Source organism: Lissotriton vulgaris, chromosome 5 (assembly GCF_964263255.1).
Source record: "Lissotriton vulgaris chromosome 5, aLisVul1.2, whole genome shotgun sequence".
In the NCBI taxonomy this organism is placed as follows: domain Eukaryota; kingdom Metazoa; phylum Chordata; class Amphibia; order Caudata; family Salamandridae; genus Lissotriton; species Lissotriton vulgaris.
Window position 1 is genome coordinate 853,456,013 of NC_141693.1, and position 288,358 is coordinate 853,744,370.

Here is a 288,358-nt window from a genome sequence, read left to right on the forward strand (position 1 = left end):
AGGATTTAGTAGGTGCATGACTGACTGTATGAGTGAGTGATTAAATGTGTCTCACTGAGTGCATGGGTTAGTGACTAAACTGTCTTAATTTGTGCATCATTATGTCTGTTGTTCTGTAAACTGCTGCATGTGTTGATCAGTAGCTATATGAGTAACTATATGGGTTATTGATTGGTTGCCCAAGTATTTGTATGGGAGACTGAGTGTGTGTGGGTGGCTGGGAGGTGTATGACTCTGTGCATAGATGTGTGAGCAGTTGATTCACTAGATGTATGGGTTCAAAAGTGCATGTGGAAACAGCTGTATGGGCTGTCGACTGTGTGCATGAGTGTATTGGTGAGTGAATGGATATCTCAGTGCTACATGTCAAAGTAAGTACATATGTAAAACACAGTACATGTGAGAGTTGACATATGTAAAAATCTGTGCATAAGAGCCAGTGAATGTGTGAGTGGCTGTATGGATCATTGTGAACTTGTATCAGGGATTGTATAAGAGAGTAAATATGTGTTAGTAAATGTTTGAATAAGTAAGGTGTCTATAACTGTATAGTTGAGGAAATGGAGGTGTGATTGATTCTTTGCATGACTGACTAGGTGTGTGAGTAACTCCATGGATGAGTGACAGTCTGTGAGTGTCTGTTTACACTGAGTGTATCTAAGGTTATATTAGAGTCTGAAGAGGTTCATCGTATTATCACATGAATGATGTCATCAATGATGTGATCAGTAATGTCAAATGAGATGTCATCAGTGATGTCATCAGTGATGTCATTTGAGATGTCATCAGTGATGTCATCAGTGATGTCATTTGAGATGTCATCAGTGATGTCATCAGTGATGTAATTTGAGATGTCATCAGTGATGTCATCAGTGATGTCACTGACCATGTCATGAATGATGTAATATGTGACATGATCAGCAGTGGATTGCGGGTGCGCGATATATAGTTAGTGCAACTAACTATATATGCGAATTTCAATGGTTTTGTGCGAGTAACATAAGGTTTTGTAAATGCTAATCCCTAACTATATATGGTCTATAACCTATGTTTTTTTCAGGGAATTTTCAAGGTTTTGTAAATGCTAATCCCTAACTATATATGGTCTATAACCTATTTTTTTCAGTGAATATATATATATATATAGAGGCGGGTATTGCGGCAGGGCGACTGGGGGCGAAAATTGAATTGGCAGAAGCGCAGGCACCCTCCTTGGTCTCAGCCGAGCGTAAGGAAAGAAGTACCTAGCTCATAGGCGAGACGTGGAACACGCGAATTGCAGGAGACTGCCACAATGTTTACCGATGCCGAACGCCTCACAGCGGCACAGGGCATGTTCAAACGGCGAGATAAGCCGCCGGCAGCAGCAACAGGCGCGTCTGCAGAGCCATCCAGTGACAAGCTGACATCGGTGATGGCCAAACTTGAGAGGCTATATGAGCGTGAAATACGCAAGTGGTGGGAGGCAACCAGTCTCACCAACTATGTGGAGGAGAAGAGGGTACCTAGAGGCCTAAGGGTACACACAGTTCCTTCTTATGAGCACCCAGACCCGCAGTTACTTACTGATTGGTTCGAACATACTGCCACGTACTGTGAGGGGACCCTGAAAATACTGATCAAATATGCATGGAGCGACCGTGAGAAGGTTCTAGCCGAGATCTCATTAATTAATGATGAACTTGAGAAAGAGACCGATGCGAACATCATACTGTTAATCACCGAGAAAAAGGAACAAATGAAGGCTCGCTTGGTAAAGTATGAAACGAAGATAAGGAATCGGAAGCAAGAGAAGTACGAGCGGGACGCCAATGACTACCTGTCAGGTCGAGTACTTACCTATGCCAAGACATTTGACGCACCACGCAAGGCTCTATTGAAAAGCTCCAGTACAACTACTGGAGCGTCTACAGGATTGGACATCGCCACCTCTGAGTCAGAGGTCACTGAAAACGAGTCCGGGGACGCACAAGCTGAGCCAATCCAACGGGGCCGGATGCGTGGAACGCAACAAGGCAGAAGTAATAGAACCCCTTTTCAAGAGGAGTACGAGGTACTCAAGAGCACGTGGCTCCGGGGAGGAAAGAACAAACCCCCGGACACGGAGAAGCCGGAAACAGAGGCACCAGGAGGACTAGGAGGTCAGGGGGCGGAAAAAGGAGGAAGAGGGGGAACAAGAAGCTCCCGTTGGGTCAACCGCAACCGAACCAAGAAGTAATGACTCCTGATATCGATGGCCCACAAGAACAGGCCAACTTAACGGTTGTAAACCTGACGTCCAAAAAACTGACCAGCCAAGAAACCGAAGTCCTCAGTCTGGGATTAACCTTCTGCCCTAACAGGGAACTGGAATATACCCAAACGAGGATCGATCTATTTCGTTTCACTCGAAAATTGAAACTCCACAAGTATTTCAAGCTACGCCCCCACACCCAAGATCCTAAAATTCAGGGGACCAGAATAACAGCTACTGATGCCCTGAGCAGCAAAGATCTAGCAGCAGTCGAGGCCCTGGAAGATCTCGAAAGAGAGGAGACACAAGATGTTCAGCACTTGGACATTGCACAAAGGGCTGAGCTGCAAGGGATTGATCAGGAAAGGGAAGAGAGCAAATTTAAACCCCCCTCTATCTTTGTCCCTCAATCCCAGTGGGACGCCGTGGATGCGTTCAGCGAAGCTATGATTAACAACCTCATAAAGTATCGCAAGTCCAACCACACCAGTCACAACTACAACATCTCTGAACAGCAACTAGAGGCGCTAAAAAATTTAAAAGAAGACAAAAACATCGTGGTGAAACCTTCTGATAAAGGTGGGAACATTGTTTTAATGAGCAGGGACTACTACAAGACTGAGGCATTGAGACAGCTCTCAGATGAAAACTTTTACATAAAGTGTACTATGACTACGTACCAACAGAGCCTGAAAGACTATGACACTCTCCTCAAAAAATGGTACGACCTACAGATGCTGGGCAAGGATGAACATCTATTCCTACGAAACAACTGCCCAATGATTCCCACCTTTTACCATCTCCCAAAACTTCACAAGAGCCAAGACAATCCTCCTGGCCGCCCCATTATCTCCTCTATTGGGAGTTTAACGGAGAACATGTCACGCTTTGTAGATAACATCCTTTTCCCTTTGGTGCTGAACTTGAAATCATATGTCCGGGACACTAAGGATTTCCTCATGAAAATAGGAGACCTACAGTGGAATCCGAGCTACCTGCTGGTAGTGCTGGACATTACCAGCCTGTACACTATAATTCAACACCAACAGGGTTTACAAGCGATAAGGCATGCTTTAGAACAGCGCCAGGCGCGATTTGCAAGACACAACCTGATGATACTGGACTTTGTTGAATTCTGCCTAACCAATAACATTTTCCTGTTTGAAGAACAACTGTACTTACAGAAGTCAGGGACGGCGATGGGTACTTGCTTCGCTCCCAGCTACGCGAATCTCTTCGTGGGCTGGTGGGAGGAGCAAGTACCCAGGAGCTGCAGGGTTGGGCAGGAGGTGGGGAACGCGGTGTGTTGGCATCGATACATCGATGATCTTTTCATCGTTTGGAATGGTAATATCGAGACAGCCACTGAATACATCAAACTGCTCAATAATAACAACCTCAACTTGCGCTTCTCGGGTTGCATTAGTCCGGTGGCAGCGGAGTATTTGGACCTGAGAGTGTTTGTTGAAGATGGGCAGTTACACACCTGCTTATTCAGAAAAGAGACTGCTGGCAATTCAACACTCTTTGCCAGCAGCAGCCACCCACCACAACTAATCAACAGCATTCCCTACGGAGAGCTCTTGAGACTCCGTAGGAACTGTTCCAGGGATTCAGATTTCGAGGCGGCTGCCTCTGAATGCATATCCCGTTTCATGATAAGGGGATATGGTGAAGACCTATTGCAGGATACACTGAGAAGGGTTAAAAAGACATCTAGAAGGAGTCTGCTCACCGCCAGACCGGCTGGTTCAGGCCGTGATGCGAACAAAGACACCAATGTCAATAAATTCAGAATGATCACCCCCTACTCCACTGGGGCCAATGACCTAAAAAGAATGCTTAAAAAGAACTGGCATATCTTACAAACAGACACTGTACTGAAGGACGACCTTCCCCCCAACCCGCTGGTGACATTCAGCAGAGCGAGGTCTGTAGGCAACATGCTCGTTACTAGCCATCTGGAGAAACCCCCTCCAAGGGTAAACACCTTGAAAGACCAAAAATGGTTCTTCCCTTGTGGAAGATGTAAAGCCTGTGCAAACAGCAAAAGGGTTCTCTCATACATCATACCAGACACAGGCAAGAGCATGCCCATAAGGAAGTTCATTACCTGCAGCACCCAATACGCTGTTTATTGCCTACACTGCCCGTGTGGCTTGCGCTACATAGGCAGCACGATCAAAGAACTGAAACTGAGGGTCATGGAGCACCTGAGAGCCATCGACAAAGCTGACCCCAGTTATCCAGTGGCCCGCCACTTCGCGGAGGTACATGGACGGGACCGCAAATTACTTCAGTATTACGGTCTAGACACCATACCCATAAATGCGAGGGGCGGAGATCGTTTGAGACGACTCCGCAGACTGGAATCTAGGTTCATCATAGACCTTTCCACGAAGCATCCCAGGGGTCTAAATGCGGGGGAGGAGATGGCGTTCCATCTGGGAAAATAGAACCTAGTACAGAGTGTATATAGGCCATAGGTAGGATACACCCCCTTTCCCTTTCCCTGTCAGAATATAACGTCTTGGGAAGATTGGAGTAGATATTCTGGGTGATCTAAGAATATACACAGGGTCCTCACTGTGGCTGGAATGAGAAGTTGTACATGACGTATGCGGACACATGCACCTGTTTGTTTGTCTGTTAGTTTATAGTGTTAGATATAATTACCCTGTGATAATGTACGATTTATCTCATAGATCTCTGCACTGCCTGTAGGCACAGGTTGTTCTTGTGTCTGGATTTTTTCCATGCATAGATTTCAACATTGTTGTTTCTCAAGGCATGCATGAATGCACTTATACAACAATGCATACAATTATTATTTGAGATTTGGATTTGTACAGCAAAATGATTTTGTGATCTCTTTTTTCGGTAACATATGATGGCATTTTCGTGCACTATATTTGTGGATTGTTATTTGTTGCACTTGATAGAGGACCCTAGCCGATCCACGGCTTAATTTTCTACTCTGTTTATGCCTTGAACAGTATGATTTTTGTATACCCACTTTCTGTATGGACCTGCCCATCTGTGGGCTACACTGCAAAACCTATGTAACATCTTCAGGTTGCGCACATTAACATTCAAAGATGGCGCCTACAGCAACCATAGTGGGGTTGTCCTCTGTCATTTTCTATTATTGGAATTAGCAATTGAAAATGTCTTATTTAAATCCACCTAGCAATGCAAAACGCTGTTACCACACTGACGAAGGCAGCACGCCGAAACGCGTTTGTGGAGGGTGCCTGCAAGGAATAATAAACCTGCACTTTTCAAAGAGTAACCCCCGAGTGCTGTCTTCTTTCTCGTATCAGAGGAGGAATTGGAGCGTGATATATATATATATATATATATATATATATATATATATATATATATATATATATATATATATATATATATATATATATATATATATATATATATATATATATATAACATTTCTATGGCAAAATGAAACCCCTCATTTTGTTCCTTTGCAAATTAAATGTTTTAAGTGTTAACACTTTATTCCAATCAAGATGACTTCAGGTGTGCCATACTTTTGTCATAAGTAAGACTGCTAGCGCTCTAGTTGTTCTTTAGAACACTCTGGGACATTCTGTCACTGGGCTATAGTTGGGCTACATCTGGCTGATATTTGGGCTACATTTGGTTTTTTTTGTCTCTGGTGGCCATCTTTGGGCTACATTGGGCTACATTTGGGCTCTAACATATATATAGCCCAATGTAGCCCAATATATATTTTTCAAAGTTAATTTTCGTAAAAACCACTGGAGCATATATCTTGAGACATAGCAAAGGCACATCGGGCTACCAGTCCCTACAATTTTGCCAAGTTTTGTGGAAATCCATTCAGCCGTTCGAGCTAAAAGTGAGTCCAACTGCCCTATGGAAAACTCAATGTTAAAAACACGTTTTGGGACCCCCCTTTTTTCTCGGCCCCCGCTTGGCGAAACCCCCCCAAACTATCAGGGGATGCTCAGAAACAAAATGTGCCATTTTCCTGAAAATTTCAGCCAATTCTGTTTGTATATGTGGCTCAAAAGTGGCCAATTCCGTCCATCAACGCCAAAGTTATTCAACATAGAATTTTCAGAAATCCCTATTCAAAAAAATCCTAACTATATATACCTACTGGCGACCGCCAGTAGGTAATATATATATATATATATATATATTCACTGAAAAAACCATAGGTTATAGACCATATATAGTTAGGGATTAGCATTTACAAAACCTTATTTTACTCGCATAAAACCATTGAAATTCCATATATAGTTAGTTGCGCTAACTATATATCGCGCACCCGCAATCCACTGCTGATGATGTCACATATTACATCATTCATGACATGGTCAGTGACATCACTGATGACATCACTGAAGACAACATCCAGTGACTGTATGTTTCTGTAAAGTTAAAATATGTCTTACATATTGAAGAATGAGTGGATGTATAAGTGTCTGGATGAAGGATTTAGTAGGTGCATGACTGACTGTATGAGTGAGTGATTAAATGTGTCTCACTGAGTGCATGGGTTAGTGACTAAACTGTCTTAATTTGTGCATCATTATGTCTGTTGTTCTGTAAACTGCTGCTTGTGTTGAACAGTAGCTATATAAGTAACTATTTGGGTTATTGATTGGTTGCCCACGTATTTGTATGGGAGACTGAGTGTGTGTGTGTGGGTGACTGGGAGGTGTGTGACTCTGTGCATAGATGTGTGAGCAGTTGATTCACTAGATGTATGGGTTCAAAAGTGCATGTGGAAACAGCTGTATGGGCGGTTGACTGTGTGCATGAGTGTATTGGTGAGTGAATGGATATCTCAGTGCTACGTGTCAAAGTAAGTTCATATGTAAAACACAGTACATGTGAGAGTTGACATATATAAATAACTGTGCATAAGAGCCAGTGAATGTGTGAGTGGCTGTTTGGATCATTGTAAACTTGTATCAGGAATTGTATAAGAGAGTAAATATGTGTTAGTATATGTTTGAATATGTAAGGTGGGTATAACTGTATAGTTGAGGAAATGGAGGTGTGATTGATTCTTTGCATGACTGACTAGGTGTGTGAGTAACTCCATGGATGAGTGACAGTCTGTGAGTGTCTGTTTACACTGATTGTATCTAAGGTTATATTAGAGTCGGAAGAGGTTCATTGTATTATCATATGAATGATGTCATCAGTGATGTGATAAGTAATGTCATTTGAGATGTCATCAGTGATGTAATTTGAGATGTCATCAGTGATGTCATCAGTGACGTCACTTGAGATGTCATCAGTGATGTCATCAGTGATGTCACTGACCATGTCATGAATGATGTAATATGTGACATCATCAGCAGTGGATTGCGGGTGCGCGATATATAGTTAGCGCAACTAACTATATATGGAATTTCAATGGTTTTATGCGAGTAAAATAAGGTTTTGTAAATGCTAATCCCTAACTATATATGGTCTATAACCTATGGTTTTTTCAGTGAATTTTCAAGGTTTTGTAAATGCAAATTCCTAACTATACATGTTCTATAACCTATGGTTTTTTCTGTGAATTTCATTGGTTTTTTAAAAGCTAACATCTGTAGCTGTAAAATGTATTCTTCTTTAAATCCCAAAATATATTTTAGATGTTTATTGATAATTTTTTTTTAAAATATTTTTTTTCTTCGCTTCCGGTAAGCGAACCGGGAAGCTTTCCGTTAGCTCATCTTGATGCCGCGACCTAGTCCGCGAACCGGTAAACGTTTCGTTAGCGCAACTGTGACGCGTCGCGGAAGCGCGACGTATCACGTTGTCGCGTAATGCGTCTTATGACACGCCGCGTTAGCGCTCCAGGAAGTGCTCTGGACCGCAAACCGGAAACGATCCGGGACGCGGCGCGCACCGCGTAATGTAAGCGGAACAGGTCATGTGACTTGTTTATCAAACTTTTCATTGGTTCATTTCACTTTTCGTTTCCAAATGATGTATGACTAGGTCATGTGACCTAAAAATAACACTTTTCATTGGTTCAGAACTTTTGCTTTTCCCAAATCATGAAAACCCCTCCTTCTTTCCTCACTCTGACTTTCATCTTGGTGAGAGAAAGACCATTTTCCAGTCATTCAGCAATGGCATCTATCCTTGCTTCTGCTGGTGGACCCCCACCACCACCTCAACCTCCTCATGAGAAGAGAGGACCACCAAGTCAATTCATCTCCAACAGAGAGGAGGAAGAGGAGGACCTAGAAGAAGAGGACACAGATGAACCTGAATTTATACAGGAGTTGCCCCGTGTTTCCCGAAGGAAAACAAGTTTTATATGGCAGTTTTTTTCCATCCCTCAAGGGCAGAAGAAGGTCAATGCGAAATATGCCACCTGCCTCATCTGCAAATACCGATTATCTAGAGGCACTGATAAAAAGTATAGTATGGGCAACTATACTATGCATCGCCATATGGCCAGGTGGCATCCATTAAACTACAGCCGGGCAGAGTTAAGGGACCTGCAAGATAAACCCCCGACAACTCCTGTGGCCAGATCAACGTCAACTATTTCTTTGACAGGAAGAGAGGCACAGGAAACTGTGCCAAATATACAGCAAAACTTCAAACACATGAAGTTTACCTGCTTATATTGTGGTGCTATGCTCTCATGTGGAAACATGAGCGTGAAATTAATCAACATTGCGTTTGAAAACCACAAGTGCCCGAACCCACCCAAACAGTTTTGTTTTTTTTTGCTCCTGTTGAGCCCTTTTCAATGCCTGTTTTTTGTTGTTTCCCCTCCATAAAAAACACAAAAAAAACATAAAACTGTTCTAAAAATACAAAAAAAACAAAAAATGTTCAGAAAAAAAAAAATAATAAATAAAACAACAAAAACATAAAAAAAAAGTTATTTTCAGAACTACCTCCCCTTTCAAATAAAATTGCTAGAATGTTTAGCACTCTGGCAAGCTCTATTTCTTTTGGTTCGCTTTCCGGTTCGCTGCCCGGTTCGCGAACTTGAAGCGAACCAAAAAAATATTTTTAAAAAAAAAAGAAGAGTTAGTATAAGGGAAGTAAACAGAGAGTAATGTTAAAAGAAAGACAGCTATAGGGAGTAAACCAGAGATACTGTTTAATAGATCTATTTATTAATTCAGGATGACGATAAGGTGTGATCTCTCCTGAGGTTTGTTTAAGGTGAGACCTACTCAGGGTTACAGATCAATTTTACACTTGTTGAAGAATACAGAGCAGATAATGCATGTGAAGGCCTACCAATGAAGTAAGTCATGTCCTCTTATTACATCATTCATGACATGGTCAGTGACATCATCAGCAGTGCATTGCGGGTAAAAAGAGTAGAAAACATTTACCTTATAATTCTTGTTACCTTTTTAAAATATTTGTTCATACTTTCAATCAGTAAAAGAGAGAACAAACATTTCCAAAAATATTAAAACATGTATTTAAAAATTGGAAAAGAAAAGGGAAAAGGTTCAAGAAGAAACAGTTTTTCAACAACTTTGAGATTTACAGAAGCCTCTGCTTCTCTACGTCCCCTACACAATCCTAAAGATATATATTTTAAACAAACAGTATCTTCATGCTGATGAACTGAGGCCTATTTTGGAACATGGTGCTTCTTTTGCACTGCTGATGTCTCACAATAGTGATGCAATAGCAGCGCAAAAAAGATGTAAAGCCATCATAAAATTGTGTCTAACATTTTAAATGATTGTTTTAGGATGCAAATAAGATGTGTGCTTTCAAGAGCTTTCTTTGATGTGAGGCCTATTCCTTTAAAAAAAAAAAAACAGTACCCTGAAGTACAGCACTGTAAGCATTAAAATTGACACTTACAGAAGACTCAGTTTCTCCATATCTACCTCACATTTCTAAATGTATATCATAAGTACAAAAAGCAGAACATTAATTATACATGTTAAATGGTTTATTTTTGCTGTTCTCAGAATGTATCAAATTTCACTTAAATCAGTGACTTGAAGGTATTCATCATGTAACAGCGGGGAAAAAAAACACAATCAAAATGATTGTGTTTAAAAAACCCATACAACCTAAGAAATCTGAATTCAAAAGTCCTTAAAATTAACTTACTTTCAATGACGTCGTAGGATGTCCTATGAACAGCGTCCACTCTGTTGTGCTATAAATATTTTTAGCCCGCCACTTTCTGAAAGAAAACCTCCATCGTTTTGAAAAATATGTTACATACAAGAAAAGACTTTTCACATTCTACCACATGTTTCCACTAGGCCAAATCATGTTGCAGCGATTCACAAGTCTTGTAATTCTCCCAATCAAATCCCGTCATTTTCTATTTTCGCAACTTTCAAAAAGAAAACATTTAAGATTATTTTCACAATCCTGGACTACTAATATCTTACCCTTCTTTGTCACTCATGTTGTCCTTTTCCTATGACACTGATACTGCTTACTATGAAGCAGACTTACTTGCATCAGGTTTATATAGTTGGATTTTTAAATTGACATTATAATTAAAAGTTTTGGACCAATAATCTAGACAGCATTGCAGACTTACATTCCCTCTACTTGATGAACCTTTTGCAATTCTTCACAGGAAATCCCGAGATTCTTTCTTTAAAATTTTGGTTTTAAAAACACCAGGTAAGAATTTTTAAGGTCAAACGGCAATTTTTTTTTGAAAGTTACAACGGAATCATTGCAGAATGACCAGCCGTTTCGAGACTTTAAATAAGCTGTATAATGTCCTGATGTTGTTGAAGGACCATCGTGATAGATAATTGCTACAGTTACAAAAGTCCTTCCTGATATTGACAGCTGAGAAGCCACAATTTTTTTTATTAAAGTTGACAATTTTGATCCATCAGGCCTACATCGTTGGATCATTAAAATGACATACTGGCCATATCTACATATAAATAATGTTGACATCATTTCAGATTTACATTGGCTACACTCCATGCTGTGATCCGCTGAATTTACTAGCTTATTAAAGGAGACTGATTTACTGTCTGGCAAAGTTAAATATATAAATATTTCTGAGTCTACACTAGTAGTACTTGATACCATACAGTTCTCGCAGTCATGCTGCCATTGATAAGAAAGCCCAAACAGCTGATCTACATCTACACCCTCATCTTGCAATACATCAAGCATATACATTAAAAACTCCTGACAATCTTGCTGATTATTTTCAGAGAAGTCTGTTTGACCTGAACATTCATACAGATAACGAACTTCAGACACACTTTCTACTTTTGTTCGATCAGTGCTACATTTCTCGAAAACAGAATTCAACAAACAGCATAAAATTTGTTCTGAATTCAACAGAATCTGTTCTTTTAAACTCTCTAGTGAAAAGAGAGCATTAACCACTACATTTGCATAGCAGTTGACATCAGAACTGTTTTCAAATTGAAAACCGACAACATCTTCAACAGAATCCACTTTCTTTCTGCTAACAATTTTCGGTTCATTGACTTTTGGTCTTTTTGCTACAACCTCCCTATTGTTACTGATATTTCTACGTTTCCGGCCTACCACACGTTTCTCAAACAAAGGATATTGAGGCAAATGTGGCGCATACTCTCTTCTTAACCTATTGTATTCCTTAACACAATCTAGATCCGCACAAATGTTTGTGACATCACAGTCAATCAAGTACAATCCTGATAAAGTTCTAACTCGTGACAATGCCACATATGCCATACCCTCCTTGAACACAGAACTGCCAATATTCACCAATGCACTGTCTACACTTAAACCTTGCGATTTATGGATTGTCACCGCATATGCCAAGCAAACAGGAAACTGTTTACGGCGAACATATAAGTCTTTAACAAGCAAAAACCTAGCAGAACAACGACCAATTAGCTGTACTTCCTCAATGCCATCAAATTTAATTTTAAAAAATTCTATTCCATCTCTATTTCTGTATTTCTCAAAATCAACAACATTACCCATTGATCCATTTACCAGACCTCTTTCAACATGTAAATTCCTTCTCAAAATGATTCGGCAATTTAAACACACATTCAAAGTCTTTTCAAAACCCGCTGTTTTAGATATAGTCTTCTCTAATGAATCCAATTTTGATTTCAAATTCTCTGACAAAATAATTGTTGATCCCATATGCTCTATTTTGTCAATAGCTTCAAATTTCACAATCTCTTGCTTTTCTAAATTCAACATTTTGTTGTTGAAGATGGCACATTCTGCAAGAGTTGGCATCAAACATATTCCGGATTTCTTCTCAGTAATTTTCTGACAAATATTCTCAGGCAGAATCTCTTGTTCGGGATATAAATTTGAAAGTAATCGTGCATTTAAAGCTTCTTTTCCATGCTCGGTCACTTTTCCAATTCTAATATCTTGTAGAATATTCTTGTAATCTTCATCCTTCGCCTGACGCATATTTTCATGCAGTTCAGCATAATTGAAGTTTAACCATATATTGACGTTGCCAATGCTCCCTAGGCACTTCCTGGTATCTTCATGCGTGAGTATTTTGAACACAGGTTGACCTTTTACTGGTGTCAGCTGCAGAAGATCTCCGAAAACAATGATGTGTTTGCCACCAAATAACACATCATATTCAGTTTTAAGTACTTCTTGCATTCTCAAATGCACAAAGGCAAGCATGACATTGGAAACCATGCTTACTTCGTCAATGATAAGTAGTGAAACTTCACAGCAAGCATCCCCAGATAACTTGTGGTATTGTAATTTGTTGTCATGCTCCACTGGCAGCATCAGTAGACGAGGCAAAGTAATACCTTTAATGTTATGTGCTGCCAGTCCAGTAGGAGCGGTGACAACACAAGACAGCGATGACTCAGTCCTTTCCTGCAAATAACAAGAAATTGCTTTAATGAGGAAACTTTTTCCAGTTCCCGCTTCTCCACTCACGTACAGTCGGACAGGCTTCAACGATGTACATGAGCACTCTTTCTTCTCATGACTTAATCCGTGCTCAATTTGCTTGGTAACTTCATCATGTATTTTCCTCTGCTCAACGTTGAGTTGTTTTTCCAAGTCTTCTAAGTTAACTGAATCCTCCTGAGCATGTGCCATGGCTCTTTCCACTTCATTCATAGCAGTGGCAGCTTCATTTTCGATAATAGGTCCTCCAAGTGGATCTTGACTCAATGAAACAGAACTCTGACTGTCCTGAGAACTGTCTCTGGCAATCTCGGCTGCAATCGTTGCTTCCTGCTCAATTTCCAAAGTTAGCATTTCTTGATATTTGGGAAAAGCAGGACATTCTATGGTCTCCTTAGCAGCAGTGAAAGAGTTTTCGTAACAGAGGAAATCTCCAAGCAGTTCCTCTTCTGCACGCCAAGGCTTGAAAAGTTGCAAAAGTGCTAAATAGAAAAACTCCTTTTTTTCTGGAGATTCGCCACTCAATTTTCGATGGTTTACTAATTGGCATTTTCTTTGCTTGACCAGGCATCCCTCACTTCCAATTACAGCATACACTCCTTTCTCAATATCTTCTTTGATGTTCCTCTTGAATATATAATTTTGTAGAACATCATATAGACAAACATTCTCAAGGTGACTGCTTCGATTTGGATAATATGTATCCAACATGTTGGTCTTCAAAATGTCAGTACTGTTTGGTTCCTTTTCTGCCAAATACTCAATTTCACGGACAGGTTTTAGAACTCGATTTCGCGTTGCAGCAAGACCAAGACTCGCCCAAACGATACTCCTGGATTTGGCATAGAGACTTGCTGAAGACAATCGATCAGAACATTCGTAAGCTCCGATTTCTCGATGCGACAACATCTTCAGACTGAAACTGTACAACTTCTTGCTGAGGCTCTTTTCATGGGAAATGTCCTCCCACATATCCTTCATTTCTGTCTTTTCTTTTTTGGTGATGTAAGATGTCACATACCGAGCCACAGCCATACAGTTGTCAGCCACAAACTGTATATCCATGTTAGCATTCCACATGGACAAAATCACTGGGTTGTAGTCGTTGATGTACTTGGACTCTTTGTTCCTTTTCAAATTGTATGTATTTTTGGGTGATTTCCTCGTCACATTATGTCGCAATGAAGACATCAAACTGTTCACTCTTCCTTTAGAAATCACCGGTCGTGGAAAGTTGAAACGACATTTGGTGTAGAACTTGTCCTTGTTTCTGAATTTACGACGACAGTACTTTCCACAACGATGGCTTTGGAAACGTAGAACTTGTTCTCTTAGGCTTTTCTTCTCCGTTGCGTTTGGAACAGCACACGTAGAATACTGTTCTATGAAATTCATCACTAAGTCATCCGGATCTGTTCCAAATTTAGGTGCATCCTTGATCCACAACAACATATGTATATGAGGAGCACCTCTTGCTTGGTACTCCTTTCTCCAGAAGAAATCCAACACCTCTCCAAGAGGTGGATTCTTCTTATTTGTGATGAAAGACATCATAGCTTCAAATCTATGATTGAAGTACCTGCATACATTCACTGGATCCAAAGAACACAGTTCTCCAGGTGTCTTGAATTCAATGTTTTCAATATTTCCATTTGCCTCTCGTAGAAATTCAAGTAAGTCTTCCCAGCCATACTCGGCACAGCTCAGAGTGAGGAACCATGTCGGAGTTCCTAAGTTCCTCAGCATACATTTTAAATCACCATGACGACGGTACCAGTACTCATTAGTACCACGCTGACACGCCATGAGATTAATTAAGTGAGAATCCAAAATACTGTCTTGGACATTGACTTTATGCATAAAATCACTTGCCGAGATGTTTCACATCTGTATACCACTTTTTAAGATGTGGTTCACTGCATATGACAGTCCAGACAGATCGCTTTCAAACAGGAGATGAAACAAATAGGGAATGCATTGACGAAACCTAGGATCTTCTGCATACAATCGTAAAGTCCGGTATTCAGATGCAGGAATTTGATGAGGTCGCTCATCATATCTTCCTCCTCGACCTGTGGGAAATAGCTGTGGGAAACACTGAGCTTCCAAACTTTCCTCCCAAACACTAATGGGACTCCCTTTGGCTTGTTTCATTTGAAACAACTCAATAGCATTCCCCATGACTTCCTTGGAATGCAAAGGATGAACACTATAATGTTCATATATTTCTTCACTTTTAGAGGCCTCTACTTTCTCAATTTGGCAGCACACAAATCGCTATCCTCTTCATCACTTACTTCCTCTTCTGCAACATATACATTCTTATAGTACTTATTATTTTTCTTCAAATACAATGTTGCCTTTTTGACTTTCCTAACATCCACTAAATCTTGCCATATTTTCTTATTCTTTGTCGGAACCCCATTAACCAAGATAACCAGAGGTTCCTCTTCCACTTTTTCTACTCCAATTGTGTTAATGTTTTGTTCAAATCTAGAGGCAAATAAACAACTCTTCCCTTTAATCCTCTCTGTAAATCTGCTGGAGGCAACTTCCCTGTCTTTGGCTCCATTCTTACAATAGCCTGAAAGGGATGGATACTTTGAATCAAAATAGATTCATAAGTATTTAAATCCTTCAATTCAGAAGGAATCTCAACCAATTCCAGATTATTCTGAACTGCCCTAGCAGGCATCTGGTTTTGGTTTAATTTATTACAACAATAAGTACACACACGTTGATCCGATCCCAAATCAAAATAATTTTCTACCATCAAGTATGTGGCAAAATCCTTCCATTCACTATTATTTTCCCTTTCACTTTTTGCATATAAATCCACTAACTTAGTCTGATTCTTATAATAAGTGCGTCGACAACATACACAAGTGAAATTAGGCCTCTCACTTGATTTCATCTGAAACGTGGCAATTTCCTTCTGAAAATTATCTGTACTGGAAACCTGTACATTATCTTCAACATTACCCTCTACTTCTGGGTCAATTTGAACATTCTCATCTTTACTACCAAAGTAACAAAACTCAATTTCTTCACAAATATTCTTCACATCTATTTCAGAACCATGCAAAAGAGCAGCACATAATTGTTTAAGCATAATTGCTGGACTCTTAGCATAATACAACATTCTCACTAATTTTCTCACTTTATTATGATGCACTGCTAGCATCCTGAAATGATGAAAAACACTCTGGCATACTCTCCTGGAAAGACAAGCCAGTGAATGACCACGCAAACCTGTCATTTGTCTCACTCTGCAAGGATCTAAATCTTGCAACAACTTCATTTTCTGCTTCAAACTTTTCTTATTAAATGTCCGTATAAAATCACAAAGCAAATTGATGGAAACCTGTCGCACACTGCAAATAGAACTACACTTCCAAATGTACACAGGACCCTTAGGACGTCTTCCTAAAACCTCATCACTTAGCGCCTCTTCTGTCTCTGTTGTCACAAGTTTTTCTTTTTCAACTGGACAACCATCCTTCACTTCATAAGCTCGACCACTGGTGTCAACTGCAAACACCAAATCATTATCCTGAAAATAACTCTCCTCATTAAAAAATGCCTCACAACTTGAACTATGCATCCATTCTCCGGAAAACACTTCATAAAAGTTACTACGATTTACTACTCTCTTCCATCTACTTTTTGTTTTGAAATCAGAAATTACCTTGCTTAGTTTCCTAATTCTATTAATTACCAAAATAAACAACTTTCGCTTAATTTCAAAAGCATGATCAATAATTTTCTCTACATTTTTCTTCTTCTTATAAAATGCCACTTTCTGTTGGCCTTTCTTAATATTTTTTAATAAATTAACTATTATCCTGTTACGGAACATTCGTTTTCGAATGTCCCTAAACTGTTGTTTCCTTCTACTATCATGCACAGAGTTATCGCTTCCTCTACCAGTAACATTTTTGATGGGTCTTTCCTTTCCATTTAAATTGCTTTTCTTTTTCTGAACTGAAACATTTTTGGGATAAATTCTTTTTTTACTAAAAATATTTCTTAAGAATGATTTTGTGCTCTTACCCGGAGCTTTCTTGGTGTTTTGAAAAGTATTTGGGGAAGAGGACTGCTGCAATAAAAGATCATCCTGCTGTCTTTGACGTTTTCTAGCCTTTCTAATTCGATTTTTTGTTGGCATTTTTCAAATTAAGAAAAGATCTGCAGTTGAATCTGTGGAAAAATATAATAAAAAATGTTATTAACCACTATTACCAAACAGTAAATGAATAACAGTCATCAAAAACTTAATGCCCTACTTATTATTTAACATAGCAAATCTTTTGCACCAGCACTGCATCACAAAAATGACACACAGTTGTACAAAACAGGCATACAACAATCATAAATCTCTCCCTAATATTTTAAATGATTAATTCAGGATGACGATAAGGTGTGGCCTATCTAAAGGTTTGTTTAGGCCCAGATCTTTGGACTGGGGTGAATGTGTTTCATTGATCCACATTCGGTCCATCACCTGTTTTGTTTGTTTGAGGTGAGGCCAACACATGGTTCCAGATAAGATTTTCACTGAAGAAAACAAAGGAGATAATACATGTGAAGGCCTACCAATGAAGTAAGTCATTATTTGAAATCAATTACATTTCTGGATATGTCCTGCTAGAGCTTCATAGGTTGTTTTGGGTCATATTTATAAGGCATTTGAGTGTCTATGATGTTATTTTACCCTTTTTAAATGGAAAGCGTACCTCATGGGGCAAGTTTCTTGTAAATACGCTCCCACTTGCACTTGGCAAATTTAGATTTTGATTATGGGAGTTACATAGCCATGTTAATAATGTCCAAACAATGGTGCTAGGGCATTCCAAAAAACGCTTTCATGTGTCTCAAGGACATTTTCAGTCATTTCCTCTTGAATGCAGGTATACAATTGATTTATATGCTGTGTTTAAAAACGATTTTTTGAAATCAATTACATTTCTGGATATGTCCTGCTAGAGCTTCATAGGTTGTTTTGGGTCATATTTATAAGGCATATGAATGTCTATGATGTTATTTTTCCTTTTTAAATGGAAAGCGTTCCTCATGGGGCAAGTGTCTTGTAAATACGCTCCCACCTGTGCTTGGGAAAAATAACATCATAGACACTCATATGCCTTATAAATATGACCGAAAACAACCTATGAAGCTCTAGCAGTACATATCCAGAAATGTAATTGATTTCAAAAAATCGTTTTTAAACACAGCATATAAATCAATTGTACACCTGCATTCAAGAGGAAATGACTGAAAATGTCCTTGAGACACATGAAAGCGTTTTCTGGAATGCCCTAGCACCATTTTTTGGACATTATTAACATGGCTATGTAACTCCCATAATCAAAATCTAAATTTGCCAAGCACAGGTGGGAGCGTATTTACAAGACAATTGCCCCATGAGGAATGTTTTCCATTTAAAAAGGAAAAAATAACATCAAAGACACTCAAATGCCTTATAAATATGACCCAAAACAACCTATGAAGCTCTAGCAGTACATATCCAGAAATGTAATTGATTTCAAAAATCGTTTTTAAAAACAACATATCTGTTTCAGCTTACATAAGAGACCATGGAATGGGCGCCATGTACAACAATAACTTGTGTTACTGCATGCCAGAATGCTACACCGAATATGCAATTACAATTTCTCAAAGAAACAAAATCTATTTGTATATCACTAGAGACAAAGCCACATTTTAAAAACACAGCTTTCTTCATCATTTTCTCCTTAAATCATACTATTCTCTATCTAAATTAAATAAATCTTTTCTCACCTTAGCAAATACTTTTTGAGTTTTGAAAACAGTCTCAGAAATACACCAAATTGTCTTCAGCAGAAGAAAAAGGATGCACTCCAGAGGCTGCAGCTATTGAAAGCACAGAAATACAGATATTCATTTCACATATCTCTCATATTAGCCAATCATAACTCTTCCCTCACTTTTTTCAAATCAAAACCCTTCCCCCCTCTGCCCTCTCTGCCTTTTTTCCATAGCAACCACCTCCTGGAAGACCTCTCATGTTTGCAAGTTCACACAACAATGTTTCAATTGAACTCTGAACTCTCAGTGCACCTGCGTATCCAGTGCAATCTTTCATTAAATGTTTCTTCCTTGACCATTCAAATTACATCTTTCAAAGAACACATCCATGCACCCTAACTTTCTGTTTTCAGAAATGGAAATGCACCAATCACTGCTAATGAATCATTAGCATTGGAAATCCACAGTTTTTTTTCTTTACAAACTCCTACTGTTTCAACTGCCCTTTCATTACCACACTTCATCTGACTGCAGCAAGACCTTCTCCCACCATGTTTAATGTCTGGATTGTTGGACATAGTTACATCCACTGGGCTCAAAGGTATGCTGAGAACAGAAATTTACCTAACCTCAATTTACAAGATGTGGAAATTAAGTGGTTGGGCCAAAGAGGATTAAAATGTCACCAATTGATACCATTGGTGAAAACCTTTATGCATTTGCCAAAACCCGACCTGTTAATTGTGCACTGTGGAGGTAATGATTTAGGCACTTTGACTGGGGTAGGTCTGGAAATGCTTTTAAAGGACACCTTTGAGCAATTAATGGCACCTTTTCCTCAAACTGCCTTGGTATATTCCAATATATGCCAAAGACAGAAATGGAGGTGGTCCAACCAATTTTGTCCACAAATTGAGAAAGCGAGGAAGCATGTAAACAAATCTGTTTCAGCTTTCATGAGAGACCATGGAATGGGCTCCTTGTACAACAATAACTTGCGTTACTACATGCAAGATATCTACAGAGGAGATGGAGTTCACTTCTCAGATGAGGGCAACAGAATTTTCATTCTGAATTTAAGACTGTGCATTGGTACCTACTTATAAGTACCTAAATGTACCATAAACCCAAAAGCTCTTCTCAGAGCTACCCTTCATCTGATCACTCACAAATATTATTTTTTTCTAACTTTTTTCACTAATTTTCCACAAAATACGCTCCCCGGGCCGCTACCCGGTTCGCTAACCGAAAGCTAACCTCGCAGAATTTTTTTTAAAAATGTTTTTTTTCCTCACATATAAGCCTCCTCAGCCACCCTCAGAAAACCTAGGGGGTCAAGATAAGTCTACCATGACCCCTTCTACCCATTCTAAACATTATTTGCCCTCCATCTTGTATCTTAATGCGACCGAAACACAAAATGGTGGACTCCCGTGACGCTTAAGGTTCGCGGACCGGACCATTTCCCGGGAAGCGGTCCTAAAAAAAGGTGGGAAAGTAATTTACAGAAAAACGACTAGAGACACTCTCACCAAACATAGATTAGCTCATACTACATAACAATCCCTTTCATTTTCACAAATTTGATTGAAATTTCATTTAGCCATTTAGCCTGTAGACCTCTCTAAGTACCGTGAGGTAAATTACTTCACAAAACACATCTGAAGTGTTGGAATTGACAACCAATGAAAATGTTACTTTCAATTTCAACTTTTATTACCTGACATTTGATTGGTTATATACCTGAATATATATAAAGGAAGAGAAGGAAACACAGCCATTTTGACTGCTACTTCTTGTTGTACATCACATTTGAATAGCTACCAAACACTTCAACTTGTTTGTGAAGGTAAGTTGTTATTTTTAAAACTGAAGTATATTGTGCACTATAACTTAATATGGTAGACTTTTTCTGATAGATATACACTATCCCTCTGTAGTAGTTATGGATTTAGATAGACTTCTCTGTTATAGTTATGAATGGAATTAGGCTTGTCTTGGTTAAATCACATACACTTTTTTATAGTCCTATTTCCACTCTGATACTATACACTGCCAAAAGAAAAATTCACTGATAAAAACTGCCTATCTAAAATTAATCCCAACAGTGCCCTATCTCTACTAATATATATTTTTTTAATCAAAATTTCAGGCAAAATGGAAGGCGAGCAGCAAGTTCAATTTACAATTGTACTGGAGGAGAGCAGCCAAGACAAAATTGACGATTTTATGGATCAAAGTAGAGACCAGGAACTACTACAATGTGTTGAAGCAGTGGATAACCTGCTTCAAAATGAGGACATGTTACACCCTATATTCAATTTTGAAATTTCTGACACTGAAATGTTAGAAAGTTTAACGAATTATGAAACACAATCAAAATAAAAAAAATACTTTAAAAATAAAGAAAACAAAAAAAACCACAAAAACAACAAACAATTAACATACAGTATTAGAAAAGTCTATCATTCTTTTTTCCTTATAGTACGCTGCCCAGAACGCTTTCCGGTTCGCGAACCTGGCGCTCACCACGCAAAAAAAAAGAATTTTTTTTTTTTTACCCTCCTGGGCCCTTTTAAAACCTCCACATAAAACGTAGGGGGTCAAGGAGGATCTACTATGCCCCCTTATGGTAATTTCCCCCTTTGTTTTGGCCTCCTCTTGTCTCTCGATCCTACCGAGAGACAAGATGGCGGCCGCTCCGGACTGTTTAGAATGTTGACAGACACCGGAGAGCCAATCAGCTTCGCTTCGCTTCGCATAGTTCCGATCGAAAAGTTCGCGAACCGGAGCGCAGCCCGGAGCGCTGTTACAGATATATATCTTGTTTTAAACGTTAATTTCTCAAAATCCACTGAAGCACATATATTGAGACCTAGCAAAGGTACATCGGGCTAACAGTCCCTACAATTTTGCCAAGTTTCGTGCAAATCCATTCAGCCGTTCGGGCTAAAAGTGAGGCCAACCGCCCTATGGAAATTAACATGGGAAAAACGCGTTTTAGGACCCCCCTTTTATCTCAGCCCCCCCTTGCCGAAACCCCCCCAAATTTCCAGGAGCTGCTCAGAAACAAAATGTGCCATTTTCCTGAAAATTGCAGCCAATTCCGTCCACAAACGCCAAAGTTATTAGACATAGAATTTTCAGAAATCCCATAGGGAAAAAATCCTAACTATATATACCTACTGGCGACCGCCAGTAGGTAATATATATATATATATATATATATATATATATATATATATATATATATATATATATATATATATATACACACACACACACACGGACGCAAGAACACACACACACACAAGGCTCCATTTACTTCTGGCTTCCCCCTGCCCTGCCTGAAAGAAACTGGATAAATTACGATAATTTCAGGACTTCACACACAAAATCGGGAAAAGCCAGATATACTTTGATCATTTCAACCTTTAGTCCTACTTCTATGTCTGGCCTGTACCAGTTTTAGCTTCTCAAAATCTGGTCACCCTATCTTAAATATTTGCTCTGGTGCCATAAACCTCCTAATCTAACAATGCAGTCTGGTCGTGATTATTAAGGAAAACCAGAAACGTAGTGTTTTTTACACAAGCAGAAGCATCAATTAAGGAGCGTCATTTGGAACTGCACAACCTGCTTCCAGAGACATGCTGACAACGTGCACGCGCCTATCAAACAGTTTTAGGCTTTTGAGCATGCGCACGCATGCGCTAGAATACTAGATCATGCAGCTCGTGGTGCTGAGAATGTTAGGCAGCCGCTGTCTGTGCACCCTGCAGCACGGAATTCACAGCACTGGGCATGTGCGCTCTACTGCCCCACACTCGGAACTGTGCCGATTTGCTGAAATCCCCATGGTTGAAACAACCCATCTGTAGATAATTGGACTGTGTGTTTTGTAAAATTAAAGAAGCAGTGCATTAATGAGGAAGTACCCTGGGGAAAGTAGGACGCTGTCTGGTTAACAGTGTCAAAATGTATTCAAATGCAAATGTCCACTTAGTTTTAAATAGTGCTTAATTCTGGTGTAGTCTGTTTCAAGACGATTTTAGGGCTGCCTGGGAAACTGAGGTATAGATATCTAATTAGATTTGATGAGGGGGACCACACAATGTGGTCAACTAGACTACAATTAGGTTAGAAATCAGTTGTTCTGATTTCATTTAACACAACCTAAATGCAATAACAACTAGTACAATGTTGATGAATGATTTACTACCGGGTGACATATTTACATAAAAGTAAGATTCTTACATGAAATAACTCCAGCTGTTACTGGAGAAGACATCAACAATATTTTGCTCTAATAAACAGCCTATACTTTCATATACCAACTCTACTGATGAAGAATGAATATTGGAATCATCAATGAAAGAAGCCTGTGAGGTGAACCAAAAACAACAGAATAGAAAGGCCTTTAATCAGGGCACGAGTTGGACTCTATAGAGCACCGCCACAGAAATTTGACTTCCTGTGAGCAAAGGTCCACACTCGGGGGCATATTATCAAGGCAGGCAAAATTAAATTATCGCCGCTTTTGCGGCCGTTTTCGGACGCAAAGAGGCGATAATTTCATCGCCCTATTAGCAAGCTGTCGCTAACTTCAGTTAGCGACAGCTTTTAGGTGATAGCGAGCGGTTTGGGGCCCGCTTTGCAAGTCAGCGATATTTATTGCTAATGACATGCAAAGTGGGCTTACCCAACCAGTTAGCGACAGGGAGCAGTCGCTAACGTTGCTATCGCCTATTAGCAAGGCAGGTGTAGCGATAAAAAAAATTACGCTAAGCCCGAATATCACTAAAAACGAACGCCTGCTCTGACCAGTTCTTAGCCATTATATCTAATGGGAGATGGATATTCTGGCTAAGACCCTTTTGGCGATGATGCGTGAATATCGCTGGTTTTCCAGCGATATTCATGCATTTCGCCGCTATCGCCGGTTATTTTATCGCATCGGAGATAAACGTTGCTAATAGCACGTTATCTCTGCGATAAAATCCGGAGATGCTTGGCGATAAAAAAATGTCGCTAAGCTTCTTTAGCGATAAATATTGCTAGTTGTTGATAATATGCCCCTCAGTCCCTTGCCTCCTGTTTGTGAGAATGCACACACTGGAAGTGTCTGCTTGAGTGCGTCAGGAGTGACACACTGTACTGGGTGATACCACATCTTCCCCAACTAAACAGCAACCTAGAATTAGGTCAGCACTATAACACTCCTGTCAGTGAGAGTTCACGTCTACTTCTGTTTAGAATGCAGAAATACAAAGAATTGTGCTTGATTCTGCACTCATCTTTCCAGTCTGTGACCATGGACCCTCTGATGTTTCTTCGCATAGGTTACCTAAGTCGACATAGTCCTAAATTCAGGTTCCGTTCCAGTGTTTAATAATGTTGAAATTCCAAAGATGGCAATACAATGTTCCAATTATATTCAGTCACTTCTTTAGTTGATAGAAATATTCACACAAGAGCCAGCTGACACATTTTGTTTCTCTTACAGGAACTTCTTCATGGCCTCATGAATAAGCATAGAAACAATTTTATAGAAATATGTTTTTTAATTAATGTAAAGCTTCATAACTTTATACATTTATATATATATATGAATATATTGATTCAATGAAAGAACTAAAGATTAAAACTTAGTTATAGTTAGGAAATTTTTATTTATTCTTTTCACACAAACAAAACTACACAAAATTTATGAATTCTAAAGTTATATTTATATCTTAGAATTATAATGTATGCGCCATGTTCAAATTACTATAATGTGTGGACCTCCAAACACAATATTGTTAACACACTAGCAACGCTACATTAACAATAACTCGCCACTTTGCCATTTATTTATTCACAAGACTTATAAACCCCAAGGGATTTGCCGGGCGCAGGACAGAGGCAGCCAACGGTGACCACAGTGGGCAGCTAGAAAAGCCAAGTCTTCAGATCCTTATGAAAGGAAAGTAAGGAGTTACAGTTCCAAAGAGAGGACGGGAGAGAATTCCCCTTCTTAGAACAAAGGAATGTCCCTTCATGCAGGTAAGTGGAAATCTAGGTGTATCTAACAGAGAGAGGCTGGAAAATCTCAACAGACGTGTGGGTGCATAGGGGGTCACCAGCCCTTGAATGTATAAAGGAGATAGACCACGTCTGGCAGTGAACATATAGCCCAGAGCCTTGAATTCAATATGTTTTGCAGTCTTGACCCAGTGCACTTTGTGAAGCTGGGGAGAAACTGAGGCGTGCCTTTGTAGCCTGAAGAGTAACTTGGCTTCCGCATTCTGACTGATCTGTAGATGGCAAATCAAGGTCAGGTACAGCACATTGCCATAATCCGTTCTAGATATGAGCAGAACCTGAATAACCGTTTTCTGGGTTGCTAAGGGAATTAGCCAAAGGATCTTTTCCAGCCACTTGAGAACAGAAAAACAGGTAGCAGTAACCTTGGACACCTGTTTCTTCAGGGAAAGCTTAATATCAATAATAAAGCCAAGATTCTTGACCTTAGTCGCGGTGGTGCGTAACGGTCCAAGTGATTCCGGCCAGTGGCTGGGTCTCTATAGGTCAGGGCTATTTGCCAAAACCAAGATCTTATTTTATCACTTTTAAGCTGCAGGGCATTTTTATTCATCCATAGTGAGATGTTCATCAGGCCCAACTGCAGCAATGAGGAATCTTGATGTTGGGCGGCTGATAACGAAAAGATGATCTGAGTGTCATCAGCATATGAAAAAGCGGTAAGACCATACTTCTCAATTACATCTTCTAATCGATGAACATAAATGTTAAAGAGCAAAGGGGCTCAAAATCGATCCCTGAGGGACACCAGAGGCCAGAGCAAATGTCTTAGATCTTACATTGACTGAAGAGACTTGGAAGGTGCGATCCTTTAAAAAGGAGATCACCCACTTCAAGGCCAAGTCTGCCTATCAGAATAGAATAAGACACTGTGTCAAACACAGAGCTTAGGTCAAGCAGAATGAGAGCAGCCATGCTAGCAGATTCAAGATGTTGTCTAAGACATTCAGTAATCCCAAGAAGAGCAGATACGGTGCTATGCGCAGCCCTGAAACCGGACTGCGAAGGAATGAGAAGCTGATGAGTCTCAACGAATGTGGAGAGTTAAGTGTTAACATGCTTTTCCAAAATTTTGACAAAGACAGGAAAGGTAATAGGATGGAAGCTTGACCAGCAGGAAGGGACCAGATCAGTTTTTTAGGGTGGGGAAAACAAGAGCGTGCTTCCAATTCTGAGGAATGTTACCTTTACTCAGAGTGGTATTAAGAAGTTTTTGAATAACAGTTAGAACGGAGTCATCTAAAAGTCTGAGTTTCGTAGGGTGAAGGGGTCCAGCGTGGAGCCAGACTTAATAGATTGCAGCACATGTTTTAATGTAACATCATCCAAAAAGGACCATGCCCTATTTTTTAAGGGTTTCTCAGGCTTAATAACCAGGAGAGTAACTTCCTGGTAACTTCTCCGCGGGGCAACGAAATGCGTGAGGCTCTCTGTCTTTGCAGAATCTGCTGTTAATTGGCAGTATATTTTATGAACTTTGCCTTGAAAAAAACTGGATAACTCTTCACACTGATTTTGGGAAAAAGAGAGTGGAGGCTGACTGTTACTAGCAGCAGAGTGATCATTTTTTTATAGATGTTTTTATTGAATTTTTTCATCCCGTTTTTGTTGAGGCATTATGTACATTATAATCATTATATACATCCAAAAAGAAACAAATAAAGAAACCATATCATGGTTATGATAAAATCATGAATATTACTCTATCTAAAGTAGAAGACAATCTATTGAAGCCCAGCTTGGGCTGGGAATCCCAGACAAATTCATAATAATCCATACAAACAATTCATTTCAGTTTATTATGATCGGGAAATAAGAAAAGAAAACATATTACGGTTATAATACAGTCATGATCATTACTCCATTTACAGTAGAGGACAATCTATCTAGCCCGAACTATTCACTTCATTTTATCATGAGCACTTCTCTAGATTATATATATATATTTTTTTCCAGATTGTTTTTCAGATTTTTAATTTTTTTTGTACTGGAGGCAAGATGGTGGTCTCGTCGATGACCGATTGAGCTCGATACTGACACTCTCCCAGAGATTCCCCCACGCCTTTGTGATGCAATGGTAGTCGGATGGTGATTTTGGACAATCGTATTTTGCGAAAAATGTTGTGGCAATACCGGCGGTTATATTTTATGAAAACTGTGACTACCGGATTTCACGGTCTGCGGCATTTTGGTCTGCTGTGCTGGTGGAGCTGGCGGTATACTTATATAGACCTCTCACATCATTTGCCAGTGACTGCAATGGCTCCCAAAACTATAGCCAACGTCGCTAAGACTCGGGGTCAAAGGCAGTCACAACCTCCTCCCCCGGAGTAAGCACGATGAAATCTAGCCTCGGCCGAGGCGGAGAAGCTGAGATAGGCCGAGGTACTAGTGGCTCTTCCCCTGGCCCTACGTCAAAAGGAGGCAATGCCACCCACAAGCCCCAAACGGTTCCAGGGCTGTTCAAGAAGCAGACAGGGAAGAGTAAGAAACCAGTGGAGGATGAGGAAACCGCTCTGTGGAAAATAGAAAAATTGGTGTACATAAGCGACGTTCATTTCCCTTTTCCACTCCTCTCCCTGTAGGCACCACGTATACCCTGAAATATTGACCGCATCATTCTGCCAATGAAAGCCCGTGCCCATATGTACATGACAGCCTTTCTAGGCACCATGGCCTTTTGCCCATTGGAATCCCCGGCTTCCCTCCTGCGCGTATCTTAAACCCTCTCCCACATGCATAGACCATGAAACCCAGCACTCTGCGCGACCTTCCTCTCTCACATGCATAGACCATGAAACCCAGCACTCTGCGCGACCCTGCTATGAAAGGCAACCCTCCTGCTTGACCCATGCCCCCCCCCCATTTTCCTCTTGAAGAAGCATCCTTCGCCTCAGCTGACATAACCCCCCAGCTGTATCTGACTGCCCCCGTTCTCTCATGTACGGGTCATAAGACCTCTCTCTCTCTCTGTGCGACTCTGTCCCTGCGCGCACCCTGACCCCCTCCTTCTCCCTCACATGGACAAGTCATAAACCTTCCTCCTCTGCAAGACCCTGTCCTTGGGAGTCACGGCCGCGCCTGACCAACATCTCCTTTCCTTTCATGAATAACCCCTCTGTTAGTAAACCCTCCCTCCGCGATGGACTGTCCGCACATGTCCGAGGCCATCGCCTAAGCCGGGAGATACTGTTTACTGCCCTTTATTGTATGAAGTCATTCCTCTTCAAAGGACCCACTATTGATCCTGGCTTCCCCGCCCCCTGGGCTACGATCAGGCGCACACATCCCAATAATCAGCGGAACATTCAGCTGCGTCATTGCCCCCTCTCTTATCTACAGTTCAAGGGTCTCTATTGATAACATATGTGGGGTAGGATTGACACGAGGATTATAGGGATGTCTTTTCTTTGTGTCACAACGTCCTGATTGTAATGCCAAGTGTTTTGTAAGGTATAAAAGACGGAGTCTCAGCTCACTTGTTAGAGCACCTCCCGATGGCACCTTGTTTCGTGTCTGAAATGACAGGCTCTCCTCATGAGAAATAAACTCTGTTCTTTGATTCCGGCTTCCAGCGCCCGTCTCTTTATTTTGGTAACTATTCAGAATGGGAACTAATAGGCGACTTGCGCCACCAGCCTGGGCATCGATAGTAATGCGGGCTCATGTTCCACAGCTCCTTCTGTGGAATTTTAGTTTACGAACTGAACATCATCTGCGCCAGCTTGTCACCCATGTACAACGTACACGACAACCATTTTAGGTATCATGGTCTCCCTGTCCACGATCGATCGCCAGCGCGCCCCTCTGACCCAACAGGCATCCTCCGCGCACCCTGGCTCCCCCTCCCTCCCTCTCATGAGCATAACCCTTCTGCATGACCCTGTCCTTGGGAGTCACGCCTGCGCCTGACCAGCATCTCCTCTCCTCCCATGAATGCCCCTCTGTTGATAAACCTTCCCTCCGCGCTCGATTGTCCACGCGGCATGAATACCACTCCTTTGATGACTCCTTCCCCCGTGTCCAGCTGTCCACACAAGTCCGAGGCCATCGCCTAAGCCGGGAGATATCATTTACTGCCCCTTATTGTATGAAGTCACTCTTCTTCAAAGGACCCTCTATTGATCAAGACCTCCCCACCCCCGGGATATGATCAGGCGCACACATCCTAAGAATCGGCAGAACACTCAGCTGCGCAATGACCCCCTCCTCTTATCAGCAGGTTGAGGATCTCTATTGTAGAGGCATGTGGGGTGGGATTGACACGAGGATTACGGGGATGTCTTTTTCCTTGTTGTTCACAATGATCTGATTGTAATAAAGGAAGGTCACATGCCATAAAACAGTGTATAAAAGGCCAGGCCTCCGAGAGGCTGTTAGAGCACCTCGAGACGATACCTTGTTGTCCGATCTGATGTGTTCTGCTCCGTCGGAATAAAACTTCTGTTTCCTGCCTTCTGGTCTCCGGCGCCTGCCTCATTGCTTGGTAATTTGAATGGTACAAGGGCGGTTAGCGCCGGGCACATCTTGAAAAAGGTATTAGCCCTACCTTTTCCACACTTCTGCAGAGTATGGTGAGAAGGCAACCACTGTTACTGGCAACAATGTCATGTGTAACAGTGTTGCTAAAACTGTATTTACTTTGATGCCGATGCTTGCGAACAGTAAAGATTGCGAGGGTGTGGCAATCTCAGATGCGATTATTGATGGGGTGCTCAAGGCAGTCCGGAGGATGCTGGCGATGATATGCGGAGCGCCGAAAATGTGGTAGTGGGGGCAGGAGCTATGCAAAGTGTCCCTTTACAGAGAGAGGCGACAGTAGCCGGAATCATTAACAGTAGCACTGCAGCACCCATAGAAGAGGTGCCAAAAGAATATGCGATGCCTATATCAGCAGTAACGTCTGTTTCTCATCCCCTAAAGGACTGCCAGGCCCCATAGAACATAAATCAATATATTGACTGTAGCTGTCTGGGGAGGGGGGATAAGAGTGAGGCTCCGCAGAACTCTCTTCAGCCAGATATAGAAGGCGTAAAGGATGTCGATTAAGGGGACTCAGGGGGAAAGTTTTATTCCATGTCGGAGTCTTCTAACTCTTCGGAGAACAAGAGCCTTGGGGGAGGCTGGGCAGATGATAAAAGTGATACCAGTAGTCTTCAGCTGGATGAAGATAAGCAGTGCCAGGATGCTTCTTTAAATAAGGGGACCATGTTTGAGCAAAGTAATTGTTTTGCACATATGAATGGATTGAGGATAGTAGGACAAATCTTTATTTGGCTAATAGAGGGATGTCCCTATTGTGGCTAACTGTTATATCTATGATGAAGATTTTGGTTTTTTTGTAGGGGGTTCTGGGTGAGCGCTCATTATTCACCTCCCATCACAGAGGATCTTCATCCTTATGCCTCATTTGGGAGGGAGAAGAGAGGGGGAGTGGAGGGGAAGACACAGGTGGGTAAGGGATGGGGAGGGTGGAGGGGGGTGGGGTGAGGCACTGGTGTTGTTGGAAGTTTGCTATGTATTATGGTTATGGTACTTGTTTCTATTTATGAGACAATTATTGTGTTTTAATTCTTATGAAACTTAGTCTCGTGGCTGGGCTGAGCAGACGGGGTTTGACAAAGCTTGTGATAAAAAAATTACTAGCAGATTACGTATTTGTACATGGAATATATGTGGCTTGAATGATAGAAAAAAGAGAGGGGTGATGGCCCAAATTTTGCAGGTCATGCGTATTGATATGCTCTGCTCTCATTTCCCGTGGGATAACCGCAAGTGGCTGAGTGATTTGGGTATGGAAATACTTGCTTGTACTAGACAGAGCACAACTACTAGGGGGGTTGCAATTTTGAGTAAACATGGTCTGTGAGTATGCAAACGGGTAAAAGAGGATGCTTTTGGAAGGGCAGGCCATTGCTGAAGTTCTTTTTAATGGTTCCCCATTGATGATATGCTCCATCTAATTTAGACGACCCGGAAGTGATGCACTATTTGAGTGTAGAACTAGGGCAATGGCCATCCCCTTTGATTTTTTGTGGGGACTTTAATCTTCATTTGGAGAGCTGTTTTGATATTACTAGCAACCTTCCATACAGGGGTAAGAAAATTAAAATATTTAAAGCTACTCAAGGTCTAGTCAAAGAATTTGGGTTGGTTGATGTATGGCACATGCATAAGAATGATGACCCAGGAGCTACCTTTTATTCAGCTCCACATAAAAAAACATGTGCAATTGGACTTTTTTTTATTTCTGCCAAAAGAGCATCAAGGTCTAAGATAGAGATTATACCCAGGATCATTTCAGACCACAACCCGGTTATTATAGAATTAGATGTTAGTCTCAGGGCCGAGCAAAAGGCATGGACATTTGAACGCAAATTATTGTTAGATCTTGAATATTGTTCGTATATGGGACCCTGGATGAAGGAATTTTTCAAAATTATTCGGGGTACTGTCTCCGATCTCATTTTATGGGATGATTTTAAGGCCGGGATCGGGGGAAACGCTTAGTTATTCTATAGCTAAACAACTTAAAATCTTGGTGGAAATTAAGGGCTAGATCGCTCAGCTAAGGCTATTAGAAATAGAGCTCAAGGGACAAATAATTGGGCAACGAAATGCTGAGGTAACCTTTAAAGCTATTGCAATTTTAAAAATGAAAATTCACCAACATTTTGCTATGAAAGTAGCGGCTCAGTTTGCTCTATATAGGACCCAAATATACAAAGCTGGGGAAAATGCTGGTAGGATTTTAACGAAGAGACTTCAGCAAAGGGAAATAGATGATTGAATCTTTAGGATTCAGGATCATCCTGGTCAGATTCAGGATCCCCCAGGCGAAGTTCTGAATGTGTTTCGTAAGTATTATTGTAATTTATACTCAGAAGAAGTAAAAATAGGTGCAGACGAGAAGATGTGTGAATTTAGACTGGGAATCAAAACAAATAAGGTTACATGCGAACAAAACGAGAACCTGGCTGCCTGTATAACCTGGGAGGAAGTGGAGGGAGCAATTCTGTCTTTAGCAATAGGAAAAGCGGTAGGTCCGGACAGTATTCCTCTTGAATTTTGTAGGACATTTCGGCAGGTGCTTTGCCCAGAACTTATGGTACTGTTTCTGGTTGCTCAACGTGGATTAGCTCCTGATTCTTAGCATAAAACTACCATAATTGTCTTAAAAAAAGGATAAACCTGAGCTGTTTCCGTCATCATACAAGCCTATATCGTTGATCAATTCAGACAGCAAACTTTTTCAAAAATTATGGCTTGCTGCTTAGGAATGGCCATTACCCCTTTAGTATCTAATTTTCAACACAGGTTTTTCCCAGGTAGGGATACTGCGGATCATGTAAGATGCGTAATAGCTCTGTTAGATTAGGCTCAGGCAACAGAATCTTCACTGGGGGTGATCCTGGTGGATGCCAAGAAGGCGTTCGACAGGGTCTCCTGGCAGTATATATGGGATGTCTTGCGATGGAATGGGTCCTGCTGTGAATTTATTCAAGCAGTTAAGACCTTATATTTATCCCTGGAAGCAACCATACGTATTTCTGGGCAGGAGTCAGAATCATTCAACATTAGTAGGGGTACAAGACAAAGGTGCCTGTGTTCCTCTTTATTATTTGCTTTATATATTGATTTTTTTTAGTAAACTAAACCAGAACACTTATATTAAACCAGTAATCTTTCATAATGTTGAGTATAGAGCGTTGGCGTACGCTGACGATATTGTTGCACTTACCAATGATATTTTGTCTGCACTTCCTACAGTCAAGGCGCTGGCAGCACAGTTTGGTACTTTTTCTAGCTATAAGTTAAATGTAGCCAAAACTCAGATGCTTTACTCTGGTACTGAATCGCTGGTGAACCTGCCAATTGTCTCTGAGGAAACATACTTGGGAATAAATATCACATCAGAAGTGGATAAGATACCTGACTTGAACATTACCCCCGTGATGGATAAGGTAAATGTTACATTGGAAAGATTAGATCACCGTCATCTTTCTCTCCACGGGAGGTGTAATGTTCTAAAAATGTTAGTCCTCCCAGAAATTCCTTTATATGTTCAGAACAATTCCCTTGAGTTCCCTTCTATATGTTTCATCAAATTAGAGAGGATCTGTTCTAGATTTCTCTGGGGATATCGAAGACCGAGAAGGGCATATAAGAACATGGTTTTACCAAAACAACGCAGGGTTTTGGTATCCCATACTTCTTGATGTATTATTGGGCCGCTATGCTGCAATATATGGGTCCTCTTGTAATTGGGGCTAAGGCTGAGATTCACATTTTTCATAGACCGTCCATTTCTGAATTTGGGTTGGAAGATGGGACCAATTCTTGTTTAGTCAGGGTAATAGAGCCCAGTTACCAAGTTTAAGATACTTAAAGCTGCGTATGCAGTACGGAAACAGATTAAACGTAAGTGGCACATTTTAAGTCTTAAATCCTATACCTCCTTTTCTGCCTCTGGGTTGCTCCCTATAATCTTGTGGGATCGAGTAACATTTATATGGGGCTTAAAGAAAGCATGGTGCCTTGGGGATATGTTTGATGAAGGCCAACCTCTGTCCTTCTTAGATTTAGAGGAGAAGTTTGGTCTAGATAAGCAAGATTTTTTTAAATACCTGCAAATCCATTGTTTTTTGGGGCGGACGGGTCAGGAATGGATCAACAGTACGTTAAAATCACCTTAAACAAAAAATGAGGGGGAAGAAAAACAATAGGACAGTTATATCAACAATTGTTGGAAATACTCCCGGATGACTTGGGTACATGGAATACAAAATGGGTGAAGAAATTGGGAGCTGAGGGTATTAATATAGAAAAATACCATGATTTGGTGAACCAGGCTTTAATGACTGACAGATTACGAAGTCAGCACTATATGGCCATCTTCGATCTAGGCTATACCGAGTTAAATTGCAAAATGGGGGGGCAACGAAGGGGGATTAATGTAATAGGTGTGGAGTGCGAGCTTCGGACTCAAGACATATGTTTTTTAACTGCTCAAGATTGGGGCTGCTTTTTAATGAGATATAGAATTTCTTAGCTACAGTTCTTGGAGCTCCAATCATAATTACTTGGGAATTAGTAATTATGGGTGTAGGGTCTGATAGGGAGGCTAATTTAATATCGAGATCTACAACTGCTTTGCTATTTATTGCTATGGCTTCGGTACGTGCCTGTATCACTAATGAGTGGATCAGTTCTGACCCACCAACTTTTATCAACTGGCAGTCAAGATTATTACCCACGTATAATTTAGAACTGTCAATCTATAAGACCAAAGGGGGAAGGAAAAGCGATAAGGGATGCAAAATCTGGACTCCAATTACGGATTGGAGTCAATGAATTTAGGATAGGGATTGAAGGATTGTTTGAGTATTGTTTGAATTGGTTGGCTTTTTAAGAATATCCTGCTGTTTAAAATAAAAATAAAATAAATTAAAAATGAAATAGCAGAAGAGTGATCTTTCATCACTTTAAAGAGAGTCTTCTGACAGTGCAATCTTCTCAGTAAAGTAGTTGCCATGCACCGATTTACAGAGGACACAATACTTTTACAGCACTGCCACATACTCAGACTTATCCTCTACAGACTATAGTTCCCTCTAATGTCTTTCTAGGATTTTACATTGTTTCTTTTCTTGTCTGAGGGTGTCAGTAAACCAAGGAGCAGGAGGGTAAGGCTACACTTCAGTTTAGAAATGGGTGGCAAGATGGTTTTAATGGCCTCAGTAAGCCATTGGTGCACAGAAATTTGGCCAGAGTTAGGTTGGGAGGCAAGGGTGGGCTGTGTATTAAGAAGCAGCTCATTTAACTCGGAAATGTTGAGTTTCGACAAGTTCCAGGCTCTGGGTTTCAGAACAGGCTGAGAGAAGGGGACGGAGGGGACCCTAATTCTGAAAGGCACCGCAAAGTGATACGACCAACAGAATTGAAGAGATGGAGCGATAGTCAGAGCTTTTAAGTTAGAAAAAAATGGGATCCAAAAGGTGCCCCGCATTATGAGTGGGTGCAGAGTTGAGGAGTGCTAAATTGATAATGCCTAGGTTGTCGAATAAAAGTTGAGGCTATATTGTTGTTAGCATCCTCAAGATGGAGATTAATATCGCCAAGCAAAGAAATTGGCTGTCCGCAGAATATGGGTGTAGGAAGGTGGAATCTGACTATATGGTTACCCCTACTTTTTTCCTGGTATTTTGCTGGTTTTCGACATAGTTGGCCTGGGACCCTGCTATTCAGGGACCCAGTCTATCTGCTTTCTCTATAAAATGGACTCCATGTACTTTAGGTACATACCAGATTGGTTACTGTGTCACCCTTGTGAGCCCCTGTATCGTGTTCCATAGGTACCCAGGGCATAGGTGCACCATAGGCCTACCAGGGGCTGCAGCATGTATTGTGCCACCCCTGGTTTGCCTTCCAAACTGACACTACAGGTCTGTTCACACAGCCTGGGTAAGGTGGTGTAATCACCCCGTACTTAGATATAGTATACCTATATCTAAATATACATATAGACACATATACACCTATAAGCCACTCCTAAGGCAGACCTCGACAATCCTGGAGGTAGAGTGCTTGGTTTTATGTGAGAGGGCGCCTTAGCGTGAGCTGAGCCCCATTGCAGCTTTCAGAACCATCTCCTTATAGCTGTTCTATGATATAGCCATACCATATACTCTTAAGTGCATTATAATCCTCGTGGTTAATGCTAATTTTGGTTTTGCTTTATCAAAACATGTTGTGTAAGGCGTCAAACACTTTGGAATACTACCCCCCCCCCCACCATTCCTGGTGGCGGGGTAGCATTCCACCCTTCTTGAGGGAGAAGACATGTAGTTACTGGTTTAACCGGTTAAAGTTAAACAGAGCCTCAGCATCACAAAATGGATGCTGCTGCCACAGACACGAGTCTGACCTTCTGCTGCTGGATGAAACTCCTGCAGGGGAGGCCTGGACAATAGGTTTCCTGCCCATGGAGGTGCTGGCACCTCCCCAGACAGGCTTTTGTGTATTAGGGCAGGGAGGGCTGCATTCAGCAAATGCTTTTCCAGAAACTGCCTGGGGCACACAAGGTGCTCTGCTCCATGCATAGCCCGGTTCAAACCAGTTGCTGGGGCACTCATCCCTAGCTCTGGTGCAAAACTGGACAAAGGGAAACGGGTGTAGCCACCCCCTTCTCACGTCCACCCATAGGAGGGACCATAAAGATAGTCCAACCCCTAAACTTAGTATAAGTATAGGAACCCAGTCCCTAGGACTTAAGATAACCCTGGATGAATCTTTGCAAGACATATCCTGGACCTTCGACATTCCATTTTGACTGTAAGATGGAAGAAATCTCCCTTGTGGTCAAGGAGTGACCACCCTGTTCAAACAGGTACCAACAGCAACTTTGCCAGTCTGCATTTTTGAGGCTCCTGCGAGATCCCAATGAATCTGTGACACAGGATAGAGACTTTCAGACATCTCTGACTCTGACCCACGCCCACAGCAAAGCTGAGATGGGTGGCGGACACGAGAGACATGGGACCGGAACTCCTGGACATCCTGCATTTTGCAACCTGCACTCCTTTTTGAGGTATCTTAAAGTTGTGCATTGGGCTGCTGGAAGCCCCAGACCCGACCACCATTTGCACTGAAGCTCAGGCCTCCACACTCCACGAGTGTCCTGTGGGTCCCGATCCTGCATTTCAGCTTGATGCATTTTCCAGGTTACTTGCTCATTGGCTAGTGAGCCCCCTGAAGAAGCCATTTTGATTCTGACTCACTTTCCTGGCTGCTCCAAGCTTGCTCCAACTTCCCTACAAAGGAGAAGTTCCTCAGACCTTGTTGGTCTGCACCGAAGCCATTCTTGACATCCTGCATGGGTTGCGTTTGCCAAATCTTGTTGAGTCCAATCTGGATACCGACACCGCAGTTAACTAGATCCTTGATGGGACAGCTCTAATCCAGCTCCTGGTTGTCGTTGACGCCACCTGGTCCTTGTGGCTGAAGAGACAAACTTCACTTCTTCACCTGAAATCACCCGACATCGCCTGGTTCCTTCCTGGTTCCTTCCAGGTCACTGACTAGTGACCTAGACTCTGTCCCTTCTGCTTTCAGGTTCTTCAGATCTTCCATCCACACTTGGATCCACCCGCACACTTTTCCTCTGGTCGCCTGCAGCACTTCTTTGCAGCTCTCCATTGAAAACGACGACAAAACCTGACACGAAAAGACACCTATCCACCCAGCTTCCCTGGGTGAGGTAACACGAGTACTCCGGTGCTCCCGTGGGTCTTGACTCTTGAAGTGTCCTAGTCTAAAAGGGTTCCATCCTAGTCCATCCGGAAGTGTCTTAAATTGTATATTTGAAACTTTTACGTTTCCCATAGAAAGTCAATGTTAACCAGCATCTGTGTTTAGACACTAAACTTGTCTCCTGTGGGCCTCCTACTTCCTAACCTTTGGTTGATTAGAGTAGCCCCAGCAAATCCACCGGACCCAGGTCTGCTTTCTAATTCTCTTTTGGTTCTTATACCACTATTTTAGTATATGGTTTGTAAGGCCCCTAGGGCATAACGTATACTGTGCAACTTATCGTATATTAACTCAGTGACTTGTATTGTATTTTTACCTCTGACTTCATAAGGAGTGCAGAGGGGTTGTGTTTAGAATATATACATATATATTTGATATATACCTTGTGTGGTGTCCTTTCATTTGGTACTCAAGCGATTATAATTGGTAAAACAACTTGCTTAATACACTCTCTGAAGACTTAGCCTGATGACTGCTGGTCCATGCTACCACTAGGATAGCTATCTATAAGGTTGACTTTTCAACCACCATCAATAAGGGTCGATTAGACTGATGCAAGGTGCCCACTAGAACTAGTGGTTATCATATGCCAGGCTAACTTCTCACAATGGGGAGCTGGTAGATCAGGAAGAGCGGAGAACCATTCACTATGGTACCCAGGAGGATGATAGATTAGTTCCCCAGAGAAAATACGTTTCGGGGTAAAGGAAAGAGTAAATAGCAGAGCTTCGCAATTAGGGATCTGGAAATCGTCTATTTCATATTTAAAATCCTTTAAAAAAAATTATGGCAATTCCTCCCCCAATTCTATGAGGTCTATTTAACCCCAACAGGGAGACATTGGCGGCAAGTGCTGTAATGATATCAGGTAGGGAACCTTCATGCAGCCAGGTTTCTGTAAGAAATACTGCGTCTGGACTAACGTCACAAAGAAAATTGAATGAGTACAGGAGAAAATAGCAGTTCAGGCTAAAACAGAGAAATTGTTGGCACGGGAAGAGTTCAGCCCCGTGGAAGGAAAAACCTCACGCTCAGCATCCCCAACCTGCAACTCAATCAAAGGGATAGCAATCCTAGGATAGGTGGTTGGGGAGCAAACAAATTGACAGAATTTACATGTAGAAGGGAGGTTGTCGGGGCTAAAAGCTTGCCAGTGAGTTTTAGGTGTAGGCCTTAAACAATGCGAAGAGATGAAAGTATACAATCTAATCTCTGGCTGCAAAGGACCAGGGTTTCTGGTCCTGGGCCCCGGCTGGATATGGACAGGCGCAGACTGGCTTGCCTTAGGCATGCCAGCAGAGAGCCAGCTGCGCGCCCAATGCGAGCATCCGCTCGGCCATCATTTTAAGAGGTGCTACTTGGAGTGACTAGACTGCTCCTATGCTGGAAATGAGCATGACCCCAGAAGTGGGTGCCATTTAATGCTCCTTAGCTCTCCACACAAGCAGCACTACAGCAGCGGCAGACCAGGACAAGTGCTTAACTCAAGATCACAGGTAAGCACAAAAATAAGCAAATATATGTAGATCACATAAAAACTAAGAATAAAAGTACGAGTAATAATAGGCCAAATACGAGCTGAGCAAACCTACCTGCTTCTTTACGCTGCGTGTCTGCTCGGCCATCATTTTTAAGAGGTTTTACTTGGAGCGACTCGACCGCTCTTACACCAGACATGAGCTTGACCCTGGAAGTGGGTGTCATTTTACGCTCCTTATCCCTCCACACAAACAGCACTGCAGCTGCGGCAGACCAGGGCAAGAGCCGAACTCAAGATCACAGGTAAGCACAAAAATAAGCAAATATAAGTAGATCACATAAAAACTAAGAATAAAAGTATGAGCAATAAAAGGCCAAGTACGAGCTGAGCAAATGGGCAGCACGCCTGCTACTAACCAAGCACAGTACTCTCACAAATAATCTAATTTGAGATGTCGTAAGTATTGTTATGACTAACCCTGGGCGTAATTCGCGTAGTTGCGCGATGCGTAGCTACGCGATGTGCACTTCGCACTACGCGAGATACACGTAGCGCTACACAAACTGTGTAATGCGCTGTTTGCGATGATTGCACAGTGCCGGATCCTTGTCCGCACTGTGCAATCATAGAAAACGGCATCTCGCACAGTGCGAGCTGTTGTGTTTTGCCACTTAAGTAGATTTTTACTCGAGCATCAGCTTTCCCAAAGCGGACTGGTAGTTTCTCATCGCGAGCGGTCGCGAGCATACGCGACCACTCGCAATGAGAAACCTGACCTCCCCGCGTTGAGAATCTCACCTGGAGGTTTATTTTCTATGCTCGCAATCGACAACTTGATGTTGCTGATCGCGAATGAGGAAAAAGTCTCGCCGGGATGTCATATTGCTCGCTCGCGGTCGCCAACTTGACGTTGAGGACCGCAAGCAAGCAAAAAATGCCAACTACACCATGCTACGCGATTTTGCACTGTGCTACGTGCAATTTGCGTAGAGTGAAGTAGCACAAACTATTAAGTGGCCAGCTGGGCTGTGGCATACAGCAGAGTGGCATAAAGTAGAGTGGCATGGAATGGAACAGTATACAGTGTAGTGGCATAGAGTTGAGTGGCATACAGTGGAATAGAGTAGAGTGGAGTGGAGTGGCATAAAGTGGAATAGCATACCATGTCGTGATGTACAATGGAGTGGCATTGAGTGTAATAGCATGGTATGGAGTGGGGGAGAATGGAGTGGCTTGGAGTGGTGTAGAGTGGAACAGTGCAGAGTGGAGTGGCATAGAGTGGAGTGTCCTACAGCTGAGTAGCAGAGAGTGAAGTGCCGTACAGTGGTGTGCCATAGAGTGGAGTGGCGTAGAGTGGAATAGCATTGAGTAGCGTAGAGTGGCCTAGAGTGGAGCGACGTACAGTGTAGTGGCCCATAGTGGAAAAGCGTAGACTGGAGAAGTGTACAGTGGAGTTGCATAGAGTGGAGTGGGGTAGAGAGGAGTGGTGGAAAGGAATAGCATACAGTGTTGTGGCTTACAGTGGAGGGGCATAGAGTGGATAGGCATTGAGTCAAAAAGTGCAGCATGGAGTGGCGTATAATGGAGTGGCGTAATGTGGAATGGCATTGAGTGCCATATGGAAAAGAAGCAGTTGACGGACAGAATGCTGGATAATGCAAACATTCACCCCCAGTTACAAGGATCGTGGTTAAGTTCATAATTCTTTTGCTTACCACACCACCCCAGTTTGGACCCAGCCATATGCAAATCAGTCTTCACCCTATTCCTTGGGGGAACAGTCCAGCCCAAACTGCCAAGCCAGGTCCTCCCTGGACCGGAAACAAGGATCCTGGGACCAGTTTTGGGGAATCACCATTCATCAGCCATGCTAGCTTGAATCCAGTGGTATAGTGAGCACGGGACCCAAGTCTGGGCATACCCTTCCCACTTAGGGCGACATATGCAAAAGAAACATTCAATGGACGGAATGCTGGACAATGCAAACATTCACCCCCAGTCACAAGGAACTGTGTTACATCCATTATTCATTTGCTCACCACACCACCCCAGTTTGGACCCATGCTTATACAAATCAGTTTGATACTGTTTCTTGTGGGAGTTGAGTGGGATAAAAACGAGTGGCACAGAGTGGATTGACATACAGTGGAATAGAGTACATCTCTTTAAACTAGCCTCTACTACACCACATATCACTCAGCTCTATGCCACTCCTCTCTACACCACTCCACTCTATGGTAATCAACTCTAAGCCACTATACCCTACACTACTCTGGTATATGCCACTCCATTCTATGCTACTCCCTCTATGCCACTCCACTGTACACCACTCCACTCTAAGACACTCCAATTTATGCCACTCCACTCTACGCCACAACAATCTACGCTATTCCACTATACACTACTCCACCACTCTATGTCACTCCACTTTACAATACTCCAGTATATGCCACTCCACTCTATGCCACTCCACTGTACTGCACTCCACGGTATGACACTGTCCTCCACTGTACTATGACTATAGCATCATATTTAATTAAATATATAACTATAGTTATACCTTAAATTTAAAATTTAGACACCACCCTCAAATAACTATGACTCATACCTCTAAACACAATGTTGTCAAATTGCTAGCCCATCCCCCTAGCCGATTCTGTCCCCAGTGACCCCATTCCATGGTGACTGCTATATGTCTGGTAGGGGAGGTGGGCACATGCCACCCTCGAAGTCTAGAATCACCCCAGCCCCCCTTCCTGAGCCTTCAAAGGCCCAGGGGCGGGCTCAATTGTTGCGTCCTGTGGAGGGTACCCCGGGACACTGTTTCCTGACTTGTATGCTGCCTCCTAGAGAAAGATGCAAAAATGTAGCCACCGTGTGGGAGCACACATTTTTTCCCTGCTCGCACTCTTGCAGGTAGGGAAAATGTGAATGCTCTTACCTGGTGGGAGCAGAGCAAAGAAACTGCTCTAACCAGGTTGCATGAAATCTGGCTCTCACTGCGCCCAGGATGGTTGCATGCAGGGGTGCTGCTTGGGCCCTGGGGCTCCTCTTGTAGCACCCAATTTTGTATGTTGCAGGTTTCCCAGCTCGGACTCATCCACATTAGGCTCAGGGGCATGGGTTCTCAAGTAGCTATAACCCGCGCCCTTGCCATGCACTGTTTATAACCTCACATATTACCATACTCATGACATGTTCTTTGAAACCATTGATAACATGACTGCAACATCTGAACTAACATCACTGATGACAAGAGTGTGCATGAGGGCGACGCAAGTTTTACTTACTTTAGGACACAAGTGATAGTTATTTGAGATAACAATAACTGTAGAATTTAATTGATTTTGTTAGTTGAAAATGGAATGTTCTACCTGCTATCTCCACCAAGCTATAACATCAATTTGTGTTTTCCAGTGGATGTATATAGTTTTATACACACACATACACACATATATATGTATATATATTACCTACTGGCAGTCACCAGTAGGTAGTTATAGTTACGAACTAGTTTCCATAGGAAAAGCGTTTTTTGATATGCCAATATCTTTGGTGCCGTTTGGCGAATCTTTGTGAAATTTTCAAAACTAATGGGGTGCTCTGGTCAGCTCTTGTCTTGAAAAGTTTGGGGTGATTTGTCAAGCGGGGGCGAGAAAAAAAGGGGTCCCAAAACGCATTTTCCCCATGCTAATTTTCATAGGAAATTTGGAACAGGCTACACCCGAACTGCTAAACAGAATTACACCAAATTTGGCAAAAGGTAGCTCTTGGTGCAGAAAGCGGCCTTTTTGAAAAAAATGGTGTAAATCCGTTCAGTAGTTCCTGAGAAATTAAAAAAATTAAAATATCAATATCTGAGCACTGAGGAGGAGTATCGACTCCTCCTGAGCATGAGCTTCATTCTGATTGGCTGCCAACACTCCAAACCAGAATGTGTTGACAGCCATCTTGTGACTCTGAAAAACCGAGTCACAAGAAAACAGAAAAACAAAGTTAAAAAAGCAAGAAAAGGGGACAAGGTAGAAACACCCTGACCCCCTAGGCCTGCTCAGGGGGTCCCAAAGGCACCCACAAAAAAAGCACTTTTAATTTTTTTATTTTCAGCCTGAGTCACACTGGGAGAGCGAATCCGAAAGACAAAAAAAAGTGAAGCCTCCCGCACCTCATTTTCCTAAAGCCGCTGGGTGGACCATGTCCCGGGGGCAATATTTATAATGTATGCGGGGGCCACACAGCCCCCGCAGTCACAGGGACCACCACCTCCAAGGGGCAATCCTTATTCAAATGCTGGTGGCTCACTGCAATGGCGAATCCCCGGGGACCGCCCCTTCCCCAGGCTTTAGCATTAAAAAAAGCATGGGGGCCTTATGCCCGCCACACAGCACTGGGGACCGCCACCTCCCTGGAGCTTCAATTATTAAGTTCAGGGGCATCGTGGCCCCAGGCAGCCCTGGGGACCACCACCTCCCCGGGGCTTTTTAATAAAAATCAAAGGCATGGGGGGCTCCTGCCCCCATGCAGTCCTGGAGACTGCCACCTCTCCGGAGCGATGCTTATTCAAATGCAGGTGGCTCGTGGCCCCGGTGTTGCCCCAGGGACTGCCACCTCCCTGGGCTTTATCATAAAAAAGTGTGGTGGGACTCTTGCCCCCCACACAGCCCTGGGGCCACCACCTCCCCAGGGCCTTAATTATTAGGTGGGGGGCACGGTGGCCCCCCGCAGACCTGAGGACGACCACCTCCCCAGGGCTTTTTTTAAATTAAAGGCATGGGTGGCTCCTGCCCCCCCACTTTGCCCCGGGGACCATCTCCTGTCCAGGGCATTCAGTAAATTAAATACGGGGGTCCACAACGGACCCCTGGGCTGAGGGACCACCACCTCCCCAGGGCTGTAAAAATGATGGGATGGGAGCTGCACGGACCCCCTCCTGGAGCCCATCATGGCCCTGGGGACCGCCACCCCCAGGGCCAGCTCCTGCAATGTCCCGGGGTGCCCATCCCCAGGACATTTCCATTTGCTACAGCACTCACCATGCCATAGCTAACTCCAGCTTTGCTTCTTGGAAACATACTCTTGCTTCCAAGAAGCAAAGCAGAATTGTTTTTGGGCAAGGGGAGCTGCATGTTAGCAGCTCCCCTTGCCCAAAAGCAATGCCGGCTCCCACAGGAGGCAGGGAGCTGGCAGGGACCTTAGGGGCATTAGGGCTTCACCCACAGTCCCCACAAAAGTGACCAGGCCCCTGGGGATGGGACCCCCGGGCCAAAAATGGCCCAGGGGAGGGGGGGCCACATGACCCCCTCCCATAATAAAAAAAAATATATATATATTTTATTAAAGATCAAGGCACAACCCCAAAAATGGCCTCAGGAGTGGGACCAAGTAACCCCCCTCCTTAAGAATAATAAATAATTAAGAATACATATGAGGCTCCCCCCTGGGGATGGGGTCCCGGGGCTGAAATTCGCCATGAGAGGTGTCCACACGGCCCCACTCCTGTTTTTTTTTTAAAAACCAAAATGTGCTCAGGCCCTGGGGTATGGGTTCCCCTGGGCCCAAAAATAATAATGGGAAGGGAGAATACACAGCCCCCCTCCCAAAAACCAAATATAAAAAAAGCCGGCATATCGCCGGAGGTCCTGCACCCTCCCTGCACCACTCTGCAAATGAGCCCCTGGTGGGTTCTAAGTAAGTATATTAAGCCCCCTTCATTCCTGAGGGTCCTTGGGGGCCAACTAACACACCAGGTACCTCCAGTAAGCCCCACAGAGTGGGATTGCAAAGAGGTGGCCATGGCCGCACCCCCTTACCCCTATTTACACCACTCTGCAAACACGCCCCTTGGCACACTGCTGGTGGGGCAATGAGGTCCTCTTGGGTCCTGAGGACCTTAGGAAACAAGTGGACTTCATCCCCCGAGGAGCAGTGCGCATGGAGGCACGTTTGCAGAATGGTGTAAAAAGGGGGCATGACCTCAGACCACTCTCAGCAATCCTGTCCTTGGGGGCCAACTACCTCTCCTATTACCTCCACAAAGTTCCACACAGTGGGATTGCTAAGAGGTCTTCATAGCCCACGCCCCCCTTTCTCCACCACTCTGCAAAGATGCCTCCTGGCACAGTACTGTTTTGGGGATGAAGTCCACTTTACTTCTGAGGGACTTTGGGGGCCAGGAAGCCCTCCTGGTACCTCCTGTAAGTCCTATGCAGCGGAATTCCTGAGCGCTGGTCGGAGGCCCATCCCCCTAACTGCACCACTCGGTAAGCGCAACTACTAGTCAAAAAAGAATTTGTAATGTAATAGGTCTCGCATTTGCAAGAGTTAAAGCTAGTGGCGTTGTAAATACTAAAGATTTTTACTAATGTTTTTTGATGTAGAGTGGATGTACGTTGTCTGTAGTGGAACTAGGTGTTACGTTGTGCAGTGAAATTATGTGACTAGAATGTATGTGATATTTATTGTATAGGAATTATGTGGAGTGGGATTATGTGTTTTGGATACTAATTATGTGGTATTGTAATCTGTGTTCTGGAATGGTAACCTCAGGTTTAATTGTCCTAGTTTCTATAGAAGTTAAACTATAAACTCAATGAGACACAAAAAACAGAAGGAACCAGTGAGGAGCACTTCTGGACCTGGGCGGAGGTATGAGCAGGGCCATTGGAATTATGTGACTGTTCGGCTGCACCTATTTTCACATAATTAAACATTTTCCACATTTGTCAACTATTCCATCATCTTCTGCCTAATCTGCAGCTTTGAAAAAAAAGCTGTGTTTCTAGCTCAAACGGCTCAAATGTTCCCAAAAATGCAGCATCACATGTTACAGCATGGTGGAAGGCCCTTTGCAAAGCTGGAATGGTCATGTGTTACTTATTGCAAAATGTGGGTGTTAAACTGGTACTAATGGTGCATAAACCTCTCTTCTTTCTGAGCCTCTTGCATCTTTCTGCACTTCTCTTGCTTTTTCTACACCTTTCTTCCTCTTTCTGCACTTCACTGTCTTCTTTTTGCACTTCACATGCCTCTTTCTGCACCTCTGTTGCTTTTTTCTGCAAATCTCTTGCCTCGTTTTGCACCTCTCTTGCCTCTTTCTGCACCTCTCTTGACTCTTTCTGAACCTCACTTGCCTCTTTCTGTACTTCTCTTGCTTCTTTCTGCACCTCACTTGCCTCTTTCTGTACCTCACTCTCTATGTACTGTACCTCTTGTTAGACTCCACGAGACCCAAGCACTGCAGGAACGTAGCATGCACCAGTCCCCTTCCCCGGCCCACAGGACACCCACAGGATACACTCTATGGGTGCACCGGTAGACCTGAAAAGAGGGTGGTTAGTTGAAAAGACACCAAGTCTTACACCCTTGTTGGTACCGGGACCCGGCCTCCTTGGTCTTTGCACTTCTGCACCTAGGTATAAGCAGGACAGAACAATACCATTTATGTACACTGGAAACCCCTATTCCCAGCCCCCTGTGACCACGCTTTCACAAACACACAACCCTGCTCACCTGTGATATATGCAGGCTCTGCTTTGCAAAGAGATGGAGTACAACAACTGCAACAAATAGGTGCTCCTGTAGCTGCTCGGGGATACTGGGCAGCAGGGGAAGGGGCCGTTTAACGAATGGTCGTCGTACCAAATAAAGAATAATAAGGGGAAAAAGGTGGGCTTTAATCAGCAGCCTTTACCGAAAAAACCCCGTGAAAACTAAAGATCACCAGGGGAGGCTATAAACAAGGAGCCTTCCGTTGCGCTACTATCTCAGCGCGTTTCCCAAACAATCAGCAGCGGAGTGACCCGAAACGTCACTTCCGCTCCCAAAGAGGCGAATCGCCTACAAAACAGAGACGCGCTCGCGCTTGCAGCGTCTCTCAGCGCTTCAGCGTACTAGACACGCTGTAGAGAACGGGAGCCCCCGAACCCTCAAAAATACACACAAAAGGTGCTGACACAATACAAAACAAGGGGAGACAACAAGGGGAATTATACCTGGATACCTCTAACACGCTAGAGACAGACAACACACAACGCGAAAAACGGGTCAAAATCAAGGCAGGAACTGGAAACAAAGGGAAGCCTCTACACGAGCCCGTGAGAGGGGAAGGGTGAACTTCAAAGGATTAGGGGAGCAGAGAGGAGACTCTGCTCAGCACGTTACTGCATCCAAAAACCAGGAAGGGAATCTAAACACTGGCAATATCGAGCACTGAGCCAGAGGTAGGACTAGTTTTTATACCCCTCCCCCGTCCTGTGATGTAAAAAGCATGGTCACAAAGAGGGGACTAGCCCGAATCCTAACAGTACCCCCCCCCAACAATCCTCCCCACCGGTCTAGGCTTGGAGGGATGTGATCTATGGAATTGCCGAACCAACCGTGGAGCATGAACCCCCCCTGCCGGTTCCCACGTCCTATCTTCCTTCGAATACCCCTTCCAATCTACCAAGTAGAAAAGACGGCCCCGGACCCGCTTGGAATCAAGTATAGCCTGGACCTCAAATTCCTCTTGGCCCTCCACCATGACCGAAGGAGGGGGTGGCAACACCTGGTCTGTCGGTACGTAGGGCTTGAGCAAAGAGGTGTGAAATACTGGGTGTACACTGTACTCCTGTGGTAACTTGAGTTTCATCGCTACAGGATTGATCACCTGAATGATGGAATATGGGCCCACGAACCTAGGCTGCAACTTACGAGGTCCCAACAACCTCAAGTTACGGGATGACAGCCATACCTGATCCCCTACATTGTACGCTGGGGCAGGGATTCGATGTTTGTCTGCCTGCTTCTTCATGGCCTCCTTTGCATCTAACAGGCTCTTTCTCGCCAAAACCCAGATGTCTCCCAGATGCCTACATACGTCATCGATGGCTGGCACGCGTCCCGTGGGCTGTATAGCCATCGCCCTCGGATGGTATCCCAAGGAACAATAAAAGGGCGTCATACCCAAGGCGGAATGCACACTGTTGTTGTAAGCGAACTCCGCGATGGGCAGAGCCGTTATCCAATCACAAGACAAGGAAGCAATCAGACACCGCAAGTACTGCTCCATCGTCTGATTAGTGCGCTCAGTCTGACCATCCGACTGAGGATGATACGCCGAGGACAGACTGATCTTGGTCTTCAATACCCCACACAACTCAGTCCAAAAGTGCGAAACGAACTGTGCCCCTCTATCAGATATAATCACTTCCGGCAACCCGTGTAAACGCACAATTGATGACATGAACTCCACCGCCATCTCTTTTGTGGTAGGAAGTTTAGGAAATGGTACGAAGTGGGCCATCTTGGTGAACAAATCCACCACCACCAACACGGCGGTGAAGCCGGCGGCGGTAGGTAGATCCGTCACAAAATCCATGCTCAATGAATGCCACGGACCTGGTGGAACCGGCAAAGGCTGTAACAGTCCTAAGGGTTTACAATGCGAAGGTTTACTAGTCGCACATACCGGACATGCACCGACATACCCCTGTACATCCCTTAACATGGACTCCCACCAAAACCACCTCATACATAGATCCTTGGTCTTCCTCACTCCTGGATGTGCTGCCAGAGCAGAGGAATGACACCACTCCAACACCTCTTCCCTCAACCCAGGGGGAATAAACAACCTGTCCTCCTTATACAATAGTCCGTCTTGTAACACCACCTGGGGTAGGACTAACCAAGGGGCCAGATCCAAGTGACTTAATCGGTCTTTAACCAGCGCAGGAAAATCCTCCCCTGTCACTGCCCCGATTATTCTCTCACTGGCGATCATCGCCCTACTCGAACATGAAGCACCCTCATCTTTTGCCTCCACGTGTATTCGGGAAAGCGCATCAGATTTCACCTGTTGAGCTGCAGGTCTATATGTTATAATGAAGTCATATTCATTAAAGAATAGAACCCATCTCATCTGACGTGGTGTTAATGCCCTGGCTGAACGAAAGAATTCAAGATTCTTATGGTCAGTGTAGATGGTAATCACATGACGAGCACCCCACAAATAGTGCCTCCATTCCTCGAACGCCAGTTTCACCGCCAGAAGTTCTCTCTCTGCCACCGTATAGTTGCGTTCGGCTGGCAGTAATGTTTTGGAAAAGAACGCAATCGGATGCATATGACCTGTGGCCTCATCTCTTTGTGACAATACACCTCCTACCGCACACAAGGAAGCATCTGTTTCTACGTAATACGGCAGGGCAGGATCTGGATGCACCAACACCGGGGCAGACACAAATTGTTTAAGCAACATACGAAAGGCGTCTTCAGTCTCACTGGTCCACCTAAAAGGGACACCCTTTCTCAGGAGGCGAGTCATTGGGGCCACTATATCAGAGAAATGCAGGATAAATCGCCTATAAAAGTTAGCGAATCCAAGAAGCACCTGTATCTGTTTCACATTCGTAGGCACTGGCCAAGTCTCAATAGCCTGAATCTTTTTGGGATCCATACGAATGCCTGCTGCAGAGATGACAAACCCCAGGAACTCCACCTCAGAAGCTCCAAACTGACACTTCTCCAACTTTGCGTACAACTTATGTTCCTGTAACGTCTGCAACACTTGCAACACATGCTCAGTGTGATCAAGCCCTTTCTCCGAATAAATGAGGATGTCATCCAGATACACTATAACGGTTTGGTCCAGGTATCTACCAAGAACTTCATTTATGAAGAATTGAAACGCCGCAGGCGCATTGCACAACCCGAAGGGCATTACGGTGTATTCAAATAATCCATACTTGGTTTTAAAAGCCGTCTTCCACTCATCCCCTGGCCGAACCCTTATAAGATGGTATGCGCCCCGCAAGTCCAGCTTCGTGAAGATGGTAGCCTTGCGGAGCTGGTCCAGTAACACGGAGATGAGCGGAAGAGGGTATCGATTCTTGACTGTGGCGGAGTTCAATGTGCGATAATCCACACACGCCCTCAAAGACCCTTCCTTCTTAGGTATGAAAAAGATTGCCGATGACACAGGCGAGGAAGAAGGACGTATGTAACCCATTGAAAACATCTCATCTATATATGTCTTCAGATGAACCTCCTCAGGCTCAGAGAGAGCATAAACCCTGCTGCATGGTAAAGGGGCCCCTGGTATGAGGTCGATCTTACAATCATACGACCTGTGTGGAGGGAGATCTTGGGCACATCCTTTATCAAACACATCTTTGTAGGCGGAATACTGTGGAGGAATCCTACTCGTTTCCGTCACCGCACAGGACAAGGGATCAATCTGCTCTGCCGCCACGACATAACAATTCTTCAAACAGTGAACCGAATCCAAGGTGACCAGTCTCTGCGCCCAGTCAATCCTGGGGTTATGTGTTTGTAACCACGGGACTCCCAGTACCACGCCAAAGGAAGGTGCGTCAATTAAATCAAAGACCACGGATTCTACATGCCCATTATCACACAACAACCCTAGAGGTTCCGTCTGTCGGGTGATACACCCCGACGTCAACTCAGTCCCATCGATGGCTCTCACAGGCTCTGGTTGTTCCTTTAAGTGACACGGAACCATCAGCTTGTCTGCCATCGAAATATCCATGAAGTTCCCAGTGGCCCCGGAATCAAGCAATACTGACACCGGGACTCGGTTCTGTGTTGATAACAACAGGTGAGCTGTAATCACGAAATGTCTGGGAGCCTGATCTATCGCCCCTACCACTTCATACTGTGCCTTTCTTTCTCTATCAGCTTTTTTCTCCACTTGTATGCATGCCACCTTTTTTCCAAACCCCACACCAGAAGGCTTCACTGGACAGTCACGTGCAAAGTGTCCCCCCTGCCCGCAGTACAGACACAAATTCTTCTCTCTCCTTCTTTTCTTTTCCTCTGGAGTCAACGGACCCCGTACTCCACCAATCTCCATGGGTTCAGGAACGGTCTTACTCTCTCCTGCCGGCTTTACCTCCGGTTTCATATAACCACCCCGTGAATACTGCAACCTACTACGTTCTCCTCGCCTTTCCGTCACCCTGTGATTCAATTTCACCACCAAATCGATGAAAGCCGCACAATCCTCAGGCGGATCTACTACTTGTGACACAATATCCTTCAACTCCTCGCATAAACCCTGATAGAATAATGATGTTCTCTTCTCGGTAGGCCAATGCGTCTCAGACACCAATCGATTGAAGTTAGCTATATAAGACAACAGGTCTTGCCTGCCCTGCCGTAATTTCAACAATTCTGCGTCACTAGCCTGCATGAATGCGTGTTTGGCGAATAGGCTACGCATCAAGTCTTTGAACGCCAAATAATTATACAGCACACGGTCATTGTTTTCCACTAGAGGAATAGCCCATTGGGCCGCGTTACCAGCCAGGTACGACAATATGAATGCAACTTTCGCGGAATCATCAGGAAAGGCGTTTGTTCTACACATAAAGTGGAGCTGGCACTGGTTCATGAAAGTACCAAATTTCTCACTCTCTCCTGAGAACCTCTCTGGGGGGGCTAAGGGTACTGCTACAGGAGTTGATACTGTCACCGCTATGGGTGAACTACTGCTTGCCGTACTAGCTCCTGCTCCTCCTACTGAGTACTGAAAAGTGGCTGGCTGGATCACGGGAGTAGGTCCCCTTTGCTGTGACTGTTCTCTAGCCCTTACTGCCACTAACTCCTGTTTCAACCCCACATTCTCCTGTTGTAACTCTTGCATTTGAGCCTGTAGGGTATGAACCGCCCCCATAATATCCTGCATTGAGGGCCCTCCTGTATTACCACCATCCTCATCCATGCTCGTCCGGGCAGTGCTATGTTAACGTGGGCTCGATATTCTGTTAGACTCCACGAGACCCAAGCACTGCAGGAACGTAGCATGCACCAGTCCCCTTCCCCGGCCCACAGGACACCCACAGGATACACTCTATGGGTGCACCGGTAGACCTGAAAAGAGGGTGGTTAGTTGAAAAGACACCAAGTCTTACACCCTTGTTGGTACCGGGACCCGGCCTCCTTGGTCTTTGCACTTCTGCACCTAGGTATAAGCAGGACAGAACAATACCATTTATGTACACTGGAAACCCCTATTCCCAGCCCCCTGTGACCACGCTTTCACAAACACACAACCCTGCTCACCTGTGATATATGCAGGCTCTGCTTTGCAAAGAGATGGAGTACAACAACTGCAACAAATAGGTGCTCCTGTAGCTGCTCGGGGATACTGGGCAGCAGGGGAAGGGGCCGTTTAACGAATGGTCGTCGTACCAAATAAAGAATAATAAGGGGAAAAAGGTGGGCTTTAATCAGCAGCCTTTACCGAAAAAACCCCGTGAAAACTAAAGATCACCAGGGGAGGCTATAAACAAGGAGCCTTCCGTTGCGCTACTATCTCAGCGCGTTTCCCAAACAATCAGCAGCGGAGTGACCCGAAACGTCACTTCCGCTCCCAAAGAGGCGAATCGCCTACAAAACAGAGACGCGCTCGCGCTTGCAGCGTCTCTCAGCGCTTCAGCGTACTAGACACGCTGTAGAGAACGGGAGCCCCCGAACCCTCAAAAATACACACAAAAGGTGCTGACACAATACAAAACAAGGGGAGACAACAAGGGGAATTATACCTGGATACCTCTAACACGCTAGAGACAGACAACACACAACGCGAAAAACGGGTCAAAATCAAGGCAGGAACTGGAAACAAAGGGAAGCCTCTACACGAGCCCGTGAGAGGGGAAGGGTGAACTTCAAAGGATTAGGGGAGCAGAGAGGAGACTCTGCTCAGCACGTTACTGCATCCAACAACCAGGAAGGGAATCTAAACACTGGCAATATCGAGCACTGAGCCAGAGGTAGGACTAGTTTTTATACCCCTCCCCCGTCCTGTGATGTAAAAAGCATGGTCACAAAGAGGGGACTAGCCCGAATCCTAACACCTCTCTTGCCTCTTTCTGCACTTCTCTTGCCTCTTTCTGCACTACTCAAGCCGCTTTCTGTCCCTCTCTTGACTCTTTCTTCACCTCAAATGCCTCTTTCTACACTTCTCTTGCCTCTTTCTACACTTATCTGGCCTCTTTCTATACCTCTCTTGCCTCTTACCGCACCTCACTTGCCACTTTCTGCACATCACTTGCCTATTTCAGTACCCCTCTTTCCTCTTTCTACACCTCTGTTGGTTCATTCTACACTGCTCTTGCTTCTTTCTACACCTCTGTTGCAAATGTATACATCCCTGTTGCCTCTTTGACCACCCCTCTTCCATCTTTCTACACTTCTCTTGCCTCTTTCTACACTTCTCTTGCCTCTTTCTATACCTCTCTTGCCTCTTACCGCACCTCACTTGCCACTTTCTGCACTTGTCTTGCCTCTTTTGTACCCCTCTAGCCTCTTTATGGACCTCTGTTGGTTATTTCTGCACTACTCTTGCTTCTTTCTGCACCTCTTTTGCAAATTTCTGTATCCCTCTTGCCTTTTTCTGTACCCCTGTTCCCTCTTTCTACACTTTTCCTGACTGTTTCTCTGCCTCTCTTGCCTTTTTGCACCTTTGTTGCTTCTTTCTGCACTTCTCTTGCCTCTTTCTATACCCCTCTTGCCCCTCTCTCAGCACCTCTGTTGCTTCTTTCTGCACTTCTGTTGCTTTTTTGTGCACCCCTCTTGCCTCTTTCTGCACCTCTTTTGCTTCTTTCTGCAGATCTCTTGCCTCTTTCTTTACTTCTGTCGTGTCATAGGTACCTCACTTGCCTCTTTCTGTACCTCACTTGCCTCCTTCTGCACTTCTCGAGCCTCTTTCTCTAGCTCTCTTGCCTCTTTCTGCACCTCTTTGGCTTCTTTCTGCAAATCTTTTGCCTCTTTCAGTACCCCTCCTGCCTCGTTCTGCACCACTGTTGGTTCATACTGCACTGCTCTTGGTTCTTTCTGCACCTCCTATGCAAATGTATGCATCCCTCTTGACTCTTTCTGTACCCATCTAGCCTCTTTCTGCACACATGTTACTTCTTTCTGCACTCCTGTTGTTTCTTTTTTGCACCTCTGTTGCTTCTTTCCGCACTTCTCTTGCCTTTTTCTTCACCCCTCTTGCCTCTTCCAGCACCTCTGTTGCTTCTTTCTGCACCCACTGATGCCTCTTTCTGTACCCCTGCTGCCCCTTTGTGCACCCCTCCTTCCTCTTTCTGCACCACTCTTGCCTTTTTATGCTGTTCTCTTGCCTCTTTCTGCACCTCTGAAGCTTCTTTCTGTACTTCTTTTGCCTCTTTCCGTACCACTCTTTCCTTTTTCTGCACCTCTAATGGCTCCGTCTGCACTGCTCTTGCTTCTTTCTGCACCTCTGTTGCAAATGTATGCATCCCTCTGGCCTCTTTCAGCACCCCTCTTTTGTTTTTCTGCACCTCTCGTGCCTCTGTCTGCACACCTGTTCCCTCTTTCTGCACCTCTTTTGCCTGTTTCTGCAACGGTCTTGGCTCTTTCTGCAGTTATTTTGCATCCTTCTGCACCTCTGTTGCTTCTTTCTGCACTTGTCTTGCCTCTTTCTGTACCCCTCTAGCCCCTTTCTATACCCCTGTTGCTTCTTTTTGCACATCTCTTTCTTCTTCTCTCTTGCTTCTTTATGAACCCATCTTGCTCTTTGTGCACACCTTCTTCCTCTTTCTGCACCCCCATGCCTCTTTCTGTACCTCTCTTTCTTCTTTCTGCACTTCTCTTGCTTCTTTCTGCGCCTCTCTTGCTTCTTTCTACACCGCTGTTGCGTCTTTCAGCAAATCTCTTGCCTCTTTCTGCACTTCTCTTACTTGTTTCTGCACCTCTCTTGCATCTTTATGCACCCCTCTTGCCTCTTTTTATACCCCTCCTCCCTCTTTCTTCACCTCTCTTGCCTCTTTCTGTACCTCAGTTGCTCCTTTCTGTACTGCTGTTGATCCTTTGGGCACTTCTTTTGCCTCTTTCTGCACTTCTCCTTCTTCCTTCTGCACCCCTGTTGTTTCTTTCTGCACCTCTCTTGCTTCTTTCTGTACTTATCTTGCTTCTTTCTGCACCTCTCTTGCTGGTTTCTACACCTCTGTTGCTTCTTTCAGCAATTCTCTTACCTCTTTCTGCACTCCTCTTGCTTGTGTCTGCACCTATATTCCGTCTTTGTGTACACCTCTTGCTTCTTTTTGCACACTCCTCCCTTTTTCTGTACTTCTTTTGCCTTTTTGAGTACCACTCTATCCTTTTTCTGCCCCTCTGTTGGATCCTTCTGCACTGCTCTTGCTTCTTTCTGCACCTCTGTTGTAAATGTATGCATCCCTTTGGCCTATTTCAGCCCCCCTCTTTTGAATTTCTGCACCTCTCGTGCCTCTGTCTGCACACCTGATTCCTCTGTCTGCACCTCTTTTGCCTGTTTCTGCAACTGTCTTACCTCTTTCTGCAGTTCTTTTGCATCCTTCTGCACCTTTGTTGCTTCTTTCTGCACTTGTCTTGCCTCTTTCTGTACCCCTCTAGCCTCTTTCTATACCCCTGTTGCTTCTTTTTACACTTCTCTTTCTTCGTACTGTACCTCTCTTGCTTCTTTATGAACCCATCTTGCTCTTTGAGCACACCTCTTCCCTCTTTCTGCACCTCCCATGCCTCTTTCTCTACCTCTCATTCTTCTTTCTGCACTTCTCTTGCTTCTTTCTGCACCTCTCTTGCTTCTTTCTACACCGCTGTTGGGTCTTTCAGCAAATCTCTTACATCTTTCTGCACTTCTCTTGCTTGTTTCTGCACTTCTGTTGCTCCTTTCAGCACTTCTTTTGCCTCTTTCTGCACTTCTCTTGCATCCTTTCTGCACCTCTGTTGCTTCTTTCTGCACTTGTATTGCCTCTCTCTGCACCCCTCTAGCCTCTTTCTGTACCCCTGTTGCTTCTTTTTGCACTTCTCTTGCTTCGTTCTGTACCTCTCTTGCTTCTTTATAAACTAATATTGCTATTTATGCACCCCTCCTCCCTCTTTATGCACCTACCTTGCCTCTTTCTATATCTCTGTTGCTTCTTTCTGCACTTCTCTTGCTTCTTTCTCCACTTGTTTTGCTCTTTTTGCACTTCTCTTGCTTTTTTCTGTACCCCTTTTACCTCTTTATGCACTTGTCTTCCCACTTTCTTTACCTCTTTCTTCTTTCTGCACTTCTCTTGCTTCTTTCTGCACCCCCCTTGCTGATTTTTACACCTCTGCTGCTTCTTTCAGCAATTCTCTTTCCTCTTCCTGCACTTCTCTTGCTTGTGTCTGCACCTGTATTGCGTCTTTCTGCATACCTCTTGCCTCTTTTTGCACTCCTCCTCCCTCTTTCTGCACCTCTCTCGCCTCTTTCTATACCTCTTTTGCTTCGTTCTGCACTTCTGTTGTTTCTTTCTGCACTTCTTTTGCCTCTTTCTGCATCTCTCTTGCTACTTTTTGCACCGAGTTGTCTCTTTCTGCACTCATTTTCCCACTTTCTGTATCTCTCTTGCTTCTTTCTACAACTCTGATGTCTCTATCAGCAAATCGCTTGCTTTTTTGCACTTCTCTTGCTTGTTTCTGTACCTCTCTTGCATCTTTCTGCACCCCTCTTGCTCATTTCTGCACCCCTCATTTTCTTTTTCTGCATCCCTCTTGCCTCTTTCTCTAGTTCTCTTGCCATTTTCTGATTTTCTGTACCTCTCTTGCCTCTTTCTGTACCTCACTTGCCTCTTTCTGCACTTTTCTTGCATCTTTCTCCACCCCTGTTGCTTCTTTCACCAATTCTCTTTCTGCACTTCTCTTGCTTGTTTCTACTTCTCTCTTGCGTCTTTCTGTATCCCTCTTGCCTCATTCTGCATCCCTCTTTTCTATTTCTGCACCTCTCTTGCCTATTTCTGCACCCCTGTTCCCTCTTTCTGCACATTTCCTGCCTGTTTATGCATCTCATTTAACTTTTTATGTACCTCTGTTGCTTCCTTCTGCACTTCTCCTGATCTTTATGCACACTGTTGCACCTCTTTCAGCACCTCTGTTGCTTATTTCTGCACTTCACTTCCTTATAACTGCATCCCTCCTGCCTCTTTCTGTACCTCTCTTGCCTTTTTGTGCACCCTTCTTACCCTTTTCTGCACCCCTCTTGCCTCTTTTTGCAGATCTGTTGGTTCTTACTGAACTGCTCTAGCTTCTTTCTGCACCTCACCTGCAAATGTTTGCACTTCTCTTGCTTCTTTCTATACTCCTGTTGCTTCTTTCAGCAAATCTCTTACCTCTTTCTGCACTTCTCTTCTTTCTTTCTGCACCCCTCCTGCCTCTTTCTGTACCTCTCTTGGCTCTTTGTGCACTTCGTCTACCTCTTTCTGCACTATTCTTGCCTCTTTTTGTACCTTTGTTCCTTCTTACTGCACTTCTCTTGCTTCTTTCTGTAATTCTCTTGCTTCTGTCGCTACCTCTCTTGCTTCTTTCTGCACTGCTCTTGCCTCCTTTTGCACCTCTCCTCCCTCTTACTGCACCTCTTTTGCCTTTTTCAGTACCTCTGTTGCTTCTTTCTGTACTTCTGTTGCTTCTTTCTGCACTTCTTTTGCCTCTTTATGCACCTCTTCTGCTTCTTTCTGCACCCCTATTGTTTCTTTTTGCACCGTCTTCCCTCTTTCTGTACCTGTCTTGCTTCTTTCTGCACTTCTCTTGCCTCTTTCTGCACCTCTCTTGCTTGTTTCCGCACCTCTCTTGCGTCTTACTGCACCCCTCTTGCCACTTTCTGCAGCCCTCTTTTTATTTTCTGCACCCTCTTGCCTCTTTGTGCAGTTCTCTTGCAATTTTCTGCACCTTTCTTGCCTCTTTCTGCAGCTCACTTGTCTCTTGATGCACTTCTCTTACTTCTTTCTGCACTTGTCTTGCCTCTTTCTGCACTTCTCTTGCTTATTCCGGCACCTTTCTTGTGTCTTTATGCACTCCTCTTGCATCTTTTTACACAACTCCTCCTGCACCTCTTTTGCCTCTTTCTGTGCCTCTATTTCTTCTTTCTGCACTTCTGTGGCTCCTTTCGGCACTTCTTTTGCCTCTTTCTGCACTTCCCTTGTACCCTTCTGCACCTCTTTTGCTTCTTTCTGTACTTGTATTGCCTCTTTCTGCACCCCTCTAGCCTCTTTCAGTACCTCTGTTGCTTCTTCTTGCACTTCTCTTGCTTCATTCTGTACCTCTCTAGCTTCTTTATAAACCCATTTTGCTCTTTGTGCACCCCTCCTCCCTCTTTCTTCACCTCCCTGGCCTCTTTCTGTACCTCTGTTGCTTCTTTCTACACTTCTCTTGCTTCTTTCTAGACTTATTTCGACACTGCTGGTGCTTCCTTCAGTAATTTTATTGCCTATTTCTGCACTTCTCTTGCTCATTTCTGCACCTCTCTTGCATCTTTATGCACTCCTCTTGCCTCTTTCTGTACCTCTGTTGCTTCTTTCTGCACTTCTGTTGCTCCTTTCGGCACTTCTTTTGCCTCTTTCTGCACTGCTCTTGCATCCTTCTGCCCCTCTGTTGCTTCTTTTTGCACATGTCTTGCCTCTTTCTGCCCCCCTCTAGCCTCTTTCTGTATCCCTGTTGCTTCTTTTTGCACTTCTCTTGCTTCATTCTGTACCTCTCTTGATTCTTTATAAACCCATCTTGATCTTTGTGCACCCCTCCTCCCTCTGTCTGCACTTCACTTGCCTCTTTCCATACCTCTGTTGCTTCTTTCTGTACTTCTCTTGCTTCTTTCTCTACTTCATTTGCTCTTTCTGCACCTCTCTTACTTTTTTCTGCAACCCTGTTATCTCTTTCTGCACTTGTCTTCCCTCTTTCTTTACCTCTCTTTCTTTTTTCTGCACTTCTCTTGCTTCTTTCTACACCTCTCTTACTTCTTTCTACACAGCTGTTGCTTCTTTTAGCAGTTCTCTTGCTTCTTTCTGCACTTCTGTTGCTTTTTTCTGACCTCTCTTGCATCGTTATGCACTCCTCTTGCCTCTTGCTGTACCTCTGTTGCTTCTATCTGCACTTCTGTTGCTCCTTTCGGCACTTCTTTGGCCTCTTTCAGCACTTTTCTTGCATGCTTCTGCACCTCTGATGCTTCTTTCTGCATTTTTCTTGCCTCTTTCTGCACCACTCCTAGTTCTTTCTATACCCCTGTTGCTTTTTTTTGCCCTTCTCTTGCTTCATTCTGGACCTCTCTTGATTCTTTATAAACCCATCTTGCTGTTTGTGCACCCCCCCCTCCCTCTTTCTGCACCTACCTTCCCTCTTTCTGTACCTCTGTTGCTTCTTTCTGCACTTCTCTTGCTTTTTTCTTCACTCATTTTGCTCTTTCTGCACCTCTCTTGCTTCTTTTTGCACCCCTGTTATCTCTTTCTGCACTTGTCTTCCCTCTTTCTTTAACTCTATTTCTTCTTTCTGCACTTCTCTTTCTTCTCTCTACACCTCTCTTGCTTCTTTCTACATCGCTGGTGCTTTTTTCAGCAATTCTCTTGCCTCTTTCTGTACTTCCTTTGCTTATTTCTGCACCTCTCTTGCGTCTTTATGCACTACTCTTGCCTCTTTCTGTACCTCTGTTGCTTCTTTCGACACTTCTGTTGCTCCTTTTGGCACTTCTTTTGCCTCTTTCTGCACTTCTCTTGCATCCTTCTGCACCTCTGTTGCTTCCTTCTGCACTTGCCTTACCTCTTTCTGCACCCCTCTAGCCTCTTTCTGTACCCCTGTTGCTTCTTTTTGCACTTCCCTTGCTTTGCGTTGTACCTCTCTTGCTTCTTTATAAACCCATCTTGCTCTTTGTGCACCCCTCCTCCCTCTTTCTGCACCTCCCTTGCCTCTTTCTGTACCTCTTTTGCTTCTTACTGCACTTCTCTTGCTTCTTTCTCCACTTCTTTTGCTCTTTCTTTACCTCTCTTTCTTCTTTCTGCACTTCTCTTGCTTCTTTCTGCACCTCTCTTGATTCTTTCTACACTGCTGTTGCTTCTTTCAGCAATTCCAGTGCCTCTTTCTGCACTTCTCTTGCTTATTTCTCCACCTCTCTTGCGTGTTTATGCACTCCTCTTTCTTATTTTTATGCCTGTCTTCCCTCTTTCTGCAACTCTCTTGTCTCTTTCTGTACCTCTGTTGCTTCTTTCTGCACTTCTGTTGCTCCTTTCGGCACTTCTTTTGCCTCTTTCTGCACTTCTCTTGCTTCTTTCTGCTCCCTGTTGTTTCTTTCTGCACCTGTCTTTCTTCTTTCTGCACTTCTCTTGCTTCTTTCTGTACCTCTCCTGCTGGTTTCTACACCTCTGTTGCTTCTTTCAGCATTTCTCTTTCCTCTTTCTGCACTTCTCTTGCTTGTGCCTGCACCTGTATTGCGTCTTTCTGCACACCTCCTGCCTCTTTTTGCACTCCTCCTCCCTCTTTCAGCACCTCTCTTGCCTCTCTCTATACCTCTTTTGCTTCTCTCTGCACTACTGTGGCTTTTTTCTGCACTTCTTTTGCCTCTTTCTGCATCTCTATTGCTTCTTTCTGTACCCGAGTTGTCTCTTTCTGCACTCATCTTCCCTATTTCTGCATCTCTCTTGCTTCTTTCTACAACTCTGATGTCTCTTTCAGCAATTCGCTTGCTGCTTCTTTCTGCACTTCTCTTGCTTCTTTCTCTACTTCTTTTGCTCTTTCTTTACGTCTCTTTCATCTTTTTGCACCTCTCTTGCTTCTTTCTACAGTGCTGTTGCTTCTTTCAGCAATTCTTCTTGCCTCTTTCTGCACTTCTGTTGCTTTTTTCTGACCTCTCTTGTGTCTTTATGCACTCCTCTTGCTTCTTTTTACACCCTCCTCCCTATTTCTGCAACTCTCTTGTCTCTTTCTGTACCTCTGTTGCTTCTTTCTACACTTCTGTTGCTCCTTTTGGCACTTTTTTGCCTCTTTCTGCACCTCTCTTGCTTCTTTCTGCTCCCCTGTTGCTTGAACTATTTATTGCGTGAATTACACCCAACTCACACCCACATCTAAAGACCAACACGTGATAGAGGTACTAATCATGCAGCTCCAACACCCAACAAGGCCACAACACCCAGTGCCACCACCACCAGAACCTCCTCCCCGGAAAACTCCCCCGCTACTACCACTGAGGCAGCGCAAAACAGGACAACGGATCTTCCCAAAATACTATATCCCTTCAACCGCACAATAGCTGAATGTTTGGACATGTGGCAACCAACTATGTGTGAAGGAGGCAAGTCGCCCATCAACAATAATTCACACTAAGTGTACCAGTGATGTGCTGCACAGACCTCACTATGCAAAGCACAAACCTCTCCATGTGGAGCTATAATATTGATACGTATAGTGGGTAAGATCTTGGTCATGTAGCTGTGTTGTCCCCCCCTTGCAGCGGAATCAGAGGGGGCTGGTCCAACGTACGCAACTCCAGCATAAGAGTATAAATAAATAGGCCACGCCCTGGGCGTGGTTCACTTGTGCGAAGACAAATGAGTCTGCCAGAGCAGCGGCCCTCACCCTAGCACGTGGCTACCGCCATGACCGCAGGCCTCCTCCACACAAGCTCCCTACGAACACAGCGCCACAACACCGCAGACGTATGTCTGTACCGACCACTGTGTTTGATCTACACTGTGGACAGCAGGGTTCACAACTTGAATTCAGCCTTGATTTATTAATTGCACAGAGAACTGTACTCTATGTCCTCTGATTTTGTCAAGAAGAAGTGACAAAAAACATTCCTCAATGTCTATGCTAACTACTGCCTTCGATCTGCATTGCAGACAGCAGGGTTCACAACTTGAGTTCAGCTTTGGATCTACACTGCGGACAGCATTGAATTCAGCCTTGATTTATTAATTGCAGAGAGAATTGTACTCTATGTCCTCGGATTTTGTGAAGAAGAAGTGACAAAAAGCATTCCTCAATGTCTATGATAACTACTGCCTTCGATCTGCAGTGCGGACAGCAGATGTTCCCAACTTGAATTAAGCTTTGGAACTACACTGTGGATAGTATTGAATTCAGCCTTGGTTTATTAAATGCAGAGAGAATTGTACTCTATGTCCTCATATTTTTTCAAGAAGAAGTGACAAAAAGCATTCCTTGATGTCTATGCTAACTACTGCCTTCGATCTACACTGCGGAAAGTAGAGCTCACAATTCAGATGCAGTGGCATTTGCATATGGCGCAGTCCAATTTGCAACACACATTTCAACCACTGCGGCCCACCGAGACCACCACTTATCGTAGGATGCTGTTACTAACTCACGGCACCATAGTCATCTCCATGTGGCCTTATCAAGTCAAGACATTGCTCCCACTCCAGACCTCTGAGACCACGTATCATTGCAATGTGCGCACATGCACAGTACTCCAGGTGCAGTTCAAGTCAACTCCACGTAGCTGTACGCCCATCCTGACCGCTGCCTCCGGCCTACACTGGGGTTAAACGGTTCACATTTCTAGATTAGTAGCGAAGTAAATTGTGTAAGAGACTGTAATGGGTTGAGAAGACCAAATGCTCCCAATCTGTGCAGCTCAAGTCAGCGTCACCTGCCTGTGGACCTTTGCTTACCGCTGACTCTGGCCTGCACTGTGAAAGACCGGCGACACGTGGTGTCAACTAACCCTGTTCAACGCAAGCCAATCCCACATGTGTACCTGGTTCCTGAGTCCTGAATGGCAGCAACCCCAACTTCGTGGCAGCGACCAGAGCACCAGACTCCCTTTAATAAGTGAAGGATATTTGCATATGGATGGCCAGCGACATGTGCTGCCACGTGTTAGCAGCTCCCCATGTGGAAAAGCACTATTGGCTCCCAAACGCGTAGAAGTTGTGTAACAAAAGCTCTGGAGTCGCGCACCCTACAGATTATGATTCATGCATCGAATGTGTGCACACCAGGGGGCCGCAGTGAGCGCTGCGCTGGGTGCGCGACTTCTAATTTTACCGTAACAAAAATAGCCCCTATGAGTAATTTCTAATATCCCCGGGGACCCTATCTCCCGAGATTATAAAAAACACTGGGGACCGTGGGGGGAGCCCCAATGTCCCCACAGTCCCGCTAGCTCCCCACGTCCTTCGGGAGCCGGCATTGCTTTTCCACATGGGGAGCTGCTGACATGGATGTGGAAAAGCAATCTAGTTTGGATTTTGAAGAGAGAACAAATTTCCCTGCTCTCTCTTTCAAAAATCCAAACCAAGTTTGCTATGGGAGGGCGGGAGCCGCGAGACTCCGGCCCTCTCATAGCAAATAACAGTGTCCCGGGGTAGGCACTCCGGTACAGTGCAGGAGCCAGCCCGGGGGGGGGGTGGCAGTACCCAGGGGCCTTGAGGGCTGCAGGCGGGGGCCACGCTGCCCCCTCCCACAATCGAGGGGGCTGAGGTCCCCCATTTCTAATTGTTCAGGGGGGGCTTGGAGCCCCCCAAACATTTATTTTATAGCCCCGGGGGGTGGCTCTCACTCTTGCATAGCAAACAACAATGTTGAAAAAATCTTCAAAGGATTGTGTAGTCCATTTTTGCCGTTTTTGTTGTAGTTTGCTGCCGTTAAAGCGACGACAATTTTAACGCCATCTTTGTAAATATGCCCCTAAGTTTTGTAATGTCAACAATCCCGTCTCCTATTTAAATAGGCACAAACTATTTATTGAAGTGCATTGTGAAACGTGAAGCAACACTGTCCAATTGTGATCGATAAAGAATTGAAAGTTGTGTACTTCTTTTGCTCGTAATGCGCATAGGGTCAGATTTACAAGTTCATTGCGTTTCTATTGCATAACTTATAAGATGGGAAAAGTGACACGAAAGTGGCGCAAGGGGCTTGTAAATCTGCTACACATTGTTCTGTTTTACTTTGCTTTCATTTCTGTCATGCAGAGGATCCTGGGTAAATATAACAGTTTCTGTACACCCAGTACCTTTCAACCCTACCCCTAAACTGCTTGCTGCCTGTTACCATAGTAACAGTTCATGGAACATTTGCGTGAACACATATGTTAGAAGTTCACCACAGAATGTTGCTAATCGATACAGTTACTTTGCTGGAGTTGTAAAAGTTTTCCATAGGAACCGTTAGTCGTAGCTATAGACTCTGGTAAAGAGCTGGTAAAGAGTTAGCCTCAGTATTATACTTCTAGTAATAATTATCATTTCTATTTTTAAATGTTTTCTAACTATATGATTATCACACTAAATAATAGTGAAATGTTGTCAGAAAAAGAAGACGTATATACTTTTTTAATTAACTTTTATTAAAACAACAATAAATAACTAGAAACGTAACTTTAAGATAACAATATAATAAATAACTAAAAACATACCTTTAACATAACAATATAATAAACTAAATGTGATATGGACTTCAATAGAAGCAGGGTAGGCAATCTGCAAAACAAAAAGGAAAATAAGTGTTTACAATTAGATCGATGTGACTGAAGGAGGTCAAAGATTACAAGTTAAGGTAATACTTGGCAATATTTCTTAATTTGTAGGTCTGCAGTGTGCCTGATAGATTCCACCTCTCTTATAGGCCCGCATTTAAGAGGTGTCGATACGGAAGTACCTATTGCGTCAGATTTACAGTATGGACGAACAGGTCTTTAAAATGATCCAGAGATGAGATAGAATTAGGTGACAGATCAAGTCATTATGCAGGACAATATTCTTTGGGGTTTATTTACAAGCCCCTTTCACCACTTTTGGGTTACTTTTATGTTAAAAGTTATGTAAAAGTGGCGCAAGGGGCTTGTAAATAAGCCCCTTTATTTCTAATGCATTTAATCTGAGGCATTGTGTATCTAGGCCGCTCTGCTTACCTTCTGTAGACACTGTGGCCAACAATGTTCACAACTTGAACTCAGCTTTGGTTCTACACTGCAGACTCTCTTACATTCAGCCTCGGCAGAGTTGACAGCAGCGTCCATAACTTTAAAAGAGAAAGAGAAACGATGTGAGAGAGTGAGAGAGAGAAAGAGAGAAAGAACAACATTATAACTGTGCGAGAGAGAAAGTTATAGATGGAGCAGTTAATACTGGATCTTCGTAGCTCACCTTTTTGCCGCCTTTGTGTGTCCAAGCAGGTGCCGGTTCATAGTGCACCCTCTAGCTTAGTGATCTCAAAGATAGTATATAGAGTTAGTAATAGCATATTACATACAACTGCACATTTCTTTGTACACTCAGGATACTGTATTTCATCAATTTCTACTGTAAGAAGGTATCTGTGCGCTGTTTTTCTTCCAAAGTACTATATCCCATGCACTCCAACTGCATAGCGGTGAGTTCTCAATATTGCGTACCCAGACTGTTGCACCCCATTGACTCCCAGAGTCCAGAGGTGAGTGCTTTTTCTTGCGCACTCAGGGGCAGATTTACAAGCTTCTTGCACCACTTTTCCCATGTTAAAAGTGACACAAAAGTGGCGCAATGGGCTTGTAAATCTGTCTTTCAGACTGTTGTAATGTATCTATTCTCACTGCTCGGTGGTAATTGTACATTCCTATGTAGTGAAGCTGCTGCACACTACCCACTCTCTCTGCCCGCAGGTGACTTGTTGTTGCTTTGGAAACAAGCTTCTTTGCTTACCTTGTGCCATTGGAGTGATTCAAAGAGGGTGCACCTCGTGTCAAAGCAGCCTTCTCAGACATTGTTAGGATGGCCACGCATCATCACAGAATGCACGAAGGTTGAGCTTTGGAGGTGTTTGGGGGGACGCCAATTTGTGAAACACAACCTGTAAGAAAAAAAGGAAGTTAACATTGTGTGCCGAGAGGAAGTGAGAGAGTGACTGAAAAGAATATATACGCAGCTCACCTTTCTGACACTAGGACGGGCCATCACAGTGTTTCCGATGGGAGCAACTCTAAAATGGTGTAGAGGACGTACGCCCCGTCTTTTATTGGTAGGGTCACGTGTGTAGTGACACCTGTGCTGGATGGTTGTGGTGTGGGTGTATACCAGCCATGAGGGAGTGTGTGTGTGCCGTTCTGACAACTAGACCTGGAAGTAAGAAATCACTACAATGGAAATCTGGTCAATGTTGCGTTTTTGTTTTTTCCTGGAAGCGTAAGCGGAGTGGGCTGGACTGACGTATGCCAGTGCTGCGCGAGGCTGTGAACCATGATTCCGGAGCTATGGGCATGGTTCTTTCATGAGCTATATGAGAAATCAACTGATTCTGGTGTCTGTCTTGCAATGCTGACGTCACCCGGGTCTTAAACGCAAATGTGTCATCATATCAGTAAAGTACCACAGCATGGTCAATATGGTAGGTACGGGGTATCACTGACCCTATATTCATCTATAGTTGCACACATAAAACATGGTAGACATGACATATTTCTGCGAATATGAATGTTTGTTGTACATTCAGTGGATTGTTGTGTAGTTCTGTAGTTCGAGGGCAAGTGGTCTGGAGGTTCCGAACCCATTCAATAAAGGTCGTCGGAAATAGACGATTTTGGTGTCAGCGGACCGCAAATCACGAGTGCGGTGTGTATGAGTGTTTTCGTCTTAAATCGATCAATGAGAACACTATGTATTCAGGGATTTCGTTTGAACCCTCGGGTTCCATTTTGTGTACGGCAGCCATTTTGTGTGGTTGCCCTCACATAGGCCGATGACTACGGCCGAGCGAGTCCTTGGGACACGTACACCTTAGTTGACTCCTGAATTACCTGGCCGAACTGACTCCCTTGCCCGAGGCTGACCTCGCTGAGCCAGTTCCTTGTTAAGCAGCTGGTCAGATAAAGATCAAAGAGTAGGACATTGCTGAGTTTATGGTACACTGCACCCACCCTTCTATCTTGCTTCTCATATTTTTCTGTTCCTTCCTTTACGACATAATCACTGATTTGGGTTGAGGTTTTATGATGGGTCTGTCCGGTCTGATCCAACAGGATATTGGAATGTGCTTGGTCATTTCTGGTGGGCTGGACAACGGAAAGTGTGATTGTCGTCATGCGCTATTTTTGAAATGTCACACTGTGATTGGTTAGTTTGTATGTAATTGATGCTACTTTGGAATGTGTTTTTTGGCATAAAAGACCATGCTTCGCTCATTGAATTTGTGCAGTCTCTAGCGAACCACCCGTGTTGTGCTTCGTAGACCTCTGTTTCTGGTTGCAGCCAATAAACTTTGGTCTTTGACGTCATCGAGAAGTGTCCCGTGTCTCTGTTTGCCGAGGCAGGGGAATCCGAAGACATCGAGCGTTTTCCCTGGCGCTGCTGGGTTCTAAAACCTGCTTCTTCAGTTGTAGCTGTAGTAATACAGGGCTATGAAAGATTTAGGATGCAGTTTTTTGGCACATGAAGGGCAGCTAATATATATACAAATGTGGTCATTCAGGTACTCTGTCGAACTTGGTGCTGCAAATCAGTGTTTGAGCCTCTGAGTCACGTCCACATCCTGTTATTGAAGAGAAATGATGTAAGCTACGCTTGCCTGCAAATGTACTGTAAATACGGTGCTCATGTAATTTGCTGATACAGTTTTGGGTCGACTACGCGCTATATAAATATGCACAGAATCCCTTTGTTCTCCGCAAACACTATTTTCCATTGAAATCTTTTTTTAAATTGTTGCCCAAATTCTTGTTAATATAAGAAGGCATGATGTACTTTCAGATAAAGTCGAATAGTAGTGCTTCTACAAACACTCCGTCACAACTTCATCTTTCTCTTTTGTTTTTTGTACATTTCTTTTCAATTACTTTTTAAGAAAACATTGTGACTGTTAAAAAGCATTTTTTTATTATTTGATCATTGAGATTAATATTTTTTTCATAATTACTGCTTGCCACGATAAACCTCCTGTTCTTCATGAGTGAATATACGTCACAATATATATACAATACACAATATATATACTGATAGACCCATTTTCACTGTAGAAGAAAAAGAGATTTACTTGAAATTTTTTTTAATTGTACATATTTCAAACCTTCTTTTTTTGTGAGTCTTTGTAGTATTTTCAATTTGCGACGATAATACATGAGCTGTTGTTACGACATTTCGTTTCTAAAGTACAATTATACTTTTACACACTACATTTAGAAATCCTAATAATATACTTGCATTAGAAAAATATATAAAGCATAAACTATTAATTTACCTCTCTTTAAAATTCTTTCCTCCTTCCGTCGACATACATCCAACTCCTCTGGAAGGGACATAATGTTTTATATAATACAATATATACATTAATTTTATGTTCCCTCTGAGGAAATGGACGATAAACTGAAGATGAATCCGACGATCGTAAACTTTATCTTGTTCGTAGTTTGGTCATCCGTAATTAAATCACAAAAAACAAAAGTAATCATCCTACGGGTGTGGTATATATACGTTTTGGTTATTGAAGTCACTATGAAACCAATTTAGTGCTCCTCCCATTTTTTTTCACGTTTTTCAGTTGACATGTGCTTACATTTCCTCTGTTTAACTTGCGCACATGTTTTTGTAAAAGTGAAACTTGTTAAACAGTTTTAGTTTAGTTTTATATCTTCATACGTATTCGCTCTTTCTTTTTCTTTTAATTCTTTCTCTCTTCTAATATACAAGTATTAAAATAAATCCCCAACTTAAAATGCGCCACAGGGCGTTTTTGCACAGTGATGAAGGGAGGGGATGGTGTGGGAAAGTGGCTCTATATATACTGGACCGAAGTAAAATCAGCCGAACGACTAATTCCGATTTACTCACCAGTTATCAGGAGAGACCTCAGTGCTGCATCTTTGAGCCCAGTACTGATCCTGAAAAGTAATTCTAACCGTAATTACTAGTAACTTGAATTTCCTTCCATAGGCTAACATTGACTGGTTTCACTTGGAAATTCTTCTAAGTTTGGAGTTTTGGAACTTGCAAATATTCCTCTAAAATCAGCCGAACCATGAATTCTGATTTACTCACCTGTTATCAGGAAAGACATCAGTGCTGTATCTTTAAGCCCAGTACTGAACCAGATAAGTAATTTTAACCGTACTTACCAGTAACTTGGATTTCCTTACATAGGCTAACATTGACTGGTTTCACTTGGAATTTTTTGTAATTGTGGAGTTTTCGAACTTTAAAATATTCACCTAACATCATGTGAACAACAAATTCCGATTTACTAACCTGTTATCAAGAGAGAACCCAGTGCTGCATCTTTTAGCCCAGCACTGACCATGAAAAGTAATTCTAAGCATACTTACCAGTAACTTGTATTTCTTTCTATAGGAATCCGTTGTCTGGTTTTCACAAGAACAGTTTCTAAGTGTGGATTTTGTCAAACTACAAATATTCCCTAAAAATCACCTGTATAACTTAAACTCACTCTTTAACTGTTTACAGGAGATGCACCAGTGCTAGATCCAGGATTCACCACTGAGTAAGAAAAAGTGATGATAACACTACTTACTTGCTAAGCGGGGCGTGGCTTGGACGCCGATCGGGATGGCGGCGTGAGCTTGCAGCTCCGCGCCTGATCCAGCTATTTCTCCTGAAAACCACACCATTGGCGCTCCCTGAGGGGCGGTTTCCCCATACGAAGTATTGAAGAAGCATTGGAGAGCAGCTGGGGGCCAGCAGGAGACCGAACATAGAGCTGAGACCCGATTCCAGAGGCCTGAGGTGCCTAGCAGAGAGTGGAGAAAATGGCGGCGCAAGGGAGCGGCAGAGACTGCTCGCGGAGCGAGGCGGATCAGAACTGAACCGGATAGCAAACATCTGCCAACGGGGCGTGAAGAGTCGGGTACCAACTGAACGGGACCTCAGAGAGGAACTAGAGGTGTGTGGGGCTCCCATCGGCCTGGTACACGGCAGACGCAGCACCCCCCCCCCCGCTCCCTGACATGGTGACCGTGTGAGGAGCGGCCCGCCCTCGGCCTACGACCCCGGTCTCCGGTGGCTGCCAGGACCATCGTGGGAGCTTGCTGCTGAGTGGAACCGTTGAGACGTTCGAGCAAGGTCGGTGAGCAGAGGGCGAAGCTCCCGTGACGGAGGGCGCGAGTCCTGTTGAAGTACCCAAGGCAGCCATATGATGACGCACGAGGCAGCCAAGATGGCCGCTGCTGGTGGAGCTCCCACCGTGGAACACGGTCGAGAAGACACGACCGCGCTAGCCCGGGATGGTGGGGCTCATGCTCCCCCGGAAGTAACGGAGCAGGAGCGGAGGCTGAACCAGCGACTGGACAACATATTGGAAGCAATAACGGCGACTAAGGAGTCTTTGCACCAGGACATAGCACAGGTCGCCACAGGGCTGGGTCTCTTGAGGGCGGACCATGCTAAGCTCTCGGACAGAGTAAAAGAAAATGAACATACTTCAGGAGCTGAAACCGGCGGTAGTGACCGCGGAACACAAGTTGACTGATATCCTCAGCCGCCTGGCCACACTGGAGAGTCGAGCAGAGGATGCCGAAAGTCGTAATCGGAGGAACAACGTGAGGGTATTAGGCCTTCCGGAGAAAATTGAAGGGGATGATGCGGTGGCCTATCTGGAGAACTGGTTCAAAACGGTAGTGGCGCCAGAGGGCCTCTCTCCTTTCTTTTCCCTGGAGCGGGCACACAGGGTACCAGCACGCCCACCTATGCAAGGCCGGCCGCCCAGGCCGATGATGGTGAAACTCCTACATTACAAGGATCGGGACCTGTTGATACAGAGGGCGCGCTCAGTGGGCCCCTTTCAGGTGGACAGTAGCCGGGTCACGGTCTTCCCGGATTACACACAGGAGGTCCAAAAGAACAGAGCGTCCTTCCTGACTGTGAAAAAAGAGCTGAGGGAGGAAGGGATTCAATACTCCTTGCTTTTTCCGGCCAAATTACGAGTGATCCTAGATGGGAACACTCAATTCTTTCAGACCCCGGATGAAGCATGGTCGTGGCTTGAGTTATATCGTGCCAGAACGGACCGCAATGGCAAAAGTCAGCGGGAGAGACATAAACCGATCCAGATCAGAAAATCGCAGCGTATCCGCAAACAAAACAAACTCAAGAGAGCGATGCGGGATGTTCAGATGGCGGCGGACAGGAAAGGGGCGTTAGCTGCAACAGCGAGTACTACGAGGTCGCAACAAGAGAAGGCAGAGGTGGGGTCGGATTCTGACGAAGATGGAGGTAAATCTGGAGAAGAAGTATCGGAGGCTGAGAGCTCGAGGGGTCCAGCGGTCACCCCGCAGACATCAGATGGACTCTTTAATGAGTGACAATTGAGAGGGCTGAACAATTCCGTTGCTTCTACTGGGGCATGCTCTCCTGGTGTTTGGCGGGTTGGCAGGTATGGTGCTGCAAATGCAGTGTGGGATCAAGGGCGCGGGGTGGGGGCTCTGCCTGCCCTGGGTCGGCGCTAACTCACCCTCTTGCGGCCCTTAAGGCCTTCTGTGGTGGCGACCACAGATTAGTCTAATGTGTGCTGTGTTACAGGTTTGGAACAGGGCTGAAGCTGGGTTATTAGGTCCTGTCCTGGGAAGTGGGGTTTGGGGTGTTTTTTCAGTAGTTTTGAGGGGGGATGCAACTGCAATGATGTGGGCAATAACTGGTTGCCATTGAAACAGTACGGAGATGACTACTATGGGGACGTTACCTAATTTGAAATGCCTAACACGGAATGTCCGGGGACTTCGAACAATGGTGAGACGCCACAAGGTACATGCTTATCTGGTGAGGCGTGGCATCCAGATTGCAATGTTACGAGAAACTCATCTAACTAAGCAAGAATGCACTGCACTGCAGAAGAGATGGCGTGGTCAAGTGTTTGGCACCACGTATTCGGCGTTTGCTAGAGGGGTGCTGATATGGATAAGGGCGGGGATACCGTTCCGGGCTATGAACCAGCTGGTGGACCCTGAGGGCAGATATGTGGTGGTGGAGGGGAGGTTATATGGTAGAGATGTGGTTTTATGTAGTGTATACACCCCTAATGTCGATCAGGCCCATTTTTTCGATGGTCTGACGAGTTCACTGGCCTATTTCCTGGCGGGCCCCATCATCCTAGGAGGTGACTTCAATTCAATCACTAATGTGACACTTGATAGGTCGCACCCACCGTTGGCCGACTCCCCAGTGCGTAGGTTGGCCACACATAGGAAGGAATGGCAATAGAGGTGGGGATTGATAGATGTGTGGAGGGAGCAGCACCCTGACACTAGGGACTATTCCTTTTTTTCAGCCCTACATGCGTTACACGTCAGAATAGACTCTGTCCTGTGTAGTGGCCCCCTGGCTGCCGTGGTAACTCACACGGAATACTTGACTAGGACTATCTCGGATCACAATCCCTTGTTAGTATTAGTGCAGTGGCAGCGGGCGAGATCAGCGGTTCCAACATGGCGGCTGCGGCCTGACACATTGGAGGATCTGGTGTTTAGTGACACGGTCCAACAGGGCATTGAACGCTATTTTGAGGAGAATGAGGGTTCAGCTACTGCGAGATCGGTAGAATGGGATGCGATGAAGGTGGTGGTGAGAGGCGTATGCATGGGCAGATTCTCGAATGCAAGGACATCAGTTTTGACTGCTCTAGCGAAAGCAGAGGATGCGTTGAGGGAATTGGAACAGCGTAGGCCTGAGCGACCGGAATTACAAGAGCGGTTACTTGAGGCTAAGGAAGTAGTGGCGACTGAAACGGAACGGCTACGGTGCTATGATTATAAGTAATACACCATTAAAGCACATGCAGAGAGAGATAAAGTAGGTACGCTCCTTGCTAGGCTTGCCAACCCAGACACTAGAGGTTGCCCAGTCATGAGCATAAGAACGGAGTCAGGGGAAATAGTCTACTCGCAGGCGGCGGTGCTGGCGCGCTGCCAGTCTTACTACACGAAGTTGTAAGCATGCCAGCTGGGGGTGGAGGTCTCTGAAATAAGTGAATACTTGGACTCTGTCCCACTGCCAGTGCTGGATGACGAGGAAGCAAAAGAACTGGGAGGGCCTATAACGCTATCGGAGATTAGAGTGGCCATTAAACAGATGGCAAGAAATAAAACGCCTGGGGTAGATGGCCTGCCGATTGAATTCTACCTGAAATATATTGATATTTTAGTGCCCAGACTATTGGTGGTGTACACTGAAGCCAGAATGTTGGGGTACTTGCCCAAATCGATGAGGGAGGCGCTAGTGGTGCCACTACTGAAACCCGGCAGAGAGGCATCCGATGTGACGTCTTATCGGCCTTTGTCTATGCTAACCGTGAACTATAAGATCTTGAGCCGTATTCTAGCCACCAGACTGCTACCACATATGACCAGACTAGTGCATGGGGACCAAGCAGGGTTTATTCCTACTAGGAACACGTCAATGAACATACGTCAACTGATCCGGATATTAGACAGTGCTGGGACACAGATCAGGAACCTGCAGTTTTATCGGTTGATATTGAGAAAGCTTTTGATAGCCTTGAGTGGACAAACCTGGATGAAGTGTTGGTGAAGTTTGGTATAGGAGAGGGGTTTGGGAGATGGACAAGAGTGCTGCATTCATTGGCCACAGCGAGGGTACGCCTAGGATCGGTTATATCCTCAGATTATCCAGTGCATAGAGGGACGAGGCAGGGGTGCTCGTTGTCCCCTCTGCTGTTCGCACTGGCGATGGAACCACTGGCGGCGCAGGCAAGGTCGGGGGCCATGTACCAGGAGATCAAGCAGGTTGAGGAGTCGCATTACATATCACTGTATGCGGACGATCTGTTATTGTACCTAGCGGATGCAGAGCGGGCCCTGGAGGGAGCAGTGGGCATGTTATCCAGATTTGGCCAGTTATCAGGCCTTAAGATGAACTGGACTAAGACTTGTATTTTTCCGCTGCGGGCAGGCGCGCCGTGTCCCCCTCGCGCGCTGGGGGTGGTCTGGGAGCCATCTTGCTTCACTTATCTAGGTGTCCGCATCTACCATGAGGCCGCAAGTCTGTTGGAGGGTAATATAGGGTGTTGCATGCGCGCATTGAGAGGTTGCATATCTTTTTGGGCCTCCCTCCCTCTCTCTGTGTTGGGTCGAGTGGCACTATTGAAAATGGTGGCGCTCCCAAGGTTGCTCTATTACTTCCGCACCCTGCCGATATGGATCCCTCAGCGGGTCTTTAAAGAACTGAGGATGATGGTAACTGACTTCCTCTGGGGTCACGGATGACGCAGGGTAGCATTGAACACTTTGATTAGACCCAAGGTTGAGGGGGGATGGCAGTCCCCGACTTTGAATTATATTATTTAGCAGCACAACTTCAAATACTCACGCAACACATCGCCAGAGAGTTCAGAGGACCAGAGCACGAACGAGGGACTGGTATTCACCGCCATGTCTTGTCCTACATAGTTATGCAACAGAAACTAGATATGAGGGACCTTACAATGGAGGAAAAAACTATCAGGCTGTGTTGGCAAAGAAGTCTGAAGAGAGCAAAGAGAGCCCGGCCTTATGCACCAGAGATACCATTGGGAATGCTGACCGCTCTGCCGCATGGGGGCGACTGGTCCCCGCTATCAGAATGGAAGGAGTTAGGCTTACAGATGGTGGGGGGCTTATACATAGATGGAACGTTGGTCCCCTTTCAGACATTGCAGGAACAGTTTGGCCTGCCAGACGGGAATTTTCTTCTGCATGCAGCAGTGGTTGCGGCGATGCAAAAGCACTGGAAGGGAGGGCTAATTGAACTGGAAACGACCATGGCCTGCCAGTATGTGGTGATGGCCGCGGGTACTTTTAAAGCGGTGACCTGCCTCCATAATAGGATGTTAAATGAGGGACTGGAACCACTACTGGCGCTAAAGGCGAAATGGGAGGACAGTATAGGTAAGCCCATCCCGGACACAGTGTGGGGCCATATTTTGAAACGGACATGAAAGGGGACCAGGAATGCACGTTTCCAACAGGTACATTTTTTTGTCCTACACAGGGCCTACCTGACCCCGGAAAGGATTAAACGGTACTTTCAGGTACACAACGCAATGTGCCCGAGGTGCCTGGCGCCTGAGGTTGACCTGGATCACCTGCTGTGGGGCTGTCCGAACTTGGGGACGTATTGGCCGGAAGTGGGGGAAATCCTGAACGTGGTTACTGACAGGGAGGTAGACTTTGACATGGCGGCGTGCTTATTGCTTTGGTTCCCTCACACAAAGAACACAAAAACCACAAGCAAATTCATTGATCTAGGGCTCATGCTGGCTCAAAGAGAGATTACCTGGCATTGGAAGTCCAAGGAGGGTCCGTCCGTGAGGAGATGGATGAATGAGCTGCTGAAATGGTCCGGGTGTGAAAGTGTGCTCAGAATGAGACAGGCTGCCAGGACTGACAATGATAAAAGCTTGGAGATGGCGAGAGCATGGGAGATGATAGTTCAAGCGTTGCGTGACTACATGGTAGAAGATGAAGAGTAGATACATTGAACACTCAGGGCTCCATGAGGCTTGAAAGAACAAAGGCAATACCCGATTTGTAGCGTGCTCCATTATCAATATAGAATAACTATGCCCACATCAGCAGCAGTTGGGGGGGGAGGGAGGAAGGGATGGTTTGGGAAGGGTTGTTAGGCACTGAGGCAATGTTATGGAAGATACCCGTAGTTGAAACCTAGGGCTGGGTACACGGCAGTGGGTCCCTGAGAGGGGTTAAGCAGGTTGCCGGGGGCAACAATAGAAATACCCTGGACCGACACCATAGACGTCCACTGACAGGAATGAGCAGGACCAGGTGTTACAACTCCGACGTCACCCACATAGGACGCCGGAGCATGCTGGCTGGTGTAGAGGGGGGGGGTGGGAGTTTAGGGGGGTAAAATGCAGATACTAAATGATGTTATTAACCAGACACCCCTATGGGGTGACCACTGTGACACCTTTGCTGTGCATACGACTCGATGCGCCGGCAGGCCTCCGGGTTGTGGGCTAATTGGCTGTGTGGACGAATTCACTATTATTTTATCTATGCTTTGTGATATCATAAGTGTACTGGTTGACCTATTTTGTGAACTGGTTTCTAATTCTGCAATAAAAACAAATAAAAAAAAAACACTACTTACTTGCTAAGTGAATTTCATCCCATAGGATAACATTGGTGATTCTATGTGAAAAAGTTTCAACTTTTGTCAACTTGTCAACTTTTAAAATGCAATAATATTCGTTAAAAATCACTACTGTAACCAAAACGATTTTACTCAGCTGTTTACAGGAGATGTCCCTGGACTGAATCTAGGATGCAGTCCTGTGGTTAGAAAAGTCTATAAAGTAACTAATTGCATTTAACTAGAAAGTCCTTTGAGATCAATGTTGAATTGCATTCAAAATTGTACTGTACTTAAAAGTCTATTTCTTATTTGCAAAGTATTTAAACTAAAGTAATTCATTCTGAGAAAGTATATTTTGTAATGTAATGTATAATGTAATTATAATGTAATTTAAAAAATAAAATATCTAAAAATGAATAGTTTAGAAAAGTGTAGTAAATCAGTATGAAAAAATAAATATAACAATTGATATATTTAAAAATTGTCGTTTAAAAACCTTTGAAATTCACTGAAAAAACCATAGGTTTCAGATATGTTATAGTTAGGAATTATCATTTAAAAAACTTTAGAAATTCACTGAAAAAACATAGGTTTTCAAGCAGGTTATAGGTAGGAATTATCATTTGGAAAATCATTAGAAATTCACTGAAAAAAACCATAGGTTTTAGGGGTGTTATAGTTAGCTGAACATTTCATTCATAAAAAACCATTGAAATTCCTCCGTTATAGTTAGTTCTGCTAACTATAACTCGCGCGCCCACAATGTACTGCTGATGATGTCACATATTAGATAATTCGTGACATGGTCAGTGACATCACTGATGACATCACTGATGACATCATCCACCTGACAATTTGATACACCTCGTCATACACTAGTATAACCTTTCATCCCTCTCTGTAAAATAGAGTACCATATTTGAAACCATTGGCACACCAATACCAGTTACTTCATACCTACTCACTGATTCCTAAGTCTACACACACAACTACCCATTCAACAACAGAATAATGTATACATGAAGTCACTAATTAATAGAACACTATCAAATGCACTTATACACATATATAGACATTGACACATCAGCAGTCATCCTAATCGGTTATGCAGTGATGATACTCCCTCATGAAAACATGCACAACTAAAACATATATTCTCTCACTAACTCACAAACAAATACACTGTCACCCAAACACCTGTTTCCACATGCACTCTTAAACCTATACACCTAGTTAATCAACCATTCACACATCTATGCATAGTTACACACACCCCATCCAACCACACACACACTCAGTGTCCCATACAAATGCCCACCCAACTAATCAATTACTAATATGCACACTCATGTAGTTAGTGACCAACTGATGCAGCATGTTATACAACAACAGACAGCGATGCACACATTCACATAGTTTAGTTACTATTCCATGTATGAAGTGAGACACTTTTAATTACTCACTTAAACAGACAGTCAGACATCTACTAAATGTTCCATCCAGACAGTTATATATCCACTCAATCTTCAATACAGATTGGTATATATATAATACATATTTAAATTTCAAACTAAACCACATTCACTGGATGATGTCATTAGTGAAGCCATTTGAGATGTCATCAGTGATGTCATCAGTGATGTCACTGACTATGTCATGAATGATGTAATATATATACGCAAAGAGCTGCATGTGAAGGGGCTGTATTTACAAGGAAAGGAAAAGTCACACAGGGTAACTTTTGCTCTCCTTATAAATATGGAGGAGCCACCTGCACCAACAGTACGTCACGAAAAGGGATGTACTGTTGGAGCAGAGAGCTTGTAAATCTGCCCGAGATTTGTTTTAATTTCTCCTCCTTTTTTCTCTTCCAATATATGCTACAATTCACAGCACATATTGAAGGAGAAAAAGGCCTTCACTGATTGTTTTTGTGCAGGAAGGTGTGTCTTTTGCCCCTCCGGAAAAGTAAAACATTTCCATACGATGAATGTGTATCTTTCGGGAGAGGGAGGTTCTGGTAGAAATTGTTCAGCAACAAAATCATCAGAATCAGATGATTCTTGCAGTGGTGTAGCCATATTTATCTCCAAAAAAGAAATTCAGGTTTCCAATTAAGAAAAAGTGACGTTCTTCTCAGGACAGGTCTTTTCCTAAGGAAGGTCTAAGAAGAGTAATTGAATTGGGTGGGGTTCTTCAATAGTTAGAACAGTAAGTGTTATAAATCAATCCAATCTCTTTTTTTTGGTCACATGAGATCCGCGTTGGGTGCATACATGCAGCACGCACCTAGAGCAAATTTGCGAAATTGCATTTAAAAGTAGGATAAGTTTATTAAAACTAAAAGAATGTTATTTTTTGCCTTAATTTTTATATTAAATACATACATATATATATCTATTTGTATATCGAAAAATTTTGTGGAAGTCGTGCGCCACCACGTTGAAGATGACACCGTGCGGAAACGCGCGCGCGTTGCGTTGCGTGATACGTATATGTTGCTTATGCGCTTGAAGTTGCGTACGGTTCACATGGCGATTGCGCATGAAAATATGCACCCATCGCACAGCCTACGCGGATTGTACAGAGCAATTCTAAAATGGCAGCTATGTTCAGCGCAGTAGTTGAGAAAGGTGCATTGTGGGTGCGCGACTCCTCAAAAAATTGAAGAAAAAAGAAAATATTATAATATTTACAAAAATATTTTAAAAAATATATATATATATATATCATCGCGTATTTTTGTGCCACAAGCCTATGAAGAAGGAACCATTTTCCGAAACGCGTCGGCATGGCAGTCCAGGTGTAATGGAGGGAAGGATGTCAATTGTTGCCTGCGTGCATCTCCGACCCTTGGGCACTTGGAGCGATGATTTAATACGGCAGCCTACGCCGTGGGGATTGCACCGTCGCCTTAACAGCGGACACGGAGCTGGGTACATGCCCAGCATAACTGTGAGGCTACAACACCGAGGATTGATACTCTCCTTACCTTGGAGCCCATTTGAGGGCAAGTAAAGACTGAGATCGCCGCACTGGGGAAACAAAATCTCCCAGAAGGCCACACGCCTAGGACTCTGTAATACAGCCTATCAGAAGGCGAGAGACTGATCACCTTAGCCAATGTAAAGGTGTTTCTAATAAATCGAAGCGTGATACTAAGCAGCGTATTTTTGTGCCACAAGCCCATGAAGAAGGAACCATTTTCCGAAACGCGTCGGCATGGCAGTCCAGGTGTAATGGAGGGAAGGATGTTAATTGTTGCCTGCGTGCATCCCCGACCCTTGGGCACTTGGAGCGATGATTTAATACGGCAGCCTACGCCGTGGGGATTGCACCGTCGCCTTAACAGCGGACACGGAGCTGGGTACATGCCCAGCACAACTGTGAGGCTACAACACCGAGGATTGATACTCTCCTTACCATGGAGCCCATTTGAGGGCAAGTAAAGACTGAGATCGCTGCACTGGAGAAACAACATCTCCCAGAAGGCCACACGCCTAGGACTCTGTAATACAGCCTATCAGAAGGCGAGAGACTGATCACGTTAGCCAATGTAAAGGTGTTTCTAATAAATAGAAGCGTGATACTAAGCAGCGTATTTTTGTGCCACAAGCCCATGAAGAAGGAACCATTTTCCGAAACGCGTCGGCATGGCAGTCCAGGTGTAATGGAGGGAAGGATGTTAATTGTTGCCTGCGTGCATCCCCGACCCTTGGGCACTTGGAGCGATGATTTAATACGGCAGCCTACGCCGTGGGGATTGCACCGTCGCCTTAACAGCGGATACGGAGCTGGGTACATGCCCAGCACAACTGTGAGGCTACAACACCGAGGATTGATACTCTCCTTACCTTGGAGCCGATTTGAGGGCAAGTAAAGACTGAGATTGCTGCACTGGAGAAACAACATCTCCCAGAAGGCCACAGGCCTAGGACTCTGTAATACAGCCTATCAGAAGGCGAGAGACTGATCACGTTAGCCAATGTAAAGGTGTTTCTAATAAATAGAAGCGTGATACTAAGCAGCGTATATTTGTGCCACAAGCCCATGAAGAAGGAACCATTTTCCGAAACGCGTCGGCATGGCAGTCCAGGTGTAATGGAGGGAAGGATGTTAATTGTTGCCTGCGTGCATCCCCGACCCTTGGGCACTTGGAGCGATGATATATATATATATATTAAAAATGTGTAAAGTCATCTAAAAAATAAGATATCTAAGAAGAAATAGATTTTAAAAAGTAGAAAATCAATGAATACATTTAAAAATTGTGATTGAAAAAACCTTTGAAATTCACTGAAAAAACCATAGGTTTCAGGCAGGTCACAGTTAGGAACTATCATTTAAAAAACCTTTGAAATTCATTGAAAAAACCATAGGTTTCAGGCAGGTTATAGTTAGGAATTATCATTTAAAAAACCTTAGAAATTCACTGAAAAAAACATAGGTTTCAGGGGTGTTATAGTCAGCTGAAAATTTCTCTCATACAAAACCATTGAAATTCCTCTGTTATAGGTAGTTGTACTAACTGTAACTCTCGCGCCTGCAATCCACTGGTGATGATGTCACATATCACATCATTCATGACATGGTCATGGTCATGATACTGGAATAACACTCGAATGTGTGCATTCTTATATTTTTTTCTAATCGTTGGATTGGAAGTGTGGATAATAAATTATCGGCGGGGCTCTGCGTATATATATATATATATATATATATATATATATATATATATATATATATATATCTATATATCTATATATCTATATATATATATATATATATATATATATATATATATATATATAGATATATATATATATATAAAAACACCGACCCCTCCGTGAAGAAAGCCAGAGGACACAAGGGGAGCTTTCGGGAACACTTTATTGACTGCTTGTGAATGGCATGATGCATTTCGGCGTTGTGCCTTCTTCGGATGCCGCAAGCTGAACGGGAACACTCCTCCTCTCACTCTTGATATTCGCAGGTCCTACAAATTAACGGAGGTCAGCTGGCTCCACCCACTGCAAAGTTTCAGCTGCAGTTCAAAGTAGTTGGACTGCAGTTCCCATCATGCAGTGCATTGGTAAGTACCATTTGTGGAGTCATCTAATGCTGTAAATCCTGGCAAGCAGTGCGAGTATTGTGCACAAGGAGAACCCCCGTAAATGAAAGTCAAAGCGCTTCCTCGGGTCCCCAGCGTTCCTGCCCCATTTTCAAAGTCAGACCGAGCCATGAAACTAGGATGCCGTGATCCTGTTTCCCTCATGAAGTCACGGGCAGTTCCTGACAGTGGCCACTTGCCTGATCCGACTATGAGGCGGTCCTGCAAAATCCGAACCTCGGGTAATTAACAGCAAGTCACCAACATTTGCAGGACGCTTGAACAGAACGGGTCCTCTTCACGTGCTGCTGGCGGGCACGTCAGATATGAAAACACCGACCCCTCCGTGAAGAAAGCCAGAGGACACAAGGGGAGCTTTCGGGAACACTTTATTGACTGCTTGTGAATGGCATGATGCATTTCGGCGTTGTGCCTTCTTCGGATGCCGCAAGCTGAACGGGAACACTCCTCCTCTCACTCTTGATATTCGCAGGTCCTACCAATTAACGGAGGTCAGCTGGCTCCACCCACTGCAAAGTTTCAGCTGCAGTTCAAAGTAGTTGGACTGCAGTTCCCATCATGCAGTGCATTGGTAAGTACCATTTGTGGAGTCATCTAAGGCTGTAAATCCTGGCAAGCAGTGCGAGTGTTGTGCACAAGGAGAACCCCCGTAAATGAAAGTCAAAGCGCTTCCTCGGGTCCCCAGCGTTCCTGCCCCATTTTCAAAGTCAGACCGAGCCATGAAACTAGGATGCCGTGATCCTGTTTCCCTCGTGAAGTCACGGGCTGTTCCTGACAGTGGCCACTTGCCCGATCCGACTATGAGGCGGTCCTGCAAAATCCGAACCTCGGGTAATAAACAGCAAGTCATCAACATTTGCAGGACGCTTGAACAGAACGGGTCCTCTTCACGTGCTGCTGGCGGGCACGTCAGATATGAAAACACCGACCCCTCCGTGAAGAAAGCCAGAGGACACAAGGGGAGCTTTCGGGAACACTTTATTGACTGCTTGTGAATGGCATGATGCATTTCGGCGTTGTGCCTTCTTCGGATGCCGCAAGCTGAACGGGAACACTCCTCCTCTCACTCTTGATATTCGCAGGTCCTACCAATTAACGGAGGTCAGCTGGCTCCACCCACTGCAAAGTTTCAGCTGCAGTTCAAAGTAGTTGGACTGCAGCTCCCATCATGCAGTGCATTGGTAAGTACCATTTGTGGAGTCATCTAAGGCTGTAAATCCTGGCAAGCAGTGCGAGTGTTGTGCACAAGGAGAACCCCCGTAAATGAAAGTCAAAGCGCTTCCTCGGGTCCCCAGCGTTCCTGCCCCATTTTCAAAGTCAGACCGAGCCATGAAACTAGGATGCCGTGATCCTGTTTCCCTCGTGAAGTCACGGGCTGTTCCTGACAGTGGCCACTTGCCTGATCCGACTATGAGGCGGTCCTGCAAAATCCGAACCTCGGGTAATTAACAGCAAGTCACCAACATTTGCAGGACGCTTTAACAGAACGGGTCCTCTTCACGTGCTGCTGGTGGGCACGTCAGATATATATATATATATATATATATATATATATATATATATATATATATATATATATATATATATATATATTACCTACTGGCGATAGCCAGTAGGTATATATAGTTAGGATTTTTTTCCTATGGGATTTTTGAAAATTCTATGTCGAATAACTTTGGCTTATGAGGACAGAATTGGCTGAAATTTTCAGGAAAATGGAACATTTTGTTTCTGAGCAGCCCCTGAAAATTTGGGGGGGTTTCGTCAAGGGGGGGCCGAGAAAAAAGGGGGGTCCCAAAACGTGTTTTTCCCATGCAATTTTCCATAGGGCGGTTGGCCTCACTTTTAGCCTGAACGGCTGAATGGATTTACACCAAACTTGGCAAAATTGTAGGGACTGGCAGCCCGATGTGCCTTTGCTATGTCTCAAGATATAGGCTCCAGTGGTTTTTACGAAAATTAACTTTGAAAAATATATATTGGGCTACATTGGGCTATATATATGTTGGAGCCCAAATGTAGCCCAATGTAGCCCAATGTAGCCCAATGTAGCCCAAAGATGGCCACCAGAGACAAAAAAAAACAAATGTAGCCCAAATATCAGCCAGATGTAGCCCAACTATAGCCCAATGACAGATTGTCCCAGAGTGTTCTAAAGAACAACTAGAGTGCTAACAGTCCTACTTATTACAAAGGTATGGCACACCTGAAGCCATCTTGATTGGAATAAAGTGGTAACTCTTAAAACATTTAATTTAAAAAGGAACAAAATGAGGGGGTTCATTTTGCCATAGAAAGTATGATTAGCGAATATATGACGAAATCCCGCATACCATCAGTCCGCAAAAAAAATCCCGCATGTACTATTAGGCCGCAAATTAAAATAACGAAAACTTTTAGAACGAATATGCCTTTAGCATACACTAAACAACTAAACTACCCTAAACCCTAAAACACTACCCCCAGCATGATCCTACACTACACAAACAGTACAACACTACCCTAAACCCTAAAACACTACCCCCAGCATGAGCCTACACTACACAAACACTACAACACTACCCTAAACCCTAAAACACTACCCCCAGCATGACCCTACACTACACAAACACTACAACACTACCCTAAACCCTAAAACACTACCCCCAGCATGACCCTACACTACGCAAACACTACAACACTACCCTAAACCCTAAAACACTACCCCCAGCATGACCCTACACTATGCAAACACTACAACACTACCCAAAACCCTAAAACACTACACCCCAGCATGACCCTACACTACGCAAACACTACAACACTACCCTAAACCCTAAAACACTACCCCCAGCATGACCCTACACTACGCAAACACTACAACACAACCCTAAACCCTAAAACACTACCCCCAGCATGACCCTACACTACGCAAACACTACAACACAACCCTAAACCCTAAAACACTACCCCCAGCATGACCCTACACTACGCAAACACTACAACACTAACCTAAATCCTAAAACACTACCCCCAGCATGACCCTACACTACGCACACACTACAACACTACCCAAAACACTAAAACACTACACCCCAGCATGACCCTACACTACGCTAAGCATGAGCGAATTTTGCGGATCTCGCGTTCGCGAATTTTGCGGATTTGCGGATTCGCAATCCGCAAAATCCGCGAATTCCCGCGAATTTGCGGATTTTTTTTTTTTGTGTGTTCGCCCGTGTTTCTGCCAGTTCGCGAGGGTTTTTACAATTTCGCAATTTGCGAACTTACCTGTCGGGTCGCAAGTTTTGCGAACTTGTTGTTTCTACGTGTCCAGCCTGTTTGGGACACTCTTCTTCATCACTGCCACTCTCTGTCACCACTGCCACTCTCTGACTACTCATGCCACCCTCTGGCCCACCCATGCCACCCTCTGTTTCATCACCACACCCTCTGGTTGTCCAGTGTACATTATTTTCGGCAAAGCAAAGCACACCTTCCCTGCCTCAAGTGACCTGAATTAATTTGGGGCTGATTAATGTGTCACAGAATATTTTTTTAGCTGGCACCTGCTTCCTTAGTGCGCCCTGATTAGTGATCTTTTGCACTTGCTAAGTGCTTTCATTGTTGCAAAATTAGTTACAACACCTGCCCTGCCCCAACTGACAATAATGAATTAGGGGCTGATTAATGGATTTTAACTTCCAGCCTGGCTCCTGCTTGTCTCCCTTAGCTGTAATTCAGGACCTTTGTGGCATATGTGTAACTATTCTGAGGTTCAGAGCAGGGTCACATAATAGTTTCAACTGGCAACTGAACTCTGGAGGGGCCCCTCAGGAAGCACTACAGGAAAAGGCTACTAATGAGGAGCCTGAACTTTTGAACCTGGTAAGTAGTTACTTTCAGTTTTGCTAAGAGCGTATTTCTGCAATTTTGCACTTATTCGCGGGGCGCGAACTCACGCGAACAGTGCGAGCAGTGCGAGCAAAATCCGCTGCTCGCGGATTTGCGGATTTTGCGGGAGATTCGCGAATCTCGCGGATTGCGAATTTCCCGAAAATCCGCAAAATCCGCGAGCGGAACGGATTTTCCGCCCATGCTTACACTACGCAAACACTACAACACTACCCTAAACCCTAAAACACTACCCCCAGCATGACCCTACACTACGCAAACACTACAACACTACCCAAAACCCTAAAACACTACACCCCAGCATGACCCTACACTACGCAAACACTACAACACTACCCTAAACCCTAAAACACTACCCCCAGCATGACCCTACACTACGCAAACACTACAACACTACCCTAAACCCTAAAACACTACCCCCAGCATGACCCTACACTACGCAAACACTACAACACTACCCTAAACCCTAAAACACTACCCCCAGCATGACCCTACACTACGCAAACACTACAACACTACCCTAAACCCTAAAACACTACCCTCAGCATGACCCTACACTACGCAAACACTACAACACTACCCAAAACCCTAAAACACTACCCCCAGCATGACCCTACACTACGCAAACACTACAACACTACCCAAAACCCTAAAACACTACACCGCAGCATGACCCTACACTACGCAAACACTACAACACTACCCTAAACCCTAAAACACTACCCCCAGCATGACCCTACACTACGCAAACACTACAACACTACCCAAAACCCTAAAACACTACACCCCAGCATGACCCTACACTACGCAAACACTACAACACTACCCTAAACCCTAAAACACTACCCCCAGCATGACCCTACACTACGCAAACACTGTAAAATCTAACGAAACTGATGTACATAGACAGCACTCATTTCCCTTCCTTTCCCACTCCTCTCCCTGTGGGCTCCATAGATACTGTAAATTATTGATCGTATCACCCTGTCAGTAAGAACCCGTACCCTTATGCATATGTACAGCCATTCCAGGCACCATGGCCTCCCTACCCACTGGAATCCCCCAGCTTCCCTCCTGCGCGTATCTTGCACTCTCTCTCTCATGTATTGACCACGAAACCCTTTCCCTTTGCACGATCCTGATGTGAAAAGGTAACCCTCCTGCTCGACCCAGGCCTTCCTCATTTCCCTCTCGAAGAAGCATCCTTCGCCTCAGCTGACATAGCCCCCCCCCCCAGTTGTATCTGACTGCCCCTGTTCACTCATGTACAGGTCATAAGATCTCTCTCTCTCTCTCTCTCCCTGCGCGACTCTGGCCCTGCATGCACCCTGACCCCCCCCCCTCCTTCTCCTCATATGAGCAAGTCATAAACCCTCTTCTTCCGCAAAGCCCTGTCCTTGAGAGTCTCGGCCGCGCCTGACCAGCACCCCCTTCCCTTCCATGAATGCCCCTCTATTGACGAGCCCTCCCTCCGCGCTCGATTGTCCACGTAGGCATGAATACCACTCCTTTGATGACCCCTTCCCCCGAGTTCGGCTGACCACACATGTCCGAGGCCATCGCCTAAGCCAGGAGATACCATTTACTGCCCTTATTGTATGCCTAGCCACCCCACCCCCTGGGCCATGATCAGGCGCACACATCCTACGACACACTCAGCTGCACGATCGCCCTCCCCTCTTATCAGCAGGTCAAGGGTCCCCATTGTGAACGTATGTGGAGTAGGATCATCACGAGGATTATAGGAATGTTTTCCTTTTGCGACATACTGACCTGATTGTATCTTCAAATGTTCTGCAATGTATAAAAGCAAGAGTCTCAAGCTCACTTGTTAGAGCACCTCCCGAAAGACACTGTGTTTCGTGTCCGAAATGACTGGCTCTCCTCATGAGAAATAAACTCTGTTCTTGATTCCTGCTCCCAGCGCCCGTCTCTTTATTTGGTAAATTATTCGGAATGGAAACTAAGAGGCGGTTTGCGCCAGCAGCCTGGGCATTGATAGAATTATGGGCTCACTTTCAACAATTGGCGTCCCAACGCGGGGTCCATCAGTGACATAGGGTTCGGTAAGAGAGATCCAGACGAAGAAGTGAACGTCTAAAATGATCGGAGTATACCTGCCTTGAGAGGGCCCTAGCCCGGCTGCCGATCGACAGAACTTCACCAATTCTGAACGGACCTCTCTTGAGTGACCTATTGTCCTGACTGGAATCCCACAGGAATGCTACATGGAGTAAGAGAACGATCGGGCGCTGGAGGAGGGAGTCGAAGAACTGTCCGTATGGTCCGGTCCGGGTAAGATTAAGTAGGGTGTTTTTACGCCTGATTGGTAGGGTGGCTCTGTCCACCTGATTGATTGATTGTTTGTATTGAAAACCGGTATTTGTATACTGGCATTGTTGGTATTGGTTCAGTTAGCCTTGAGGGCTACTTGACATATTGGTTCTCTTTTGAGAACGAGACATTCTCTGTTTGCAAACAGCGGCGAATAGGAACGTCGTCCCTCTTTGCAGATAGAGAAGGGTAGGTAATGCAGACTTTTGTCCCCGTTGTAATCCGTCATGCCTACTTTTCTCCCCACTGATTGTTTGAAGTCGATTAATAATCGATTGTTGCTTGAAGTCGATTAATAATCGATTGTTGCTCTTTGAGATCTTCCCTGTCTACAAACTGAGACGAGTAGAAATATTCTGTCTTCCTTTTTGGATAGCGAAGGGCAGGTAATGCAGACATTTGTCCCCGTTGTAATCCGTCATGCCTGTTTTTCTCCCCACTGATTGGTTGGTTGCCTGGACATTGTTGTTCCAGGAATTGTTTCGTTTGAGGTATTTTTTATTTGCAAACAACGTGAAATAGAAACACTCTGTCTAGTCTTTGCAAGTAGAAAAGGGTAGGTTATGCCCCTTTGTGAATTCGTCAGTCCTACCCACTCCCCACTGGTTGGTTATTGTGGGGTAGCTCGCATGGTCCGCCCAGGAGACTACTCTTATGGAGGACATATGCTCTCTACTCATGGGCCATTTAATAGAAATAGACCGACTGGTCCGTCCAGGAGGCTACCCTAGTAAGTGGAAGTACATCGCTCGGTCTGTCCAGGATGATACCCTAATGAAGGAATATATGTCCCCCTTTTGATCGATAATCTCGTTCCACCCCGGACCATTTATTGGAGGGGACTCGTCTGGTCCGTCCAGATGTACCCCCCTAGTGAAAAGGACACATAAAAATATGAAGTGATCACCGTTCCCTACTAACAGAAAGCTTTAGCTCGAAACACGCTAAGGAAGAGAAAGAAAAATAAAAAGAAATCAGGCTAAGTCAGTAACCCCCTGATGAGCTTTTGACTTCACCAAAAATAAGAAACATTAGAAATAATTCGTAATAAGAAATGTAAAATGGCGAAAAGATTCGATAGCAGAACATAGCCACGAGGTAGCTAGGCTTCACTGCCTGTTCCTGTTCCCAACATGTCTGCCTCATTGCCCGCCCCGCCCAAATAACGGTCACATGAAATAGAAACAACTCAATAGGTACCTACCCCCGTTCCGGAAGCTCCCGAAGTGCAACAGGTCCGCGGTTACGCCCATCCGGAAGGCGAGGCCTGGAGGCACGAGGGACTCGCCTGGCCACGGTCAGGAGGAGATGACGTTGGGCAGGCGATCCAAAGGATGACAAGGACCTCTCCATCTTCTCCCTTCTGCCGCCCTGCAGGCCGCGGGGAGAGAGGGGGCTGTCTTGCCTCGGCCACCGACCACCCCTCTCTCTCACCCGATCCGGCTTTTGCCGAAGGCCGACGCCAAGGCGAGAACGGCGGCGAATCAAGTAGTCCCGCCACATTTCAAATTCGCCGCATGCCATCGCCTGCTGGTCCAGAGCCGAAGCCAAGGCAAGAACGGCGGCAAATCAAGTAGTCCCGCCAGATGCCAAATTCGCCGCCTGCCGCCGCCTGCATAGGTGCAGGCAGCCCCGCCACATTCCACGCTCCCTGGAGAGTTGAAGGTAGTCCCGCCACATGTCGCCAAGGGAAGGGGGGGGGCTGTCTTGCCTCAGCCGCCGACCACCCCCCCCCCCCATCATCAATGGCTGGCACGGCCAATGTCGAAAACGATGGAGCCGGAGAACGGCGCGGGGTCGCTGGAAGGGGGAGGTGGCGCGAACGACCCTCCCCCACCTCCCTCCAGGTGGAGGCTTCCAGCGACACCCCAACACTCTTTGCTTAAAGAGGGTCAACATCAAAAAGAGGTCTTCTGCCCAGGACGGGCACCCGCTCCATATTGCCTCTCCTCGACCTTGAAGATTCTATAAGAGCCGGGGGGCCCCCGACCCTCTGCATGGGTGCCCCTGCCCCCTTCGCTGGGAACCACGACATCGGTGCTACTCCTGCCGGCACCAGACTCGGATCGGAAATGGCTAAGATGCCGCCACGGCACAGGCTTGTTCAGTTCCGGAGGAACACCAGAATGACCCGGTAGGAAAATTGTTGCCGCCCTTCCCACTCTTTGACTCATGGTCCATATTTGTTAGATTGTTAACCACATTGCACGAGACTTTCTGAACTGCCAATGGAAAGTTCTGGGCCAACCTTGCGAGACTAGAGACGCTCTGACTATGCTAGAACTTGCCTGACCCCACCCAAAATGGCGCCGACCCAAAATGAGACGTTTTTAATGAACTTTGTTGCACCCTGATTGCGCAAGCTTTCTACCCCGAGATATATATAACGTTTGGATAATGAAAGTAGATATGAAGGATATTGAGTATGTGCTTGGACAATGAATCGACTTAAGGGTGGGTACCGATTATGAGTTGAAGAATGAATTGGTGTAATTTAAGGTAATGAATGAACATTGGATAATGTATTTATGAATTTATTAAAGATGAATTACTGACATGCATCATGCTTGCTCTGTAGGGGAGTTTAATACGATTTTATTGCACTGCCGCACTTTATGCAATGAACTGCCACCAGCTTCGTTCTTCCCATGTACAGTTCCAATCTGCTCCGTGGCTAGTCCACCGGGTTGTAGGCCTGTATTTATGTGTCAACACTTTTTATTAAAGGTATTTTGAGAACAAAAGCATAGTTGTAGCGGTTGCAGTAATGAGTTTTGAATGTATTACTACTATGAGCAACGAGAAAGTATGATGAAGGTAAGGGGTTAAAAAGGACCCGATATTCAACAGCCACACTATGTGTCACAGGCAGCCGGAAAAGTGCTTTAGAAGCCCTAAAACGACACCACAGGAATGCCACCTGACCGCCACCCTTGTACCCGATGGAAAGGGGTTACGACCAAGTAGCTCATGTCGCACAGATCGTCAATGATTATCTGTCTGACCTTTCTGGTCCATCTGGGCTTAAACGCCGTAATGGTAGGGAAATGCACTACGTGGAAATAGGTCGAGTATGTGGTAGGTAAAGCATTTCCGGATTACTGCACATTGATGAGGTTTTGAATGTTGCCCCCCCCACCCCTTCTTTCTCCTCCCTTCTGCAGGTCACGTCGGAACACTGGCTGATGTATGGATGGACGACGACCGAACCGCCGATGAGAGGGGGAAAAGGGGAATGTGAGCATGGTCCTTAGGACAAATAAAAGTTTTTAAAAGACGTAGGCTTAAACATGACTGTTCCTCCTTAGAGCATAGCAACGGGAGGATGGACTGACATAGAGACTGGACAAGTACTGAATGACAAAAATAAAATTGACTAGAAACGACGCGTTAAATGAAATGACTGGACGTTTTGACTAGGTAGGGAAAGGACAAAGAAAAATTGTACGGGTAAGGGTTGCCACGGCACCACCCGCCTAGGAAGTTAGAAAATGTTGCCGATGTTCAAAATGCACTGCCCCCTTTCTCACACTCTTGCAGATATAGCCAAGCTGTCCGACTGTTTTCCCGATCAATACTTGCCGTTGCCTCAGCCTGGAGAACTTTCCACCAAAGGAAGGAACTGAAAAATGGTTTAAGATCCAACCATGGGTAACTAGCGCAACCAGGTTAATTTCTGATCGACCAACCGAGGTGTGAGTATTGGTAATTGGGAACGCTCGCAGGCATGACACGCGAGAAGGAAAAGGGGGGAAGGGCAGAAAGAGCTAAGCACGTAGATAAATAGGATAGTAACGATATGTAGAAAATATAAAAAGAGATCTTGTAGACTAACACTTGTTTCCTGTCTTGTCGTGAATGTCTCGTACATGCGTAATATATGTGCTGTCTTCCCTGTCTGAGTTTGTGTGCATGTAACGTACGAATTTATGTCTCCCCTCTGTCTGTATCCATAGGTCACCTGACCTTTGCCGTTCTGTGTTGTGAGCGCACTAAATGACCTATTTTCGTACACGTCTCTCTCTCTCTCCCTATCTCTCTCTCTCTCTCCGCTCCTTTTTATCTCTTTTTCTATCTCTCTCTGTCTCTCCTTACATGTCATACGTGTACCAAATGGCTCGTTTAGATTGCGGACGACTCTCGCTCTCTATGAGAGTCTCCCTATTTGTTTCTCCCTCTTTTGGTAAAATTGTGCCCCACCGGCACCAGTCTGATTTGATACATATTTGAACGCAAAGGTGTTCAGCGAAATTGACCGAAACTAAAATGAATATCTCTCGCCATGTTACTGCCTCTCCTTTCTGTAAAATGAATGAACTTGAATTGGCCGAGATAGAAAGGACAGGTAAGACGACTAAAGTCCCCCAAATCTGGCCATTTATAGGGGAACTGTATGTCAATGGCATCCTATGTCTGTTCTTCAGAAACGAGCGCCAACGTCTAGACTGACACCCAATACCCAGATTGTCCCACCCCCCTTTGCACCCAAGCGCAAGCGCCCGAAGCATCCCTGCCCCATTTTTGATAGAACAACTTCTGCTGTCCCGGGTATAAACATAATGCCCATGAGTAGCTGTTGACCCTTGAGGAAATGTTGTTTTGCCCGACTCTCGATGATAGCACCCCCGCCCTGTCTGAAAATATGATTGTTCCTGAAAGGAAATGCTCTGTAATATTGAATATGATGTGACGCACAGTTGATGGAAATGTCATTTATCCTCATGTGAGTTATAAATAGGACAATGAAATAAACCTGCCATAAACTCAGTAGGAATGCTGATACATGCACTACTTGGTAATAGACCTCTGACTGTGACCGATGAGCATAAGAACTCAAATGCGGAGGATTGAGGGAGGAATTCATATGCGTAGATGTCTTCTTCTGCCATTTCTCTAAAACGTTGTCTTGTACCCATTCAAAGATTCACGATCACCGGAGGAGATGGGTCAGATGTGACGTTCAGCCTGACTGCAGACCTTGGGACACGTATGACATCGACCAGAAGTGGAGCTGCAGAGCGACAAGGCACGGGACGAGACCGCAATTTCAACGTGGAAAATGAACAATGACGGGCCGCCTCGAAGCCCTCCGACTGCTAACCCACGTGTGCCTGGAGTCTCCGTCTGCCTTCTTTGGGCCCGATTGATGGGCCTGCCTGCTTGTTATCCTTTGCTCCCTTGGTCCCTTTTTGTGTGTCCCAGGAACTCTGACCCAACTCCGATCACTCTTTCTCCTATTTGACTATTTGAACCACATCCACCCACCTTCCCACGTGACTTTCTGCCAAAGGAAAAAGCTGCAATTATATGGGAAGAGGGTGTTGCCACAGAACTATAGGTGCCGAGCATAAGGCGCCACCAACGGACTGTTTAGGGAACAGGACTGTGGTCTAACAGCAGAGGACTGACCGCACCCTGCAACACGTAAGGATCGAACCGAGCTGGACCTATAGCTCCACCGCCGGTGCTCAACAGTGCCAACGAAAGTACCCGGATTAGAGCCTACCAGTGATGGCTCCCTGATAAAAAGACACTGTGACGAAGAGATCTTGTGTATTGAACTGAATTCCGCTCTCAACTATCTGGTCAAGCCTGTTCATTGGTCACATTTTTTTTTTAAGTCAGAAAGATTTATGCTATGTAGTGCGTTTAATTGCCCGGAACACAACGAAAAAGTAATTTCCTATGTACTGCGTTTTTCCCATCACCTTGACTGTCTATGATTGTACGTCACATGTTAGTATCGACAAACTGCTAATTCGTCACCGATGCTTGTCTACTTATAATGCCATCAGCTGCAAAAATGATTGCTGCTATGTAAAAAGGGGCGACTGTAAAATCTAACGAAACTGATGTACATAGACAGCACTCATTTCCCTTCCTTTCCCACTCCTCTCCCTGTGGGCTCCATAGATACTGTAAATTATTGATCGTATCACCCTGTCAGTAAGAACCCGTACCCTTATGCATATGTACAGCCATTCCAGGCACCATGGCCTCCCTACCCACTGGAATCCCCCAGCTTCCCTCCTGCGCGTATCTTGCACTCTCTCTCTCATGTATAGACCACGAAACCCTTTCCCTTTGCACGATCCTGATGTGAAAAGGTAACCCTCCTGCTCGACCCAGGCCTTCCTCATTTCCCTCTCGAAGAAGCATCCTTCGCCTCAGCTGACATAGCCCCCCCCCCAGTTGTATCTGACTGCCCCTGTTCACTCATGTACAGGTCATAAGATCTCTCTCTCTCTCTCTCTCCCTGCGCGACTCTGGCCCTGCATGCACCCTGACCCCCCCCCCCTCCTTCTCCTCATATGAGCAAGTCATAAACCCTCTTCTTCCGCAAAGCCCTGTCCTTGAGAGTCTCGGCCGCGCCTGACCAGCACCCCCTTCCCTTCCATGAATGCCCCTCTATTGACGAGCCCTCCCTCCGCGCTCGATTGTCCACGTAGGCATGAATACCACTCCTTTGATGACCCCTTCCCCCGAGTTCGGCTGACCACACATGTCCGAGGCCATCGCCTAAGCCAGGAGATACCATTTACTGCCCTTATTGTATGCCTAGCCACCCCACCCCCTGGGCCATGATCAGGCGCACACATCCTACGACACACTCAGCTGCACGATCGCCCTCCCCTCTTATCAGCAGGTCAAGGGTCCCCATTGTGAACGTATGTGGAGTAGGATCATCACGAGGATTATAGGAATGTTTTCCTTTTGCGACATACTGACCTGATTGTATCTTCAAATGTTCTGCAATGTATAAAAGCAAGAGTCTCAAGCTCACTTGTTAGAGCACCTCCCGAAAGACACTGTGTTTCGTGTCCGAAATGACTGGCTCTCCTCATGAGAAATAAACTCTGTTCTTGATTCCTGCTCCCAGCGCCCGTCTCTTTATTTGGTAAATTATTCGGAATGGAAACTAAGAGGCGGTTTGCGCCAGCAGCCTGGGCATTGATAGAATTATGGGCTCACTTTCAACAACACTACAACACTACCCTAAACCCTAAAACACTACCCCCAGCATGACCCTACACTACACAAACACTACAACACTACCCTAAACCCTAAAACACTACCCCCAGCATGACCCTACACTACACAAACACTACAACACTACCCAAAACCCTAAAACACTACCCCCAGCATGACCCTACACTACACAAACACTACAACACTACCCAAAACCCTAAAACACTACCCCCCAGCATGACCCTACACTACGCAAACACTACAACACTACCCAAAACCCTAAAACACTACACCCCAGCATGACCCTACACTACGCAAACACTACAACACTACCCAAAACCCTAAAACACTACCCCCAGCATGACCCTACACTACGCAAACACTACAACACTACCCAAAACCCTAAAACACTACCCCCAGCATGACCCTACACTACGCAAACACTACAACACTACCCAAAACCCTAAAATACTGCACCCCAGCATGACCCTACACTACGCAAACACTACAACACTACCCAAAACCCTAAAACACTACCCCCAGCATGACCCTACACTACGCAAACACTACAACACTATCCAAAACCCTAAAACACTACGCCCAGCATGACCCTACACTACGCAAACACTACAACACTACCCTAAACCCTAAAACACTAGCCCCAGCATGACCCTACACTACGCAAACACTACAACACTACCCTAAACCCTAAAACACTACCCCCAGCATGACCCTACACTACGCAAACACTACAACACTACCCTGAACCCTAAAACACTACCCCCAGCATGAACCTACACTACGCAAACACTACAACACAACCCTAAACCCTAAAACACTACCCCCAGCATGACCCTACACTAAACAACCACCACAACTCTACACTACACTAACACAACACTACACTACACAACACTACACTACACTACACAATCACTAACCCACGAAAAAATTAACACAAACCCACTTACCTCTCTCGTCATCGTGGTTTTCACAACGCAAATTCATTTACCATACATGCCTTTAAAACGTAATTCTTTGTAAAGGCATGCGCGATAAATGCACATGCGTTTTGAAAAAATGCGGGATAATGGTATGCGAGCTCAATGACCTTGCGGGATAATGGTATGCGGACTGAAAGTCTGCGGGATAAAAAATGCGGGAAAATGGCTGCAAACCATGATTAGCAGCAGACTTCCCTGGTGAGCACTAGCTTTACTACAGTGATCTAATGAGCAACTAGAGTGCTAACATTCAGAATTTATGGCAAATGTGTGACACATCTGAATGCCTTCTTGATAGAACCAAAGTAAACAAGCATTGAAAATGCAATAGATCTCGCCCTCGTTTAAGTTAAAGCCATTCTGTTTGTAATGAGGTGGCTTTTTAGCTTTGCTTTTATTAGTGTTTTTAAAACTTTCATGTAAATAACATGCATATGTATGCATATATGTATATGTATGCATGCATTTATATTTATATAGATATGCAGATTACATATGTTTATATATGTATATTACCTACTGGCGATAGCCAGTGGGTATATATAGTTAGGATTTTTTCTCTATGGGATTTCTGAAAATTCTATGTCTAATAACTTTAGCGTTTGTGGAAGGAATTGGCTGAAATTTCAGGAAAATGGCACATTTTTTTTCTGAGCAGCCCCTGAAAATTTGGTGGGGTTTCGTCAAGGGGGGGCCGAGAAAAAAGGGGGGTCCCAAAACGTGTTTTTCCCATGCAATTTTCCATAGGGAGGTTGGCCTCACTTTTAGCCTGAACGGCTGAATGGATTTACACCAAACTTGGCAAAATTGTAGGGACTGGCAGCCCGATGTGCCTTTGCTATCTCTCAAGATATAGGCTCCAGTGGTTTTTACGAAAATTAACTTTGAAAAATATATATTGGGCTACATTGGGCTATATATATGTTGGAGCCCAAATGTAGCCCAATGTAGCCCAATGTAGCCCAATGTAGCCCAAAGATGGCCACCAGAGACAAAAAAAAACAAATGTAGCCCAAATATCAGCCAGATGTAGCCCAACTATAGCCCAATGACAGATTGTCCCAGAGTGTTCTAAAGAACAACTAGAGTGCTAACAGTCCTACTTATTACAAAGGTATGGCACACCTGAAGCCATCTTGATTGGAATAAAGTGGTAACTCTTAAAACATTTAATTTAAAAAGGAACAAAATGAGGGGGTTCATTTTGCCATAGAAAGTATGATTAGCGAATATATGACGAAATCCCGCATACCATCAGTCCGCAAAAAAAATCCCGCATGTACTATTAGGCCGCAAATTAAAATAACGAAAACTTTTAGAACGAATATGCCTTTAGCATACACTAAACAACTAAACTACCCTAAACCCTAAAACACTACCCCCAGCATGATCCTACACTACACAAACAGTACAACACTACCCTAAACCCTAAAACACTACCCCCAGCATGAGCCTACACTACACAAACACTACAACACTACCCTAAACCCTAAAACACTACCCCCAGCATGACCCTACACTACACAAACACTACAACACTACCCTAAACCCTAAAACACTACCCCCAGCATGACCCTACACTACGCAAACACTACAACACTACCCTAAACCCTAAAACACTACCCCCAGCATGACCCTACACTATGCAAACACTACAACACTACCCAAAACCCTAAAACACTACACCCCAGCATGACCCTACACTACGCAAACACTACAACACTACCCTAAACCCTAAAACACTACCCCCAGCATGACCCTACACTACGCAAACACTACAACACAACCCTAAACCCTAAAACACTACCCCCAGCATGACCCTACACTACGCAAACACTACAACACAACCCTAAACCCTAAAACACTACCCCCAGCATGACCCTACACTACGCAAACACTACAACACTAACCTAAATCCTAAAACACTACCCCCAGTATGACCCTACACTACGCACACACTACAACACTACCCAAAACACTAAAACACTACACCCCAGCATGACCCTACACTACGCAAACACTACAACACTACCCTAAACCCTAAAACACTACCCCCAGCATGACCCTACACTACGCAAACACTACAACACTACCCAAAACCCTAAAACACTACACCCCAGCATGACCCTACACTACGCAAACACTACAACACTACCCTAAACCCTAAAACACTACCCCCAGCATGACCCTACACTACGCAAACACTACAACACTACCCTAAACCCTAAAACACTACCCCCAGCATGACCCTACACTACGCAAACACTACAACACTACCCTAAACCCTAAAACACTACCCCCAGCATGACCCTACACTACGCAAACACTACAACACTACCCTAAACCCTAAAACACTACCCTCAGCATGACCCTACACTACGCAAACACTACAACACTACCCAAAACCCTAAAACACTACCCCCAGCATGACCCTACACTACGCAAACACTACAACACTACCCAAAACCCTAAAACACTACACCGCAGCATGACCCTACACTACGCAAACACTACAACACTACCCTAAACCCTAAAACACTACCCCCAGCATGACCCTACACTACGCAAACACTACAACACTACCCAAAACCCTAAAACACTACACCCCAGCATGACCCTACACTACGCAAACACTACAACACTACCCTAAACCCTAAAACACTACCCCCAGCATGACCCTACACTACGCAAACACTACAACACTACCCTAAACCCTAAAACACTACCCCCAGCATGACCCTACACTACACAAACACTACAACACTACCCTAAACCCTAAAACACTACCCCCAGCATGACCCTACACTACACAAACACTACAACACTACCCAAAACCCTAAAACACTACCCCCAGCATGACCCTACACTACACAAACACTACAACACTACCCAAAACCCTAAAACACTACCCCCCAGCATGACCCTACACTACGCAAACACTACAACACTTCCCAAAACCCTAAAACACTACACCCCAGCATGACCCTACACTACGCAAACACTACAACACTACCCAAAACCCTAAAACACTACCCCCAGCATGACCCTACACTACGCAAACACTACAACACTACCCAAAACCCTAAAACACTACCCCCAGCATGACCCTACACTACGCAAACACTACAACACTACCCAAAACCCTAAAACACTACCCCCAGCATGACCCTACACTACGCAAACACTACAACACTATCCAAAACCCTAAAACACTACGCCCAGCATGACCCTACACTACGCAAACACTACAACACTACCCTAAACCCTAAAACACTAGCCCCAGCATGACCCTACACTACGCAAACACTACAACACTACCCTAAACCCTAAAACACTACCCCCAGCATGACCCTACACTACGCAAACACTACAACACTACCCTGAACCCTAAAACACTACCCCCAACATGAACCTACACTACGCAAACACTACAACACAACCCTAAACCCTAAAACACTACCCCCAGCATGACCCTACACTAAACAACCACCACAACTCTACACTACACTAACACAACACTACACTACACAACACTACACTACACTACACAATCACTAACCCACGAAAAAATTAACACAAACCCACTTACCTCTCTCGTCATCGTGGTTTTCACAACGCAAATTCATTTACCATACATGCCTTTAAAACGTAATTCTTTGTAAAGGCATGCGCGATAAATGCACATGCGTTTTGAAAAAATGCGGGATAATGGTATGCGAGCTCAATGACCTTGCGGGATAATGGTATGCGGACTGAAAGTCTGCGGGATAAAAAATGCGGGAAAATGGCTGCAAACCATGATTAGCAGCAGACTTCCCTGGTGAGCACTAGCTTTACTACAGTGATCTAATGAGCAACTAGAGTGCTAATATTCAGAATTTATGGCAAAGGTGTGACACATCTGAATGCCTTCTTGATAGAACCAAAGTAAACAAGCATTGAAAATGCAATAGATCTCGCCCTCGTTTAAGTTAAAGCCATTCTGTTTGTAATGAGGTGGCTTTTTAGCTTTGCTTTTATTAGTGTTTTTAAAACTTTCATGTAAATAACATGCATATGTATGCATATATGTATATGTATGCATGCATTTATATTTATATAGATATGCAGATTACATATGTTTATATATGTATATTACCTACTGGCGATAGCCAGTGGGTATATATAGTTAGGATTTTTTCTCTATGGGATTTCTGAAAATTCTATGTCTAATAACTTTAGCGTTTGTGGACGGAATTGGCTGAAATTTTCAGGAAAATGGCACATTTTTTTTCTGAGCAGCCCCTGAAAATTTGGTGGGGTTTCGTCAAGGGGGGGCCGAGAACAAAGGGGGGTCTCAAAACGCGTTTTTCCCATTCATTTTTCCATAGGGCGGTTGGACTCACTTTTAGCTCGAACGGCTGAATAGATTTACATGAAACTTGGCAAAATTGTAGATATGGTTTGCCCGACGTGCCTTTGCTATGTCTCAATATATGTGCTCCAGTGGATTTTGAGAAATTAACGTTTAAAAAAATATATATATCTGTGACAGCGCTCCGGTTCGCGTACCTGACGCGTAACGGAACTTCGCGAAGCGAATCTGATTGGCTCTCCGGTGTCTGTCAACATTCTAAACAAACCGGAGCGGCCGCCATCTTGTCTCTCGGTACGATCGAGAGACAAGATGTGGTGAAAAACGAAGGGGGAAATGAAGGAAAGGGGGCAAGGTACCAACTCCTGACCCCCTAGGATTGATGAGGGGGATATTAAAGTGCCCCGCGGGGCAAAAAATGTTGCGATTTTATGCCGTAGAGGCGCGTCCCGGTACGCGAACCGGGCAGCTCACCGGGCAGCTAACCGGGCAGCTAACCGGCAGCGTAGCTGTCAACATTGTAAACAGTCCGGAGCGGCCGCCATCTTGTCTCTCGGTAGGTTCGAGAGACAAGATGTGGTGAAAAAAGAAGGGGGAAATGAAGGAAAGGGGGCAAGGTAAACCCCTCCTGACCCCCTAGGATTGATGAGGGGGATATTAAAGTCCCCCGCGATTTTTCGCGGTAGAGGCGCTTCCCGGTACGCGAACCGGGCAGCTAACCGGCAGCGTAACGGGAGTCCGCCATCTTGTGTTTTTGGAGCGTCCGGTTCGCGTACCGTGTAGCGTCCCGGTAAGCGTAACAAGGGGAAAACCAAGAGAAACAGTAAAAAAAAAATTAAGGGAATAGATTTCCAGCAAACTTGGCAAAATTGTAGGGACTGTTTGTTTGATGTGCCTTTGCAAGGCCTCAAGATATGTGCACGTGTGGATTTTGTCTAATTAAGGTTAAAAAAAATATATATATCTGTAAGCGTGCTCCGGCACGCTTACGTTACGGGTTTTGTTTGCGCTGCAGAACCGATACGTCACGGTTATGCGACGCGTCATGAGGCGTCTCACGTGGCTACGTGATACGTCACGTAATAAAGAATATATTTTACAGCTATAGATATTAGCTTTTAAAAAACCAATGAAATTCACTGAAAAAACCATAGGTTATAGACCATATATAGTTAGGAATTTGCATTTACAAAACCTTGAAAATTCACTGAAAAAACCATAGGTTAGAGACCATATATAGTTAGCTGGACATTTTATTGACATAAAACCAATGAAATTCCATATATAGTTAGTTGCACTAACTATATATCGCGCACCCGCAATCCACTGCTGATGATGTCACATATTACATCATTCATGACATGGTCAGTGACATCACTGATGACATCACTGATGACATCTCAAATGACATCACTGATGACATCACTGATGACATCTCAAATGACATCAGTGATGACATCATGACACACCAATACCAGTTACTACATACGCACTCACTGATTCCTACGTCTACACACACATTCACTCATTCACCCATACAATCACTCATACATACAGTCACTCATTATTACAACACTATCATATGCACTCATACACCTATGCAGACACTCACACACTGCCACTCATCCATGGAGTTACTCACACACCTAGTCAGTCCTGTAAAGAATCAATCACACTTCCATTTCCTCATCTATTCAGTTAAACACAGAACACCATACTTCAGTGACATCACTGATGACATCACTGATGACATCTCAAATGACATCACTGATGACATCTCAAATGACATCACTGATGACATCATGACACACCAATACCAGTTACTACATACGCACTCACTGATTCCTACGTCTACACACACATTCACTCATTCACCCATACAATCACTCATACATACAGTCACTCATTATTACAACACTATCATATGCACTCATACACCTAGTCAGTCCTGTGAAGAATCAATCACACTTCGATTTCGTCATCTATACAGTTAAACACAGAACACCATACTTTTCACACATATACTAACACATACTTACTCTCTTATACAATCACTGATACAAGTACACATTGATATGCAGAGTCACACACCTCCCAGCCAGCCACACACACACTCAGTCTTCCATACATCCACTCATTCTTCAATATGTAAAACATATTTAAACTTTACAAAAACACACAGACACTAGATGATGTCATCAGTGATGTCATTTGAGATGTCATCAGTGATGTCATCAGTGATGTCATTTGAGATGTCATCAGTGATGTCATCAGTGATGTCACTGACCATGTCATGAATGATGTAATATGTGACATCATCAGCAGTGGATTGCGGGTGCGCAATATATAGTTAGTGCAACTAACTATATATGGAATTTCATTGGTTTTATGTCAATAAAATGTCCAGCTAACTATATATGGTCTCTAACCTATGGTTTTTTCAGTGAATATATATATACATATATATTACCTACTGGCGGTCGCCAGTAGGTAGTTATAGTTAGGATAATTTTCAATGTTAAATCTCAACATTCTATTTTGAATAACTTTGGCGCCGGTTGACGAATCTGCCTGAAATTTTCAGGAAAATGGTCTCATGGCGGTCCGGTCCTTCCCTGAAAGTTTGGGGGGGATTCGTCAAGCGGGGGCCGAGATAAAAGGGGGGTCCCAAAACGCGTTTTCCCCATGTTAATTTCCATAGGGCGGTCGATTTCACTTTTAGCCCGAACGGCTGAATGGATTTCCACCAAACTTGGCAAAATTGTAGGGACTGGTAGCCCGATGTGCCTTTGCTATGTCTCAAGATATGTGCTCCAGTGGATTTTGAGTAATTTAGGTTCAAAAAAATATATATATCTATAGGCGCTCTCCCGTGCGCGCACCCGAGTGCGCTCCAGGCGCGGCACGCGACTTGCGCGCAGGAAGCTGATTGGCTCTCAGTTGTCTGTAAACATTCTAAACAGTCCGGAGCGGCCGCCATCTTGTGTCTCGGTAAAATCGAGATACAAGGGGTTTGAAAAAAAAAGGGGCAAATGACCATAAGGGGGAAGAGTAGACCCCCTCTGACCCCCTAGGTTTGATGTAGGGACTAAAATAGGGTCCTGCAGGGCATTAAAATTTTTTTTTCGTTTTGCGCGGGGGAAGCGCATGGTACGCGCACCGGCGAAGCACGGGGAAAATCCAGGATTATATTTATGAAGGCCTTGCGCTGTTAGTTTTGCGCTTCCTGTGCGTCAATTTTTGTGACGCACCAGCGGTGTAAAAAAATGCGCATTGTTATGCAATATTTAAAAAGTGACGCATCTATCTAGATGCGTCACTTTTTAAATATAGTGCAACGAGGTACATTTTATTACACTGCTGGTGTTATGCGTCACTTTTCTGTGCGCACTCCTTATGACATTCCAGATGTGTCATATTTAATGTATGACGAATCATGTTGCAGATACAATATGGCGCAGAGTTTTAAAAAGTGACCCATGTACCTAGATGCGTCACTTTTTAAAAATAGCGTCAGGTATAATGCATGCAGAGGGGGTGTTCTCCCGCAAAAAGCTTTGTAATAGCGACGCAGTGAAATCTTTCAGATTTCACTGCGTCAGTTTTAGGATGCTGTTGCGTCAAAATCTTGTGCCTGCTTTACAGCAGGTGTTAGACTGAGGCAAGACCTTTCATATGCTGCTTTCCCCATTTGAAAGGACACATTACTGGAGTTGCGTCACTTTTGTGACGCACTCCAGCAATGCGTTACTTGGAATGTCATAAGGAGTGCGCACAGAAAAGTGACGCATTGCACCAGTAGTGTAAAAAAATGTGCCGCGTTGCGTTATATTTAAAAAGTGAGGTATCTAGGTAGATGGGTCACTTTTTAAAATCAAGCGCCACATTATATCTGCGTGAGGTATAATGCATGCAGAGGGGGTGTTCTCCCACTAAAAGCTTTGTAATAGCGACGCAGTGAAATGTTTGAGATTTCACTGCGTCACTTTTAGGATGCTGTTGCATCCTTTAAATATAGTGCAATGAGGCACATTTTATTACACTGCTGGTGTGATGCGTCACTTTTCTGTCCACAGTCCTTATGACATTCCAGATGTGTCATATTTAATGTATGACGAATCATGTTGCAAGGAGCTACAGATACGTCAGTATTTCTGACATATGTGTAAACATAAAAGTGATGCGAGGCCGGCGCAAAATTTTGACGCAATAGCATCCTAAAAGTGACGCAGGGAAATCTCATAGATTTCAGTACGTTGTTATTACCAAGCTTTTTGCGCGGGATTGCCCCTCTGCATACAATATACCTGATGCAGATACAATATGGCGCAGAGTTTTAAAAAGTGACCCATGTACCTAGATGCGTCACTTTTTAAAAAATAGTGTCAGGTATAATGCATGCAGAGGGGGTGTTCCTTGCAAAAAGCTTGGTAATAATGACGCAGTGCGTCACTTTTAGGATGCAGTTGCGCCAAAATCTTGCGCCTGCTTCACAGCAAACCTTTCACATGGTGCTTTTTCCATGTGAAAGGACACATTACTGGAGTTGCGTCACTTTTGTGACGCACTCCTGCAATGCGTTACTTTTGTGTTTACAGATATGTCAGAAATACTCCAGTTTATTCACTGTGTCATAACTTTCTTTTCTAACACTCACCTTCTTTCATTCCTCCTACTTCACTTCCTTTCACCTCTCATACCTTTCTGTTCTTTCTTACTCATTCTCCTTTCAATTATCAATGCACTATATTTCACTTACTCTTCATTTTTTAAGATTATAGCTCTTTGATGAGAATTGGAGGTAGTTCTGAAAAGAACTTTTGGTTTTCTTCTTTTAACTGAAGAGGAACAAAAACAGGGAATAGAAACTGCTCAACAGGAGCAAAAAGAAAAGAAAAAAATTAGGGGTGGGAAGGGCAGTGATGGTTCTCCAATGCCCGAACCATGAGCAGGACACTTTGCTCCCCATAGGTGAGGAGTTGATTGCAGTATCTGCATTTGACGACCCCATGGTTGAATGCAGGTTGAATGTTTGCTACCTGCCCCTGAGATTGTTCTCTTCCAGAAGAAGTTGCTCCTCCTGTTGATGTAGAGGCCCCATCTCTGGGAACCTCCTGTGCCAGAGCCCTGACACTTTCCCGGGCAAAATTCTGGGGGTGCCTCCTCTCCACATGTCGGATCATCGTAAAGTTCCCAAAAGAGTATTTTTTTTGGGGGTTACCCCGTGACAGGACCTGTTTGCAGATCCTGCACTCTACTTTTGGTGCATTCACCTTCTTCTGGCCTTCTGGAAACTTAAAAAATTTCCAAATGAAATGTTCCTTCACCTTTGGGGTAGGAGGCTCTTCATCAATGAAGTCATCTTCACTGCTGGATGGTCTGGCAGCCATGATGAATCCAGGAATATGGAGCAGCAAAAAAGGCAGGTCTTTCAGTCACAAAAGTGAAAGAAGAAGTGAAGGAAATGGGTGGGGATTTCATTCATTGTAAAAAAAAACTGTTAGCAACCAATGAAAAGTGTTATTTGAGGGTCACATGACCCGACGCGTTTACGCTGCGCGCTCCGGAGCACTTCCGGGTGCGTTTACGCAGCGCGATCGTAGGCGCTTCCGGGGCGCAAACGTGGCGCGATCGTAGGCGCTTTTCCGTGCGTTTATGCGCCGCGCACGTATGCGCTTCCGAGGGCACTTACGTTGCGCGCCGAAGTGACGTCATCAATCTTTTATAGAAATGCATAATCATTTTCCATATTAAAAAAAACTAATTTTATTTGTATGGTACGAAATGTTTTGCATTATTATTAACTTTTCATTCATATTTTTTTTTCACGAACGACAGTTGCGCTCTGGGTGCGCTTTCAGATGAGCTCTCGGAGAAGCTTACAGGAGAGCTTAGCTGAAAGCTTCCCGGAGCGCGCACCCAGAGCGCAAAAGAAAAAAATTATAAGAAAAAATGAATACTTAAAAAAAAACAGCAAATTGTAAAAAAAAAAAAGGTTAGAAACTCGATATACAAAGGAATTAGCATTTAAAAAACCTATGAAATTCACTGAAAAAACCATAGGTTTCACACCAGTTATAGTTAGGAATTAGCATTTAAAAAACCTATGAAATTCACTGAAAAAACCATAGGTTTCACACCAGTTATAGTTAGGAATTAGCATTTAAAAAACCTATTAAATTCACTGAAAAAACCATAGGTTTCACACCAGTTATAGTTAGCTGGAAATTTTACTGATATAAAACCATTGAAATTCCCACGTTATAGTTAGTCGGACTCACTATAACTTGCGCGTGCAATGCACTGCTGATGACATCACATATTACATCACTCATGACATGGTCAGTGACATCACTCATGACATCACTGATGACACCATCCTTGTGACACAGTGACAGACCTCCTTTCAGTGTAATGTAACCCATGAAACACATATTCAAAAATAGAAACTAATATTTTCAAAAAAGTGGATATACCCATACCAGTTACAACAACCAATTCAGTAATATCACCATCTAATACACATCCACTCATGTGTATGTATATGGGTTATTAGATATTTTTATTAGTATCAGTATGAGTGTCTATATGGTTTGGTGGGGGTATTACTTAGCACATAGATGCATGAGTGACTGACTCTTTGTTTGTATGTGTTTTGAAGACAACATATGTACAGGACTGTATGGGTGGATGAGTGTCTATATGTGTTTGTTAGTGAGTGAATGACTGTCTCACTAGTGTCTTTATCAGTAACTACATATGTTTTAATCTAGTATATATGAATATTGATGTATATAAGTGAGTATATGTGAGAGTAAGAGATTGTAAGAGTTCCTGTTTAAATAAGTATGTGTTTCTATAAGTGATTGTTTAAGAGAATAAATATGTGTAATTTTAAATAGAAGTAAGGTGGAAGTGTGTGTATAACTCTATATTCAAATAAATGGATGTCCAATAGTTTATTTGCACGTGTGAATATGTGTGTGAGTAACTTTTGGATGAATGTCGGTGTGTAACAGGATGTATAGGTGTATCACTTCATATGATGAGTGAGTATATGTATGAGTGACTATATAGAACTGTTGGTGAATGAGTGGATGTGTATATAGATAGTGGAATTACTGAATTGCTTGTTGTAACTGATATAGGTATCTCCATTTTATTAAAAATTTCAGTTTCTATTTTTGAATATGTGTCTCAAGGGTTACATTATAGTGAAAGGAGGTCTGTCACTATGTCACAAGGATGGTGTCATGAGTGATGTCACTGACCATGTCATGAGTGATGTAATATGTGATGTCATCAGCAGTGCATTGCACGCGCAAGTTATAGTGAGTCCGACTAACTATAACGTGGGAATTTCAATGGTTTTATATCAGTAAAATTTCCAGCTAACTATAACTGGTGTGAAACCTATGGTTTTTTCAGTGATATATATATATATATATATATATATATATATATATATATATATATATATATATATATATATATATATATATATATATATATATATATATATATATATTACCTACTGGCGGTTGCCAGTAGGTAGTTATAGTTAGGACCTATTTTCCATAGGAAATCCGCAACATTCTATTAGGAATAACTTTGGCGCCGGTTGACGAATCTTCGCAAAATCTTCAAAATTAGTGAGGTGCTCCGGTCCACTCCTATTCTGAAAGTCTTGGGGTGATTCGTGAAGAGGGGGCCGAGAAAAAAGGGGGGTTCCACAACGTGTTTTCCTCATGCAATTTTCCATAGGAACCATTCAATGCGGCTACTGCCAGAACTGGTGAACGGAATTACACCAAATTTGGCAAAGAGGTAGTCCTTGGTTCAGACTCATGCCTTTTGCTTAAATGGTGTAAATCCGTTCAGTAGTTCCTGAGAAAATCACAATTAAATGTACATATATATCTATGGCCGCGGTGGATCAGAGCATCCTGAGCTCTCCCTTACGATGACGAGCTACATTCTTATTGGTTGTCAACTGTCAGTCAAAACTCCAAACCAGGAAGTGCTGGCAGCCATTTTGTGCCTCAGTGGAAGTGAGGGTCTAGAAATCAGTAGAACAAATGTTCAAACGTATATGTATTAAGGGGACAGGTTAGAAATATCTTGACACTTTAGACCTGCTTAGGGGGTCCCTCAAGGAACCCCAGGGCCCCCCCAATTTTTTCTTTTTTTTTAAACTGAGAAATGTGCGCAGGGTGCATGGATCCAATGTAAAAATAAATAAAAACGAAACACAGGCTCCTGTGCTTGTTTAAAAATTAGCTACGGGGGGGGGACCAAATCCTGGGGTCTAAAATATTACATTTGATGGGGGTCCAAAGGAGTCCCCTAGCTCGGGGAAAGCCATCCTTCTGTGCTACAAAAAACGGGTGGGGGGGCTCAAAGGTACCCAGTAAAATACTTGGGTAGGGGGGGCTTTAAGGCCCGCTCCAGCCGCGGGGATCGCTATTCTACGGGGCTTTCAAAAAAATGGGTGAGCGGGGCTCAAAGGTCCCTCTAAGCCCCGGGGATCACTACCCCCGGGGCTTTTTATATTGTGGGAGGGGGCCACGTGGCCCCCATTCTGGAGCAGTCTGGGACCCTGGGGAACATCACTCCCCAGGGCCGGCTCCTGCTGTGTCTCGGGGTGCCTACCCCGGGACACTGCTGTTTGCTATGGCAGGGTGGGAGTCGAGGTTCCTGGTCTGTCATAGCAAACTTGAGGGCATATTAACAATGGCCATTTCGCTGCATTTTTTTAAAAAAAGCCAAAAATGCGGTGAAAATGATATCGCTCTGTTTACTAGGCAACTCTAAGATGCATTAACACATGTTAGCAGTCGGTTTGCTAACGGCTCGCCTTGTATCTCTAATGATTTGGAACTGAAGGCGTTCCCAGAGGCAAGGTAGGTTTTCCTATGACAATAGAACATGGAAGGGGGGAGTACGACAATAGCGTTGTATTTACAAGGTGGCCCTGGACTTGAGGAGCGATAGCAAAACTCTTGCTAATTACGGTTTATGCAGGATCCTAACATGAGCTCTGAAGTAGACTTTAGCATGTTTAATATGAGAGGTGGATTGATATGTTAAGTTCACAGTCTTATATTAACAAGCTTTTCACTCGCAAACATGAATTATCGCTGTATTTCTTGCGATATTGGGGGCATATTATAAGGACAGCCTTAAAATTGTCATCGCTTTAGCGTCAGGAAAGTGCTGCTACAGCGGCGATAATGGGCTTCATAATAGGCTCTTGAGAACTCCTGAGAATTCCAATAGAAGTCCATGTTTACACCAGAACATTTTAACCATGTCCTTGTAAATATGCCCCTTATAGACTCCAAATTTTACTGTAAAAAAAATTATCACCTACTACTAATTTTTATTCTTCCCATCCCATGGGCGTATATACAATGTTGGGCACCGTGGGTGGAGCCCCAATGTCTCTATGGTCCCAGCCAGCTCCCCGCATCCTTCTGAAGCCGCCATTACTTTTCCACACGGGGAGGTGTTAATATGCAGCTCCCCTTGGGGAAAAACAATCTGCTTTGCTTCTTGGAAGAGGGAGCAGGTTTCCCTGTTCTCTCTTTCAAAATCTAAACCAAGTTTGCTATGGCAGGGCGGGAGCTTAGGCTCACACCCTGCCATAGCAAACAGCAGTGTAGAAAGAATCTCTTGGTAAGATAGTAAATGATTATCAAGCCCATTATAGCAGTTTTAGCGGCAATTTTCTGACGCTAAAGTGGCGATAATTCGAAGAATTGTGTACTTCTTTTGCTCCTAATGTACACACTGTTCTGTCGTCTCTGTTTGCTTTCCCCTCTGTCATGTAGAGTACTTTGGGTAAATATGATGGTTTCTGTAAGGCAAGCACCTTTGAACCCTACCCCCAAAGTGGTTACTGCCTGTTACCATAGTAACAGTTTATTGAACACTCAACTGAGCACACAGGTCACAAGTTCAACACATAATGTTGCTAATCCAAACAGCAAATGTGCTTGACTTTTCGAAATTTTCCATAGGAACAGTTAATCGCAGCTACAGCCTCTTATTGAAAAGGTAGAAGAGCTGGTAACGAGTCAGCCCGGGTATTACGCTTCCAGTTATAAACACCATTCTTTTCTTAGTAAAACTTTGAGCATCATTAGTTATTCTTTTACAAATTAAGGGGTATCATTTTAACGGCTTCCTTGTAAATATGCCCCTAAGTACTGTGTTAATGTCACATGTGAATTGGGCGTGGAAGGGTACAGAGATGTTTTGTAGTCTAGGAGACAGCCACCTCCCCGAGAATTATTTACTAATTGTTCGAGGAGTTCGAGGCAACTTCAGTGTGGGGATTGTCATACTCAGGATCTTTATTTTAATATGCAGGGTGTGCCGCTGCAGTCTCTGAAGCCTCAGTGGTGCTAGGCAGTGCCTTATTTGTTTTGTAATCATACGGGCAGTACTTATGGTGTTATAAAGTGATACACTCATAAAACTCTTGTAGTTGTATAATTACTCACGATTTATGTGCCTAACAGTTACTTACATTATTTTTTATATGTGCACTGTAATGTTAAATAGTATTGACTTTAAAATCTTCTATAAACAGATGATTATCACACTAAATATTAGTCAAATGTCAGAAAAAGAAGATCTATACACTCAGTTATTTTTTTTTATTATCCTTTAATAAAATAGAAATAAATAAATAGAAAAGTAACTTTAACAGAACAGTATAATAAACACAACTTGGGATGGAATCCAGTGGTAGCAGCATAGGTAACCTGCAAGACAAAAATGAAACATAAATATGTGTGCTATGTGGAAGAGGTAAAAAAGCTAGTTTGAATTAAAAGGATCATAGTGAAAATGAAATGGAGGGTAGTGGGTGGAAGTGAGAAGGGGACAGAGAGTTAAAAGTAGAGAGGCAGGAGGAGATAGAGTGTCGGCCTATTGCACTTAGGGCCCGATGTAGGTAAACGCGATTTTCCGATTTTAAAATACCGAGGCGGGCCGAATCGGTATTCTGAAATCGGAAAACGAGATGTAGGAAAAAAAAAACGAATGAATACCGATTCGGTCGGCATCGGTAATGAGATTCGGTACGTTCCGATTCTGCTCGGTCCGAATCGGAAAGTACCGAATCGGCCAACAACGACTCGGAAATCACCGAATCGGCTACCACCGAATCGGATATTCCCGAATCGGCGAATACCGATTCGGTAATAGCCGATTCGGTAAAATCCGATTCGTCAATCATAGATTCGTAGCCATGAAAACAGACCCATGGCGAAAAAGCCCATAGGAATGCATTGAATGAACCGATTCGGCTTTTACCGATTCGGAAAATACCGATTCGGATTTTACCGATTCGGATAATACCGATTCGGTAAAAGCCGAATCGGCAATAGGCGATTCAGCCAATGAGGTGGCTCCCCCTTCCCCACCCAAACAGGGAGTGGCAACCCTGGCAGGTGCAGCTATTTAAGAAGTTTCTGGAAAGCCTGCCTGAGCCCAACACACACAGTTAGCAGCAGTTGGAGAAGGAGGTTGCAAACTGAACAGGAGAAAATGGCAGATCAGTCTGGAAGCCAGAAGTCCTCCCAGAAGAGGAAGCCCAAGTTCACCACCACCGAACTTCAGGTGCTGGTTGAGGAGGTGGTGAGGGTGCACCGCCAGCTGTTTGGCAAGCTGTCCCTCAACGTGCCAGACAGCACCAAGAGGAGAATCTGGGCCGACATCGCCCAGAAGGTGAATGCTGCGGGTGTCACCCCCAGGTCCATCGAGGAACTGAAAAAAAGGTTTTACGACATCCGCAGCCTCACGAAGAGGAAGCTGGCTGACATTCAAAGGCAGGCTGGACACACTGGAGGAGGCCAGAACCCGGCGCCACCCCTCACCGATCTGGAGGAAATTGTCTCCAGCACCATCGAGAGGGAGAGTATCGTAGGAATCGGGACCCTGGACAGCTCTGCGAGAGCCACAGCTACAGGTAAGAAGCATGCGCATCATGAGACACCCTACCAGACACCTCCCCATTAGACACAATGCATAGACAAACACCAGCACTGTACTGTCACCAACATACAAGAGACAAGCATCATGGTACATGTAGTCAGCAGAAGTTAGCCAAATATGTCAGTGCAGAATCACAAGACAGGTAACAGGGTGACACGGTGTAAGGAGATGCAAGGACATGTGGAATGCCATAATTGTACTGACTGTAATACATCGGCACTCAGTTTACAAATGCTTCTTTGTACCTAGGGGCCCCATCAGGCGGAACTACTGTGACAGCAGAGGGAGCTGCAATGTCCAACACTGCAGTCGCAGGGCCGAGCACCAGCCAGGCTGGCCAGGAGGAGGAGGAGGATGAGGAAGGAGACACCCCAGGGCTAGGAATGGAGGGAGTCCTGGTCATTGACTTCCAAGCAGTGCACTCCCCAGTACTGGGCAGCACACCCCCCTTGCAATTCTCACCAGACAACTCCCCTACAAGGCAGACCATTCCGCCTACACCAGCTCCTGCCACAATCGTGGCCTTGCCACCTGTCCAACCAGTCCTGGGAGCAGGGGCTCAGGGACCGGCCAGCACCACACCCCCACCAGTGGCACCCCAGCCCACTCAGCAGGCCGGAAGCAGCAGTGCCCGACGCCGTGCCACCACCACCACTGCTGCACCAGCACGGGAGGGCAGTGTGTTCCTGGGCCTGGAGGGACAGATGGTTAAAATCCAGCGCCAACAGGCCAGATCCACCATGGCCTGCCAACGCCAGCTCCTGCAGCACAACATGCAGATGGGGGAGTTGGTGAAGGGTTTCCAGGCTGTTGTGGACAGCAACAAGGAGGTGGCAGCAGGGTTAGGCAGGCTGACCACTGCCATCACCCACTCATCTGCCAGACAGGAGGAGCATGAGGTTGCGCGCAGGAGGGATGCCCGGGTGCTCAACCGGGCCATGGCCCGCCTTGCAGCGGCGACCGCACAACTGTGCCATCGCAGCTCCAATCAAGAATCTGTGCTCAGTCAGCATACGGCTGAGCTGACTAGGGGGATGGCCAGGATCACCACGGCCATGGAGGCCATGATAATATCAAACACCGCCTCCAATCCTGCCCTGGACCTGGGTGATGCTGGAGACAGCAGCAGCCGCAGCAGCCCGGCCAGCGCTGCATCAGAGCCACGGAGGAGCACCAGGCGATCCGCTGATGCTGCTGGGCATTCGGAGGGGGCCGAGGGACACCCCAGTGGGTCTGGCAAGCGGGCCAAAAAATAGCCTGGCAAGGGGGGATGAGCAAACCAGAACCCTGGACTTTATTTGAGTTTACAATCTCCATTTTTTGATGCACATCAGTGCTGTAACTGTGGTGCATCACTATTAAAATTTATTTTTTTCCAAGCAACATTTAGCTGTCTTTGCATCTGTACTCAGTCAGAAATAGTTCTCAGTGATCTCCTCACGTCTGTATCTGCCATCACTTGGCGTACACACCCCAGCTGGCTGTGTCAGTGGCACAGCTTCGTCGTCGTCATAGTCCTCGTAGTCAGACAACTCCACCTCAGTGCCCTTCTTGACCGCAAGGTTGTGTAACATTGCACATACAGCTATGATCTTGCAGCAGGTGATGGGGGTATACTGCCTTGCACCTCCACTCTTGTGCAGGCATCTGAATCTACTTTTCCAGATGCCAAAGGTCCGTTCAACAACATTCCTTGTGCGTATGTGGGCCCGGTTATACCTCCTTTGGCTGGGTGTGGAGGGGTTGAGGTAGGGGGTGAGTATGAATGAGCGGAGGGCATATGCACTGTCGCCTGGAAGAGAAAGGGGTCACATTAGACACATGCATACATGTATTCCACCTACCTACTATGTGTTATGGGGGTCTGATGATGTGTCTCACCTAGGAGGTATCCTTCTCCAAATTCACCTGCCATCAGCCGTGCATATATGCCGCTCTGTTGGAATATATAGGAGTCATGGGTACTCCCTGGAAATTTTGCTACCAGGTCTGTGATGGTGCACTTGGCATTGCAGATCACCTGCACGTTGATGGTGTGTGTAGATTTCCGATTGCGGTATATGTATTCGGTGTCCGCTGGTGGGCAAATCGGAATGTGTGTGCCATCTATGCAACCGATGATTTGGGGAAATTGTGCCATCTGGTAGAAGTCAGCTTTAGTTTGTAGCAGTTCTGCGTGGGTTGCAGGGAAAGAGATGTATTGGTCCATCCTGTCTATCATGGCGTCAAGGAATATGTGGAAGAACCTTGACAGGCTGCTCTGGCTCACCCCTCCTGCTGCTGCTACTCCACTTTGATAGCTGCCAGACGCTACCAGGTGTAGGCTGCATAGCACCTGGACGTGCGCAGGGATGGCGTGTGCCCTTGGGGTGTGGTGGTCCAAGTATGGCTTAAGGTCCCTGATGAGCTCAAGTATGGTGTCAGAGTCCAGCCTGTATCTCTGTAGGATCTCAGCCTCAGTGAGCATGAACAGGGTTATCCTCTGTCTGTAGACCTGTTCATTTCTTAGCCATTCCCTCTGTCCTTCCTGCTGTAGCCGTAGCCGCCTCGCAATGACATAGAAAGCTGCCATCCTGCAAGTTGCAATGCATTTTGGGACTGTTTATATGGGTTGGAGTTGGTTACCACCTGATTGCAATCCATGGTAAATACCGAGTGAATTCTACCGATTTTGAGCCGATTTCGGTGTTTCTGTGCCTCCCTACATCTCCCCAACTGTCGGAATCGGGGAATTTCCCGATCGGAGATTCATACGAATCGGCATGTTTTCCGATTCGGCTCATGTCCGAATCGGTATTTGTACCGATTCGGTACATGGACCGAATCGGTGATTTTCCGATTCGGTGTCACTAACGATTCGGGAATGGGACCGAATCTGTGATTTTCCGATTCGGTGTCACTTACGATTCGGTAATGGGACCGAATCGGTGATTTTCCGATTCGGTGTCACTAACGAATCGGGAATTGGACCGAATCGGTGATTTTCCGAATCGGTGTCACTAACGATTCGGTACATGGACCGAATCGGTATTTGCATCCGAATCGGTGTTTTTCCGATTCGTTCCATATCCGATTTTCGGTATGTACGTATCGGATTCTTTCCCATTCGGTACTCATTCCGATTCGGTTTACTGTCCGATTATTTCTGTTTTTGGTTCCCTACATCTGGATGGCTGTTTACCGATCGGTAAGGGCCAAAAATCAGTATTTTCGGCCGTTACCGATCGGTAACGCACTACCTACATCGGGGCCTTAGTCTTTAGTGTTAACTGTTCGTCACTCGTTTGTCTAGGACGCAGGAATCTGCGATATAGAGTGTGGTTTAAGAAGTCTTTAAAATTAAATACATGAAGCCAGATATTTTGGGCCATATTATGAAGGAAGGGGATAACATTGTCGCAGATTTAGCAGCAGCAAAACGCTGCTAAAGCGGCAAGAAGGGGTTTATAATATGGTGTTGTGAATTTTCTTAGAAGCTCAGGTTTTGGTGTGAACCTGGAATTCTATGGGAATTTACAATGGCATATTATCAACACTTTATCGTCGCTTTAGCTTCAGTTTCCCGTTGCTAAAGTGGTTAGAATGTTATCGCCGTTGCTTGATAATATAGTCGTACATTACTACTTACTGTAAAATCGCTTGAATGCACATGGGCACCCAGAGTGTTACATTTCAGTCTCTACCCCGCAATGTGCTCAATTGTAGGTCTTGCACACTAAGGCTTCACAGCTCACCTGCCACCACTGGTGTCCCAAGACGTGTTAGTTTAAGCTCATAGTGTGGGGTACATTTGTATAGAAGAGCAGGTCTCCACAATGGAACTGTGTCTTGATACTGCAATGGTAGGTGTTAGACTGCTCAGGGCATCATTGCAGGAGAGAGTTCACTTCCAGCCAATCAATTAATTTGTGTAAAGAGACAAGTAATTTAATAGTGGAAACATTTGGAGGTAAATTAATGTTTATTTAAAGCTTGATAGAAAATAGGAGTTGAGTGCATCCTTCATTTTTGAAGTACGATCAATCGTTAGTGATAATCGTGGTTCAAAGAAGAGTTGGAATGCACGAGAAAACACAAGGTTAAATAATAATATATCATGCTAATGTTTATATACATAGGTATAGAACGTATGGTAGAAGCTTAATGTTCACGTGTAATACAGTGACGGGAGCCTGTGTGCATGTACACTCAGTAAGGAAGTAACTAAAGTGTCCTAAAAGCCAACCTTGCGTGTCTGTAGAGCAGCGCTTGTTGCTGGCTAAGGTCTATAGTACGTTCCAGTAGGTCCTTAAAATTAGATCGATGTGATTGAATGAGGTGAGAGATTACATCATTACGGAAGGCAAGGTTGCTTTTTCTCACATGCACACTCAGGGTAGTACACCCCACCCCTCCCGCAGAATCACCAGCAACAGAAGTCTGTAGGGCATCGCTGCCCATAGGCTTAGGCCTACCTTATGGTACAGATTGTATTTAAAATGAGACAGAGATGTGACTGAATGAGGCCAAAGATCACAAATTAACATAACACTTGGCAGTATTGCTTATTCGCACGTGTGCAGTCTGCCTGATGCATCCCACCCCTCTCGCAGGCTCGAGCTGAAGAGGTGTCTGTAGGTAAGTGCCCGCTGGTTGAGATCTACAGTATGGTCCAGCATGACCTTACAATGATTCAGAGATGAGACTGAATGAGGTGAGAGATCAGATCATTATGCAGGACAATATCGTTTGATTGCACGACAATTTATTGGAGGCCTTGTGCACCTAGGCCGCTCTGCTTACCTGTTGCAAACACTGTATTTAGCTGAGCTCACAAATTCGGCTTTGGATCTATACTGCAGATAGCATTGAATTTATTCTTGATTTATCAATCTGCACTGCGGACAGCAGGGTTCATAACTTAAAAAGAGAAAGAGAAACAGTGTGAGAGAGAAGAAGAGAGAGAGAGGAAGTGTGAAGAGAGGAAGAGAGAAAAAGATAGAATGAGAGAGAGAGAGGAAGAGAGAAAGAAAGCCATTGAAAATGTGGGAGAGAGAAAGGAATAGATGAAGCAGGAGAGGTAGTATTGATACTGGAGAAAATATTCGCAGCTCACATTTTTGCCACCGGTGTGTGTCCAACCACGTGCCGGGTTATAGTGCACCCTCAAGTTTAGTGATCTGAAAGATAGTATACAATTAGTAAGTACAGTGTACATACAACTGCACACATATATTTCTGCGTTACGCCTTCGCACACCAAGGCTACTGTATTACATCAACTCCCACTGCAAGGAGGTGTATGTGCGCTCTTTTCCTCCCAGGGTGCTATACCCCCTGCACTCCCACTGCATAGCGGTCAGTTCTCATTACTGCACACCCAGACTGCTGCACCCCATCCACTCCCAGTGTCCGGAGGTGAGTGCCCATTCCTGCGCACCCAGACTGTTACTACCTATCCACTCCCACTGCCTGGAGGTGATTGTACATTTCTTATTTACTCAAGTTACTGTATTCTATCCACTCTCCCTAGCCCAGACGTGACTTCTCAATGCTTCGGAAAGAAGCTTCTCTGCTCACCATGTGCCACAGGTGTGTTTCAAAGAGGGTCCACCACATGTCGAAGCAACATTCTCAGGCGTTGTAAGGATGGCCACGCATCATCGCAGGTTGTACAGGCATTGACCTCTGGTGGTGTTGGGGGGGGACACAAATTTGTGAAACACAATCTGTTAGATAAAAAGGAAGATAAGATTGTGCGTCATTTGTTCATCAAAGGAGAGAGGAAGAGAGACAATGAGAGAGTGACTCTGAAAAGAATATTTGCAGCTCACCTTTCTGTCACCGGTGTGTCTTCCACCACGTGCCAGGACATAGTGCACCCTGAAGCTCCACATCTAAAAGATAGTAGAAGAAAGATGTTATGATTGGTATTTGCCACTATCTTAATGTGGAGTAGAATAACATCGCCCTCTTACTTACCTTCCCTCCCCCATGAAAAATACAACCATTTGCACGGTTCCAACTTGTTTAATGGAGTTCGATTTATCAACAACTAGTAGAGTAGGAATGTTTTCCATCTGAATATAGAAAACAAGTGGTGCGCAGCCATACACGTAGTTTCAATTATCACACTGTCTCGGGGCACGATAATTGAAACCCCATGTGCTATTGGAGTCTATTACGTGCAGCAAGTGCGTAATAGACACCAATAAGCCATGGGCAGGGCAATGCTCCCGCCTCTGGCGAATTGCGTGCAGTCTTTTAGAATAAGTCGCACGCAAAGTCCAATGGGTTAGCACAGAAGGGAACTGACACGCAGGAGCGTGTGAGATTCGTAGGTTAGGTTCATATCCCTGTTTTTTCGCATAGAAAATGTATGGCGCTGCGTGAGCAGTGCTGTGCACTACAACGAAGGCACGAGCTATACTGCACACAGCAAAGGAGGCGTGAGTCCTAAATGAATTGAGAAAGGAAAGTTTTCAAAATAAGATGGTAAATTTAAGGGTACATAGTATAAAAAATAAATACTCATCTACTTCGCTACACATGTGGGAGTGACAGACATTTGACCGACTATAAAAACTTTCCTGCTATTGGAAAAAAAATAGAAATGCAATAAGACAGGGTATATAGGACTGGGTATGCCTAAATCACTGCATTGCCTTTTTGTATCCAGTCTACTGTATCCCATCTACTACCTCCGGTGCACACCCAGGACTCACTGCTCACCTTTTCGCGGACAGGGCACCTTCTACATCATGCAGTCCCTTTCTGCCACCAAGAAGTCTCACATTTGGTGCTGAGTCTTGATATCACTGTGGCTAAGGATATACTCGTGCACCAATCATCATCGCAGGTTGCTCACCCGCTCAGTCCTTGCAGTACCACTAACTCAGTGACCAAAGAGGCCAGGCACGTAGTAGTGGGCCCCTGTGCTCAGTGGTTCGGGCCTACATGAGGCGTCCGAACCACCAGGACTGGCCATCACAGCGCTTGCGATGGGAGAAACTCTAAAATGTCGTAGAGCATGTGCGCCTGATCTTTTTTATTGGTAGGGTCACATGTCTTGTGACCCCTGTGCTGGATGGGTGTGGTGTGGGCGTATACCAGCCATTAGGGAGTGTGTGTCGTTCTGAGAACAAGACCTGTAACTAGCAGATCACTACAATGAAAATCTGGGCCATGTAGCGTTGTTGCGATTTCCTGAAAGCATAAGCGGAGTGGGCTGACCTGAAGTATGCCAGTGCTGCGCGAGGCTGTGAACAATGACTCCCTCACCAACGACCCCGCCACCGCCAGAGCCAACCTACACGAAGGGATAACAGACGTAGCCGAGTGGATGATGAACAGCCGCCTGAAACTGAACTCAGACAAGACGGAAGTCCTCATCCTGGACTCCTCACCCTCCACCTGGGACGACTCCTGGCGGCCCCCCGCCCTGGGCAGCGCACCCAAACCAACAGACAACACACGTAACCTGGGCTTCATCCTGGACTCCTCCCTCTCCATGACCGGACAAGTCAACGCTGTCTCCTCGTCGTGCTTCAACACCCTGCGCATGCTACGTAAGATCTTCCGGTGGATCCCCACCTAGACCAGGAAGACGGTCACCCAGGCCCTCGTCACCAGCCGACTGGACTACGGCAACTCCCTCTATGCCGGAACCACTGCCAAACTCCAGGAGAGACTCCAGCGGATCCAGAACGCCTCAGCAAGACTCATCCTCGACATCCCCCGACACAGCCACATTTCCGGACACCTGAGAGACCTGCACTGGCTCCCGGTCAACAAGAGAATCACCTTCCGTCTCCTCACCCACGCACACAAAGCCCTACACAACCAAGGCCCAAGATACCTCAACAGCTGCCTCAACTTCTACACTCCCACACGCCAGCTTCGATCGACCAGCCATGCCCTCGCCGCTGTCCCCCGCATCCGAAGAGCCACAACAGGAGGAAGGTCCTTCTCCTACCTGGCCGCCAAGACTTGGAACTCCCTCCCGTTCCACCTCCGCCTGACCCAAGACCATCTCGCCTTCAGGAAGCAGCTCAAGACCTGGCTGTTCGAGCAGTAGCGGACCCCCCCTCCCCAAGCGCCTTGAGACCCTCCGGGTGAGTAGTGCGCTATATAAATGCATTGATTGATTCATTGATTGATTAAGCTATCGGCGTGGCTCTGTTGTGAAATATTTGAGAAATCAAGTGATTAGGGTGTTCATGTTGTATTTATGCTGTCACCCAGATCTTAAACTCAAATGTGCCACTATGTCTGTGAAGTCCCACAACATGGAAGGTACGGGGTATCACTGACCCTATATTCATCCATAGTTTCATAGATAGCAGATGGTAGACATGACGCATTTCTGCGAATATGAATGTTTGTTGTACATTCATTGGAGTGTTGTAGCTGTAGCAATACAGGTCTATGAAAGCTTTAGGTTGCAGTTTTTGGCACATGAAGGGCAGCTAATATATATACTTATGTGGTTATTTGCGTATATTATCCAGCTTGGTGCTGGAAATCAGTGTTTGAGCCTCGGAGTCGCATCCATATCCTTGTAGAAGTGGACCCTTAAGATATAAATGTTTTATTCAGGAACATGCGTGGACAAATACAACCCACAACCGGTCGCTCCAACGCTCTTGTCGTAACTGCCTGAATGAGCAGTTGCACGCAGCCACGACGAGAAGGGTAGAACGGCAGAATGAAAGGGGCTCATTGAACAATAACTTAGCCCGAGGAGAGCGCTTGTGATAATCAAGCAAGCACAAGTGAATAACAAGTTGCTCTTAAAGGGGCAAGAGCAACTTGTTATTTTACCAATCCTGTCATTCTAGACAAATCACGTAATCTCTGCGTGCCTGAAAATGTACTGTAAAATACAGTGCTCATGTAAACAGTTTTGGGTCGACTTCGCGCTTTATGAATATGCTACAAAAAAACTGCAGCAATTGCAGACACTTATAAATGTACTATACACTTTGGTTGCAGTACTCTAATGATACAGTTTCTACGTCCGTATTTGTAGAATGAGCAAGAAAAAGTTTCATAACTGAAGTTTTTCCTGCTGCCAGAGGTAAGATGGTTGCGTACGCAGTTTACAGCACAATATAATGTGGTATGGCCCGGGGGCAGCATATTATAGACATAATGAATACACAGACACAGATAGATAGTTGAAGTGGGTACGGACATGTGCGCTCAACTCCATTTTATTACCAGGGTCACATGTCCAGTGCTGTTTGTGGTGGTTGAATGTGGGGTGAGTGTAAGCCAGCCCTCTGAAAATTGTTGCTGCTGGCAACAAGTATAATAGTAATCATCATATCATACACAGATATTCCATCATAAACAGTTTATGACTTGTGCTGCACACAGGTAGGAGCACTACATGTGAAATAATACACAACAGATTCTATTGTAAAGAGTTCATGACTTATGGTGCGCTGAGGTAGGGGCGGCTTATGTGGAGCTTGCGATGATGCGTGGTCCGGGCAGGCTGCACTGGTAGCAATGTTTTTAACATACTGAAAATTGCCTTAATAAGGCACCGTGGTGATTATTTATGGTGCACTGAGTTAGTGGTACGTCTCACGCTCAGTGTACATGCAACATGCGGCGATGCGTGGTCCAAGCGGGCTGCACTGGAAGCAATGTTTGTTGCCTACTGGACTGCATCATCTGCAATCTCGATTCAAATAAAACATGAAACATGTATGGAATACATTGTTGAAATATGTAGGTTTCAGGTGTATTATTGTTTAAATTGTGAGCTTTGCTGTCCGCAGTGTAGACTGCTATTCAGTGTTACTTTGGACTTGCAGGATGAAATTGTTTATTGTAGTAAACCTATAACTGATATAAAAGAAGTCCTTGAAAGAAGGATACTAAAGGGATATTGTGTAGGTTTGAGGAACCTTATACTTAGTTTGGTACTACACTGCAAATAATGAATGAAGAGTCAATTTAATTGTGAGCTCTGATGACCGCAGTGTAGACAGGAGGCAGCGGTTAGCAAGGGCCCAGGACCAGGTGGCGTTGAGGAGAGCTGCACACTATTGATAATTTAGCGTGTGTGCAGCCAGCGATGATAACACTGAGTTAGTGGCACTTGAAGGAAGGTTCTGTGGAGCCTGCGATGATGCGCGGTCCAGGCAGGCCGCTCTGGTAGCAATGTTTTTTGCCTTGTGAATTCTGCCTTAATAAGGCCACGTGGTGATGGTTTATGGTGCACTGAGTTAGTAGTACCTTCGGCGCTTAAAGTGTACGTACCCTGCGATGATGCGTGGTGTGGGGGGCCGTACTCAGACCAATGTCTTTTGTCTATTAAATTCTGTATCAATTCAATTTTCGAGTGGTAGTATGTCTCATTGCTAACATAAAACTGCTCACTCTTCTTTGCGATGATTTATGGTGCACTGAGTTAGTGGTACCTCTGGCGCTCAGCGTGTGCGCACCCTGCGATGATGCGTGGTCTGGGCGGGCCGCACTGGGAACAATGTCTTCTGTCTAAAGAATTGTGCCTTAATAAGGTCACGTGGCGATGACTTGTGGTGCAGTGAGTTAGTGGTACCTAAAGAACTCAGCGTGTGCGCACCCTGCAATGATGCGTAGTTTGGGCGGGTCGCACTGGTACAATGTGGCTTGGTTACTGTACTGCATAGACATCGAGGAATGCTTTTTGTCACATCCTTAAACAAAATCTGAGGACATAGAGTACAATTGTCCCTGCATTACATAAAGCAAGGCTGAATTCCATGCTGTCCGTAGTGTAGATCCCAATCTGAATTCAGTCAAGTTGTGAACCCTGCTGTACGCAGTGTAGATCGAAAGCTGTAGTCAGAACAGACATCGAAGAATATCTTTTGTCACATCCTTCAACAACATCTGAGGACATAGAGTACAATTTTCCCTGCATTAAATAAAGCAAGGCTGAATTCAATGCTGTCCGTAGTGTAGATCCCAATTTGAATTCAAGTTGTGAACCCTCCTTTCCGCAGTGTAGATCAAAAGCAGTAGTCAGCACAGACATCGAAGAATACCTTTTGTCACATCCTTCAACAAAATCTGAGGACATAGAGTAAAACTGTCTCTGCATTAAAGAAAGCAAGGCTGAATTCCATGCTGTCCGTAGTGTAGATCCAAAGCTGAATTCAAGTTGTGAACCTTGCTGTCCGCAGTATAGATCGAAGGCAGTAGTCAGCACAGACATCGAAGAATACTTTTTGGTCACATCCTGTAACAAAAACTGAGGACATAGAGTACAATTGTCTCTGGATTAAATAAATCAAGGCTAAATTCAATGTTGTCTGTAGGGTAGAGCCAAATCTCAATTCAAGTTGTGAACCCTGCTGTCCGCAGTATAGATCGAAGGCAGTAGTCGATATAGACATAAGTCTGCGGTGCTGTGGTGCTGAGTTCGAAATGGGCCTGTAATGAGGAGGCACATGCTCATGGCGGCAGCCATGTGGCAGGGTGAGGACCTTCGCTGTGGCAGAGTCTTTTGTCTTCACACAAATGAACCACGCCCAAGGTGTGGCCTATGTATTTATACTCTGACGCTGGAGTTGCATACAATGGACCAGTCCACTCTGCTTCTGCTTCAAGGGGGGGGGGGGGACACAGCTACATTACCGAGATATTCCCTAGTGTTTGAGATAATATGGTTGCGTCCACTGTGCAGTACAGTGCACGTATCAATACTATAGCTACACACAGAAACGTTTTTTGTTTGTATAGTGAGTTGTTTATAGCATATCACCGGTACTTTTGGGATTGTGTCAATTATTGTTGATGTTCGAGTTCCCTCCTGTGTGCTGTTGAGGGGATATATTATTTTGGGAAGGTCCAATGTCCTGTTTTGCGCTGCCTCTGAGGTAGTAGGGGCAGAGGGGTCAGGAGGGGTTGTTGTAGTGGTGGTGGCGCTGGGTGTTTTGATTTTGTTGGGTGTTAGAGGTGCATAATTAGTACCTCTATCACATATTCATCTTTAAATATGGGAGTGAGTTGGATGCAATTCACGCAGTACATAATCGACCTCCTTGGTTGTTGAAAATATGGCGAAGTGGTGTTTTTGTGTTTTTTTTCTACGGGAACACCTAGTTTGTATATCATTAACGTTAGTTGTGGTTCTGTTTGTGGCGATTTTGTTGGCGGAAGGAATCAACTGAAGAATGGTGATATTTGCAGTTTTTACTAGGTTGAGAATGGGATGATAATTAAAAAAGATAGAAAAAAACAGATATGCCTAATGAACATTATAATAAGAAATTAGTATTTAAAAAACCTTCGAAATTCACTGAAAAAACCAAAGGTTTCAGGTATGTTATAGTTAGGCATTAGCATTTAAAAAAACTTAGAAATTCCTAGCTATACCTACCTATTGGCTGCCAGTAGGTAATATATATCTATATCTATCTATGTATCTATCTATCCATCTATCTATCTATCTATATATCTATCTATCTATCTATCTATCTATCTATCTATCTATCTATCTATCTCTCTATCTATCTCTCTATCTATATATATATTCACTGAAAAAACCATAGGTTTCAGGTGTGTTATAGTTAGGTGGACTTTCACTCATACCAAACCATTGAAATTCCTCTGTTATAGTTAGTTGTACTAACTGTAACTCGCGCGTCTGCAAACCACTGCTGATGATGTCACATATTACATCATTCATGACATGGTCAGTGACATCACTGATAACATCAATGATGACATCTCAAATGAGACTTGGGGCTTGTGGGGGACCACCATCTCCCCGGGGCATTGATTTAATTAAATATGGGGGTCCCTAGCATCCCTGGGGCTTTAAATCTGTTGGAGGTGGACCCTCAATGGCCCTGAGGAACCTCCACCCTCCAGGGCCGGCCCCATCAATGTTCTATAGTGCCCACCCCCGGGACATTGCAGTTTGTCATTGCAAACACTGCTTTGCTTTGTGGAAGTGAGAGCAGGATACCTGCTCTCTCTTCCATGAAGCAAAGCATATTGCTTTTTGAGAAGGGGAGCTGCATGTCAACAGCGCCCCTTGTCCAAAAGCAATGCGAGCGGGGAGCCGGCTGGGATGCGGGTGCATTGGGGGCATATATATGCAGAGATTGACCGACAAGCACTAATTTTGGATATAGAACAGATCAATGAGCAACTGGCAAAATTAGAACCAAATGATTTTGTATCTAAAACACGAAAAGAGATACAAGAAAGATTGATCAAGCGGGAAGATAAGATCATAAGTCATAAGGCATACAAATTCTCCAGGGACAAGGGGGATTATGAGCAAGGACGAATATTCACTTTTGCCCGCAAATATGAAAATGCCAAAAAAGCTAAATTTCATGTGCAACCCAAACAAAATTGACAACAGCTCGAGCACAACAGGCAGATACGGATGAAGATGAAACCCCCATGTGTCCAATAGCAATTTATTAACAAGTGATTTATCGTCTGACAATGAAAGTACAAGTAGCGCAAGAGGGTCGGGGCAGAAGCGCATTTTGGGCCTAGGAGAAGAGGTTGTTTTTTTTATTATTCGACAGATGCTAAATACTGAGACCACAACAACAAAAGAAAGCAGTAGAGGCAGAAAAAATGCGAGAAGAAGGGAAAGGCGCAAGAAATGCAAAACCAAAAAAAGCATAGTAGCGCAAAAAATAATAACTGACGACAATATAATTATAAACCTTTCCTTAATAACTCTGTCGGAGGCCAAGAAGCAGCTGCTATCTTTAGGGTTGTCTTTCTGCCCTATCAATGATTTTAACTATGCCCGAATTGACGTCTTCTGCTTTATTCGTAAGTTGAAATTGAAAAGGTTCTTCGCTATCAAAGAGGGACTAAAAGAAGCACAAGCAACAAAAACACCAGTGAGATAGAACCAGGCACAGAAATGCTTGCATCAGATGTATCTACTCTGCTTACGACCGAATTACAATCAACTCAGGACAGACTATCCGCTGCCAACATTAGACAAACGGGAGCAGGAATGAACCCCTTCAAAGCGAAGTCTAACTTCATTCCAAATATGCCAAAATATGCTATTGATATCTATTGTGAGGAGGTGATAGAGGAAATGAAAAAACTGCATCATCAAGTCAAACATAGAAAACGTTATGAAAGTAAAGAGGAGATACAGTATTCCAAGTTGGTGAAAAAGTTAAGCAGTAATCATGAAATCTTTGTTACAAAATCAGACAAGGGCGGAAGTATAGTAATATGGCCACTAAAAGGATTATGTGTTGGAAGCTCATAGGCACCTTGATGAACATCAAAAAATATAATTTGGCAAAGGACATTTAAAAAAAAAAATTTAGAATGGAAACGAGAGGGAATTATTTCCCTAGAGGAGTACACATTTCTATATGTGGAACATCTGGTGTTGCTTAGACTTTATTTTATCCCCAAAGTTCATAAAAACATTTCCCCCATCCCAGGAAGACCAATTATATCAGCAATCGGTAGTATGGGGGAAAAGGCTACGCAATACATAGATTATTTCCTTCAGGAATTTGTGAAACAGCTTCCCACATACGTGAAGATTACTAGGGATTTTCTGAAGAAAATGCAAGATATAGAATGGGCAGAAAATATGATGTTTATCACATTAGACATTGAATCCTTGTATACAAGTATAGAGCACAATACAGGATTACATGCAACTTAGAACTTTTTAAATACAAGGCCAATACAATGTTATATTCATAACAAAATGCTTTTAAAATTGATCGCTTGGTGTCTAAACAACAACTTTTTTACCTTTGGTAATGATGTTCATCTACAAAAACGGGGTGTGGCGATTGGCGCCTGCTTCTCCCCCAGCTATGCATGCTTGCATGTAGGCTGGTGGGAGGAGAAGGTCCTCAAATCCATACTTCAAGGTAAATATGCCAGCCATGTTTTATACTGGTTAAGGTATAGTGATGATGTTTTTATTGTATGGAAGTGGGATGAGAGACAGGCTGATGATTTTATTAAGTGTATTAATGATAACACTGCCAACTTAAAGTTTACCTCAGACATAAGTAGGTAATCTATTGACTATTTAGAAGTGCAAGAATATGTAAAAGAAAGGAGGTTGGCAACCACCTTACATCGAAAAGCCACAGCTGGAAATGTCACAGTACATGCCATCAGTGCACATCCTCAGCACATTATCAAAAATATTCCCTACGGTGAATTGCTACATATTAACCTCATGGGCGCTATTGTAATTACGGCCGTATGCTGAGATTTTAAAAAACCCATGTTACATGACGAGCTGGGCTCATCATCAGCGTGCGAGGAGGCTACACCATGACGAGCCCAGCTCGTCATGAGTGTGGAAGGGGTTAAAAGAATCTGCAGTACACAGGAAGACCTGAAAATGTGTTCAAAGGAAGCATTAAGCAGCTTTAGGCAGAGAGGGTACAACAATAAAGTGTTAATTGAAGCAGAAAGGAAAATGAGGAAAAGAACAAGAGAATCTCTGTTTTCTAACTATGATGAGTAAGACGATGGTGATAATGCTAACAATGCCCCCAGAATTTTCACCACCTACAATAAACAAGAAAGGAAGATTCGATCCATTATTAAACACAATTGGCCAAAATCCGCAAATTCGCGGGAATTCGCGGATTTTGCGGATTGCGAATCCGCAAATCCGCAAAATTCGCGGATTGCCAATCCGCAAAATCCGCTCATGCTTAATGTGATGACAGATGGGGTACTGGCTTCGAGGCTCCCTACACAAGCTGTAATTACATACAGAAAAGGCCCCAAAATGCGCACTCAGATTGTGAAGTGCAGCCCAGAATTGTCTATGGCCACGCTGCAGGTGCATGTCCAAATTCTGCAGCACCTAAGAGCCATTGTGAAAAATGACACTACTTATCTGGTGGCTCGCCATTACAAACAGATGCATGACAGCAATTTAAACAGTTTTTTTTTTTTTTTTAAATTTTTAAAACCTTTATTTGCAAAAAAGTGCACACAGCTATTCAGCCTGACATCCCGGAGGCAAGGCAGCAGAACGAAACAGGAGAGTAATAGTGCAAGAATCAATGTAACAGTACAGTGAAGGTTGATTTTATTTTTTGTAGTTTCGTAGAGGAACATAAAGAAAGAAAAAAGAAAAAGAGCGCCAGAAAGGGCGCAAAGAGAGTGGCAATGGAGCACAATAAACCAGCGAAGCGTTGCTAGAGGGGCAGGGGAGGAGCATAGGGAGCACAAGCATGGAAACAGGAGAAAAGGCCAGGAGAAAGGAGGGGAGAGAGGAAAAAAACACAGGACAATATTTATAACTTGGTACAGTTGGTGTCACAGGCTACGGCGACAGATGTTCCTCCAGTGAGACAGGTTCTGGGGGTACGCAAATGTCTCCTCTGTACGCATTCCAGGCCCCCACAACTTCAGCCACTTTTTGGGCTTACCCCTGGCAACATAGATCGTCTTCTCCCTGAACATACACCAATCCATGTTGGCTTTCCACTGGACCACCATGGGAGCTGCTGAAGCTCCCCACTTCTGAGCGATATCACGTTTAGCCACCATGTTGCCAAGGGTCACCCACTGCGTCTGAGCCACATTGTGGTCTGTCGGTCCCCATATGTTGAGGAGGCACCTCCTAGCTTCCGCATTCACCACTACCCCAGTCACCTCACCCATAATCAGGTGCACACGTCTCCAGTAGGAGGCTATGGCGGGGCATTCCCAGAGGATGTGCATAAAAGTGGCAAGGGCACCACAGCCGCGGCGACAAAGTCCATCGACCGAATAGCCCATATGCACAAGTCGGGGGCCAGTTACGTACACCATATGCAGGATCTTAAGCTGCACCAACCTGAGCCGGGAAGAGATGGCAACCTCCTTGGGCGAGGACACCGCACTCTGCCAGCCCTCGTCATCGATTTCTAGCCCATCACGCACCCACTGATCTCGTACACCCAGAAGGAGGTCAGTGCGAACATTAATAAGCTTCTTATAGGACAGTGAAATGGCGCTGTCCGGCAAGTGGCCGTCCAGCCCCCTGTCTTCCAACGGGGAGCTTTCCGGGATCGCCCCCTCCTCCGGTTTAGCAGAGAGCAATGCGTGTCGCAACTGGGCGTACCGGAAAAATTCCGAGGTACCCAGCTGATATTCATCCTGCAGCTGGGAAAAGGTCTTAATCTCACCCCTCGACAACATATCATCCACCCTGGAGATACCTATAAGGTCCCACTTATCGAAACCTTTGGTGTGCCACAATTTGCCCAGGATGTCTGAATCGTATAGTGGGGTAAATCTAGTCAGCCTGCCTTGCCGCCCATCTAGAGACCTCGAGTAAAGCGCCCTATAGTAATTACTGCCACCCAAGAGCCACTTATCCATGGCATATCCAAGGTTATTCTCCGTACCGTAGAGACCATGAGTGATGGCCGCTAACTGGGAGGCCCAGTAGTATCTACGCACGTCAGGGAGCGCTATTCCCCCATCGTACCACGGAAGCGTAAGCTTCGTGATAGCGATGCGGGGCCGGCCATCCCAAAGCAAGGCACGTTGAAGGCCCTCGATCTCCCGGAAGTATCGAGCAGGAACCGGATCTTGAGTGTTCTGCAGGGCGTACAAGAACCTGGGCAAGGACATCATCTTAAATAATGCCGCGCACCCAAGCAGGGATAGCCGAAGTTTGCGCCAACCCTCCACATCTCGCCGGAGGCGGAGAAGAGGGGGAAGCAGATTGTGTTCATAGCGCGCCTTCGCATTGCAAGAAATATAGATCCCCAAGTACTTAAAGCCCTGGCTGGCCACCTGGATGCCGAAGCCTCTGGGGAGGTGCGGTGTGTCCCCTTTCAGTACATACAGGGAAGACTTGGCCCAGTTAACAACAAGGCCAGAGTATCGGCCAAAAAGCCTCAGTACGTCACAAGCCACAATAAGTGACGTGCAGGGGGAAGTGAGGTAGACCAGAATATCATCCGCGTAGAGAGAGACTCTGTCCTCGAAACCAGGGGCCCAGCTGATACCATGTAGATCCGGGTGAGTCCGCAACAAGGCCGCGAGTGGCTCAAGTGCGAGCGCAAACAAAAGAGGTACAAGGGGCAACCCTGCCTGGTGCCCCTGTGAAGAGCAAAAGTCACCGTAACACGGCCATTGACGGTAACGTTAGCCAACGGATCAGCGTACAAGAGCTTGACCCATCCCACAAACACTGGGCCAAAACCGAGCTTCGCCAACACTGCCCACAGGTAACTCCACTCGAGAGAGTCAAAAGCCATCGTGGTGTCCAAGGACACGAGGACAGCCGGCTCTTCAAGGGTATGGGCCCTGGCCAGGGCGCCGTGGAGTCTACACAGGTTAAGGGCAGTGTTGCGGTGTGGAATAAAGCCCGACTGGTCCGGATGCACTAAGTCGCCGATAACGCCAACCAGACGATTGGCGAGTATCTTGGCGAGAATCTTAGGCTCAGCATTCAGAAGGGAGATGGGGCGGTATGACCGGCACAAATCCCTCGGCTTCCCTTCCTTATGGATGACCACGACAGTGGCCAACCTCTGGTCACGGGGAAGCAGGCCATTCTCCCGTGCCTCCAGGAACATGTTGCGCAGGTGTGGGGATACCACATCCGGCCTGATCTTATACAACTCAACTGGGATACCATTGGGACCAGGTGCTTTGCCCGATCGCAGTGAGCGGATCGCAAGCGCGACCTCATCTACAGAGACGTCACTGTCCAGGTCCTCGCGTTCTTCGTCCGACAGGCACGGGAGATCGACAGCTGAAAGAAATACTGTCGAATCGGTCTCAGACCGGTCGGAGACAGAGGTGTAGACGCCCCGAAAGTAGTCAGCGAAGGACTCAGCAATGGCACTTGGGTCGGTGACAACAACTCCGTCCTCCCCCAATATCTCAGGTACAACACGGCTAGCCCTCTCTCTCCTGTCCAGCCATGCCAGCAACTTCCCGGCCTTGTCGCCGATGTCGTAAATCCGACCCTGCTGTTCTTTAGCTAGGACGAGGGCAGCGTTAGTAGCAAGATCTCGGTACTCCGTCTGTTTGAGTGAGAGATCATGTAGGAGAGCGGGATCGGGCTCAGTCTCCAACTGGGAGTCCATCTCCATGATCTCCGCCTCAATGCGTAACAAGTCAGCATCTCTAACTCTGCGGGCTTCCGCTATAAGAGCAAAAGCCTTGCTTCTCAAAACTGTCTTAAACGCCTCCCATAAAGTTGCGGCCGATGTAACCGACCCCTCATTTTCAGTGAAATAGAGATCGATGACCTTGGCTAGGAGACTACGAGTTTTGGGATTGCGGAAGTACCACAGGTTAATAACCACTGGCCGTTCCGACACGATAATATCGAAGTCAAAAGAGACCCACAGCGGGGAATGATCAGAAACACCCCGCGCCAGAAAACGAGCCTCAGAAACAGCAGGCGCGTGAGCCGCCAATGTAAAGACGTAGTCAATTCTAGAAAGACTGCTGTGGGCGCCAGAGTGGAAGGAATAGTGACATTGTGCGGGATGCAAAAGCCGCCAACTATCCACCAACCCCGTCTCAATGAAAGTTGGCAGCCACAATTGGGAGCTACGGAGGTCTCTAGGTGGATGGCGGTCCAAGGAACCGGAGCAAACCGAATTGAAATCACCCCCCACAATCAACAACCCAGCGGGCAAATTCAAAATGGTGCCACCAAGGTCCTGGAAAGTGCTAGACTGTAGGCCCGGGGGAACATAAACTGAAAGTAATGTCAGGGCACGCCCTTCCCATCGTCCCGCCACAGCAGCGTACCGCCCCCTCTCATCAATCACAGTGGTGTCAATCTCAAGCGGAAGGGACGTACGAACAAGGACACCCGCCCCCCGAGATCCCGAAGAGAACCCCGAATGGGGCACCATTTTATACCCTTTACGATTAAGCACTTTGCATGTATTGTCAACCAGGTGTGTCTCCTGCATGAGAACAACATCCGGCATATGACGTTTAATCAATTGAAGCACAACCCCTCTCGTGATACGGTCACCCAACCCGTTAACATTCCAACCTAGAACTCGCAGTTTCCTACCCCCCGTCGTCATGACCCAGGCTCCGCCCAACCCCAGAAAGCCTCAACAACAAGTTAAACAGACCAGTACATACAACCCATTGCCTGAAAGATAGAAAGAACGAATAAAGAAAGAACAAACAAACTCCCCCACCACCACCCCCACCCGGCACCCCTGCAGCAGACTAAAAAGCCCCCCCAACCAGCAGTGTGCCTGTCGCCCCATAAACTAATCTACAAAAAGACCCTAGAGGAGTGAGGAATCTCCGCAACCCCCTCCCGCCACCCTCCATGTAAAAACAGAAGAGACAACAATAACGGGAAAGCATTGGTATTAACAGTCACAGATCTCAGGAACACCAACCGCCATAATCGGCACAGCAGAACCTAGTCCTAGAGATCATGGCCACCAGTTGCGCCTCCAGAGTGCTTGTCGTGCTCCTCTCGACGTTGCGGCAAAGTGTCCAGCCAATTGCTCGCATTCTCTGGCACATCGAAGAACAGGGCTTGGCCCGCGTACTCAATCCGTAATTTGGCAGGGAATAGCATAGAGTACTTAAAACCCATGTCTCTAAGGCGCCGTTTCACCCCTGCAAAGCTCTGACGTTGTCTCTGAATGGCCCTAGTGAAGTCCGGGTAGAAGTGCACCTCGGAGTTCTGAAATTTAAGTGGCCCATGTCTCCTGGAGGCTTGAAGGATTACATCCCGGTCTCGAAAATTGAGGAGTCGGGCGATGATGGGTCTAGGTGCAACACCCGACTTCGGAGGGCCGCCGGGTATCCTATGAGCCCGTTCCACAGAAAAGAAGTTACTCAGTCCAGGCGGTGCGAGATGTGTCTGTATCAAGTCCTCCACAAAAAGGTCCACAGCCGCCTCTTCCGCTCCCTCCGGTACACCAATGATGCGAACGTTCTGTCACCTTGCACGCCCTTCGAAGTCCTCCAGCCGTTTGGAGAATTGGTCATTAACTGATCGTAGGGTCCGGACCTCCGCTTGCAGGTCCGAGACATCGGTAGTCTCGCTGGAGGTCTTAATGTCAAGGGATTTCACCCGATCATTGGTCTTCCCCAGGTCGGCCCTGATCAAGGTGAGATCCAGGGCCAGGGTGTCCACCTTATGAGTTAGGACCTCATGCTGCTTTTGCATTTCCGACCTAATGCCCGCGATGGCCCCCATAATATCACTCAAAGTGGGCTCCGAGCCATCAGGCGAGCCCGCGCGTTGCGAGTCTTTAGAAGGGGCCACCACAGAAGGCGAGGTCCGTTGCTGGGCATAACGGTCGATCTTGTTCAACTGTGTCTGAGTTGTCCTCCGAACGCCTCTGTTCGTCGTCTTGTCGGGGTCACCTCTGCCGGCCATGATGGACCCAAGGAGAACAAAGGGCTACACAGCCCGGAAGAGATAAGCAGATGTGCAGAACAGAGGCGATGCCAGCAAACAAACCAGGTCGACAGCAGCCTACTCCGCAGCTAATTGCACTCCGCCAGCAGGGATCGGAGATCTTCACTTCGCATTCCAATCATGCGGAGTGTCGGGTCGATCATCGGCCACCCATGAGACAATGGCGCATCCCTGGCACAAAGTTCAGCTCGAGGTAACTTCGTCTAGGAACAACGGATTTGAAAGCGGAAAGCAGTTCCTGCGTCTGCGACCTCTCACCAATCGAAATCCACTAACGTGGAACAGGATAGCCAGCAGGATATTTGCGGAGGGTCGGAGGGTCCGTGGAGCTCCGAGCTTACGCGGCAATCTTGTTCGCCGGCGAAGCTCCTCCCACAAATTTAAACAGTTTGAAATATTTTGTGGTTGCAGCGGTCCCCAAGATAAGAAGCGGTGGAGATAGGCTAAGGAAACTCAGGCGCTCAGGCAGATGGAGTCTTGTATGATTTTGGAGTTAGATAGTAAATTCCCTAATGGACTAAATAATACTGAGGACTTACATTATTTTTCAAAAAACACATTTCAGCTTACTAGATGAGTGTTTCAAAAGATCCTAATGGTGTGGTTCCCAAAGGACAGTGAACGGGCATTCTTTATAATATAGAGACAGGATTACAACCAAAATGTAACAGTTGTTTCTGCAGTGAAAAATCCCGTCCGGGACAATGCTAAAGTTGTACATATATATAAAATAACTTTTTAGATATGGCTTTTATGACGGCATTTTGTAGTGAAGATTTAGTACTTGCACTTTAAGGGGCCTATTTGGTCAGATTTAGCACTATTGCACATCTAGCACTTTAACAGTTTTACTGCACAGTTTGCACAGTATATAGCACTTTATGAATAGGCAATTTTGCATAGAAGGTAACAACCTTACAATGTATGGCTTAAATTATGATTACATCTGCGATGTGATGCACTTTAGCATAGTTTGCACATTAGCATAGTTTGCACAATTGGATAGAATATCATGTTTACAAGGAACAACAAACTGTACATATATGAATTAACCACACAAATAAGCTTTAAGCAGGACAGATGGATTTAACCATAGTGCATAGTCAGTAAAATGTGGTATCGATTAGGATTGACAGCTATATTTATATGTTTTTATTGTGCTAAGGAGCATTATGCCGAAATTAGGAGTTTTATTGCATTAAGAGTGGTTTTTTATATATATGTGTAAAAATGTATGTGGGTTAATCAGTTCATCAAAACAAACGCATAAGAAAATATATATTTTATTTGAAGACTTTGCTTTTTAAGGATTTAGCCAGAGAAACAGGATTTTTATTAAATAATTGTGAGTTAAAATTAACGTGTTTACAATTGAAAAATAGCTATAGTATTATATATATTGTGCAAAGTGAACAAACACTAAGAAAGTGTGAAAAAATGAGCAAAAAAAATGAGCAAAAAAAAAGAAAGCAGACTAACTGTGTGAAGATCAGTGCTAGTATGTCTATTATGTTCACATACCATGTTGGGGGAAAGCACAGTAAATTTAAACATGGTGAACAGCTTCCATTGTAGCGAAATCAAGGGCAAGTGTTCCCCAAAACGCATCGTTCTGAGGAGCTAATGCAATAAAGATCTTTATGCCAAAGATTCTTGTGGTTCGTGGATTCTCTGTTCGCCTTTCGTGGATGTGCGGAGAAACCAAGTTTGTTCGTATATATATATATATATATATATATATATATATATATTACCTACTGGCGGTCGCCAGTAGGTAGTTATAGTTAGGATAATTTTCAATGTTAAATCTCAACATTCTATTTTGAATAACTTTGGCGCCGGTTGACGAATCTGCCTGAAATTTTCAGGAAAATGGTCTCATGGCGGTCCGGTCCTTCCCTGAAAGTTTGGGGGGGATTCGTCAAGCGGGGGCCGAGATAAAAGGGGGGTCCCAAAACGCGTTTTCCCCATGTTAATTTCCATAGGGCGGTCGATTTCACTTTTAGCCCGAACGGCTGAATGGATTTCCACCAAACTTGGCAAAATTGTAGGGACTGGTAGCCCGATGTGCCTTTGCTATGTCTCAAGATATGTGCTCCAGTGGATTTTGAGTAATTTAGGTTCAAAAAAATATATATATCTATAGGCGCTCTCCCGTGCGCGCACCCGAGTGCGCTCCAGGCGCGGCACGCGACTTGCGCGCAGGAAGCTGATTGGCTCTCAGTTGTCTGTAAACATTCTAAACAGTCCGGAGCGGCCGCCATCTTGTGTCTCGGTAAAATCGAGATACAAGGGGTTTGAAAAAAAAAGGGGCAAATGACCATAAGGGGGAAGAGTAGACCCCCTCTGACCCCCTAGGTTTGATGTAGGGACTAAAATAGGGTCCTGCAGGGCATTAAAATTTTTTTTTCGTTTTGCGCGGGGGAAGCGCATGGTACGCGCACCGGCGAAGCACGGGGAAAATCCAGGATTATATTTATGAAGGCCTTGCGCTGTTAGTTTTGCGCTTCCTGTGCGTCAATTTTTGTGACGCACCAGCGGTGTAAAAAAATGCGCATTGTTATGCAATATTTAAAAAGTGACGCATCTATCTAGATGCGTCACTTTTTAAATATAGTGCAACGAGGTACATTTTATTACACTGCTGGTGTTATGCGTCACTTTTCTGTGCGCACTCCTTATGACATTCCAGATGTGTCATATTTAATGTATGACGAATCATGTTGCAGATACAATATGGCGCAGAGTTTTAAAAAGTGACCCATGTACCTAGATGCGTCACTTTTTAAAAATAGCGTCAGGTATAATGCATGCAGAGGGGGTGTTCTCCCGCAAAAAGCTTTGTAATAGCGACGCAGTGAAATCTTTCAGATTTCACTGCGTCAGTTTTAGGATGCTGTTGCGTCAAAATCTTGTGCCTGCTTTACAGCAGGTGTTAGACTGAGGCAAGACCTTTCATATGCTGCTTTCCCCATTTGAAAGGACACATTACTGGAGTTGCGTCACTTTTGTGACGCACTCCAGCAATGCGTTACTTGGAATGTCATAAGGAGTGCGCACAGAAAAGTGACGCATTGCACCAGTAGTGTAAAAAAATGTGCCGCGTTGCGTTATATTTAAAAAGTGAGGTATCTAGGTAGATGGGTCACTTTTTAAAATCAAGCGCCACATTATATCTGCGTGAGGTATAATGCATGCAGAGGGGGTGTTCTCCCACTAAAAGCTTTGTAATAGCGACGCAGTGAAATGTTTGAGATTTCACTGCGTCACTTTTAGGATGCTGTTGCATCCTTTAAATATAGTGCAATGAGGCACATTTTATTACACTGCTGGTGTGATGCGTCACTTTTCTGTCCACAGTCCTTATGACATTCCAGATGTGTCATATTTAATGTATGACGAATCATGTTGCAAGGAGCTACAGATACGTCAGTATTTCTGACATATGTGTAAACATAAAAGTGATGCGAGGCCGGCGCAAAATTTTGACGCAATAGCATCCTAAAAGTGACGCAGGGAAATCTCATAGATTTCAGTACGTTGTTATTACCAAGCTTTTTGCGCGGGATTGCCCCTCTGCATACAATATACCTGATGCAGATACAATATGGCGCAGAGTTTTAAAAAGTGACCCATGTACCTAGATGCGTCACTTTTTAAAAAATAGTGTCAGGTATAATGCATGCAGAGGGGGTGTTCCTTGCAAAAAGCTTGGTAATAATGACGCAGTGCGTCACTTTTAGGATGCAGTTGCGCCAAAATCTTGCGCCTGCTTCACAGCAAACCTTTCACATGGTGCTTTTTCCATGTGAAAGGACACATTACTGGAGTTGCGTCACTTTTGTGACGCACTCCTGCAATGCGTTACTTTTGTGTTTACAGATATGTCAGAAATACTCCAGTTTATTCACTGTGTCATAACTTTCTTTTCTAACACTCACCTTCTTTCATTCCTCCTACTTCACTTCCTTTCACCTCTCATACCTTTCTGTTCTTTCTTACTCATTCTCCTTTCAATTATCAATGCACTATATTTCACTTACTCTTCATTTTTTAAGATTATAGCTCTTTGATGAGAATTGGAGGTAGTTCTGAAAAGAACTTTTGGTTTTCTTCTTTTAACTGAAGAGGAACAAAAACAGGGAATAGAAACTGCTCAACAGGAGCAAAAAGAAAAGAAAAAAATTAGGGGTGGGAAGGGCAGTGATGGTTCTCCAATGCCCGAACCATGAGCAGGACACTTTGCTCCCCATAGGTGAGGAGTTGATTGCAGTATCTGCATTTGACGACCCCATGGTTGAATGCAGGTTGAATGTTTGCTACCTGCCCCTGAGATTGTTCTCTTCCAGAAGAAGTTGCTCCTCCTGTTGATGTAGAGGCCCCATCTCTGGGAACCTCCTGTGCCAGAGCCCTGACACTTTCCCGGGCAAAATTCTGGGGGTGCCTCCTCTCCACATGTCGGATCATCGTAAAGTTCCCAAAAGAGTATTTTTTTTGGGGGTTACCCCGTGACAGGACCTGTTTGCAGATCCTGCACTCTACTTTTGGTGCATTCACCTTCTTCTGGCCTTCTGGAAACTTAAAAAATTTCCAAATGAAATGTTCCTTCACCTTTGGGGTAGGAGGCTCTTCATCAATGAAGTCATCTTCACTGCTGGATGGTCTGGCAGCCATGATGAATCCAGGAATATGGAGCAGCAAAAAAGGCAGGTCTTTCAGTCACAAAAGTGAAAGAAGAAGTGAAGGAAATGGGTGGGGATTTCATTCATTGTAAAAAAAAACTGTTAGCAACCAATGAAAAGTGTTATTTGAGGGTCACATGACCCGACGCGTTTACGCTGCGCGCTCCGGAGCACTTCCGGGTGCGTTTACGCAGCGCGATCGTAGGCGCTTCCGGGGCGCAAACGTGGCGCGATCGTAGGCGCTTTTCCGTGCGTTTATGCGCCGCGCACGTATGCGCTTCCGAGGGCACTTACGTTGCGCGCCGAAGTGACGTCATCAATCTTTTATAGAAATGCATAATCATTTTCCATATTAAAAAAAACTAATTTTATTTGTATGGTACGAAATGTTTTGCATTATTATTAACTTTTCATTCATATTTTTTTTTCACGAACGACAGTTGCGCTCTGGGTGCGCTTTCAGATGAGCTCTCGGAGAAGCTTACAGGAGAGCTTAGCTGAAAGCTTCCCGGAGCGCGCACCCAGAGCGCAAAAGAAAAAAATTATAAGAAAAAATGAATACTTAAAAAAAAACAGCAAATTGTAAAAAAAAAAAAGGTTAGAAACTCGATATACAAAGGAATTAGCATTTAAAAAACCTATGAAATTCACTGAAAAAACCATAGGTTTCACACCAGTTATAGTTAGGAATTAGCATTTAAAAAACCTATGAAATTCACTGAAAAAACCATAGGTTTCACACCAGTTATAGTTAGGAATTAGCATTTAAAAAACCTATTAAATTCACTGAAAAAACCATAGGTTTCACACCAGTTATAGTTAGCTGGAAATTTTACTGATATAAAACCATTGAAATTCCCACGTTATAGTTAGTCGGACTCACTATAACTTGCGCGTGCAATGCACTGCTGATGACATCACATATTACATCACTCATGACATGGTCAGTGACATCACTCATGACATCACTGATGACACCATCCTTGTGACACAGTGACAGACCTCCTTTCAGTGTAATGTAACCCATGAAACACATATTCAAAAATAGAAACTAATATTTTCAAAAAAGTGGATATACCCATACCAGTTACAACAACCAATTCAGTAATATCACCATCTAATACACATCCACTCATGTGTATGTATATGGGTTATTAGATATTTTTATTAGTATCAGTATGAGTGTCTATATGGTTTGGTGGGGGTATTACTTAGCACATAGATGCATGAGTGACTGACTCTTTGTTTGTATGTGTTTTGAAGACAACATATGTACAGGACTGTATGGGTGGATGAGTGTCTATATGTGTTTGTTAGTGAGTGAATGACTGTCTCACTAGTGTCTTTATCAGTAACTACATATGTTTTAATCTAGTATATATGAATATTGATGTATATAAGTGAGTATATGTGAGAGTAAGAGATTGTAAGAGTTCCTGTTTAAATAAGTATGTGTTTCTATAAGTGATTGTTTAAGAGAATAAATATGTGTAATTTTAAATAGAAGTAAGGTGGAAGTGTGTGTATAACTCTATATTCAAATAAATGGATGTCCAATAGTTTATTTGCACGTGTGAATATGTGTGTGAGTAACTTTTGGATGAATGTCGGTGTGTAACAGGATGTATAGGTGTATCACTTCATATGATGAGTGAGTATATGTATGAGTGACTATATAGAACTGTTGGTGAATGAGTGGATGTGTATATAGATAGTGGAATTACTGAATTGCTTGTTGTAACTGATATAGGTATCTCCATTTTATTAAAAATTTCAGTTTCTATTTTTGAATATGTGTCTCAAGGGTTACATTATAGTGAAAGGAGGTCTGTCACTATGTCACAAGGATGGTGTCATGAGTGATGTCACTGACCATGTCATGAGTGATGTAATATGTGATGTCATCAGCAGTGCATTGCACGCGCAAGTTATAGTGAGTCCGACTAACTATAACGTGGGAATTTCAATGGTTTTATATCAGTAAAATTTCCAGCTAACTATAACTGGTGTGAAACCTATGGTTTTTTCAGTGAATTTAATAGGTTTTTTAAATGCTAATTCCTAACTATAACTGGTGTGAAACCTATGGTTTTTTCAGTGAATATATATATATATATATATATATATATATATATATTACCTACTGGCGGTCGCCAGTAGGTATATATAGTTAGGATTTTTTCCCTATGGGATTTCTGAAAATTCTATGCCTAATAACTTTTGCGTTTGTGGACGGAATTGGCTGAAATTTTCAGGAAAATGGCACATTATGTTTCTGAGCAGCCCTTGAAAATTTGGGGGGGTTTTGTGGAGGGGGGGGCCGAGAAAAAAGGGGGGTCCCAAAACGCCTTTTTCCCATGTTAATTTCCATAGGGCGGTTGGACTCACTTTTAGCCCGAACGGCTGAATGGATTTTCACGAAACTTGGCAAAATTGTAGGGACTGTTAGCCCGATGTGCCTTTGCTAGGTCTCAATATATGTGCTTCAGTGGATTTTGAGAAATTAACGTTTAAATCAAGATATATATCTGTAACAGCGCTCCGGGCAGCGATCCGGTTCGCGAACCTTTCGCGTATCGGAACTTTGCGATGCGAAGCTGATTGGCCCTCCGGTGTCTGTCAACATTCTAAACAGTCCGGAGCGGCCGCCATCTTGTCTCTCGGTAGGATCGAGAGACAAGAGGAGGCCAAAACAAAGGGGGAAATTACCATAAGGGGGCATAGTAGATCCTCGTTGACCCCCTAGGTTTTATGTGGAGGTTTTAAAAGGGCCTAGGAGGGTCCAAAAAAAAAAAAAATATATATTTTTTTTGCGTGGTAAGCGCCAAGTTCGCGAACCGGAAAGCGTTCTGGGCAGCGAACTTTATGGATAAAAGAATGAAAGACTTTTCTAATACTGTATGTTAATTGTTTGTTGTTTTTCTTGTTTTTTTTTGTTTTCTTTTTTTTAAAGTGTTTTTTTTATTTTGATTCTTTTTCATAATTTATTAAACTTTCTAACATTTCAGTGTCTGAAATGTCATTATTTTCTTGAAATATTGTTTGCAATCTGTGAGGTTGCAAAATGTCCTCATTTGCAAGGAGGACATCTACTGCTTGGACACATTGCAGCAGTTCATTATCCAAGCTTTCATCCATAAATTCCATGTCAATTTGTTCAATTAATTCCTGGCTGCTCTCTTGCAGGTCCATCTCAAAAGAAACTTGCTGCTCGCCTTCCATTTTGCCTGAAATTTGGATTAAAAAAATATATATTAGTAGAGATAGGGCACTGTTGGGATTAATTTTAGATAGGCAGTTTTTATCAGTGAATTTATCTTTTGGCAGTGTATAGTATGAGAGTGGAAATAGGACTATAAAAAAGTGTATGTGATTTAACCAAGACAAGCCTTACTCCATTCATAACTATAACAGAGAAGTCTATCTAAATACATTACTACTACAGAGGGATAGTGTATATCTAGCAGAAAAAGTCTACTATATTAAGTTATAGTGCACAATATATTAAATTATAACTTACCTTCACAAAGAAGTTGAAGTTTTTTGAAGCTATTGAAATAGGAGGTACAACAAGAAGTAGTAGTCAAAATGGCTGTGTTTCCTTCTCTCCCTTTATATATATACAGGTATATAACCAATCAAATGTCAGGTAATAAAAGTAGAAAATGAAAGTAACATTTTCATTGGTTGTCAATTCCAACAATTCAGATGTGTTTTGTGAAGTAATTTACCTCACGGTACTTGGAGAGGTCTACAGGCTAAATGGCTAAATGAAATTTCAATGAAATTTGTGAGAATGGAAGGGATTGTTATGTAGTATGAGCTAATCTATATTTGGTGAGAGTGTCTCTAGTCGTTTTTCTGTAAATTACTTTCCCACCTTTTTTTTTGGACCGCTTTCCGGGAAGCGGCCCGGTTCGCGAACCTTAAGCGTCACGGGAGTCCACCATTTTGTGTTTCGGTCGCATTAAGATACAAGATGGAGGGCAAATAATGTTTAGAATGGGTAGAAGGGGTCATGGTAGACTTATCTTGACCCTCTAGGTTTTCTGAGGGTGGCTGAGGAGGCTTATATGTGCGGAAAAAAACATTTTTTTTAAAAATTCCGCGAGGTTAGCTTTCGGTTCGCGAACCGGGTAGCGCCCCGGGGAGCGAATTTTGTGGAAAATTAATGAAAAAAGTTAGAAAAAAATAATAATTGTGAGTGATCAGATGAAGGGTAGCTCTGAGAAGAGCTTTTGGGTTTATGGTACATTTAGGTACTTATAAGTAGGTACCAATGCACAGTCTTAAATTCAGAATGAAAATTCTGTTGCCCTCATCTGAGAAGTGAACTCCATCTCCTCTGTAGATATCTTGCATGTAGTAACGCAAGTTATTGTTGTACAGAGAGCCCATTCCATGGTCTCTCATGAAAGCTGAAACAGATTTGTTTACATGCTTCCTCGCTTTCTCAATTTGTGGACAAAATTGGTTGGACCACTTCCATTTCTGTCTTTGGCATATATTGGAATATACCAAGGCAGTTTGAGGAAAAAGTGCCATTAATTGCTCAAAGGTGTCCTTTAAAAGCATTTCCAGACCTACCCCTGTCAAAGTGCCCAAATCATTACCTCCACAGTGCACAATTAACAGGTCAGGTTTTGGCAAATGCATAAAGGTTTTCACCAATGGTATCAATTGGTGACATTTTAATCCTCTTTGGCCCAACCACTTAATTTCCACATCTTGTAAATTGAGGTTAGGTAAATTTCTGTTCTCAGCATACCTTTGAGCCCAGTGGATGTAACTATGTCCAACAATCCAGACCTTAAACATGGTGGGAGAAGGTTGTTCTGCAGTCAGATGAAGTGTGGTAATGACAGGGCAGTTGAAACAGTAGGAGTTTCTAAAGAAAAAAAACTGTGGATTTACAATGCTAATGATTCATTAGCAGTGATTGGTGCATTTCCATTTCTGAAAACAGAAAGTTAGGGTGCATGGATGTGTTCTTTGAAACATGTAATTTGAATGGTCAAGGAAGAAACATTTAATGAAAGATTGCACTGGATACGCAGGTGCACTGAGAGTTCAGAGTTCAATTGAAACATTGTTGTGTGAATTTGCAAACATGAGAGGTCTTCCAGGAGGTGGTTGCTATGGAAACAAGGCAGACAGGGCAGAGGGGGGAAGGGTTTTGATTTGAAAAAAGTGAGGGAAGAGGTATGATTGGCTAATATGAGAGATATGTGAAATGAATATCTGTATTTCTGTGCTTTCAATAGCTGCAGCCTTTGGAGTGCATCCTTTTTCTTCTGCTGAAGACAATTTGGTGTATTTCTTAGACTGTTTTCAAAACTCAAAAAATATTTGCTAAGGTGAGAAAAGATTTATTTAATTTAGATAGAGAATAGTATGATTTAAGGAGAAAATGATGAAGAAAGCTGTGTTTTTAAAATGTGGTTTTGTCTCTAGTGATATAGTAATAGAATTAGTTTCATAGAGAAATTGTAATTGCATATTTGGTGTAACATTCTGGCATGCAGTAACACAAGTTATTGTGGTACATGGAGCCCATTCCATGGTCTGTTATGTAAGCTGAAACAGATATGTTGCTTTTAAAAACGATTTAAGAAATCAATTACATTTCTGGATATGTACTGCTAGAGCTTCATAGGTTGTTTTGAGCCATATTTATAAGGTATTTGAGTGTCTAAGATGTTATGTTTTCCTTTTAAAATGTAAAGTGTTCCTCATGGGGCAAGTGTCTTGTAAATACGCTCCCACTTGTGCTTGGCAAATTTAGATTTTGATTATGGGAGTTACCTAGCCATGTTAATAGTGTCCCAAAAATGGTGCTAGGGAATTGCAGAAAACACTTTCATGTGTCTCAAGGACATTTTTAGTCATTTCTTCATGAATGCAGGTATACAATTGATTTATATGCTGTGTTTAAAAACGAATTTTGAAATCAATTAAATTTCAGGATATGTACTGTTAGAGCTTCATAGGTTGTTTGGGGTCATATTTAGAAGGCATTTTAGTGTCTTTGATGTTATTTTTCCCTTTTTAAATGGAAAGCGTTCCTCATGGGGCCCTGAGCAGTTCTTAGCCATGTTATTTAATAGGAAGTGGATAACATGGCTAAGAGCATTTGCTGGAAAATGCATGAATATTGCTGACTTTTCTGCGATGTTATGTTTACCTTTTTAAATGGAAAGTGTTCCTCTTGGGGCAAGTGTCTTGTAAATACGCTCCCACTTGCGCTTGGCAAATTTAGATTTTGATTATGGGAGTTACCTAGCCATGTTAATAGTGTCCCAAAAATGGTGCTAGGGCATTCCAGAAAACACTTTCATGTGTCTCAAGGACATTTTTAGTCATTTCTTCATGAATGCAGGTATACAATTGATTTATATGCTGTGTTTAAAAACGAATTTTGAAATCAATTAAATTTCAGGATATGTACTGTTAGAGCTTCATAGGTTGTTTGGGGTCATATTTAGAAGGCATTTTAGTGTCTTTGATGTTATTTTTCCCTTTTTAAATGGAAAGCGTTCCTCATGGGGCCCTGAGCAGTTCTTAGCCATGTTATTTAATAGGAAGTGGATAACATGGCTAAGAGCATTTGCTGGAAAATGCATGAATATCGCTGACTTTTCTGCGATATTCATGCATTGCGGCCGTTTTTTTTCGCATTTGCGAGCAGTTCTTAGCCATGTTATCCAATGGGAGGTGGATAACATGGCTAAGAGCATTTGCTGGATAATGCATGAATATCGTTGACTTTTCAGCGATATTCATGCATTGCGGCTGTTTTTAATCGCATTTGTGATAAACAATTACATTTCTTGATATGTACTTTTAGAGCTTCATAGGTTGTTTGGGGCCATATTTAGAAGGCATTTTAGTGTCTTTGATGTTATGTTTACCTTTTTAAATAGAAAGCGTTCCTCTTAGGGCAAGTGTCTTGTAAATACGCTCCCACTTGCGCTTGGCAAATTTAGATTTTGATTATGGGAGTTACCTAGCCATGTTAATAGTGTCCCAAAAATGGTGCTAGGGCATTCCAGAAAACACAATCATGTGTCTCAAGGACATTTTTAGTCATTTCTTCATGAATGCAGGTATACAATTGATTTATATGCTGTGTTTAAAAACGAATTTTGAAATCAATTAAATTTCAGGATATGTACTGTTAGAGCTTCATAGGTTGTTTGGGGTCATATTTAGAAGGCATTTTAGTGTTTTTGATGTTATTTTTCCCTTTTTAAATGGAAAGCGTTCCTCATGGGGCCCTGAGCAGTTCTTAGCCATGTTATTTAATAGGAAGTGGATAACATGGCTAAGAGCATTTGCTGGAAAATGCATGAATATCGCTGATTTTTCTGCGATATTCATGCATTGCGGCCGTTTTTTTCACATTTGCAAGCACTTCTTAGCCATGTTATCCAATGGGAGGTGGATAACATGGCTAAGAGCATTTGCTTCAAAGGTTGTTTGGGGTTATACACCATTTTTGGGAAATTATTAACATGCCTATCTAACTCCCATAATCAAAATCTAAATTTGCCAACCGCAGGTGGGAGCGTATTTACAATAAATTTGCACCATGAAGAACGTAAAATAGCATACTAGACACTCAAATGCCTTATAAATATGACCCAAAACATCTTATGAAGCACTAGTAGTGCATATTTCCAGAAATGTATTGGTTTTCATTTAATGATTTACTTCATTGGTAGGCCTTCACATGTTTTTTTACCTTGGTTTTTTTCAGTGATAATCTTATCTGCAACCATGTGTTGGCCTCACCTCAAATAAACAAAACAGGTGATGGACTGAATGTGGATCAATGACACACATTCACCCCAGTCTAAAGATCTGGGCCTAAACAAATCTTTAGATAGGCTACATCTTATCGTCATCCTGAATTAATGATTTAAAATAATAGGGAGTGATTTATGAGTGTTGTATGCCTGTTTTGTACCATTGAGTGTCATTTTTGTGATGCAGTGCTGGTGGAAAATATTTGCTATGTTAAATAATTAGTACGGCATTAAGTTTTAGATGACTGTTATTTATTTACTGTTTGGTAATAGTGGTTAATAACATTTTATATTATATTTTTCCACAGATTCAACTGCAGATTCTTTCATAGTTTGTAAAATGCCTTCCAAAAGTAGAATAAGAAAGGCTAGAAAACGTCAAAGACAGCAGGATGATGTTTTATTGCAGCAGTCCTCTTCCCCAAATACTTGTCAAAACACCAAGAAAGGTCCGGGTAAGAGCACGAAATCATTCTTAAGAAATATTTGTAGTAAAAAAAGTTTTGCTCAAAAAAATGTTTCAGTTCACAAAAAGAAAAGTAATTTAAATGGAAAGGAGAGACCCATCACAAATGTTACTGGTAGAGGAAGAGATAACTCTGTGCATGATAGTAGAAGGAAACAACAGTTTAGGGACATTCGAAATCGAATGTTCCGTAATAGGATATTAGTTAATTTATTGAAAAATATTAAAAAGAAAGGCCAACAGAAAGCGGCATTTTATAAGAAGAAGAAAAATGTAGAGAAAATTATTGATCATGCTTTTGAAATTAAGCGAAAGTTGTTTATTTTGGTAATCAATAGAATTAGGAAACTAAGCAAGGTAATTTCTGATTTCAAAACAAAAAGTAGATGGAAGAGAGTAGTAAATCGTACTAACTTTTGTGAAGTTTTTTCCGGAGAATGGATGCATAGTTCAAGTTCTGAGGCATTTTTTAATGAGGAGACTTATTTTCAGGATAATGATTTGGTGCATGCAGTTGACATCAGTGGTCGAGCTTATGAAGTGAAGGATGGTTGTCCAGTTGAAAAAGAACAACTTGTGACAACAGAGACAGAAGAGGCGCTAAGTGATGAGGTTTTAGGAAGACGTCCTAAGGGTCCTGTGTACATTTGGAAGTGTAGTTCTATTTGCAGTGTGCGACAGGTTTCCATCAATTTGCTTTGTGATTTTATACGGACATTTAATAAGAAAAGTTTGAAGCAGAAAATGAAGTTGTTGCAAGATTTAGATCCTTGCAGAGTGAGACAAATGACAGGTTTGCGTGGTCATTCACTGGCTTGTCTTTCCAGGAGAGTATGCCAGAGTGTTTTTCATCATTTCAGGATGCTAGCAGTGCATCATAATAAAGTGAGAAAATTAGTGAGAATGTTGTATTATGCTAAGAGTCCAGCAATTATGCTTAAACAATTATGTGCTGCTCTTTTGCATGGTTCTGAAATAGATGTGAAGAATATTTGTGAAGAAATTGAGTTTTGTTACTTTGGTAGTAAAGATGAGAATGTTCAAATTGACCCTGAAGTAGAGGGTAATGTGGAAGATAATGTACAGGTTTCCAGTACAGATAATTTTCAGAAGGAAATTGCCACGTTTCAGATGAAATCAAGTGAGAGGCCTAATTTCACTTGTGTATGTTGTCGACGCACTTATTATAAGAATCAGACTAAGGTAGTGGATTTATATGCAAAAAGTGAAAGGGAAAATAATAGTGAATGGAAGGATTTTGCCACATACTTGATGGTAGAAAATTATTTTGATTTGGGATCGGATCAACGTGTGTGTACTTATTGTTGTAATAAATTAAACCAAAACCAGATGCCTGCTAGGGCAGTTCATAATAATCTGGAATTGGTTGAGATTCCTTCTGAATTGAAGGATTTAAATACTTATGAATCTATTTTGATTCAAAGTATCCATCCCTTTCAGGCTATTGTAAGAATGGAGCCAAAGACAGGGAAGTTGCCTCCAGCAGATTTACAGAGAGGATTAAAGGGAAGAGTTGTTTATTTGCCTCTAGATTTGAACAAAAACATTAACACAATTGGAATAGAAAAAGTGGAAGAGGAACCTCTGGTTATCTTGGTTAATGGGGTTCCGACAAAGAATAAGAAAATATGGCAAGATTTAGTGGATGTTAGGAAAGTCAAAAAGGCAACAGTGTATTTGAAGAAAAATAATAAGTACTATAAGAATGTATATGTTGCAGAAGAGGAAGTAAGTGATGAAGAGGATAGCGATTTGTGTGCTGGCCAAATTGAGAAAGTAGAGGCCTCTAAAAGTGAAGAAATATATGAACATTATAGTGTTCATCCTTTGCATTCCAAGGAAGTCATGGGGAATGCTATTGAGTTGTTTCAAATGAAACAAGCCAAAGGGAGTCCCATTAGTGTTTGGGAGGAAAGTTTGGAAGCTCGGTGTTTCCCACAGCTATTTCCCACAGGTCAAGGAGGAAGATATGATGAGCGACCTCATCAAATTCCTGCGTCTGAATACCGGACTTTACGATTGTATGCAGAAGATCCTAGGTTTCGGCAATGCATTCCCTATTTGTTTCATCTCCTGTTTGAAAGCGATCTGTCTGGACTGTCATATGCACCTCATGGTCAGTGATGTCACTGACCATGTCATGAATGATGTAATATGTGACATCATCAGCAGTGGATTGCGGGTGCGCGATATATAGTTAGCGCAACTAACTATATATGGAATTTCAATGGTTTTATGCGAGTAAAATAAGGTTTTGTAAATGCAAATCCCTAACTATATATGGTCTATAACCTATGGTTTTTTCAGTGAATTTTCAAGGTTTTGTAAATGCAAATTCCTAACTATATATGGTCTATAACCTATGTTTTTTTCTGTGAATATATATATATATATATATATATATATATATATATATATATATATATATATATATATATATATATATATATATATATATATATATATATATATATATATATTCCAGCCAAACGAGTCGCTGTAGAACCTTGCCACTTGCCAAAGGCGGGCCTCGGATGGGATAGCGAATCCCAATATCATCCAACCAAAAACCCTCCCCAGTAAGGAAAAAGAAATCCGGGCCACTTGAAAGTGCAAAAGCGTGATTTATTCAAGGCTTTCTCGACGCGTTTCGCAGTAGATCTGCTTTTTCACGAGACCGAAACCAACCAGGAAGTGCAAGTTATATACAGTCACATGATACAGTCACATGGTATTCAAATCATACGCATGGAAAACAGACTACCTGTAAATACACGGGCTGTGTCCTATGTAAACAAACACTCGTTCTGCAGTAGAATGGACATAAATAACAACCAAATAGTAACGGTGCACAATATACTTTCATAAATAAGAGTTAAATTACATTCTCATGCAGCCCCCGAGGACGTTATGTATTGCAAGGATTCTAGGCACCCTGATAGCAAAAGGATTCATTCAGTTGATGTTATGATTGCGCCCAAGTGGGCGAAACCACTTCATGCACAATGTAGTCCCATAATTTTACGCATTTTTGTGCAGCCCAAGTGGGCACAGTCGTCACAATTGATAAACAACGGGGGGTAAGTCAAAAAACGTTGGCACCTTAACAGCCGTGAATTAATTCATTCATACTGTCCATCTCAGTGATTGCGCCCAAGTGGGCGAAGACAATTCATTCTGAAGTTCACAGTGAAGTCCATTCATACATTGCACGCTTATCCGAGGCTTGTGATTTGTGGACAGATTCCCAGGCAATTCTGTGAACCAAAAAAAGTGAGAGACATTCAGTGAGTGACTGTACTAAGGGTGATAAATTAATAATACATAATTAGTTAAAAACGGCAGACATATACACAGACAAACTGGCATGTTAACCTAAATGCACCCTCAATTCCTCATGTAAATTATGCCCATTAGGTTGGGTTGTCCTGTACTTGATGATCAGTCTCGATTCAAGTCTTCTCATCTCTTTTATACGGTCTCCCCCTCGTTCTCTTGAGGGGACTGTTTCCAGAACACAGAATGATAGCAAGTTGGCATTGCTTTTGTGGTGCGTGGCGAAATGCCTGGCAATGGGGTACTGTTTGTCTCCATTTGTTATGGCTCGCATGTGTTCAAGCACTCTTTTCTTGGCCTGGTGTTTGGAGCTGCCAATATAATGCAGCTGACAGGGGCATTTCAATGCATAGATCACATGGTCTGTCAGACATGTCACATGCTTGGTGATTTTAAACTTGTTGGCATCTTTTGACAGTTGTATTTCCTTTATGTTTTTACTATTGCGACAGGCTTTACACCTGCCGCAAACGTAAAAACCCTGTACTGGGTTTCTCTGTTTGATCGTCTTGGGTAAGAGAGTCGAACAGAGAAGGTCTTTTAGGGATTTCGGTCTTCTGAAGGTAAGTTGGGGATGTTCAGAAATATCTGGAGCTAGATCTTTATCCAGTTTTAAAATACTCCAGTATTTGCTGAGAGCTTTCCTTACCCCTTTAGAGTCACAGTTATAATCGGTTATAAATCTACTGATCGCACCTTTGTTGGACTGGCTCTCTGGAGTATTAGGACTAAGAAGGCTCGTCCTATCTTTCTCTTTCACCTTAGCCAGAGCCCTGGCTATGCATTTGCGGCCATATCCTCGTTCTTTGAACCTTTCACTCATCAGGGTTACCTCTTTATTGTAGTCTAATTCATCAGAGCAATTCCGTTTGGCTCTGAGGAATTCTCCTACTGGGATGGAGTTGATGAGATTGGTCGGGTGACAGCTTGAGGCGTGTAGTAAGCTGTTCCCAGCCGTACTTTTGCGGAACAGGGTTGTGGTAAGGGTGTTCATCTTATTCTCAACCCTGACGTCAAGGAATTCAATGGCTGTCTGATCTGTATTACAGGTAAAGCTCAGGTTGAAGTCGTTAGAGTTCAAACCACTGACGAAATCCATCGCCTCTCGCTGGCTACCCTTCCATATAACGAAAATATCGTCTATGTAGCGTAGCCAGCAAACAACCTTGGTGAGGAACGCCGGGGACTGATAGACCACCTTCTCCTCCCAAAGTCCTAGGTACAGACAGGCAAAGCTCGGCGCAAAACAAGTCCCCATCGCTGTGCCAAGCAGCTGATGGTAGACTGTTTCATTAAATAGGAAGAAGTTCTTGGTCAGGCAAGTAAGTGCCATTTCAAGAATCATCTCTGTATGGAGAAGATAGGAGATAGACCGAGTTTTAAGGAAATGTCTGCATGCATCAATCCCTTGCTGATGGGGAATACAGGTGTAGAGGCTGTTTACATCGAGTGTCATAAACAACCAATCAGGGTTCCAAGGCATGTTATTGATTTTCTGTAGGAAGTGGCACGTCAGATATGAAAACACCGACCCCTCCGTGAAGAAAGCCAGAGGACACAAGGGGAGCTTTCGGGAACACTTTATTGACTGCTTGTGAATGGCATGATGCATTTCGGCGTTGTGCCTTCTTCGGATGCCGCAAGCTGAACGGGAACACTCCTCCTCTCACTCTTGATATTCGCAGGTCCTACCAATTAACGGAGGTCAGCTGGCTCCACCCACTGCAAAGTTTCAGCTGCAGTTCAAAGTAGTTGGACTGCAGCTCCCATCATGCAGTGCATTGGTAAGTACCATTTGTGGAGTCATCTAAGGCTGTAAATCCTGGCAAGCAGTGCGAGTGTTGTGCACAAGGAGAACCCCCGTAAATGAAAGTCAAAGCGCTTCCTCGGGTCCCCAGCGTTCCTGCCCCATTTTCAAAGTCAGACCGAGCCATGAAACTAGGATGCCGTGATCCTGTTTCCCTCGTGAAGTCACGGGCTGTTCCTGACAGTGGCCACTTGCCTGATCCGACTATGAGGCGGTCCTGCAAAATCCGAACATTGGGTAATTAACAGCAAGTCACCAACATTTGCAGGACGCTTTAACAGAACGGGTCCTCTTCACGTGCTGCTGGCGGGCACGTCAGATATATATATATATATATATATATATATATAAATATATATATATATATATATATATATAAATATATATATATATATATATATATATATATATATATATATATATATATATATATATATATATATATATATATATATATATATATATATATATATATTACCTACTGGCGGTCGCCAGTAGGTAGTTATAGTTAGGATTTTTTTCAATGTTAAATCTCAAAATTCTATTTTGAATAACTTTGGCACCGGTTGACGAATCTGCCTGAAAATTTCATGAAAATGGCCTCGTCGAGCTCCGGTCCTTCCCTGAAAGTGTGGGGGGGATACAATAAGCGGGGGCCGAGATAAAAGGGGGGTCCCAAAACGCGTTTTTCCCATGTTAATTTCCATAGGGCGGTCGATTTCACTTTTAGCCCGAACGGCTGAATGGATTTACACCAAACTTGGCAAAATTGTAGGGACTGGTAGCCCGATGTGCCTTTGCTATGTCTCAAGATATGTGCTCCAGTGGATTTTGAGTAATTTAGGTTCCAAAAAATATATATATCTATAGCAGCGCACCGGTGCGCGCACCAGGGAGCGCTCCGGGCGCGTGACGCGAGGTGCGCATGGAAAGCTGATTGGCTCTCGGGTGTCTGTAAACATTCGAAACAGTCCAGAGCGGTCGCCATCTTGTGTCTCGGTAAAATCGAGACATAAGAGGTGGCTAAAACAAAGTGGGAACTGACCATAAGGCGTCAGGGATAGACCCCTTTGACCCCCTAGGTTTGATGTGGGGGCTATAAAAGGGCCCCGCGGGGCATTTAAATTATTTTTTTTTTTTCGTTTTGCGCGGGGGAAGCGCACGGTGCGCGCACCGGGGAGCGGCCCTGGGAGCGCACTATGATGAAAAAAGGTGACAGAGTGTTTAAAAAATGAAGTTTTGATTTAGAAATTGGAGGTAGTTCTAAAAAGAACTTTTTTTTTTCTTCTTTTTGTTGTTTTATATTTTTTTTGTGTTTTTTGAACTTTTTGTACTTTTTTTGGCTTTTCAAAACAGTTTTATATATTTTTTTGTATTTTTTTGGGGGAGAAACAAAAAAAGGGAATTGAAACTGGCTCAACTGGAGCAAAAAAACAAAAAACCCAAAAAATTACTTCTTTTTGGGGCACTTGTGATTATCACCTGCAAGGACGATGAGTTTCACACTTTTTTCCCCATAGGAGATAAGTTTGCCACAAGCAGTGCAAGTAATTTTAAAATCAGCAAATCTCGGCTGAATGCAAGGCATCACCTCAGATGTTTCTGGTTGCGAGGAAGTGGGTTGGTTTCTTTGGGAGGGGGTCCTTGATGACTGGGGGAGGTTACTGGCCATTTCCCGGAACTCTGCACGAGAGTAGTTGATTGGATGCTTTCTTGTCATGTGCCGAATCATGGTATAGTTACCAAAAGAATATTTCTTATTTGGGTTGCCCCGTGAAAGTTCATCATTGCAGATGAGGCAAGTGACTTTGGCCGCATTCACCTTTTTTTTCCCCTCTGGAAGTGAAAAAAACTGCCAAATAATGTGTGGTTTAGGTTTATAAGGTGTATTTTCTTCTGGCAGCCATCTTCTTCTCCCCTCCTCCTCTTCCTCTTCCTCTTCCTCCTCCTGTTCTTGACCACCAACATAATTTGGAGCTGGTCCTCTTGGTGGTTGTGGTGGTGGTGGTGGGGCAGATGCACCAGCTGATGCTACTAATGAAGCCATTTTATAGTACAAAATATTACTCAAAGAGCAAAAAAGTAGACAGAGCAACAAACAGGTCTTCCTCAGTCAAAGGACAAAGTCAGAATAAGGAAAAAAGGTGGGGTCTTTCATCATTTAGAAAAAAAAACTGTCCTGAACCAATGAGAAGTGTTATTTTCAGGTCACAAGACCAGGGGCTTCATCATTATGAAACCAAAACTGTTATGAACCAATGAAAAGTGTTATTTTCTGCTCACATGACCCGACGCGCTTACGCTACGCGCCCGGGGCGCGCCCGGGGGCGCGCCCCGGGTCGCGCAGCGTAAGCGCGTCGGAAGTTTACGTTGTGCGATCGTATTCGCTCGAGTACTTCCGGGTGCGCTTACGCCGTGCGTATCACGCGGTCGCGGCTACGCGATACGTCACGATTATGTTTTCGTTTGCGATATTGGCGCTCACGGGACGCTCCCCGGAGCGCGCCCCGGGGCGCTTTGTAAAAATACGCTTTTCGGGGCGCTCCCCAAAATAATTTTTAAAAAAAAAATTGGGAAAATTGTAGGGACAGGTAGCTCTATTCTGAAGTGGTTTGTAAAAAACATTAACTTTAGAAAAATATGTATTGTGCTACATTGGGCTTAATATATGTTAGAGCCAAAATGTAGCCCAAATGTAGCCCAAAGTAGCCCAATGTAGCCCAAAGATGGCCACCAGAGATCAAAAATTGAAAATGTAGCCCAAAATTCAACTAGATGTAGCCCAACTGTAGCCCAATGAGAAAATGTACCAGAGTGTTAAAAAGAACAACTAGAGTGCTAACAGTCTTATTTATAAAGTGAAACTTATAGTTAGGAATTAGCATTAAAAAAACCTTTGAAATTCACTGAAAAAACCATAGGTTTCACACCAGTTATAGTTAGGAATTAGCATTTAAAAAACCTATTAAATTCACTGAAAAAACCATAGGTTTCACACCAGTTATAGTTAGCTGGAAATTTTACTGATATAAAACCATTGAAAATCCCACGTTATAGTTAGTCGGACTCACTATAACTTGCGCGTGCAATGCACTGCTGATGACATCACATATTACATCACTCATGACATGGTCAGTGACATCACTCATGACACCATCCTTGTGACATAGTGACAGACCTCCTTTCACTATAATGTAACCCTTGAGACACATATTCAAAAATAGAAACTGAAATTTTTAAAAAAATGGAGATACCTATATCAGTTACAACAAGCAATTCAGTAATTCCACTATCTATATACACATCCACTCTTTCACCAACAGTTCTATATAGTCACTCATACATATACTCACTCATCATATGAAGTGATACACCTATACATCCTGTTACACACCGACATTCATCCAAAAGTTACTCACACACATATTCACACGTGCAAATAAACTATTGAACATCCATTTATTTGAATATAGAGTTATACACACACTTCCACCTTACTTCTATTTAAAATTACACATATTTATTCTCTTAAACAATCACTTATAGAAACACATACTTATTTAAACAGGAACTCTTACAATCTCTTACTCTCACATATACTCACTTATATACATCAATATTCATATATACTAGATTAAAACATATGTAGGTACTGATAAAGACACTAGTGAGACAGTCATTCACTCACTAACAAACACATATAGACACTCATCCACCCATACAGTCCTGTACATATGCTGTCTTCAAAACACATACAAACAAAGAGTCAGTCACTCATGCATCTATGTGCTAAGTAATACCCCCACTAAACCATATAGACAGTCATACTGATACTAATAAAAATATCTAATAACCCATATACATACGCATGTAGCTACTTACCAACACATGTAGCCACTTATACACAAAGTGAAACACTAATATATATATTTAAATATTTAAACATAACTCACTAATATTTATTTTTCAGAAAGACACATATTCACTGGATGGTGTCATCAGTGATGTCATGAGTGATGTCACTGACCATGTCATGAGTGATGTAATATGTGATGTCATCAGCAGTGCATTGCACGCGCAAGTTATAGTGAGTCCGACTAACTATAACGTGGGAATTTCAATGGTTTTATATCAGTAAAATTTCCAGCTAACTATAACTGGTGTGAAACCTATGGTTTTTTCAGTGAATTTAATAGGTTTTTAGGTTTTTTAAATGCTAATTCCTAACTATAACTGGTGTGAAACCTATGGTTTTTTCAGTGAATATATATATATATATATATATATATATATATATATATATATATATATATATATATATATATATATATATATATATATATATATATTACCTACTGGCGGTCGCCAGTAGGTAGTTATAGTTAGGATTTTTTTCAATGTTAAATCTCAAAATTCTATTTGGAATAACTTTGGCACCGGTTGACGAATCTGCCTGAAAATTTCCTGAAATGGCCTCGTCGAGCTCCGGTCCTTCCTTGAAAGTTTGGGGGGGATACGTCAAGCGGGGGCCGAGATAAAAGGGGGGTCCCAAAACGCGTTTTCCCCATGTTAATTTCCATAGGGCAGTCGATTTCACTTTTAGCCCGAACGGCTGAATGGATTTCCACCAAACTTGGCAAAATTGTAGGGACTGGTAGCCCGATGTGCCTTTGCTATGTCTCAAGATGTGTGCTGCAGTGGATTTTGAGTAATTTAGGTTAAAAAAAATATATATATCTATAGGCGCTCTCCGGTGCGCGCACCGGTGAGCGCTCCAGGCGCGCCACGCGACTTGCGCGCAGGAAGCTGATTGGCTCTCAGTTGTCTGTAAACATTCTAAACAGTCCGGAGCGGCCGCCATCTTGTGTCTCGGTAGGATCGAGACACAAGAGGTGGCCAAAACAAAGGGGGAAATGACCATAAGGGGGCAGAGTAGACACCCCCTGTACCCCTAGGTTTGATGTGGGGGCCATTAAAGGGCCCCGCGGGGTCTCACCTTTTTTTTTTTTTTTTCGATTTTCGCGGGGGAAGCGCCTGGTACGCGCACCGGGGAGCGTATCGAGGAAGGTACTATGGAAAAATTAATCACTTCAAAAAATTGTATGTTTATTAATTGTTTTTTTTAAATTTTTTTATTTTATGTAAGTACCTACATGTAGGTACTAATGAAGAGACTTAAATTTAATGTACACCATCTTCTTTGTAGACATCTTGCATGTTGTTATTGTATTTTTTGTGGTATATGGAATTCATAACATAGTCTGTCTGGAAAGGAGAAACAGATCTTTTAAGCACTCCCTGAGAATTTCTAGGGGATCATGAGTAGTCTATCCTGCTCCCTTATGAAAATGAGGTGTAAAATATTCATATGAGATAATATAGTGGGAGAAAGGTAGTAACTATGAGTAAACTTACTATGTAACAGAAAAATAGTTGAACAGTATACTATAAGTCTCACTTTATATTTTAAACATTTTTGGTAATACTTTATGAATTACATATAAAAATTAATATTGTCTCAAACAATTTGAAATTATTAAATATAAATTTATTCCTCTGATTCTTTTTCATAATTTAATAAAATTTCTAACATAATATTGTCCGGAATTTCCTCATAATTATAAGTACATGATTCCATTTCTTCCAAACATTCTATTAACTGTTCATCCAAAGAGTCATCCATGAAATCTACTTCATCTTTTTGCTCTTCTGGTTTTTCCACCTTTATTTTGATAGAAGTAACATTTCCTTGATTTTCTCCTTCCATTTTCTTTCTGAAAATTGCATACAAATTAACTATATTAGTAGAGTTAGGGTACTGTATACCAGAGAAGCCTAACTCAATCCATAACTATTACAGAGAAGTCTATCTCAATCTATAAGTATTACAGAGGGATAGTATATAACTAACAGAATATTTTTTCAGAAATTAACTTAAAGTGTACAATATACTTCCATAATAACAATTTACCTTGGAGAAATCAGTTGAAGTTGTCAGTGTAATTTGTTCTCAAATGTACTTCTGGAAGCAGTAGTCAAAATGGCTGTGTTTCCCTCTCTTCTTTTATATATATTCTTGTACTTAACCAATGAAACGTCAGGAAATAATCGTAGAAAATGAAAGAAAGTTTTTAATTGGTTGTAAATTCTAACATTTCATATGTGTTTTTGTCATGTAATTTACCTCAGGATATTTAGTCAGGCCTACAGCATAATTTTCTCAATGGAATTCCATCACATTTGGGTAAATGGTAGGGACTGCTATGTAGTAGGGCATATTCTATATTTGATGAAAGTGTCTCCAGTGGTTTTTTTGTAAATTGCTTTCCCACCTTTTTTTATCGAGCGCTTACCGGTGCGCACTCCGTGACGCGCACCGGCAGCGTCACGGGAGTCCTCCATTTTGTGTTTCGGTACAATCGAGACACAAGATGGAGGGTAAACAATGTTCGGTATGGGTAGAAGGGGGCACGGTAGAGACTTCTTGACCCTCTAGGTTTTCTGAGGGGGGCTTAGGAGGCTCATAAACGTTTTTTAAAAAAAAATTCTTTAATTTTCCGCGGGGGGGAGCGCCTGGTACGCGGACCGTTAAGTGTACCCGAAAGCGTACTATGGTGAAAAATAGTGAAAAAAGTTAGAAAAAGATAAACGTTTTGAATGATCAGAGGTAGGGTAGCTCTGAAAAGAGCTTTTGGGTTTTGTGGTTGATTTAGGTACCTACAAGTAGGTTCCAATGCACATTCTTAAATTCAGGAGGAATATTCTATTCCCTTCATCTGAGAAGTGCACACCATCTCCTCTGTAGATGTCTTGCATGTTGTAACGCAAGTTATTATTGTATATTGAACCCATTCCATAGTCTCTCATGTAAGCAGAAACAGATTTATTCACATGTTTCCGTGCTTTCTCAAATTGTGGACAAAATTGGTTGGACCAGTTCCATTTCTGTCTTTGGCATATATTGGAATATACCAAGGCAGTTTGTGGAAAAAGTGTCATTAATTGATCAAAGGTGTCCTTTAAAAGCATTTCCAGACCAACCCCAGTCATAGTGCCTAAATCATTTCCACCACAGTGCACTATTAAGAGGTCAGGTTTTGGCAAATGCATAAAGGTTTTCACCAATGGTATCAATTGGTGACATTTTAATCCTCTCTGGCCAATCCACTTGATTTCCACATTTGATAAATCAAGGTTGTGAAAATTTCTGCTAGCTGCATACCTTTGAGCCCAGTGGATGTAGCTGTGTCCAAGGATCCAGACAGAAAACATGATGAGAGATGGTTCTGATGCAGTCAGATGATGTGTGGGAATGAAATGGCAGTTGGAACAGTAGGAGTTTACAAAAAAATAATTGTGGAGTTTCACTGCTTTTGAATCAGAAGCAATGATTGGTGGATTCAGATAGTTGAAAACTTAAAGTTAGGGTGCATGGTTGTGTTGTGTTAAAGAAGCAATTTTAATGGTTAAAAAAAGTCACTAAAAGCTAAAATACTCTGGATAGGCTGGTGTATTGAGAGGTCAAACAGCCTTGCTGAGTTAATTTGCAACATTGTACAATAAACTTTTGAACCTGAGAGTTCAGTTAGGAGGGAGTTGCTATGGAAACAGATAGAAAGATCTGTGAGGGGGAAGGGTGTTGGTTTGAAAATAGTGAGGGAAGACTTTTGATTGGTTGAATTAAGGCATATGTGTACAAAGTTAGAGATTTTCTATGCCAGTCTTGGTTTCAGTGTATTGAGTGCACACTTTTTGCTCTGCTAATGAGAAATTGGTGTGTGTGTCTGACACTGTTTTCAATCTTCCAAAGCTTTTGTAAAGGTAAGTAATGATTTATTTAATTTACATAGAGACTTGTTTGCTCTATGGAGAATATTTAGAAGCAGATAGTTATGTTTTAGAAGTCAAATGGTATGCTAGTATATAAGTCCTGTGTTGTGTTTCTTATATGTTATTGAAAAATCGATTTTTGGGTGCAATTGATTGGTATTTGCATTTGGCCCTTTTTTATGATTGCCTTGTGCAGCTGATGCATCACTTTAAACATGGGTAATAAGTGATGCACTGGTGGTGCAAGGCCTTCATAAATAAGGCTCTGACTTTGTTTGCTGTTGATTTGATTTTGGATTTTTGATAATGCTTGATATCAACATTTGAAAGATAAAGGATTTGTTTTTGGGGAAACAGTGATGTTTCAAAAGTGATATTCTGTGCTTGTACATAGGTTGTGCGCAGTAATTTTTAAATGTTATTCATAAATCGATTTTTGGGTGCAATTGATTGGTATTTGCATTTGGCCCTTTTTTATGATTGCCTTGTGCAGCTGATGCATCACTTTAAACATGGGTAATAAGTGACGCACTGGTGGCGCAAGACCTTTATAAATAGGGCCCTGACTTTGTTTGCTGATATTGAGTGGTTGTACATAGGTTCTGCGCAGTGTTTCTTACATGTTATTCAAAAATCGATTTTTGGGTGCAATTGATTGGTATTTGCATTTGGCCCTTTTTTATGATTGCCTTGTGCAGCTGATGCATCACTTTAAACATGGGTAATAAGTGACACACTGGTGGCGCAAGGCCTTTATAAATAAGGCCCTGACTTTGTTTGCTGATATTGAGTGGTTGTACATAGGTTCTGCGCAGTGTTTCTTACATGTTATTCAAAAATCGATTTTTGGGTGCAATTGATTGGTATTTGCATTTGGCCCTTTTTTATGATTGCCTTGTGCAGCTGATACATCACTTTAAACATGGGTAATAAGTGATGCACTGGTGGTGCAAGGCCTTCATAAATAAGGCTCTGACTTTGTTTGCTGTTGATTTGATTTTGGATTTTTGATAATGCTTGATATCAACATTTGAAAGATAAAGGATTTGTTTTTGGGGAAACAGTGATGTTTCAAAAGTGATATTCTGTGCTTGTACATAGGTTGTGCGCAGTAATTTTTAAATGTTATTCAAAAATCGATTTTTGGGTGCAATTGATTGGTATTTGCATTTGGCCCTTTTTTATGATTGCCTTGTGCAGCTGATGCATCACTTTAAACATGGGTAATAAGTGACGCACTGGTGGCGCAAGACCTTTATAAATAGGGCCCTGACTTTGTTTGCTGATATTGAGTGGTTGTACATAGGTTCTGCGCAGTGTTTCTTACATGTTATTCAAAAATCGATTTTTGGGTGCAATTGATTGGTATTTGCATTTGGCCCTTTTTTATGATTGCCTTGTGCAGCTGATGCATCACTTTAAACATGGGTAATAAGTGACGCACTGGTGGCGCAAGGCCTTTATAAATAAGGCCCTGACTTTATTTGCTGATATTCAGTGGTTGTACATAGGTTCTGCGCAGTGTTTCTTACATGTTATTCAAAAATCGATTTTTGGGTGCAATTGATTGGTATTTGCATTTGGCCCTTTTTTATGATTGCCTTGTGCAGCTGATACATCACTTTAAACATAGGTAATAAGTGACGCACTGGTGGCGCAAGACCTTCATAAATAAGGCCCTGACTTTGTTTGCTGATATTGAGTGGTTGTACATAGGTTCTGCACAGTGTTTCTTTCATGTTATTCAAAAATCGATTTTTGGGTGCAATTGATTGGTATTTGCATTTGGCCCTTTTTTATGATTGCCTTGTGCAACTGGTGCATCATTTTATACATGGGTAATAAGTGACGCACTGGTGGCGCAAGGCCTTTATAAATAAGGCCCTGACTTTGTTTGCTGATATTGAGTGGTTGTACATAGGTTCTGCGCAGTGATTCTTACATGTTATTCAAAAATCGATTTTTGGGTGCAATTGATTGGAATTTGCATTTGGCCCTTTTTTATGATTGCCTTGTGCAGCTGATGCATCACTTTAAACATGGGTAATAAGTGACGCACTGGTGGCGCAAGGCCTTTATAAATAAGGCCCTGACTTTGTTTGCTGATATTGAGTGGTTGTACATAGGTTCTGCGCAGTGTTTCTTACATGTTATTCAAAAATCGATTTTTGGGTGCAATTGATTGGTATTTGCATTTGGCCCTTTTTTATGATTGCCTTGTGCAGCTGATGCATCACTTTAAACATGGGTAATAAGTGACGCACTGGTGGCGCAAGACCTTCATAAATAAGGCCCTGACTTTGTTTGCTGATATTGAGTGGTTGTACATAGGTTCTGCGCAGTGTTTCTTTCATGTTATTCAAAAATCGATTTTTGGGTGCAATTGATTGGTATTTGCATTTGGCCCTTTTTTATGATTGCCTTGTGCAACTGGTGCATCATTTTATACATGGGTAATAAGTGACGCACTGGTGGCGCAAGGCCTTTATAAATAAGGCCCTGACTTTGTTTGCTGATATTGAGTGGTTGTACATAGGTTCTGCGCAGTGATTCTTACATGTTATTCAAAAATCGATTTTTGGGTGCAATTGATTGGAATTTGCATTTGGCCCTTTTTTATGATTGCCTTGTGCAGCTGATGCATCACTTTAAACATGGGTAATAAGTGACGCACTGGTGGCGCAAGGCCTTTATAAATAAGGCCCTGACTTTGTTTGCTGATATTGAGTGGTTGTACATAGGTTCTGCGCAGTGATTCTTACATGTTATTCAAAAATCGATTTTTGGGTGCAATTGATTGGAATTTGCATTTGGCCCTTTTTTATGATTGCCTTGTGCAGCTGATGCATCACTTTAAACATGGGTAATAAGTGACGCACTGGTGGCGCAAGGCCTTTATAAATAAGGCCCTGACTTTGTTTGCTTATATTGAGTGGTTGTAGATAGGTTCTGCGCAGTGTTTCTTTCATGTTATTCAAAAATCGATTTTTGGGTGCAATTGATTGGTATTTGCATTTGGCCCTTTTTTATGATTGCCTTGTGCTACTGGTGCATCATTTTATAGATGGGTAATAAGTGACGCACTGGTGGCGCAAGGCCTTTATAAATAAGGCCCTGACTTTGTTTGATGATATTGAGTGGTTGTACATAGGTTCTGCGCAGTGTTTCTTTCATGTTATTCAAAAATCGATTTTTGGGTGCAATTGATTGGTATTTGCATTTGGCCCTTTTTTATGATTGCCTTGTGCAACTGGTGCATCATTTTATACATGGGTAATAAGTGACGCACTGGTGGCGCAAGGCCTTTATAAATAAGGCCCTGACTTTGTTTGCTGATATTGAGTGGTTGTACATAGGTTCTGCGCAGTGATTCTTACATGTTATTCAAAAATCGATTTTTGGGTGCAATTGATTGGAATTTGCATTTGGCCCTTTTTTATGATTGCCTTGTGCAGCTGATGCATCACTTTAAACATGGGTAATAAGTGACGCACTGGTGGCGCAAGGCCTTTATAAATAAGGCCCTGACTTTGTTTGCTGATATTGAGTGGTTGTACATAGGTTCTGCGCAGTGATTCTTACATGTTATTCAAAAATCGATTTTTGGGTGCAATTGATTGGAATTTGCATTTGGCCCTTTTTTATGATTGCCTTGTGCAGCTGATGCATCACTTTAAACATGGGTAATAAGTGACGCACTGGTGGCGCAAGGCCTTTATAAATAAGGCCCTGACTTTGTTTGCTGATATTGAGTGGTTGTACATAGGTTCTGCGCAGTGATTCTTACATGTTATTCAAAAATCGATTTTTGGGTGCAATTGATTGGAATTTGCATTTGGCCCTTTTTTATGATTGCCTTGTGCAGCTGATGCATCACTTTAAACATGGGTAATAAGTGACGCACTGGTGGCGCAAGGCCTTTATAAATAAGGCTCTGACTTTGTTTGATGATATTGAGTGGTTGTACATAGGTTCTGCGCAGTGTTTTTTACATGTTATTCAAAAATCGATTTTTGGGTGCAATTGATTGGTATTTGCATTTGGCCCTTTTTTATGATTGCCTTGTGCTACTGGTGCATCATTTTATACATGGGTAATAAGTGACGCACTGGTGGCGCAAGGCCTTTATAAATAAGGCCCTGACTTTGTTTGATGATATTGAGTGGTTGTACATAGGTTCGGCGCAGTGTTTGTTTCATGTTATTCAAAAATCGATTTTTGGGTGCAATTGATTGGTATTTGCATTTGGCACTTTTTTATGATTGCCTTGTGCAACTGGTGCATCATTTTATACATGGGTAATAAGTGACGCACTGGTGGCGCAAGGCCTTTATAAATAAGGCCCTGACTTTGTTTGCTGATATTGACTGGTTGTACATAGGTTCTGCGCAGTGATTCTTACATGTTATTCAAAAATCGATTTTTGGGTGCAATTGATTGGAATTTGCATTTGGCCCTTTTTTATGATTGCCTTGTGCAGCTGATGCATCACTTTAAACATGGGTAATAAGTGACGCACTGGTGGCGCAAGGCCTTTATAAATAAGGCCCTGACTTTGTTTGCTGATATTGAGTGGTTGTACATAGGTTCTGCGCAGTGATTCTTACATGTTATTCAAAAATCGATTTTTGGGTGCAATTGATTGGAATTTGCATTTGGCCCTTTTTTATGATTGCCTTGTGCAGCTGATGCATCACTTTAAACATGGGTAATAAGTGACGCATTGGTGGCGCAAGGCCTTTATAAATAAGGCCCTGACTTTGTTTGCTGATATTGAGTGGTTGTACATAGGTTCTGCGCAGTGTTTCTTTCATGGTATTCAAAAATCGATTTTTGGGTGCAATTGATTGGTATTTGCATTTGGCCCTTTTTTATGATTGCCTTGTGCAACTGGTGCATCATTTTATACATGGGTAATAAGTGACGCACTGGTGGCGCAAGGCCTTTATAAATAAGGCCCTGACTTTGTTTGATGATATTGAGTGGTTGTACATAGGTTCTGCGCAGTGTTTTTTACATGTTATTCAAAAATTGATTTTTGGGTGCAATTGATTGGTATTTGCATTTGGCCCTTTTTTATGATTGCCTTGTGCAGCTGATGCATCACTTTAAACATGGGTAATAAGTGACGCACTGGTGGCGCAAGGCCTTTATAAATAAGGCCCTGACTTTGTTTGATGATATTGAGTGGTTGTACATAGATTCTGCGCAGTGTTTCTTTCATGTTATTCAAAAATCGATTTTTGGGTGCAATTGATTGGTATTTGCATTTGGCCCTTTTTTATGATTGCCTTGTGCTAGTGGTGCATCATTTTATACATGGGTAATAAGTGACGCACTGGTGGCGCAAGGCCATTATAAATAAGGCCCTGACTTTGTTTGCTGATATTGAGTGGTTGTACATAGGTTCTGTGCAGTGAGTCTTACATGTTATTCAAAAATCGATTTTTGGGTGCAATTGATTGGAATTTGCATTTGGCCCTTTTTTATGATTGCCTTGTGCAGCTGATGCATCACTTTAAACATGGGTAATAAGTGACGCACTGGTGGCGCAAGGCCTTTATAAATAAGGCCCTGACTTTGTTTGCTGATATTGAGTGGTTGTACATAGGTTCTGCGCAGTGATTCTTACATGTTATTCAAAAATCGATTTTCGGGTGCAATTGATTGGAATTTGCATTTGGCCCTTTTTTATGATTGCCTTGTGCAGCTGATGCATCACTTTAAACATGGGTAATAAGTGACGCACTGGTGGCGCAAGGCCTTCATAAATAAGGCCCTGACTTTGTTTGATGATATTGAGTGGTTGTACATAGGTTCTGCGCAGTGATTCTTACATGTTATTCAAAAATCGATTTTTGGGTGCAATTGATTGGAATTTGCATTTGGCCCTTTTTTATGATTGCCTTGTGCAGCTGATGCATCACTTTAAACATGGGTAATAAGTGACGCACTGGTGGCGCAAGGCCTTTATAAATAAGGCCCTGAGTTGCTATTGTATAAACTTAAATATGTTGCAATTCATTGTTTATATTGTTTGCTTTTTAACATTACTTTGTTGTTTGCTAATAGTGGTCTTTCATGTGTTTTTTTTAACAGAACAACAGATTCAAATCAACTTCTGAAAAGCAAGCAAAAATGCCTTCAAGGCAAAGAATTATCAAAAATACCATACGGAAAAGGAGAACATCAACAACAGAGTTTATGGAATCCTCTTCAACAACTACTTCAAAAAACACCAGAAAAGTTTCTGGTAAGCCAATTAAGTCTTTTCTTCGCAACATATGTCGTAGAAAAAATAAATGATATTGCTAATGTGAATATACAGAAAAAGTCAACAAATCTAAAAAGGAAGGAGAGGCCCACAAAAAATGTCTCCATTGGAGCAGGAGAGAAGAGAATGGATAGCAATAGAAGGGTAAATCTTTTTAGGGACATTCGTAGGCGAATGTTTCGCAATAGGGTAGTTTTAAATTTGCTAAAAAATGATAAGAAAAGTAAACTGAGAGCTGCTTTTTACAAGAAAAAGAAAAGTGTAGAAAAGATTGTTGATCAGGCTTTTGAAGTTAAGAAAAAATTATTTATTTTAATAATCAATAGAATTAGGATACTTAATAAGGCCATTGATGTTTTCAAATCGAACAGTAGATGGAAAAGAATTATTAATCGGAGTAATTTTTGTGAAGTATTTTCTGGTGAATGGATACATAGTTCAAGTTCTGAGCCTTTTTTCCATGAGGAGAGTTACTTTCAGGAAAATGATTTGGTGCATGCAGTTGACACCAGTGGTCGAGCATATGAGGTGAAAGATGGTTGTGTGATGGAAAAAGAGAAACTTGTATCTAGAGATGCAGAAGAGGTGTTAGCTGATGAAGTTTTAGGGAGACGTACTAAGGGTCCAGTGTACACATGGAAATGCAGTAGTATTTGTAGTGTGCGACAGGAATCAATCGATTTGCTTAGAAATTTCTTACGTACATATAGTAAGAAAAGTCTCAAACAAAAAAATGAAGATCCTGCAAGAGTTAGATCCTTGTAGAGTGAGAGAAAGCACAGGTTTGCATGGGCATTCACTAGCTTGTCTTTCTAGAAAAGTTTGTCGGAGTGTTTTTCATCATTTTAGGATGTTAGCAGTGCATCATAATAACGTGAGGAAATTAGTGAGAAAGTTGTATTATGCAAAAAGTCCCGCACTTGAGCTTAAACAGTTAAACAGTGCTCTTTTGCATGGATCTGAAGTGGATGTGAAGACTATTTGTGAAGAAATTGAGTTTTGTTATTTTGGGAACAAAGAGGACAGTGTAGAAATAGATATAGTAATGGATGGTAATGCAGAAGATAATGGACAGATTTCAAGTATTGAAAAGTTTGATGAGGAAATTATCAAGTTTAAGGTGAAAGCAAGTGAAAGGCCTAATTTAACTTGTGTGTGTTGTCGACGGACTCATTATAAGATTCAGACTAGGTTAGTTGATTTATATGCAAAAAGTGAATTGGAAAATAATAGTGAATGGAAGGATTTTGTAAGTTATTTGTTGGTGGAGAATACATTTGATTTGAGTTTGGATCAGCGTATTTGTAATTATTGTTTAAATAAATTAAATGAAAATAAAATGCCTGCTAGAGCAGTTTATAATAATCTTCAGTTGATAGATATTCCTTCTGAATTGATGGATCTAAATACTTATGAATCTATTTTGATTCAATGTGTCCATCCTTTTCAGGCTATTGTACGCATGGAGCCTAAGACAGGGAAATTGCCTCCATCAGATTTACTGAGAGGATTAAAGGGAAGAGTTGTCTATTTGCCTCTAGATGTAAAGAAAAATATTGATAGAATTGGTGTAGAAAGAGTAGAAGAAGATCCTTTAGTTATTCTAGTTAATGGGGTTCCAACAAAGAGTAAGAAAATCTGGCAAGATTTAGTGGATGTTAAAAAAGTCAAAAAGGCAACGTTGTATTTGGTCAAAAACAATGAGTACTACAAAGATGTAAGTGTTGGAGCAGAGGAAATAGAAGAAGATAGTGATTCTTCAGTTGGTCAAATTGAAAAAGTTGATGTGTCTAGAACTGAAGAAATATATGAACATTATACTGTTCATCCTTTGCATTCAAAAGAAGTAATGGGAAATGCAATTGACTTGTTTCAAATGAAAGCAGCAAAAGGAAGTCCCATTAGTGTATGGGAAGAAAGTTTGGAAGCTCGTTGTTTTCCACAATTATTTCCAACAGGTTGTGGTGGACGATATGATGATCGACCAGTTCAAATTCCTGCAGCTGAATACCGGACTCTAAGATTATATGCTGAAGATCCAAGGTTTCGTCAATGTATTCCATATTTATTTCATCTTCTGTTTGAAAGTGATTTGTCTGGGCTTTCTTATGCAGTTAATCATATATTGAAAAGTGGAGCTCATTTTCAAAATGTTTGTGCAAGGGACTTTATGGAGAAAGTTAATCTGCAAGACAGTATTTTGGAATCTCAGCTAATCAATCTCATGGCATGTCAACGTGGAACCAACGAGTATTGGTTTCGTCGTCATGGAGAATTGAAATGTATGCTAAGAAACTTAGGAACTTCTACATAGTTCCTCACTCTTAGCTGTGCTGAGTATGCATGGGACGATTTACTTCAATTTCTACGGGAGGCAAATGAAAACATACGAAATATAGAATTGAAAACACCCGGAGAACTGTGTTCTTTAGATCCAGTGAATGTTTGCAGATATTTTAATCATAGATTTGAAGCTATGATGTCTTTTATTACCAACAAAAAAATCCTCCCCTTGGAGAGGTTTTGGATTTCTTTTGGAGGAAGGAATATCAAGCGAGAGGAGCTCCTCATATACATATGTTGTTGTGGATTAAAGATGCACCAAATTTGGATCAGATTCAGATGAAACAGTGATGAGTTTCATTGAAGAGTATTCAACATGTGCTGTTCCAAAATCTACTGAAGAAAACAATTTAAGGCAACAAGTTTTACGTTTTCAATCTCATCGTTGTGGAAAGTACTGTCGTCGAAAATTTAAAAACAAGGAAAAGTACTACACGAAATGTCGTTTTGCATTTCCTCGACCAGTGATTTCTAAGGGAAGAGTAAATAATTTAATGTCATCTCTACGACATACTGTGACGAGGAAATCTCCCAAAAATACATATAATTTGAAAAGAAATGAAGAATCTAAGTACATCAACGTTTACAACCCAGTGATTTTGTCCATGTGGAATGCTAACATGGATATTCAGTTCGTTGCTGACAACTCTATTGCTGTGGCTCGATATGTGACATCTTACATCACAAAAAAAGAAAAGACAGAACTGAAGGAAATGTGGGAGGACATTTCACATGAAAAGAGTCTAAGCAAGAAATTATACAGTTTCAGTCTGAAGATGTTGTCGCATCGAGAAATTGGAGCATATGAATGTTCTGATCGGTTATCATCAGCAAGTCTCTATGCCAAATCAAGAACAATCATTTGGGTGAGTCTTGGTCTTGCTGCAACACGAAACCGAGTTTTGAAATCTGTACAAGAAATTGAATATTTGGAGAAAGAACCAAACAGTACAGATATTTTGAAGACAAATATGTTGGATACATACTATCCAAATAGAAGTACTCACCTTGAGAACACTTGTTTGTATGAAGTTCTTCAAAACTACAGTTATAAGAGGAACATCACAGAAGATATCAATAATGGAAAATATGCACTCATTGGCTATGAAGGATGTCTAGTAAAGCAGAAAAAAGGCCATTTGATTAATCATCGAAAATTGAGTTGTGAAGTTCCAGACAAAAGAGAATTTTACTATTTAGCTCTTTTGCAACTCTTTAAGCCATGGCGTACAGAAGAGGAACTACTTGGAGATTTTCTCTGTTATGAAGACTCTTTTAATGCAACTAAGGATACCATAGAATGTCCTATTTTTCTAAATTATCTGCAAATGTTGAATGCAGAAATGGAGCAAGAAACCACAATTGCTGAAGAGATAGCTAGAAACAGTTCTCAAGATAGTCAGAGTTCTACTTCATTGAGCCAGGATCCACTAGGAGGACCAATTATCCAAAATGAAGCTGCCACTGCCATGGATGAGGTGGAAAGAGCTATGGAACAAGCTCAAGAGGATGGAGTTAACTTAGAAGATTTGGTAAAGCAACTAAACATTGAGCAGAAAAAGATATATGATGAAGTCACAGAGCAGATTGAACATGGATTCAGACATGAGAAAAAAGAGTGCTCATGTATATCATTTGACCCTGTCCGACTGTACGTAAGTGGAGAAGCGGGGACAGGAAAAAGTTTTCTAATTAAAGCCATTGCAAGTTATCTGCAGAAAAGGACTGATTCACCACTGTCTTGTGTTGTAACTGCTCCAACTGGTCTGGCAGCACATAACATTAAAGGGATTACTCTACATCGTTTATTGATGCTGCCAGTTGAACATGATAATAAATTGCATTACAACAAGTTATCTGGAGATGCGTGTTCTGAAGTTTCAAGAGTCTTGAAGAAAATGAAACTTCTTATCATTGATGAAGTAAGCATGGTCTCAAATCTAATGCTTGCTTTTGTGCATTTGAGAATGCAAGAAATTCTTAAAACAGAGTATGATGTGTTATTTGGAGGAAAACACATTATTGTTTTTGGAGATCTATTGCAGTTGACTCCAGTAAAAGGACAACCAGTGTTTAAAATGCTCACACATGAAGATACCAGGAAGTCCCTTGGAAGCATTGGAAATGTTAATATATGGCTAAATTTTAAATATGCTGAACTGCTTCAAAATATGCGACAGGCCAAGGATGAAGATTATAAAAATATTCTACAAGATGTAAGAATTGGAAAAGTGACTGAGCTTGGGAAAAAAGCTTTGCATAGTCGATTAATTTCAAATTTGTATCCAAATGAAAACATTCTTCCAGAGAATATTTTTAAAAAAATGACTGAGAAGAAATCTGGGATATGTTTGATGCCAACTCTGCAAGAATGTTCCATCTTCAACAACAAAATGTTAGAGTTAGAAAATGAAGAGATTGTGAAACTGGAAGCAATAGATAAAATAGAGCATATGGGTGCAACAATTGTTTTGTCTGAAAATTTGAAAACTAAATTGGATTCATTGGAGAAAAGTATTTCAAAAACAGCTGGTTTTGAAAAGACTCTGAATGTGTGTTTAAATTGTCGTATCATTTTGAGAAGGAATTTAAATGTTGAAAGAGGTCTGGTAAATGGAGCAATGGGTTATGTTGTTGATTTTGTGAATTACAGAAATAGAGATGGAATTGAATTTTTAAAAATAAAATTTGATGGCATTGAACAAGTACAACAAATAAGTCGTGGTTCTGCTAGATTTTTACTTGTAAAAGACTTATATGTTCGCCGAAAACAGTTTCCTGTTTGTTTGGCGTATGCGGTGACAATTCATAAATCTCAAGGTTTAAGTGTAGATTGTGCTTTAGTGAACATTGGAAGATCTGTGTTTAAAGAGGGTATGGCATATGTGGCATTATCACGAGTCAGAACTTTATCAGGATTGTACTTGATTGCGTGTGATGAGACAAAGATTTCTGCAGATCTAGATTGTGTTAAAGAATACAATAGATTAAGAAGAGAATATGCTCCACATTTGCCTCAATATCCTGTGTTTGAAAAACGTGTGGTAGGCCGAAAAAGAAGAAATGAGGATAATTGTAGTGAGGTAGTTGCAAAAAGACAAAAAGTAGAGAAAACTGTAATTGAAAACAGGAAGAAAAAGAATTGTGGAGAAAATGTTGTTGGATTTCAGTTTGAAAATAGTTCTGGTGTCAACTGCTATGCTAATGTAGTGATTAATGTTGTTTTTTTTCTTAAAAGTTTACAAGAACAGATTGTTGAAAATCGGGATCAAAGATTGTGTGGTTTATTGAATTCTGTGTTTGAGAAATGTAGCAGTGTTACAGCACAAATAGAAAGTGTAACAGAAATTCGAAATATTTTAGATATGTGTTCTGGTCAAGATAAATTTTCCCAGAACATTCAGCAGGATTGTCAGGAATTTTTAATGTATATGTTTGGTGTTTTGGAAGATGAAGGTGTAGATGTAGATAATCTTTTCAGCCTTTCTTATCAATGGCAGCATGACTGCCACAATTGTAGTTCATCAAGTACTACTAGAATAGACACTGAAAGATTTATATATTTGACTTTACCAGACTGTAAATCAGTATCATTTAAAAATCTAGTTAAAGCAGCAGATCATAATATGGTGTGTACCCAATGTAAGTGTCCAATGCTATCCACATTACTCATACAAAGTTATGGTCAGTATATCATTTTAGTTTTCCAACGATGTAGACCTGATGGAACTAAATTGACAACTTCTATCAAAAATTTTGTAGCTTCTCAGTTATCAATTTCAGGAAGAACCTTTACAACTGAAGCTATTATTTATCATGATGGATCTTCGACAACCTCAGGACATTATACATGCTACTTAAAATCTGAAAATGGATGGAGTTACTGCAATGATTCTCATTTAACTTATAAACAACGTTTGCCTTATGACTCTACAAATTCTTATCTAGTGTTTTTAAAACCAAAGTTTTAGTAAAGGGAATTGGCCTTTGAAGACAGGAATAGATACTAAAAGTTAGTTAGTTAGTTAGTTAATCTAATATTTTAAATTATTTATCTCATGTAGATACTTTAAGTGGATCTCAAATTAAAAATACTGATATATCTGACACAAATTGGCCGTGAGGAAAGTGTAAGATATGATGTTCTTAGATCTTTTTTCATAGGAAGTCGATGAAATGGAAGTTATAGAGCACAGCAGACTTTTTTTCCACCAAAAGGACCTTCACTATCTGCAATTTGGCCTCACGGAAAAGTAAGTGAATCAAAGATTAGTGTACATATATGAGATGTATGTTTGAATGGGTTTTTTTAAACACAATCTTTTAGATTGTGTTTTTTTTCCCGCTGTTATATGAGGAAGACTTTGATCTCACTAATTTAAGTGAAATTCAATATATTCTGAGAACAGAAAAAATAAATAATGTAACATATTGTAGAAGTTATTGTGTAGTTTGCATTGTGTAATTTATATTGTGTTCACATTGACTTACACTCATTTTCTTTTTCACCCTTATTTACCTCTCTTTACTAATTTACACTCTTTTTTCATCGCTGTTTCTTTAGTGCACTTCATTCACAACTTCTCAATCTAATAGGAACTGTCTGCATTTCCTCTGTTCCTTCCACCACTTTTTATCTTTTTCATATTCTCACAGTACCACTGCTTTAGTTTACTAACCCTCTCTTTCTTTTTCTCCATTTTTTTTTCTTTTGCACTCATTGTACTGTAGTTCACTTAGTTCTTCCTTTTGTCTTTCTGTGTACTTACTCTCTCACTCCTGTTTTATCCATTGTTCTATACTAACTTCATTCCTTTCATCCCTTCACTCTGTGACTTCACTTCACTCACTCTCAATCATCTTCTATTCCTCTTTTTTATTTACAGTTTCTCAATCAGACTTCTCTCCTTTTCACTCATTTTTCTTTTATTTTCTTATCTTTACTGATTTTGTTTTGATATCTTACATTCTTTTAGTATCTTATTTATCTTTAGGAATTTGTTTTCTTTCTATTTCTTTTTCCTTTTTTTTCTCTTTCTACATTACTTTCTTTCTGTTTTTGTATCCTTCACTATTGCTTCATTTCTTAGTAAACTTTTGTAGATTTTTAAACCTTATGAACTGTTGCTTCTATTTTATTATATATTTTTAAGTAATTATAACGTGTTTTTTCTTTTATCTTTCACAGATACAAGTTTGCATTGATTATATGGTAAGTGTGTTTACAAAATCTTTTTTGTTATCACCTTTGGTTTTATTTTCACTATTTTTCTCTCACCCTACCTCACCCCTGTTTCCTTACTTTGCTTTTCTCACTTATTCTTTTCTTCCATGTTTACTTCCTACCACATTCAACTTCTTTCAGTACCTCTGTCTATGCACACTCCTTCACTTACCTTTTTTACTGTTTCACTTAGTCCCTTTGTGACACTCCTTCTTTTACTCTCTCTCTTCTTTCGCTCTATTATTCCCCATGTCTTACCCTTATTCACTTACATGTACCCTGTTTCACCCCTCTTTGCTTATATTCACTGCTATTTACTTTCCCTCCATCACTACTATTCCTTTCCTCTCATTCCGTCACTACCTGTCATTCCCATACTTAACTGTCCTTCCTTTTACTTTCATCATCCATTTACATTCTCCCAGAACCTCTGCTTTAGTCTTCTTCCTATTTCTTCTTTTCTTTTGCTCCCTTATTCATTTTTCTTTTCTCAGTTACTTCCTCTTACACTTTTTATCTGTCTTACTATCTATTACACAGTCCCTCTGTGTTCCTCCCTTTAGCTCTCTTTCTCTTAACACCACTCTCTCTGTCCCCATTCCTTATGGTCACTCCTTCATTAATTTTTTTTTCTTTTTTTTTGTTGGAGCGCTGACGGTACGCGCACCAGGGCGTTCACTGGTACGCGCACCGGGAGCGCTCCAAAGTCAAATTTAAAAAAAAAAAGTAAAATACTCTTTCAAAATAAAAATAGTATCTTAATATACATTATAGTGTTCATTTTTAGAAAAACATACCTTTCTCAGCTAAAGACATTTGCGAAAAAATAAGCTTAGAAATTCACTAAAAAGTACATAGGTATGAAGCCCTACAAAAAGTAAAAAATTAGCATTAAAAAAACCTATGAAATTCACTGAAAAAACCATAGGTTTCACACCAGTTATAGTTAGGAATTAGCATTTAAAAAACCTATGAAATTCACTGAAAAAACCATAGGTTTCACACCAGTTATAGTTAGGAATTAGCATTTAAAAAACCTATTAAATTCACTGAAAAAACCATAGGTTTCACACCAGTTATAGTTAGCTGGAAATTTTACTGATATAAAACCATTGAAATTCCCACGTTATAGTTAGTCGGACTCACTATAACTTGCGCGTGCAATGCACTGCTGATGACATCACATATTACATCACTCATGACATGGTCAGTGACATCACTCATGACATCACTGATGACATCGTCCTTGTGATAGAGTGACAGACCTCCTTTCACTGTAAAGTAACCCTTGAAACACATATTCAAAAATAGAAACTAACATTTACAAAAAAACCAATTCAGTAATTCCACCATCTATGTACACATTCACATATTTACCAACAGTTTTATATAGTCACTCATACATATACTCACTCAATCATATGTAGTGATACCCCTATTCATCCTGTTACACACCGACAGTCATCAAAAACTTACTCACACATATACTCACACATGCAAATAAACTAATAAACATCCATTTATTTGCATATACAACTATACACACATTAGCACATTACTTCTAAGGAAACTTACACATACTTACTCTCTTAAACAATCACTTATAGAAACACATACTTATTTAAACAGGAACTCTTTCAATCTCTCACTCTCACATATACTTACTTATATACATCAATGCTCATATATACAAGATTAAAACATATGTAGTTACTCACAAAGACACTAGTGAGAGAGGCATTCACTCTCTAACACACACATATACACACTCATCCACCCATACAATCCTACCCAAATGCTGTCTTCAAAACACATACAAACAGTGAGTCAGTCATTGATGCATCTATGTGCTAAGTAACAGCCCCACCAAACCATACAGACACTCATACTGATACTAAAAAAACATCTAATAACCCATATACACACACATGTAGCTACTCACCAACCCATGCAGCCACTTATACACAAAGTGAAACACTGATACATATATTTAAATATTTAAAAATTACTCGCTAATATATGTATTCACTAAGATACACTTAATAAGCCAGTTAACCAATCAATTTTTTTTTAAACGTCCTTTTAGACACTTATTTAAACATTTATTCTTCCATCGACCTTTACATATACATATATAAAACATATTTATTTTCAGAAAGACACACATTCAATGGATGGTGTCATCAGTGATGTCATGAGTGATGTCACTGACCATGTCATGAGTGATGTAATATGTGATGTCATCAGCAGTGCATTGCACGCGCAAGTTATAGTGAGTCCGACTAACTATAACGTGGGAATTTCAATGGTTTTATATCAGTAAAATTTCCAGCTAACTATAACTGGTGTGAAACCTATGGTTTTTTCAGTGAATTTAATAGGTTTTTTAAATGCTAATTCCTAACTATAACCGGTGTGAAACCTATGGTTTTTTCAGTGAATTTCATAGAATTTTTAAATGCTAATTCCTAACTATAACTGGTGTGAAACCTATGGTTTTTTCAGTGAATATATATATATATATATATATACTGCTATGGTTTATGCTCCTGAAGGATGTTCTTTGCCGAGGACTATGACTATTCGTTTTCTTACCAATTAAAATGCAATAAAATGAGTTTGCAAAAAATAAAACACGTCTGCTAAAGTTTGGGAAACAGCTGTAACTTCTGGAAACTAGGAAATATTATCTAATAAAACATGAATATGTTTACCCATGGCTATATGGACAAAGAAGGTGATGGCAATGTTTTCTCGACCTACCCCAGTACCTTTGACATGGAGCAGGAGTTCTGGATAGTTGCCACCATTTCATCCAAAATGGAACCCTTGATTTCTCCCTCAGAAGCCTTTTAGTGGCTTCCGTTCCTCAATAACCCTCGTAGCCAAGTTCCACAATGTTTAGACTCAGTGCTTGAACAGTGACAAGAAGCTTTTGCCAGATGCAAGCTCACATTGCACATTCAGCAAAGCAAGTGATTCACAGATCCTGCTGTGCCTAGGTGTTTTTTAATCTTCTTCATATCTCAGCATCACTGCGATTTAATTAGTTTAGCTACTGCAGGAAAGGTAGCGCCTTCCTGGGAGTCTTTGATTATATCAACTTTATCCAGTGCTACATGATGAGCCTGCTCTAACACAAAACGTATGCATTTTTCTGTAATTGACTTTGTGAAATCACAGCGGGCCAAAGGGAAATGTGAAAGAAATCTCTCGGATTCAGTTCCTTTCTAGGATTTGGAATGATGGGGCATATTAACAAGGGCCTTATCTTCGCCTTTTTGGCTTTAAAAGCCAAGAAAGTGGAGATAATCTTATTGCCCTATTTGCAAGCCGGTGCTAACATGCTTTAGCACATGTTAGCAGCTGTTTTGCCGACACCTCACTTTACATCTCTAATTAGATGCAAAGTGGGCATCACTGGTTGTACCCCTGATGGACTCCCTTGTAAATTATTGCGAAATGCACATCGCAATATTTACAAGGTGGCCCTCAGGATTCAACAGACATTAGTTTTGGGTGAAAACTGTGGTTTTTGCAAAAGACTAACATCTGCTAAAATCCTGACTTACCTATGCACAATATAGGGGGTGGATTATGCTGATACTACCACAGGTTCGTATCAGCAAGGTTATCGCCGTTTTCCATGGAACATCGCTGGAAAACCAGCAATGTTACATAGAAAACACTGCTATCGCAGAAATAATTATCGCCATTGCGCTATGCGTTGTTGATACAGCACTAGCATGGTGATAATTTCCTGCCGTAGCCTACGATAAAAGATCTATCACTGAGCGCGGGCAGTGATAATTATCTCTGGCCGTTGCTAATATGCCCCTGTTACTTGAAATTCCACATAACGCAATTTCATGTAATTTTCACCCTTGGGAGACTGGTTTGTACAGGAAATGTCTCACTTTGGGCCGTATTATCAAGAACGGCGGGGCGTGGCTACCGGCCGATCAAGATGGCCGCTTAGCCTGTGAGCTCCGGGGACCCAGCCGCCTTTTTCGATAAATCCTCACACTTATCCTGATAAATATGCTGCTCCGATGACGGCCCTTAAGATTGGAGTACCGGCAGTATCGCCTGGTGTGACTTTCGTGAAAATCGAAGGTTTGGATCGATCCGAGTGAACTGCTGATGAACTGCGGCCTACCTGGAAAACTGAATCCGGGGACTAAAGTTGAGATCCGGCCGACGCCAGCGAACCGGAAGTTCGAAGACGGTACTCCCTACCCGCTGCCTCGAGTGGGCGGAAGTTCCCTCAGCAAGGATAAGTGCTCGCCTAGAGACTCAATATCGTTAACTGCTGCATGGGGTTCTGAGGTTCCGGCTGCAGGCTGCGACAGACTTTCAACTGTGGGCTGTGGGGAGTGCTACCACCGTGAGAAAAGCGGCCTACGCCCTAGGGGCAACCCTCTCCCCCTCTGCCTTCGTTCCCCGGCACGGACTCCAGCATGGTCCGGCGCAAACTTAGATGAACTATTGCATCGTGGGCCTGGTCCCACGCTCATCAAAACTCCGGAGTGACACAGCGCCTGAAACTGAGGGGTGGTGCACCATACAACATTACTGCCGCTTTCATCGTGGACTGACAATTTATTGGCGCCCCCACTGCCCCATTCTTTCGTAATACTGTGCACAACGGACATAAGTCGCCATGGCTGGCAGGGGACCGCGGCATACCGCCACACAGGCGAAGCTGGATAAATACGCATACGAGAAAGGATCATCTCCCGGCCACTCCCAAACTAAACCAACAGACAACGAAGGGACAAAAAAGGTCACTTTCGAAGACGTGATGAAGGCCCTTGCTAACGTTCAAGCAACGGTGGGCACTATCTCTACGGATGTATCTTTGCTGCGTGCTGATCTCCACAAAATGGCGGACAGGGTCGAAGTGGAGATAGTTGCCAAGTCTCTCGTGATGGACACCTCTGAATTGCAGACCTCGGTCGCCCAGCTTGAAAAGGAGAATAAGGCGCTTGCTGAAAAGCTCGACGAGCAGGAAGGGCGGGGGAGGCAAAATAACGTCCGGATTATTGGTATTCCGGAATCGGAAGGCACAAGAGCTCATTACCACCAAACTACAACCTAAGGGACTATCAAACTTTTTCTCAGTGGAGCGTGCACACAGGGTGCCCGGTGGCAATCCTAAACCGGGTGCGCCCCCGAGACCGGTCCTTGCCAGGTTGTTTAACTTTCGGGACCGAGACGCCATTTTACAAGTAGCAAGAAATGCCTCTCCTATCCGGGTCTTGAACTCTATGGTCTCGTTCTTCCCGGACTACACAGCGACTGTTTCCAGGAAAAGGCAACGTTTTTTGGAGGTCAAAAAATTACTTAGGGCACAGGAACTGCCCTATTCAATGCTCTTTCCGGCAAGACTTCGGGTGGTGGCTGATGAGAAGACTTGGTTTTTCGATACCCCTGAGGCTGCACATGACTGGCTGGAAGGATGGCGCACTGTGGACAGATCAGAGCGTAGACCGAAACCACACCGACACCGGGACGCTGAAGGTGCAACCGGGGGATCTAGCTCTGGAGACCCCGATATGCACCAAACTTCGCACCTTGAAGAGGAATGAGCCCTGTCTCCATAATGCTGCTCCTTTGTTACGGCAGTGATCCGGTGCAAACTCGGGCCTCTGCTGTCGGAGACTCTGACCTGGGTCGAGACTGGGGGCATTAAGGGGCTGGTACCTGGCTGAACTCTTCCCCCGACAAGCAAGTATTGGGGTTTTGGGAGGGATAGAGCGCTCTGCTGAGTTGGGGTGGCGGGCAGTTGAAAGTTTGTCTAGCAGGGAGGCAGGGAGGCAGGGAGTGTGGGTGGGACACAGGGTGGGAGGGTGTTTGGGTTGTTTTTCACTGTTTTCCTTTCTTTTTGTATGATGAAGAAGACGACATGTTTCTTGAAAGTAGATGCATTACAGGACTTATCCCCCATTGATAGCGCGATATCGCACACACTGACAGATGGCTGCACCAGTAGCGGATACACCTGAGAATCATATAACCCACCAGTCGGACTTGACAGTCCTAATGTGGAATGTTCGGGGATTGGGGGACAGGGTGAAGCGTGGACTAGTGCTGCAATACCTAAAGCGCTGTAACCCGGCCATAATTTTACTACAAGAAACTCATCTAGTGGGCTCGGCCTCAAAGGCAATGGATAGTTGGGGGTACAAGTTCATTGCACATGCAGATTTTTCATCGGGTTCGAGAGGGACAGGGATACTGATAAGGAAGAACTTCCAGATGGTGGTGCAACAAACACGTATAGATAATCAGGGACGTTTTGCGGCTGCAACGGTGCAGTGGGAGGGCCAGCTTTTTAATTTTGTGTCTGTGTATGTCCCGCCAGGCCTACATGCTACACACACACTGCCCTCACGGCCTTCCTTCTGACTCTGCCGACCGTAATGTTGGTGATAGGGGCCGACTTCAATGACATTGCTGATCAGGAACTTGATAGACACCCACATGCGACAGCGGGGCGGGGGGCCGGAGACTCCTAGGGCTACTCGACGCATTGGGACTCACAGACTGTTGGAGATACAAAAACCCATATGATAGACAATACACTTATTATTCAGCTACCCACGACTGTCTCTCCCGGATAGATTACATCTTGGTGTCTGGCGATGGGCTACAGAGTGTTGAGGAAGTGGAGATCCGTCCCAGGGGAATATCAGATCACTCTCCACTGCGATTTACTTACACGAACCACCGCACACATCCCAGACGCATTTTCCCTATCCACGCGAGCTACCTGCAGGTCCCCCTATCATGAAAATTTTGAATAGTACCACTTAACAATATTTTCAGGAGAATGCTGGATCAGTAGACTCACACACCACCTTGTGGGAGGCTTACAAAATGGTCTTACGAGGACCGGCCATATCCTCCGCTGCTGACCACAAGTGAACGCAGCGGCAGGAACTTAATACTTTAGAGGAGGCACTTCAAACTGCAATTCGGGAGCAGGAGACTCAACCGTCCCTTGGAGCGGCCCAGGCAGTCCGGCTACAGCGCACCGAGTGGACGGCATATCAGAAAGAAATGGTGCAAAATACGATTCAGGCCACTCGACATAGGGTTTATGAGCTGGGGGATAAGGCCGGAAAGATGCTGGCATGGCTGGACAAGAAAGAGAAAGCGGGTAAAGTCATAGCCCAGCTGTCGTCGCCATCTGGACATGTGACCTCGGATCCTGGGGCTATAGTAGACCTATTTGCACACCACTTTGAAACACTATACACCCCCCAGGCGCAGTACTCGATTGAGGAGGCATTTGATTATATCAAAGACCTGACCATTCCCGGCCTCTCACCGGAAGCAGCGCTTCTGCTTGAGGCAGATATCACAGTAGAAGAAATACAAGAGGCAACCTATGCCTTAGCATCGGGTAAGGCACTGGGCCCCAACGGGTTTCCAGTGGAGCTGTACAAGAACACGGTCCAAATCACGGATCCCCATCTCATTAAAATGTTTACCGATAGTCTGGAGGCAGGAGAACTCCCTAGAGATCAGCGCCTGGCCACGATCCTTCCAATTTATAAACCCGGGAAAGCGGCGGAGGCTTGCGCCTCTTACCACCCTATCTCCTTAATAAATGCGGAACCGAAGATTCTCGCCAAATTACTTGCACAGCGACTGGCCCCGCATCTTACTACCTTGGTGCACCCAGATCAATCTGGCTTTATGCCATCCCGCAATACATCACACAACCTGCGATGTTTACAAGCAGTTTTGGCCCGTCGAGACTGCATAAAAGAACCTGCGATCCTCCTCTCCCTTGACGCCACTATGGCATTTGACACCGTGGAATGGCCCTACTTGTTTGCTGTGCTTCAACACATGGACTTCGGCCCCAAGTTCTGCGCCTGGGTTCGTCTAATATATACCAGACCCCTGGCCCAGGTAGTGGCAAATGGCCACATATCTAGAGACTTCCCGCTCGGTCGAGGAACCAGGCAGGGTTGCCCACTCTCCCCCCTCCTGTTTACTTTGGTCCTTGAGCCGTTAGCGATCTGGATCAGAGAACCATCTATTAAAGGTATCCGGTGGTCACCGACGTGGGAAGATCGTATATCTCTCTACGCGGATGACATCCTTCTTTATCTCACCTCCCCCAAAAAATCGATTCTTGAGCTTCTTAATGTCTGTGAAATATTTGGGAGAGTGTCGGGATATAGAATTAATTGGACTAAATCGGTACTCTTTGTTCTTGCAGGCCACCCGCCATTGCTACCGGCGAGCTGCCCCTTAAGCTATACGGACGCGGCGTTTAAATATTTGGGTATTTACGCTTCGTCAGACCCGGACGAATTCTTCGCCCTGAATTTGAAACCCCCCCTAGACCGATTTAAACGGGATGTAAAGGTATGGCGCTCCCTCCCTCTCACTCTCCTGGGCAAAGCTGCGTTGTTCAAAATGATGATGCTTCCCCGCTTCCTCTACATTCTAGAAAACACGCCGGTCCTGGTCCTGCCCTCCTACTTCACAGCGATCTCATTTGCGGTCTCGGCTTTGCTGAGGGACGGTAAACCGGCACGGATTGCACAATACAAACTGGTGAAAGATTGGTACGATGGAGGCATAGCGCTCCCTAATATTGAACTGTACTACTGGACGGCCCACCTCAAACAAATCAACTATTGGTTGCATGCCCCACAGACTGAACCTGCTTATTCGGCAGATAGGCAATGCTTGGAGCCCAGAGGTTTGCTGAGAAACGTATATAGCCGAAGTGTTCCGACTGACCTAGTGGGACCGACACGACACACGATCCAACTGTGGTACAAGGCACACAGACACCTTCAGTGCGCTAATACAATCACGCAAATGACGCCATTGTGGGATTCATACAGACTGGGTTTCCTTCACAACAGTAAGGGGTTCCAGGCTTGGGACAACATATGAATATCGGTTGTGGGAGACCTTTGGAAAAAGTGCAAGGTAGTGGACTTTACATTCCTTCAAACCAAATATGAGATGGCACAGTCTGAACAATACAGGTACATACAAATCCGTCATGCACTGCAGACAGCCATCCCTGCAGAGTCAGTCTTGCCAGAATCCACTCCTCTTGAGGACAGGTTACTGACAGAACACATGCCCCGTAGAGCAACATCTTTCACGTATCGAAAGCTGGTCAACAATCTCCCGGACAGGTTGGTTCAGTTGCGGTTGAACTGGTCGAGGGACGTGGGCGACTTTGATGACTCAGAGTGGCAGGAGGCAATCTCCTTGCCACAGGAAACAGCGATCCCCTCTAGACTTAAACTGGTGCAGTTGAAAATATTGCACCGCACGTATTACACCAGAACAGTCCTACATACGATAGGAAGGGCCTCACATGAGTACTGTCTCCGTGGGTGCAGAGAGAGAGGAACATTCTATCACACTATTTGGGATTGTGGTCGAGTGGCTATGTTCTGGGCTGCTGTGATGCGTACCATCTCCCAAACCATGAATGTTTCTCTGCTGCCTGATCCCCGGCGTTTCCTGTTAAATGTGTGGGACGCAACGGATTTGACTCTTCGACAGCTAACTGGGCCATGCTGGGGATGATGGTTGCTAAGCGAAACATTGCTAGACCATGGGGCGCTGAGGCATCGCCTACGCTGAGGGACTGGTGTAGGGACATGGATGTAACGATGGTGGCCGAGAAGGCGGTGTTTGTTCATCGGGGGTGCCCCAGATGGGGGCAGATATGGGGGGCGTGGAATAGGTTCCGAGGAGATATCTGTGAACCGCCTCAGATTGACGCCAACGAGGACCTCTCAGACTAAGAGTCCCAGTCCCATGATCATGTACTACATGGTGGGTTTTTAAGCCATCCCGAAAGCTTATGCAAACACAACAGGTGATGAACCGAATGTGGATCAATGTCACACACTCACCCCAGTCCAAAGATCTGGGCCCAAATCCATCGTTTTTTTGCACTCCACACCACCCTGGGTTAGACAATGGCAATATGCAAATCAGCTCTGACCCTGTGCCCCATGGGAACAGTCCAGTCCGAACTACAAAAGCCATGTCCTTCCCAGAACGGAATCAAGCATCCGAGGACCGGACCGGTTTCGAGGTAACACCTCTCATCAGCCCGGCTAGCTTGACTCCAGTGGTGTGGAGTGCCTGGGACCCACGTCTGGGCATCCCCAGCGCACTTAGGGTGGAATATGCAAACACAACAGGTGATGGACCGAATGTGGATCAATGTCACACACTCACCCCAGTCCAAAGATCTGGGCCCAAATCCATTGTTTTCTTGCACTCCACACCACCCTGGGTTAGACAATGGCGATATGCAAATCAGCTCTGACCCTGTGCCCCATGGGAACAGTCCAGTCCAAACTACAAAAGCCATGTCCTTCCCAGAACGGAATCAAGCATCCGAGGACCGGACCGGTTTCGAGGTAACACCTCTAATCAGCCCGGCTAGCTTGACTCCAGTGGTGTGGAGTGCCTGGGACCCACGTCTGGGCATCCCCAGCGCACTTAGGGCGGAATATGCAAACACAACAGGTGATGGACCGAATGTGGATCAATGTCACACACTCAACCCAGTCCAAAGATCTGGGCCCAAATCCATCGTTGGTTTGAGTTAGAGGGGGCAAGATGGCGTCCGAGTCGGACGTGTGAGTTTGTTGCTCCTGCCGGACCCCATAGAGATAAGGCAATGCGGCGAGAAAACTGAAAACTGAAAGACTGAAATTTTCTTAAACTTAGTTAAAAAAACTCTGTTACTGCTGCACTGGATACTAAGGATGATACAAGGAATAGTATTTACCTGGGCGTTACAGCGGTTTTTTCAGCGGCTTGGACAGCGAGCACACGGCGTTCGGTTACTGCCCCTGATCGGATATCAAACTCTGCGCACCTGGTGGAAGGTGGTTTCCCGCTTGAAGCTGGACAGAGCGGCTTTCGATACCACGGTGCTCGGGGCTGCAGCGTTAAGTGCAGAGAGAGGTGCTTCTAGCAGATTGGCTGAGATGCGGCTGAAGGGAAGGAGAGCGCGAGGACAGGGCGCCACAGCTGAAGTGGTTAACGGAGCTGAAGTGGCGGGGCAAAAACGCCAGAAGCCATGGCGGTGAATACGGCTGAGATTGACATTGCTGGAATAACTCCCCCCCCCCCCCCCCGCCTCCCACAGTGAGTACGAGCAGTGCAGCGCTAGAGAAATCAAAGGGGAGAGAGGGGGAGTTAAGTGTGCGGAGAAAGATACCAGGAATGTTCACCGCTTTGAAAACGAAAGCGGTGGATACAATTGTTTCAAAAGACTTAAATGATTCTAATGTTCCACAAACAGCTGCTGTAGAAACGGAGGTTCCGACGACCGGGTCTGGGGAAAAAGCTTCTGACTTCAGCCAGGCTCAGAGTTTAATAGCGGTAGCTTTGGGAAGCGAGAAAGGGTCTGTGACAGATTCTAATACAGATTCTAATACACTTGTGAGCGCTGGTGCAGACTTGAACACAACAGAAACGGCTGCACAAATACAGGCACAATTACAAGGACAAGTACAAGTGAATAAAGGGCTCCTATGTGAAGTGATACATGAGAAAGCGGGCAGTGTTGAGGTGACTTGTCCAATGGCTGGAGACACTGATTCTGCAGATTTCTTTTCTCTATCAGAGCATTCTATGTCTTCATCTGAAAGCCTGGTTGAACTGTATGCAACTCGCATGAGTATGGAGGATGAGGGCCCGGACGATGAGATAGAAGAAGAACCTGGTTGTAGTCTTCACAGTAGCCCGGAGGAGAATATGGATAAAGAGTCCACTGGCGCAAGCACTGTTCGGAGGCTCAGATTGGACAAAAATGATAAAGAGCTTTATTTAGAAGGCACAGTTAACAGAAATAAAGATGGGGAATGCTCTGAGGATATTTCATTAGATCTGATATATCAAACCATGATGCTACATAGGGAAGAGAATCGAGAAGACAGTATGAAGGTTCAAAACTCTTGTAAGAATCTACAAAACTCGGTCAGGGGGCTGGTCAAGTCACATAATGAGTTTGTTACTAGGGCAACTGAAGCTGAAGCGCGTATATCCTCATTGGAAGATGAGATGGGCCAACAGCGGAAAACTATTGAAACACATCTAGCGACTAAAGAAGATATCAATTGGAAACTTACAGACATTGAAAATAGAGCCCGCAGAAACAATCTAAGATTTTTGCAAATTGAAGAAGGAAAAGAAGGCTCTGACACACGAGGATTCATAGTTTCATTTTTAAAAGCTGCTATGCCACAGACTGAGAGATGGGATTGGGACAGGGAGGTTGAAAGGGCCCATCGATTTCCGTTCAGGGCGAATCTTAGAGATAAAAAACCTCGTGCAATTCTAGTGGCGTTTAACAGCTTTCAAGCTAGGGAGGAGATTTTTTTAAGGGCTCGCCCTGATAAAAAATGTAAAGGTCTCGATTGTGAATTCTTTGTTAGGCCTGATTTGTGCAAGCAGTCTGTTGAATTACGGTGGCAGTTCAGACAACTTATAGCTCAGTTTCAAGGCAAAGGTGCGCAGGTGTATTTGATGTTTCCTGCAAAACTCAAGGTTATACACAAAGAACGCACCAGATTTTTTACCACTGAGTCTGCCGCCAAGGAATTTTTGCTTTCAATTTGATATTGGGCTGTGAGATGCAAAGTGTCTAAATAACTTTGGTCGTTTTGGGTTATTCTACTGGCAGTGTTACTGGCAGTATTGATTTGTAGCTTATTAGACAAATGTATAAATAATGTGGATTTTTTTGGGGTTCTCTCGCCGGCAGTATTGATTTGCAGTTTAATCATAGGTTTGTGAAAACTCTGTTGGGGGGCGGCAGGGGAGGGGGGACAAACTTTTCATCACAGGACCATTGGTCCTAAAGCCTCAGTGAAGGGGGGGCGGGATGGAGGGGTGGGGGGGCAAGAGAGGGGGGGGCTTTCTTGGGGGGGTAAAGGCACGGGTGGGTGTAATTAAAAGGGGGAAAAAATTTGGAACACGACTAGTGAGTGCTGCAAAAATAAACACAAGATACAATGAGCAGAAATTGGACTTAAACATGTTATTATATAATTTTTCTTTTGTACAAAGTTTGGTTAAACCACCTTGGATAAGACGTTTGAAGTTAATATGGCGGGAATTTGCTTAAGGATTTGCTCTCTGAATGTATCCGGTTTAAATAATGCAACAAAAAGACATAAAGTGGCAGCGGAGTTAAAATATATACAACCTGATGTGGCTTGCATACAAGAGACGCATATTCCATGGAGTAAGAGGGACCTCTTGAAGGATCTAGGCTATAGAGTTGTATCAGTCTCCAAACAATCGAGTATGATATGTGGGGTGGCTATTTTGGTTAGAGACACCTCAGTTACTGTTGGGCGCAAGTTGGAAGACAAGAAAGGGCGCTGGGTCATTGCTGAGTTAAAGTTTGGAAATAGACAGGTCACGTTAGTTTCGGTATATGGGGCAAATCTGGATGACCCCGAGCCTTTGATAGAGATCAATCTGGAGCTTGTTAACTTTCAACACCCGATTGTGATCTGTGGTGATATCAATATTAATCTGAGCACTAGCGTACTAGGAGATCCACAAACAATATATAAGGGTCGCAAGCCCAAGGTTTATATTGCCCTTAAGAATTTATTACAAGATCATGGGTTGGTGGATACTTGGGGGGTGCTAAGAAATAAGGATTCTGGATATACATTCTATTCTTATCCACACAAGAAATTAGTAAGATTGGATTATTTTTTTCTACCCCGAAACTTGATGGAAGGCACGAATATTAGAACTTACCCCCGAATCTCTTCGGACCATTCCCCATTAGTGGTAGATATACATCACTTACCCAAAAGGAAGATACAAGCTAGTTTTTCATATGATCGCAAACTGGGCGTAAATATTGAATTTATTACACACATGCAGGGTTGGATCCAAACCTTTTTCAATGAAAATCGTGGCACGGCTAGCATCCCTGTGGTATGGGACACATTTAAAGCAGGGTTTAGGGGAGAATGTATTAATTTTGCATTTGGCCAGCGCAAGAAATTAAAAAGGGAACTGGATATGTTATATGAAGTGCTGAGAAATGCTGAGATTTCTTTAACCAGAAAAATTGCTTTGGGTAATGTTGATTTGGCGGAAGAGGAGAATGGGGTTATTAAAGCTAGGTCTAATATCTTGGGATTTTGGGATAAAGAAATTGCTAGAAAGTTTTTAACCTCCAAAATGACAAGCCATGAATTCGGTGAAAGAATAGGCCGGATTTTGGCGACAAAGATCCGAATGAAACATTCCGCTGAATATATAAAGGCAATGGAAGACTCTCATGGCAATATATATTACGATCAAGAAAGCATATTGGGAATTTTCCAAACTTATTATGCACAACTGTATGCGAGGGAAGACATTATAGCGCCTGACGATCAATGGTATGATAGGATGTTCACAGATTTGAAAATATTAGACCCTGGCATAGCCGATAAACTTGACCAACCGATAACTTTGGGGGAAGTGGAAATTGCAGTGAACAGTTTAGCATTGGGTAAAGCTGCAGGGCCCGATAGGTTGCCTGCTGAAATGTATAAACGTTTTATGCACAACATTAAGGATGAGCTACACCGGGTAATTTTAGCTGCTCAAGGTGGCAATCCCCCTGCTACATGGGCCGAAGCAACAATTGTAGTATTCTGTAAAAAAGATAAACCTACTGATAGGGTAGGGTCTTATAGACCTATATCCCTGTTGAATGTGGACAATAAGATCTACCCAAAGATATTGGCTATTCGACTGTCCGGGGTAGTGTCATCTTTAGTGTCCAGATATCAACACGGGTTTATTCCTAAAAGGAGCACTACTGAACACATCAACAAAGTTATTACCCTGTTTGATTTGGCTGCGGTTAACAAAAAAAAATTAGTGCTTTTTCTATTAGACGCGGAAAAAGCGTTTGATCGGGTGGCATGGGAGTATTTATGGACCTTAATGGAAAAAATGGGTTTTGGTCAGAGATATGTTAAGGCCATCAAAACACTCTATCTCCAACCCAAAGCTAGGATATCCACTTTGGGCGGTCTCTCCGATGTGATTAATATTACAAGAGGGACCCGTCAAGGCTGCCCATGCTCCCCCCTTTTATTTGCATTATATATTAATCCTTTTATTGAGTTACTAAGTCAGAATAGGTTGATCCCCCCCTTTATAGTTGCTGAGTTTTCTTTTTCTGTATTCGCATATGCGGACGACATAGCAGTTGTGACGGATAGCCCGGAAACTGCCAGTTTGGAAATTGAGAAGCTAGCCAAAGAATTCGGCAGGATAACAGGATATAAACTTAATGCTTCTAAAAGACAAATACTTTGTTCCGGTGCCATAACTTGGGGGGATGAAAGGGTGGTTGATGAAGTTACATACTTAGGAATACGTATTAAAACGGACATGGATGAGTTGGTTAATGCTAACTGGAGTAATGTTTTCCATAAAATCAAAACCTCTTTGGAGAAATGAGAGCGGCTATATTTGACTATTATTGGTAGGACTAACGTCATCAAAATGAATGTTCTCCCGAAAATTCTTTATTTATTCCGATCAATACCCCTGGATTTTCCGAAACCTAAATTACAGGCGTTACAATCTCTTTGCAGTAAATTTATTTGGAGTCCCGGAAAACCCAGGCGGGCAATGAAACATCTTACCTTACCAATTGAAAGGGGCGGAATGGGGGTACCTGATTTTTTCTTGTGTTATGTAGTATGTTTTTTGTTAAAAATGAGATTTTTGTTATTAAGAGATGCCAAGGAGGACATGCATAACTATCCCTCTATATTTGAGATTTTGATGGGGTCACAAACCAAACAAGTGTTTTTTAATGAAATAGATGGCAATTATTACAAAAGGACACAATTCAAGGTTCTTATAGGTGCTCATAAGGTCTGGAAATGGGTGGCCCGGCTCATTGATGTACGGAAAGTCTCATATCATACTCCATATTGTTTGGTTAGTTTTCTACCCATGATATTCTCGGATGGAGTGGCACGGAAACTGCAAAAAAAAGGGGTATACAGGTTGGGAGATTTTTTTTCGAGTGCAGGAGAGTGTAAATCGTTCTCAGAAATGAGTGAAGAATTTGGGTTGACCAGGGATTTTTTCTTTAAGTTCTTACGGATACGAGATTATTTTAATAGACACAAAATTTCTTTAAGGGAGCATAAAATTGTAGAAGGTATAACACAACAAGTTAAGATAGGGGTTCTCTATCGCATGTTTTTGGAAGAAAAAACTGATGATTTGGACAAAGTACAAGGAAAATGGAGGGAACTACTGGGAGACAATGATATTGAAGTGGGAAATCTGATTTTGATGTCTAAAGATGTACTGATGTCCGCTAACTTAAAAGCGCAGTTTTTTAAAAGCCTCTTTGATTTATATTATACACCGGTTCGAATGCTAAAGTGGGGAAGAGGTCATGATGGCAAATGTTTTCGTTGTAAAATGGATAATGCAGACTGTATACATATTTTTTTTTCTTGCCCTATATTAGGGAGATTCATTCAAGATATTGAAAAGTTTGTATCTATTATCCTAAAGGTTAATCTAAAAATTACTCCTTCAATGATGATTTTAGGAAAGACTCCTGAGGATGGCCAAAATAAGGAAATCACTGGTTGTCGACAGTTTATTTTTGTTATAATGACAGTCGCTAGATTATGTATTGCGGCACAATGGCTTCAAGAAAAACCTCCATTATTCCAACAATGGCAAGCTCGATTATATAAATTGTATAAGTTAGAGTGGAGTCTTTTTTCGTTATCTGAATCAAGAAGAAAAAAAAGATTGGGATTGAAAATTTGGGGGGCTTTTTCTGATTTTTATGAGACTTAAGTATTAATAATGATGTGGCTATAGTTATGTGTATCTCCCATTGTGTAGCTTTACCCTTTTCTTATTTGTAAGTTGTATTTGAGTATGTGCGCTTGTGTTTTTCATTTCCCCAAGGTTGGAAAATTTGTTTTGAATTATGAATTATGTATTGTGTGACGGTTATCTTGTGTATCTTGTATGTTCATGTTTTTTTTTCTTTTTTGACGTGTTCCAATAAAAAAAAAATAAAAAAAAAAAAAAGAATAATCTCGGAATAAAGGCCTAGGTCAAGTTAGGAAATATCATCTTTGTTGGCAAGGAGGTAACAGATTGCTTCAAAAGCAGCCTGCAATCTGCCACCTTTGGGACTATTTGGAAGGCTGACCCTTCCGAGTAAGGTCACCAAGTTGGCCACGCATTGATGCAAAATCTTGAATGTATAGGAAGAAATAACTAGCCCCTCCCAGGAAAGATCTGAGAGCCACCATCTTATCCAAGGGAGTGCTGAGATTAAATTTTAAACTTGTCAGGGTCAGTTCACATGCAATCATTAGAGAAGACGTGTCTGTAAAACTTCATTGAAGGTCTGCAGAAATCCCTTTTTTCCTTGTTCAGGATCAGCTTCATCACATGGTGGACGCTGCAAACCTTGACACATGAGACCATGTTCTCCTCGGGTCTTTTTACAGACCAGAACATTTTTGCTAGAGTTCTGGCTGTAGGAACTACCCCTAATGAACCTCAGGATCTTCTCCTGAAAAACTTCTGCTGTTGAGGATACACAAAACCATGACATCAACATCTAGACAGACCTATGTGTGGGGCAAAAGCTGTAAGATACAGGATGATTCTTCCAACCACATCCCAAGATAGTCTATGTTGAGATTCAACTTGGAAATAACTACTTGCCAGTTAATTGAAGCTTCATGTCTTAGTCGTAGGCATTTCGACATCTCTCCCGTTGTATGGCCTGATTTGGATGGTGCGTGTCCACACACATATACAAATCTGTTGACCAAGCTTCATCGTGGGCATAGGAATGACGGGCCCGATTCACAGAAATAACTTAAGACAAAATCCTAAACTTACTACCATTTTGGTATTCACAGAAGGCACTTACTCATTTTGGTATTCACAGAAGGCACTTACTCATTTCGGTATTCACAGAAGTTAGGAGTCCTAACTTTAGGACTCCTAAATGCCTTCTGTGAATACCGAAAGTCTTAAAGTTATGATTTTTCTCAATTTAGTAGTAGTAAAGTTAAGACTCCTAACTTTAAGACTCCTAAATGCCTTCTGTGAATACCGAAAGTCCTAAAGTTAGGATTTTTCTCAGTTTAGTAGTAGTAAAGTTGAGAAAAATCCTAATTTTAAGACTTTCGGTATTCACAGAAGGCATTTAGGAGTCCTAAAGTTAGGAGTCCTAACTTTACTACTACTAAATTGAGAAAAATCCTAATTTTAAGACTTTCGGTATTCACAGAAGGCATTTAGGAGTTCTAAAGTTAGGAGCCCTAACTTTACTACTACTAAACTGAGAAAAATCCTAATTTTAAGACTTTTGGTATTCACAGAAGGCATTTAGGAGTCCGAAAGTTAGGAGTCCTAACTTTACTACTACTAAATTGAAAACAATCCTAATTTTAAGACTTTCGGTATTCACAGAAGGCATTTAGGAGTCCTAAAGTTAGGAGTCCTAACTTTACTACTACTAAATTGAGAAAAATCCTAACTTTAAGACTTTCCGTATTCACAGAAGGCATTTAGGTGTCCTAAAGTTAAGACTCCTAACTTCTGTGAATAACGAAATGAGTAAGTGCCTTCTGTGAATACCAAAATGAGTAAGTGCCTTCTGTGAATTCCAAAATGGTCGTAAGTTTAGGATTTTGTCATAAGTTAGTTCTGTGAATCGGGCCCGACATGTGGAATCATGTAATTAGCCCTTCCACAGACACAATATTGTACTGCTGAGAAAGATTATTGATAAGGCCTTCAACTCGTTTTAGGATGTTGAAAAGTATACTTCTGACGTGCTGAAATATTAACTTCACAGATTCATAAATGTGCAAACAAATCTGTTGGTTCTTTGGCTAATAAAAGATTCGGAAACAGTTTATCAGCATACTTTTCTTTAAGCAATGTTATTCTATCAATTTTAGTTGTTCTAGCAATGAGGTGATAGAGAATCTGTAGCTTACCCAGCTTCATGGAAGATCAGAAACTTCACAGCCAGCCTTTGACAGCAACCTCCTCAGTGGAGTGCACGTCGATGGCTGCACCATATCCATCACAAGCTAGTACTTGTACGAAATACTCTTTGCAAAGCAGGAGCATCATTGTCTGGTAGACAATGAATTACATCTTTGTTGGCTGCATTTAAGGATTCCCTGGTAGGCGAGCAAATGCTGCACCCATCATGACATAAATGTGGGTACCTGTGTCCACCAGAAAAGACTCTTACACACCATCAGCCCAGTGTTCGACTGTAGTCCAGTCAACGCATCTCTACCATCACTGGAGACTCTGCTTCTATGACAATAACTTTTTGTGATTGACTTTACAATTACATACTAAGGAGAGCAAGATTTTTTTGAGTAGCTGTCCCAAGTCGTTACTTTTCTTGGTTTGTGTCTTGACTGGTATTTGTGTCTGGTCTTACCAGATTAATTATGTGACATTTTGTAGAGATCAACGTTGCCTTATAAATAAGGCCTCCTTTCACGCTACACTTAGCATGAAATGGGCGGGCAATGGCTGTTACGGTGGGCATTCCGCTGCAACACCCATTGATTTTAATGCTGCGCCCTTATTTACAAAGGTGTCGTAAATATGGGTCAGCGACAAAATTAAGACCAAAAATAACCTGGTCTTAATTTTGGAAAAATGGGATGAAATTATTAATTTCTGCTCGTTTTTGCTGTTTCTATGTGTACTGCATTGTGCAGCACACATAGAAACAACAAATTGCCATGAATGATTGTTTATGTGGAAGAAGGTGTCCCTTCCTGCACAGAAACAATCAGGGCCGGACTGGACGTTACGGGCACCGGGCATTTGCCCGGTGGGCCGTAGGGGTGGGGGCCGGTTTTGTGGCCGCAGGAGGCGCTTTTCTTACATGTTGTCAATGCTGCAAAATCGGCCCTCTGTTAGAAAAGCGGGAGCAGTGCTTAGAGCCTAACAACCCCGTTCCCACGGCCGGTGGAGATGAAACCTGCCAGGGCTGGTGGCTGTTTCCAGTCCGACCCTGGAAACAATCATTCAAAAAATGATGATTTGCAACTTCTGTTTGCTCCACAATACAGCACGCATAGGAGTAACAAAACACTATTAGTGATTGTTTATGTGCAGAAAGGGACACCTTCCTACACATAAACTATCATACCCTCAATGCAGGCACCCTTGCACCATGCCTGCGTTGGCGGTAGGCAGCTGAATTTAGCGCCAGTGCTTGGGAAACCACAGAGGTGGGCCATATAATTGTGAATACAGTGCATCCCTGCGTTTTCAGAATAGTGGAGTGCAGCGTTAACCAATTTAGCTTAATGCCTCGATCTGCCATTCTACTGTAAATATGCCACGTAATTTTTCAACATTAATTATGTCACCTATTTCTGTCATTCGTGCCTAGTTCATGGAATGCGATATTTGTCCAAATTGTTCCATGCATTGCAAAAGAAGAATCGATGTGTAGCCTGGTACCTTTTTTGGTTCAGTACAATCCTTTGTCTCAACAATGGTTGATCAGTTCTAGTACTACCATATTCTTAAACTGGCGAATGGGGTGAAAGAAGACACCTAATGTTAATTTGTGTCTATACAGTTCCCACATCAGGTCTTCAGGAACTTCGTCTATTTCTGTGAAAAAACACGCATGTGAATGCTGGCAGTGTGAGAGGTACATTAAGTGAGGCATCGCACCCATCTCGCGACAACTGTATTTTCCATTATGGAAAGAGGGATCTTTTTTCAGAATGTTACTAATGACTAAATACACGCAAGATTTCTTGGTAGCTTGACATGAATTAAATCTGTTTTTTTGAGTGTATATTAATACCCCAAGTTTTTAATGTGTGGTTACCATTTCAGTGGGAGGCTGAGCATCCACTGGGTGTCTGTTTCGGACATGTGTTTTAGTGGTGGACTGTTCCAGGAGACCATGTTTGCCTCTGGGCGGATGACATGCCTCCCACCACACCACCAGTCCAATACTGGGCGGAAATGAATGACACAGTCAGGCGGAAGGAGGTCAATCAGTGAATGTTACCGCCTCTCTGACCACACGCACAGGTGTGCTTATTATTCATATGATTGACATTCCTTTATTTATGAAGGATGAGTGGCAGAGTTTAGCCCTGGATATATTCTGACCTCCATTAGGTATAAGCCCGCCTGAATGAACCACTCAAACTCACAGCAGGAGTACAGGCCGCTGGCGAGACTTCCATCACAAATACGCATTCTGTATGCTATAAAGCCCGCTCGTTCTTTTGCACAGCAATGACTGTCATGCCATTTCTGACCTTCATATTATGACTAAGGACTAAAGTCAGTGTGTTTGAAGGATTTGTAGACAGTCTTTACATTTCTGAGTTTGTGGCTGCTGCAGTAAACACTATTTAAGACGGAGGCCCTTTCATTATTCTGAAGTAAATCATACCTTTCGAAAACATTGACGCCGGCAATTGTCTCCAGACAAGCAGCACTGCAACACGATGTGTGACGCTGCAAATGGCAGCCAGCAATTACTGCCTGGCCCCATTCTTCCGTTGTAAAAGTAATTGCTGAGATTTTCTTATCTCTGATGCCGTGACTGCCATTTCATACAATAGAAGTCACACGCGGGGGCTTTGTTTTTCAAAGTGCAAGACGAAAACCTAAAGTGCTTTGTCCGCCCTTAAATGTGTATTAAATCCACTTCCGGTTTCATAGGCTGGCAGTGGGCAAGTGACTTGAAAGAAGATGTAGGGGCATATTATCAAGTACGGTGTTAAAAGTATCGCCGCTTTAGAGCCAGGAAACTGCCGCTAAAGTGGCGATAATGGGCTTGATTATATGCCCTTGAGAATTCCAACATCATCTGGTGCCTCAGCCTATCCTTTAAAATCTCAACTATTTTTCTTTTGTACTATATGCCAAAAGTGAGGAAAGGGTCAAAGGAGAGACTGACACAATCTTTCAGGATAATCAGTTCATCTGCCTAAGATTAAAAGGCAGGTGTGAGTGTGGATTTAAAATAATAACCACACTTTATGATGGTCAAACCATCATAAAGTGTGGTTATTATTTTAAATCCACACTCACACTCACACCTGCCTTTTAATCTTAGGGATTGGGAGATACTAATAAATTCCTTCTTCTACCCAGTTCACCTAATTTTACCCGTCACTTTTTTCACCTCAATCACTATACACTGCTTTTTCAGTAGCCACTTGCATTCTTCTCTGTACTTCCCACTCATCACACTCATCGGTTATGGTTACAACAGACCGACCGTCTTGTCTCCTGGGTAAGGAGATTCCCAAATGATGACAAAAAGGGCGGTACAGTGTGGCTTCTGATGGGAACTATATTTTTCTCTATGTGCTCTGGAGCCTTGACTAGGCCTGCAGCGACCAACTAACTCTCACTGGTGTAGTTTTCCGGTTATATAAGGGACCCAGTGTGCTTGGGCAAACTTAAAAAGGTCCGCAGGGACACAGTCCATTCCAGGAGCTTTTCCATTCTGCACTTGTTTTAAAGCTTTAATAGCTTCTATTTCTGTAAAAACAATCTGATCAGGTGAGGGCGCCACAGTCGGTACACTGGTATCTTCCCTAATATTAAGGGAGATCCATTCCGTGTTACTAAACTGTGTCGAGTAATGCTTAACCCATTCCTCAGCAGGGACGTAATTGACAGGAACTTGCTGGTCTCCAGTCCCTCTCCATTTTACAACCTCCCAGAATTTTTGTTGGTTAGTATATAAATCTAACCAACGTTGTTCATCCCAGTTTGTTTTTGCCTCTTTAAGCACCTTCTTATAATTAACCCTTTCTAATTTTATATCAATAGCTGACTTAGATTTGATAGCAGCTATCAAGGAGCTATGAGCAAGGCGGCAAGTCTTATTATACCATTTCGCTCCTGTTTAAGCTGGGTCATTTTTCCTTCTTTTTACTGGTTCAATAAAATTTTTTTTAATTTTGTTAAAAAGAGACTCATGAATCATCCCAATTTGTTCCAGTGATGTACCTTCGTTTAATATGGGCACCATCAAATTTGTAGCTGCTAAAACCTCATCTGTAACCTTATCAATGATGGTGGGATTGTCCAGAACCCTAGCCCAGCGTACCCTTCTACAGTCGTTCATTAGAACAGCCTCAGCGGTAACAAAATTAGTTACAGTGTCTATTTGCGAATCCCCATTTAATAATAGATTTATTACTAGAGGTTTATGATCACTTTCTGGCCTTGTGACTATTTCCATATCCTCCAGTAGGTTCCAGAACTCTATCCTAATTAAGAAATAATCAATACGGCTAAAGTAAAGGGAGTTGTCAAATGTAGCTTTTCCCATCAGATCTGATTTAGTCCTCCCATTCGCTGCTCGTAGATCCCATTCAAGGCAAAGACCTAACCACTGCATAGCAGCCTCTGTAACTTTTTTGACAGGTGGAATAGATAAATGGGGAATGTTCCAAATTTGATCAACTTCCCCATATCTCCCATTTTCCAGATTGGTAATCGGTTCAAAAGAACAATTGAAATCCCCTGCCACCATTACACATTTATCTCTGTCAATGTTATTCAGTAGGGAATCTAAATCATCAACCGTTCTCATTGACTTCCCACCAGGTCGCCCTCTTGCGTAAATGTTAATCAGGATGATGTCTTGGTTATTTTTACTGGATAATTTCAAGACTAATATATCATTGCTTGGAGTAGGAAGGTCTATGATTTTAAAACCTAAGGATTGTCTAATCCAGATGACAAGGCCTCCAGAGGGACGACCTTTTAAACCTTTGCAGGCTGGTTTGTAATAATTAAGGTAACCAACCCGGTAAATGGCATCAGTTGACCAGCTTTCCTGAAATATAATTACATCGTGTAAATCCACAAAAGACCCCCAATCAGCCTCTGACATTTTCCCCTTTAGCCACGCAATGTTCCATGATAAGACCATGTTGGTTTCTTTGGTGGAATAACAACTGGATCCACATTCTCCCCTGAGGTCAAGGGTCTAGGAGTGTTGTTTGAGGATTTACCCATACCTATCCCCCCTGGGTGCTTTCTCTATACTCTGGTACAGTCCCTTCCGTAATGGATGTAGGATTGTTGGGGGAACGATTCACTGCGGCTCCAGTCAACCCAGATACCAGAGGCTCATTATCAAGTCAGTCCACACCTTCCAGTCCAGATAAGGGGGCAAACCGGTTCGAAAGGTGGGGCTGGAACAGTGGGTAGATAGGTGTTTCAAAGTGAAATCTTCCTCTGGGTCTTTCCCTTCTAAAGTGGTGGAACGGTGTTTGGGCTCTATTAGAATATAGTGCGGGATAAAAATAATGCAGGGATAGAGTCTGTACATCCCCAACTCTACCATATCTTGGTTCCCTACTGATGTATTCAGCAACCCATGGCTCTCTTAAACTGATTACCACACAATCCCCCTCAAGATCTTTTTTGTTGTAACCTACCCAGTCCACCCTCCTGACATTAAGAATTTCAATATTCGAGTTTGGAGGGAGTGGGCGATTTTTGTTCAGCCAGAATGTTACCTTGTTGTAAAGATCCTTATGTGTTTCTCTCTTACCATCTCCAAGGGGAGCCACGCCAGTTAAGATGATGGTATAAGGCAGTGACTCAGGGGGGAGATTCACACATTGTTTTCTTGGGACAGATTTAATACTGGGCCCTGTACTTTGGTCATGATGACTGGTAGGGATTGGGTGTTTCTTAGCCGAGGGATGCGTTGTGACCTTTTGCTGGGGTTTACTCTCAGTAATAGGTTTTTTCTTTATAACAGGAACGGGTTTGGGTTTTTGCTGCGGTACTTTTGTGACAGATGGTGCCGTTTTCAAGCTGTTACCCCCAACTTTATTATTCACAATGGCAGTCTTCGGAAGGGTCAGGGCTGTTGGAGCTATACCTTTAGAGGCTACGGAGGCATACATTTTATTAGTTGTCACTATATTGTCTTTTACCAGCGTATCTAAAGAGTCAATTTTTGTGTTCAATAATCTCGTCCTTTCAAATAGCGGTAAAAGTACTGATTTAATTAAGAGCTCTATTTTAGCCAAAAGTATTCCCTCAACAATGTTGACTGTGGTATTATGTTCCTCAGGTTGAACCACTCCCATAGAATTGGGTATCTGTGTGGGGGATATAAAGGTAGTTCCCGAGCCCTCAGTGTGTTCCCCTGAATTGTGCGAGTCTACCCTTTTACGTTTCCCAGGATTGTGAGTGGGTGGGTGTTGCGAATGGGAAGATGAATTCACTCGCTCAGTACTTATGGTAAGATTTGGGGAGTCTGAGAGACCTGATTCCTCACCAGACAGGTCGTGGTAAATAGTCCCACCATTCACCATAGTATCATGGGCCGTGTCATATACACTTTCTTTACTAACCCCCTCTAAATCCAATGATTGACTCGCGGAAGCAGATACTGTCACTGGGTCTACATTAACATCAGAGCTATCTTTGTTCAGCAGGGAAAGTGGGACAGGAGAGACAGCCTCATTAATTTTACAGAGCGAAGATCGCTTGCCTGTGATTAGGTCAAGCGAAAGGCGTTTTTCGGCAAGGGCTATCTCCTTCTCCAATATAGTGGTGGTGCGTTTAAAAAATTGATCAATCGTGCCTGTAAAAGTGCCATTGGAGGTGGAAACCTGGACTTGCCTTTCTTTACCTGACCGTAAGGTCATTTTATTTTCCATACACAAACAGAACTGGGGCTAAGCACAATGTGCAAACAACAAACTTCAATAAATCCAAATAAGTTCTACCAACAGTATAGCTACTCTAGTAACATTGGCCTAATAAAACAATTAAAAAACATCAGCTGGTGGATACTTATTACTACAATGAATAAGGGTAGAAGATATTAGGGGGGTAGCCCGGCCCGGCTTCTACCAGCCTCGGACGGCCACTGACGGTCCCGCCCTTGTCCCGGGCTTCTCCCGGCGCGCTCCCGCTTAGCGGGGAGTGTAATCAGCTTTATGCTTCAGGTACAGCTAGCCAATAGGTGGGAGGACAGGGGGGCGTGTCCAGCGGGGAGAGCAGCCCAGGTGTGTTCAATGGGCGCGCAGGGGCTCCTGGACACTGGAGTCCCTGCCTGCTCGCAGCCCCGCCGACACTCTGCCCTGCCTGCTCCTCCTCGATGGTAACAGGAGACCCACACTATCAGGCGCCTCCAAGCACACGGCGCTGCGGGACCCGCGAAGCGGGTCCGGCGAGGATCTGAACGCTGTCAGCGTTTGCAGCACTTGCAGCTGCAGCGACCACGGGAGCAAGGGATCCTCTGGGATGGGGTCCAAAATCCAAAATCCGATGGGGTCCAAAGTCCAGCGACCAGCTTGACTCAAGGATAATAACAACCAGTTTTACAAGCATTGGCAAGCCAAAACTATAGAAAATTAACAAATACAGCGTGGTCGGGGTGCATTACATATAGGTGTACCAGTGGCCATCTTGAAATGTTTGGACTTTAAGATGAAAAACCATTTCCAGATGGCCTTGAGTGCACCGTGATACATGAGCATAGATGGTGGCCATTTTGAAATGAAAGAAAAAGCATATCATGATGTGTGCCATTGCATGCTGCAGGTCACGCACACCAGATGTCCTTAAGCACTAGTGAGCATTCATTTTTGTAAGTTTAACTTTACTTACTGTTCCAAGTTGAGCGATAAGAATTTTCTAACTGTAAACTACATTACAAAATAGAAAACCTTGGAATGTAAAAATAAATAAGCGAGCAACTCTGAAACACTCAGAAGCTGCCAGGAATTGCTAAGAAAAAATATAGAAGTGGCTATTCATCCAGCTGCCAATCAAATAATACATAAGCTCTGCCACTTACCAAGCGTCCAGCAAAATAGTACATAAATTCTGATATTTAACCAGCAGTTAGTTACATATATGAAACTTCATCGTTTATCCAGCGCAGGTTAGACTGTAGCAATCATGTATTATTTAACTGGCTTCCAAAAAAATAGCCTGGAGGAGGTCTTCCTTAACATGAAGAAACAAGCATTGGCAAAGCCAATAGGTTTATGCTAAATCTATTGGCTTTTTCAATTATTTTTTATTCGATTTTATAGACATGTTGCAAAGCAGCACAGTGTCGGAAGGGTGGGAAACCCAATATACCCTTGTAGGCTTGGGTAATGTGTAATTAAAGTTAAAGATGACTACAAGGGATTTAGTTAACAGAGTCACTTCACTTAAATTGTTCTGTACTTGTTGGTTCTTCACTAGTTTGAACCAAGTGTATCCATAGGATTACTACACAGTTAATTTTCGAATTTTAAGACAAAAAGTAAACAAATACAGGTCAAATCATAACAGTACATCAGCTCCAATGATAACAGAGAAACCCAAAATCATAAATGTATCATGGTGTCCTTATCAATAAATGATGTTGAGGAGTTGATGTGATAGGTCGACGTTTCGGTGCTATCTCTTCTGTCATGGCCCGAGAGAGAGTCCTGTAAGCAGCGTTGAATGACCGCTGAGCGTCTATACATTCTCACCAAATATTGCGAATACTTCCTAATTATCCGGAAAGTGAGCAGACTAACATCACCTGACAAGCTCTATAAATATTACACAGAGCTGCATAAGGGTTTTTTTTACCACATGAAAAGTTTAGTCCTGAGGATGGTCTAACAGATGAAAACATACAAGACCGAAACATCGACCTGTCACATCAACTCCTCAACATCATTTATTGATAAGGACACCATGATACATTTATGATTTTGGTTTTCCCTGTTATCATTGGAGCTGATGTACTGTTATGATTTGACCTGTTGATTTGGATATACTGCCTTTCATAACTTTCATATGAAGAGTTTTGTTCTATGTCTATCTCCATGAATTTCTTTACTTGATTAATCTTTTTACATAAATAACTTTGAATATTATTCCTTTTTGCTGTGTATTTCTTCTCTTTATGATATTTGTTTACTTTTTGTCTTAAAATTTGAAAATTAACTGTGTAGTAATCCTATGGATACACTTGGTTCAAACCAGTGAAGAACCGACAAGTACAGAACAATTTAAGTGAAGTGACTCTGTTAACTAAATCCCTTGTAGTCATCTTTTACTTTAATTACGCAAAGCAGCACAGGCTTCTGTGCAACATAGAAGCAAAAACAGTGCTGTGATTTGGAGAGTGTTGACCACAACATAGTGTTTTTTTGTTTACACTGCGCTGCAGTGTTCAATGTGTAAAAACAGCGCAGCGGGCCGAGAAACTTAGAGGGAAATGGATCGCTGAAATGGTTGGACGATTTAAGAGACGCCAAGGAATGTGACAATTCTTCCCCTTTCGGGAGCAGGAAGGAATTCCAAGAGCCATTGTTCTTAGGAGTGTACTCTGTGTGATATAGAGGAGCACACATGGCCGTAGGTACTGCCGAACAGAGGGCGCTCATAGACATCAAGTTAAATGCAGCACATTGAAGCTCCAGATCAATAGTCCTTGACTTTACAGAAAAGTGCTCTGAGAAGTCCTCATCACCAGGGCCAGACGTCTTGTTTGCCGGGATAGGATTGGTATTTTGGTTAGCCTGTTATTTGATGATATCAAAAAGTTTCTTGGGTCGGTTTTTAGGACTGACTAGCTGAGCCCTGAAATGATCTGTTTTCACAATGCGAATATCCTTGTTATATGAGCTTCTCACCTTCCTTAACTGCTTGAGGCTAAAGGTGGAGGGAGCATTACTCCAAAGTCTCTCAGAGAGCCTCAGGTTGGGACGTTCATCATTAAGGGAGCCATTGAACCAGGGTTTCAACTGAATGCTTTTGAGTTGCTTCGGAGCAGCAGGGTCTAGAATACTTGACATAGAGTTGATGTAATGATCTGTCAACTCTTCCAAATTGTTAATGTTAGTAGAAGGCTCCAGCAGGTTCTTGCTCAAATTGGATAGATTAGAGATTTTGATTTCTCTCAGATTACGAGCCAGCTGTTTGTTTTTGAGTTGTTGACCTTGTCTGAGCAATACCTTTTACAGAATGGGAAAGGAGATTTGGTGATGATCTGACCAATCACAGGGTACAATGTCATCAAGTTGAATGATGTGGTCTCTAGCTATGATAAGGTCAAGGGAAGCGCCGTTGTAGTGGGTGGGTCCATTGCATGCCAGAATGAAGTTGAGGTAAGAGAGGAAAGCCTTAAAGGAGCAAACTTATAGATCATTTGTGCCATTCCCGTAAAGGTTGAAGTCACTGAGGAAGATATGGTTAGGGTGGAGGGCAGAGCAAGCAGAGATGGTTTCCACCAATTGCTCTAAGAAACGCAAGTTATCCCCAGAGGGATGATAGATCATATGAAGCACGGAAAAAATCTTGCCCCTGTTCCAAATTACAGTGACTGGGTGCTCACAGGCAGAGAGCAGTTCATTATGAGTTTGTATCAAAATGAGGCTAGATCGATGAATGCAGGCAATACTCCCCCAGATTTGATAGATCTATCACATCTGATTCTGTCATAGTCAAAAGGAATTAAGATGTCGAGTTTTGGGGAGGAAGAGTCATTGAGCCACATTTCCGTAAGAATCAGGATGTCCAATTCTTGTGAGATGAGTTCAGAGATACCCGCTGCGTGTTTCACTGCGGATCTGCCGTCGAGAAGCATCGATTTGATATGACAGTTTGTAGTTGCTTCCACTAGGTGAGACGTGGCGACCTAAAGTAAATTATCCTTATTCATGGATCTAAAGTTAACACTAGGTTCTCTAGCGACTGGATAGTCATCATATGATAGTAACAGTGCTAGCGTGTCATCATACGACAGCTGAGGCTGAAACCTAAGGGGTCGAGAATGAAGGTTGGGAAGAGGTCGAGAAGGTCAGTGTGGGTTGCTAGGGTAAGTGACAGAGGGGGAAGAGCATTTACAATGCAACTTTTACCACGCAGTACCTTTACCACGCAACTTTTACAACGCAAGTCGTTACAACGACTTGCGCTGGGGAGCGCTGTAGGATAGGGAAAAGTTTAATTTATTATCTAAAACCTTCCCTACTATCCACGGGGACTGGAGTTGGAATAGTAAATTAAACTATTCACTATCCAGCGCCCCCCAACGCAAGTCGTTGTAACGACTTGCGTTGTAAAACCTGCGTGGTAAAGACATGCGTTGTAAAAGCATGCGTAGTAACGACATACATCCGTGACAGAGGACCTTTCCATTCCACCACATATAATACTTGCTGGAGGAGTAGGAAGATCAGTCCCTGTTGGAGGATAAGCTTGCACAACTTCTCATTCTTCACTGAGCAGTGTAGGAGGGTCTGGAGGTAATCCTTTACATTAAGGGGAGGTAGAGCTTTAGTTCAGCCAGTTTCGCCTCAAAGAGGCGAAGGCTGTCATAGTCAGGTATCAGCCCAGAATAAGATGATGGGTGAGGCCACTTCTCCTCACAGAGCTTGCACAGGGAGATAGACCCCCACTTGAGCTCAGTTATGGAATTCATTGGGGGGTACGATAGGCATAGATGGTGTCAGGGTTCCGAGCAAGACATTGAGGAGAAAACCTTTGAGGTTGCAAGGAGGGGGGCCCTGTGCTAGTATCCTGTGCCATGGGTGTAGAGATAAAAGAGGAGGAAGTATGAGGAGGGTTCAAAGGAAAGGGGGGCCCTGAGGTAGTAGCCTGTGCAATGGGTGTGGAGATAGAAGAGGAGGAAGTGTAATGGGTGCAGAGATAGAATTACATGCCGATTCACACATCCAAAACAGCAATCTCATATCTGCTTACTCACCCATAGTCATTTACACAGACACTCACTCTCCAATCCAACCTTTCACACCAACTAACTTAACCAAACACTCACTGAAACAGCCACTCACTCGCCCATACAGCTGCTCACAATCTGAGTCACACACTTATGCAGGTATTCAGGCACCCACTCACTCACCCATACAGCCACTGACATACCCGCTAACTCAGAAATATAGTCACTCACACACCCACTTACTCACCCCCATAGCTACCCACATACCTAATTATACACCTATCCAGCTACTTACACACCCACACAGCCTCTCACTCACTAACTCACTCACACATCCATAGAACAACTCAGAATCCCACTCACACAACCATACAACCAATGACACAACCACACACACCTACAGACCTAGTCAGAAATCCACCCACTCACCCAGTCACTCATGCATGCACTCACACCCCCCATACAGCCACTCACACACCCATTCACACTGATACATAGATTCACCCACCCACCCAGATCACACATGTTAGAGATAGTAGTACAACTTGTATACAAATCTAACTTTTGTAGTAGGTTATAATATATGTTTAGCACCCATAAACTCTTTTTTTAAAGTTTCAAAAGTAAGTTTATTAAAATGATAGTAAGACAGACAATATAGAATAATGATGTACAAATAAGTGTGGTTGTGGGATAAAAAAATTATCTGAGTAGGATAAAAGTGGTATAAAAGAAAAAAGGTCTGGAAAAACATATAGCTATATAATATTATATAACTCATTACATATAATCAAGTAATGATAGTATCAAAGTGAGGAATGTCAGGGAGGTTGTAGGGGGTATGCATATGCACCCATAAACTTCTGAAAAACCCTTACACTAACTTGATGATGTTATCAGTAAGGACATTTGAGATGTCATCAGTGATGTCACTGACCATGTCATGAATGACGAAATATGTGAGGTCGTAAGCAGTGCATTGTGGGGGCATAAGTTATAGTTAGTTCAGGTAACTACAACTGCTGAATTTCACTGGTTTTGTATGAGTGAAATCTGAGACTAATGATAAAGTTCCTGTACCCTTTGTTTTTTCAGTGAATTTGGTCAAAAGACGCCAAAGTTATAAGCAAGTCAGCAAAAAGTTTTTTCCAATGGAAACTAGGTCCTAACTATAACTACTTATTGGCGTCCGCCAGTAGGATATATCACCTACTGGCGATAGCCAGTAGGTATATATAGTTAGGACCTAGTTACCATAGGAAATCCCCAACATTCTATTGAGAATAACTTTGGCGCCGATTGAGGAATCTGTGTGTAATTTTCCCTAAAATTGCCTCGCCCCGCTCCGCTCCTTTCCTGCAAGTTTCGGGGAGATTCGTCAAGCGGGGGCCGAGAAAAAAGGGGGGTCTAAAAACGTGTTTTTCCATATTAATTTCCATAGGAAACTTTAGACACGGCTACAGCCCGAACGGCTTAATGGAATTACACCAAATTTGGCAAAATAGTAGGGACTGGTATGGAGATGTGCCTTTGCTATGTTTGGTGAAAATCCCTCCAGTAGTTTTTGCAAAAATTGAATGTGAAATGTAGCCCAATGCAGTTTTTCATAGGACCTTTAGACACGGCTACAGCCCGAACGGCTGAATGGAATTACACTAAACTTGGCAAAATGGTAGGGACTGGTATGCAGTAGTGCCTTTTTTATATTTGGTGAAAAACGCTCCAGTAGTTGTTGAGAAAATTGAATTTTCCCAAATGATATATCCCTGGGCGGGACATCGTCCGCGCACGGTTCATGCATGGTCCTTGCACTGTGCGCGGACCCTAGCATGCGCAAGCGGAATTCTGATTGGCTTTTGGACGTCTGTCAACATTCCAGTCAGTCGAGATGAGGAAGTGCTGTCTGCCATCTTGTTTTTGTGGCAGAAGGTAGCTGTAAACAGAAGGCTAGTACTTGAAAAGGGGGCAGGGTAGAGATTCCTGACCCCCCTAGGTTTTGTCATGGGGTCTCTAAAGGACCCCGAAGATCGAAAACAATTGTTATTTTTAAATCGCGGGGTCAAAAAAACACATTTAAATAACATGTTTGAGTGTTTAGATGTTGGTTAAGTGTAATATTGAGTGGTGACTTATTCACCTTTGGGTTTAGATAGGTGTTTTGTGGAGAGTTAGTATGGTAATAGATAGTGAGCAGTGGGTGTAGGTTGAAGATTATGTGAGTTTGAAAGTGTTGAAATTTTGAACCAATTAAAATGTTACTTTGGTTTTGATTGTGTGTGTGATGAAATTTGATTGGCTGGGTATCTGAATTTGTATGAGAAATGAGAGGGAAACACAGCCATTTTGTAATTGTAGTGTCTGAGGACACTTCTGAGAGTTTTTTTTTAGTTGAATTTCTGGTGCGAGATTGTCACAGTATTTACTGTTCAACAGTATTCTGGAAGGTGAGTTGTTAATTTGTAAGGAGATCTATGTTGTTTAGTTTAAGTTAATAGGAAAAGTGTTTTGCTACTCTCTCTGTCTTTCTCTCTCTCACACTGTGTCCCTTTCTGTCTACCACTGTTCTTTTTCCTTTTTATCTTTTTTAAAAATTCTTTTGCTTCACTTATTCCTTTTTCTTGTCTCTTTATATTGTTGTTTTTCTCTCAGTCTTCGATGTTCCTGTTGATGAGAGTAATTTTGAAGGAGAACTTTATGCTGGAGGAGATGGCATGGAGGATTTCTATGATGAATCCTTGGATTCAGATTTAATGTAAGCTTTGGAGTTAATTGAGTTTGAGGATTCTTTTTGGGAGATTTTCAATGTTGATATTGCTGATGATGCAATGTTAGATGATTTAAATTTCGAAAATTCCCAACAATAAATTTATATTTAGTAAATAACATTTGTCTGAGAAATTAAACTTTTTTAAATGTAATTTATGAGGTAGTGGTCAAATAATGGTTCACTGAAGTGAGATTTTTAGTATAGAGTGCAATATTTTTGTGCTATATAGTAAGTTTACTCATATCCTTAAGCCTTTTTGAAATGTAAAGACATAGAGATTGTATGATAGTATGGGAACCGTGTAAATGTAACTGCATTGCTGTAATTTTTGAAATACCAATGCTGCCTTGTCTTTTTATACTACCCTAACAGCAGTGCACTATCCTTATTACTAAAGACTTAATAAAGCTAGTTTAAGATTAAGTGTTTCTAAAAACGATAAATTAAAGTGATTTCTTTTTCTTTCCAAGTTACAGCAAGAAAATTTAAATATAAAATGGATCACCACAATGAGGAGGTCGTTGTAATTTTTTATGAATTTTCTGCAACCTATATTGAGATTATGAATGAACCAGAAATTGACAGTATCAGTAATAATCAAGTTGATGTTGGAGGCGAAGACATGATGGAATTCTTTGATCAGTCTGTGGATGATGAATTTGTAGAATGTTTGGACACCATAGAGTGCCAGGAAATATCTTTGCAGACTTTTCATGAGGAGAATCCAGAAGATGTGAATGAAGAAGAAATACCAGATCAGTTAATGTTGGAAGTTCTTTTAAAATTTGAAAATTCTGAAGATTAAATTTATATTTAGCAAGTAAGAATTGTTTGTTTGTAATTTATGAGGTAGTTGCCAAGTGTTTGTGGTATGATGTAAGACTTGTAGTATAGAGTGCAATATCGCCGCCATTTTGTGGTTTCAAAAGAAAGTGAACAATAAAAGAAGAAAACGTAGAAAGGGGTTCCCTGAAGAACTCCAAAGGTCAAAAATAATATTTATTTAAAAAAAAAATTCTATAGGTCCGCGCACGGGAAGTGCCCGGAAAGTGCCCTGTGAGTGCTCGGAGAGCGCACCCTACCGCCGCCATTTTGTGGTTTTAAAAGAAAGTTAACAATAAAAGATGAAAACGTGGAAAGGGGGCAGGGTTGAGTGTCCATGACCCCCTAGGCCTTCTCAGGGGGCCTCCAACGGACTCTAAAGGTCAAAAATAATGTTTATTTAAAAAGAAAATCATTCTCTAGGTTCGCGCACGGGAAGTGCTCGGAGAGTGCCGTGAGTGAGTGGAGAACGAACCCTACCGCCGCCATTTTGTGGTTTTAAAAGAAAGTTAACAATAAAAGATGAAAACGTGGAAAGGGGGCAGGGTTCAGTGTCCATGACCCCCTAGGCCTTCTCAGGGGGCCTCGAAATGACTCCAAAGGTCAAAAATAATGTTTATTTTAAAAAGAAATATGAAATATTTCAGAAGGTCCGCGTACGGGGAGTGCTCGGAAAGTGCTCCGTGTGCTGACCTTTTTAAAAATTAATAAAAAAAATAAAGGTAAAAAACATATTTGAGTGTTTAGATGTTATTTGGCTCTAAAAAGAGCTGTTGTGTTCATTGTGTTTTTTTTTGTACCTACAAGTAAGTACCAATGCAGAGTCTGATGTTACAGAGAAAGACTCTGTTCCCATCATCAGTGAAATGTACACCATCTCTCCTATAGATGCCTTGCATGTTGTAAGGCAAGTTGTTGTGGTATATACTACCCATTACATAGTCTCTCATGTAAGCAGAAACAGATTTGTTTACATGTTTCCTTGCTTTCTCAATTTGCGGACAAAATTGGTTGGACCAATTCCATTTTTGTCTTTGACATATATTGGAATAGACAAAGGCAGTTTGAGGAAAAAGTTACATCAATTGTCCAAAGATGTCCTTTAAAAGCATTTCCAGACCTACCCCAGTCAATGTTCCTAAATCATTTCCACCACAGTGCACAATTATGAGGTCTGGGTGTGGGAGATGCATAAAGGATTTCACCAATGGTATCAATTGGTGACATCTCAATCCTCTCCTGCCAATCCACAAAATATCCACATTTGGTAAATCAAGGTTGTGAATTCCTCTGTTTGCTGCATACGTTTTAGACCAGAAAATAAAGCTGTGTCCCACAACCCATACTGAAGGCATCTTCAAGGCAGGTCTGGTTGTACTCAGATGAGGACTGTAAGTGAAATGGCAGTTGGAAAGCTTGCAGTTTAGAAAACAATAGGATGACATTCACTGCACTTGGAGCTTAAGAAATGATTGGTGCTTTCTGAAAATGCAACACATCATATTAGGGTGCATAGTTTTGATTTTTGAAAGAAGCCATTCAAATGGTTGAGAAATGGTCTTTGAAAGCAACAATGCACATGATTAGCTGGTATATTGAGAGCTCAAACACCCTTGCTGGGTTCATTTGCAACATTGTATGATGAACTTTTAACCTGTGTCATTAGTTAGGTGGGAGTTACCATGTTAACAGGCTGAATGTGCACTAGGGGGATGGGTGAATATTATGTGAGCTTGAAAGTGTGCAAATGTAGAACCAATTAAAATGTTAGTTTAGTTTTGAAATAGTGTGGGAAGATATTTGATTGGTTATGACCACAGATATGTGTGAAGAATTAATGGTAAACTGTGCCATTTCTGGTTCCAGTGTCTGAGCTGCATTTCAGAGATTCTGCTTAAGAAAATCTGCTGTGTGTTTGACACTGTTCTAAATTTTCAAAAGCGATTTTAAAGGTGAGTAATGGTTCATTTAATATAGAGAGAGTGCTGTTTGCAGTGTTGGGAAGCATAACACACATATTGGGCTTCATTATTGTTGTATTTTGAAAATGAGTCAGGTTTCTGCATTGTAATGTAGTGCACATTTAAATGGGCTGTGCTCTGTGTCTAAAACAATGTAAAATGCTAAATGTTTTTGGGCAATATGTCTGGCTTAAAGATTTTTGACAAGGATCACACTGAGTGTCTGTGTGAATTAAGGAATTATACTTTCACATTTTTCCATAATATTACCTGTGTTTTCTCACAGTTTGCATCTCTTAACTTATAGGGTAGACTTCTTTTTAAAGTGTTTCTCATGCTTGGATTCAATGCTCGTATAGAGATAGTGCTAATGGTTTCATTGGGCTAGTAAATATGTCTCTCTTTTTCTAGATTGTTTCTTATGCTTTGCTCAAATGCTGGTATATCGTCTTTTTGTTAAATGTGACACAAGGGGCTTGTAAATATGCTCCTTTTTTTGTTAATGGTGATGCAAGGGGCTTGTAAATATGCTCCTGTTTTTGTTAAAGGTGGCGCAAGGGGTTTGTAAATATGCTCCTCTATTTGTTAAAGGTAATGCAAGGGGCTTGTAAATATGCTCCTCTTTTTGTTAAAGGTGACGCAAGGGGCTTGTAAATATGCTCCTATTTTTGTTAAAGGTGGCGCATGGGTCTTGTAAATTTTCTCTTATTTTTTTTAAAGGTAGTGCATGGGGCTTGTAAATATGCTCCTGTTTTTGTTAAAGGTGATGCAAGGGGCTTGTAAATATGCTCCTGTTTTTGTTAAAGGTGACGCAAGGGGTTTGTAAATATGCTCCTCTTTTCGTTAAAGGTGGCGCAAGGGGCTTGTACATATGCTCCTCTTTTTGTTAAAGGTGACGCAAGGGGCTTGTAAATATGCTTCTTTTTTTGTTAAAGGTGACGCAAGGAGCTTGTAAAAATGCTTTGTTTTTGTTAAAGGTGACGCAAGGGGCTTGTAAATATGCTCCTATTTTTGTTAAAGGTGACGCAAGGGGCTTGTAAATATGCTCCTCTTTTTGTTAAAGGTGACACAAGGGGCTTGTAAATATGCTCCTCTTGTTGTTAAAGGTGGCGCATGGGTATTGTAAATATGCTCCTATTTTTGTTAAAGGTGGTGCATGGGGCTTGTAAATATGCTCCTCTTTTTGTTAATGGTGTCTCAAGGGGTTTTGTAAATATGTTCCTATTTTTGTTAAAGGTGACACAAGGGGCTTGTAATGATGCTCCTATTTTTGTTACAGGTGACGCAAGGGGCTTGTAAATATGCTCCTCTTTTTAGGTCTGGCTGGTGTTAGCAGCGCGAACCGCTGCTCCAGCGAAAGAACTATTGTTGTGGGTTTGCCGGGAATGGGGCACAGGGGGTGGTTACGTGCTTCACCTCGGCGTTTTCATCTCGAGGACGCGCTTCTGCAGGTGGGCTTGCATCACGTGTGCCAGCTCTCCAGGGCGCTGCAGATCTGTTTTTGCGATTGTGCCTAATGACTTCCGTGTCTCGCTGTTTTTTTAGGCAAGTTGCACGAGTTTCTTTTTATTGCTGGCAATTGGCACACGATAGACTCTCCAGGGAGCTGCAGATCTGCGCTGCAGATCTGTTGTTGTGATCACGCCTAATGACTTCCGTGCCTCGCATTTTTTTTAGGCAAGTTGCACGCGCTTGACTCTCCAGGGCGCTGCTGATCTGTTGTTGTGATCGCGCCTAATGACTTCTGCGTCTCTAATTATTTTAGGCAAGTGGCACGCCCTCCTGCTGGCCGTGTGCAGTCTCTCTTTTGCTCTTCAGTTCAGATGTTGTTAACTAATGTGCTTGGTGATTTTTATTTAACCACGGTGTTAAAAGTCGCAAAGGTATGTTAAAAGCCGCCTCGCTGGGACTATGGTTGCTTTTAAACTCCAAAGCATTACCACGTCTCAAACTTCGTAACCCTTCTTGTCGCTGACACCATTATGGTTAAAAGAACAGCTTACAATATATCATTTCTACAATAGCTCTCATGTTATGGAATTAATTAAAATCAACAAGTTATGTAAAAAACCGCCTCACTGCCGCTTCTGCTGGCCCTGTGCACACTCTCCTGTGCGCTTCCGTTCAGCTGTTGTGAACTAATGTGATTGGTGATTTTTCTTTAACCACGGTGGGCTCTCATGTTATGGAATTATTTAAAATCAACAAGTTATGTAAAAAGCCGCCTCACTGCCGCTTCTGCTGGCCCTGTACACACTCTCCTGTGTGCTTCCGTTCAGCTGTTGTGAACTAATGTGATTGGTGCTTTTTAGGTCTTGCTGGTATTAGCAGCGCATAGCGCTGCTCCAGCAAAAGACCTATTGTTGTGGGTTTCCTGGGAATGGCTGAGAGGGGGTGGTTAGGCACATAACCTCGGCGATTTCACCTCGAGGACGCGCTTCAGCTGGCGGGCTGGCATCACGTGTTCAGACTCTCTTGGGCGCTGCAGCTCTAGTGTTGTGAACGTGCCTAATGACCGCGCCTAATGACTTCCGTCTATCAGTCTAGCCGTCAATGTGCCCCGACGCCCCCACTCACCGGGTCTCTCATACTCCTCTCGTCCTGTCCCGCGGTAGTGGCGCTGCACGGGATTAGTAGGCGGCTAGCTCCCTTCCCTTCACAGGAGCGCGGGGTAGGCTCCCGTCTGCTTCCTGTCTTTGCTGGTTGCCTCGCCCTCAAGCAGGCAGTCCCGGGCAGTCCAGCCTGGCTTCCTGTGTCTCGCCCGTGCAGAGGGACCGGAAACACTCAATCCAAGAAAGGTACGTTGCTTGTTGTGGTCGGCATTTGCTTGCAGCGTTTCTCAGTAGTGTCTACCAACTTTGTTTGATGCGCTCTAAGCTTTCAATTAGCTAAATAAGAATATTTACATTTTAAAGAGCTGTGGATGTTGCTGTATACAAGGAGGCGCGATAGGCCAAGAATCACACAATCTGATGAAGTGGGGAGCCGGGATCCCAACTTAGGTTTCTTCTTCGAGAGAGACACACTTTCTGCTCTGCCCCAGCTCACCTCAGTCTGAAGTTCCAACGCTCACTCTGACCTGAATGGCAAATTTATTTACTCTTATAGCCTTAGACAAACTTTACCATTTATAGGCTGTTTTAGGATGAAAAAAGATTGCCTCAGCTGTGCGAGATCCTGTCTTCCTTGGATCCACCTGTTGGGCAGACTTCACTGCAGGCTCTCTGAGCAGGATGCACCCTGTTTAGTGGCCTCTTAATGCCGGATGAGACCACCGATTTTATTCTCTGGGACTCTCTCCCAGACTCTCATGGCCCTTCCTGTGAGATTCAAGCAGACCTCTTCTCTGAGGTATTGAGCCCCCTCACACCCCATTGGGCCCCTGCATGCGGGTGCAAAACCTTGAAGCACCCTCTCTGGGGCTTTGCTTGTGTGGCGCTCAGGCCGACGCCCGCAGCTCCCATTCTAGGCCCTGCCTGTACAGTGCAGCTCTTTGCCTGAGGGGAGCCAAACCACTGTCCCTCCATCGAGGACCCCCATGGGGTGCGCATCCACCCATCCCTATTTGTACTGCAGAGTGCAGAGCCGCTGCCCCTTCCTCTTGGCCTGGCCTGTGGGGCTTATAGCGTGATGTCTCTGACTGTAGAGGGCACCTGTGCATGAACCCCCCTCACTGGGCCCCGTCTGTGGAATGCAGGGGTAATGTCCTTCCATTGATGTCCCCCATGGGGTGCGCATCCCCCCAACCCATTCCCATTTGTATTGCAGAGCAAGAGTGCAGAACAACTGGCCCTTCCTCGTGGCCTGGCCTGTGGGGCTTATAGCGAGATTTCTCTGCCTGTAGAAGGCAGGTCTCCATTAACCCCCTTCCTGCTCCCACACCTGGGGAATGCAAGGGGTAATGTCTCTCAGTCCGTACCAGTTCCCATTCCCTCACACCCTGACACTTTCAGATTCTGCACTGCCTTTCCCCTCCGGGTTGAGGGTCCTGCGGGTGGGTGCACTGCTAGATGGGACTTGGGAGCCCCCTTCCCACATATGCTCCCAAGTACTGATTGCTTTAACGCCAGTTAGGGGTGGCTGCCACACAGCCCCATTGAGCGCCGCCGGCCCCTGAATGCATCTGCGTAGAAATGAACACGAGGCGGGGAGTGGGTGAATGGTCAGGAGAGGGGGCTCTCCCGGAGGAAGGGGCGGGGAGCTATGAATTTACGGAGCGCTCAGAAGCAGCACCTTCCAAATTTATGTGCAGTTCGACAACCGCAAGATCTGAAGAATCCCTTCGAGGGGGCTTCAGAGGGACTTTTGCAACCTTCTCAAAGCGGGCTGGGGCTGATCTCTGGAGGGGCTTGGCATCAATAGTAACGTTTCCAAATTACCATCATGACTCTGGGCAATAGCTTGCTTAATCTTCCCGACGGCCCCCAGCGCCTAGAGAACCTTACGGGTGATTGTGCCACTTTACAAATGTGGATTATCATGTCATATGCTGGGATTCCCATATAACTGTAATTACTAATCAAAGGCCGGCTTAATATCCTACCCGCATTCTGTTAGCCCCTCACAGCTGGTCAGGGGGCATCCTCCGCAGAGGGGTCTGGGCTGCTGCTACCCTCACACTGCACTACAGCTAGTGCATACTGGCCGGGGTCTGCAGGAAAACGAACAGCTGATACAGCGTCTCTCAAGAGACAACCGCGTGGGAGCTATGCAAATGTTTATAAGTGTGAATGCGGTGGCACTGGTGCCTCTCTGGTGCCTATTAGACTCTCAAGTCCTTGGGGAAAAAAACAATTTTGTGTTTGTAATCATTTTGGTGCATTTAAGACAGAGCTGCACGAAACTTCATCTTAAAAGGATGCCCTGCCACGGTCTAAGGTAGCTCTGTGCCACCATGGCTCACTGCTTTTCTCTGCCCGGCCACTGGCTCTGGTGACTTGAGAAATCCGTGGCTCACAGGGCTCGGGTGGCTTCCTGACACTGTGGAGCTGTTCCTTCTATGTTGTCTCAGGGATACCCGTCTCTGTCGGAATCTGGCCTTCCCCTGGCATGGCTAGCATTGGGATGCTGTGACTCACAGTACTCTGCGCCGCCACAGGCGGGGACTTACTAGAGTCAAATCTGTAGTTGCACAGTTCATTAAAGCAAGCATTTGCAATGCAATAGGTCTTGCATTTGCAAGAGTTTGAGCTATTGGCATTGTAAATGGCAATGCATTTTATTAAAAGCGTTTGAAAACCTGCAAGTTGTGCGTCAACAAGCACTTTGTAATTGTAGTCCTTGCTTATGAGAAGCAAAGCTGGCAGTCTCTTTTACTGACAGCCTTGCTTCTCGTAAGCAAGGACTATACGTACAAAGTGCATGTTTATGCATGGCTTGTAGGTTTTCAAAACAAAAGAATAAAAGGCATTTTCATTTACAATACCAATAGCTCCAACTCTTGCAAATGTGAGACCTATTGCATTGCAAATGCTTGTTGTTAAAGGTGACGCAAGGGGCTTGTAAATATGCTCCTATTTTTGTTAAAGGTGATGCAAGGGGCTTGTAAATATGCTCATCTTTTTGTTAAAGGTGACGCAAGGAGATTGTAAAAGAGAAGAGGATTTCACTAATGACATCAATTGAGAAACAATATAAAAAATTGACATATTTACAAGCCCCTTGTGCAACCTTTAACATGGGTAGAGGCAGTGAATGCATGCACAGAGATACAAATGGGACACAGAAAACAATAAGAAATGGTGTGGGAGATGCATAAATGATTTCACTAATGGCATCAATTGAGAAACAATATAAAAAAAGAAGGACATATTTACAAGCCCTTTGCACAACCTTTAACATGGGTGCAGGCAGTGAATGCATGCAGAAGGATAGGAAAAGCAGACAGAAAACAATATGAAATGGTGTGGGAGATGCATAAACGCAATCTTTAACATGGGTGCAAGGGATCACTGAAATAATATCGAGCCCATTAATATCGACTTGCCAAAATATCGATGAGAAAATATCGAGGGACAAAATATCGAGTTTCTATCTTTATACAGGTAAGTACAAAAATATCGACTCTAAAATATCGACTGTAAATAATATAGACTGTCAAAATATCGTTTTTTTTATATGTCTTTAAATTATGTTAAAAGTAATATAAAAATAAATATATTTAATATAAACTTAGTTAAATGATTAAATAAATGTAATATTAATAAATAATTAATGTAAAATACAATATATATATATATATATATATATAAAAATACATATTATTAACTAAACATATATAATATTTTTACCGTAGCATAGCAATTTGGTTAAATTTTTTTATAACAACTATAGTGAATTAAACAGTAGAAAAACGCTGGATAGCGTAGGGGTAAAAATTACTATTCACACTCCAGTGGGTGCAACAGTAGGGAAAGCGTTGGATAGCGTAGGGGTAAAAATTACTATTCCCACTCCAGTGGGTGCAACAGTAGGGTAAGCGTTGGATAGCGTAGGGGTAAAAATTACTATTCCCACTCCAGTGGGTGCAACAGTAGGGAAAGCGTTGGATAGCGTAGGGGTAAAAATTACTATTCCCACTCCAGTGGGTGCAACAGTAGGGAAAGCGTTGGATAGCATAGGGGTTAAAATTACTATTCCCACTCCAGTGGGTGCAACAGTAGGGAAAACATTGGATAGCGTAAGGGTTAAAATTACTATTCCCACTCCAGTGGGTGCAACAGTAGGGAAAGCGGAGCAGTTCACAGATGGAAACTGTGTGTTGGTAATATATATATATATATATGTATATATATATATATAAAAATACATATTATTAACTAAACATATATAATATTTTTACTGTAGCATAGCAATTTGGTTAAATTTTTTTATAACAACTATAGTGAATTAAACAGTAGAAAAACGCTGGATAGCGTAGGGGTAAAAATTACTATTCCCACTCCAGTGGGTGCAACAGTAGGGAAAGCGTTGGATAGCGTAGGGGTAAAAATTACTATTCCCACTCCAGTGGGTGCAAAAGTAGGGAAAGCGTTGGATAGCGTAGGGGTAAAAATTACTATTCCCACTCCAGTGGGTGCAACAGTAGGGAAAGCGTTGGATAGCATAGGGGTTAAAATTACTATTCCCACTCCAGTGGGTGCAACAGTATGGAAAACATTGGATAGCATAAGGGTTAAAATTACTATTCCCACTCCAGTGGGTGCAACAGTAGAGAAAGCGTTGGATAGCGTAGGGGTAAAAATTACTATTCCCACTCCAGTGGGTGCAACAGTAGGGAAAGCGTTGGATGGCATAGCGGTTAAAATTACTATTCCCACTCCAGTGGGTGCAACAGTAGGGAAAGCGCTGGATAGCATAGGGGTTAAAATGACTATTAATGAATTAACTATTAACAATTTTAATTATTTACATAATTAATTAATTATTATTAAATAACTTCCCACCCTATCCCCCTATAAACTCACAACCCACTACAGAAAATAATTTGCTAAATATCAATTATTTATCTATTAAATATTTATAATTATTTACCAATTATATTTTAATTATTTACCAATTAATATTTATTTAACAATTTTTATTAATTAACATAATTAATTAATTATTATTAAATTACTTCCCACCCTATCCTCCTATAAACCCACAACCCGCTACAGAAAATAATTCACTAAATAATAATTATTTATCAATTAAATATTTATAATTAATTACCAATTATATTTTAATTAATTACCTATTAATAATGAATTAACAATTATTATTAATTTACATAAATAATTAATTATAATAAAATTACTTCCAACCCTATTCCCCTATAAACCCGCAACCCGCTACAGAAAATAATTTACTAAATTTTTTTTATTATCATTATTTTTTTTTATAATTATATTTTAATTATTTACCAATTAATAATTAATTAACAATTATTATTAATTTACATAATTAATTAATTATAATTAAATTACTTCCCACCCTATTCCCCAATAAACCCACAACCCGCTACAGATTTATATTACACAATTATTAAAAATGATTAATAACTACCTTATTTTCATTTTTTTTGGTATATATTCTATCTAGTCGATATTATGTCTAGTATATATTTTTGATTCGATATTTTGGCTATTAATATCGATATTGCTCGATATTTTTGTAGTCTATATTATGTCTGGTCGATATTTTGGCTAGTCTATATTTTTTACACAATATTTTGTCCAAACGATATTTTGGACTCGATATTATGTCTGTTTACCGGGTGGGAGCAGTAAATGCATGCAGAGGGATAGAAATGGCACACAGACAAGAATATGAAATGGTGTGAGAGATGCATAAAGGATTTCACTAATGGCATCAATTAAGATACTTCTTTGAAAAATGAAGAGCATGCATTCTAATATGCTGTGTTGTATTTCAGAGATACTGCTGAAGAAAATCTGGTGTGTGTCACTGAGACTGTTCTAACTTTTCCAACGCTTTTTTTCAGGTGAGTAATGATTTATTTAATATAGATAGAGTGTAGTATACACTCTTGGGACCATTAAGAAGTATATAGGGCTTCATTATTGTTTCATTGTGAATCATGTTTTTTGTAATGCTGGTAAAAAAAAATTATGCATTATGGAAATCGATTTTTATATGACACACAAACACACACAAACAGGGAGATGGTGCAGGCATAGAGTGAGATGATACACACACACACAAACAGAAAGATGGTGCAGGCAGAGAGTGAGATAATTTGGAAAAAACGAGGACCCCTACTCATAATGTATTCACTACTAGTAGGGACTGAAATGAGCTATTTTTTGAAAAGTAGAACAGTAGTGAACTCAATTAATAAGCCAAAAAACCCAAGGAAACCACATACAAATTATTTAGATAAATATTGTGACATGTAAACAATATTGATTGAAACCAAACGTGTTGTTTGTATACAAAAATTGTCTTTTTAATTTATTTATATTATTTTCTTCATTTTTGTTGAAAAATTATTTTATAAAAATACATATATTCAATAAAAAGGTCAATGACATACATTTTATAATTCAATTTGATTGTGAAGACAAGTTGAAAAACAACAAAAGGAAAGAAAAAGAAACACAAATGACTGAGTTGTTGGGTTGGGCTAGTGGAGTTAGCAAAGCGGTGGATGGAAACTCTACGCGCGTTTCGGCTATTGCCTTCTTCAGGAGTCCGTCATTTGCAAAAGGACATAAAACACAACAGTGAAAAACATATAAAAAGCCATGTCACAAACTGTAATATTATGATATTATACAGTTATTGTAAATTCAATATGGAGACCTTGGGCATAGGTCTAGTTTTTATTCAGACGAACAGAACAGGAAATACCACATTTGATGTTAACTTAATATCTACATAAGATACAAATAGAGCAGCTGTATTCTATAGGAAACATTTGCATTGATTACACATAAGAATACAACAAATAGAGGGACGAGGAAAGGTTGTCCTATCTGTTCCCCGGAACTCAGTAGAGATTATCAAAATGGATAGGACACTTGTTACCACTTATACCAAGAGAAATATTGTGAAACCCTCATAAACGATGTGTATCACGAGAAGCGGTATATCTTGTTCTCCGCCCCACACAAACGTTATGGCAGCAATCATCGGGTTTGACAAAATTGTGTATTGCCTAGCCTCGCCCGAGGCTTTCTCTGGTTTTTTCGTGGCAGTCTCCAGAGATAAAAATTCGAATAACCCCAACAGAAGAAGGCACAAAAAAGGGTAAAATAGTTTCCAGCCGATTAAGATACTCTTTTTATTAGTATCGTTGGACAACTAGTTTTAAAAAAGGTTGGTATGCTCACTGGAAAATTAGGAATCCATAGCATATATTAGTATTGACAAAACGTCAACATGTTTCTGCTCTGTTGGCCCGTGGGTCTAAGAGCATTCGTCAGGACAAAGACAACAATAAACAGAGATCTACCTATCACTATTTGTGATGTAGGGGGGTAGAGGTGTAATTTACAATCTTACCCTTATGAGGTTCTATGTAGTCACCTGTAAATTTAAAGAAAAAGGGGGGTGGGGTCACTAGTGGCATTTTTACCAAAGTGCGGTTTTAAATGGAAAAACATTGTACCATTTTCATGCAAGCTCGATTGTGGCATACTGTTTTAGGAAATTGAGAACAATAAGAACATGTTGGCGAGTAAATGGGGGCGACTTATTGCGACATGTAAATTGCAAGGAGTGTGACATACCTCTAAATCAGGTGAACTTGAGTATGCGAACCTGATAGAAAAAACGGGAGTGGTAAGTGTTCGGCACATTTACGTGATGGTAAGGAAGTCCGTTATACCCCATGTGAGGTCTTACCTTAATTGTGTTAAAAAATGTTCCCTCAGGAGGTCCCAGGCTATAACAGTATCAGAGAATCAAGGTATTAGTCACTCTGGTACTATAAGGTGTAGATGAGCGAGGGCGGTGGAGGGACGACTTACCCGCAGCGGAAGCGTGTTCCGCGTCTTGTGCTGGCTCTGCCTCCTGGACGCCAAGAGCACGTTTCCAATGGCGTTTTAACTACGCTGATCATAGAGATAGAAATGAGACCTTTGTATACAAACGAAGAACAACTCCAAAGGTACAATACCTAATTATTGAACATTTTGTATGCCTAATAAGTAATTATAGGTTATCTACATCATGGACTCATAATTACTAAGACACTAAACCAAAGAAAAATATATTTGAAAAAATATATATATCCTTTGTAAAAATTACGGACTGTCCCTGTTCATGGGGAGTACATTTGTAGAAGGGATGGACTTAGCATCTCATAGGCTTGTGAGTGTCAGAGCACTAAATGGACTCAAAATTTAAACATACAGCTAGTATCAGCGTGCGAAGTGGTGCCAGCAAATATCATCATTTAGACCATATTTATTAGTCTTAAGGCGGTCCACCCAGCGTTGTTCTTTCTCGTACAACACCTTTTCAACGTTGGGTGTATTGTCTTGAACTTTTTCTATAACTGTCCACTTCAGGTCTTCAATACTGTGTTTTTGTTCGATGAAATGTGCACATAGTTTGGTTGTGTTCTTTTTTAAGCGTATATTGCTTTTGTGCTCACCTATGCGCAGTTTCACCTTTCTGCAGGTCATACCGATGTATTTTTTGTCACATGGACATGTGACCATGTAGATCACATGGGAAGAGTTGCAGTTGCTGTGTTGTCGTTGGGTCCATGTGAATGTTGTTGACAATTGCAATGTTTTAGAAATGGATGTAGAAGTACAAGCTGTGCAAGAACCGCATGGATAGTGGCCTGACACTGGAGCCATATTTATATTTCTGATCTGATTCGTTGGGTTTCTCTGTTTTGGACGAGTATGGACCAGCATGTCACGTAGGTTTTTTGTACGTCTATTCGCAAAGCGTGGTTTAGGCCAGTTGAATTTGCCAGTATTTACAATATGCCAATTTTTACTGATCAGTTTGTTGACCTGGTATGTTGCAGGGCCAAATGTGGTCACACAGGTTACGAGGTCCTTATTTTCAGTTTTTTCAAAAGAAGTTAGAAGGTTTTCCCTCGGCTGGTTCTGGGCTCTTTTTTGGCATTTTGATATTGTGCTGTTTTTGTAGTGTCTTTGTTGTAATCTGATACTCAGGGCTCGTGATTGTGTTTGGTAATCCTTTTTTTGACTGCAGTTCCTTTTTAAGCGCAAAAATTGGCTATAAGGTAGGTTGTCTCTGAGCGGTTGAGGATGATAACTTTTGTAGGACAACAAGCTATTTTTGGCAGTCGGTTTTCTAAAGGTTTTTGTCTCGATTTGGTTGTTCTCTGAAAAGATCGTTAGTTTGCAGGACGTTTACAAAGTCACGGGACCTCCATGGGCAGTGCATTTGCGCCATCGGTGGCCGGACTCTACGTCAGTAACTTTGAAACTCATCATGTACTCACAACTGCCAACCCATACGTTTCCAGTATTATTTACTGGAAACGTTATATAGACGACGTCTTCTTGATTTGGCTCAATAACCAAGATCTGAAAACTTTTGTCGACTGGCTTAACACACGTGATCCCTGGTTGAGATTCACATACACAGCTGATAAGGAAAGTATTGACTTCCTAGACCTAACGATCTTTTCAGAGAACAACCAAATCGAGACAAAAACCTTTAGAAAACCGACTGCCAAAAATAGCTTGTTGTCCTACAAAAGTTATCATCCTCAACCGCTCAGAGACAACCTACCTTATAGCCAATTTTTGCGCTTAAAAAGGAACTGCAGTCAAAAAAAGGATTACCAAACACAATCCCGAGCCCTGAGTATCAGATTACAACAAAGACACTACAAAAACAGCACAATATCAAAATGCCAAAAAAGAGCCCAGAACCAGCCGAGGGAAAACCTTCTAACTTCTTTTGAAAAAACTGAAAATAAGGACCTCGTAACCTGTGTGACCACATTTGGCCCTGCAACATACCAGGTCAACAAACTGATCAGTAAAAATTGGCATATTGTAAATACTGGCAAATTCAACTGGCCTAAACCACGCTTTGCGAATAGACGTACAAAAAACCTACGTGACATGCTGGTCCATACTCGTCCAAAACAGAGAAACCCAACGAATCAGATCAGAAATATAAATATGGCTCCAGTGTCAGGCCACTATCCATGCGGTTCTTGCACAGCTTGTACTTCTACATCCATTTCTAAAACATTGCAATTGTCAACAACATTCACATGGACCCAACGACAACACAGCAACTGCAACTCTTCCCATGTGATCTACATGGTCACATGTCCATGTGACAAAAAATACATCGGTATGACCAGCAGAAAGGTGAAACTGGGCATAGGTGAGCACAAAAGCAATATACGCTTAAAAAAGAACACAACCAAACTATGTGCACATTTCATCGAAAAAAAACACAGTATTGAAGACCTGAAGTGGACAGTTATAGAAAAAGTTCAAGACAATACACCCAACGTTGAAAAGGTGTTGTACGAGAAAGAACAACGCTGGGTGGACCGCCTTAAGACTAATAAATATGGTCTAAATGATGATATTTGCTGGCACCACTTCGCACGCTGATACTAGCTGTATGTTTAAATTTTGAGTCCATTTAGTGCTCTGACACTCACAAGCCTATGAGATGCTAAGTCCATCCCTTCTACAAATGTACTCCCCATGAACAGGGACAGTCCGTAATTTTTACAAAGTATATATATATTTTTTCAAATATATTTTTCTTTGGTTTAGTGTCTTAGTAATTATGAGTCCATGATGTAGATAACCTATAATTACTTATTAGGCATACAAAATGTTCAATAATTAGGTATTGTACCTTTGGAATTGTTCTTCGTTTGTATACAAAGGTCTCATTTCTATCTCTATGATCAGCGTAGTTAAAACGCCATTGGAAACGTGCTCTTGGCGTCCAGGAGGCAGAGCCAGCACAAGACGCGGAACACGCTTCCGCTGCGGGTAAGTCGTCCCTCCACCGCCCTCGCTCATCTACACCTTATAGTACCAGAGTGACTAATACCTTGATTCTCTGATACTGTTATAGCCTGGGACCTCCTGAGGGAACCTTTTTTAACACAATTAAGGTAAGACCTCACATGGGGTATAACGGACTTCCTTACTATCACGTAAATGTGCCGAACACTTACCACTCCCGTTTTTTCTATCAGGTTCGCATACTCAAGTTCACCTGATTTAGAGGTATGTCACACTCCTTGCAATTTACATGTCGCAATAAGTCGCCCCCATTTACTCGCCAACATGTTCTTATTGTTCTCAATTTCCTAAAACAGTATGCCACAATTGAGCTTGCATGAAAATGGTACAATGTTTATCCATTTAAAACCGCACTTTGGTAAAAATGCCACTAGTGACCCCACCCCCTTTTTCTTTAAATTTACAGGTGACTACATAGAACCTCATAAGGGTAAGATTGTAAATTACACCTCTACCCCCCTACATCACAAATAGTGATAGGTAGATCTCTGTTTATTGTTGTCTTTGTCCTGACGAATGCTCTTAGACCCACGGGCCAACAGAGCAGAAACATGTCGACGTTTTGTCAATACTAATATATGCTATGGATTCCTAATTTTCCAGTGAGCATACCAACCTTTTTTAAAACTAGTTGTCCAACGATACTAATAAAAAGAGTATCTTAATCGGCTGGAAACTATTTTACCCTTTTTTGTGCCTTCTTCTGTTGGGGTTATTCGAATTTTTATCTCTGGAGACTGCCACGAAAAAACCAGAGAAAGCCTCGGGCGAGGCTAGGCAATACACAATTTTGTCAAACCCGATGATTGCTGCCATAACGTTTGTGTGGGGCGGAGAACAAGATATACCGCTTCTCGTGATACACATCGTTTATGAGGGTTTCACAATATTTCTCTTGGTATAAGTGGTAACAAGTGTCCTATCCATTTTGATAATCTCTATTGATTACACATAGGCAGATCTGATAAATTGTTCATTGATGCTCTATACATACATTTGATTTAAATTATTTTCATATTTTACTTAGTCACTTTTCAGACAAAGTGTCTTAGGATCCTAGCAGTATTAGCAAACAGAAAAAGGCATATAGTGTTATTAAATCTAGTTAAGAGCAGAGCTATGTAAAAAGGTAGGAAAATAGCAAGAAAGAAGGATAGAAAAAAGAAAACAAGAAGATCTGCAAATCAAGATCAGTACGTAAATAGTAGCCAAGTGATGAAACTAAGTACGGTTGTAAATTTAATTGCGCATACTGAGTAATATAAAGGCATACTATCTGGAGGCGTAAAAGATGGTCCGAAGTACCAATGTACTTGGTACTTACGTACTGATTTGGTAGCAAGCTTTTTAAGATTATTTCGTGGTTTTATTCAGGAAACTTTCCAGCGGGTGGACAACGCTCCCGTCACCTTATTAATTCAAAAAGAGAGATTATAGAGTAAACTATAACGAAGGATAGTTATATTTTCTTGCTTTGATGAGAGTCTATATTTTGATAGGGTTATCACTATACAAGTATGATATTTTGCTTATAGGTTATCTAGTTAGCGGTGTATGGCTACATGCGATTACCATTTTATTCCCCCCATTTTATTAAACTGTTTGCGTCAGCAGCGTAATATTTGGTACTGGCTAGAAAGAACTTGTTAGAGCCTAGATATAGATGTTAAGGGATAGCTTCCCATTGCGAACTAACCAACTTGCAGAATAATATTATTATAAATCTTTATCTATGTACCTTGCTATCTTACTGCTTTTCCGCATAGGAATGCGATTCTTGAGAGACTTGGATGGGCCCTTAGGTAATACAGTAGATAGTAGATTCGCTGCAGTAAACGATAAAAATTGTATGTAATAGTTGCAACGAAGGGAATAAAAAGCTAACTAAGTGTTATCAGTTATCAGAATCTTTTGCGAAGCGATTACTGGAGCACTGCGGAGGCTCTTACCTGCCTGATTGACGCCACAGGATTGCTTTCAGGGGAGAACTCAATGACTTGCAGGACCCGCTGCGCGGGTCCCGCTGCGCCCAGAGATACTGAGGGGCTCGTGAGAGGAGCGGACTACCCCCTGGACTTCATCCACACCGGCAGGGCTGCGAGCAGCCTAGCAGGGACTCCATTGCCCAGGAGTCCCTGCGTGTCACACCTGTGGCCGCTCTCCCTGCCGGCCACACCCCATGCCTCAGCCCTATATTAAGAAACTCGTTACCGCTGCGCGGGAGCGAGCGGGAGCGACCGGGGTGAAGACCGGGCAAAGAGCGGGCCGTTTGAGGCCGTTCGAGGACCGGAGAGACTGGGCTGGGCCACCTCACTTACATCAGGTACTACCTTACATCCTTCTTTGGACATATTATTCTTTTATCACTCTTTGGGTGACCCTGGGACATATTGCGCATCATGAGCAAGATGGAGACTAGGAGTAAAGCTAGCCTGGCAGCCAACGCCCCTACTACAACTGCCCCAAACCAAGGCAAAATTGATGATTATTTTTTGAAGGCTGGTTCCCTTTTGATAGACGATATTACCCTCCTGGAAAGACGAATTTCGCAGAAAATAGAATGGGTTAGGAGGTCATCGATGGGGGTTATAGCAATGTCGAAAACACCTGAGGATAGACGGATCACAGATCAATCACAGCTCGGTGCATGTGGGGGGGCACACCAAACAACCAGTATAGATCTTTCCCAAGGAACACTAAGCGATTTAGATGACATGAGCCTTCTGTCCCTCCCCCTAACGCAAATTACCCAACCACCAAACACTACAGAAGTGAGGGAGGATACTGATTTAATTACTTCAAGCCCCACATCTTTGAGGGAAGAACTTACCACAACGACAGCTAACACTCCAAAACTATTAGGGGCATCTAGCGTAGACCGAGGGCGAAGGGAGGGTGCAATACAAAAGAAGAAAACTAGGAAACAGAGTAGCAAGGAAAAGAAGGGAAAAAAACGAAGCAAAATGCGGGGTCAACACATAACACAACTAGAACAAATTACAATATCCAAGAAAGAACATCACCGGTGATATTAATTGACCCGCACCAGGAACCGCCCAGTGATACCCTCACTGATCTGTTACCTTCTCCCCTAGAACATAATCCAGAATCACCAGAAGAGGATATAACATTAGCGGATATTGGTCACCTCCTTAAGTCAATTATAAGTCCCTTGGAAGCTCGCCTGATAAAAATGGAGGTGAGGCTAATCAAAATTGAGAAGACTGCCCTAAAAGTTATGGATGGTTGGAAAGCGGGAACCCCTCGCTCCATATCCCCCTCTACTGACCCAAAACACAATAACACCTTGGGTCCCCCTAAAATTGTAAAAGCTACTGAGACAGGAACAACATCGGTAGCGGGGGCTAAAAATACTAAATCAAATAGCAATCAGCCATCAAAACCAAAAGCTAATTTGGCAATTCCACTGACTTCAGGAGGGGCTACTAATAATCAACCCAGTGCTATGCAACAACAACCACCAATAGTAATAGACAATAAGCAGCTAAATGTGCAACACACAAGTCCCCCAAAATCCCAGCTGAATACTAACCAAAATGCACCTGATCCAAAAAATTTAATAAAACCACCAAGAACAGTCACAGTCAATCTCCCACCAGAGGTAGCGCCATATACTGCTATCTTAATTGGGGTCCCAGAACTGAAAACAGACTCGTATGAGACAGGGGAGTCATTAAAAAACAAGGTAATTAACTGGCTCTCAACACATAGGCCGCTTCCTAGAGGCAAGACCAGCGATATTCGCATGGCAAGAAGAGTCTCGTGGGTCGGGAAGAGACCTAAAACAAATAGTGGTGACTGTATACTAGTGAGTTTCAAAGAACCAGGTACAGTCCAATTCATCTGTGGTTCTTTCCTGGAGGATGAAGGGAGTACTATTCACCCAGTCCCCCTTTCGTACTTTTATCCACCTAGCGACCACCCAAACAAGGTACAGAGGAGAGGATACCATCAGGACCTAATGGGAAACTGGTAGGGAAACCATGAAAGGAGGAGAATCCCCTATGATCACGCACGACTACCCCCTATTTACCCTCCTACACTCAGCGATCCCCAGGGATGGGAAACTGTACAGAGAAGAGGAAAGGGATGGGGGTACCACGATAGAGAGGAGCCATGGCCACCTAGGTTTTATCAGCCTCCATTTCTATCACTGTCCAACCGTTACGACTGTCTAGAAATGGTGGACTGACAGCTGGCCTCTGCAGCGGGGGCAAAAGAGAGTTCGGCAGGCACTGACCAGGGTAACCAAGTCCCCCTTACTTTTAGGGAGGAGGAACTCAGTATTGGGCTTCCAGACCGACACTATGAGTCAAACAAAAGGGAAAATACTTTAGAAGCCCCGCTAATTGAGGAAGTCCAAATAGATAGCGCCCTATGCCCAGTCCATACTACCTCAAGGGTTGGTCAAGTTGGGATTCAGATCCCCCTCAAATCCTCAAATTTCTCTCCTGGAACGTAGCTGGCCTCAGTAATAAAATAGATTCGGAGTCTTGGGCCGAGCTAATACACCCAAAAAGTGTTTGTCTCGTTCAAGAGACTTGGACAAGGGAAGAGACATCATTTAGGGGATTTCAGACTTTTTCAATCCCGCTCTATGGGGTGGGAGAGGACGTCCATCCGGAGGACTGGCAACCTGGGTTGCTTCAGACCTAGGATGTATAGCCTCAAGATACCCAGCAGATTCGGAAAACATACTGGCAGTACTACTCGAATGGCCAGGTCCTTTTAAATTATTAGTTATAAACATCTATTCTAGACCAGTTCAAATAGCGGCCACCTCTAAAACTATAGAGTCACTGTCGTCCATTCTAGAAACCATCCCTGGGGATATGTCCTACCTAATAGGGGGGGACTTCAACTCGCATTTTGAGCCATTACCTGGCCTACTTGATGGACCCTCCCTCGAGGAGGATTCAAGTTGGTAGGTCCCCCAGACTGAAGCACCCCCTCCCAGAGCTTGGACCCCATTGGCCGTCCAAATAAATTCATTAAATCTCACCTTTGGTTTGAGAGCCTGTAACGGCCGCACTAGATCTGACATACCATCTAAATGTACATTTAACAAAGCAGGGAGGCAAACCAGACTGGATTACTTCCTGGTACAAATGCAGGCATGGAAAAGGGTACTGGATTTTAAAATAATAGATAGATACGACAGTGACCATAATGCCCTGGAGCTAGAGTATGCCATCCCTTCTCCGGGGGAGACTGAGCCATGTGCCCAGGAATTGATAGGAGGACACCTCCTGGAGAATAACTGCAGGTGGATAAGATGGGAAAAGCTTGCCTCCAGCAATGAGAAGTTAGCTGCCCTTTATGCTGGGATTATCCCTATTCTTGACAAGGCTTTTGACTTATGGTGCCTTGACTCCATAAAAGCCATTAGCGAGAATTTAGCTCAGTTACATCTAACCTTAACCAAGAAGCTTGAAGCTGATTTTTTAAGCACAGGACGACCAAGAGTGCAGGGTTTAGCCAAAAACACATGGTACAACAGCACTTGTAGATTGGCAAAGCGAGACCTCTTGTCCACTATAAAGGAAGGAGGCTCGAGGGAGGAAATTTGCCTTAAAAGGAGGACCTATAGATCACTCATAGCCAACGCCAAAATAGAGTGGGATGTCCAGCATTGGGATAATCTATCGGAGTCCCTAGTTGAAAGGGACTCCCGTAGATTCTGGAGAATTATAAACCATGGAAGTGGGGATCTCCCCTCGGCTGTGGAACCAAACATTGCTGCAAGCGTTTGGCAGGACCATTTCCAGAAGCTATATTCCTCTGACAATGAGGAGTTGGTAACAATACCACCCTCTACACACAACACGCACATTTCTGTCCCTTTTACCATCAAAGATATAAAGGTGGCAATAGCGGGGCTGTCCTCTGGAAAGGCCCCGGGCCTCGACGGGGTGCCGGATGACCTCTTCAAACAAGAACCTGGGGTCTGGGCACCCTATTTGATGGTATTATTCAATGCAGTGCTAGGGGGGATGAGAATACCGGATACTTGGCTGGGAGCAGAGGTGGTCCCGATTTTTAAAAAGGGGTCGCCCCTGATCCCAGCCAAATATCGTCCAATCAGCCTCATTGATGTGACCCAAAAACTGTTTGGCAGACTAATCCTTGATAGGCTCCAAAGCTGGATGGACGAGGCTGACATTTTAAGCCCTCTTCAGGCGGGATTTAGGAGAGGAGTCTCAACAGTCGATCAGATACTTAGACTTAACATCCTGTACTGGAAGACGACACACTTAGAAGGGGGGTCACTGTATGCGGTCTTTGTAGATTTCCGTGCCGCCTTCGACCTGGTCCCACGGGCCAGGTTGTGGGTGGTACTGGAGGATCTGGGTGTTCCCGGTGATATACTTCACATCTTAATTAGGCTACATACAGACAATTACGCCCGTGTAAGATATGGAAAGGGCGGCAGGCTGACAGATAGGTTCCCTGTACAACGTGGGGTAAGGCAGGGATGTGTGTTGGCGCCGACCCTGTTCTGTCTATTCACAAATGGGGTAATCGAATACCTGAGCAGGATCCCTAACGTCGATGCTCCACAACTAAACAACAGCAGGGTGCCAGCGATCATGTTCGCGGATGACACCCTGCTGCTGTCAAAAACACCAATGGGGCTACAGAGAGTCTTGGATGGATTCTTGGAGTTTTGCAACGAAAGGGGATTAGAAATAAACCCCTCCAAGAAAAAAATCATGATTCTAAGCAAAAAACCCAAAAGTTGCCCAAATCCCCGTCTGGGAGCTGTATCTCTAGAAAGAGTCCACGTAATTGAGTATCTGGGCATAACACTTAACCAGACTCTGACCTGGAAGCAACACAAAACAAATTAATTCAGAGAGCGGGTGCTATTTCTAGAATTGCCAATAAATCCTATCTTCGACCTTTGGCACCGGCAATACATATTTATAAAGCTCAAGCTAGAGGAGGCATCGCCTATGGGGCAGAGTTATGGGGACACACACCGCTACAGACTATACAGGTCGCAGAAAACAACTTTATAAGATAGCTGGCGGCTCTTCCATCGAGTAGCTCCCTTCTCCCCTTAAGAATGGACTTGGCATTGCACCCAATCACTGAAGAACTGGGCCTAAAACCCCTGACCTACTGGAGACGTCTGTGGAGCAGCCAGGATTTGGGACACTATAGAAGCGAATTACAGGAGCTCCTTAGGTCAATACATGTGTCCAAAATCCCTTGGCTGAAGCACATTAGGGACATGTGCACAACACTCGGAATCCCAGAGCTGTGGTGCAATCCGGAAGTAGCGTCCACAAGACTTCCAAGGAAAGAACTCTCCAGACTGTTTTATAATTTTATGCTCCAGAGAGTTCTGGGTTCAATCCGGGAAGGATCTTTAAGTGACACTTTCATCAAAGCAAAAGACTCTTATAGACCTGAGTATGTTTTGGACGCCATGTCCCCTGTGCATGTAAGAAAGATTTTCTTGCAATGGAGATATGGCTTGCTACCATTGAGGGCCTTTACTAAATCCTGGAACGGCAACTTGGAGTTGGCCAACTGTCCAGCATGTAATTACAAACTGGAAAGTGACCTACATGTGGTATTATTCTGCAGAGCCTACAGTAAAATTAGGAGCTATTGGCTGGTCCCATACTTAAAGAACTTGGGTTTCCGAACTTATGCCCCAGCTTATAGAGTGCTCAAAACAGACTTAACAGCTCCAACTGTCTTTGCCATGGCGAAATTCTTGACGGCAATGTGGAGAGTACGCGCAAGAATTATAAAAGCCTCCAATGCGGCACCTTCTATGAACATTTAACTCCAAATCATTTACTTTTTAGATTGTAATCATGGACTTTTTAAAAACTTTCAAATACTGAACTCATTTTTACATGTTTTATGGTGTGTTTATGTGTCTATCTTTTATGATCTGAAATGATCGAAATAAAGATTTTTTTAATTGAATTGAATTGTTATCAGTATAATTACTCAATGTCTGTTTACCTTGTTATTTGGCAGCAGTTTCACAATGTTATGCGATATTTGGAAGTCTATGGAGGGTCACATTGACAATCCGTTAAAGCGTGAAGTGGCTGTAATGCACGATGCAGTACTTCTCGTTGGGTCTGTTAAGATGGATATATCTGTCATTAGTATTAATGAAAGTATTTTGCTTTTCCGCTTAGTATGACTACAGCGATTCAGAAAAGGGGGTGGTGATGAACAGAGTGTCTGAATTAAGCAGACCACTCTTACCCAGTCAAAAGATCAGGGCTTGATCCATCACCGTTATTTATCTCACTGCACCATCCCAGCTCAGAACCTGGCTATATGCAAATCAGTCTGTCCCTGGCCCAGTGCATCATGGGAACAGGGCAGACTAAACTACCAAGCCAATTCTTTACCAGAAAGGAGACAAGCTACCGGGGACTGGTTTCTGGCATTTCAGCCGTCTTCGGCCCGGCTTGCTTGAATCCTGATGGTGCAGTGAGAAAGGGACTCATGTCTGAGTATACCCTGCCACACCTATAGTGGCCAAAAACGATTCAGAAAAGGGGGTGGTGATGAACAGAGTGTCTGAATTAAGCAGACCACTCTTACCCAGTCAAAAGATCAGGGCTTGATCCATCACCGTTATTTATCTCACTGCACCATCCCAGCTCAGAACCTGGCTATATGCAAATCAGTCTGTCCCTGGCCCAGTGCATCATGGGAACAGGGCAGACTAAACTACCAAGCCAATTCTTTACCAGAAAGGAGACAAGCTACCGGGGACCGGTTTCTGGCATTTCAGCCGTCTTCGGCCCGGCTTGCTTGAATCCTGATGGTGCAGTGAGAAAGGGACTCATGTCTGAGTATACCCTGCCACACCTATAGTGGCCAAAAACAATTCAGAAAAGGGGGTGGTGATGAACAGAGTGTCTGAATTAAGCAGACCACTCTTACCCAGTCAAAAGATCAGGGCTTGATCCATCACCGTTATTTATCTCACTGCACCATCCCAGCTCAGAACCTGGCTATATGCAAATCAGTCTGTCCCTGGCCCAGTGCATCATGGGAACAGGGCAGACTAAACTACCAAGCCAATTCTTTACCAGAAAGGAGACAAGCTACCGGGGACCGGTTTCTGGCATTTCAGCCGTCTTCGGCCCGGCTTGCTTGAATCCTGATGGTGCAGTGAGAAAGGGACTCATGTCTGAGTATACCCTGCCACACCTATAGTGGCCAAAAACGATTCAGAAAAGGGGGTGGTGATGAACAGAGTGTCTGAATTAAGCAGACCACTCTTACCCAGTCAAAAGATCAGGGCTTGATCCATCACCGTTATTTATCTCACTGCACCACCCCAGCTCAGAACCTGGCTATATGCAAATCAGTCTGTCCCTGGCCCAGTGCATCATGGGAACAGGGCAGACTAAACTACCAAGCCAATTCTTTACCAGAACGGAAGACAAGCTACCGGGGACCGGTTTCTGGCATTTCAGCCGTCTTCAGCCCGGCTTGCTTGAATCCTGATGGTGCAGTGAGAAAGGGACTCATGTCTGAGTATACACTGCCACACCTATAGTGGCCAAAAACGATTCAGAAAAGGGGTGTTGATGAACAGAGTGTCTGAATTAAGCAGACCACTCTTACCCAGTCAAAAGATCAGGGCTTGATCCATCACCGGTATTTATCTCACTGCACCATCCCAGCTCAGAACCTGGCTATATGCAAATCAGTCTGTCCCTGGCCCAGTGCATCATGGGAACAGGGCAGACTAAACTACCAAGCCAATTCTTTACCAGAAAGGAGACAAGCTACCGGGGACCGGTTTCTGGCATTTCAGCCGTCTTCGGCCCGGCTTGCTTGAATCCTGATGGTGCAGTGAGAAAGGGACTCATGTCTGAGTATACCCTGCAACACCTATAGTGGCCAAAAACGATTCAGAAAAGGGGGTGGTGATGAACAGAGTGTCTGAATTAAGCAGACCACTCTTACCCAGTCAAAAGATCAGGGCTTGATCCATCACCGTTATTTATCTCACTGCACCATCCCAGCTCAGAACCTGGCTATATGCAAATCAGTCTGTCCCTGGCCCAGTGCATCATGGGAACAGGGCAGACTAAACTACCAAGCCAATTCTTTACCAGAAAGGAGACAAGCTACCGGGGACCGGTTTCTGGCATTTCAGCCGTCTTCGGCCCGGCTTACTTGAATCCTGATGGTGCAGTGAGAAAGGGACTCATGTCTGAGTATACCCTGCCACACCTATAGTGGCCAAAAACGATTCAGAAAAGGGGGTGGTGATGAACAGAGTGTCTGAATTAAGCAGACCACTCTTACCCAGTCAAAAGATCAGGGCTTGATCCATCACTGTTATTTATCTCACTGCACCATCCCAGCTCAGAACCTGGCTATATGCAAATCAGTCTGTCCGTGGCCCAGTGCATCATGGGAACAGGGCAGACTAAACTACCAAGCCAATTCTTTACCAGAAAGGAGACAAGCTACCGGGGACCGGTTTCTGGCATTTCAACCGTCTTCGGCCCGGCTTGCTTGAATCCTGATGGTGCAGTGAGAAAGGGACTCATGTCTGAGTATACCCTGCCACACCTATAGTGGCCAAAAACGATTCAGAAAAGGGGGTGGTGATGAACAGAGTGTCTGAATTAAGCAGACCACTCTTACCCAGTCAAAAGATCAGGGCTTGATCCATCACCGTTATTTATCTCACTGCACCATCCCAGCTCAGAACCTGGCTATATGCAAATCAGTCTGTCCCTGGCCCAGTGCATCATGGGAACAGGGCAGACTAAACTACCAAGCCAATTCTTTACCAGAAAGGAGACAAGCTACCGGGGACCGGTTTCTGGCATTTCAGCCGTCTTCGGCCCGGCTTGCTTGAATCCTGATGGTGCAGTGAGAAAGGGACTCATGTCTGAGTATACCCTGCCACACCTATAGTGGCCAAAAACGATTCAGAAAAGGGGGTGGTGATGAACAGAGTGTCTGAATTAAGCAGACCACTCTTACCCAGTCAAAAGATCAGGGCTTGATCCATCACCGTTATTTATCTCACTGCACCATCCCAGCTCAGAACCTGGCTATATGCAAATCAGTCTGTCCGTGGCCCAGTGCATCATGGGAACAGGGCAGACTAAACTACCAAGCCAATTCTTTACCAGAAAGGAGACAAGCTACCAAGGACCGGTTTCTGGCATTTCAACCGTCTTCGGCCCGGCTTGCTTGAATCCTGATGGTGCAGTGAGAAAGGGACTCATGTCTGAGTATACCCTGCCACACCTATAGTGGCCAAAAACGATTCAGAAAAGGGGGTGGTGATGAACAGAGTGTCTGAATTAAGCAGACCACTCTTACCCAGTCAAAAGATCAGGGCTTGATCCATCACCGTTATTTATCTCACTGCACCATCCCAGCTCAGAACCTGGCTATATGCAAATCAGTCTGTCCCTGGCCCAGTGCATCATGGGAACAGGGCAGACTAAACTACCAAGCCAATTCTTTACCAGAAAGGAGACAAGCTACCGGGGACCGGTTTCTGGCATTTCAGCCGTCTTCGGCCCGGCTTGCTTGAATCCTGATGGTGCAGTGAGAAAGGGACTCATGTCTGAGTATACCCTGCCACACCTGTAGTGGCCAAAAACGATTCAGAAAAGGGGGTGGTGATGAACAGAGTGTCTGAATTAAGCAGACCACTCTTACCCAGTCAAAAGATCAGGGCTTGATCCATCACCGTTATTTATCTCACTGCACCATCCCAGCTCAGAACCTGGCTATATGCAAATCAGTCTGTCCCTGGCCCAGTGCATCATGGGAACAGGGCAGACTAAACTACCAAGCCAATTCTTTACCAGAAAGGAGACAAGCTACCGGGGACCGGTTTCTGGCATTTCAGCCGTCTTCGGCCCGGCTTGCTTGAATCCTGATGGTGCAGTGAGAAAGGGACTCATGTCTGAGTATACCCTGCCACACCTATAGTGGCCAAAAACGATTCAGAAAAGGGGGTGGTGATGAACAGAGTGTCTGAATTAAGCAGACCACTCTTACCCAGTCAAAAGATCAGGGCTTGATCCATCACCGTTATTTATCTCACTGCACCATCCCAGCTCAGAACCTGGCTATATGCAAATCAGTCTGTCCCTGGCCCAGTGCATCATGGGAACAGGGCAGACTAAACTACCAAGCCAATTCTTTACCAGAAAGGAGACAAGCTACCGGGGACCGGTTTCTGGCATTTCAGCCGTCTTCGGCCCGGCTTGCTTGAATCCTGATGGTGCAGTGAGAAAGGGACTCATGTCTGAGTATACCCTGCCACACCTATAGTGGCCAAAAACGATTCAGAAAAGGGGATGGTGATGAACAGAGTGTCTGAATTAAGCAGACCACTCTTACCCAGTCAACAGATCAGGGCTTGATCCATCACCGTTATTTATCTCACTGCACCATCCCAGCTCAGAACCTGGCTATATGCAAATCAGTCTGTCCCTGGCCCAGTGCATCATGGGAACAGGGCAGACTAAACTACCAAGCCAATTCTTTACCAGAAAGGAGACAAGCTACCGGGGACCGGTTTCTGGCATTTCAGCCGTCTTCGGCCCGGCTTGCTTGAATCCTGATGGTGCAGTGAGAAAGGGACTCATGTCTGAGTATACCCTGCCACACCTATAGTGGCCAAAAACGATTCAGAAAAGGGGATGGTGATGAACAGAGTGTCTGAATTAAGCAGACCACTCTTACCCAGTCAACAGATCAGGGCTTGATCCATCACCGTTATTTATCTCACTGCACCATCCCAGCTCAGAACCTGGCTATATGCAAATCAGTCTGTCCCTGGCCCAGTACATCATGGGAACAGGGCAGACTAAACTACCAAGCCAATTCTTTACCAGAAAGGAGACAAGCTACCGGGGACCGGTTTCTGGCATTTCAGCCGTCTTCGGCCCGGCTTGCTTGAATCCTGATGGTGCAGTGAGAAAGGGACTCATGTCTGAGTATACCCTGCCACACCTATAGTGGCCAAAAACGATTCAGAAAAGGGGGTGGTTATGAACAGAGTGTCTGAATTAAGCAGACCACTCTTACCCAGTCAAAAGATCAGGGCTTGATCCATCACCGTTATTTATCTCACTGCACCATCCCAGCTCAGAACCTGGCTATATGCAAATCAGTCTGTCCCTGGCCCAGTGCATCATGGGAAAAGGGCAGACTAAACTACCAAGCCAATTCTTTACCAGAAAGGAGACAAGCTACCGGGGACCGGTTTCTGGCATTTCAGCCGTCTTCGGCCCGGCTTACTTGAATCCTGATGGTGCAGTGAGAAAGGGACTCATGTCTGAGTATACCCTGCCACACCTATAGTGGCCAAAAACGATTCAGAAAAGGGGGTGGTTATGAACAGAGTGTCTGAATTAAGCAGACCACTCTTACCCAGTCAAAAGATCAGGGCTTGATCCATCACCGTTATTTATCTCACTGCACCATCCCAGCTCAGAACCTGGCTATATGCAAATCAGTCTGTCCCTGGCCCAGTGCATCATGGGGAAAGGGCAGACTAAACTACCAAGCCAATTCTTTACCAGAAAGGAGACAAGCTACCGGGGACCGGTTTCTGGCATTTCAGCCATCTTCGGCCCGGCTTGCTTGAATCCTGATGGTGCAGTGAGAAAAATTTTCTGAAGACGGCTGCAATGCCAGAAACCGGTCCCCGGGAGCTTGTTTCCTTCCCAGTGTAAGAATTGGCTTTTGTAGTTTGGTTTGCCCTGTTCCCATCATGCACTGGGACAGGAACAGACTAATTTGCATACAGCCAGGTTCTGAAACTGGGATGGTGCAGTGAGCTAAAAAACGGTGTTGGATCTAGCCCTGATCTCTTGACTGGGTGAGAGCTTTCTGCTTAATTCAGAGACTCTGTCCCTCACCACCCCTTGTTGTAAATATTTTTGTCCACCCTAAGCGTGGAAGGGTATTCTCAGATGTGAGACCCTTGCTCATTGCACCATCAGGATTCAAGCAAACCGGGCCGAAGACGGCTGCAATGCCAGAAACCGGTCCCCGGGAGCTTGTTTCCTTCCCAGTGTAAGAATTGGCTTTTGTAGTTTGGTTTGCCCTGTTCCCATCATGCACTGGGACAGGAACAGACTAATTTGCATACAGCCAGGTTCTGAAACTGGGATGGTGCAGTGAGCTAAAAAACGGTGTTGGATCTAGCCCTGATCTCTTGACTGGTTGAGAGCTTTCTGCTTAATTCAGAGACTCTGTCCCTCACCACCCCTTGTTGTAAATATTTTTGTCCACCCTTAGCGTGGAAGGGTATTCTCAGATGTGAGACCCTTGCTCATTGCACCATCAGGATTCAAGCAAACCGGGCCGAAGACGGCTGCAATGCCAGAAACCGGTCCCCGGGAGCTTGTTTCCTTCCCAGTGTAAGAATTGGCTTTTGTAGTTTGGTTTGCCCTGTTCCCATCATGCACTGGGACAGGAACAGACTAATTTGCATACAGCCAGGTTCTGAAACTGGGATGGTGCAGTGAGCTAAAAAACGGTGTTGGATCTAGCCCTGATCTCTTGACTGGGTGAGAGCTTTCTGCTTAATTCAGAGACTCTGTCCCTCACCACCCCTTGTTGTAAATATTTTTGTCCATCCTAAGCGTGGAAGGGTATTCTCAGATGTGAGACCCTTGCTCATTGCACCATCAGGATTCAAGCAAACCGGGCCAAAGACGGCTGCAATGCCAGAAACCGGTCCCCGGGAGCTTGTTTCCTTCCCAGTGTAAGAATTGGCTTTTGTAGTTTGGTGTGCCCTGTTCCCATCATGCACTGGTACAGGAACAGACTAATTTGCATACAGCCAGGTTCTGAAACTGGGATGGTGCAGTGAGCTAAAAAACAGTGTTGGATCTAGCCCTGATCTCTTGACTGGGTGAGAGCTTTCTGCTTAATTCAGAGACTCTGTCCCTCACCACCCCTTGTTGTAAATAGTATGACTACAGGTCACAGTAATTTTAGCACGATTAGGTAGAATGTAAAGACAATTCTTTACCTGTAGTTAATCAAAGTTATTTATTTCCTCTCTTGATCATCAGAGGGCCCGGGACGCTGACAGACCTTGAAGGTTAAGAAAAAAATGGGGGAGGGTGCAGGGGAGAGGGCGAAAATTTAGTCAAACCTGACTCCCAATCAGATTTACTGCTACGGTTTCCAGAAATGATCGTTTTTCATACCTTATCGGCGTCAGTCGTCGTCATACAAATGGGGTTCTGAAAAGTGAATTCCGTCGGCCACGGTAACCGAACCGAAGGTTGGGTACTAGATTGCTGCGCACCTTATATATCGACGCTGGTTCTGTTAACGTAAACCAGGTGTGTCAGGTGGGATGGGGCGTCATAGCAGATGCACAGTGCTTACGACCATAGCAATGCGACTCAGTATAGCACTAAGGGCCAATCAGAGTGAACGAGTAGTTCAAGCTATGGAACTACATGTATGGAGTAGTTCCATTAGATATTAAAACGCGCTTGGCATAATTTCATACTATAAACTAATGGAATTGAATGCAAAGTTCATGACTCAGTCCTACCAGTGTGAAGTAGTTGCATGAGATATTGGAATGCAATTGGAGTACTCTAACAAGTTATTGAAACGCGTTATAATTTTGATGTAAACGTGGCATCAAAGTGTTGCCGATTCTGCATCGGATGTTTCAAAATGACGATTTTGCAAAGTAGTTTTAAATGGTACGTAATATGTTGGTGAATGTGCGTCTGATTGCCTCATGTTAATGAAATTGCATAAGTGAAAAAATTTAAATAGATGATTACTTAAGTTCAAAGAGAATGTTCTAAGAGGCTAAAAAAAGTATCATAAGTGTCATAGATAGGTAAGCCTGTGTGGTGACCAATATAATTAATACTGGGCTATCAATAGGTACAGACAAATGATATTCTTTAAATTATTGCTTGCTCCCATGGAATCTCAAGGTTGAGACCCGTGGTAGCTGTGTCAAGTGAAAAAATCCAGTAAACTTCTCTCTTTTTTCGAATCTTTTCCGGGCATAAACCTACCCTCGGTTGCACATTTTCAAGGATATACCACCTTAAATCCTCAGGTAAATGACCATGTTCCAAAAAATGCGATACCAGGGGGGCATTGATCTTCTTAGTGTGGACTGCAGATTTGTGTTCTGTTATTCTTTTGTTGATGGCTCTGGAAGTTTCGCCTACATATCCTTTCTGACAAGGACACAGTATTAAATATACTACGTTTTGGGTTTTGCAATTTGTCATTGTTTTACATGAAATTGTTACATTATTGAAAGTAAGGTCTTTCCTCTCGATAGCTTGGGGACAAATCTTACAGTTACCGCATTTAAAGTTGCGTGTAACTGGATTTTCACTAGTTATGCTTCTCTGTGCAAATTTTGTTTTCTCGGCATTCTAGATCTTACAACTAAATCGTTTATGTTTTTATTCCTTTTGAAGGCAAAAACTGGTTTAGGAATAAGATCCTCTTTTGACTTATTCACATTCAGGCGATGCCAGTTAGAATAGATGATTTGACGTATCTTGTCATTCAATAGAGAGTGTCTGGTAACAAACACTAAATGATCGTTTTGTTTAGTATCCTTGCCCTTTCTTTCCTTTTGTTTTTTTTCAACTTGTCTTCACGATCTAATTGAATTATAAAATGAATGTCATTGACCTTTTTATTGAATATATGTATTTTTATAAAAGAAATTTTCAACAAAAATGAAGAAAATAATATCAATAAATTAAAAAGACTATTTTTGTATACAAACAACATGTTTGGTTTCAATCAATATTGTTTACATGTCACAATATTTATCTAAATAATTTGTATGTGGTTTCCTTGGGTTTTTTGGCTTATTAATTGAGTTCACTACTGTTCTACTTTTCAAAGCAGAGAGTGAGATGACACACACACACAAACAGAGAGATGGTGTGGGCAGAGAGTGAGATGACACACACATGCAAAGAGAGATATGGTGGAAGGAGAGAGTGAGATGAGGCAGCAAAGAGGAAGATGGTGCAGGCAGAGAGTGATATGAGACACACAAAGAGAGAGATGGCGTAGGTAGAAAGTGAGAATAATGTTGAAACTGTACTGCACTGACATAAACTGAGAAACAGCAGTCAGAGCCTGATTTCCTACTCTGGTGAGAGACACTTGCTGCGCTATATACTTACTTACGTTGTGAATTAGCTATGTGTTATTTTAGTAGTGGTCTATAATATGTCACATTTTTCTTTTCAACAAATTGTAAATATCTACAAAGCCATAATAGAATATGCCTTCCAAGGCCCGGAAAAGAAAACTTTTTAAGCAAGCTTTATTGACCAAGAGGACTCAATTAGAAGAATCATCCAAAAAACAATCTTCAGAGGAAAAAAAATGCTCCTGGTAAGCAAACAAAGGATTTTTTAAGGAAGTTGACAAAATGAACAAAATGGCAAGAAAGTTTTCCTACGAAAAAAAAACAAATGCAAAAAAAAAGAAAAAGCAGAGCTCCCCAAAAAATGGTATGACGGTACGAGATGATAGTGTGTATGGTAATCGTAGGACAAATCAGTTTATTGACGAATGTTTCGTAACAGAGTAGTTTTGAATTTATTAAAAAATCTTAAGAACTATAAAAGGAAAACAGCTTTTTACAAGAAAAAGAAAAGAATAGAAAAGTTTGTTGATCAGGTTTTTGAAGTGAAGAGAAAGCTGTATATTTTAGGAATCAATAGAATTCTTACACTAGACAAGGCAATCAATGATTTGAAATCGAAATGTAAGTGGAAAAGAGTAATTAATCTGACTAATTTTTGTGATGTTTTTTGGGAGAATGGAAGCATAGTTCAAGTTGTGAGCCATTTTTTAATGAAGAGAGTTACTTTCAAGATAATGTTTTGGTGCATGCAGTTGACACCAGTTGTCGAGCATATGAGGTGAAGGATGGTTGTCCGGTTGAAAAAGAAAAAATGTGCCTAGAAATGCAGATGAGGTGTTAGCTGATGAAGTTTTAGGGAGACGTCCTACGGCTCTGGTGTATACTTGGAATTGTAATAGTATTTGTAGTGTGCGACAGGATTCTATCAATTTGTTTTGCAATTTCTTACATACATATAGTAGGAAAAGTCTTAAACAAAAGATGAAGATGTTGCAAGACTTAGATCCTTGAGATTGTGGGAAAAACAGGTTTGCATGGTCATTCACTGGCTTGTCTTTCTAGAAAAGTATGTCAGAGTACTTTTCACCATTTTAGGATGTTAGAAGTGCATCAAACTAAAGTGAGGAAAATAGTGAGAAGGTTGTATTATGCAAAAAAAGCAGCACTTAAGCTAAAACAGTTAAACAATGCTCTTTTGCATGGATCTGAATTTGATGTGAAGAAGATTTGTGAAGAAATAGAGTTTCGTTACTTTGGTGAAAAAGAGGACACTGCTCAAACTGATACAGTAATAGAAAGTAATGTGGAAGAGAATGTACAGATTGTAAGTACCGAAAATTTTTGATCTGGAAATTATAAAGTTTAAGGTCATTTCAATTGAAAGGCCAAATTATTCTTGGATGTGTTGTCGACGAACTCATTATAAGAATCAGACTCGGTTAGTTGATTTATATGTAAAAAGTGAAATGGAAAATAATAATGAGTGGAAGGATTTTGCAACTTATTTGTTGTAAATATTGTTATAATAAATTAAATGAAAACAGAATGCCTGCTAGAGCTGTACATAATAATCTTGAGTTAGTAAGTATTCTGTCTGAATTGATGGATTTAAATACGTATGAGTCTATTCTGATTCAAATTGTGCATCCTTTTCAGGCTATTGTTCGCATGGAGCCTGAGACAGGGAAATTGCCTCCTTCAGATTTACAGCGTGGTACTAATGAGTATTGATACCGTCGTCATAAGGAATTGAAATTTATGCTAAGAAACTTAGGAACTCCTACATGGTTCCTCACTCTTAGCTGTGCTGAGTATGCCTGGGAAGACTTACTTGAATTTCTTCGAGAGGCAAATGCAAACATAGAGAATATACAATTCAAGACACCGGGAGAACTGTGCTCTTTGGATCCAGTTAATGTTTGTAGGTATTTTAATCATAGATTTGAAGCTATGATGTCTTTCATCACAAACAAAAGAAATCCTCCAATTGGAGAGGTTTTGGATTTCTTTTGGAGAAAGGAGTATCAAGCAAGAGGTGCGCCTCACATACATATGCTGCTATGGATCAAAGATGCTCCCTGATTTGGGACAGATTCGGATGACACAGTGATGAGTTTCATTGAACAGTATTCCACATGCGTTGTTCCGAAAAGTACAGAAGAAGACAATTTACGACATCAAGTCTTACGCTTTCAAACCCATCGCTCTGGAAAATACTGTTGTCGAAAGTTCAAATCGAAGGAGAAGTTCTACACAAAGTGTCGTTTTGGATTTCCACGACCAGTAATATCAAAAGGAAGAGTGAACAATTTTATGTCTTCACTGTGACATACTGTGACAAGAAAATCACCGAAAAATACGTACAACTTGAAAAGAAATGAAGAGTCCAAATACATAAATGACTACAATCCAGTCATTTTGTCCATGTGGAATCCTAACATGGATATTCAATATGTTGCTGACAACTCTATTGCTGTGGCTCGATATGTAACATCTTACATAACAAAATCAGAGAAGACAGAACTAAAGGAAATGTGGGAGGAAATTTCTCATGAAAAGAGCCTAAGTAAGAAATTATACAGTTACAGTCTGAAGATGTTGTCACATCGAGAAATTGGAGCATATGAATGTTCAGATCGGTTATCATCAGCAAGTCTGTATGCCAAATCTAAATCTATCATTTGGGTGAGTCTAGGTCTTGCTACAACACGAAACTGAGTTTTGAGTCTGTACAAGAAATTGAGTATTTGGCGGAGTTTGAACCAAACAGTACAAATATTTTGAAGACAAATATGTTGGATACATATTATCCAAATAGAAGTAGTCATCTTTAGAACGTTTGTCTCTATGAAGTACTGCAAAGCTATACTTTTAAGAGGAATATGACAGAAGATATCAATAAAGGAGTATATGCTGTAATTGGATGCGAAGGATGTCTGGCGAAACAAAGAAAAGGACATTTGAATAATCATCAAAAAGTGAGTTGTGAATCTCCTGACAAAAGGGAATTTTACTATTTAGCTCTTTTGTAACTCTTTAAGCCATGGCGCACAGAAGAGGAACTACTTTGAGATTTTCTCAGTTATGAAGATTCTTTTAATGCAACCAAGGACACCATAGAATGTCCTGTTTTTTCAAATTATCTGCAAATGATGAAATACAGCAAGAAGCTACCATTGCAGCAGAGATTGCTAGAGACAGTTCTCAAGACAGTCAGAGTTCTGCTTCGTTGAGTCAGGATCCACTAGGAGGACCAATTATCCAAAATGAAGCTGCCACTGCCATGGATGAGGTGGAAAGAGCAATGAAACAAGCTCAGGAAGATGTAGTTAACTTAGAAGATTTGGAAAAACAACTAAACGTGGAGCAGAAAGAAATATATGATGAAGTTACAGAACAGATTGAGCATGGTTTACGTCATGATAAAAAACAGTGCTCATGTAAGTCATTTGAACCTTTCCGACTGTACGTAAGTAGGGGAGCAGGAACTAGGAAAAGTTTTCTGATTAAAGCAAATGCAACTAATCTGCAGAAAAGAACAGAGTCATCACTGCCTCGTGTTGTTACCGCTCCAACTGGCTTGGCAGCACATAACAGTAAAGGAATTACTTTACATCGTTTATGGATGCTGCCACTAGAGCATGATAATAAATTACAATACCACAAGCTATCTGGTGAAGCTTGTTGTGAAGTTTCCAGAGTCCTGAAGAAAATGAAACTTCTTATCATTGATGAGGTAAGCATGGTATCAAATGTCATGCTTGCTTTTGTGCATTTAAGAATGCAACACATTCTTAAAACAGAGTATGATGTGTTATTTGGAGGCAAACACATCATTGTTTTGGAGATCTACTGCAGCTAACTTCAGTGAAAGGACAACCAGTCTTTCAAATGCTTACGCATGAAGATACCAGAAAGTGCATAGGAAGCATTGGAAATGTCAATATCTGGTTATATTTCAAATATGCAGAACTGCGTCAAAATATGCGACAGGCTAAGGATGAAGATTACAAAAACATTTTACAAGATGTAAGAATTGGAAAAGTAACTGAACATGGCAAAGAAGCTTTACAGGCACGATTAATTTCAAATTGCTTTCCAAATGAAAATATTCTCCCAGAGAATATCTATAAGAATATTGCTGAAAACAAACTGTAATATGCTTGATGCCAACTCTACGAGAATGTTCAGTCTTCAACAACAAAATGTTAGAGTTAGAAAATCAAGAGATTGTGAAACTGGAAGCTATTGATAAAATAGAGCACGAAGGAGTTACTATTGTTTTGTCAGAGAAGTTGAAATCAAAGTTGGATTCTTTAGAGAAGACAATATCTAAAACTGCGGGTTTTGAAAAGTCTGTATATACATGTTTAAATTGTCGTATAATTTTACGACGGAATTTACATGTGGAAAGAGGTTTAGTAAATGAAGCAATGGGTCATGTTGTTGATTTTGTGAATTACCGAAATAGAGATGGAATAGAATTTTTGAAAATTAAATTTGATGGAATTGAAGAAGTACAACAGTTTAGTGGTTCTGCTCGATTTTTGCTTGTGAAAGATTTATATGTGCGCCGAAAACAGTTTCCTGTTTCTTTGGCATATGCAGTAACTATTCATAAATCTCAAGGTTTAAGTGTAGATAGTGCTTTGGTGAATATTGGAAGTTCTGTCTTCAAGGAGGGTATGGCATATGTTGCTTTATCTCGCGTCAGAACTTTATCTGGATTGTACTTGATTGATTTTGATGAGACAAAGATTAGTGCAGATCTAAATTGTGTAAAGGAATATAATAGGTTAAGAAGAGAGTATGCTCCAAATTTACCTCAATATCCTCTATTTGAAAAGCGTGTGGTAGGCGGAAAAAGAAAAAAATGAGAAAAATTGTCGCGAGGCTGTAGCAAAAAGAAGAAAAGTAGATGAACCAGTAATTGTAAGCGGAAACAAAGAGGATTCTGTTGAAGATATTGTTGGATTTCAATTTGAGAACAGTTCTGGTGTCAACTGCTATGCAAATGTAGTGGTTAATGTTGTTTTTTTTCCAAAGCTTGCTAGAACAGATTGTTGAAAATCAGGATCAAAGATTTTGTTGTTTGTTGAATACTGTGTTTGAGAAATGTAGCGGTGATAGAACAAAAATAGAAATTGTTTCTGTTATTCGAAATGATTTAGATATATGTTATGGTATAAATCAATTTTCTCAGGATATTCAGCAAGATTATCAGGAATTTCTAATGTACATGCTTGTTGTATTGCAAGAAGAAGGTATAGATGTTGAAAATCTTTTTGGCCTTTCTTATAAATGGCAACATGACTGTGATAATTGTTCCTTTTCAAGTAGTACTACAGTAGACACTGAAAGATTTATATATTTGACTTTACCAGACTGCAAATCAGTGTCTTTTGATAATCTAGTTAGAGCAGCACATCAAAACATGGTTTGTACTCAATGTAACTCTGCAATGCTATCAACATTATTTATACAAAGTTATGGACAGTATGTCATTTTAATGTTCCAACGATGTAGACCTGATGGAACTAAATTGACAACTTTAATTAAACATTTTGTGACTTCTCAATTATCACTTTCAGGAAGAACCTTTGTAACTGTAGCAATTATTTTCCATGATGGTCCTTCAACTACATCTGGACATTATACAGCTCATTTAAAATGTCAAAAAGGCTGGACTTATTATAATGATACTCTTTTGACTTTCAAAAAACGTTTGCCTTTTGACTTAAAAAATTCTTACCTAGTGTTTTTACAACTTACATTTTAGGAAAAGTAATTGGCCTAGAAAGATTGGAACAGTTAGTAAAAGTTAGTCATCAGGATAGTATATAATGTAGAGATTCTGCTAGTTTTCTGGTTGTTTAATATTTTATGGACATGATACACATCATCGGGTGGAGATGTAAATATTGTTAGGTGTTACAAAAGACCTTGGAGCTTTTCATGCAGAAGGTCGGGAAATGGAAGGTCAAGAGTAGTATTAAGTATTTTCAAAACCAAGGAATTTTTACGTACTATTTGGTCACGTGGGAAAGAATGTCAATGAAAAATGAGTTTCTCGGGTAAATGTTGATAATATATGTTTTTACATAAGTTTGTAATGATAGTCAATTGATTTTCAAACAACGCTTGCCTTTTGACTTAAGAAATTCTTAACTAGTGTTTTTAGAACCAAAATTTTAGAGAAAGTAATTGGACAATGAAGATTGGAGCAGTTAATAAAAGTAAGTGTGTTGTTCAAAACTAGTTTGTGAGTGAAAGTGATCAAGATAATTAGTAAACTTGGAGTTGTCATAGAGGTAGAGTAAGTGTATCACATACTGAGTGATATCAGTACTATAGGAAATGTTAATCAAGAGTGAGTCAGAGGTGCAAATATGACTAGTGTTAGATGATGAAATAGATGTTGGAGCTTTTCATTAAGAAATTCGGGTGAATGGAAGTTTAAAACTACTATTAAGTAATTTCCAAAAAGAGAACTTTCCTGTATACTATTTGGCCATGTGGAAAGGTATATAAATGAAGAATTCGTATTTCGGGTAAATGTGGTTAATATAAGTTATTATATCACTTTAGTTGGAGAGTATAATAATGAGATACTGTATGTTAGAAATTACTGTTTGGAAGAAAACATTTAAGATATGTTTTTTCTAAGTTTTATGGGATTTTTGAACACAATCATTTTGATTGTGTTTTTTTTTGCCCACTGTGATATGATGAGTAGTATTGATCACTGTTTTTAGTGAAAATCAATATATTCTGAGAACAGCAAAAATAAACCATATAACATGTTGTAGAAGTTAATTTGTATTTTGTATTGTGAAATATATAATATAACATATTTCTGTTTCTCTCTATCCTTCCCTCACTCCCTGTCTCTTAACCTCACTGCCTTCATCCCTTCACTTTCTGACTCCCTTTCTCTAATGCTCACTCCCTTTAACTCATCCTCATTTCGTCACTGACCTTTCTTTGCTCCTTCACTCAGTCCCCTTCTCTCACTCTTTCCTTCACTCCCTCTATCTCCTCACCCTTTTACTCCCCTTGTCTCATGCTCACTCACCTTTATTCATCCTCTATCACCTCTGTTTCCTCAAACGTACTGTCATTCTCTTACCCTACCTCACCCCTGTCCCCTTACTGTGCTTCCCTCACATATCCTCATTCTCCATACTTCACTCCCCTTCTTCTTAGTCTTCTCACCCTTTAATCTTATGTCAGTCCCTCTGCTTCACTCCTCTTCACCTCTCTTTCCTTCCTTTGCGCCCTTACTATTTCCCCTTCTGTCACTCACCTTACTCCACTTCAAACACACCTTCTCAAAACTCCCTCTGTCCTCTTACTTTCTCTGTCCTTTTCCATCACTCCCTCTCTCTTAGCCTCGCTCCTTTCATCACCTCACTCTGTTACTCCTCTTCCCTCACACTTACTCTCTTTAACTCACCCACACTGCCTCATTTACCTTTCTTTGATCCCTTACTCAGTCCCCTTCTTTCACTCCTTCCTTCACTCCCTGTGTCTTCTCAATCACTTACTCCTGTTGTGTCAGGCTCACTCGACTTTATCCACCCTCTATCACTATTCTTTCTTTAACCTCACTGTCCTTCTCTCACCCACCTCAACCCCGATTCCTTAGTACGCTTCCCTCAGTACCCCTTATTTCCCATCCTTCACTCCCTTTTCCCTTTCTTCTCTCCCCACTTACCTTCTCTCAATCCATCTGCTTAACTCCCCTTCACCTCTCTTTCCTTCCTTCACTCCCTCACTAATTTCCCTTTTGTCACTCACCTTACTCCACTTTAAACACATGTTCTCAAAAATCCCTCTGTCGTCTTACTTCCTCTCTCCTCTTCCCTCATTTCCTCTTTCTTACCCTGACTTCCTCTGTGCCCTCACTCTGTCAGTTCCGTTCAGTCACCCTCACTCACCTTCTATCCCTCACTGTCATTAACGCATCCCACTCACTCCCCCTTCCCTCTCCCTCATTTCCCTTCCCTTACTCCTCTTTCCTCATTTAGTTTTGCTAACTCCCATTCCTTTAGTCCCTTACTTACTTTCAGTTCATTTGTCTTTCCTTCTGTGTCTCTGAATCTATCTGCCTCATTATCCTGTTAGTTATTTGCTCTCTCTTTATTTCTTTTTCCCTCGTTTTGTCCTTCACCGTTCCTTTGTTTCCCATTTTGTTTTTTCATCTTTTACTTCATCTGTAAATACCCTTTTGTGACTTTTAATCTCCTGCCTTGTCTCTTGTATTGTGAATAATATATTATAACTGATTTGTTTTTTCATTTCCACAGATATTTCATTTATAAGGTAAGTACAACTGACAAAAAAACTTTGTTATTTCTCTTTCTGTCTATCCCTCCATCACTCCCTCTCTCTTGGCCTCACTCCCTCATTCACCTCACTCTGTCACTCCTCTTCCCTCACCCAGACTGCCTCATTTACCTCTTTTTGATCCCTCACTGAGTCCCCTTCTCTTACTCCTTCCTTCACTCCCTGTGTGTTCTCAATCACTCACTCCCCTTTTCTCACGCTCACTCGACTTTATTCACCCTCTATCACTTGTCTTTCTTCAACCTCACTGTCCTTCTCTCACCCACCTCACCCTCGTTTCGTTAGTCTGCTTCCCTCAGTACACCTTATTCCACATCTTTCAGTCCCCTTCCCCTTTCTTCTCTCCCCCACTTACCTTTTCTCAGTCCATCTGATTCACTCCCCTTCACCTCTCTTTCCTTTCTTTGCTCCCTTACTCATTAACTTTCCTTCACTCATGTTACTCCACTTCACTTACTCCTTCTGCCACTCTATCTGAACTCTGACATTCTCACTTCTCTTCCTTCACTGTCTCTCTGTTAGCCTTATTCCCTTTGTCCTTTCACTGTCTCACTGGCCTTCACTCACACTCACTCTCTTTAACTCACCCATGCTCCATCACTTATCTTTCTTTGATCCCTCACTCAGTCCCCTTCTCTCACTCTTTCTTCACTCCCTCTGTGTCGTCACTACCGTTGTGTCACGCTCATTTGCCATCTCTCTTTTGACTGTGCTATGTCTTCCTTTGGCTGTTCCATGTTTCTGTGTGTGTGTGTCATCTTACCCTCTGTCTGCTCAATATATGCATGTGCCTGTGTCACCTACCCTCTGCTTGTACCATCTCACCCTCTACTTGTTCTGTCTCACTCTCTGCCTGCACCATCTTACCCTCTACCTGTGGCATCTGTCCCTCTGCGTGTGCCATCTGACTTTCCCGTCTCTTAATCTTCTTCCTTCTGTCTTGTATTGTGAAATATATATTGTATGCATTACAATTTATTTTTTTCTTGTGTTTTACAGATATTATATTTTTAAAAATAATTTCCTTAACTTTTTTATATCTTAGAAGGTAAGTATAACACATAAAAAACTTTTTTCGCAACAGTGTCTAAGTTTTTATTATTTATAAGGTAAGTATGAGAAACAAAAATAAGTTTGTTATCACTCTGTTATTGTGACAGAATAACTGCCTCACTCTTTCTCAGTTCCTTTCTCTCTCTCTCTACATCTCTCTCCCTTACACTTAATCCTGTTTGTTTTCTCTTTCTACCACTCCTCCTCTTTACCTCAGCCAGTTTCCCTCTTTCTTTATTTTTTTTTGTTTGATCTTATTTTCCTTCCTTCACTCTGTTATCCATTTCTTACCTGTTAGTAAGCCTTCAATTCAATTCAAAAATAGCTTTATTCGATTTTTGCAATAGAAAATCATAAAAGCACATTTAAAACAGCATAAAATTGAGTTCGAGGCTCAAACGTGAAAACATAAAAGGAAAAAGAATTAAAGAAATCTTTAGACTGTTCAAAAATGATTATCAGAAGTCAGAAAATAAATCAGTTCATGGACGCTCTGCACCTTACTGCGAATTTCAAAAAGTTAGCAGCTGCAGTAATCGTGAGTTCATCCTCGAGCATGTATAGCTTGAGTAAGGCTGGCCTGCACTGTCTTAAGCCCCACAACTTCAGGAGTGGAAGTAGGTGTTTCTTTCTTCCCCAGACATAAAATTTGCAAAACAAAACGACATGTATGTTGGATTGCTTGGAGACGTTGTCGCAAGGACAAGCCTCTATGTTGTTAGACCAGTCGTTTATAATGGGGAATGTCAGTAGACGGTAAAAGCAGTCCGTCCTCAACCTTGTTAGCAACATTCTCGTATAGGTTGAGAGAGTCGGGGAAAGATAAAAGGGAATACCTGCATCGTAGAGTAAAAGGTTATGGTGGGCGATCGTTGATTTGTTTCCTTCAAGGTAAGATCACCTGTCTTCAAGTAGACCTAGACAACGGGCCTTGAGGTCCTTTTTTGAGATTGTTAGACACAGAGTTGGGTTGTCGTACAGATCAGCTAAGTCCAGTGATGTTAAAAATTTCTTGACGTAAGCAAGCCAAGGTATTTTCCTGGAGTCAGCTAAAGCCATGCAGTCTTTGATCACATCTCGGTTGAGGACTGTCTTTTCTGACGACCATATTTTGTGCCATAACAGAATTGGTGTGGCTTTGATTATGTCCGAGATGTGTGCCCGGGCAAGCTCGTTGTGGCAGACTGTAGTGGAGTTGGAAGGGGGGCTGCCAGCAAGTATCTCAGGAAAGCGTTCTCGCTGGTTTGTATCTCTCGGCAGTCCCCCACACCCCAGATTCCAGCACCATATGTTGCTGTGGAAACGCATTTGGCTGCATAAATGTCCAACAAAATCCCAACCAGTTTCCCACCTAGTTTTGTGGCAAATTTCTATAGGGCTCCAATTTGTCTGATAAAGGCCAGATTGCGAGTATGAATGGCAGTGTTCCATGACCCTTTGTTGTTAAAAAGTACGCCCAGATAGCTAAAGGTTTTCGTAAGGCTGATCTTAGTTGCATTAATGGAGGTGTTACATGAAGTGTTCCTTTTATTGCTGCAGCACATGGTGAAGGTTTTGCTAACGTTAATCTTAAGGCCTCTCACACCCATGAATGTTGAGAAGGCTGACAACGCTTTTTGTAGACCTAGTTGTGTCCTGGACATGATAACAGCGTTGTCAGCGTATAAAAGAATTGGGACTGCATGGCCATTTATTTTAGGATAATCCACATCCAGTTTCGCCAGGCAGTCAGCAACACTGTTAATATAAAGGTTAAAAAGAAAGGGGGCAAGGATGCAGCCCTGCCTGACCCCCTTTCTGATGGGAAATTTGTTCGTACATGTTTCATCCTTTCCATAGCGAACCTTGGCCCCGGCTCCTCGGTACAATTCCATTATGAAGGCAAGTATGTTAGAATCAACTCCCAGATCAGTAAGAGTAGACCAGAGTATGCTATGGTTAAGGCAATCAAAAGCAGAGCTTAAGTCTACAAAGGTCATATATATATTGCTCTTCTTTGCCATTAAGTATTTATCAGTGATCAGGGCTAAATTAAGGCATTGCTCCACTATCCCAAGGCCAGAAACAAAACTATATTGAAACTTGGACAGAACATCATTTTCCTGAGCCCATGATTGTAGTTGGTTCAGCAGAACTCTCCCAGCCACCTTCATCATAGAATCCAGTAAGGAGATTGGTCTATAACATTTTGGATCCATTCTTTCGCCCTTTTTAAAGATAGGTATTATTATAGCTTCTTGCCATGTTATGGGGAATCCTTCAAGAGCATATGAGTTAAGAACATTTGTGATAATCGGTGCCCACAATTGAATATTGTCTTTGAATAAGTCAATAGGAATTCCGTCCGGACCGGGAGCTTTGGCATTGGAGCTTTCAAGTATGGCCAATTCCACATCTATATGGTTAAAATGAGTGAGAAGCGGGAAAGGCTCTGTCTGGCTTCTTTGAGTGTTAGTTCTCTCCACTGATAGTGTTTCAAGGTCAGAAGGTTTAATCTGCTCGTCTAATTTGTACAAGTCAGTGAAGTAATTAATCCAGGCTTCCTCTGTAATAGCGATTTCTATGAGGTCCGACGTCCTATTGTTGAAAAAGGGGGCGTTGACCTCCCTCCAGAAGGGCGTGTTGTCCCTTAAAGTGCTTGCTTTTAGCAATGCCTCCCAAGCAGCATTTTTCAGTTCCTTTTTCCTGTTTTTAATTGCCTGTTTGTAAGCAGCACGAGCAAGTCATATTTCCAGTAAGTTTTTTGGAGATTTGTTTAATGTGGCCTTTAGAATGTTATGTGTTTTAGAACATTCATGGTCAAACCAACCAGAGCTCTTGTGCAGAGTACTTTTATTTTGTTTTCTGATTAGGTTTTTCCTGATTTGTATTGTAATTTGATCAAACGCAAGAATAATTTCTTGTGGGTTGGGAGGATATTCGAGACAGGTCTGGAATAGTTCAGGGTCAAATGTTATCAGTTTTTCTAGGAATTTGATTGTATCGACTTTAGCCCATTTTATGGTGTAACCGTTTCTCGATGATAGGGATATGGAGTGTGAGTAAAGATTTCCTGTTATACTCCCCGATTTGTTTCCACTAGAAGGAGCATGTAATTTGGCACTAATTGGATAGTGATCGCTCATGACTAGGTCTTCTCTCCTGGTTTCGAAAGCGTCACCATGATGACTGTTGGACAGCAAGATGTAGTCTATTGTTGTGAATGACCCCCTTCCGTGAAATGTAGGTAGAAAGTCAGTCGAGGGCACAGTTAGGTCATTAAAAAAGGCCAGATCCCACTCGTGTAGTAGATTGTTCAATTGGGAGCCCACGGTTGAGTGCTCAAAATGGGTGGTGTAATCGCCATTGGGGGCTCTTAGATCACAGACCCTAGTTCCACTGTATCGGCATAGATGACAGTTAAAATCCGAACAGGACCCTCCCATGCCCTTCTTTATGAGTTTGGACAGAAGCTCTGTAAATTGTGATTGGTCATCTCTTGGTGCATTGTTGTATAAGTTGATGATGAGGGAACTAACAACATCTTTCCCAGTCATCTTGAAAGCCTGTAGGGAGAGGCCAATGTTATTTAATCTGGGATCAGATGGGACGTGCTCTACGCATTCTAGAGATACGTTGAGCCTATTTGAAACGTATAGGCAGAGACCTCCCGAAGATCTGCCTCTACTAGACTGAATGGCCGGAGTAAAGTGTGTGCTGTAGCCATCCAGGTTGGTAGGAAACAGATCCCAGCATTCCTGAAGCGCTATTATATCAAAGGTGTTTATGAAATTCAGGAAGGCTGGGTCATTAGCTTTATTTGAAAGGCCAGCGATGTTCCAAGTTAGTAGGGACATATATTGGTTTGGATCGGAGTAGTTTGATAGGGATTTGGCGCAAGGTTGATCGGAGACTAAGTACGAAAGGGGGGGGACTGAAGAACCATCAGGTAGAGCATTCGTGGGCCCAGAAATAAACATGTTGATAGGGTCCACAGTGGATGGTTCCGTAAAAGATTCACTGGCTTGACTTGGCGATGACCCTGAGCTTACAGATGGCAATGGAGTTTTAGACTTATTCTTGAGAGGAGATGTTTGGTTACTTGATGGTCAATCTACCATTTCTAAAACTGAGAAATGATTACTGGTCTGTGCCCCTCTCCAGCCCTCTATATAGGGTTGCTCTCTTCTTGGATTCCAGGGGTAATGTTCCCAGTCCCTTCTTCTACTGCGTGTATCTACCTGGGACCAGCTCCACCCAGGGGATTGGTTCCAACTAGGGGGGTAGTCTTGTTCGTAAGGAAACCTCGGAGGATAAAAGAAGGACAGACGATTAGTATCTATACCTCCCTTTCTCTCCAAAGTGGACCAAGAACATATATATCTGACTGTCTCTGGGTCATCAAAGTTGATAATTATGCAGTCCCCCTGTATTCTTTTTCTTGTGTCCCCAATCCAAGGGACCCTGCGTACCATGGTGAGTCTGCTATTACAATTTGTGGGAAGGGGTCTATTGATGTGAAGCCATTGCATGACTTTGTTTTTTAAAGACCAGGTGGATTCGCTCATGCTTTCGTCTAATTCTGGAACCCCCGTGAGGATCACCGTATAGGGGCTTGCCTCTGGGGGGAGGTGAATGGGCCTCTTTGGTCTTACTGTTTTTTTTATAGTATCTCCAGTCTGTTGGAGATCTAAAGTTTTGGGGGGGAGAGGTTTCAATTTGGTTTTCGGAGGATTAGCGGGTATTGCTGTCTTTCCCTGTGCTTGCTGAGTGGTGGCCTTGGGCTCTATTGGAATCACTTGCGTGCTAATGGGAGTCGTAGGAATTTTGTCTATAAGTGATGGAGTTTTTGATATTAAAGGTGGAGGTGCAGGTTTCTGTGCAATAACTGCCTTGTTGTTATTAGCATTTTTGGGAACTGGAGGGGCTAAAGTGCTGCTAGTAGGTTTTTGTTGACTTGTAAGATTGATAAGTCTGGCGATTTGTTTCTCAATGTTAATCAAGGATCGTTCTATTGGTGTTAGTTGGGACTTTATAAGATCCTTGATGGTGGCTACCACTTGTGCATTAAGTTCTAGATGGTTTATATTGCCAGCAGCGGATCCCCTCTCAACATCATCCAGGGATGCAACTTCTGCTAAGGGATCATCCATATTAGCAGGTAGGGGGTTAGTAGAATTATTTTTCTGGGGGGTACCGGGAGATTTTCTAGGCCTTTTACGCTTTGGAGGGCAGTTTTGTTTGTTTTTATCTATTGGCCTGGTGCTATTTTGTTTAGGAATTGCTCCCTCCTTTGACCCCTTGTCTGTTATGATCGGAGAAACTACTAACGTTTGCGAGTCTACCAAAGTTTGCGGTGCCGTTTGGGTGGGACTAATCACCAAGGTGGGTGTTTTCTCCAAATCTTCCAAGATATCTTCGCCTAGAGATAGGCGAGTGGCAGATAAGTCAACACTCGTTGGGATGGTATGTATGTCTGCGCGAGCTTCATGCAATAATGAGGCGTTTGATCCTTGCTGGATGGGTGTTTTGGCCAGAGCCAAAAGGCCCATTGAAGATCTTCGCGCCGCGGCGAGGTCCTGGGAAACACGTCTTTCTAAGAGAACAATCCCCTGGTTGATTGCGTCATTAGCTTTTGTGATGAATTGATCAATTGGGCCGGTGACCTGGCCCACGCCTTGGGCCGTCTTGCTCCTGCTACCCCTTGTAGTCATGGTGTCACTGTGATTGCACGTTGGTAGGTGATAGGAAAAGAGATAGCGGAGGGGCAGCTACTAGGGTCAATGCGGGATGTCGAAAAGGCAGGGTAAAGTGAGTGGGCCCAGACCAGACTTGCACAGGCTTGAACGGGCTTAAACGGGCCCGCCCTTTGCCCGGGCTTCGCCCCGGGCTACGACCCGCGCGCGTCCCGCGGTGGGCGTTAGTGACCTTGGTTAAATTCCTGTAGAGTGAGAGGGGGCGTGGCACTGGGAGGGGGCGCGGCTCACGCGGGAAGAGGCAACAGCTGATGGAATTGAACGCTGAACCTCGCAGTCCCGGGGCCGCGCCTCTCGCCTCCTCTGCGGCCACGCAGATGTTTTTTCCTCTCACCGAGGGCACAAGGGCTGGAACACTGGAACAGTGGAAGAAAGACAAGCTACTCCTGTAGCGGCAGGCAAGAGTTCAACTGGAAACCTCAGAGCGAGCGGCAGCCTTAATTTATTGGCACTCCACTTCCCCCAGTGAACTTCCTTCTTTCTGTTTCTCACACCTCTTCCCTTTTGTGTTCACTTTTGTTTACACCTCTTTGTTTTGTTTTGCAAACCATTGCAGGTTTTTTGCATAGTATAAATCCAAGAGTGGCTGAATAAAACGTTATACATTTTACTTATTCATTTTTAGGTGGTATTCCTGCATTTGTACATTCCCTATGTATGCAGGAAAGCCTTGTTTTGGTGTATTGTTTTACAATATGATGCACTTTGCAAGTACATCAGATTGTAAAAAGCATACTTTATGGTATATCTTTTGTACCACTGTTGCATCACGCATGTGAAGCAATAGTAGAGCGACCACTGCGCCCACCACGGCCTGGTCGCCCACACGCCCCCTGCCTGCTCCTCCTTACCTGCTGCCAGAAGCCGAGCCTACGCCCCAGCCGCCGCAGGGCCGCCAGCCGAGCCCCTAGCTTTTTCCCGCCGTATCAGACCCGAACCCGCCCCCCCGCCTGCCGATTGGTCCCCGCGCTACCCGCCTCCCAGCGGACCCTCCCTCCCGGCTCCCCTCTTAAGGGGACCCACACCACTGTCCAGGAGCGACCACTGCGCCCACCATGGCCTGGTCGCCCCACGCCCCCTGCCTGCTCCTCCTTACCTGCTGCCAGAAGCCGAGCCTATGCCCCAGCCGCCGCAGGGCCGCCCCAGCGCCCCAGCCGCCGCAGGGCCGCCAGCCGAGCCCCCAGCTTTTTCCCGCCATATCAGACCCGAACCCGCCCCCCCGCCTGCCGATTGGTCCCCGCGCTACCCGCCTCCCAGCAGACCCTCCCTCCCGGCTCCCCTCTTAAGGGGACCCACACCACTGTCCAGGAGCGACCACTGCACCCACCACGGCCTGGTCGCCCCCACGCCCCCTGCCTGCTCCTCCTTACCTGCTGCCAGAAGCCGAGCCTACGCCCCAGGCGCCGCAGGGCCGCCAGCCGAGGCCCCAACTTTTTCCCGCCGTATCAGACCCGAACACGCCCCCCCGCCTGCCGATTGGTACCCGCGCTACCCGCCTCCCAGCGGACCCTCCCTCCCGGCTCCCTTCTTATGACGCCCCCAGAGCGACCGCGCAGCGGACGCGCGCAGCGGGAGCACCGATTGAGCACCGAAGGTGCGCCAAAGGTAAGCCTGTCTGCGCCCGACTGGCCTGGACCGCGCCCAGTGCCAGGACCCCTGGCCTCCGCAGACCCCAGCCCGCCCGCAGGACGTACGATGCCGCCACCCTCAACGCACTCAACTCCGGCCGAATCCCGGGATGCTACCGAGCCACCCCGAGACGAACCCACGGACCCTTCAGCTGTCACGCCTGCAAGTTCTCCTGCATCCGGACCTGCCCCGCACCAGCACCCGCCAAGCCGAACACCAACAGTTACGACCTCAAGTGCATCCTACTCAACACCCGCTCCGTCCACAGACACACCATCGAACTCTGGAACCTCCTCGACACCACAACTCCTGACGTCGCCTTCCTCATGGAAACCTGGATGAACGACTCCTCAGCGCCCGACATCGCCATCGCCATCCCAGAGGGCTACAAGATCACCCGAAGAGACCGTGTCAAACAGACGGGAGGAGGCATCGCCATCATCTACAGGGACACCATCCGCATCACGACCAACACCGACGATACCCTGACAACCGCCGAACACCTGCACTTCCAGATCCACACGGACCCCAAGACCACCCTCAGAAGCACCCTCATCTACCGACCCCCGGGACCATGCACACAATTCAGCGAAGACATCGCCGACTTCATCAGCCCGCACGCCCTCCCCTCCGCTGACTACATCCTCCTGGGGGACATCAACTTCCACCTGGAGAACAACAACGACCGCAACACCACCACCCTGCTTGACAACCTCGCCAACCTCGGACTCAAGCAGCTGGTGACCACCCCCACCCACCTCGCCGGACACACACTCGACGCTGTCTTCTCTTCCAGCAAGGACATCGCCTTCAGCCACGCCACCGGACTCCCCTGGATGGACCACAGCTGCGTCCACTTCACCTTCAGAAGATCCACGATCCACCACCACCACCAACAGGTTGCTCGAAGAAACTGGAACAAGATCACAGCAGACCAGCTCGCCGCTTCCCTGAGCCAGCACCCTCCCGTCAGCTCAGCGAACCCCAGCCAGGCCGCAGACAACCTCACGAAGTGGATCAGCAACTGCGCAGACGACCTCGCCCCACTGAGGACCCCGCCTAGCAGACCCGGCAGCAAGAAGGCCCCATGGTTCACCGACGAACTCAAGAGCTCCAAGAAGAACTGCCGAGCCCTCGAGAAAGCCTGGAGAAGGGAGCCAACACCGGACAACATGACCACCCTCAAGCTCGCCACCCGGAAGCACCATCAACTGATCCGCGCCACCAAGAAAACAGCATTCAAGGACCGGCTGGACAACAACGCACACAACTGCAAGGAACTCTTCAACATCGTGAAAGAGCTCTCCAACCCCAACGCCGGAAACAACGACATCACCCCTTCGCAAGACCTCTGCAACTCCCTCGCCTCCTACTTCCACAACAAGATCGCTGACATACACAACAGCTTCAGCCCACAAACAACGCTCCCCACGACCGCACCAACGCCCCCCACCACCACCCTCAGCGCCTGGACCCAGATCAACACAGAAGACACCATCTGCACGATGAACTCTATCCACTCAGGATCTCCGACCGACCCCTGCCCCCACCACGTCTTCAACAAGGCCAACGCTGTCATCGCTCCCCACCTGCGGGACATCATCAACACCTCCTTCGACACCGCCACCTTCCCTGAGAGCTGGAAGGACGCCGAACTCAGCGCTCTACTAAAGAAACCAACAGCGGACCCCACCGAACTCAAGAATTACCGCCCCATCTCGCTCCTCCCGTTCCCAGCCAAAGTCATCGAGAAGACCGTCAACAAGCAGCTGGCCGCCTTCCTTGAGACGAATGGATCCCTCGACCCCTCACAGTCTGGCTTCCGAGCCAACCACAGCACCGAGACCGCCCTCATCGCTGCCACCGATGACATCCGAGCCCTGCTGGACAACGGTGAAACAGCGGCCCTCATCCTCCTAGACCTCTCCGCGGCATTCAACACTGTCTGCCACCGCACCCTAGTGCAGCGCCTCAGCAACATCGGAATCCAGGAGAAGGCACTGGAGTGGATCATCTCCTTCCTCGCTGGAAGGACACAGAGAGTCCGCCTACCACCGTTCAGATCTGCAGCCACAGAAGTCATCTGCGGCGTTCCTCAGGGCTCCTCGCTCAGCCCCACCCTCTTCAACGTCTACATGAGCCCCCTTGCGGCCATCACACGCCAGCACAACCTCAACATCATCTCCTACGCCAACGACACCCAGATGATCCTCTCCCTGACCAACGACCCCGCCGCCGCCAGAACCAACCTCCACGAAGGGATGAAAGACGTAGCCGAGTGGATGACGACCAGCGCCTGAAACTGAACTCAGACAAGACGGAAGTCCTCATCCTGGGTTCCTCGCCCTCCGCCTGGGACGACTCCTGGTGGCCCCCCGCCCTGGGCACCGCACCCAAACCGACAGACCGCGCACGCACGCAACCTGGGCTTCATCCTGGACTCCTCCCTCTCCATGACCAGACAAGTCAACACCGTCTCCGCGTCCTGTTTCAACATCCTGCGCATGCTACGGAAGATCTTCCGGTGGATCCCGACCGAGACCAGGAAGACGGTCACCCAGGCCCTCGTCACCAGCCGACTGGACTACGGCAACGCCCTCTACGCCGGAACCACCGCCAAGCTCCAGAAGAGACTCCAGCGGATCCAGAGCGTCTCAGCCAGACTTATCCTCGACATCCCCCGACGCAGCCACATCTCCGGACATCTGAGAGACCTGCACTGGCTCCCCGTCAACAAGAGAATCACCTTCCGTCTCCTCACCCACGCACACAAAGCCCTACACGACCAATGCCCGAGCTACCTCAACAACCGCCTCAACTTCTACGCTCCCAAACGCCACCTCCAATCGACCAACCACGCCCTCGCTGCCGTCCCCCGCATCCGAAGAGCGAGAACAGGAGGAAGGTCCTTCTCCTACCTGGCCGCCAAGACCTGGAACACCCTCCCGACCGACCTTCACCTGACCTAAGACCACCTCTCCTTCAGGAAGAAGCTCAAGACCTGGCTGTTCGAGCAGAAGCGGTACCCCACCCCCCCCCCCAAGCACCTTGGGACCCTCCGGGTGAGTAGTGCGCTCTATAAATGCCTTGAATGATTGATTGATTGATAGTTGTGTAAAAGACACACAAGGCAATTATAAATTACCCTTAATACATATAAATTAATTCATGCAGTTTTACTAATAGTGAAAATTGAAGCTTAAAGGCAGATGTAGGACACCAAGTACCAGTTGGTAACAGCTGTTTTCGGACTTTACCGACTGGTATTTGGTGTTTGATATGTAGGAGCCTTAACTTGTATAGAATCAGTAAACGTACTGTTTCGGTAATTTTGCCAATTCGGTAAAATACCGAATCGGTAAATTTACCAAATTGGTAAATCTAGATGTAGGTGGCACTGAGCACAGTGCCACAGGCCCTTAAGTATTCGTTAGTTACCACCAAATACTACTCGGTGGTAAATAACGAATTGCTGTGTACATGCACATCTGTGCATGTATATTTGTGCCATGTGGCACACATACAAGCCGTAAGAGCATGTATGTGTGTGACATGGCACACAAGTCAGAATCAGGGGTGCAACAGGGTGTCAAAGTGACAACCTGTCCCCCTTGACAATTCGGTTATTTTACCAAATCGGTATTTACTGGTTCGGTAATTGCTTTGATTCCTATTGGCGTCAAGGCCCAAAGGGATCAATGGCAATTACCGAATCTGTAAATACCGATTCGGTAAAATGACTGAATTATACAGATTTGGTCATTTCAAAAGAGAAATTAACTACATCCCATTTACCTACTCTTAAATGTTGAACAGGTATGATTTAGTATTCAAGAGTAGGTAAATGGAGATTACATACATCTGGCCCATTGAATTGTAACATATTTATATACATATATTACATTTCAGTGCTTTGGAAGTACTACAGTATACTATAGGTAAACATCCAAAAAAAATCGAGGAAGTATAGAGGCAGTAGTGATAGAATTACCCTCCTAGATGCTGTATATAACCAATGGGATTCTATCAATGTGAAAGAAGTGGATATTTGATTTGTTTTAGTAGTTTATAATGTGAAGACTTAATGTCTAGAAACGGTGAGAGAAGCTCTCTTTTTGCGGGTGGCAAAAGAAGAGCACTATGTGCTTTTAAAATACCCCTCACACACTATGAATCCCATAGTGTCATGCTTCATCATAGAGGTCTTCCCGTCCCTCTACGGGGCGGGGCGTGCTGCGACCTACGAACTACGGGGGAGCACTTAGTTTTTGACGATAGGCTATGTGTGGTGTGAGGACAGTGATAAGTGATAGCGGGGTAGGGACCTGTGTAAGTGGTGGAGTAAAAGAAAAATTAAAAAAATCCCTGGCTAGTAGAAAAATATTATTTATTGACTTCTCTGGCTGGGAACACTAAAAAGGGGTGAATGAGTAGAACGAAATACGTTATCTACTTGGTCCCCTCCTGCTTACTCTTCAGGACCTCTATTGGCCCCTACTAACAATACTCAATTCTAAATAAATGTGGTATGCCTAAAGTCCTAAAACTGGTAGCAAAAATAAGCTACTCAGTTATTGCTTCTGGGCTTGAGTGGGCCCCCAATGAAGCGTAAAAGAAAAAAGTCTGACCTCTTGTGGTCCCTATAGAAAGAAAGGGAAAGAAAATACAATTTGTAAATGCACATAAAAAGAGACTTTTCACATAGTTATGTTGACCTGTTTTTGTGTGGGTCACATTGTATTTTCTTTCCCGTTCCAAAAACGGAACATTGTTTTGTCTCTTTTTGATTAACCTCGTGTCTCTTTTAACTCCTTTCGCATCATGAAAGGTAGATGTCTGGAGTCTGGAAAACAGGTGTTACTTCTCTGAAAGCCAAAGAAGAATGATGAACATGGGAGGGGTCTGTCAACAATTGGAGTAGGAAGTAATATAAACCAATGAAATCTTTTGTTTTGAGGTCACATGGTTTGAAGTAAGCTTACGGAGCACTCATGGAGCGTTTAAGGAGCGCTTTCGTAAGCTTACGGTGCGTTTACGTCTTATTTACGGAGCGCTTACGTAAGTTTACGGTGCGCTCAGGATTGATTTACGGTGCGCTCACGTATTACGCACCCTCGCAAGATTTGTAATTGCTTAATGAAGTAATATAAGGGCTTTAAACGTTTTAAATACACATGTTCTTTATTAGCCCAGATAATGTGTATCTTTACATTGTACAATAAATACGTACACATAACGTTTTGAAGCTTGTAAAAGTTTCGGGGGTAAGCGCTCGAAGAGTTTACGGTGCGCGGATGGAGCACTCACGTTGCGTGCACTTGCGACGTACCCTCGCGAGATTTGTTAGTACTTCAAAAAGTAATATACTGTTTTTTAAAGTTTTAAAAAACCATTTTCTATAGTAAAGCAGACATTGTCTACCTTTAAAATGTACAATAAATACCCAGATATTATGTTTTTAGAATTCAATATACTTTGGGAGGTAAGCGCCCGCAGAGTTTACGGAGCCCGGACAGAGCTCTCACGTTGCGTGCACGTGCGACGTACCCTCGCTTGATTAGTAATTACATTTAAAAATAATATACGGTCTTTAAAAGTTTAAAAAAAACATATTCTTCATTAATGCAGATATTGTCTACTTTTAAAATCTACATTAAACTACTTAGTATATTTTTGAAATTTTAAAAAAGTATTGGCGTAAGCGCACAGAAAGTTAACGGTGTGCTTACGGAGCTCTGACGGTGCACGGACCTTGTAACCATATAATTAAAAAAAAAAGAAATTGAAAAAAGATTGAAAAAAAAATACTTTTGTACTTAGATTTATAATTATTGTAGTATAAAATGTGAAATATAAAGAAAGGAAAAAAATATGTAAATATGATTTATCATAAAAAAACAAAAATTATTAAAAAACGAAAGAAATGTATTAATTAATATATTTAAAAATTATCTTTAACAAAATATTTGAAATGTACTAAAAAAGAATATACGTTTTAGGCTTCATATAGTTTGGAATTAGCATTTAAAAAACCTTGCAAATTCATTGAAAAAATCATAGGTTTCAGGTCATATATCTTTAGGAATTAGCATTTAAAAAAACTTTGAAATTGCACCTATATAGTTAGTTGAACTAACTATATTTCGTGCACCCGCAATCCACTGCTGATGAAGTCACATATTACATCATTCATGAGTGGTAATTGTATATATAGGAGGAGGGGGCTGGTGGCAGGATTTTGGGCATTTGTGCAGTCCCGGCCTGGCCCCCGCCTGCCCCAACATTGCCTAGACCGCCTCCTGCCCCCCACCCGCCTCCCGCCTGCCTCCCGCCTCCCGCCGGCCTGCCTCCCACCCGCCTGCCTCCCGCCCGCCTGCCTCCCGCCTCTGCCTTACCTGTGCCGCGCTCCGGACTTCACCGCCACTCCCGGGCCCTCGCCTGCCCCGACATTGCCCGGACCGCCTCCTGCCTCCCGCCTCCCGCCTCACCTTACCTGAGCTCCTCCCCAAGCTCCGGACTTCACCGCCACTCCTCGCCGCTCGTCACCGCTCCTCCCCGCCTGTCGTCATCACGCACGTGTAGGTCGCGGTGAGTGCTACGTCACGGCCGGCGCTAGTTTTAGGGGACTACTTTGTTTGTAAATTTTTATTTTTTAATTTACGTTTTATTTTTATTTTATGTCGCCTATGTCCATCTACACACCCTGAGGATTCCAACAATGTATTGGGTGTGTGGATTGGCGCTGTGGTTCCCGAGTTTACCTTGCCAAAAGGTTTCTGTTCTCTCTTTATACTAGTAGTATAGATATATACATAGGATATATATATAATTATGGCAGACTGACATAAGACCACCTAGATCAGAAACTCAGACTGAGGGAAATTAAGAAAGAGTTTAGGATCATAATCCAATACAGCCAGAAACATAAAAAGATCCAATCGATAATATCTTGCAACTGGCCTATGGTTCTCAATGACCCAGTGATTGGAAAAAAACTACCTATGAGACCATCCATAACGTACAGCAGGAGTCGTTCCATGAGGGATGACTTAGTAAATACTAGTCCTGAAATCATAGAGGCAACTAATTGGCAACAAACTCATATTGGTTTTTTCAAATAGAAAAAAACATGCAAGGCATGCCAGCAAGGAGATATCAAAACATCTTACACTACTCCTTTCAGGCAAGAGAAGACACAAAATATCTAAATTACTCACATGCAAGACAGAATTTGCAGTATATGTATTGACCTGCCCATGCAACCTACAATACGTAAGTAGAACAAAGTTACAAGTACATAAAGGGATACTACAACACTTGAGGTCAATTAAAAATCAAGACAATCCCTACCCGGTAGCTCACCATTTTAAAACTAAACATGAGTCAAATTGTCAGGATCTCAGGTATTTCGTTATAGATTCAAAACCACAAAGCAGAAGGGGTGGCAATAGAGAACACTGATTACGCCAGTTGGAGACTAGATATATATTGGAACTTAACACCAAACAACCCTCAGGTCTCAACATAACAGAGGATCTTTTTACATGTCTATAGATGATTGGTTACTCCATGCCGACATATTGTGGCGAAATCTTAGAAAGACATCTAAAAAAACCTTTTTCTGTCAGTGCATTATGAATATGGATTTTATACTTGTATTTATTGGCTATTTATTGACATTTTAGTGTTTTATTTACACATATTTATTGATGCATACATGAATATTTAAGCATATTTTATCTATTTTAGATTGCATTACATTGCTTACATGATACTTAATATTATGTGTATTAATTTATTTATGTATATTTATTCTAGAAAATGTCAATGTGCACAATGGTAATGTGACGAATTTCCATAATGCATTCATAACTAATAACATCTCACTGATCCACAATGCCAGAAAACTGAGACAACATGGTATTTAAACTGATAGTATCTAGCATCATTATGGCATTCATTTAAACAGGACAAACTGTCTTTGAGGACCACCACATCAACATTTAACTCAGAGCCAGTATACTGGGGCTCCAGTATTATGTATTTGGATTTACCAAATGTGGTTATACGCCGTGTTCACGCAAGCACTTTCAATATACTTTGCACTATTTGCACTAAATGTTTACAATTATGCGTGATGCACTTTAGACTTATATTTATCTGACTTTTTAACTGGATGTAATTTTAGGACAAAATGTATCAAATCCCGGTTTTAATTGTGATATTATTATAATATCAATGCTGAGTAGGAAAGACACACGATGAATTGCGCAGTAGTCTTTCTTTCATGCACCTTGCTGCTGAATACTATGTACCAATCACTACGAATTGCACTAGTCACTTTAAAAGCCAATGACAATTAACCAGCTATGTCAGGTGATCAAGGCCCGTGGAGGGGCTAAAACACGTCATGTGGTCCGTATCCGTTTCTGCCAGAAAGAAGTGGGAGGACAAACGGAATCTGTGGTCCGTATCCGTTTCTACCAGAAAGACGTGGGAGGACAAACGGAATTTGTGGATATATATATATATATATATATATATTATATTATTCGATAGACTGATGTGGAGTTTGAACACATTTGAAGTAGTGATTTATTTCTACTATCCAAGGAGATATGTGGCGTTACCATGATTCAGACATGTGAATTAGATTGCTGAATATTAGGTAGTTTAGTCACTATCCAATATATTCAGTGAGACACTATAAATTAGTCAAGTAAACAGTCAATCACACTGCTACTAAATCCTCCATCCAGATATTTATATTTATGTATCCACTCATTCTTCAATGCAGATTTCTATATATATAATACATATTTAAATAACGAACCAAACCACATTCACTGGATGATGTCACCAGTGATGTCATCAGTGATGTCATTTGAGATGTCATCAGTGATGTCCTCAGTGATGTCACTGACCATGTCATGAATGATGTAATATGTGACATCGTCAGGAGTGGATTGCGGGCGCCTGAGTTACAGTTAGTACAACTAAGTATAATGGAGGAATTCCAATGGTTTTGTATGAGTGAAATGTCCAGCTAACTATAACACCCCTAAAACCTATGGTTTTTTCAGTGAATTTCTAAGGTTTTTTAAATGATAATTCCTAACTATAACCTGCCTGAAACCTATGTTTTTGTTCAGTGAATCTTAAAGGTTTTTTTACTTGATAATTCCTAACCATAACATATGTGAAACCTATGGTTTTTTCAGTGAATTTCAAAGGCTTTTTCAATGAACATTTTTAAATGTATTAATTGTTATATTTATTTCTTTTTTACTGATTTACTACATTTTTTTATCTATTTATTTTTATGTATCTTATTTTTTACAATAAATACCATATTTTTAATATTTTTCTTTAATAAAAAGTAAAATATTTATGAAAACTTTTTTTTCAATATTTGTATAATATTTTCTTTTTTCTTTTTTTTTACAATCTTTTGAGCAGTCCCGCACCCAAACCGCACCTCTCTCGATTACTGCGTGGTAAATAGCGGCCATTTTACAATTGTTCCGTAGGATCCGTTTAAGGTGTGCGATGGGTGTGTATTTCCATTTGCGATCGGTATGCGATCCGTACGTGACTTCAAGTGCATATGCCACATATACGTATCAAGCCACGCTTGCGCATTTCCGCATGACGTCATCTACGTCTTCAATGCGGTGGGCTCGCAACTTCAGCAAATTTTTTAGATACACAAAAAGATATATATATATGTATACGCTCCGAGTTTGTCCCAAACTTGAAAATGCACACCAACTTTCACTGGTAACGGGTGCAAGCAGAGGCAGCATACCGCAAGTCGCATCGGCATTAGAGTCTTCCTATCTGCTGAGTTCTTAACGCCTGACGCGTTTCAGTGCTTCCACACTTCATCAGAGGCGTGGTCATCACATGCCCATCCATTTAAATGTTCAACATACAATGAACGGCTCGGTTGAGCCCAGGTGGAATTCTGGGACATGTAGTTTTGGTTGCGGCACGTTGTACTTTTCACGATCCCTTTGTGGAAGTTCCCATATGAGGCTCAGTCACATCTGGAGTCCCATGGCCCCCACTTTGGCACATGCTCAAAGATAGGAAGACTCTAATGCCGCTGCGACTTGCGGTATGCTGCCTCTGCTTGCACCCGTTACCAGTGAAAGTTGGTGTGCATTTTCAAGTTTGGGACAAACTTGGAGCGTATATATATATATATATGTATATATATATATGTATATATATATATATATATATATATATATATATATATATATATATATATATATATATATATATATATATATATATATATATATATATATATATATTACCTACTGGCGGTCGCCAGTAGGTAGTTATAGTTAGGATTTTTTTCAATGTTAAATCTCAAAATTCTATTTGGAATAACTTTGGCACCGGTTGACGAATCTGCCTGAAAATTTCCTGAAAATGGCCTTGTCAAGCTCCGGTCCTTCCTTGAAAGTTTGGGGGGGATACGTCAAGCGGGGGCCGAGATAAAAGGGGGGTCCCAAAACGCGTTTTCCCCATGTTAATTTCCATAGGGCGGTCGATTTCACTTTTAACCCGAACGGCTGAATGGATTTCCACCAAATTTGGCAAAATTGTAGGGATTGGTAGCCTGATGTGCCTTTGCTATGTCTCAAGATATGTGCTGCAGTGGATTTTGAGTAATTTAGGTTCCAATAAATATATATATCTATAGCAGCGCACCGGTGCGCGCACCGGGGAGCGCTCCGGGCGCGTGACGCGAGGTGCGCATGGAAAGCTGATTGGCTCTCGGGTGTCTGTAAACATTCGAAACAGTCCAGAGCGGCCGCCATCTTGTGTCTCGGTAAAATCGAGACATAAGAGGTGGCTAAAACAAAGGGGGAAATGACCATAAGGCGTCAGGGATAGACCCCTTTGACCCCCTAGGTTTGATGTGGGGGCTATAAAAGGGCCCCGCGGGGCATTTAAAATATTTTTTTTTTTTTCGTTTTGTGCGGGGGAAGCGCCCGGTGCGCGCACCGGGGAGCGGCCCTGGGAGCGTACTATGAGGAAAAAATGTGACAGAGTTTTTAAAAAATGAAGTTTTGATTTAGAAATTGGAGGTAGTTCTAAAAAGAACTTTTTTTTTCTTCTTTTTGTTGTTTTATTTTTTTTTGTGTTTTTTGAACTTTTTGAACTTTTTTTGGCTTTTCAAAACAGTTTTATATTTTTTTTGTATTTTTTTAGGGGGAGAAACAAAAAAAGGGAATTGAAACTGGCTCAACTGGAGCAAAAAACCAAAAAACCCAAAAAATTACTTCTTTTTGGGGCACTTGTGATTATCACCTGCAAGGACGATGAGCTTAACGCTTTTTTCGCCATAGGCGATAAGCTTGCTACATGCAGAACAAGTGATTTTAAAATCAGCAAATCTCGGCTGAATGCAAGGCATCACCTCGGATGTTTCTGGTTCTGATGAAGTGGGTTGGTTTCTTTGGGAGGGGGTCCTTGATGACTGGGGGAGGTTACTGGCCAGTTCCCTGAACTCTGCACAAGAGTAGTTGTTTGGGTGCTTTCTGGTCATGTGCCGAATCATGGTATAGTTACCAAAAGAATATTTTTTGTTTGGGTTGCCCCGTGAAAGTTCATCATTGCAGATGAGGCAAGTCACCTTGGGCGCATTCACCTTTTTTTTCCCCTCTGGGATTGAAAAAAACTGCCATACAATGTGTGGTTTGGGTTTGTAAGGTGTATTTTCTTCTGGCAGCCATCTTCTTCTCCCCTCCTCCTCTTCCTCTTCCTCCTCCTCCTGTTCTTGACCACCAATATAATTTGGAGCTGGTCCTCTTGGTGGTTGTGGTGGTGGTGGTGGGGCAGATGCACCAGCTGATGCTACTACTGAAGCCATTATTTGGAGCAAAAAAGTAGAGAGAGCAACAAACAGGTCTTCCTCAGTCAAAGGACAAAGTCAGAATAAGGAAAAAAGGTGGGGTCTTTCATCATTTAGAAAAAAAAACTGTCCTGAACCAATGAGAAGTGTTATTTTCAGGTCACAAGACCAGGGGCTTCATCATTATGGAACTAAAACTGTTATGAACCAATGAAAAGTGTTATTTTCTGCTCACATGACCCAACGCGCTTATGCTACGCGCCCGGGGCGCGCCCTGGGGCGCGCCCCGGGTCGCGCAGCGTAAGCGCGTCGGAAGTTTACGTTGTGCGATCGTATTCGCTCGAGTACTTCCGGGTGCGCTTACGCCGTGCGTATCACGCGGTCGCGGCTACGCGATACGCCACGATCATGTTTTCGTTTGCGATATTGGCGCTCACGGGACGCTCCCCGGAGCGCGCCCCGGGGCGCTTTTCAGAAATACGCTTTTCGGGGCGCTCCCCGGGGCGCGCTCCGGGAGCGCTCCCCCCAAAAATTAAAAAAAAAAAAATGGGATAATTGTAGGGACAGGTAGCCCTATTCTGAAGTGGTTTGTAAAAAAATTAACTTTAGAAAAATATGTATTGTGCTACATTGGGCTTAATATATGTTAGAGCCAAAATGTAGCCCAAATGTAGCCCAAAGTAGCCCAATGTAGCCCAAAGATGGCCACCAGAGACCAAAAATTGTAAATGTAGCCCAAATTTCAACTAGATGTAGCCCAACTGTAGCCCAATGACAGAATGTACCAGAGTGTTAAAAAGAACAACTAGAGTGCTAACAGTCTTATTTATAAAGTGAAACTTATAGTTAGGAATTAGCATTAACAAAACCTATGAAATTCACTGAAAAAACCATAGGTTTCACACCAGTTATAGTTAGGAATTAGCATTTAAAAAACCTATGAAATTCACTGAAAAAACCATAGGTTTCACACCGGTTATAGTTAGGAATTAGCATTTAAAAAACCTATTAAATTCACTGAAAAAACCATAGGTTTCACACCAGTTATAGTTAGCTGGAAATTTTACTGATATAAAACCATTGAAATTCCCACGTTATAGTTAGTCGGACTCACTATAACTTGCGCGTGCAATGCACTGCTGATGACATCACATATTACATCACTCATGACATGGTCAGTGACATCACTCATGACATCACTGATGACACCATCCAGTGAATATGTGTCTTTCTGAAAAATAAATATTAGTGAGTTATGTTTAAATATTTAAATACATATATTAGTGTTTCACTTTGTGTATAAGTGGCTACATGTGTTGATAAGTAGCTACATGCGTATGTATATGGGTTATTTGATATTTTTATTAGTATCAGTATGAGTGTCTATATGGTTTGGTGGGGGTATTACTTAGCACATAGATGCATGAGTGACTGACTCTTTGTTTGTATGTGTTTTGAAGACAGCATATGTACAGGACTGTATGGGTGGATGAGTGTCTATATGTGTTTGTTAGTGAGTGAATGACTGTCTCACTAGTGTCTTTATCAGTAACTACATATGTTTTAATCTAGTATATATGAATATTGATGTATATAAGTGAGTATATGTGAGAGTAAGAGATTGTAAGATTTCCTGTTTAAATAAGTATGTGTTTGTATAAGTGATTGTTTAAGAGAATAAATATGTGTAATTTTCAATAGAAGTAAGGTGGAAGTGTGTGTATAACTCTATATTCAAATAAATGGTTGTTCAATAGTTTATTTGCACGTGTGAATATGTGTGTGAGTAACTTTTGGATGAATGTCGGTGTGTAACAGGATGTATAGGTGTATCTCTTCATATGATGAGTGAGTATATGTATGAGTGACTATATAGAACTGTTGGTGAATGAGTGGATGTGTATATAGATAGTGGAAGTACAGAATTGCTTGTTGTAACTGATATAGGTATGTCCATTTTTTAAAAATTTCAGTTTCTATTTTTGAATATGTGTCTCAAGGGTTACTTTACACTGAGAGGAGGTCTGTCACTGTGTCACAAGGATGGTGTCATCAGTGATGTCATGAGTGATGTCACTGACCATGTCATGAGTGATGTAATATGTGATGTCATCAGCAGTGCATTGCACGCGCAAGTTATAGTGAGTCCGACTAACTATAACGTGGGAATTTCAATGGTTTTATATCAGTAAAATTTCCAGCTAACTATAACTGGTGTGAAACCTATGGTTTTTTCAGTGAATTTAATAGGTTTTTTAAATGCTAATTCCTAACTATAACCGGTGTGAAACCTATGGTTTTTTCAGTGAATGGAAAGGGGCGACCGACTCGGTCCCCCCGAACGTATGGCCGAGTGCCTCGATCCCCCCGGGAAGCCATTTTTGGGCGGGAGGCGCGTCTCAGCTGGTATGCCCGAAGCGGCGTAGCCGGGGCGCGCTCGTTCCCGCCCTAGAGTGGGCTGGCCTAGACACCGACGCAGCCAGCCACGCCCTCAGGGGCAGGCAGGGGCGGGTATACGCCCGCCCTGAAGACGGATAAAAAGGGACGCAAGACCAGAAGACATCCTCTTGTTCTTGTGCTCTGAAGCTGCACCTCCTCGCTGCACGTGAGCTCGGGACAGAACGAAGAGCCAATTTTGAGCGTTTTAATCTTTCTTTTGTCTTCTAGATATTTCGTCTGAAAGATGCCCAAGAAAGGCGCCAAGAGAATGTCGACTGACCAGATGGTTCGGGCCCTCATGAAGGAAATGTCCGAAATAAAGAAACAGTTGGCGGGGCGAGACGGCGAGGAGGGATCGGGACGTCCACCGGCCGGAGGGAGGCCTAAGAGGCCGCGAAGGGGGCCGGTCGGGGGAGACGTCCCGGTTCCCTGTTCCCCGCTCGAGCCGCCAGCCCCGGTACCGGCCCCGGTACCGCAGGAAGGGAACCCGATCCCGGTCGTAGTCACCCCGACATCTGCTGAGGGTATGCCTCCCGAGTTGGCGGCACAGCTAGCAGCGTGGTTGGGGGACAGTACAGAGGGCGCCACGGCTGCCGAAGCGCAAGCACTCATGAAACAGTTGCGCGAGAAACGTGATGCAGCCAAGGTGCCCGCGCCGGATGCGGTGATAGACAAGCCACGAGGGGCCGAAGTAGCGTCCGGTGCAGGTAAGCGGCCATTGCCGATTGCAAGGGATGAGTCAACACCCTCTCGTAGAGAAAAATTGGGGCAACATGTTCCTTTGCCAATAAAGGAAAAGATTTGGGCGGGGGAATACGTAAACATTTTCTCCCTGCTCGTTGATCACTATGAGGTCGAAACTGTTAAGGGTCAAAAGGATCTGATGCATCCGAGTGTTTGGCGCGCCAAAATGGCCGCCTTTAAAGTGAATGAGAATATTGGTAACTGGGGTAATGCTTGGGGAATTTTTACGTCAATTTTGGGGGAACGTAGGCCTGAATTGCTCCCTGAATTTCCAGTATATCAGTCACGAATTATGGGGTACTCGACATCGCACCAAGGTAACCAATGGTTCTGTTATGACAACCTTTTCAGGAAAGCGATGGAGCATAACAAAAGTTTAACCTGGGACTGTTACGATTCTTTGACGTGGAATAAAATGAAAGAGTCGGGGATGTTGAAAGTGCCGTTGGTGGGGAGTACTGTTGGTGAGTCCTCCCGCCAAAATGGGGGGACGCCCTTTCGGTCGGGTACGGGTACAGACGATTACCCGAGACCCGCCGGCAATACAGGGAAGAGGGGTTTCTGTTTCAATTTCAACAGGAGTAAATGTACTAGGCCCTCGGGATCTTGTAAATTCAAACACGAATGTAGTGGTTGTGGGGCACCCCATCCTGAGTCCTCGTGCAGAGCCAAATCGGGTGAAAATGGGGGTAGAGGAGGCGCCAAACAGGTCTAATATAGTCCGAGGGGCGCCTTTACCAACCCCGATTGATACCCTGGCGATGATTCCCTGGCTCAGCGAATACCCAGATCGTACTTCTGCTGGGGTGCTACGAAACGGTTTTTCATATGGTTTCCGCATCCCGGTGGGGAACTTTCAGGGTGTCGGGACGTGCAAAAATCAACTTTCCGTCTTGCAGCATACGACTGTAGTACAGGATAAGATCCGGAAAGAGGTTACCCGAGGTCGGGTTGCCGGCCCGTTTCGTGTTCCCCCGGTACCGAACTTTGTTTGTTCTCCTTTAGGGGTGGTCCCCAAGAAGGACCCGGGTGAGTTTCGATTGATTCACAATTTATCAGCTCCTCATGGCCTTTCTGTAAACGATGCAATTGATCCAGAAATGTGTTCGGTGCGGTACGCATCATTCGATGAGGCCGTAGCCATTTTGAATCGCCTGGGGCCCGGGACGCTGATGGCGAAATCAGATATCGAGTCAGCGTTCCGTTTGCTCCCGGTATACCCGGAAGACCAACGTCTTTTGGGATTCATGTTTCAAGGTTTGTATTACATGGATAGGTGTATGCCGATGGGGTGCTCTATATCTTGTGCATATTTCGAGAAATTCAGTAGTTTTCTACAATGGGTTTACACGAAGAAAACAGGTTTTCGGAATGTGATGCATTACCTCGATGACTTTCTGTTCCTTGGGGCCGCTGGGGATGATGAATGTGCCCGGGCCTTGACTGAATTTTGTGTTTTAATGAATCAATTTGGCGTGCCATTGGCACCAGGTAAAACTGTGGGTCCCACGACTTGCCTCGAGTTTCTCGGGATCGAGTTGGACTCTAGTGAGGGTTGTTTTCGTTTACCAGCTCCCAAAGTGTCGAAATTCAGGACAGCCCTGCAAATGTGTATTACTGCATCTAAAGTTACGCTGCATCAATTGCAGCAATTGGTGGGGAAGTTGAATTTTGCCTTAAGGGTGATCCCGATGGCCCGCCCCTTCTCCCGTTCGATTGCACAGGCGATGGTCGGCCTAAAGGAGGGTCACCATCGCACGAGGTTATCGGCCGAGGTCCGCCAAGACATGCGTATTTGGTTAGCATTTTTGGCGGATTTCAATGGTCGAGTCGTCTGGAACAAACCGGCCTTGTCCTCTGAAGAGCTTGGTCTATGGACGGATTCAGCGGGAAGCACGGGTTTCGGCGCCATCTTCGGCACGAAATGGTCGGCACAAAAGTGGCCAACATGGTGGCACGAAGAGGGGCTGACGAGTAATATTGCTTTCCTTGAGCTGTTTCCCATTTTGGTGGCCCTCAGAACCTGGCCCGATGGATTCAAAAATCACTCTGTCATATTTTGGTCTGACAATATGACCGTTGTAGAATGCATCAATAGTCAGGCAGCACGTTGTAAAATGATTTTAAGGCTGCTTAAAGAAATTGTCTTACTGTGTATGCAACTGAATGTGGTATTCAGAGCAAAACATGTCCCAGGGGTGATGAATCAGGCTGCTGATGCACTGTCTCGTTTTCAAATGCAGGCTTTCTCGGGTTTCCTTCCCTCAGCGGACCCAGAGCCAGCACCCTTTCCCGAAGCTCTCTGGTCTCTCGGTGCCCCGAACTTCGTTACCTCGTGGGAGAGAGTCTAGCACCAAGGACGAGGAAGGCATACGAAGGGGCGTTTCGGGCTTATTTAGCCTTTTTGGGGACTGAGAGAGGGGGACTTTGGGGGCATGAGGATTGGGTAGTACATTTTCTGATGTCCTTGCGTAAGGCTGGGAAGTCAGTGGCTACAGCCCAGAGGCATCGTGCTGCCATCTCCTTTGTTGCCAGGGCTCATAATATCCAGGACCCGACAGCGTCTTTTGTGGTACAGAAAGCGCTGCGTGGGTGGCAACGCCTTGAGGGTCGCAGAGTAGATGAGAGGCGCCCGATAGGTCTGGATAGATTGTCCCAGTTGCTGGCCACACTCCCCGCCATATGCTCGTCTCAGTTCGAGGCCTGTTTGTTCCGAGCTGCTTTTACGCTTGCATTTCACGGGGCTATGAGGATAAGTGAGCTGGTAGCAAGGAGCAAGCGGGATCTGGCGGGGGGTTTGTGCCGGGAACACGTTCAGATCAGGGGTGAGACTATGACTGTATCCTTTGTCAAGTCAAAAACCGATCAAAGTGGGGTGGGAGACTGCATAGTCATTCGCAGGATTCCAGGGTCTTCCATGTGTCCGGTGAAGTGTTTAGAAGAGTACCTAGCACGAAGGGTGGCATCATGGGGGAGGACATTGTTGAGACACGCGGACGCCACCCCACTGACGAAGTTTCAGTTTCAGCGGGTGCTCGCGATGTCAATTACCGCAGCGGGCTTGGACCCGGGTGAGTTTGGGACCCATTCCTTTCGGATAGGGGCTGCCACGGAAGCTACAGCCAGGGGTCTTAATGTGGAACAAGTAAAACGAGTGGGGCGTTGGTCCTCCAATTGTTATAAGAGGTATGTGCGGTTGCACATGTTGTGAAGCTGTAATAATGTACTCACGCTTCTTGTCTTTTGTTTGGTTTTCAGTTACGCAAGCCTTCGAGGCGGGGCGGACTATGCAGTCGACCCAACACCGGGCCAGCGGTCAGACATCACCGGCTGTGAGAAAGGAGGTGTGGGTCGTGGGCCACTCATACGTGAGGCGTGCCGCAGACGTATTCGAAGCAGGTGACATGATTCACGTAGCTGGGGAATACGGGTACAGGATGTCCTTCTACGGAAGGGGCGGTCTCTGTATTGACCAGTTTCAGGCATTCTTTGAGGGTTTGTTAGGGCGGATGAGGTCACCGCCGTCTATAGTCATAGTACATTTAGGGGGCAATGATTTGGTCACCACCGGTAGACGACTTCTCCTGGAGGCAATGCTTTCCACTGTAAGTTGGTTGGCGAGGAAAGTTCCGGGGTGCATAATTGCGTGGTCTCATATGATCCCACGAAAAGTGTGGCGGGGGGCTATTTCGATCCCTGCTTTGAACCATTCTGTTAGGAAACTTAATAACAAAATGAGTAGGTTGTTCCGTTCCAGGACATTGCATTCTATCTCGCACGGTTGTATTAATGATGACAGTATGTATATGGGGGATGGTGTGCATTTGTCTCGGGTGGGAAATGAGTTACTCATAGGAGACTTCTTAGCATGGTTAAAAACGTTGGAACATGACCTTTAGCTAGGAGTTTTGTGGGGGGCCCGGATAGCCGGTCAACTATCCGGGCCTGTGGCGGTAAGGTCATGATCGGTGAGCACTAATTAGTAGATCCCTATGAGTGGGCGTCACCCAACACGGATGGGAGCGCTCGGGAGAGGTGGCCATTGGCCCCTCAATGGGGAGGCGGTCCCTTCTAAGGATGGGTCGCCGGAAGTAAAGGAAAGGCGGTCAAGGCCCCTTCCTTTGTAGGAGGGGTTACAGCCCCCTCCTGGGGAATTTCCCGGGGCCAGTGACATCTGCGACGGCAGATGCGGTAAGTTGTGTGGGGTTGGGATAAGGTCCACGATACCTTCTAGATACCTCACACGAGTATTCGAACGACCTTTAACTGGCGTCGAGTTTTAGGTGCCCCCGTCAAGTCAAGGGAAATTGGTAGTAGTTGCACTTGAGGTACGCCTCCGTGCTGTCGCCCATCCCAAGTGGGCGGGGTAAGTCTGGTTAGGGATCTTGACACCGGTTATGACCTTGCCGTTGGCCCTTAAACGTTAGGTTGTACAATTTCAATATGTCAAGAAATGTTTTGTAGGTTGCTAGTTCGGCTAGGAGAACCTCTGTATTAGAGAATCTGTTAAGGTTAGCCAAACATCGCAATATGGTAATGAAATTGTACATAACAAGAAACGTTTAATGTTTTAATTTTGTTTTAATAAATACGGCCGGGATGGTCACTCCATCCCACTTCCAAAAACTTCAAGAACTGTTTCCGGTTTCCCTCCTTTTGGGGATTGTGTTGAGAGGGGGTGGCGGGTATCTCGGCCATATGGAAAGGGGCGACCGACTCGGTCCCCCCGAACGTATGGCCGAGTGCCTCGATCCCCCCGGGAAGCCATTTTTGGGCGGGAGGCGCGTCTCAGCTGGTATGCCCGAAGCGGCGTAGCCGGGGCGCGCTCGTTCCCGCCCTAGAGTGGGCTGGCCTAGACACCGACGCAGCCAGCCACGCCCTCAGGGGCAGGCAGGGGCGGGTATACGCCCGCCCTGAAGACGGATAAAAAGGGACGCAAGACCAGAAGACATCCTCTTGTTCTTGTGCTCTGAAGCTGCACCTCCTCGCTGCACGTGAGCTCGGGACAGAACGAAGAGCCAATTTTGACCCACCCACCAGCCCCTGAAGACAGCCAGTTGTGTATAATAAAGTTGATTAATTTTGTTTCTGTTTTCGTTTACAGGTTGTAGTGCCATGTTGATTTTGAGTTAATAAAGAATGGTCGTTTTTGAGTATGTTTGCCATTAAAGATATTCAGTTTAGTGTTGAATTTTGATGCATGCTCTTTCGGTCATAGTGGCCAATGTATTCTTAGGTTAATTTGCACTGTCGTATTTATTTTGGTAGGCGGTAAGGTCATGATCGGTGAGCACTAATTAGTAGATCCCTATGAGTGGGCGTCACCCAACACGGATGGGAGCGCTCGGGAGAGGTGGCCATTGGCCCCTCAATGGGGAGGCGGTCCCTTCTAAGGATGGGTCGCCGGAAGTAAAGGAAAGGCGGTCAAGGCCCCTTCCTTTGTAGGAGGGGTTACAGCCCCCTCCTGGGGAATTTCCCGGGGCCAGTGACATCTGCGACGGCAGATGCGGTAAGTTGTGTGGGGTTGGGATAAGGTCCACGATACCTTCTAGATACCTCACACGAGTATTCGAACGACCTTTAACTGGCGTCGAGTTTTAGGTGCCCCCGTCAAGTCAAGGGAAATTGGTAGTAGTTGCACTTGAGGTACGCCTCCGTGCTGTCGCCCATCCCAAGTGGGAGGGGTAAGTCTGGTTAGGGATCTTGACACCGGTTATGACCTTGCCGTTGGCCCTTAAACGTTAGGTTGTACAATTTCAATATGTCAAGAAATGTTTTGTAGGTTGCTAGTTCGGCTAGGAGAACCTCTGTATTAGAGAATCTGTTAAGGTTAGCCAAACATCGCAATATGGTAATGAAATTGTACATAACAAGAAACGTTTAATGTTTTAATTTTGTTTTAATAAATACGGCCGGGATGGTCACTCCATCCCACTTCCAAAAACTTCAAGAACTGTTTCCGGTTTCCCTCCTTTTGGGGATTGTGTTGAGAGGGGGTGGCGGGTATCTCGGCCATATATATATATTCACGGCAGTGAAGTAGCAGCCGTACATGGGATAGAGGACGGGCCCACTTGTGGAGTCCATCCAGGACTTGATTGTGTGCTTTCCGCACTACACTTCCCAGAAGTCTCATTGGAGCCTCCCATCGGCGGGTGAGTTATACGTATTTGGAGAAGTGTAGCGGGTGCGCACACCGCTTCCGTTAAAGCCCCTGAAGAGAAGCAGATGGAGCTTCGAAACGCGTCGGGCAGATCCATTACGGAGCGGCGTCTACAAGCGGATCCCCGTCCTCACCTACACATAAATAAAGCTGCTGCTCGCGTGCTACTCAATGGTGGACAACCTTGGAGCGAGAATCTATATGCGGCAGTCCAGCCGCAGAGTATGCACCACCCCGATAACGTGGGGGTCACGGCAGTGAAGTAGCAGCCGTACATGGGATAGAGGACGGGCCCACTTGTGGAGTCCATCCAGGACTTGATTGTGTGCTTTCCGCACTACACTTCCCAGAAGTCTCATTGGAGCCTCCCATCGGCGGGTGAGTTATACGTATTTGGAGAAGTGTAGCGGGTGCGCACACCGCTTCCGTTAAAGCCCCTGAAGAGAAGCAGATGGAGCTTCGAAACGCGTCGGGCAGATCCATTACGGAGCGGCGTCTACAAGCGGATCCCCGTCCTCACCTACACATAAATAAAGCTGCTGCTCGCGTGCTACTCAATGGTGGACAACCTTGGAGCGAGAATATATATATATATATATATATATATATATATATATATGTTTTCAAAGTCCGCTCTGACGTGCTGCCTGCGGCCCCGAGGGAGGTGGCACCAATGCCGGCCGAGCACGCCGGTAATTGTAATTCCAAAAGTTCCAAAGTAGTAGTGCTCTCAGATCACAAAACACACGCGACTCCACTGCAACTCCAAGGGTGTTTATTCACCTAACCATATATATATGCTCACTCTCCACGGCTCGTTTACGGGGGAACCGCCCGTTGTCTGGTGGCGCGTCAAACTGGCAGAGCCCCGCCAGTTATTCAATTTCCAATAATATCCAAGTAATAACGCACTCTCAGAAAACCAGGATAGTACACAGTGTTGCTTTATTGCTGTTACGCGTTTCGGAAGCTTTTGCTCCCTTGCTCACACAACAATACATCAGCACTCCTCCATTTACATACACAGTTCGTGCTGGTTATAGAAACAGGACTGCACATTTCATTTTGGCTGACATCTTGGAGTGTGTTCATGTTACACTTTTACATTACCCCTGATGTTTTACTTTACTTGCAAGAATTCCTAATCATTCTTTCAGTTAAGTACATTTACTTTACTCTCTTGTTCTTATTCTTTCGCCACAGTGGCTGAATGCGCTAGTCCTTTTCATTACCCCTCTTCTTTCGCCTAGTGGCTTAATAAGGGTCCAATGTCTCTGGGGAGTGCTTTATAAAAACATAAAGTGAAAAAACGTGAACTTAAGTGAATAAATCTTCACATTACTACGTGACGAAATCTTCTACTCTATTCTGTCGTGAATTCTTCCAGGTGACAGGTTCAATTGCTCGTGAAGTGCATGTGCTCCCTAATCTGAGCGTCTTGATTCTACCTGTAAGAGTAAAACAAACATATGATTACAATTATACTAAAATTATGATTAAAAACATATATACACTTTCAAGCTTTTCTTATTGTCAATAGAAGAGAACCTCTTAAACATGATAACCATAAGTCAATTAAATTACCATTAAGTCAAGCATTTCAGTTGATACAGACTTCTTACTCTATAATCAGGTTTAGGACTCATACTGGTGAACTGATAGCTCTTCATGGTCATTATGCCCTTTCGGTTGTCTTGTTTCCAATTCCAGGATCCATTTGGATTCCTTCTTTCTCAACTGTACCTCTCTGTTACCCCCTCCTTGATTTGGGCTCACCTGTTCTATTGCAAAGTATGTTAACAAGTTGCAATTGGATTCATGATATTGGGCAAAATGTCTCGCAACAGGTAATTGAGGATCCCTGTTAGTAATTGCCCTTAAGTGCTGCATAACTCTATTTTTGGCCATTACTGTCATACTGCCTACATACCTCTTCTTGCACGGACACTCAAGCACATATACCACATGTGTTGTGCTACAAGTCAGAAATTGATTTATCTTCTTATTGTTCTTGCCATGAGGGATCTCAAATTCCTGTCTCATTGAGCTGTACTTACAGGCTCTACAGTGCCCGCACGGGAAGAAACCTACAAGGTTATGTTGGTTTCTATCCGTGTAGTCTGTAATATCTCCCTTCGTGATTATGTCCCTCAGACTACGACTTTTTCTGTATGTAATCGATGGTCTAGTACTCAGTCCAGGGCCAATAATAGGATCACTTTTCAAAATATTCCAATTTCATGCAATTATTTTCTTCACCTTTTGAGACCCCCTATTATAGGTTAGGATTACTCTGGTGGTATCATTCTCTTTGCTTTCATTTTCTTTTGGTATCAAGGTACTCTCTCTTGTTATGTCCTCCATTTTTGATAAGGCCCTATCTAGGACCCATTTGGGATAGCCCCTTTCCCTGAATCTCTGTATCATATTTTTACTCTCTTGCCTGTACTCTTCTGTATTAGAACAATTTCTCCTTGCTCTTAGTAGTTCCCCGTAAGGGATGTTCCATTTCAGAGTATCCGGGTGGCTACTAAGAGCATGGAGGACACTATTGCCTGCGGTTTCCTTCCTGAACAGTTTAGTTGCCAATCGGTCACCTTCCGCCCTGACCTCCACATCTAGATATTCTACCTTACATCTGTCTTTTTGATGGGTTAATCTTATGTTATATTCATTAGTATTCAGTTGTTCTACACATTTTTCAGCTTCTACATCACTCCCACTCCATACCACAAACAGGTCATCTATGTACCTGAGCCCTACTTTGACTTCCTTAAATGCCTGCTTGTATCGGGGGTCAGTGTGTATTTCCTCCTCCCACTTTCCTAGAAACAAATTCGCAAAGCTTGGCGTGAAGCTCGTATCCATACAAGTACCGGTGGTCTGTTTGTACAACTCACCATTGAACATAAATACATTATTTTCTAGGCATATTCTTATCATTTCACCTAGCATCCTGGTATGCTCCAGGTACATTATGTTACGCTTTTTTAGGTAGTGCATGCATGCATCAATGCCATGTTCAATAACAGTGTACAATGAGTTCACATCCATTGTCATAAGTATGTATTCTGGTTTCCAGTCCATGTTGTCAACTTTCTTCAGAAAGTCTTGAGTATCCTTTACGTAGGACGGGAGCTTTCTTACATATTCCTGCAGAAAGTATTCGACATACTTAGACACATTTTCGTAGACGCTTCCTATAGATGACACTATGGGTCTCCCTGGTGGTACTAGTGGGTTCTTGTGGATTTCCGGGAGAAAGTAAATTATCGGAAGTTTGGGATCATCCTTCTTAAGGAATATAAACTCATCCCATGACAAAAGGCCATTCTCCTGCCATTTGGCTAACTTCGACCACATTGTTAAAATGTTATTTTTGTACACTCCACCATTACTTTTACAGTAGAATGTTTCATTCTCTATGTGCCTCATGGCCTCTTTGATATACATATCCCTGTCTTGTATAACCACATTCCCACCTTTGTCAGCTGGGTGTATTACAATTGAAGAATCATTTGCTAGGGATTCAATTGCTTTCCTTTGTTTTAAGTTTAAATTAAACCCTCCTTCCTTTTCCCTAGAATAGTGTTTATATTTCACCAATGACTTGGTTTGTAACGTCATGAAATGTGTCTACATTGTCGTGAGGAAGATTAGGATAAAACACTGATTTAGGTTTAAAACCTGTCAGGGCAGCTCTATCTGTGGTCATATTCCATATTTCCATGTCCTCATTGTGGCAAGATGTTTCAATGTTATCTCCTTCCCTGAGTAAACTATGCGCCACTGAAATGGCATTAGCGTCACCTACTTCTAAAAAGGGCTGACATGGGGCAATAGATTCTTGTGCATTAAGTGTGCCAGTGTTTGATCTCAGAGCATGCCATTTCTTCAGTTTTAATTTCCTTATGAAGCGAAATATGTCTATTCTTGTTTCGCTGTAATTGAATATTTCTGTTGGGCAGAACGAGAGTCCTAAGCTAAGGGTGTTCTTTTCTATGTTAGTCAAATCTCTACTTGATAGATTCACTATTGTTTTATTTACAAGTTCATTGTTCTCCATTATTGGTTGCGTTTCTTGTAGCCCCCACGCCTGGTTCCCACTGGCTCGCGTTCCACTCCTTTTCCTTTTCCTTTGTTTCCTTCTTTTTCTCCGCTGCTTACTTTGTCCATCCCTCTTCCTGCTCCTCTTGCTTTTCCCCGTGGTCTCCCTCTGGTACCTCTTCCTCTTTGAGCTGGAGGGGGTGAGAATCTTCCCGAATGCTGCCCCCTCTTCAGCGCTCGGAATTTGTCTAAATACGTTGGTTTAGATGTGATTATTTCCATTTCAGCCATTGTGCTGATGCTGTGTATGGAGCCGTCGGTATCTGACCCTTCTGTGGTCTCTGCATCTGTTTTTTTTTCCTTGCGTTTGAGGGGATCGGCTCGCTGAAGTGGTTTGTTTTATGTCATACATATGGTCATACTTTTTGCTGTACGTGAGGATACGACCGGAGTCATAATCATTGCAATCTCTATGCAATTTCCTTTGTTTCCTTATCTTTATGTCCTCCTCATGCTGGATCAGTCTGGCTTTCATTTCATCCTTGTATTTTTTTTATACTTGTTTGGTCACTCTCATTGTTAAGTTCCTCCTCAATATCTAGTATTTCCTTCAATATCCGCTCTCTATCTTCCCAGGCATATTTTACCAATATACACAGCAAAGTTCTGGAACTGTTTGTCGAGTTCTCAAACCACTCTTCAAGCATACGTGGGTTAGGAGATTCGTGTGAGGGTGTGATATATATTCTCAGTCCTCTAGGGTTCATGTTTTTATCCACATAGTCCTGTAGGGATACTGCCTCCCACCATTTGGACGTTTCATTCTTTTTTAATGTTTCATATTTCCTCAATTTTCCTATTAGTGTGGTTTCCACTTGCTTTTGGGCCCAACTTGTTTTCCTTTACAGGGTGCTCTCGCCAATAGTGTCTGTGCAACACGTCTGCATTGCGCGTCGTCATCCATTGTTCTTTTGCTCGTATTAAAAGTTCTTAGGCTTATCAATAGGTTCTCCTGTGTAGCTTGAAATAATTATCAGATGCTAAGGTTACACCACCATAGCTCCCTGGTTGTGTGTTCACGTTTAACAGTCTGTTTTAAAGTTTTTTTAAGCCCTGTGTACGTTCCTGTTTCCCTCCTTAGATAGGAGTTCCAGATACCCTCGTAACTAATTATCCTTTCCCCGCCGAGTCCCGCACATTTAAAGTTTTCTTAAATGCGCTCCTCCTGGGCTTTTTACTTTCTCTCACTAATACGTGAGTTCGAGCCCCGAGGTCCACTGTTTCTCCTCACGCGCCCCAGGACACCCGTCGGCTCCCCGGCATTCTCGGCTTTTACTCCGACGGTTTCCGCGCCTCCATGCTTTGCCGTCGGAGTTACGAGGGATGGACGAAGTAAGCAGCGTAGAAAAAGAAGGAAACAAAGGAAAAAGAGTGGAACGCGAGCCAGTGGGAACCAGGCGTGGGGGCTACAAGAAACGCAACCAATAATGGAGAACAATGAACTGGTAAATAAAACAATAGTGAATCTGTCAAGTAGAGATTTGACTAACATGGAAAAGAACACCCTTAGCTTAGGACTCTCGTACTGCCCAACAGAAATATTCAATTACAGCGAAACAAGAATAGACATATTTCGCTTCATAAGGAAATTAAAACTGAAGAAATGGCATGCTCTGAGATCAAACACTGGCACACTTAATGCACAAGAATCTATTGCCCCTAGTCAGCCCTTTTTAGAAGTAGGCGACGCTAATGCCATTTCAGTGGCGCATAGTTTACTCAGGGAAGGAGATAGCATTGAAACATCTTGCCACAATGAGGACATGGAAATATGGAACATGACCACAGATAGAGCTGCCCTGACAGGTTTTAAACCTAAATCAGTGTTTTATCCTAATCTTCCTCACAACAATGTAGACACATTTCATGACGTTACAACCAAGTTATTGGTGAAATATAAACACTATTCTAGGGAAAAGGAAGGAGGGTTTAATTTAAACCTAAAACAAAGGAAAGCAATTGAATCCCTAGCAAATGATTCTTCAATTGTAATACGCCCAGCTGACAAAGGTGGGAATGTGGTTATACAAGACAGGCATATGTATATCAAAGAGGCCATGAGGCAATTAGAGAATGAAACATTCTACTGTAAAAGTAATGGTGGAGTGTACAAAAATAACATTTTAACAATGTGGTCGAAGTTAGCCAAATGGCAGGAGAATGGCCTTTTGTCATGGGATGAGTTTATATTCCTTAAGAAGGATTATCCCAAACTTCCGATAATTTACTTTCTCCCGAAATCCACAAGAACCCACTAGTACCACCAGGGAGACCCATGGTGTCATCTATAGGAAGTGTCTACGAAAATGTGTCTAAGTATGTCGAATACTTTCTGCAGGAATATGTAAGAAAGCTAACGTCCTATGTAAAGGATACTCAAGACTTTCTGAAGAAAGTTGACAACATGGACTGGAAACCAGAATACATACTTATGACAATGGATGTTAACTCATTGTACACTGTTATTGAACATGAACATGGCATTGATGCATGCATGCACTACCTAAAAAAGCGTAGCATAATGTACCTGGAGCATACCAGGATGCTAGGTGAAATGATAAGAATATGCCTAGAAAATAATGTATTTATGTTCAATGGTGAGTTGTACAAACAGACCACCGGTACTTGTATGGGTACGAGCTTCGCGCCAAGCTCCGCAAATTTGTTTCTAGGAAAGTGGGAGGAGGAAATACACACTGACCCCCGATACAGGCAGGCTTTTAAGGAAGTCAAAGTATGGCTCAGGTACATAGATGACCTGTTTGTGGTATGGAGTGGGAGTGATGTAGAAGCTGAAAAATTTGTAGAACAACTGAATACTAATGAATATAACATAAGATTAACCCATCAAAAACACAGATGTAAGGTAGAATATCTAGATGTGGAGGTCAGGGCGGAAGGTGACCGATCGGCAACTAAAATGTTCAGGAAGGAAACCGCAGGCAATAGTGTCCTCTATGCTCTTAGTAGCCACCCAGATACTCTGAAATGGAGCATCCCTTACGGGGAACTACTAAGAGCAAGGAGAAATTGTTCTAATACAGAAGAGTACAGGCAAGAGAGTAAAAATATGATACTGAGATTCAGGGAAAGGGGCTATCCCAAATGGGTCCTAGATAGGGCCTTATCAAAAATGGAGGACATAACAAGAGAGAGTACCTTGATACCAAAAGAAAATGAAAGCAAAGAGAATGATACCACCAGAGTAATCCTAACCTATAATAGGGGGTCTCAAAAGGTGAAGAAAATAATTGCAAGAAATTGGAATATTTTGAAAAGTGATCCTATTATTGGCCCTGGACTGAGTACTAGACCATCGATTACATACAGAAAAAGTCGTAGTCTGAGGGACATAATCACGAAGGGAGATATTACAGACTACAAGGATACAAACTAACATAACCTTGTAGGTTTCTTCCCGTGCGGGCACTGTAGAGCCTGTAAGTACAGCTCAATGAGAAAGGAATTTGAAATCCCTCATGGCAAGAACAATAGGAAGATAAATCAATTTCTGACTTGTAGCTCAACACATGTGGTATATATGCTTGAGTGTCCGTGCAAGAAGAGGTATGTAGGCAGTACGACAGTAATGGCCAAAAATAGAGTTATGCAGCACTTAAGGGCAATTACTAACAGGGATCCTCAATACCCTGTTGCGAGACATTCTGCCCAATATCATGAATCCAATTGCAACTTGTACTTTGCAATAGAACAGGTGAGCCCAAATCAAAGAGGGGGTACAAAGAGGTACAGTTGAGAAAGAAGGAATCCAAATGGATCCTGGAATTGGAAACAAGACAGCCGAAAGGGCATAATGACCATGAAGAGCTATCAGTTCACCTGTATGAGTCCTAAACCTGACTATAGAGTAAGAAGTCTGTATCAACTGAAATGCATGACTTAATGGTAATTTAATTGACTTATGGTTATCATGTTTAAGAGGTTCTCTTCTATTGACATTAAGAAAAGCTTGAAAGTGTATATATGTTTTTAATCATAATTTTAGTATAATTGTAATCATATGTTTGTTTTACTCTAACAGGTAGAATCAAGACGCTCAGATTACGGAGCACATGCACTTCACGAGCAATTGAACCTGTCACCTGGAAGAATTCACGACAGAATAGAGTAGAAGATTTTGTCACGTAGTAATGTAAAGATTTATTCACTTAAGTTCACGTTTTTTCACTTTATGTTTTTATAAAGCACTCCCCAGAGACATTGGACCCTTATTAAGCCACTAGGCGAAAGAAGAGGGGTAATGAAAAGGACTAGCGCATTCAGCCACTGTGGTGAAAGAATAAGAACAAGAGAGTAAAGTAAATATACTTAACTGAAAGAATGATAAAGAATTCTTGCAAGTAAAGGAAAACATCAGGGGTAATGTAAAAGTGTAACATGAACACACTCCAAGATGTCAGCCAAAATGAAATGTGCAGTCCTGTTTCTATAACCAGCACGAACTGTGTATGTAAATGGAGGAGTGCTGATGTATTGTTGTGTGAGCAAGGGAGCAAAAGCTTCCGAAACGCGTAACAGCAATAAAGCAACAATGTGTACTATCCTGGTTTTCTGAGAGTGCGTTATAACTTGGATATTATTGGAAATATATATATATATATATATATATATATATATATATATATATATATATATATATATATATATATATATATATATGTATATATAACCTACTGGCGGTCGCCAGTAGGTAGTTATAGTTAGGATTATTTTCAATAGAAAATCTCAACATTCTATTGTGAATAACTTTGGTTCCGTTTGAGAAATCTGCCTGAAAATTTCCTCAAATTTGCCTCGCGGTGCTCTGGTCCTTCCCTGAAAGGGGGGGTTTCGTCAAGCGGGGGCCGAGATAAAAGGGGGGTCCCAAAAATGTTTTCCCCATGTTAACTTCCATAGGGCGGTCGACCTCACTTTTAACCCGAACAGCTGAATGGATTTCCACCAAACTTGGCAAAATTGTGGGGACTGGTAGCCCAATGTGCCTTTGCTATGTCTCAAGATATGTGCTCCAGTGGATTTTGAGTAATTTAGGTTCAAAAAAATATATATGTCTGTAAGCGCGCCGCGGAAAACATTCCAAACAGTCCGGAGCGGCCGCCATCTTGTGTCTCGGTAGGATCGAGACACAAGAGGTGGCAAAAACAAAGGGGGAAATGACCATAAGGGGGCAGAGTAGACCCCCCTGACCCCCTAGGTTTGATGTGGGGGCTATAAAAGGGCCCCGCGGGACAAAAAAATTATTATTTTTTTCGATTTGCACGGGGGAGCGCCCAGTACGCGCACCGGGGAGCGGACCGGGAAGCGTAGCATGGGGAAAACCCAGTTTATTTACTGCGTCACCTCTACGACCCTTTCTACGGTCAATACGCCCCTTTTGCATATATTACACCTGACGTAGGTATAATGTGGCGCAGGGGTTTACAAAGTGACGCATCTACCTAGATGCGTCACTTTGTAAATATAACTCAATAAGGTGCATGTTTTACGCTGCTGATGCGTCACAAAAAGTGACGTACCGGTGGCGTAAAAGTGACGCATGGCCTCATAAATGAGGCCTTCAGTCTTCTACTCATGCGTCATATTAAATATATGACTTATTATGTTGCAAGTACTTACAGAGACGTCAGTATTTCAGACGTATCTGTAAGCGCAAAAGTGATGCATTGCTGGAGTGTGTCACAAAAATGATGCAACTCCAGTAATGCATCCTTTCACATGGGGCCAGGCCCATGTGAAAGGGCCTGCATCAGTCTTACGCCTGCTGTGAAACAGGCGCAAGTTTTGGACGCAACAGCGTCATAAAAGTGACGCAGTGATATCTCATAGATATCACTGCGTCACATCTACGACCCTTTCTTGCGTCAATAAGTCCCTTTTGCATACATTACACCTGACGTAGGTATAATGTGGCACAGGCGTTTACGAAGTGACGCATCTACCTAGATGCGTCACTTTGTAAATATGACTCAATAAGGTGCATTTTTTACAGCACTGGTGCGTCACAAAAAGTGACGTACCGGTGGCGTAAAAGTGACGCATGGCCTCATAAATGAGGTCTTCAGTCTTCTACTCATGCGGCATATTAAATATATGACGCATTATGTCGCAAGTACTTACAGATACGTCAGTATTTCAGACGTATCTGTAAGCGCAAAAGTGATGCATTGCTGGAGTGTGTCACAAAAATGATGCAACTCCAGCAATGCATCCTTTTACATAGGGCCAGGCCCATTAAAAGGGCCTGCAGCAGTCTTACGCCTGCTGTGAAACAGGCGCAAGATTTGCACGCAACAGCGTCATAAAAGTGACGCAATGATATCTCATAGATTTCACTGCGTCACCTCTACGACCCTTTCTTGCGTCAATAAGTCCCTCTTGCATACATTACACCTGACGTAGGTATAATGTTGCGCAGGGGTTTACAAAGTGACGCATCTACCTAGATGGGTCACTTTGTAAATATGACTCAATAAGGTGCATTTTTAACAGCACTGGTGCGTCACATAAATTGGATCGAGACACAAGAGGTGGCAAAAACAAAGGGGGAAATGACCATAAGGGGGCAGAGTAGACCCCTCCTGACCCCCTAGGTTTGATGTGGGGGCTATAAAAGTGCCCCGCGGGACAAAAAAATTATTATTTTTTTCGATTTGCACGGGGGGAGCGCCCAGTACGCGCACCGGGGAGCGGACCGGGAAGCATAGCATGGGGAAAACCCAGTTTATTTACTGCGTCACCTCTACGACCCTTTCTTGGGTCA